The sequence below is a fragment of the Sturnus vulgaris genome, chromosome 29 (assembly GCF_052056855.1).
Source record: "Sturnus vulgaris isolate bStuVul1 chromosome 29, bStuVul1.hap1, whole genome shotgun sequence".
NCBI lineage: Eukaryota > Metazoa > Chordata > Aves > Passeriformes > Sturnidae > Sturnus > Sturnus vulgaris.
The window spans coordinates 4,815,754-5,087,365 of NC_142271.1; the positions used below are offsets into that span (position 1 = coordinate 4,815,754).

General features: G+C 51.5%; 11 protein-coding genes, 1 long non-coding RNA gene and 1 other non-coding gene across 26 annotated transcripts; 2 read left to right on the plus strand and 11 right to left on the minus strand.

The window, feature by feature from the left end:
* Positions 1-3,932: 3,932 nt before the first annotated feature.
* On the minus strand, positions 3,933-4,004 carry TRNAW-CCA (transfer RNA tryptophan (anticodon CCA)). Its single transcript has one exon. It is a non-coding gene; the product is annotated as a tRNA-Trp (tRNA).
* A 1,956-nt stretch (positions 4,005-5,960) lies between these two features.
* On the minus strand, positions 5,961-33,087 carry BLACAT1 (BLACAT1 overlapping LEMD1 locus). 5 transcript variants are annotated; one of them, XM_088180309.1, is made up of 3 exons: positions 32,971-33,087; positions 8,395-8,588; positions 5,961-7,869 (listed from the first exon to the last, which is right to left on the minus strand). In XM_088180309.1, exons 1-2 carry the CDS (start codon positions 33,006-33,008, stop codon positions 8,447-8,449), a joined length of 180 nt encoding a protein of 59 aa, XP_088036435.1. In that variant the 5' UTR covers positions 33,009-33,087; the 3' UTR covers positions 5,961-7,869; positions 8,395-8,446. The 5 variants fall into 5 exon arrangements, with proteins under 5 accessions (XP_088036435.1, XP_088036436.1, XP_088036437.1 ...); XM_088180310.1 differs by lacking the exon at positions 32,971-33,087 and adding an exon at positions 24,727-24,895; XM_088180311.1 differs by lacking the exon at positions 32,971-33,087 and adding an exon at positions 24,655-24,895.
* Positions 33,088-46,564: 13,477 nt separating this feature from the next.
* Positions 46,565-81,828, plus strand: CDK18 (cyclin dependent kinase 18). Its single transcript, XM_014872685.2, has 16 exons — positions 46,565-46,613; positions 65,073-65,227; positions 70,103-70,251; positions 71,736-71,861; positions 73,151-73,207; positions 73,411-73,525; positions 74,271-74,365; positions 74,439-74,501; positions 74,819-74,942; positions 75,030-75,150; positions 75,689-75,786; positions 76,508-76,613; positions 76,795-76,837; positions 77,035-77,125; positions 77,387-77,464; positions 77,701-81,828. Exons 2-16 carry the CDS (start codon positions 65,104-65,106, stop codon positions 77,733-77,735), a joined length of 1,425 nt encoding a protein of 474 aa, XP_014728171.2. The 5' UTR covers positions 46,565-46,613; positions 65,073-65,103; the 3' UTR covers positions 77,736-81,828.
* Positions 57,224-61,759, minus strand: LOC148220947 (uncharacterized). Its single transcript, XR_015808746.1, has 2 exons — positions 61,254-61,759; positions 57,224-57,815 (listed from the first exon to the last, which is right to left on the minus strand). It is a non-coding gene; the product is annotated as an uncharacterized LOC148220947 (long non-coding RNA).
* Positions 81,829-87,475: 5,647 nt separating the features above from the next.
* On the plus strand, positions 87,476-106,756 carry SLC60A1 (solute carrier family 60 member 1). Its single transcript, XM_014872684.2, has 10 exons — positions 87,476-87,771; positions 92,528-92,726; positions 93,538-93,777; positions 98,329-98,497; positions 99,818-99,933; positions 100,260-100,433; positions 101,841-101,988; positions 102,554-102,624; positions 102,795-102,915; positions 104,113-106,756. The coding sequence occupies exons 1-10, from the start codon at positions 87,542-87,544 to the stop codon at positions 104,175-104,177; spliced, it is 1,533 nt and encodes a 510-aa protein (XP_014728170.1). The 5' UTR covers positions 87,476-87,541; the 3' UTR covers positions 104,178-106,756.
* ELK4 (ETS transcription factor ELK4) lies at positions 106,491-128,742 on the minus strand. The gene is made up of 5 exons (XM_014872664.2): positions 128,613-128,742; positions 120,668-120,883; positions 118,468-119,400; positions 116,344-116,460; positions 106,491-114,932 (listed from the first exon to the last, which is right to left on the minus strand). Exons 2-5 carry the CDS (start codon positions 120,872-120,874, stop codon positions 114,834-114,836), a joined length of 1,356 nt encoding a protein of 451 aa, XP_014728150.1. The 5' UTR covers positions 120,875-120,883; positions 128,613-128,742; the 3' UTR covers positions 106,491-114,833.
* An 8,686-nt stretch (positions 128,743-137,428) lies between these two features.
* LOC106850993 (Krueppel-like factor 15) lies at positions 137,429-141,805 on the minus strand. The gene is made up of 3 exons (XM_014872666.2): positions 141,698-141,805; positions 138,390-139,336; positions 137,429-137,770 (listed from the first exon to the last, which is right to left on the minus strand). Exons 2-3 carry the CDS (start codon positions 139,271-139,273, stop codon positions 137,593-137,595), a joined length of 1,062 nt encoding a protein of 353 aa, XP_014728152.2. The 5' UTR covers positions 139,274-139,336; positions 141,698-141,805; the 3' UTR covers positions 137,429-137,592.
* Positions 141,806-143,426: 1,621 nt separating this feature from the next.
* Positions 143,427-165,727, minus strand: SLC45A3 (solute carrier family 45 member 3). 4 transcript variants are annotated; one of them, XM_088180247.1, is made up of 8 exons: positions 165,213-165,313; positions 161,741-161,993; positions 161,207-161,555; positions 154,430-154,711; positions 150,909-151,305; positions 149,880-150,695; positions 147,718-147,983; positions 143,427-146,354 (listed from the first exon to the last, which is right to left on the minus strand). In XM_088180247.1, the coding sequence occupies exons 5-8, from the start codon at positions 151,054-151,056 to the stop codon at positions 145,872-145,874; spliced, it is 1,713 nt and encodes a 570-aa protein (XP_088036373.1). In that variant the 5' UTR covers positions 151,057-151,305; positions 154,430-154,711; positions 161,207-161,555; positions 161,741-161,993; positions 165,213-165,313; the 3' UTR covers positions 143,427-145,871. The 4 variants fall into 4 exon arrangements, with proteins under 4 accessions (XP_088036373.1, XP_088036372.1, XP_014728145.2 ...); XM_088180246.1 differs by having other exon boundaries at positions 161,207-161,558; XM_014872659.2 differs by lacking the exons at positions 161,207-161,555; positions 161,741-161,993 and adding an exon at positions 165,709-165,727.
* Positions 165,728-184,532: 18,805 nt separating this feature from the next.
* Positions 184,533-196,762, minus strand: NUCKS1 (nuclear casein kinase and cyclin dependent kinase substrate 1). Of its 4 annotated transcripts, none has more exons than XM_014872673.2 (8): positions 196,465-196,762; positions 189,341-189,390; positions 188,176-188,281; positions 187,159-187,214; positions 186,704-186,856; positions 186,322-186,474; positions 185,558-185,707; positions 184,533-184,933 (listed from the first exon to the last, which is right to left on the minus strand). In XM_014872673.2, exons 1-8 carry the CDS (start codon positions 196,479-196,481, stop codon positions 184,734-184,736), a joined length of 885 nt encoding a protein of 294 aa, XP_014728159.1. In that variant the 5' UTR covers positions 196,482-196,762; the 3' UTR covers positions 184,533-184,733. The 4 variants fall into 4 exon arrangements, with proteins under 4 accessions (XP_014728159.1, XP_014728160.1, XP_088036320.1 ...); XM_014872674.2 differs by having other exon boundaries at positions 185,558-185,704; positions 196,465-196,761; XM_088180194.1 differs by lacking the exon at positions 196,465-196,762 and adding an exon at positions 194,868-194,938 and having other exon boundaries at positions 185,558-185,704.
* A 2,747-nt stretch (positions 196,763-199,509) lies between these two features.
* On the minus strand, positions 199,510-210,360 carry RAB29 (RAB29, member RAS oncogene family). 3 transcript variants are annotated; one of them, XR_015808779.1, is made up of 6 exons: positions 210,217-210,360; positions 208,631-208,702; positions 207,391-207,572; positions 204,662-204,783; positions 203,078-204,341; positions 199,510-202,689 (listed from the first exon to the last, which is right to left on the minus strand). XR_015808779.1 is itself a non-coding variant. In XM_014872678.2 (5 exons), exons 1-5 carry the CDS (start codon positions 210,338-210,340, stop codon positions 204,224-204,226), a joined length of 618 nt encoding a protein of 205 aa, XP_014728164.1. In that variant the 5' UTR covers positions 210,341-210,360; the 3' UTR covers positions 199,510-204,223. The 3 variants fall into 3 exon arrangements, 1 of the variants encoding a protein (XP_014728164.1); XR_015808778.1 differs by having other exon boundaries at positions 199,510-202,849; positions 202,919-204,341; XM_014872678.2 differs by having other exon boundaries at positions 199,510-204,341.
* A 1,258-nt stretch (positions 210,361-211,618) lies between these two features.
* On the minus strand, positions 211,619-227,055 carry SLC41A1 (solute carrier family 41 member 1). Of its 2 annotated transcripts, none has more exons than XM_014872662.2 (11): positions 226,914-227,055; positions 225,181-226,302; positions 221,071-221,178; positions 218,133-218,204; positions 217,594-217,738; positions 217,356-217,502; positions 216,584-216,731; positions 216,428-216,507; positions 214,953-215,087; positions 214,445-214,593; positions 211,619-213,861 (listed from the first exon to the last, which is right to left on the minus strand). In XM_014872662.2, exons 2-11 carry the CDS (start codon positions 225,535-225,537, stop codon positions 213,676-213,678), a joined length of 1,527 nt encoding a protein of 508 aa, XP_014728148.1. In that variant the 5' UTR covers positions 225,538-226,302; positions 226,914-227,055; the 3' UTR covers positions 211,619-213,675. The 2 variants fall into 2 exon arrangements, with proteins under 2 accessions (XP_014728148.1, XP_088036727.1); XM_088180601.1 differs by having other exon boundaries at positions 226,946-227,052.
* A 6,934-nt stretch (positions 227,056-233,989) lies between these two features.
* On the minus strand, positions 233,990-245,677 carry PM20D1 (peptidase M20 domain containing 1). Its single transcript, XM_014872660.2, has 13 exons — positions 245,432-245,677; positions 243,602-243,688; positions 242,809-243,041; positions 241,685-241,771; positions 240,827-240,960; positions 240,289-240,408; positions 239,442-239,517; positions 239,161-239,222; positions 238,840-238,918; positions 237,740-237,811; positions 237,040-237,208; positions 236,275-236,374; positions 233,990-235,581 (listed from the first exon to the last, which is right to left on the minus strand). The coding sequence occupies exons 1-13, from the start codon at positions 245,625-245,627 to the stop codon at positions 235,452-235,454; spliced, it is 1,545 nt and encodes a 514-aa protein (XP_014728146.1). The 5' UTR covers positions 245,628-245,677; the 3' UTR covers positions 233,990-235,451.
* A 1,292-nt stretch (positions 245,678-246,969) lies between these two features.
* SLC26A9 (solute carrier family 26 member 9) lies at positions 246,970-260,346 on the minus strand. The gene is made up of 20 exons (XM_014872656.2): positions 260,222-260,346; positions 259,490-259,629; positions 259,169-259,279; positions 258,751-258,926; positions 258,284-258,448; positions 257,610-257,762; positions 257,197-257,279; positions 256,804-256,951; positions 256,029-256,142; positions 255,542-255,619; positions 254,984-255,079; positions 253,012-253,118; positions 252,351-252,420; positions 252,170-252,262; positions 251,650-251,766; positions 250,843-251,154; positions 250,584-250,638; positions 250,064-250,209; positions 249,293-249,370; positions 246,970-248,793 (listed from the first exon to the last, which is right to left on the minus strand). Exons 1-20 carry the CDS (start codon positions 260,344-260,346, stop codon positions 248,746-248,748), a joined length of 2,415 nt encoding a protein of 804 aa, XP_014728142.2. The 3' UTR covers positions 246,970-248,745.
* Positions 260,347-271,612: the final 11,266 nt, after the last annotated feature.

Genomic DNA, 271,612 nt, shown 5'->3' on the forward strand with positions numbered 1-271,612 from the left:
GGGAGATCCCTGATTTTTCCCAGAGATTTTTCAAGCTGACAGTTAATTAAGGAGTTAATTAAGGAATTTTTCAGTGCAGGGAGTCCCTTAATTGGTGCAGACAGGAGCCCAGAACTCCGGGATTTCTCCATCAGATTTTCACCCGCGGGGAGAAATCCACCAGCTGTGCCCGCCCGTGTGACAAATGTGGGGAGACAGCGTTCCAGGCAGGCAGGAACTTGGAAAAAAACAGGGAAAAAAAGGGGAAAACCGCCCCAAAAACCATCCCAAATCAGCTGCAGCTCGTGGAGTGGAAGCAGCTTTGAGCTGTGGATTTTAGTGGGTTTTATAAATAAAAAAAGAAATAAATAAAAATAAAAGTAAAAATAAAAATAAAAATAAAATTAAAATTAAAATGAAAATTAAAATTAAAGTAAAAATAAAATTAAAATTAAAATTAAAATTAAAATTAAAGTAAAAATAAAAATAAAAATAAAAATAAAAATTAAAATTAAAATTAAAATTAAAGTAAAAATAAAAATAAAAATAAATACAAGTTTTTAAAAAATAAAATTATGATGAAAATCAAACAGAAGTTTGTGTATCCAACTGGAAAAAAGCTGGGAGCAGCTGATGCCACATTCCCAGAACGTTGAATAAAGTGGAAATTTTTGGGATCAGCACCTGCATCCCCTTCCTGAGCTCAACAAATGGATAAATTTCAGAGCAGGGCACAAAATTCTCTGGATTTATCCCCGAGTCTGGCTCTGGGAATGAGCTGCAGGAAAAACAGAGAGAGGGAAGAGGGACTTTGCTCCTCAGGCACTGCCAGGGTTAATCATTGATGGCCCAGGCACAGATAAGAGCCAGGAACAGCTGTGGGGATAAAAAAAAATCAATGTAAAATCAGATTTCATAGGATTTTCTAATATTTAATAAGGTTGGGTAAATGAATCCCCGATGCACCTCAAAATTTGTCATTTAAGCTGCTCAGAAATTTGGTTTTCTTTCCTTTGGGGGTTAAATATTGAAGCTTTTCGTGCCTTAAAAAGAAAAAAAAAACAATAAAACAAACCCAGCTTGAAAACAAAACAATTTCAGGAGTCCGGATTTGTTCTGAGGGTTCCCATGAAGAAATTCCTGCATCCCTCAGAATTTTCCCTTTTTGCAGATCCCGAGGTTGAGTTCGTGGATGGATGAGAACCAAGGCAGGGTTTGATGTGATATTAGGGCAGGAAATTTTCAAACATTGGAATTTTGGGATTGAACTTCACTGCTGCTCAGGGAAATGTTGGAATCGAAATCCCTGGAAGTGATTTCCCAAAAACCTGTGGGGGTGGCACTTGGGGACAGTTGGGTGGTGTTGGGTCACGGTTGGACTCCCGGGTGGAACAGAAAGCAAAATTCCTGGGGATTTGGGGATTTTGAGATCTCAGAACTGAGGCTGGAAAATCCCTGTGGGATCATCGAGCCCGAGCTGTGCCCGATCCCCACCCTGAGCACTCAGTGCCACCTCCAGGTGCCACCTCCAGGGACGGGCACTCCAAACCTCCCTGGGCAGCCCCTGCCAACCTTTTCCATGAGGAAATTCCACCCTGAGCCTCCCCTGGCCCAGCCTGAGGCCGTTCCCTCTCCTCCTGTCCCTGTTCCCTGGGATGAGATCCCAAATCCCCCCCGGCTGGCCCCTCCTGTCAGGGAGTTGTGCAGAGCCACAAATTCCCCCTGAGCCTCCTTTTCTCCAGGCTGAGCCCCTTCCCCTCAGGATTCTCCAAACCCTTCCCCAAATCTCTCAGGATTCTCCAAACCCTTCCCCAAATCCCTCAGGATTCTCCAAACCCTTCCCCAAATTCCCCAGGATTCTCCAAACCCTTCCCCAAATCTCTCAGGATTCTCCAAACCCTTCCCCAAATTCCCCAGGATTTTCCAAACCCTTCCCCAAATCCCTCAGGACTTTCCCAATCCCACCAATCCTCGGGTTTTTTTCCATATTTCCCACTCTCCAGCCCCATTTTGGGATGTTTTTGGGATCGGCTCCCGCTCCTCTGTCCCCGCCTGTGCCGGGCTCCGCTCTTGGCTGACGGCTCTGGAATTTCAGGGACTAAAATTAGGGATGTGGAGGAGGCAGATTCCCAGATTTCCCCAGCCGGGGTGTCCCAGTTGTCCCAGATTTGGAGCAGACTGGGATGGTTTTGGTGTGAGGATGGAGGAGGAGGAGGGTGAGAATGGGATGTGGGTCCTGCAGAAATCCCAGCCACGATTCCCAGGAGGAAACGGAGAAAAACTGGGAAAAAATGGGCTGGGGGGAAAAGAGAGGGAAAAAAAAATAAAAAAAAGAGGGAAAACAGCACGAAACAGGGACCAGCCCCCCCAAAAACTAAAAGAGAAATAAGGAAAAGAATAAGGGAAAAGAAAAGGGAAAACACCATGGAACAGGGACCAACCCCCAAAAATGGGAAAAGGGAAAAGAGTGAGGGGAAAAAAAAAAGGGAAGACAGCACGGAACAGGGACCAGGCCCAAAAGGGAAAAGGGAAAAAGGGGTGGTGGACAAAAAAAATGGAATGGAAAAATTGGGGAGAATGGAAAAACTGGGGAGAATGGAACGGAAAAACCGGGGAAATTTGAATGGAATTACGGGGGAGAATGGAAAAAATGGGAATGTAAAAAAATTAAATAAAAATATTAAAATTAAAAATTAAATGGAAATGAAATTTAATTAAAAATACCCCAAATAATTCCCAATTTCCAGCTTTTCCAGAGGAGCAGGAAAAAAAAAAAACCCAAACAAAAACCAGATTTCAAGCCCAAAGCAAAGCTGGAGGGAGAGGAGCGAGGCTGTAATTAACTGATTGGAGTTAATTGCTGCATTTGTCAGCAGTGAATACAAAGAAAATCAGTTTATATCAACTTATAATTCCCTCATTTGGCAGCAGAGACATCAAATATTGGGATTTTCCCGAATTCCAGGCTCCAGCCCGAGGCGCAGCTGCTGCACTCTGAACTCTTTTGTTCCAAACGTTGCTCCAGGTTTAGTTTGGAGGAGGAAAAAAAAGGGCAGGAGAAAGCCAAAGAAACTCGAGGAGATCCACATGGTTAGTTTTTTTAAATTTTTATTTCTATTTATTTTTATTTATAATAAATAAATAAATAAATAAATTTTTATTTATCAAAATTTATCAAATCAGTGGAATTGCTGGGAAAAAAAAAAATGTGAAATTTGATATAAACAGAGCCCCAGCGCCACCAGCACTCCCTTCATGGAGGCCTCGAAAAACATTCCCGTGGGATTTTTATAAATAAATATTGAAATTTTTAGAAATCAATATTTAAATATTTGAAATTTTATAAATAAATATTTAAATATTTATACTGTTCCTAACATTAATAACGTTCATAATACGGGCGTATTTATAAATATTCCCATGGAATTCCCAAGGAATTCTCAGGAGCAGCCCAGGGAAGGCCGGCAGGTGATCCCACAAATATTCCCATGGAATTTGTATTAATATTGAAATATTTATAATATAATGTTAAAAATGTTTATAATGTTCATAACATGGGCGTATTTATAAATATTCCAATGGAATTCCCAAGGAATCCTCAGGCAGAGCCGGGAGGTGCCGCTTTCTCCATCACCCCCCAAAATCTGGGAAGAAGGATGGGAACAGACGCAGGAGATCCTTTCCTTTTCCCCAAATATCACTTTTTAAATATTAAATATCTTTATATTATTTAATATTATTATCCTAGATATAAACATAACACTTGGCAAGAACTTCTCACTCTGCCTTCCTTCAGGGGGGGCAAAAACGAGAGGCGAGCAGAGCCCGCGGAACTCGGGGGGCTCCGTTCGGCCCCAAACACGCGGGATCCGCACCCCAAAAAATCCCCCAAAAAATCCCAAAAATCCAAAATAAATCCCCGAGGGGGGAAAAGAGAGCCCCGAAGGGCGCCGTGACCCCGACGTGATTCGAACACGCAGCCTTCTGATCTGGAGTCAGACGCGCTACCGTTGCGCCACGAGGTCCCGGCAGCGCCAGCGCCGCCATTCCGGGAAAAGCCTCAGCGCCGCCCCCGCGCCATCTTCCTCTCCCCGCCCTATCGGGAACGCTCTGTGCACCGGGAATCTCTGCACACCGGGGATCTCCCGCACACCGGGGATCTCCCGCACACCGGGAAGCTCCGGTTTCCCCGGGATCATCCCGGAGCAGCGACCGCGCCCCTCCCGCGCCGCCCTGAGGGGGCTCCGAGCCCGCCCGCCGCGCTGGCCACGCCCCCTCCCCTCAGGGACCCGTGTGGGCTGTACCACTGCTCGCATAGGGGTGGAGAGGTGGCGCGGCCGCACCAACTGCGAGCTGCAGCGGCGCGGACGGGGAATCCCCCCCCCCGCTCTGCGATGGGCTGTGCCACCCCGGCGGATTTAAAGGGGCCGCGCACGGAAAGGGCGCGGGACGTGCGATGAGTTAGGCGCGTTCTCAGCCAGGCCCAGCCCAGCTCGGCCAAGCCCACTGAATGGGGGGCCGTTGTAATCGCCTTTTTCTGCCTTTCCCCGCTTGTTTGTGCCAAAGAAAAGGCCTTCAAGCGAGCTGGAGAAGGGTTATTGATGTGGACACTGAGTGATAGCTTAAGTGGAGTTGATTTATACTAAAAAAAGGGAGATTTAGGTGGGAAACCAGGAAGGAATTCTTCCCTGGGAGGGTGAGGATGGGCTGGGATGGAACTCCCAGAGAAGCTGTGGCTGTGTCGTCACTGGAAATGTCCAAAGCCACGTTGGATGGGGCTTGGAGCTACCTGGGATAGCGGAAGGTGTGGAAGTGAAGGGAATGAGGAATGAGATCGATTTTAAGGATTTTTAAGGTCCCTTCTCACCCAAACCATCCTGGGGTTCCATGGAAGTTCATCCAGCTCCGACTGCCCCTGTGAGCGTCACTTTCTCCACATCCGTGGCCGCCTTTCCCTGTTCCCAAATCCGCCTCCCCTTCCACTCCCAGAACAATCCCCATCTCCCAGGGGTCTCCCAAATCCCATCGTGCTGGATGGGATGGGAAAAGCTCGTTCCCGTTGGAAGGAGCTGCTCCCGAGGCCATGGGGAATATTCCCCGGGAGGAGATGGATCCATAGGGGAGCAAAGTGCAGCCATGCTGTGCATCCATCATTTATGGGATAACCTTGGGAATGAGTGGGATCGGGGCGTGCACAGCTCCGGGAGACCTGGGAGCCCTCAAAGGGATCGGGATGAGATTTCCTGATCCCTTCCCATGGCACTCCTGGGATGCTCCTGGATCCCTTCCTGGATCCCTTTCCTGATGATCCCTCCTTGGTTCTCCTGGATCCCTTCCTGGATCCTTCCCTGATGTTCCTGATCCCTCCTTGATTTTTCTGGTTCCCTTCCCTGATGCTCCTGAATCCTTCCTTGATGTTCCTGATCTCTCCTTGATTCTCCTGGACCCTTCCCTGATGTTCCTGGATCCCTCCCTGATTCTTCTGGGTCCCTTCCTGGTTTCCCCCCTGTTTCTCCTGGATCCCTCCTCGATGTTCCCGGATCCTTCAGTTCTATTCCTGGATCCCTCCCCGAGGAGGGCAGGGGGAGCTGGGACATTCCCCAAATCCTTCTGGGAAGGGGGAACACCCCAGGACACGATGGATCTCAGAAGAAAATCCTCCAGGAAAATGTTAAATCCCAGCCAGCGATGCTCGTTAGGACACAACCCAATAATTACTCAAATTAATGTGTTGGGTTTTTTTTTTCCCATCTGACTTCCCAAGCCTTTGGCTGGGAGTTTTCCTGACATCCCAGGAATTGTTATGGGGTTGGTTTAGGCTTTAACAACCCCTGTGCCCTTCCCCACACCCATCCCATTCCCAAACTCCGGGAATTTGCATCTCAGGGCTTTTTTGAAAGGTTCATTTTGGGGTGTTTTGAAGAAAAAGAGAGAGCAAATTCCCTCAGCTCCAAACAACCATAAAACCCACACTCCAAGAATTATCATAAATATTTTATTTATCGATATATGTGTTAATTAATTTATTAATTTATTTATTCTTCTGGCATAGGAATTCCTATAGGAAGCACTCTGCTCTGTGCGTGGAAGCTGCCTGTGCTTATTTACAAATGCCACGTTTATTTTCTCCTCCCCCCCCCCCCCAAAAAAAAAAAAAATCCCCAAAAATAAATGTACAGTGCACATTCCTATGGCTCCTAGGGCTGGGAGACTCCCGAGCAACATCCTGGGAGTCCTTTCCCGAAGAAATCCGGGCAGCAGGGATTAAAAAAAGACAATAAAAAAAGAATTAATGCTTTGATCCGTGTCAGGAGAGGCTGCAAGGAGGGTTCTGTGCCTTTCCCTCTTTGCCAGGGATCGATCCAGGCTGGAATCAGGAAAATTGATGGGGTGGAGCAAAATCCCGATGCAAAGCCTTTGGTTTAAGCGAGGCTTTGTTGAGTCAGGACCTGCTGCTGACCTGGCTTTGTTTCTGCTGGTTTTTTGTGTGTTTTTGCATAGGAAAATCCTGGAGGAACAGGAGAAATCTGAGGGATGGGAGTCAGTCCAAGCTCGTTTCTCTATAATTAATATTTTTCTACACATCTCAGTGTCAGACTGTCCCTCTGGATTTACCCTGGAATAAAACCATGCTGGAATTCCACCCTCATCTTGACACTCGTGACCATTTCCAGAGCAGGGATTAATCCCAAATTGTTTAAATCCTTAAATTCATCCCTCTTGTGGCCTTGTGATCCTTGTGCAAAAATGAAGTTACATTCAGGAAATGCCCTTGGAGTTCCCCCAACTTCCTTGGAATATTTTTTTTTTTTTTTAATTTTTTTTTTTTGGCCCGGAGCTGCTCCCGAAGGTCCTCGCCAAGGGCAGCGCTGAGGATGCAAAGGTGGAATTGGGGAGGCTCTGCTGATGTGCAAAAATAGGAACAGGACAAAGTCAGCGTTTTCCCAAAGCATCGGGAGCTTCCCTGGGCCCACCTGGAGCTTTGTCCTTGGGATAACATTCGGAAAAAACGCCGAGTTTTGGGGCAGCCACCAATTATTTTGGCTTTTAGGAAGACTGGAAGAAAATCCTCCCTGTGGAAGGGAGAAGGGACAGCTTTGAGCAGGTGATTTCTGGGGAGAAAAATATTTTAAAAGGAGAGGTTTTATTGGTTTTTTTGGTTTTTTTTTCGTGAGCAGGGCAGCCCCAGGGTAGCTGGATCTTTTCCTCGGTGTGATGGGATTAAAAAAGGATTATTGCTGGTGGGAACAAATTCGTCTTTGGGGAGCACGGCTCTGCTTTCCCGAGGAGGCTCCTTCCACGAACCCTGGGAATCCACAGATCTGCAGGAATTCCAGGCGGATCCGTGATGGGGAGGACGAGCTGCACCTCCCACATTCCTGCATCCCTTCCCAAAGGAAAGCCGGGAGCAGCCAGGACGCGGCTCTGCCTCTTCAGCTTCGCCTTCACTGCTCGATCCTTCTCCAGAGGAAGGAAAATCCTTGGAAAAAGATTCCATAGACACCTCATTGCCACTGACACCCGCGGGATTTATCTGCTCCAGCATCGCTCAGCTGCCTCTGGAGGACGGAAGTGGAAGATCCGAAGTTGGGAGGGCAGGAGGAATTCCTGAACCACGAGCAAATCCCGAGTTTGTAGAAGTTCCAGGGATTGTCCCAGGGAGAGGGAAGGAGGCAGGGACAGGCTCTGCAGCTCTGGGCTCTGGCAAGGACAAGGTCTGGCCCGGTTTTTGGAACTTTTCCGGGTCTGTCTGTTGGGAATTGCTGGAGCAGGGGAGGCTCGGCTGGACCAGGAGGGAATTCTCGGTCCCGGCGGGACGCAGGAGGGGCGGCGGCTCCTGGGTGACATCCGGGGTGACATCCGGGGTGACATCCTGGGGCTTCGGGCTTCCTGGGGAGAGAGGGGACAGGAAATTATGAGAGAATCCAAGGGATAAGTGAGAGAATCTGTGGGACAGAAGTGGGAATCTGTGGGACAAATGGAAAGAATGTGCGGGATAAATGGAGAGAATCTGCGGGACAAGAGTGAGAATCTGTGGGGTAAAGAATCGGCGGGATAAATGCAGGATCTGTGGGATAAATGGAGAATCTGTGCAGTGAGAGAATCTATAGGGTTAATGGGAGAATCTGCAGGATAAATGGAGAATTTGCGGGATAAATGGAGAATTTGAGGGATAAATGGAGAGAATCTGCGGGAAGATGAAGAATCTGCGGGATAACTGAGCAGATGAAGCAGCTCTCCCCGCGCTCCCCCGGCCCCTGATCGCTCAGCTCCCCCTCCCCTGCCAACACCACCCTGGACACTTTGGATCAGCCCCTGAGCGCCCCCAAAACCCCCCCCAGGCAGGAGGTGACAGCAGAGGTGACACCGCCGGGAGCTGCTCCTCGGAGCGGTGAGGAGGAGACACCCGCGTACCGAGGGGACAGGACGGGGACAGGACGGGGACAATCCCGGGAGGGGCTGCTCCTCACACGGCCGTCTCCTGCCCCCCGCCGGCCTCCTCCTTCTTCCTCTTCATCTTGCAGAAGCCGTGGAGGCCGCAGAAACAGGCGAAGGTGAACTGGGGCATCACCTGCAGCACGAGAGGCTCGGGAGAGACTCCGGGAGACCTGGAGGGGACAGGAGAGGAGTCAGGGCAGCAGGGGAGAGGGTGGGGAGCAGAGCCCCAAAATCCCAAAATTTGGACATCAGCTTGGACTGGGACACATCTCATCACATCCATCCATCCATCCATCCATCCATCTTTTTCCTTTCCCTTTTCCCTTCTTTCTTCCCTTTCCCCTTCCCTCCTTCCTTTTCCTTCTTTCCCCTTTTCCCCTTTCCTGCCACTCTCTCTCAAATTCCCCACCCCCCCAAATCCCTGGAGATCCCAGCTCGCCCCCAGCCCCTCTCTGGCCCACCGGGACCAGTGGAATTGCAGCTCCCGGTGCCCGTGGAGCTGAGGAGCCCCGGGATTGCCCCGGCCCAGGGGCAGCACTGGCGGTTCTGGTACAAAAAGCTGGGACCGAATTCCCTCTTTTTGTGTCCGTTTTTTGCTGATAAAATAATGCTCCAAAGCCCAGCCAACACCGCGGCCCAACAGCGGCAAAATGTAATTATGCAAATGCAAGGCTGGGGGGTTTTAAATAAATAACAAATCCTCGCAGAAATGCTGTCTGAAGGCAAAGCTTCGTTTGCTCTCTGCTTGAATTTTGAGATTTTCATCAAATCCCAGAATCCCAGACTGGTTTGGGTTGGGAGGGACCTTAAAGCCCATCCGGTGCCACCCCTGGCATGGGCAGGGACACCTTCCCGGGTGTCCCAGGGTGCTCCAACCTGGCCTTGGGCACTTCCAGGGCTGGAAGTTTCCCGGGATAACCCTCTGGGCAGTTCTCAGATGATTTTGCCCCTGGTGCTCAGGGGGAGTCTGGGCTCAGGATGGGATCCCATCGGCGAAATGGGCACAAGGACCGAGGGGACCCCGCGGGGTTTGGGGCACTGTCACCCCCTCAGGCTCAGGGGACCCCCCCCTCCCCTCCCCATCCGTGGAGGAGTTTGGAGCAGCCCCAATTCCCAGCTGGGAGGAAATGAAGCAGCCGGAGCAGGTGGAGCCCCATCGGTGACAGCGGTGACAGCGCCGGGGGGCGATGCCACATCCCCGCCCTCCCCTTCTCCCCCTTTCCGAGGGGCCCAGCTGCAACACAAAGCCCCAAAACATCGCCTTGAATCCGCGGCCATCTGGGTACCTGTCTGGGGGGGGGGGTCCCAAATTCAATCGGGCCACCTCTGGAGCTCATTTTTACAAAGCCGGGGCAGCGCCTCTAATGAGCGGCCGGCGCTGAATGAGCCCCGCGCCCCGCGGGTCCCCGCGTCCCCTCTCTTTGTGCGGCCGCTTTTTGTGCTCGCCAGCCCCGCCATGGGAATTGGGAGGGAGCGGATGGTGCCGAGGGGCCCGGGGGGATCGAAGGGGACCGGGGAAAAATGGGGGGGACGGGGGGGGTCGCTCACGTCCCAGCCCCGCAGCCTCCGGGGAATGCGCGGCTCCAGCTGGAGCAGGGAAGGGAAGGGGAGGTGGGCACAGGGAAAAGTGTGGGGGCTGCTCCAGCACTGCCCATCCTTCCCTCGCTCCATGAGGTGTTTAATAATCAAATTAAATAACGCCGAACATAATACCCACGGAAAAAAAAAACAACAAAACAACAAAACCAACAACCCAAAAAACAACAAAACCCAGACCTCCCAGGCAGGTCGCCAGGGGTGCCCTGTGCCACCCCACATCCCCCTCCCCACGTTTTTACAGACACAAAAGCACCCCGAGAGCCTGGGGGGTCTGGCTGGGACCCCATTAGGGACCTATTGAGATATTTAGAGGGGCTTGTAGCGCTCCGGCTTTTCAGGCTGACCCTCTGCCTCCCATTCAGGCGGGGGACAATGATGAATGAGCCCCGGAGAATGGAGGCGGCCCAGCTGAGGCTGACGCTCCTGTTCCCCTTGAAAAGGTGGGGGGGGGGGGAAAAAAAAGGGATCCTGGAGGAGCAAGGAATAATTAAAAAAAATTAAATGAACCGGCTTGGGCAGCGCTGACAGAAGCCCTGGCTGATTTGCAAGGGCTGGGCAGGCTCCCCAGCCCCGCGCTGCCCTTTCCATTCAAGGGAGAAGATCCTCGGGATAAAACTCGGCTGCAGGCGAGAAAATGCGCGAGGCATTAAAAATGTAAAGCTGGAGAATTCTCTTTAGTCAACCGCATAACCCCGGGCCATGTTTGTCACTGTCACGGTGATGAATTGGGAGCTGGCTGCGATCAGCATGCTCACTTTAATAATGGCACTTTTCCCTCAGCCCGGAAAAATCTCTGTCTGGAGCAGCTGGAGCCAGTCTGTTCCCTAATCCAGCAATTCCCATTTCCCTGGGATTTGTCGGGATATCCGGGAAGTTCCCGGCACCAGCAGGGAAGGGCAGGGGTGGCCAGGGCTCAGCTCAGGTGACACCAGCGGCCACCAGCTCCAGGTTTGGGATGCTCGGCCACCAGGATCTTTCATTCCAGCTGATTTTTCTCCCTCAGCTTTTCTATTCGTTGGGGACACCCTGGAATTAACTTTATGGCGAAAGGGTTGGAAAAAACAACAAGTTTTGCACCTGAACCCCCGGATTTCAGAGCTGCCTTCTGCCGCCAGCTCGCCGGGATTTTTCCTCGGGAAAGGGAATCATTTGCAATGGAAATCGGTGGTTTTTTGCAGGGAGCCGAAAGGAATTAAATTATTTGTGATGAAACGGATGGGAAAAAAAATAATTTAATTTGCCTTTCATGATAACTGCTCCATCCATACCCACGGCCACATCCACAGCCAAGATTTTTAAGAGGGACTGATGATTTTGGGATCATCAGCCTGGTTTTTAAAATCCACTGAGCAAAACACCCGAAGAAGAGTCACAGCTGGGCCTCGCAGGAGCCACTCCTGAATCCTGGACTTTTCTGGGTGGTGGGGATGCTCCACGCACAGAGTTTTGCCTGGGATTTTTGTTCCTTCGATTTTTTTGAGCATCCAAAGTTCAGCTCCTGCATCCCAGAACTCTCTGTTGGGACATCCTCTCCCTGTGAGGACACATCCCCTTTCCCACACTCCTCATCATCCTCATCCTCCTCCTCCCAGCTCCGAAATCCATCCAATTTATCTTTTTTCCAGCCGAGTTTTCAAACCCATTATTTCCTAGCCTGTTTTTTTTTTTTTTTTTCCTCTCCCCACTTCCAAAATAAAACCCAAAAACAACACTTCGGACATTTCGCTGCTTACAACCAGTCCTGAGCCAAACCCCCACTTCAAAGCTGCTTCTCTAATGAGCAGCCGAGCATTAAAAACCCAACAACAGAGGAGACAGAGGAGGGGATAAAACCGACCTGAAAAGCAGCGCCATCCCTTTAAGGGGAGATAATGACGGGAGAAGATGTTGCCTGGCATGTTTGCAGAGAATCGCTAATTAAAACATCGCTTCTGTAAAGTCTGCTGATCCCATTGATTCTTCCCCCCACACAGTTAATTTGCTGCTAGGAAGGCAAAGTCGCCAGGGTCCTCATTATAAAAATTTCACTGGCTGCAGCTAATGGTTGTAATTAATAGGTGCAATAAATTTCAAATGGGCAGCCGGGGTGTTCATTAGCTCGGGGCTGACTCAGCACCGGTGGCCTCACCAGTTCCTAAATAATCCATTCCCAGGCAGCCGGGAGGAGGAGGAAGGCGTAATTCCTCACCCAGGGCAGAGCTGGATAAATAATTCCTACATTTGTGTCTTTTTGTCTGTTTTTTTTTGTCCTGCCGGTGAATTGTCAGTGCAAACCTTCCCCCGAATCCCCAACTTTTGCCGGATTTAGGGTGGGATCAGCACTCGAGGAACTGAACCCTCTGAGACAAAATATCCAACAATTCAATCTCACATCCGGGCATGGATCAAACCCAGGCGTGGCTTGGGTCGAGGATTTGGGATTTAATGTGGGTTTTAATTTCCTGGTTCTTCTCTGAGCATCCCGAGCTGGGGCTGAGCTCCAAACTCCCCCCCCCAGGCTCCTGCTGAGCTTCGCTCCCCCTTGGAAAATCCCACGGGAGCTCCAACCCTCCCACAGGGGGCTGGGTGTCCCACAGGGCCTCAGCTTTGATTTTAAAACTCAGCTTTTCTATTCGTCATCATCCGGCTGTAATTAAAATATTCATAATTGCCACTCTTCCCACTAATTATCCCCCTGGCACCGGAGCAGCAGGGCTGGGTGACCCAGCAGGAAGGTGCTGCTGCTTCCCTGCACTCCCCATCCCAATCCCGGGTGGAATTTGGGGGCTGATGCCCTGTGCCTGCACATTCATGAGCCAAAATTTGGGCAGAATTTGGGAGCTGGTGCCTCTGTGCCTTCAAATTCCAAAATTTGAGTTGAATTTGGGGGCTGATGCCCCTGTGCCTGTACATTCTAAAGTTTGGGTTGAATTTGGGAGCTGGTGCCTCTGTGCCTTCAAATTCCAAAATTTGGGTTGAATTTGGGAGCTGATGACTCTGCCTTCAAATTCGAAAATTTGGTTTGAATTTGGGAGCTGCTGCCCCTGTGCCTGCACATTCCTGAGCCAAAATTTGGGCAGATGCCCCCAGGAATTCCACGGGGGATCTGTGTCAGGACAATTCCCACTCCTGGCAGGACAAGCCCAAACCTCTCCCAGTTTTGGGATGCGGGAATGGGATCTGTGGGATGGGGATCTGTGGGATGGGATCAGCAGGAATGGGGTCTGTGGGATGGGATCTGTGGGATGGGGATCTGTGGGATGGGATCTTTGGGATGGGATCAGCAGGAATGGGGTCTGTGGGATGGGATCTCTGGGATGGGATCTCTGGGATGGGATCTGTGGGATGGGGATCTGTGGGATGGGGTCTGTGGGATGGGATCTGTGGGATGGGGTCTGTGGGATGGGGTCTGCAGCCTCCTGCAAGCCCCCGACTGAAAAGCCCGGTTCAAATCTCTCTAAATCTCTCTGCAGAAGCCCTTGGGGGAAATGGGGCTGGCAAACAACACCAGGAAATTTGGCACAAAGTCGCCAGGCCTGGCTGCTGACCACCAGCCACCCCCACCCGTGTGCCCAGTCCTCTCCCTCCCCCCGAGGTCGCGCTCCCTCCGTTCCTTCTCTGCCTCATTCCTGGCAGGAAAAATCAAATGGAAGCAGAGAGAGCCTTTCCCAAGGCTGGGGGATCTCCGGAGAGCAGAGATCCCCAAAATTCCTGCCACAACAGACACCAAAATATCACCAGGGGCCGGTGTTTGGGGCTGCCCCATCCCTGGAAATGTCCAAGGCCAAGGGCTTGGATCAGCCTGGGATAGGGGAAGGGACTGGATGAGCCTCAAGGTCCCTTCCAGGGTGCTCGTGGTGACAGCAGGGACCATCCCGAGAGGATTTTGCTTCCCCACCACCACACTTGGGGACACAACAAAGCAAAACAGCCCAAGCTGGAGCGGTTTTGGGTGGCTGGCCCCGCTCTCCCCGCCTTGGCACCCTCAGCATCCTCATCCCAGGCTCCCGTTCCCGGTTTGGAGCAGCCCCGGGGCGGGGGTGGAGGGACCAAGCCAAGCGTGTCCCCCTGGCCGGCGTGAATGGCTCGGGGCAGGCATTGTCACGGGTGAATTTTCTGAATGAGCAAATCCTCATTAAAAAATAATTAAAACAGCCCGGCGAGATTGGCTTAATTCCTTTCATTTTGACGGATGGTGTTTGGTTTTTGATGATTTATGTGCCAGCTCTCCTGCTTTCATTGTTGGAACTCATGGGATTTCATGATTTTCTTCCTTCCACACCTCCTTGAGTCATGGGATTACAGTTGAACCTCAGCTTTTTTTCTTTTTTTTTTCTTTTTTTTTTTCCCTCCCAGGACTATTATTTTTAAAGATGCATTCCAGGCTGGTGAAATAAACTTGAAAGCCTGACACCCAAATGAGTCAAAGCTCAGGAAGTGAGAAAAGAAGAACTAAAGGAGAGAGAAATTGCTCGTTTCCTGCTTGGCCAGGGGGGTGGAACCCCACGGGGTTCTCGGGGTGGTCGTGGAGGGGTGGGGGATGCAGGAATGGGATCTGTGGGGTGGGGTCTGTGGGAATGTGGTTTGTGGGGTGGGATCTGCAGGAACAGGGTCTGTGTAAAAGGGATTTGTGGCAGTGGGATCTGCAGGAATAGGGTTTGTGGGGTGGAATCTGCAGGAATGGGGTTTGTGGGGATGGGATCTGCAGGAATGGGGTCTGTGGGGTGAAGTCTGCAGGAATGGGGTTTGTGGGGATGGGATCTGCAGGAATGGGGTTTGTGGGAATGGGATCTGCAAGAATGGGGTCTGTGGGGATGGGATCTGCAGGAATGGGGTCTGTGGGGCGGAATCTGCAGGAATGGGGTTTGTGGGAATGGGATCTGCAGGAATGGGGTCTGTGGGGTGGAAGCTGCAGGAATGGGGTTTGTGGGGTGGAATCTGCAGGAATGGGGTCTGTGGGGCGGAATCTGCAGCACTCCCCTCCTCTCTCACCCCACAGACCCAGCAGGTTTTTCCTCTGCACGTTTAAAAAGTCCCGATTTGCCAATCCCTGCCCTGTGATCAAACCTTTCCCCCTCTCCTGCTCCTGGCCACCACCTCCCCTCCCCACCCTCGTGACACCGGCCAGGCCACGACCTCCTTTGGGGATTTTTGGGGACAGCCCCTGCCTGGCACCAACCCACTGACCCCAGCTCCGTGCTGGGAGATGGGGCTGGAGGTGCCCAAATTTCCCCGAACCCTTTTCTCCCCCTGCTGCACCCCCTGGGAATGCCCTTGGCAATGCCCTTGGCCTCTTCCTGGCGCTTTTGTTCCGGGGGATGCAGGTGGGGACGCTTTGAACCGTGTGGGAAAAGCTCCAAAACCCCAAAGAAAAGCGGCTCCATGGGCTGGTGCTGAATGGGGACGGCCCCGCCACCCCCCGGGCTCCTTTTGTGTCCCCCACCCCTCTGGAAAGGCCCTGCCAGGCTTCAGTGCCCCCTTTCACTCCTTTTTGACCCCAAATAAACACGGGCGGCTCCAGAGGGGCTCGGGGAGTCGGTGTGGAGGTGCCTGGAGGGTGCAGTCCCTCCTCTGTGTAGCCCATGGCTTTTCGCCCTACATGAGTTAGGGAAAGCAATCACATAGGAATAAAAAGCCATAAACCACAGCAGAGGGCTTAGCCAGGACAAGGCAGCGGTGTTGGGGAAAAGGGAAAGGAGAATGGGGGGAAAAAATCCCTCTTTGGGCTAAGCTGGCCTCCCTCCCCATGAGGGGAGCACAACCCCAAAACCAGGGTGGGTTCACACCCCAAAACCAGGGAGAAATCCAAAATCCTACCCCAAAACCAGGGTGGGTTCCTACTCAAATCCAGGATGGGTTCCCATCCCAAAACCAGGATATGTTCCCACCCCAAATCCTACCCCAAAACCAGGTGGGTTCCCACCACAAAACCAGGGTGAAATCCAAAATCCTACCCCAAAACCAGGTGGGTTCGCACCCCAAAAACAGGGCGAAATCCAAAATCCTACCGTAAAACCAGGGCGGGTTCCTACTCAAAAGCAGGATGGGCTCCCATCCCAAAACCAGGATATGTTCCCACCCCAAATCCTACCCTAAAACCAGGTGGATTCCTACCCAAATCCAGGATGAGTTCCCACCCCAAAACCAGGATGGGTTCTCACCCCAGACCCCCCTCAGCACCTCGGGGCGGCTTCTCCTGGGTTATCCCCTGGTCAGGAGGAGCGATCCCAGCCTGGAATGTTCCAGAGGGAGCTGCCCCCGTGCCCTGGAGGAGCTGGGATTGCAGGGACAGCTTGAAAGCCGCGGTGCCACGGCCGGGATGAATTGCAGCGTGCCCGGGGAGCAGCCGTGGTGGAATGGTTGATTTCCCCTCTCCCGGTGTCCTGGCCACGGCCCCACCTCATCCCTGTCAGCGCCTGGCATCCTTTCCAGAATCCCAATAAACCCGACCAACCTGGAGCTGAAACGCTCTGGCTGCAAATGGAGCTGCACAAATTTCCACCTGCAAGATCCCTCCGAGGAGGAGCTGCTGGAGCCCGCGGGATAAATCCCATTTTTAGGGAGAAACACTCACCTCGGGGGTACAGCCTCACCCTGCCTCGCAGCTGCTTTGAAAATGTGGCTTTTAGGGCCACCTAAAACTGGGGGATTTACCCAGGGAGGGCTGAGCAGGAGCCGCGCTGCCCCCAGAGCTCACCTGGCTGCAGGGGCGGTGGATGCTCGGCCAGGTTCATCCAACAGAGCCGCCTTTGTGGGCTCAGACAAAGGCCCAAAGAAAGGTCTGGCTGCCAGCCCTCCTCCCCTCGCTTCCCCCCCGGGCCTTTTCGGGGGAGTTTCTGTCTCTGGACGCACCAAAAGAGGCGCTCGGGACAAGGTGGAGCGTGGCAGGGTGGCAGCAGCTCCGCCGAGAGCTGGCACGGCCCTGGATCCTCAGGACAAACCTAGGGCAGCTCCTTGGGTGCCACCAGAAGTGCCCAGGTTGTCCCTGGGAAAGCTCTGGCCTCTTCTCCAGGTCTGTTAATTGCCAGGAGCTGATGAGGTCAGGGTGGGAGAGTCCCTCCCTTGCCACCCTCCCTGGAATCCTTGGGAATTCCGGGTTCTCGGAGCAGCCGGGGCGGGAGGCAGGGGGGGGGGATTCTGCTGCGCTTTGCAGTAGCAAAGAACACGACTCGGACCTACAAAACGAACTCCTGGAGCACAGCTCTGAGTTTTTCCAAGGTTTTCCATCTTTTATCTCCCGGAAATGGTGAGGGGAAAGGGCCGCTGTGTGCCCCACCTGTGACACGGCCACGGCCCAGGACGCTGTCCCCTCCTGGTATCCCAAAATCTGTTTGGGATGTTCTGGAGCATCCCTTGATCTCAAAAGGACTGAATTTTGGTGGGAAGATCTTTCGGGAAACCCTCCAGGTGTGGGGGGCACAACCAGAACCCCCACACGTGTCCCTGCCCCGCGTGTCCAGCACCCACCCACCCCTAATCCCTACGGATCAGCCCCAATCCCATGATGGGGAGGGACAAATCTGTCCGTTTGTCCTTGGCAGCTCTTTGGGACGCGGCCCCGTGGCACCCAAGTCCTTCCCACGGAGGTGACACCTGGCAGGGCACAGGCTGCTGTCCCCAGCAGGAGGACACGTGTCCATCCCAGTGCCACCGTGCCCTGTCCACGCCGCGGGGACCCCAGGAGTGCCCGGAGCCGCCGGCCGAGCGCGCTGAGCTCACCTTTGGCAGCGCGGCTCGGTCACCGCGGGAAGGGCCCGGTGCCAGCGGGGACAGGGCTGGCATGGCAGCGCCCTGGTGGCATCGCCATCACCGTCCTGTCCTCAAGCCTCAGGGTGCCCAGAGCTGATCGGGGTAGGGGGTGGGGAGGTGGGGGGGTCACCCCGCTGCTCACAGCCTTAGGGAGGCTCTTTTGGACCCCCCAACTTTGCTGTTGCTGCGCGGGCTGAGATGGTTGTGCTGGGAGGGAGGGAGGGAAGGAAGCGGGGAGGGAGGGAGGGAGGGAGGGAGGGAGCGGGGTCAGGTATTTCTCCATCCCTGGCTCGGCAGGGCCGGTAACAAAGGCGCTATTGAAGTGCAGCCGCTCTGGTCTGTGAAGCAGAAACCTCTTGTATCTCCCCCCGGTGCCTTTGATGTGCCTCCCCCGGTGCGATGGAGATTACTCATGTCCTGCTGCTCGGGCACCGCTGCCAGCGCGCCACGGAGGGGGGACAAACCCCCTCGGGCCACCGCGGTGTCCCTCTGGCATCGGGCACCCAGCGCTCACCCCACTCCTGCCCTTCCTCTGCGTCCCCAAACCTTTCCTCCCTCTGAGACCCCAAACTTTTGGGGACTCGCGCGGTGCCCAGCCGAGCGCAGCCGCGCTCTGCGCCTCGCATTCCTCTCCTGTAATTAAAGCCGGTGCTCTGGGTGGAGGGGGAATTTCCCAAAGGGTTTTACTGGCGTCTGGACAAGGGTCAGACAATGAGAACATTTGACTGGGTGCCCAAATCCGCTGTATCTTGGATACGCTCAAAGCCTCCCCCGTGCTCCTCGTCCCAGGCGCTGCTTTGGGGGAGGTTTGGGCAGGTTGGGAGGTGGGGACGGCGCGGGGGGAGCTTGGGGACTCTCACAAAACCCCCATAGCCCTCAACCCAGCCAGGCTGCCCCAAAAATGCCGACGCTTGAACAGCACAAAGCCTGGAACCACATTCCCGGCGGGACGCGCCTGGAAATCCTGGGTAGAGGCATCAAACGCACCTTGGAGACTCTCAGAGCTCCGATCGATGCTTTAAAAAGTTCTCTGCTGCCTTCAGCAGGGCCCTGCCTCAATCCCTGGGGATCCAGGGACATTGGGGGCTTATCCTGGTTTTTCCAGCCCCGAGGGGTATTTGGGATGCTCTGACAACCTGCCCGGCAAACATCCGAGTTTCCCAAAAGTGCCTTTGGAGATCTCATTTCAGTTCTGCAGAAATCCCTGGGTGCTCCCGAGGCACCCAGAGAGGAGGCTCGAGTGGGAATCGCCTCTGGAGGAGGGAGGCCCTTGGGGTGCCCACACGGCAGCACCCAAAAGGAGGACACCCCAAATTAGAGCTCAGGAGGATCCTCCACAGAGCCAGCGGCTCCCAGCGCCGCTCCCGAGGCTCATTCCCGCTTTTCCCAGGTGTGGGGAGAGCCCAGGACACCCGCAGAGCTCATCTGGGGCTGGCCCGAGTGAGAGATGGACACAAACAAACCCCCCCGAGAGCTGGGATGGACAGGAGGGATGGACAGATGGACGGACGCTCCAGAGCTGGAACACCTCGTTTTTCACAGACATCCACACCAGTTGCATCCCAAGGAGGTGGAATCAGACTCAGTTTTGGGGGGGGAATCAGCTTCGGCTCCCCCTCCCCGTGCCCCCATCAGGCCCAAATTTTCCTGGTGGGTTTTTAAACACGCAGCCTCAGATTTTGGGGAGCAGCTCAAGCCAGAATTTGGACAACGATCCATTTTCAAGCTGTCCTGGCAAGTGGCTCCAGCCCAGGCAGATTAGATCTCCTAATCACATTTCTGAGGCGCCTGGGATCACGAATCGGGGATTTAGAGAATATTTGTCATTGTAACAATGTCACTGCCCAGCCTTTCCCTCGCTCCCCAAGTCATTATGCCCCGACTTTTTGGCTTCATGGGTACATCTCCCATGGGAAAAGGGAGGCTCTGGAATATTTGTGGTGCAGCTGAAGGTGCACTGGTTCTCTGTCACTTGTACATCCCATGGACGGGGTGATTCCGGGGTTATTTATGGATTTCAATCAGTTTTCTCATCACCACCTGATTTTCTACCGAGAGCTGCTTGAACAGAACCCGAATCTTTGCAAAATTCCCGAAAAATCTTTCAGGAATAAAGAGGGGGAAGCTGAGGAATCCCCCCCACCCCAGATCCTGCAAAGCTGAACAGAGCAGAGCCCCCCTGCTCCCTGAGGGTGAGACCAGAGCGTCTCCAACACCTCAGTGGAGGAATCCCAGGGAAATGTTCTCCATAAATCCCCGTTTTCAGCCATGGCAGCATCGCAGGCTGAGCCCAGCTCCCTTCCCCAAAAATCCACTTTGGGAAGGGCCAAACCTCTCCTGATTTTCCAGGTGCACACACAGCCCCGGGCTCCTTCCAGAGCACAGGATCCAGCTCTGGATTGTTTGGAGGAGGGAAAAGAAATCTTTCATTCCTGGTTACTTTTGCACTTCATTCCCGTTGGGATATTCCTGCCCACCCCTTTCCAGGAGCACAGACGTTGCTCCCTGGCAGCCCAGGAGATGTTTTCCTTTTCCAGTGGGAATTCCAGGCTTTCCCTACATCAGGAATTTGTGTATGAAAAGTGGGGCTGGAGAGGTGCTGAGGGGACAGCGCTGTCCCCACACCAGGCTCCCCCAGGAGTGGCTTTTCCATGGTTGCAGAAATGTTCCCCCAGGACACGTTTGAGCCAGGAGGGATATTTTGGATCTCCAGTTTGTTTGTCCCACTCAGCCTCAGGCACAAAACCAGCCTGGAGGAGCTGCAACCTCTCCTTCCCACTTTTCCATCTGGAGCAGCCACTTCCAGCCCTCCTGCCCTCTTCCCCACACGACTTATTTTAGGTGAAAAGGATTTTCTTTGTACCAAGAAAAAAATATCCTCCAGCTCTAAACGATTTCATTTCTCATCTTGCTGGAAAATTTGAGGATTAATTCATTTCTGTCTGACCCCTCAGATCCATCCTGAGCAAGGAAGTGACCCTTGGAGGATCCCAAAACCATGACCTGTGCATCCCAGATCACAGCCCAAATCCCAAATCCCTCTGTTCAGCCCATTGCAGATAAATCCTCTGGATTTATTTCCAGGGTGGAAGGATGGGAGAGGCAGAGAGGGAAGGGATGAGATAATGACCCAGATCTGCTCCTGCTCACTCGCCATCAATTTTTTCCACGGAGCCCATTAGGAGAGGGCAGCAGCAGCTCAGGAATCCAGGTAAGGCCCTCGCTAACAAGATCCTCCCGGGCCTTTTAGCACATTCCTGCTCACTGATATTGCAGCTCCCGCCGCCCCAGCTGTAATTAAGTCTGGGCTGCGAGGCAGGAGACGCCGCAGGAGCCAAGGGGGAATTTGTCTCGATTCGCCAGAGCAGCCACAGTGAGGTGAGGGATGGTCTGGATCGGGAGGGATGGGGGATTGATGGTCTGGATCAAGATCAGGGATTGGGGATTGATGGTCTGGATCTGGATCAGGGATTGGGGATTGATGGTCTGGATCAAGATCAGGGATTGGGGATTGATGGTCTGGATCTGGATCAGGGATTGGGGATTGATGGTCTGGATCTGGATCAGGGATTGGGGATTGATGGTCTGGATCTGGATCAGACAGGAATGGAGGATTGATGGTCTGGATCTGGATCAGGCTCAGTGGTCTGGATCACTCAAGGATGGAGGATTGATGGTCTGGATCACTCAGGGATAGAGATGGTCTGGATGGGGAAGGGATGAAGGATTGATGGTCTGGATTTGGATCTGGATCAGGGTCAGCGGTCTGGATCAGGCAGGGATTGGGGGATCAATGGTCTGGCTCCAGAAGGGATTTGGGATTGATGGTCTGCCTCCATCAGGGATGGGGGTCAGGGATCTGGATCAGGGATCAATGGTCTGGTTCCATCAAGGATCAGGGATCAGGGGTCTGGCTCCATCAGGGATCAGGGCTCTGGTCCTGGCAGGGATGTGGAGCTGCAGCCGAGCCACCCTGGGCAGTGCAGGAGCTGGACCCCGGTGAGGAGATCCCTGCTCCCCTGGGAATTCCAGGAACTCCACTTGGGACTGGAGGGAGAGGGGCTGGGGGGCTGGTCAGGAGTGACCAGAGCAGAGGGAACAAAGAGAGGGAGGAATGAGATGGGAGAGGCGAGCAAAGAGCCCCTTGGGGCTACAAGGACGCTCTGCCAGGGGCAAAAAGTGAAGGCAGGGTAAAACATCAGCTCCACAGGGGCCACTTCAGCTCCCCTGGCAAGAGCCTTCCGTGGGCTCAAGCCCGTCTCAGGTGACCCCAGTAAATCCAGGGACATCACCTTGGGCACAAACTTGGGAAGAAAAGAGATCAACCCCTCTCCCCCATCACCCATCAGGGCTGGAAGAAAATCGCCGGGGATTTAAAGAATATTTATCATTGTTACAATGTCATTGCCCGGCCCTTCTCGTTCTCCAAGTCACGATTCTCAGACTTTTTGGCTTTATAGGAACATTTCCCATGGAAAAATGAGGCTCCAGAACTTTTCTTGGGCAGCTCAAGGGGCAGAGGGTGGTTAAGCCTCTTGCAGCTTCTCCTGCTCTCCCAGGGTTTGGGAGTCCCTGTCTGGGCTCTGAGGGGCCGAATTTGTTCAGGGTTTGGGGTTTCAGGGTCATGCTGAGCACGGGGGAGCTCGGGCTGATCCCAGCCCTTGGATCAGCACCGGCACAGCAGGCAGGGGATGTGTGCAGGGAATGTGGGACTGGAACAAGGGCAGCCCCTGAATCAGCCCCTGGAGAGGGAGCTGGGCCATCCTAGAACCCCTTGGACAGTGGGCTGGGGACATCCTCGGGGTCAGGCCCGAGGGGAGGCACGGATATTTGGGATATTTGCTCTCTGGCTGCTCCCAGCCCCGTTATTCCCTGTAATTCCCTGTTATTCCCCATTATTCCCTGTTTTTCCCTGTTTTTCCTTGATGTTCCCTATTATTCCCCGTTATTCCTTGATGGTCCCCGTTATTCTCTGTTATTCCCTGTTTCTCCCTGTAATTCCAAATTATTCCATTTTTCCCTCTTATTCCCCTTTATTCCCTGTTTTTCCCTGATGTTCCTCACTATCCCCTGTTATTTCCCCTTATTCCCCTTTATTCCCTGATGTTCCCCATTATTCCTCGTTGTTCCCCGTTAGTCCCTGTTATTCCCCTAATTTCCCGTTATTCCCTGATGTCCCCTGTTATTCCCTGATTCTCCCCATTATTCCTCGCTGTTCCCCGTTATTCCCTGATGTTCCATGCAATTCCCAACTATTCCGATTTCCCTGTTATCCCCCGTTATTCCCTGATGTCCCTTGTCCCCAGGAACTCGTCCCGTTCTGCTGCCTCGTGGCACCTCTCAGCACGAGCAGGAATTCCCTCGGAGCCAGCGTCCCTGGAGCTGTTCCCTTCACTGCAGGACACCGAGGGTCCCCTGTCCCCTCCCAAGGGACAGCCACACCCGCAGGGCTCCCAGCCCCACGGGGACACCCAAAAGTGCGGGGTGAGGGTGTCCCAAACCTGTCCCTGACCTGCTGTCCCTGCCTGGAGCCACCCCAGCCCTGCTCCCACGGCGGGTCTGCCACCACTCCCTGGGGACACACCAAAACCAGGAGGGGACATTTTTTTTTGGAGCCACTCCGGGCACTGCCAGCCCGCTCATGGCAGAGGCCCCCAGGGCTGGGCTCGCCCTCTCCTCTCCTCAGTGTCACTGAAGCTTCTGGCAGGGAAAAATCCTCATTTTCCTGCGCGGGTCTCGCAGTTCCAGACACGTGAGAGCGCCACACCACCCACAGAGTCCCCGCAGCATCCCCAAAAACCCTGCCCGAGCCCCCGGGACCCCTCCGGGCCTCCCAGACCCCCTCAGGACCCTCTCGGTTCGGTACCACAACACACCTGAAGGAACAGCGGGACCCAGGTGACGCCAAAATCGCGACAATTCCTCTCTCCGAGCCCTCGAATCTGCTTTGCCCTGGCTGACATCACCGCTCAGGTTGATACACGCTTCCCTTATCTTTCTTTGGGATTACCTCATCGGAGAGGACACGGAGAGCCTCCCTCCTCTCCCTCTCCCTCTCCCTCCTCTCCCTCTCCCTCTCCCTCCTCTCCCTCTCCCTCCTCTCCCTCTCCCTTTTCGGAGCTGCAAGTTTGCAGCCGGAGGAAGGAATGGCTGGGATGCGGCTCCAGCCCTTCCCGCATCATTCCAGGATGATCCAGGGAGATCCAGCAGAGCCAGATCCGCTCGGAGCCCTTCGGAAATCCCAAGGCTCCTCCTGCACCAGGCAGAGGCTCCGTGGGGTTTATTCCCCCCGCAAACAATGCCAAAGTGTTCGCACACGCACGGAGCCCGGCCCTGAGACACAAAAAAAACTTCGATTCGTACACAGGAACACCCATTCCAATCCCGGAATCCAACAGTTAACGAGCTCACGTGTAATTAAATGATAACTACGTTATCGGGTGTTGCATGTAATGCTCATAAACGTACATAAATAATGGGAATATAACACGGATATACCCGCACACCTCACAAATATTCGTACAGAGATGAATTTTGCCCACAGTTCAGGTTATTTTCACCCAAAACAAAGCCAATTTCATTTTTTCCCGACCTCCACAAGAGCAGAGCCACAGCAAGCCACAGCCACCCTCCAGCTACAACACCGCCAAGAGAATTAAATCCAGATTTTCCCACATTTTCAGCACGGATTGCTTTGGGATGCTCCTGGCTGGCATCCCCGGGGATGCTGCCCAGGTGAGCGGGGGGATGCAGGTGCTGAGCACCGATCCCACCGCGGGCTGAGCGCTCCCCCGGTGCCCCCGCTCGCCCTCACGCACGCAACTCCTGCAGGCAACGCTCCAGACAAAGAAAGCGAGAAAAAAAAAAAAAAAAAAAAAACAGCCAAAAAAAAAAAAAAAGCCGTCTTACTTTTTTTTTTTTCCTCCTTTTTTTTTTTTTTTTTTTTTCCTTTCCCCCTCCTCTCTCCTCCCGCAGCCTCACCCGCGGGACTCCAGCGATTCTTTGGGGAGGGGGGATCCTGCAAAGCAACTTCAGGAGGCGCCGGGCGCTGCTCGGAGCCGAGCGGAGGAGCCGGGGAGGGCTCGGCCGGCGGAGAAGAGAAGGAACAAAAGCCCGAGCGGTGCTGAATAGGTGCCTTCCTAATTGTGAAGGGGATTGTGAGGCTGTGTGTGGCTGCGGGGCGGGAGGGGGCGGGTGAAGGGGCGATGGGGAGAGGCCTCCCTCCCTCCCACCCGGCTGGGGCCGGGCCGCCCGCAACCCCGAGCCGAGCTGCTGCATAAATTATCTCCTGGCTCTCCATCTCTCTCCGCCCGAGCCGAGCATCCCCGGCAGATTTCCCGCACGGAGGATGCGATACCCAGGGCAGGGTCCCCGCTGCCCCCCGCCCCGGGCAGCGATGCCGCCTCTTCCCGGCTTTTCCCGGCTTTTCCCGGCTTTTCCAGGCTCTCCTCTCTTCCCTTTTTCTCCCCTTCCTGCTTTGTCTCCGGCCCCGTCTCGCAGCTGAGCAGACACAAAAGAGCCTCTGACCTGGGAGGAGAAATCCTCTTTTCCAGGAAAATAAAAAAAAAAAAAAAAAAAAGCAAAGCCCACCCGAGGTCTCCTGTGCGCGCTTTGAGCAGGGAGGAGAATTAAAAAGAGCTGGGCTAGCTCGGAATCGGAGGCTGCATTGCTCCCCTAATGAGTGTAATTAGCGGGGTGAGGATGGAGGCGGCTTTCCCGCACTGCCCGCGCTCCCCCACTGGGTTTTTTTGGGGGGAAAACGGCGTTTTCCACCTCCGGGAGCTGTCCCTGCGTGCAGCTCTGTGCATCGAGCACCTCGGTCTCCAGCCAGCGGGGTTCAGACAGGATTAAACCCCAAACACCCATCCCGAGTCCTCCAGGCTTGGCAAAGCTGAGACAAGTCGGATTTGGGACTTTTTTTTTTTTTTTTTTTTTTTTCCCCCGCTGTTCGCTGCTCTCCCTCCACCTCAGCTCTCCCAAATCCCGGGCTGTCAGCGGAACAACGGGGGATTCAGTGGATTCAGCGGGGATTTAGCGGGGCTCGGGAGGCAGATCCTCCTCCCGTGGCAGCGCCGACTGAGCTCGGCATTACCTCACCCCGGGCCGGGACAGCGGGTGCGGGGCTGCTGTGCCCTGGGGACACGGGAGGTCCCTGCAGGGGGACAAGGACCCTCCCTGCCCTGGAAATCACTCCCGAAAATGGGAATTTTCGCTGCTCATTTCGCCTGCGGGGATGTGGGTGAGGATGGAGCGCTGTCCTTCCCCAAAATAAAGATGGGGCAAGTGATGAATTCCCCTGATGTGCTGGGAAACTCATTAATTGATGGGCCTAATGAGCTTCTCGGGCTGTCCAACGAGGCAGCAGGGCTGGGATGGAGGGGACAATGCTGGATCCGGGCTGGGATTGCTGGAGCAGGAGGTCCAGGAGCGGTCAGGGAGGGCTGAGCCGTCTCCCAGCATCTGCTCCGCTCTGACATTGTGCTCACTTGGCCTTTTTTTTTTTTTTTTTTTTTTTTTTTTAATTGTCTTGATGTCCCTCATTTGCATAATCCCCCATAATGCAGCGCAGCAGGACTTTTGCTCTGAGCTAATAAATAGACGACAAAAATAAATGTGTCATGTAAGATTTGCTTCCATTCCTTGCCTTTGTGAGGGAGCTTTCAGCGAGCAATGACGCTGCTGGCGGCGTTGATCTCACAGGAATTGTCAGCCACGAGCTGCGACTTCCCCTCGCCCCTGGGGCTCAACTTCGCCAGATGTTTGCAGCTGGGCTCGGCAGCGAGCAGCAGGAAAAGGTGGCTGTGGAACGCCGGGACGCGCTCCTGGCAGCCCGGGGATTGCTCCCAAATCTCTTCCCCCAAATCACCCCACCCTAAAAATATCCCCCAACCCACCAGGAGTTTCCTTGTGGGGGTTTTGCGTCCCGTGATGGGCAGGCAGGTGCCTGAGGTGCTTTATTTTTGGAGTGTTTAATTCAGAATTAGGGAGCGCTGTGATTTCCTCACCTCCCCAGAGCCTTGCCCGGCTCTCCTCTCACGGTGCTGTTGAATTACTGATGAAATTCGTTCCCTGAGTAATTGCTGTGCCCTGAATATCCGAAGGGGCTCATGAAAAGCTGCAGGAGGATTTTCCCCCTCGGTCCGACAAGAATTTATTTGTCCCCTTCCAAGAGATTGGAGGGATGGAGCTCGGGATATTGATGGGAGCAGCAGAGATCCCTTCCCAAAACAGTCTTAGCAGGCTCCGAGTGTCAAAGCACGATTTTAAAATGAATTTTTGTTTGCCCGGGATGGAACTCGGCTGGAAGTGCGAGATCTGCTGGAGAATCCCCGGAATCCAGAGGATCCCTGGAATGCCAGGCCTGGGAGGACATTTGGATCTGATGGAGCAGTGAGACTCCTCATATTCCTGGAGGCGTAGAAGGGATGAAATTCCTCGGGATTTCACACCTCCTGCATTCCAGCAGTTGGGTCTTTCCTCTTTTTCCCCCCAGCTTTGACCTAAGAACACTTCAGCTTTTCCCACTGTCCTGTTTGCTGAGAAAAACCTCAAAACACCAACTCTAAAGGATAAAATCTACCAGAGAAATAAAAACCTGATAATAGACGAGGCTCCTTATTATTCTTATATACCCATTTTAACCCATTTTTATGGCTGACTCTGGAGTGGGAGAGCTTTTCCCGGGAAAAGAAATTCCATCCTCAGCGAGTCCTCCCCCAGCTCATCCCAGCGTTGAAATCTTCACCCCCATGGTCTGGAGCAGCCCCTGAGCACCAGATCCGTGTGCCGGGATGAGAGAAGGGAGCTCTGGGAGCCGGCAAGGCAGAGATCCATGAGGATGGAAAGAAGGGAAAAGCAGCGGGAGCAGCGGGAAGGAGACGAGGCAAGGGATGGATGGGCGGCTTTGGAGTCTCCCTGCAGGATGCAGCGAATAATTTCCCTTTTCCCCACAGCGCCAGGGCGAGGATGGGATCATCAGTCTTCATTACACGCCCGGAATAGGCTCTGTCAGGTTCTGCTGGAAAACCAATCAATATTCCCTTGGCCTGGCTGCCCACAGCTCCTGCCAGGAGCTGCACAGCCAGGGAGGGCACTGGGACATGCCAGGCACCACTTCGGGGCACGGCACAGGTCCCCAAAGGGCTGGGGGGACACGGAAACTCCCAATTATTGCCGCACACACTTCGGGTTTTAAAGGAGTTCACGCTTTTTTTCATCTGGCTCTCCAGGGGTTTCCCTCGGCAATAAAATCTGCAGGCAACAGAACAAATCTCCTGCCACAAAACCCCGCAGGAAGGAGTTCAGGGAGCGAAAATCACCCGGGAAATCCTTCTGTGCCCTTTTGCAGTCACAAAACCGCGCTCAGATTGCAAATCTGAGCTCCCACACGGAGCGAGGCACCTCCGGGAAGCTGCAGGGATCCTTCCCAGGCCAGCCTGAAGATGGGCTCGGCAGAATTCCCTCTGTCCATTGCTCCTGAGAAACACCACTGAGAGCACAGACCCTGCAATAGGAGACCCCCAGGGCGCACAGGTCGCCGACCGCCACACCTCCGGATGTGGAATTTGGATTTGGGGTCTTTGGGTTTCACCAGGAGTCGCTGGAAGCGACAACTGCGGGTCCCTCGTTGGGGCAATTCCCAGAGTGACCTCAGGCCTGGCACGACCCCTCCATGCCCACCCTGCAGATCCTCCCCGAGCCCTGGGGAGTTCCCCCATGGCCATGCCCGAGCTCCTGCTGCAACCAAAGTCTCCCAGCAGGCGAGACGAGCCCCATCCATCTCGCTGCCAAAAATGAGCCAATAAAGGAGCAATCGCCTCCGAGAGGCAGCGGCGGCCGCGCAATTACAGCACAGAGAGCTGCGGCAACTGCGGCACCTGAACCCTGCCCTGCACCCCCAGAACCCCCCTGCCCCTCTGTGCCAGCTGTGCCAGCTGTGCCAGCACCGCCTGCTGCCCCACAGCCTCAACTCTGCACCCCCAGAGCCCCCCTGCCCTCTGTGCCAGCCGTGCCAGCACCGCCTGCTGCCCCACAGTCCTGGCTCTGCACCCCCAGAGCCCCCCTGCCCTCTGTGACAGCTGTGCCAGCACCGCCTGCTGCCCCACAGTCCTGGCTCTGCCTCTCTGGGGTGCTCCTGGTTGTCCCCTGGCACCTCTGAGAGCGCTGGCAGGGGGTGGTGACAGCTCTGAGGAGCAGGAGAGAAGAAGTTTAGGTGGGATGTTGGACGGGAATTGTTCCCTGGGAGGGTGGGCAGGGCTGGCACGGGGTGCCCAGAGCAGCTGTGGCTGCCCCTGGATCCCTGGGGGTGTCCAAGGCCAGGCTGGACACTGGGGCTGGAGCAGCCTGGGACAGTGGGAGCTGTGGGAGGTGGAAGTGGATGGACTTTGAGGTCCCTTCCACCCCAAACCAGTCTGGGATTCCGTGGTTATTGCAGGGTTTGGGGTGATCAGGTAACAGCAAATCGCTCCAAAACCCCAACCCTGTGCGTGGATCAACTTCTGTGGGGTGGAGACCCCAGTTTGGGACAACCCTCCCTCCTCTCCTTTCTGTCATCTTTTCATGAACGATCTGTTCAAGTTCTGCTCCTCTCCTCTGTCCCAGAAGCCGAACTGGGACTCCAGGAACCCTGATCCGGGTGGTGCCGTGTCCCTGTCCCTGTCCCTGTCCCTGTCCCTGTCCCTGTCCCTGAAGCCTCCAGCCCTGGGGCAGCTCCAGCCTGGCGGGACGCTCCGGGCCTTTTCCTCCGTTGGTCACGGAGATCTCCCGGCATTTCTGTAAAGGGGAGATGGATTTCGGGGCGCTCTGGGCTCCGGTCTCCCCAGGCCGTGGCTTTGTCAGGCGGCCGCGCTCGCGTCCCGCCGCTGCCACTGATGGAATTTGATTCCGCGCTGCCAAATCTGCAGGGCTGCGAACGCGTTCCCGCTCTTGATTAATGTGAGTAATTTCTGCTTGAAAGGAGGTTTGAAATGAGCAGCCGAGGAGAAGCGAGCGCTGAGGGTTCCCCCCAGTCCCCCCCTCCCCCGGCGCTCGCTGCTGTTTGCATTTCCCAGCTCGGGGATGGGCGAGCAGCTCAACAGACTCGCTGGCCCCGTTTCAGCGCGGCAGAAGGTGCGGGAGGCGGGGGGAGCTGCGGGGATGGGCGAGGGGACGAGCCCGGGGACCCCCGGACCCCGGAGCGGACGGAGAAGGGACCCCCGGGCCAGCGGAGCCGCTGGGCCACACCGGGGAAAAAGGGGGCACGGGGGGGGATTGGCGGCGGGGACATGGAGGGGACACGAGGGGACATTGAGGGGACACCGAGGGGACATTGGGGGACATTGGGGGATACATGGAGGGGACCCGGGGGGACATCGGGGCGAACATAGCGGGGACATTGGGGATACACAAGGGGTACACGGAGGGGACACTGAGGGGACAAGGGGGGGTTCACAGGGAGGACACGGGGGGACACAGAGGGGACACAAGGGGACACGGGGGGGCTGCACCGGGGGTTGGGGGGCACGAGGGGCTGCACACGAGGGGCTGATGAGTCTAAAGCTGAGGGAAAAGTGGGGTCCCGGCTGCGGGCTCGGGGGTGTCCTGTGTCCCCCCCGTGAGTCCAGCCAGGGCTCAGCCCTCCTGTCCCCTACGAGGGTCCCCCCACCCCTGTCCTTCCCCGGGGGTCTCCAGGGCTCCAGCCGCTGCCGGGACCCCCCATTTCCCTGCCGGACAACCTTGGGACTCGCTCAGCCCCATCCCCGGGCTAGTGTGAGCCCCGAGGTGGCCACCGGGCTCTCTGGGCGCTTTGGGAGAGGCAGAACCGGTTGGCCGAGGCCAGCACGGGGAGCACCCCCTGCCACAGCATCCCTGTGCCCCACGGAAAAGCTGCCCCACATTTGTAGGACGCGTTGTAGCCCCAGGAATCACAGGAACTTTCCCCCATCCCCTCCGGCGTCTCCCTGAGGAGCAGCGGTGGCTTCGCGTCTCCTTTTCAATTTATTTTTGTAAGGAAGCAGAAAAAGAGAGAGAGAGAGAGAGAGAGAGAGAGAGAGAGAGAGAGAGAGACGGAGTCACATCCTAATCTGGCAAAATGTCAGGGAGTGATTCAGAGAAGAGGCGAGCGGCAGAGAGAGGCAGCCCACACAGGAGACTTGTTTCTGATTTCCAAATGTCAGCATGTCCTTTAATTAAATGCTGATTAACAGGGGACGTGCTCCCCGGAGCCCGAGCCGCTGCAAAGCCCGAGCTCTGCCACCCCTGGGATGAGGAGGGAGAGGAGGGAGAGCCACAGGAGCTGAGGCTGTGCCCAAACCCCCGCTCCTCGGGGGATCCCAAATCCCAAATCCGTGAGACCAAATCCCAAATCCCTGCGACCCCGCCTGGGACTTTTGTCCCCATGTGAGGTTGGGGCCGGGTGGATCTGGGTGCAAACCCCGAGGTGATTTTGCTCAGTTTGAGCGGCTCTCTCCATCCCCAGCTCTCTCTGTTCCCAGCACAGCCGTAAAAACCTTTTTGGATTTGGGATGTCCGGGAACAGCTCGTGTCCCTGCCCCCATTCCCTGTGTCACAGAGGCTCTGGGTGTCCCCTGTCCCCATTCCCTGTGTCACAGGGCTCTGGCCGTCCCCTGTCCGTGTGTCACAGGATCTCTGGATGTCCCCGTTCCCTGTGTCACAGGATCTCTGGGTGTCCCCGTTCCCTTTGTCACAGGGGCTCTGGATGTCCCCTGTCCCATTCCCTGTGTCACAGGGACTCTGAGTGTCCCCTATCCCCTGTCCCTGTGTCACAGGGCTCTGGATATCCCCTGTCCGTGTGTCACAGGATCTCTGGGTGTCCCCTGTCCCATTCCCTGTGTCACAGGACCCTGTGTGTCCCCTGTCCCCGTTCCCGTGCCATGTGCAGCTCACACCAAGTGCTCCCTCTCCAAACTCCCGCGGCGACGCTGCCGATTCCCAAGCGCCACCTGACGGCATCGGCTCCAGGGAGGAATTGTTGGACAACATTTCCCCAGACACAGACACGGGAATCAGCTCCGAGGGTGGAAACGGGAAACGGGAAAGGGGAAATGGGAAATGGGAAATGAGAAACGGGAAATTGGAAACGGGAAATAGGAAATGGGAAATGCCGGGAGCAGCCCTGGCCCAGCACCCGGCCCGTGCCCGCCCGGAGCAGAGCCGAGCCCAGGGAATGCACGGCCGGCTCTTCTCTTCTTCCCAGCACCACAAAAGTTCTTCCCAGCTCCCGGGGGGAGGCAGATCGTGCCATCCCCGCTGGAGGATCCCCACAGCTCCCCTGTTTTTAATTCCCCTTGACAGGCCTGAGAAAACAACCCCGGGAGATCCTGAAATCCCGGGAGCAGCAAGCCCCGGACACCTCCCACGGGGAAATGTGAGAGAAGCCACCAGACAGGGCTCTGGCACACCGGTGTCACCTCCGCCTCCCTCTGGTGCCTCCCAGCTGAGTGTGGGGACTCTGCAAGCAGGACGAGAGGATGTCCCGCAGCTTTTCACAACCAGGAGCAGAGCCAGGCCTGTGCCTCCCCTCTCCGCACAGGGCAGGGGACACGGGTGACATCAACCAGCGCAGGTCTGGGTCTTTGAGCGTAAAACCCGTGGGGAAGGGAGTTTAACTCTGCCGTGGCCCCGTTTCACCTCTTCCCCTCCCCTGAGGAGTGCCGGGAGCTGGGAGTTTGTCAGGGAGAGGCTCCAGCTTGGGAGAGCCCCTGGATCCTCCCGTGAGCTGGGCAGGGCTCCCCAGGGATGGATTTACCAGCCGGGATCCCTGGATTGAACCAACCCGGCCATGCCTGGCTCCTCAGGGATGGATTTACCAGCCGGGATCCCTGGATTGAACCAACCCGGCCATGCCTGGTTCCTCAGGGATGGATTTACCAGCCGGGATCCCTGGATTGAACCAACCCAGCCGTGCCCTGGTTCCGGAGCCCACCCAGCCCGCGGGGACCACCCTGTCGTGCTGCTCTCCCCTCTCCCGATTTTACCACGCTCAGGGAGCATCAAAACCCCCCAGAAACGAAGGCGCCCAGAAGGACAGACCGCAGCAAAGTGTCGGTGCTGGGAGGGACGGGCAGAGCACGCAGGGGAAGGGGGAGGTGGCGGCGCCGGGGAAGGGAGGGGAGGAATCATTCAGCCAAATTTCCCTATTTCCCCCTGCTGGAAAATTGAAAGTCTGCTCGGAGTTTGCATCCCAAACGTGATTGCTCTGGGCTCCCTGCCTCGGAAGGCACGTACCTGTGTGAGCAGCCGGCCCTGGCGGGCTCAGGGTCCATGCTGGCTACCTGTCAGCACGCTCTGCCTTCTGTTCCCGCTGAGCAGCATCTCTGCTCTGCACAGCCTGGGAGTTCAGAGCTGACACTTAAGGACTCGAGGGGGGTGGAGGTGGACGCGCTCGCTGAGCATGAAAAGCAGCCATTGGCTCTGCCTCGCCGGCTGCTCTGCCGCTGGGCTGGGCCCAACATGTGTCATCCTTCCCTGGGCTCCCCTCGGCTCCCCGGAGCTGGCCCGGCCCGCTCGGGGCTGGCGAGGAGGGGATGGAGGCGAGGGGTTGAGGGGGTCACCTGGGAGAAGGAGGGGCGGGGTTGAAGGGGTTAAATCTTGGGAAAGGAGCGGCGTTATTGAGGGGGACAGCCCTGGGAAGAAGTGGAATTATTAGGAGGGAATAACCCTTGGGAAGGAGGCGCGGGGTTGAGGGGGATGATCAGAGAGAAGGAGGGGCGGGGTTGAAGGGGATAAATCCTGGGAAGGAGTCACATTGTTGGGAAAGGAGGGGGGTTATCCTGGGGGGATAACTCTTGGGACGAAGGGCGTTATCCTGGGGGATGAATCCCAGGGAAAAGAAATGCGTTATCCTGGGGAGATGAACTCCAGGGAGAAGGGCCCGCGTTATCCCGGTGAGATAACTCCTGGGAAGGATTCCGTTTATCCAGGTGGGATAACTCCTGGAAGAACTGCCTTTATCCAGGTGGGATAACTCCTGGGAAGGGGTGAGTCCCTTTATCCCGCTGGGATAGCTCCTGGAAGGATTCCCTTTATCTCGGTGGGATAACTCCTGGAAAACTCTCTTTATCCCTCTGGGATAACCCCTGGAAGGATTCCCTTTATCCCAGTGGGATAACTCCTGGAAGAATTGCCTTTATCCGGGCCCGACCCCCCCGCAGCTCGGAGCGCACCTGCCCCGGGCAGATGCGGACGCCGCTCCCGACGCTCCTCTCCCTCCCGGGGACTCGCAGCATATGGTGCCTGAGTTTTAATTTCCTCGCCACGGCGGCTCGTGTGGCGACTGGCAGGTTCCTCACGGAGCTCCAGCAGGCCCCTGATGAACCCCGGGTAGATCCTGGCGTTCCAAGCGTCCGTATGGGCTGAGCAAAGCGCTTCCCATCCCTCCGCTCCCCATTTCCTGCTCATTAAAGGCAGCGCTTCGCTTGAGCCCCGGCCAGCAGAGCGGGAGCCGAGCCCTGCCTGCCTTTAAAGCCGCCTCTCCCCGCCTTGTGGCAGCTGAGATCCCGGGAAGAGGAGCCTGGTTATCCCTCTTTCCAAACCCTGCCTGCGTTACCTGTCAGGTATTTGCCAGGTGAAATGTTCCAAGCGGCAGCGGAAGGAGAATCCAGGTTTTTCCGCAGGGTTGCGCTCCCAGGCTCCCTGCAAATACGATTGGAGCCGCCGAGTTTCACTGGGAAAGCTTCCACTGCAGCCAAACCCACTTTTCCTGCGGAATTGGAGGTCCTTTATTCCATGAGAAATCAGGAGCCGTTCCCAATACCCGCGCTGGGCTCGCAGAGCTGCTCATCCTCCTGCGCGAATTCCCGATTCCTCCCGGGAATTCCCTTCACTCCTCAAGGCACAAACGGGGCACGAGCAGCCCGGCGGTGTCCTCTGGAAGGATCCTGAGAGGAATGTCGGATTTGTCTTTACAAACGAGCTGTGGGTCTGCTGGTAAATAAAACCAGCACTGAGAGATAAAAGAAACAATGGGAAGGATTCCACTGGTTGATGAATGGAAAAAAAAGATATTTGCCTTTAAAAACACGCTGTGGGTTTGCTGATAAATGAAATTGGATATTGAAAGATGAAATAAATAATGGGGGGGAAAACTATGAATTCTATAAGAATTAAAAATTGAAAGGGAGGGTCTCAAGTACCTCAGCCCATGGGGAAAGAGAGAGGGAAATGCGGCCGGGAAATTGGGATAAAAAGGAGGCTGCGTCCTCCAAAAATTCGAGAGACCCCAGGGGAATGTCTCCCTTTATTCGAATAAAGTAAAAGGATTCTTCTGTCTCCTTTTCGGACGTAAACCTCTGGTGTTTGTGGCTTAATTTTCCTGACGATCCCGATGTGGCTGTGCCAGCGGGGATGTCACCTCAGCGTGGGAGCAGCGAGTGGGGAGCCCCTCGGGTGGGGTGTGGGCAGCAGCTGCTCGCCGGGGAGGATGAGCGGGCGATCCCAGCTCGGATCCCGCCTGCAGCACCTTCGGGGCTCTCTGCTCCTCCCCCCGGCATCAGAGGGAACAATCCCGCTGGGTTTCTGAAAATAAAAAAAAAATTAAAATAAAGAAATTAAAAAAAAAAAAAAAAAAAAAAAAAAAGGAGCCTGGCAAATGAGATTGCCGTCTTCATGGGCTTTGGTTTCTAACAGCAGTGAAAACTGCTAAAAATGTGATTGGTTTATGTGATAAAATAAAGCTGAGTCCTGCTCGTGCCCAGCAAAGCCCATTCCCCTCTGTTTGGGGATCCTTGGGACAGCAGATTCCATCTGGGAATTCCTTGTGTTAATTCTGTGTGGCTGCCCCTGGATCCCTGGCAGTGCCCAAGGCCAGGCTGGCCGGAGTTTGGGGCACCCTGGGACAGTGGAAAATGTCCCTGCCATGGCAGGGGTGGCACTGGATGGGCTTCAATGTCCCTCCCATCCCAAACCACCCTGGGATTCTGGGATTCCCTGAAAACTCCTGCGGGAGAGCCGATGGTGTTTTCCTGGATTCCTGAGATCAGGAATCTCCCCCAGCGGAGCAGAAGAGCCTCTCCCAGCAGTTCCCAGCAGTTCCCAGCAGTTCCGAGCAGTTCCAGCTGTGCTGGTGGCACGATCGGGACGGGGACCCCACAGGGCTGTGACCCCCTCCCTGCACCATTCCCATGGGATGCGTGAAATCCTGAATTCCAGGAGGCGCCGGCTGCTTCCCAAAGCGCACCCGAGGCTTTTCCCTCTGTCCCCACCCCAGCTGGGCAGATTTTGGAGGGGCCGCAGGAGAGGCGGTGCTGTCCCCTGGCACAGCGGGTCCAGCAGCTCCCACTGGACTGGGAGGACTGGAAGAACTGGGAGAACTGGGTTTGGACTGACCACGGGCTCTTCCAACTCCTCCTTTCTCTCAAGAAGAACCTTGAACCTTTTCCTGATTTATCCAGCCGGGGACAGCCCGTGCTGATCCTGAGGGATGTTCCAGCTCTGCTCCCGGGATCGGGAGCGCCCAGAGCCGGGCAGGGGCCCCGGGCACCCCCGGGCGAGGGCAGCGGGGCGAGCGGAGCCCAGAGGGTGGCACGGTGGTGCCAGGCTGGGCTTCCCGGCAGCAGAAAGGAATTTCTCCGGAGGACCACGAGGTGGAAGCATTTTCCAAAATCCGCCTCGATCGCCGCGGGGATGGGGACGAGCTGAGCCTGGAGCAGGGGACAGGGAGCTCAGGGGTGGCCGAGGGGAGAGGAAGGAGCTGGGGAGGGATCAGGGAGGGACGCGGGGAAAAAGCTCCTGCTGCAGGGAATGGGTCCTGCAAATGTTCGTGATGGGAGGTGCCTGGTATCCAGGGAAAAGTGTCCTGTGTCCCCGTGTCCCCGTGTCCCTGTCCTTTGTCCCTCTGTCCCTTTGTCCTGCTCCTCAGAGCACAGGGACGGTTCCATGCCCCATGCAGGAGCTGCTCGGAGTAATTTGTAATTTCTGGACCCCAGATATCCTGAAGGGATCATAAAACCTGGGACATCCTGAGCTGGAAGGAACCCATAGGGGTCATGGATCCAGCTCCTGGCCCTCCAGAACCCCAAAATCCCACCCTGAGCATCCCTGGAGAGGTGTCCAAACATTCCCGGGGTTGTGCCCATTCCCTGGGGAACCTGCTCAGTGCCCCAAAAGTTGCAGTGTCCCAAAACCCTCTGGGGGAAGAAGAACGATTATCCAGATTATTTCCTGATTATCCAGATTATCCCTTCCCCACTTCCCAACCCACCATCACAAGAGTGGATTCCTCATTTCCCTCCTCCACACAGAATTCCTGGACACTGGGATGTGGCAGCTCCGTGCAGGTGTCACAGGGGGAGCCAGCACAGGTATCCAGGTGTTCCCTATGGATCCTGGCAGGACCCACCTGGGGCAGTTTGGGATCACCTGAGCTTCCCTGGGCTCAGGAGTCACAGCCAGGGCAAGGATTTGTCCTTGGCACAGTGACACACTCAGCCCTCACAGCCTCCATGCTCGGGCTGTTGAGTCACGGCTTTATCAATCCCTTATCAATCCCGGACTGCGCTGGGCAGGGATCACCAGGTCCGGGCTCCATCCAGCCCAGAACGTGTCTGAGCTCACAGGAGAGAGGCACAGAGCAGGGTGGGGACAGACATCCCATAAATGTCACTCCTTAGGGCCACCAGGCTGCTCTGCTCTCCTGCAAAACCACATTTCTCTGGAATATTCCACGAAGGAGGCACGGAGAGGATAAAGGAGGTGGCAGCAGTGAAACAGAACCAAAATTCACCTGTGTGAAAAGCTCCTGTCCCTGTGGACACAATCCCAGTCCCTTCACCTCTTCTCTGCCTGTGCCATTTGAATTGTACATCTCCTTGTTGGCTGTGGAGGGGTTAAAAACGTTAAAAAAGAGGGAAAAAAAATATCTATACAGGCATTAAAATGGGGGCTGCACCCTTGTGAGAGACAATCCCACAGCCAGGAGGCTGCCAGATGTTTGGAGAGGGGGTTAAAGGTTAAAACATCACCAGCTTCAGGCAGGACCAAATTCCTTGTCTGGCTCTGCCCCAGTCCCAGCTGCCAGCGGGTCCAGTCCCCCCGTGTGTGACAGGAGCAACGTGCAGGCCCGGCTGGGAAGGCAGGAGAGCCCTGACATCCACCTCCCCCTGCCCGTGTTTGGTGAGGAAACAGCTAAAAATAACCTGGTGATACCCAAGGGGCTTCTGAGGAAAGGCTGGGTAAAAAACCTGGCGTTTAAGGGGTTTTATGGAATTTATTCCTGACTGGAAACAGCAGGAGGAGCAGGGCAGGATCAGGCTGAGAGCTCGGGTGGTGCTGGGGCTGTGCAGAGCTCTCAGCACCCTCGGGAGGAGCCCTGAGCCCCTTCCAGCCGGGAGGAGTCGCTGGGAAGGTTTCTCTGAGGGAGGCAAGGGGGTGTCAGGCTGCTTGGGGAGACTCAACCCCCAATTAAAGCATTTTTGGGTGGGAGATCTCACTGTTAATGAAGCAATCGGTGCGTTCAGCTCCTCCGGAGCTTCTCCGCAGCCAGGGAGCTGAGCACTGGTGCCTCAGCATCAATTAAATCAAATTCTGGCCACCCTGAGAGCTCATTTCCCTTCCTGCCCAGCCCCAGCAGCACCTGAGCCTTGTGCTGTCCCTGGGATGCCGAGGCTTTTCCCTGAGCTGCTGCCAGCCCTGCCAGGCTGTGCCAGCTCCCTCCTCCAGGAATTTCTGTGCCCTTTGCCGCTGTCACGCTGTGTTTGCTCGCAGGGAAGGAGGGGGCAAGGTCCTTGTCCTCCCCGCCTGCTCCAGCCGGCTTTGTTTGTGTTTTTTTTGGGGGTGGAAAAGCAGCACAGATCAGCCTGGGAGGGTTCCCTGGGGAAGGAAAAAGCTGGAGCAGCGTTCGAGCTCCCCAAAATCCTGCTGGGATGAGACCGGGAGTGACCCCGAGGGGAACAAACCATCAGGGGAGAGGAACCGCGAGCTCCCTGCGGTGCCGCTGCTGCTCTGAGCGCTCCGTGGGTCACTCACCGCCTTCCTGTCACCTCCCCCAGCCCCCAGCTGGGAGGGTTTTGGGGCTGCTCTTGTCGTGCCAGCCCCGGCAGCGTCCCCCTGTCCCCAGAGCTGTCACCCCCAGAGGGAAGGACACGGCGCACGCAGCGAGCGGCAGCTGCGGGAGAGATTTTCCCTCTTCCCAGCCAACTCCGCTGCCATCTGCTCCAATTCCCCAATTATCCCGGCAGAGCTGGGGGATGTCAGACGGGATGGGAGGCGGGGAACAGCAGCTCCAGCAGCCTCGACAGCGCCGTGGGGGCTGCAGGAGCTCGCAGACACCACAGCTCGGCTGGCACGGCAGGGAGGGTGCGACAGCGCCCGCCCCGCTCCCCGCTCAGCCCGGCGACTTTCCCGGCTCCATCCCTGCCATCCCTGCCCTGCCAGGGGTTTCTCCTCAGTGCTCCCCATCCCTGTGCCCAGCCCTGCAGCCCGAACCCGTCCTTGGCTCTCATTTTTGGAAACGTTCTCACATCCATCATCCCGCTAATGCCCGCTGAAGTTTATTCCTGCATCGATGTTTTTGGGAAGCCAGAGCTGGGCTGGATTCCTGGTTTGGGCTGGAAATAGCTGAGCGGGCTGTGAGTCAGGCAGCAAAAGCTGGCTGAGCATCCCGAGGCTGTGCGAGCCAGCGGTGAGGGAGTCCCTCCCTGGTGCCACCCAAGCTGTTCCCGCAGCGCAGTGCCAGCCACAGCTCCTCCTGCTCCATCCGCCCACCCAGCCACGGCCAAAGGCTCGGAAAAGTCCGAATTATCCTCCAGCCAGACCTCCTCCACCACCAGGATTGCCTCCTGCTCACAGGAGCTGGAAAATCCCCGGTTTGTGCTCGGTTCCTGGGTGCTGCCGGTCCCAGTCCACGCAGGGACTCCCAGTTTGAGGCAGCAGGAAAGCACCAGGCCCTTTGCTGGTGTGTTCGGTGTGCCCTGGCAGGGAGAAAGATCTGGATTTGCTCAGACACGTTTCCTTGCAGGATTTTACCCTGGAGGGAGCAGCTGGGAGCCCTGGGTGCCTCCCCCAGCCCTTCCCTGGAGCGTTTGGTCTCCAGCTCACCCCGTGACCTCCCTGGGAAGGGGAAGCTTGGCAGTGACTCAGTGGCAGAGATGGATCATTCCCTGAAAAAAAAAAACAGCTTATCTCCTCCCCACGCTGCAAGCAGGCTGGCAGGGGACAAGGTTCGCTGGCAGGAGCAAACTCTGGTTCTTTTTGAACTGCTGGGGTGGTTTAAGCCCTGGGAAACAGCTGCTGGAAACAGCTGGAGCAGCCAGGCACAATCAGAGCCCTCAGAGGTGACAGCTCAGGGTCTGTGTGCCCTGAGCTTTCCTTCTTTGGGAGGGGAACCACGCAGTGAAACCCCAAAAACAGAGGGAAAACCCAACAGTGGCACCACGAGCAGGGCAAGGGAGGCTTTGGCACCTTCTGGGGCAGAACTTTTGGGATCTGTGCTGCTCTGTGCATTTTCCTGCCTTTGCCCACTGCAGCTCTGCACACCCACAGCAGGACCGTGCAGGAAAGACTTTGTGCAGATTTTTGGGTTTGTTTTTTTTTTTTTTTCTTTTTTGGGTTTTTTTTTTTCTGTTTGTTCTTTTTTGTTTTGCAATTTGGCAGCTCCTGGTTGCTAAGGGCCCGGATCTCTGGTGTGGATTGGTGGAGCTGTTGTTATGGTGATGCTCCATGGGCAAAATTCAGAGGAGATGCTGCTGGATTCAGTGGTTTGCAGTCGGCCTCGTGGTTGCCATGGTCAGCAGTGCTGGGCACCTCGGGGATGGGGATTTCGTGTCCCACATCACTGACAAAGTCAATTCAGTGATTTCCTGTGGCTTCAGCGTGATTTGGGGTTCACAGAGCCAGTTCCAGAGTGGGACAGGAACAGCCTGCAGTGATCTGGGATTGGAGATTTGCAGGGAGACCCCGAGGAGCTCCCTCAGCTCTGGGACACACACAGGGATCCCAAACTCACCCCCCTTTCTCCTGTTCCTCAATTCACCCGCTTGTAATAACAATATTCCTTCTGTCCTGCATGTTTGGAAGGGGTTCAGACTGAAAGAGGGGAAATTGGGGTTGGATAAATGGAAAAAATCCTTCTGTGTGAGGGTGGGGAGGTCCTGGCAGGGGTTGTCCCATCCCTGGAAGTGCCCAAGGCCAGGCTCGACATTGGGGCTTGGAGCTGGGATTGTAGAGGTGGAATTTTTAGACAAGATGATCTTTAAAGTTCTTTCCACGCCAAACCATTTTATGATGGACATTTCCTGAGTCTGTGAGAGGTGCAGCCGGGGGGGGGATTGTTGTTAAATCAGGGTGTCCCACCCTCCCTGAGCACCCGGGCTGGGGGGTGACACTGGGCTCATCTGCCCTCTCCAGTGAGCAGCTCCTGCTGGGGCAGGCTGGCCACTGGGGCACGGCCCCATTTCCCACTTTTCCTCGATTTTAATTTCCCAGTTTTCCTCGATTTAGCAGCCAGCTTTCACCCCAGCCCTGGGAGTGCTGCTGCTGCTTTCAATGATTTCCACATGCCTGCCTGTGCTCCGGGGGCAGCGACCAGACCAGCAGCAGCAGCAGGAGGAGGAGGAGGAGGAGGAGGAGGAGGAGGCATTGAACACATTTTTCTTTCCATGACTCGCTGCCCACGCTCCTATCGGGTGGCAGGGCGGTGGGGAAGGGATGCAGTGACTGTGAAATGTTCCCTGCAGAGCCCCGGAGCTGCGGGCTCTCCTCGGGAGCTGCACACATGCGACGCCACGTGAGCCCAGCACAGGGGGAAACTGGAGCTGCTCGGGGCCCTGCATCCTCCTGAGAGAAACCTGCAGCAGGAAAAGAGGTGAAAATGAACCCCCCAGAGCTGAGCTGCAGGTGAAACAGGTGAAAATGAACCCCCCCAAAGCTGAGCTGCAGGTGAAACAGGTGAAAATTAACCCCCAGAGCTGAGCTGCAGGAAAACAGGTGAAAATGAACCCCCCCAGAGCTGAGCTGCAGGTGAAACAGGTGAAAATAAACCCCCCAAAGCTGAGTTGCAGGTGAAATGGGTGAAAATTAACCCCCCCCGAGCTGAGCTGCAGGAAAAGAGGTGAAGAAGAACCCCAGAGCTGAGCTGTGCATCCTGCCAGGCTCATTCCTGTTGCTGTTTCTTCACAGCCCTGGTCAGAGCTGTCAGGTTTAATCGACTTTGTGCATTTGCTGGTCACTGGCAGGGCTCTCCTGGGCTGCAGATCCCAGCTCTGGAGCTCTCCCCAGGGCCACTGCTGGATAGAGCTGGGTTTAGAGGTCGGATTTTTCTCGGCTGGTTCTTACTGGGGCAGGTGTGGCACTGCTGGGTGTGTTTGATGGTCCCTGCAGCCCGGGCACGGTGCAGGTGAGCTCCTGCCTCTCTGTGTGCACTGTGGGACGAGTCCCTCGCTCTGGGGACAGCTATTCCATGGGGGGCCAGCAGCTGACAGCCAAAATTAGGTGTCCTTACACCAAAAATTCGGTGTTTTTACACCAAAGGATGCTCAGCATGGCTGTGTCAGGGCTGCTCCTCCTGCTGTGACACTTCTGGACGTTGCTGTCACCTCTGCTCTGCTCCTAAGGCAGGTTTGTCCCTGTCCCCCACCCTGCCCAGGCTCTGTCGCCTCTGTCCCAAGCCCAGCCCTGGCTGCAGTGTCCCCAGCGGGGCCTCTCCACGTGAGGGAGGAGAGGAGGATTTTAATGTGCCTGGCCAGGAGCCAGCCTGGGGCAGGCACAACTTCACAGAGCTGGGCTCCAGCTCCGTGCCAGCCACTCAGAATTCCCAAATCCCTGTCCTGGGGCTGCCTGGGACAGGGACAAGGGGCTCACAGTGACCCGAGGCTGGGCTGGGGTTGTTGTGCTGTTTCCTCACCTCCTTTTTGTCCCTCTCATGTCCCCGCAGTGGTGTTTGCTGGCAGGGAAGGTTCTGGAGAGGAGAAGCCCTGGGAAATCCCTCTGGGGTGTGATTGGAATTCTGCTCAGGATGCTGCAGCTACAGCTTCCCCTGCCCGCAGCCTGTGGAGCACAGGAGCCACTTCTCCCTGGGTTTGGGAAGGAGCAGCTCCTGGTGGGTGCCTGGGGGTGATTTTTGGGTGTGAAGAAGAAACAGGATTGTTCCTGGAGGAAATCCCAGGATGGTGCCAAAGGCAGGGAGGAGCCCGGAGCTGTCACTCAGGGTGATGTGCATCCCATTCCTGCCTGGATACAGCTCCCAGGTGTCTGCCAGCCCCTTCCCCTCCTCACCTCCCCTCCTCTTCCTCCCCAGCACGGCTGGGCCGAGGTGCTGCTGGCAGGAGGTGACAGGGGACAGCCGGTGTGAGGAAACACAGCACGAGTATCCCTAAAAAAAATCAATTTCTATCAAAAGGGATTGCTGTGGGCTGAGACCCAGTGCTCCTCTGGCTGTCCCAGATAAGGGACAGGTCGGGAACTGTGTGATTCCACACATTCCCAGTGTGGAATTCACCAGGAGGAGGAGGAAGAGAAGGATTTGCTGGGCAAAGTCTCCCCCAGCACAAGGTGATCACGGCCATGACACAAAGTCTTGAAGTTTCCCATTTTTTTTAGGAATTGAAGTTTAGGAATTTCTCATTTTTTCACCCTTGATTTCCCCCACATCTCCCTGAGGGTTTGTGACCACAAAAAAAGAGAAAAAACAACCTCAGAACGCAAAATTATTCTAGAAAAAAAAACTCTCAGAAGGCCCAGCAGTTTTGGCCGCCCTCTGCTCAGCATTTCCCTGGCACGTTTGGAAAATGCCCCGAGGCTCTGCTGAGAGAATTCAGTGCCGGGATCTCAGAGCGGGCTCAGGTGGGTGCCGAGTTCAACTCCAGCACACGAGAAGAGCCAAGGGACGCTTTGCTCTGGGATCTCACGGCCCCAGCCCCGCTCAGACGTGTCCTGCTCCTGTCCCCCATGTCCCCCGTGTCCCCCGTGCTGGGATCATCCATCACACCCCATCCCTCCCCTCCTCTCCGCTCTTTGAGCATTCCCTGCCCGGAATCCCCGCTGGCTGCAGCAGCTGGGTGCTTTCCCTCCCCACATCCTCCTCTTTCACAGCAATCCCCGGCACGCTGATGGCTTTAATTTGTGTTTGTGAGGAATGTTCTGCACCGAGGAGCAGCTGCTGTGACACAAGCACCGAGCTCGTGGCTCTGTCCCCAAATTGCTGTGACATTCCTGGCCTTTGCTTTCTCGTCATGGTTTCTCTGAAGTTCCAGTCTGGGGCCTTCACCTTAATTCGCCGTTTTGTTTTTTTTTTTTTTCTGGGAATCTCTTTTCCTTTCGGTTTCAAGCTGGATTTACAGCGCCAGGTGCTCCGGGAGCTGTGGCAGGGGAGGTGTGGCAGCATTGTTGGAGCTGCGCTGAGCTGGGAATGACACAGAAATGTTGGAGACATCTCCCCCAGGGTGACATCTCTGCTCTAAACCGAGGAGACGAGTGAATATGGGAGTCAGAGCCGTGCCAGAGCCTGGGGTGTGGAAAAAAAAAACCACCAAAAGTGCCCAATTCTGCAGGCAGCAGCCGGGAAGGAACGTGATGGGCGCTCACGGGGAGCTGCCTGTGCAGAACACACGAGCAGGTACTCATTGACCAGGGGTCAGGGGAGGGCAGGAGCCGGGAGCCAGGCGGGGTGTGACACACAGCCTTGGGTGTCACAGCCTTGGGTGTCACACACGGCCCTGGATGTCACAGCTGGGGTGTCACATACAGCCCTGGGTGTCACATACAGCCCTGGGTGTCACAGCTGGGGTGTCACACACAGCTCTCGGTGTCACAGCCAGCCCTGGGTGTCACACACAGTCCTGGATGTCACACAGAGCTCTGAATGTCACACACAGCCCTGGGTGTCACACCCAGTCCGGACATCACACCACGGACACCACCCCCCACCCCTGGGCCCCTCTTTGCTTCTCCTCCCTGAGCCCTGCAGTGCCAAGGATGCAAATCCCATCAAGTGCAGGTGACAAAGGAGCTGCTCACCCCGTGTCACCAAGGATGGCGTCTCAGCCCTGCTGCAAAGCCACCACGTCCTCGTCACTGAGGTCACTGTGCCTCAGTTTTGAACCCCCCAGCTGCTCCTAGAGGGGCAGCCCCAGTTCAGAGCCCGCTGGTTCAGCTCCTGCTCTCACTGAAGAGCTGGTGAAGGTTTTGTCACACTCTCAGGGCACTCAAACATTGCTCAGGACCTCAGGGATGCTGCCCTGGGACAGGCTAAAGTGACCAGAGGAGATGGATCCTTCTAGAACATCCCTTCCCTCCACGGGGGCTCGGATTTGATGCTCCATCTGGGCAGCACTTCCCCACTCCTCGAGTGTCTCCCAGCCTGCCTGGTGATTCTAAGATAAGAAATGAGAGTCAGCAAGTCCAGAGAGACTCCCACGTTGGAAAGGGAAAAAAGAAAAGGAGTTCTGGCAGCAGCAGAACTGAGGAAGCCCAAATTTGTGTCTCCTGGACAGGTTTTTGGTTTTTCTTTTTGGTGGAATATTCACGTCTGCAAAGACCCTAAATGCTTCCTCCAGTAGGGTTTTCCCCTGCAGAACTTGTGTCCCCTTCCCTCCTCCTCGCCAGCCCTGCTGTGTTCTCTGCATTCCCACTCTCCACACTCCGTGGAGATGGATTTTGTGCCTTCCCTGCCCCGGTTTCCCCCTGCCCTTCCCCACCACCTAAAACCTCCTGCACATCCCCCAGATTTCGGCACTAATGACAAAAACTCCGCTGACAGACAGGGCGGTGTGTGGAGGATTAATATAGCCGAGGATATAAGAAATTAATTACTTTCAGGCAGACAATGTTGGCACCTCCAGTCAGCCTGATTTATTTCCATGGCTGCTCTATTTTTGGCGAGCCCAGAATGTTTGACTAAATATACGACAACAAGGAGCTGGGATGGGTGGTGGAGCCGCTGTTAAATCCATAACCCCGAGAGGGCTGAACCCCCCCCGGCTGCGGGTCCCGGTGCCTCGGGCTGCCCCGGCTCTCACGCATCCCGGAGCCTGCAGGAGGAGCAGGAAGAGCCGCAGGAGGGAGCTCCCCTGACTCGTGCGGAGGCCGGGATCGCTCTGTGTGTGTGTGTTTGTGTTTGTGCGCTCTCCGTGCTCGGCTCCTGCCCGGGGCAGCGGGGCCGAGCGGGCTCCTGATCCCGGGGCTGCGGCGGGGAGGAGCCAGCGCCGCACGGAGCCGAGCGCCGGCAGCGCTCCCGCACCGCGCCGGGACCCGCACCGCGCCCGCACCGCCCCCGGCTGCGCTGCGACTGCCCCGGTTCCGGTACCGGAACCGCTCCGACCCCCCCTGCTCCAGCACCGGCACCGCTCTGACCCCCCTGCTCCAGCACCGGCACCGCTCCGACCCCCCTGCTCCGGTATCGGCACCGCTCTGACCCCCCTGCTCCGGTACCGGCACCGCTCTGACCCCCCTGCTCCGGTACTGGTACCGCTCCGACCCCCCTGCTCCGGTACCGGCACAGCTCCAATTCCACCGGCACCGGCGCTGCTTCAATTCCCTCGGCACCGACTCCGCTCCGATTCCCGCTGCTCCGGTACCGGCACCGGCAGCGCTCCGACTCTCTTGGCTCCGGCACCGACTCCGCTCCGACTCCCCCGACTCTGGCACCGACTCCGCTCCAATTCCCCCGGTACCGGCACTGGCACCGCTCCAATTTCCCCCTGCTCGGCACCGGCTCCGCTCCAACGTCCCCGGCACCGGCACCAGCACCTCTCCAGCTCTCCCGTGCTCCGGCACCGCTCCAACCTTTGCCGGTGCCGGTGCCGGTCCCGCTCCGGTCCCGCTCCGCTCGCAGCCCGGCCCCGTTCCCGGAGCGGCCCCGCGGCTCCCGCAGCGCCGCCCCTGCTCTGCCCCGCAGGAAGGAGGAAGGGACACGGCACCAGGGACCTGCTCGGCGGCCGGTGAGTGCCGGGGTGACCCCGCCGAGGGCCGGGGGCTCTGCCCGCCCCCTCCCCAGCCCCTCCGGGGGTCACGGCCGCTGCTTTGGGGACTGGCGGGGCAGAAAGTGCGAGGGGAGGGGAGAGCTGAAGTTGAAGGTACGAGAAGGGCGGGTTCAGCCCGGTACAGGTTTGTACCTTGGGCGTACCTTGGAGATTCCTGCGCGTGTTTGGTCCTAAAGCTGTTTTAGGGAGCCCAGGTCAACCCCGGTATTGGATTTTGATAGGCAACCCCGGCGTGGGTCCCGCTGTGAGGGGTCTGGGGGGACCCTTCCAGTGTGGAAGTGCCCGGGGGTGACAGTCGGGGCGTGTCCGGTGGGTCCCGGGCTCGGGAGGGAGCCCTGCCCCGGGCTGGCAGCTCGGCATTCCCCTGGCGCTGCAGTTTTTGGCGGCTGTCACAATCAGCTGCATCTCTCCAGCGCTGCCTGTTGCTGTGACAAGTTCCCGGGGGTGTGCCCCAGATTGTGACCCCCTCCTTGTCCCCAGACAGCCCCTCCGTGCCAGGCCAGCCTGAAAAGCTTTAACAGCCTCGTCTCTCCGTGAAAACAACCTGAGCGTGCTGGCACAATGGTGGCGTCAGCTCTGAGAGGAGGAAAGAATCAGGGTCAGGCCTGGGGCTGCTGGCGCTGGGTTTTGTGCTGTGCATCAAGGAAACGAGCGCTGCGATGTGATGGGTGATGCAGCGCTTGGAGAAGGTGCCTGAAGGGGGAAAAGCTTTGAACAAACATCAGGCAGAAAGTTGGAGCCTCTGGATGAGATTTGTGAAAGGGCAGGAGCCGTCAGAAAGGGCCCTGAGAGGGAGCAGCATTAATTCCTTCCCTCCTCGGTGGTGTGGGGCAGATTTGGGGTGTGGATCTGGGATGTACCAGCACATGGGGCTGAGATGTGGTGAATGCAAGCAGAGTCCTGTTTTCCAGCCTCACGAGGATGTGACAGCACAGGGCAGAGGCTGGGAAAAGCAGTTCCCATGATCCTGAAGAGATTCCCTTCAGGAATGTGGCCATTAGGTCATGGACATCGTGCCAGCAGGAACACACAGGTGGCACGGAGATCTCAGCTCATCCTTTCCTCCCCAGAAAAAAGTGGGAGGTGATGCCCAAGAGTCCCAGGAGGAAGAGGCAGGAATGGGAGGGCACCTGGCTCACCCCACCCATGGAACCCCCTCAGTGTGTGAGGCAGCCAGCTCAGAGTTTGCCGATTTTCAGACTCTCTGTCATGCCAGAAAATTTCTGAGCAAGTTTTGGTGTCCGTGCTCCAGGCAGGGCTTGCAGATTTGTTCCCAAGTTCCCAGGCTTACTCACTCAGGCTGGAAAATATCACTACCACGTCCAAATGGGAGCAGTTAATAAATGAGTAGTGGAACAACCTTGCCAGCAATCCTGGGAGTTCCTCCTCTCTCATCCTGCTGGGATGGAGAGAAAGAGAGAAAAAAATTACAATTAATCAGGGCTCTGGAGATCTCCCCCTGTCCTTGGCCTTGCCACGGATTCTGCCTGGCCTTGGCCACGTCACCACCGTGTCCCCACGTCTGAGTTCCCCCATCTGTTAACTCTTGACCTTGCTTTGTTCTCCGGGCTCTGCTCCCTGAGCTCTGCAGAGCTTTGGGATGCTGGCAGGGATGGGGAGCTCTGAAATCCTCATCTCCGTGCCGTGAAGGCTCCTTTTCACTGAAGCAGCTCATTGTGGAGCCCTGAATGGACCCTTCAGAGAGGCTGTGCTGGTGACACGGGGACAGAGGGAAGTGATGGTGTCACACATTTGTAGTTGCAGGTGGCTCAAGTGCACTTGGCTGCTTTTTATTGGATTCCAAACGAGCTGCTTTAAATCTTGAGCTGCTGCATTCCTTGGCAGTGTCACTCGTCCCTTGGGGACAGGCTGGGGTACAGAGGGTGCTGCAGGGGACAGTTTTTGCCTTCCCTCGCTGGCACTGCACCCAGAGCCGGCAGATGAGAGCAGCTGCATTCTGCACAGGGTAAAATACAGAGGCAAAATGGCTCAGGGTGCTACAGGGAGCACAGCTGAGTTTTGATCTCCCAAATCCGCGGGGATCCCTCCGTTCTCCCTGTCCTGTCACCTGGTCAGGCAGAGCCCTGGGTGTCCACTCATCATGTACATTAAAATATCCACGTTGCAGTTTTTATTGAGACCATCATCCCCTTGGTCCGGCCTTCTAGAGAGAAATGAATGTTTGGTCAATCCCTGTAAACCCTGGGACATTCCTCTGGCTTCCACAGAGCTGAGGTTTGGGCCAGGAGGGCTGAGAATCTCCAGAAAAGCTGGGATCTGTGTGTTTGGAGTCATGTCCAAGAAGAGTAAGAGTTTCCAAAAGGGCTTATGCTCAGTAGGAGCCTCCCAGATTCTCCTTCCATCCTCAGGGAAATTGAGGCAGCTTCTTCAGGCAGCAGGACAGGGGAACTTGGCTCAGCTCAGAGCAGATCCCAAGCCTGGAGCGAGTTGTGCTCTGTGTAACTCATGTGCTGACACCCCAAAAGCTCAGCTCAGCTGGGCTGGGCTTGCCTCTGTGCAGGCAGGGCAGCGATGAGAGGGCTGAGTTTGAGAAGGGCCCTTTGCTGGCACTGAACCCTGTCCAGGCAGAGCTTTGCCCTGCTGGGTTTGCTCTGCTCTAAATCCACTGGCTCCTGCTGTTTGTCCAGGGAAAGCTGATGGCAGGAAGCAGCCTGTTGATGGATGTGGCCCAGATCCCAATCTGGTGAACAATTAACTTTGCAGAGTCGCTCTGTAATCAGCCCCAGCATCTTTTGCCCTCTCCTCCCTCTCCCAATCTCCCAGCCCAGTTCTTTCCAAGGCAGCGTTTTGCCCGCAGCCTGTGCTGCTCATCTGCTGCTTGTTTGCTCGGTCCTTCCCAATCTCTGGCTCCCATCTCTTGTCTGGCTGGAAGAGAAATTGCTGGGGGATGATTTTCTGATTTTCCAGCCCCGGAGCAGCGCGGGAAGCCCTGGCAGAGGGCTGGGGTTCACCTGTGCTGCTGCACCTGTCTGCTCTTCCTTCTCCTCCCTCCCTGCACACAGCTCAACCCCAGAGCTGTGTTCCCTTCCCTCCTGCCTTTCCCTGCTGTTTCAGCTCCAAGCCACCACAGCTCCAGCTGGATTTTCACGGCCGCATTCCCCACGGGGAATTGCCCACATCCCTTCCTGATCCCTGCTGGAAATCTGGGGCGTTCCTTTCCCCACCTGAGCAGCAGCTGGGCTCTTGTTGGAGCTCTGAGTGCAGCTCCAGGTGGAGGCAGGACCTGTGGGGATGCAGCTCAGGAAGCAAAGGATGCTCCAGGCTTGGATCCCACTGCCAGCACCAGCAATTCTGCCTTTGGTTGTGGCTTTTCCTCCCAGTCCTGCCTCCCCCGGGGTGCTGGGGGCAGAAATAACTTGGGAAGTGTTCAGAGGGGGATGTTTGAGCTGGTTTTTGCAAGGATTGCTGCTTTTTGGGACCCGGGAGCAGCTCAGGTGGGACATTTCGGGGATCTCAGTTCCCTTTCCTCTCCCTGTGTGTGTTTAAACCGGGGACAATTCCTCGTTTCTCACCGTGACCCCTCCATCCCTGGGGCCTGCAGGCACTGCCACAACAAAAATCATAAATTGAGCAGGAAATTCCCCATCCAGAGCTGTCAGAGCCCGGTTTTTGTTTGTTTTTTTTTTGTTGGGACACCTGGATCAGCTGAGCTGCTGCTGTGATGCAGAGAGGGGGAGAACAGGATGGAGTGGGGTTGGATTCGCTGCCCTTTCCCGAGTGCCTGGGAAGGGAGAGCCCCTGTGGGCACCTGGAAGGACCCTGCTAATGAAGACACTCCAATTAACGGCATTTTCAGTGAATTATTTTGTTGGTTTTCGATTTTTTCTCCCTTATGAATTTTATTGATGACACCCAAACCTTCCACCCTTGCACCACCCTGAATCTTCGTTTATCAGCTGGGAAACTGAGGCACGGGGTTGATTCCTGACCTTGGGAAAATCCCATTGCTGCCAGCTCTGCATCTCCAACCTGAGGCCTAAAACTCCCTCCAGGATGTGCTGATCTGAATCAAACAGCTCCTGTCTCACTGTGCTCCGGGTTTTATGAATTTAATTCATCTTTTGGGCAACCTTTCAGTGTTTTTATTATTGAACCCTCTCCATGAACCCTCTCCCTCTCTTTCTTCCCCAATCCCTGAAATCCTCAGCCATTTCCTTTAAAACAACTCAAATTTTCCCAGCTGGAGTGGGGCAGGGCACTGGCTTTGCCCATTTTTTTTTTCTGGTGATTTTGCCTTGAATCGCTCCATTTAAAAGGAGAGGCTGCTGAAGCCGACCATAAACACTGAAACCTCTGGAGAAATCCAAATGTGCCTTTTTTGGGGAAGCAGGGAAACATTCCCAGCGTTCTATTTATTTCTGCTCCTTCTCCATTTTGATTTTAATGGTTTATTTTCTATTTAATTATTCGGGCAGCATTAATGTGCTGGTCACTCAGGGGTTAGGATTCCTGATCCTGGGGGGGGATTTATCCTCAAAACACCCCCCAGCTTTTCCCTCTCTCCTGTTGCTCCCAGCACTTCCCACTCTCGGAGCCTCGTGGCTTTTTTTAGTTGCTAAATCTGACAAAGTTTGTGAACAGGAGCCTCGATTCTGCACTCGGGAACACGCACAGGAATATAAATTCAGCACTTTGGGGTTTTTTTCCATCATCTAGAGCTTGGATTTATATCATCTATGGCTGGAATTATTGGGTGGAAAACCTTTTAGGTTGGTGGTTTATGGGCCAAGCCTGTGCTGGAGCAAATGTAGATCCAGAGGGATCTTCAGGGGATCTCAGAAACTGAGGATCCAGTCGTGATCCATAAACAAAGAACCAAGGAAATGGTCTTGGAGTGCCTGGGGACTCTGAGGAGGAGGAGGCAGAACTGGAGGTTTTGGTGTCTCGTCCAAGTTTAAATGCAAGGAGAGTTCTCTGTGTGCCCAAATTGTTCCTTGAATTTAACAAATCACCCCAACACCAACAAATTACCCCAACATCAACAAATCACCCCAGAACCAACAAATCACCCCAAAAACAATAAATCACACCAACGCTGCCCTCACAGCCTCCCTCCCACATCCTCCTCCTGAGCAGTGGCTTCCAAAGGCCCTGGGAAGAGCAGGAGCAGCAGAAACTGTCCCATCGTTGTCCCATCCCTGTCCCGTCATTGTCCTGTCATTGTCCTGTCATTGTCCCATCTTTGTCCTGTCTTGTCCCATCACTGTCCCATTGTTATCCTATCCCTGTCCCATCATTGTCCTGTCATTCTCCCATCCCTGTCCCATCATTGTCCCATTTTTGTCTCATCCCTGTCCCATCATTGTCCTGTGATTATCCCATCTCTGTCCCATCATTGTCTCATTGTTGTCCTGTCCTTCTCCCCTCCCTGTCCCTTCACTCCCGTGGGTGCCCTGTCCCTGCAGATCCCATCTGGGATGTTCTGGATCCCCCCAAATTCCAGATCCCACAGGGGATGGGCAGAGCCATTTCCTCAGGAAAGTTCCTGGATTTGAATTCCAGACAAACGCAGCAGAGCATCCGAGGGGAAAGAAGCATTTTAATAAATTACCATTAGCAGTGTGCCGCTTAGGAGCTTAATCCCTCCCAATCCCCTCTGATTAACAATTAATTGTGCCGCTAATTGTGCTATCATAGCCTGGCAGGCCCAGCTGCTGCAGCCACACCAGTGCTGGAGCAGATCACAACTGGGAGCACTGGGGAGCCAAATCCCTCCTGTCTCCAGCCTCAGGGTTCTAATCCTGGCTTATCTCCAGCCTTTCCTTATCAGCCGTGAGGCAGGACAGGAGCACTGCGTGCACTTGGAGCAGCCCCGCTCGTGTCATCCCTTCTTTAGCGTGGATTTTCCTCCATTCCTGTGAAAAACACGGGGAAATTCCTCTGTGTTTGGATTTGGAACGGGGGGAAAGCACGATATTTGAATTTATTTCCATTTTTAAATGATTCTGATGCTTCTTTTGTGCACATCAGGCTGTGCGTCTCTTTCCTTGAGTGTCCAAGGCTCTGCTCATGTCATCCTTTTTTATTTTGGATTTTCCTCCACTCCTGTGAAAAACACAGGGAAATTCCTCTGTGCTTTGAATTGGAATGGGGGAAAGCTCAATATTTGAATTTATTTCCATTTTTTTTATGATTCTGTTGTTTCTTACATGCACATCAGGCTGTTCATCTCTCGTCTTCAATGTCCAAGGCTCTGCTCAGTGTCATTCCCTTTTTATTTTGGATTTTCCTCCACTCCTGTGAAAAACACGGGGAAATTCCTCTGTGCTTTCAATTGGAATGGGAGAAAGGACAATATTTGAATTTATTTCCATTATTTTGCACTTTTGATGTCTCTTTCACACCCAGCAGTCTGCAGGTCAGCTCCTCTCTCTTCCTGAGTGTCCAAGGCTCTGCTCATGTCATCCCATTTTTATTTTGGATTTTCCCCCTCTCCTATAAAACCACGTGGAAATTCCTCTGTGTTTTGATTTGGAGTGGAGGGAAAAGCACAATCTTTGAATTTCTTTCTGTTATTTTACATTTCTGCCCCCCCTGTCATGCCCAGCAGGCTGCAGCTCTCTGTTCAGTGTCCCCGAGGGCCCGGCCGTGATTTCTGCAGGGTGGGATCCCTGTCCCCTGTCCCTGTCCCTGTGCCCTGTCCCCTGTCCCCTGTCCCTGTGCCCTGTCCCCTGTCCCCTGTCCCTGTGCCCTGTCCCTGTGCCCTGTCCCCTGTCCCTGTGCCCTGTCCCTGTGCTCTGTGCCCTGTCCCTGTGCCCTGTCCCTGTGCTCTGTGCCCTGTCCCTGTCCCCTGTCCCCTGTCCCCTGTCCCTGTGTCCCTGTCCCTGTGCCCTGTGCCCTGTCCCTGTCCCCTGTGCCTGTGTCCTGTCCCTGTGTCCTGTCCCTGTGCCCTGTCCCTGTCCCCTGTCCCTGTTCCCTGTCCCTGTCCCCTGTCCCTGTGCCCTGTCCCTGTCCCTGTCCCCTGTCCTGTCTTTTCCTGTCCCTGTTCCCTGTCCCTGTCCCTGTCCCCTGTCCCTGTGTCCTGTCCCTGTTCCCTGTCCCTGTCCCCTGTCCCTGTCCCTGTCCCCTGTCCCTGTGTCCTGTCCCTGTTCCCTGTCCCTGTCCCCTGTCCCTGTTCCCTGTCCCTGTTCCCTGTCCCTGTCCCCTGTCCCTGTGCCCTGTCCCTGTCCCTGTCCCCTGTCCTGTCTTTTCCTGTCCCTGTGCTCTGTCCCCTGTCCCCTGTCCCTGTCCCTGTCCCCTGTCCCTGTGTCCTGTCCCTGTTCCCTGTCCCTGTCCCTGTCCCCTGTCCCTGTGTCCTGTCCCTGTTCCCTGTCCCTGTCCCCTGTCCTGTCTTTTCCTGTCCCTGGGCTCTGGTGTGTCCCCAAGGCTCCTGCAGGAACCGGCCCTGCCTTGCCAAGGACACCGGGGCTGCCTCCACCGGCCAGCCTGGGAAAGTGCAGGGAGAGCCTGGGCTGGAGTGATAAAAATAAAAATATATATTAAAAAATAAAAATATATATGAAAAATTAAAAAATATATATATACGAAACCAAAATATATATATAAAAATTAAAATAAGAATCTATATTAAAAATAAAAATAAAAATTAGAAGTATTTTAAAATATCATTTAAATTATATATACTATAAAATTATTTACATTATATATACTATATATTATAAACTATATAGTATGTATATGATATACTCTATATTTTATAGTATATATTATATAATATGCATCTTATATAGTATATATACACTACATATACTATATATTAAATAATATCTCTATTATATCATATATACTATAAAATATATACTATATTATATATAATATACCATATGCAATATACAATAGAATATATAGAATATGCAATCTATAATATATCAATAATATAATACAGTGTAATATTATTTACATTAATTATGAAATAAAATATATCATATTATAATACATTATATATAATACATATATATACATATATCAACTATACATATAGAATATATTTAATTAAATTATATTCAAAAGATTACAAATATTAAATGCTAAGATAATGAATAAGAATCTTTCTAATTAAAGTATATTTAAAAGATTACAAATATTAAATGCTAAGGTAATTAATAAGAATCTTTCTAATTAAAAGAATAAAAATATTAAATACCAAGATATTTAATTAAAAATTCTATTTATTGCACCTGGGATCTCACAGTTCTGTCGCCTTTTCCTTCACTTGGAAATGAAATTGGAGATGATTTTAGTCAGGAGGCAACATAAAAGTGGATTTTTATTTGAAGGTTTGCATGGAAAACCTGGGAAACGTGGAAAGATGTTTAGAAAAGTTTATTTTTGGGGGGGTGAGTATATTTTTATAGGTTTTAGGAAATCAGGATGAGTGATAAAAAGTACTAGTTTTTATTTACTTTTATTAGGACAAGTTGTGACGTAATTTTTTTAAAGTTGAGGGATTTTTTTGAGTCTCTTTCTTTGGTATTAGTTGTATTTTGTCTGTGAAAATGTGTTTTGAAATGTTGTTCTCAATTTTGGTAGCTTGGAAGAATTAGGACAGTATTGGGGTCTGGTATTTTCTGAGATTTGGAGTTTTGGAATTGTTTTTTTGGTTTTTTTTTTTTTTTTTGCTTAGGGAAAATTACCCACAAAATTAGCCACTAATACAAAAGGCTACAGAGCCACAAATAGATTTGGGAAGAATACAGAGAATTTATTTAGAAAAAAAAAAAAAAAAGGCAAAAAACTGAAAGGGCATCAATTCCCTATCCAGGCGTGTGTGTGTTGGGATTAATGGGGTTGGGATGGGGATGGGGATGGGTTTAGGGAGGATTTTAGGGTGGATTTTAGGGATGGAGAATTCCTGGAAGGATTTGGGATCCTGGAGATCCTCACAAATCCCAGGGCAGTCCTTTCACACCCCCTGGAGAACAGAACCCCTGGAGGGTGAGGCAGGGATGTCCCAAATCCTGGAATTTTGGCAGGGATGGGGACCCCGTGCCAAATTTGCTGCCCCAAAACTTTTGTCACCCTGGCACCCCTGGCAGCCACCTCGTGGTTCAGGAGGGGGTTCCAGGTTTCCACCCTCCTGCAGCAGCTCAGGGGGAACAGGAATTCCTGATCCAGCTGGAGCGAGGACTGGGATGATCCCTTCCCTCATCTGGGGAGCAGAGCAGGGCCTGGAGGGTCCCACAGATCCCACAGATCCTACAAATCCCACGGATCCCACAGATCCCACAGATCCCACAAATTACAGGATGTGAGAAGGATTCCACAGATCCCACAAATCCCACAGATCCTACAGATCCCACAGATCCCACAGATCCCACAGATCCTACAAATCCCACAAATCCCACAGATCCCAGGGTGTGAGGAGGATCCCACAAATCCCACAGATCCTACAAATCCCACAGATCCTAGGGTGTGAGGAGGATGCCACAGATCCCACAGATTACAGGATATGAAGAGGATCCCACAGATCCCACAAATTCCACAGATCCCACAGATCTCAGGATGTGAGGAGGATCCCACAGATCCCACAGATCCTACAAATCCCACGGATCCCACAGATCCCACAGATCCTACAAATCCCACGGATCCCACAGATCCCACAAATTACAGGATGTGAGAAGGATTCCACAGATCCCACAGATTACAGGATATGAGGAGGATCCCACAAATTCCACAGATCCCACAGATCTCAGGATGTGAGGAGGATCCCACAGATCCCACATCTCACCTGGCTGGGGCTCTGGGATCACCTGGGATAAAAGGTGTCGCGGGATTTCCCTTTCTAGGAGAAAGAACTCCAAAAATAATCACAAATCCCAGCTCCTGCTGCTCTTGGGAACCTCCGGTTTCCTCCCTCCCCGGGGGGAAATCTCCCCCCACGTGCAAGGGCTCTCCAAGGATGCCTGCAGGACTGGTTTAAGGTTTAATCCCGGTTTAGTGCAATCCTTGGCAGGGCAGGAGCCTGGCAGTGTTTGCTCCCTCCCTCCCTCCCAACCACGTGAGCCTCGCTGGGCTTTAAATAAAACAGATTTCAAACCCTTCAGCCCAGGGTTTGTTTTGGGTTTTTTTTTTTTTTTTGTGTTTTTAATGCCAAATTGTGGCACTGCTGCTCCAGAGCTTTGTCCTGGGGGAAGCCCCGGGAGGGACGGGAGTGGGGACAGGTCAGGAGCATCTTCATTTCTCATTCCATCCCTGCTCTGCAGGAAAATTTGTCCCAAGGTTTGGGGCCGGTTTAGGAGCAGTGGCAGCTCCAAGGAGCAGAGCTGGGACCCTGCTGGCAGAGCAGGGACCATTAATCCCATTCCAGCTTCTCCAGCTCTTCCTCCCACTGTGGAAATCCAGGTGTCTCCAGGCTGTGGAGCAAAACAAGCAGAGATTTCAAGTTTTTTTTTTATTTTTTTTTCCCCAAGCCCTTTTGTCAGGGCAAGGCAAAACATTCCCAGTCTCCTTGAAAATCCATGGCAAAGAGCCGAGCTCTAACTTGCTCCCGAGTGCTCGTGGTGCTGCTGCTCCACAGAAACGTGGGGACTTGTTTAGATTCCAACTGCTTTGTGTTTTTTTGTTTTATTTTTTTCTGGGAAATTCAATCCTGTCAAGAGCCCTTTGAGGCCAGGATCCCTGTGCTGAGGCTTTTCCCAAGGATCTGCCTTCCCGTTCTTCCCTGCACCATTTGTGTGCTGGGCTTTGTCTTTGTGTCCCCCTCCTTTTCCTGTGTGTGCTTGCATTTCTCAAATTCCACGGGGCTATCGAGTGTCCAGGATGTCATTCCTGCTTCTTTAAATATCTTTTTTTTTTTTTTTTTTTTTTTTTTTTGGAAAGGGGAGCCGGGCAGCGTGGTTGGGATCCCAGTGCTCAGCTGTCCCTGCCGAGCTGTGTCACACCCCCAGGTCAAACCCAGCTCCCAGCCTGCAGCTCATGGAATTCCTTCCCAATTTTCCTCATTTTGCACCCGAACTTCCTTTCAGCCTCGTTCCCCATCGTACCAGGAAGAGGGCTTGGGTCACAGGAGGAAAATTCTGGTGTTTTCTGTTCAGTAGAGAGTGGAAAACCTCTCCTGATCACTGCAGGGAAAGCGAATCCTGGTTTTCCATGAATTCTTATCTTGCAGACGAGGCTGCAGCTCTGGGAGCTCTGTGTGGGCTGAGGAAGGAAGGAAAGTCTAATTAAAAAAGGAAAAAAAAAACCCAACAAAAAAAAAAAAAAAAAAAAAGGAAAAGGAGGAAAGAAATCAACTTTAAAGGGCAGCAGAGCCGAGTGTGAGGTGTGGATGCACAGGTTCATCCACTGGGAATGTTCCTGGGGGAGGCTCAGTGGGCTCTTATTCCCAGGAATCTTCTCCCAAAATTTGGATTCTCCTCCCCATCCAGCCATAAAGGGAAGGTGGGCACTGACAGCCCCAGGTTAAACGGAGAGATAAAACGAAGAGAGGAGATAAAATAAGAGATAAATTCAGAAGTTTTGTGTTGCTGGGAATGCCTCTGGAATCTTGGCACCTTCTCTGCATCCCCCTGGAGGTGCTGCTGCCACTGCCGGGGGACAGCGCTGGGTTTGTCCCTCTGGGAGTGGCTTTCACCCAGCAGGACCCCAGAACAATTCCTGGGATGTGTTGGGATGCTCCAGACCCTCTGTGGGTGACCGACAGGGACATCAGGGGGTGCTGCTGAGGAGCACGAAGGCTGGAACCAATTTTCCTTGGATTATGGATGTTAATTTTGTCACCCAATAATCAGCTGAGTGTCACAAAAGCAGGGACCAGGCTGGTTTTTGCTGTTCCTCCTCAGGAATTGTGTTGATATTCCAACAGCTCCTCAGGGCTTGGGGCATCCAGGGCGTGTCGTGAAAAGGAAAATCGGAATATTGGACACTCCCAGGAGCATCCTAGCAGGGCTCTTTGCTCCCAACCCCGTGCCCTGGGTGCTGTCACACCCCTGTGAGAGCCGGGCAGCGCTGCTGTCACCGTGCCCTGAGCCCCCAGGGGACTTTGAATTCGGTCACAAGGACTCAGAGGGTCGGGAAGGGCGCTCTGCGTCCGAGGGGAAAATCCTGCTCAGAGTTCTGCTGAGATTTCTCCCTGCCTGCCCTTGTGGAGCAGCGGGGCAGGGGATCTGCTGAGCCAGGGGGTGTGAATCCCCAAAACCAGGGATCCTCAGGATCCTCTGGATCCTCAGAAACCTCAGAATCCCCAGGGTCCTCAGGATCCTCAGGATCCTCAGAAACCTCAGAATCCTCAGGATCCTCAAGATCCTCAGGATCCTCAGAATACTCAGGATCTTCAGGATCCTCAGAATCCTCAAGATCCTCAGAATCGTCAAAATCCTCAGGATCCTCACAAACCTCAGGATCCTCAAAATCCTCAGAATCCTCCGGATCCTCACAATCCTCTCAAACCTCCGAATGCTGGCAAACCTCGGGATCCTCAGGATCCTCAGGATCCAGGCTGCTCCTGCCCTGGGTGTACCAGGGAATTGCTGACACGGCCGTGGCAGGGCAGGGACAATGCCAGCCCTGAGCTTCCCCCAGCACTGGGGTGGCCACACTGGCCAGCAGTGACCCCATTGTTGTGGCAGCTGAACACTGGCCACTTCTCCCAGGTTAGGGAATAAGCAGCCAGTGTTCTGAGCTGCTGGAATAAAGGCTGGCATTGGGATGCCTTGCTCAGAGCTGCCCTGAGCTCACCAGGAGCCGAGGGCACAGAGAAAAGTGAAATATCCCCGGGGCAGAACAAAGGAGCTTTGTGTGCTCCTGGTACTGGGCTCGTTGTCAGCTCCAAAGCGGGCTGGGAATGTGCATCCAGCGATGGATTCCTCCTCCTTCCCCTCCCATCCCTGCACAGGTCGGAATCCCATCCCTGGAAGGGTCCAAGGGCAGCTCGGAGCAGCGTGGGTTGGGGGAAGGTGTCCCATGGAAATGGGATGAGCTTTAGGATCTCTCCCAGTCCAATCCATTCTGTGCTTCCCTGAGTCTGTAAATGAACTGGCAGGAAGTTTTCCATGGATCCACCTTTCCCAAGCCATCACCGTGTTCTCCTGATGCTCAGGACGAGGCTTTGTTTGTGTCATTGTCTCTTAACAACAAATTCCTGACTGGAATTCTGCTCAGCGGGGATGGGAACGCTGCTGTGCCGGGGGCTGGACACCCCCAGGGTGAATTCCCAAGGGAATTCAAACCAAGGAGGAAGGGAGGGAGGAGGATGTCTTGTCACCATTCCTGATTTATCCCTGTGGCATTCCAAGCCGGAGTGGGAGCCAGCCTCAGGCATTTCCTGGGAGATCATTTGAGCCTCCCGAGCCTCTTCTCAGAACCAAAATTGGGATTAAATCCTCTCCCAGCTCCTCCCAACACACGGAGGTGTCCTGGCTGCCACAATCTCATTTCTGCATTTGCTGTTATCATGGAAGGCAACAGCACAGGAGGGCAAGGATTGAACCCCTGGGGATCCCGGGATCCCTTCTGAGCATTCCCAGGGTGATGGGAAAGCTCCGGGGCTGCTGGGGATGAGCAGGGATTGATGGCAGGGAAGGGACAAAGCCAGACCCTGAGTGGCAGCGCTGAATTCACCCTGAGGTGACTGTGGGGGACAGAGGTGGCCTCGCTGTGTCCCCTCCCCACTCAGCTCTCAGGGAGGGAAATTCCCACTCCAGGAATTGTCCCTGCAGGTGCTCGCTGCAGGATTGATGCACGGGGCTGTGCGTGCTCCTGGGGAGGGAGTTTGTCACCCCGGGGAGGATTTGTCCCCACAGGGAGATGTTCTTTGGTGGTCAGGGTTGGTCCCTGGGAGAATTCCCAGCTGCCACAGAAAATTCAGCCTCGCCCCCGCTGTGATTTTGAATTATTTCCCTCCCAGTCCCCGGAGCAGCTCGGAATTGTTCCCCATCCCTTTCCACACATTTCTGAGGATCTCGGTGAGGTCCTGCAATGGAAATCCGGAGCAGAGGAGGAACCTGGGGGATGCTGAGCTCCTGTTTGCCCAGGAATGTTGAGCGCTGGAATCTCTCCCATCTCGGGCAGCTTTTCCCTTCTCCTCCTCCGTGCTGGAGCTCGGGACAAACCTCGGAGGGAGCTGGGGCTGTGCTGGGGAATTTCTGCTGCCTGTGGCTCGGTGTCCAGGCCCGGCCATGTGAGCAGGGGCACGTATTCCATCCGTGCTGCTTCGGCCCTGCAGCCACACGCAGCGTTGCAGGATTGCCGTGTTTGCTGAGCAAATAAAAAGCTCCACGAGGAGCAGAATTGCCCATTTCTCCCGAGCCTTGCAGCAGCCAATCCGTGCCACCTCACAGCCAGGAGCACGAAGTGCTGAATAGGGCTGTTCAGTTTGCCTTGTAAACACAACTGGTAATCTCTCCGGGGATTAAGAAACAACAAAAAAAAAAAAAAACCCAAACTGTTTTAAAGAAACAAACTTTTCCCTCCGAGCTTTCCTCTCTTTGGGGAAATGGAGGCAAGGAGTGTGGTAAAATGGAAAGGAAAAAAAAAAAACCCAGATTTTATCGTTTTTGAGAGGAAATAATCAGTGCTGGGAAGCTTTGCTGAAGGAAGGAGGGAGGGGACAGTTCCATAGGCCGGCGATGCCTAAAATACCTGGCTCAGGAATTCCAGAGCAGGGAAGCTGTAGAAACACAGGAGAGATGAATTCCCAGGCGGAATTCCTGCGGGAAGAGCTCACCGAGAGCGGTGATTTCCGGACACAGCGCTTAAAGCATCTTTAACTCCTTGTCCTCATCCCTCGAGGAGCTTTCCTGCTGGGATTCAGCTCCGGGGCTCTTTGAAGTGTTTTAGCCGCGTATTTACCCTCCACCTCTTATTCCCGTAAATGCAGATCACTCGCCCTGCTGCCTTTAATCTTGGGTTTTGGCCGGGTTCCAAGCTGGGTGATTTCATTTTCGCCCGTTGATGCCGAAATTCCTCATTGCCGTGTGAAACTGCTCCTTCCCTTCGTGTCCGGCCGTGCAGCGTCATGTTCCTGCCCGCTGGGAATGATCCAGCTCCTCCTTGTCCATGCCGGCAGCATCCAGGGATTGCTGCCATTCCTGCCAGGCTGTAAAATCAAAAGTGAAGTCATCGTTTTGCTTTGCAAGTGTCACTTTCTCTCGGAAAGTCAATAAATGCGGCCGCTTCCTCTGGGATACCAGGGGAAAAAAAAAAAATCAAAATAAAATAAAACAAGAGGCGGTCGCTAGGAATTCTTCCTTTGAAATCCGTGCCGGGGGAGAGCAGCTGTAAAAAGGGATTTCTTTCTCCCACCAGGAATGAGGCTGAGGGTGGGTGAAGCTCCTGGAAGCCCGGGGTGCTGTGGGGCACCCCACATTTCCTGACCCCATATTCCCCTTTTAACCCCACATTTCCTGACCCTATATTCCCCTTTTAACCCCACATTTCCTGACCCCACATTCCCTTTTTAACCCCACATTTCCTGACCCTACATTCCCCTTTTTAACCCCACATTTCCTAACCCTATAGTCCTCCTTTTTAACCCCACATTTCCTGACCCTATATTCCCCTTTTTAACCCCACATTTTCTGACCCCACATTCCCCTTTTTAACTCCACATTTCCTGACCCCACATTCCCCTTTAACCCCACATTTCCTGGCCCTACATTCCCCCTGGCACGAAGGTTGTGTGTGCTTTTCTTCCAGCAAATCCCAGCTTCGGGACACCCATATCCATGTGGGACAGGGAGAATTCCTGTCGGGGAAGGAGAATTCCTGTCGGGGAAGGGGAATTCCTGTCGGGGAAGGAGAATTCCTGTCGGGGAAGGGGAATTCCTGTCGGGGAAGGGGAATTCCTGTCGGGGAAGGGGAATTCCTGTCGGGGAGGAGCCGAGGGCTGAGGACAAGGACAAATCCCATAAATCCCATCTTTAATGTGAACTCCCACCGGCAGCTCCGGGTGTAGCTGGAAAAAGGAGCCCAGGGATGTGAGACATGATCAGGGAGCAGCTCGGGCGTGGCAGGAGAGGCTGCAGCGATCCCAGCGCTATTTTTACCCCAATCCCAGTTCCTCTCCTCTCCCTGGTTTATATTTAGCAGCCTGGAGCTGCTGGCATTCCTGGAGGAAGCAAAGGGAGGGAAGGATTTGGATTTGTGGAGCAGTTTTGTGTCAGGGAGAAGCTGATTCCCTGCAAATCATCCGCAGCTTTTTGGGGAGGGGAAGGGAGATGGAGACCCCACTTCTCGTTTTCCTCATTCCCCCGAGTGTCCTTCCTGTTCGCTGCATCTTTCCTGATCCGGATTTGAGCCAGATCTGAGGGTCAGAGGAGGTTTTGGCTTGGTGGGGGATTGTCAAAGCAGGAATTGCTCAGCCCAGCACCTTCCCGTGATCCCAATGCGCCCCTTCCTGTCCTGATGATCCCATTCCAGGCTGGGACTTTGTCCCCAGTGCAGGACCAGGAGCTGGATTCACTTCTCTCATCCACCCAGCATCGCTAAATCTCCTTTGGAACCCAGAGCATCCCCGGTGCCGCCTCTTTCTTGTGTCCAAGCACGTTCCTGTAGTGCTGGCAAAACATTCCAATGTCTGAAGCTGGAGTGGAGGTGCCTAAAACCCTCCCACCCCCCCAAACCCCCCCAGGCAGGGCCGAGCCTTCAGCCTCAGGAATTGGCGGCGTTGAAGGTGGGAGCGGAGCGGGGGAGTTCCCGCGATTCGGGTGAATCCCGGGGATTTTCATGGGATTCACCCACTGCAGGGAGCTGCAGAGCCTGGCAGGGGCCCAGACCGAGTGTTTTTATTGCTGAGGGATAATCTTTGGAGCTTTGAGGTGCAGGCACGCCGGGCCGGGTGTTGTCGTTGTCTTGGAGACGGGGATGCTGCGCTGTGTGATCGCAGCGTCGGGAATGCTGCCAGCACCCCTGGGTGCTGCTGATAAACGTGGCAGGGGGCTGGGGGGGCTCTGGGGACAACCAGGGAGGAGGGGGCCGAGCTGCCCCAGGGGTCCTGGGGAAGGTGCGGGATATTCGGGAAGGAGCCGCTCCCTGTGGGAAAAAACATCCCTGAGGAGTTTTGGGGCGTGTTTGGTATCGAGGGGTGGTTGAGATCTTCAGGTTGGATTTGGGGGTGAGAGCAGCGTTAAAGCCCAGGGCTGGTCATGGAAGACGCCCCGGTGGGGAGGTTGGAGTGTGCAGAGGATGAGGGGGAGGCAGGAGGAGCATCCCCACACTGTTGGGATTGGGATTGGGAAGAGGAGAGGGACAGACCCAAAACTCCTCGGGCCTGAGGCTGGAAGGGGCAGAGCTGTGACTGGCTGAGGGTGGGACGCTGATGGACACGCTTGGACACGGCCTGGAGCAACCTGGGACAGTGGAAGTTATCCCTGCCCGTGGCAGGGGTGGGATGAGATAATTCCCAAAGTCCCTCCAACCCAAACCGATCTGGGATTCTGGGATTTCGTGTCTGTAAACTCAAGGAGCGCTGGATCCGTGCTGGGCAGGAGGAATTGCAGCAGAGCTGGAGCCCAAACCCTGCACAGGCAGCGCTTCCAGCCTGATCCCATCCCCGCTGAGCCTGGCAAGAGCCAAAGCAGGAAAGGCAAAGCCACATCCAGGGCGAGCTCCCTGCCCGCTCCTGGGGCTGCTCAGCCCCAGCCCCGCTCGCCCCGTGCCCCTGGAGCTCTCCCCGTGCCCCAGCCCCGCTCGCCCCCTGCCCCTGGAGCGTTTTCTCCCTTTAAGGGTTTGATTGCTTTAATCAGATCTGCGCTTAAGGCGATTCTGACGCCCAGCGGGAGGAGCCTGGGATCGAACTGGGAGCATCTCCCGGGGCTGGGACTCGGGGGGATCCCCCCTGCCCACTCTGACCCCGCTCAGAACTTTGCTGCTGCCTCGGGAGGTCTTTGTTGCAAGGGCAAAGCAGAAGCCAGGGGAGAGGAGTCTCCTTTCCCAATGGGAAATGTGGGATTGAGTATTTTCCATCACTGTTTAGTCTTTGTCTTGATTTCCTTCTGTTTTTATCCTGCTTTCCCCCCTGTCCAGGCATTCCTGGAGTTTCCAAGGATGCCACAAGGCATAGCCTGTGTGTGATTGTGTACAGTCCTGCCCTGGGCTCAAAAAGAAAAAAAAAACCAAATCACCTTCCCTGCATCTCTTAACAGAGAGCCAGCTCTTAAAAACACGAGGATCTCAATTTCCCTGGCAAAAACGTGGCTCCACTTCTGCTCTGACCCAGAGCAGGGATGTCCCCAGGGACCCCTGTGGGGTGGAAATTCGGGTCACAATGCTGCCAACCCCAAAAAGCAGCAGCTGTGGGGTGGAAATTCGGGCCAGGATTCTGCCAACCCCAAAAAGCAGCAGCTGTGGGGTGGAAATTTGTGTGTGGATGCTGCCAACCTCAAAAAGCAGCAGCTGTGGGGCTGGGGACCCATCGCAGTGTTGTCCATCCCTCTGAGCCTGCTGCCCCTTTCCCCGCAGGGCTCTGCCGTCCCTGGCAGCGCGAGGGAAGATGAACAAGATGAAAAACTTCAAGAGGAGGTTTTCACTCTCGGTGCCGCGCACGGAGACCATCGAGGAGTCGCTGACGGAGTTTACGGAGCAGTTCAACCAGCTCAACAACCAGAGGAACGAGGGTGAGGAGCCCCTGGGTGCCTGCGGGGGGCTGGGGGTGCTCAGGACAATCTGGGGTGGGTGAAAAACCTCTCCAGCCCCCCTATAGCCATTCTCGGGGTGTGTGGAAAGTGCCTGCCCTTGTTCTGTGTTGTGTTCCCCACTGTGTGCCCGTGGGGGTGATTAACACCTCGTCATTAAAGCTGAAGAGAGATTTATCCTTGCCCGAGGGAAGGCTGATGGGAGGGAAAGGAATTTGCACAGAATGGGGAGTTAATGTGGTTAAGGTGGAGAGGGGGAAAGTGTGGGATCTCCTCCTGCCTCCCCAAAAGAGGGGTGTGACCCCTCTGGGGGCTCCAGGCTGGTGTTTCCCCCAAACCAAAGGGCTTCTCTGTGCTGGGCAGCACCCGGGGCTGGCTGGAGCAGCCTTTGCTCCTCCTTTCCAACAGCCCAGGGAGATTTAGGGTTAAAGCTCTGCCTGAGCCGGCACATCCCCTGTGCAAACAGCAGCCCCCGGAGCAGGCTGGGGCAGGCTCGGGATGCTGGAGGCGCTGGGAGCAGCTCAGCCAGGCCAGCCGTGCCGGGGGAGAGCCTGGGGGGAGCCTGGGGGGAGTTTGGGGAGAGCTTGGGGGAGCCGGGCAGAGTTTGGGGAGTGCCAGGCAGAGCCAGGAAGAACTTGGGCAGAGTTTGGGGAGAGCTGGGCACAGCTGGGCAGAGTTTGGGGAGCACTGGGCAGAGTTTGGGGAGAGCTGGGCACAGCTGGGCAGAGTTTGGGGAGAGCTGGGCACAGCTGGGCAGAGTCTGGGGAGTGTCAGGCAGAGCCTGGGCAGAGTTTGGGGAGCTGGGCACAGCTGGGCAGAGTTTGGGGAGAGCCTGGCAGAGCCGGGCTCGGCTCATCCTGGGGTAAATCCTCGGCTCAGCCCAGCCCCACCCCGTGCCCTGAGCTCTCATTTGAGCTCTCTTTGCCCTGGCCCTGCATCCCGAGCTCTGTTTCCCTGTTTTCCCTGGAAGCTCGGCTGTGAGCGGGGGCTGAGCTCTGATGTCACCCCCTGGCACCGGCGCTGCCCGGCCGTGCCAGCCAAGCTGCTCCGAGGATGCCGAGAGCTCATTTAGAGCCTCCCACAGCTCTCCAGGCTCTTCTTTATCTCTGCAGCATCCCCGGGGGCTCCTGCCCCGATCCCACAGCCCTCACTGAGGGCTCTAATTAGATCTGAGCCCTTAATTAACCGTGCAGGAGCTGTGGGGATGAAATGGGGGCAAGTTCTGGGTGCTGCCCCTGTTGTTGCCTTGCTCTGGGATCTGGGCTCCTCATCTCCTCCCTGCAAACCCCAGAGATGATTTCCCTCTTGTTCTGCTTTAATAAGACAAAACTCAACAAAGGTTTTCCTTTGCCCTTGGGGGGCAAAAAGGGCGAGCAGCATCTGCCAGGCCCCTCCCTGGGCTTTTGGGCTTGATCCTGAGGTAGCCAGGAGAGAACAGGAGCCAAGTCTGAGCCTGGAGCGAGGGTGGGTCCGTGACTGGAGGCCCAGCTGGCCTCTCACAGGGCTTGTGGTCGGGTTTGGAGCTGGGTTTGGACCTCTCCAAGGGGTTGGTCCCCGTTTTCCAGGTGGAGAACCAAAATGCAGGGAGGAAAAGTGACTTTGCTGCAGCCCTGGCAGCTGCTCCTGTGCCCCATCAAACATCTCTGCTGCAGGTTTGAGTTTCTGGTCAGGATCCCTGGGGCTGTGCTGGGCTCTCTGTGGCTCCAGAGCCTGTCCTGTGTCCCCTGGTGACAGCCAGTGGCAGCTCATTGATCACAGACACCTCGGCTCTGCTTCCCCCACCTCCTGTCACTCCTCAGGGAATTCCTGGGCTTTGTTTTCCCTCCACAAATCCCTGGTTCTCAGCATTCCCAGGCTGCAAATCTCACATTTTGGTGGCTGGGAGTGCCTGGGCCCATCCCTGGGGAGCAGAGCAGGTCAGGCTTCCTCAAGAATCACAAAATCAGGGAATGGTTTGGGTTGGAAGGGACCCCAAAGCTGCTCCCATCCCACCATGGCAGGGACACTTCCACTACCCCAGGCTGCTCCAGAGCTGCTCTGGCTCCTCTAAGGGGACAAGCAGGGGACAAACCTGCCCCACCTGTCCCCAGCTCTGTCCTCCCCACCCCGTCATCCTCATGACCTCACCCCCACAGATGCTGATAAAAGGAGGGAAAACAGAAAAAAACCAACCTTTTACTTTTTTTTTTTTTTTTTTTCCCAGACTGGAAAATCAAACAGTTTTCCAGCCTGGGCACATCCTGTCACCAGCAATGTCACCTTGGTGGAGCTTGAGTCAGGTTTTGTTTTTTTTTTGGAGGGATCAGGGCTTGGTGGCCCCAAACACCCACAGCCTGCTCTGCCCTCCCAGGCCAGACAAAATTACAAAATTCAGTGTCTGGGCTGGAAAGGGATAAAACAGAGCCAGCTCTGACCTTGGGAGCGCCAGGCCCTGAAGAAATGATGGTGAGGGGGAGGAAGGAGGATGAAAAACACGAGCTCTGAGCAGCGCAGAGCCTGCAGAGGAGACTTCACACTCAGCAAAGTAATTAAAAGTTCTAAGGCAGGCAGCGGGGAGTTCTGGCCTCTTTCCTTGGGAGATCAAAGCTTGTTTTGGCAGAGGCTGCGTTTAAATATATTTATTAAATATATTTATAAAAAGGCTGCCGGTGTCTGCGGCTTTGGTTCGCTGTGATATCGCAGCAGCCTCGTTCTTCCCGAGTGTCTGGGCTCCCGGAATTCCCATGGAATGAATTCCCTGGGGCTCTGCACGCCCACAGCGAGGTCCTGCGAGCCCCGAGGGCAGCTCCAGCCCTCTGGGATTGCCAATCTCCGGGTGGGCTGGGCTGGCACATCCCCAGCCCAGGGCAGCCCAAACCCCTCTCCAGACCTTCTGTGAATTTTAACCTGCTTCTCCCTTCCTTTTTGGATCCACTGCAGTGTCCAGGTTGTCGATTTAGCTCTGATTTCACCTCTGATGTGACAAAGAGGTGACTCTGATGTGCTGCTGCAGAGTCAGAGCTGCTGCTTTGCAGCTCTCAGGACAGGCTGCACCTTTCACCCAGCTTCGGGTTTGTTTCACCTGTGGGAACCAGCACAAATTCACCCAAAATGTCATTTCCAGTGGCTTAGTCGGGCTCCATTGAGCCAGACCTTAAATGGCCTTTGGTTTCCTTGAGTATAATTTGCTTGGGAGACGAGGAAGTTAAAAAGATTTGGTCCGGTTGAATTAATCCACGTTGTTTTCATACCTGTGGTTAATTCAGGGCACATTTCCTGATGGTTGCTGTAAAAACAGATGGAGGGGAAGGGGCAGGGTTTTACCTGCGTGCCCAAAACCCCTGGCACCTTTCCAGCCCCTCTCAAGCCCCCCCCTGGCACGGGCTGAGCCCACCCCTGAGGTGCAGGCTGGGCACCCAGGAGCCCTGAGCTCGCCCCTCCCTGCTCGCCCAGTGCCCATGGCACAAACCCACAGCCTTTGCCAGGTCACTTGCCTGCCACCTCTCATCCGTCAGCCCAGCAAAACTGCAGCCAGGTCCCAGCCCTGCTCAGCACCCCGTGAAAATCCAGCCCTGCCTCCCTCCCTCCCTGCCCGCTCCTCAGCCATGAGATCATCCCCGGATCCGGGATTGTCGCTCTGAGCCCCGGGGACAGGGCAGGGACAGGGCAGGGCTCAGCCTGGGGCACTCCCTGGGGAGTTTCATTGCTCCCCATTGCTCTGCAGGGATTTGGGGGGATTTTGGGGGGATTTTGGAGCGTGGCTGCAAGGCTGGGAGAAGGGACGGTCACTGGGGCAGGGTCAGGCTTGAGCTTTTCCCCAGCACATCCAGTGCATCATCCTCGCTCCCAGTACGCCCAGTTTGGTGCTGCCTCCTTGTGAGCAGCCCCTGGAATCGGCAGCTCTGGATTCCCCGGGGGAATCCTCCTGGCTGAACTCTCGGTGACGGCCGTGGGTGCCACAATGTCCCCGTGAATGCCACAATGTCCCCATGAGTGCCACAATGTCCCTGCTGCTAACCGCAGAGTGAGGAGCTTTAAGGCCAAACCTCAAACCGGGGACCAGAAGGAGCTCAGTGGGGTTTTTTTGTTGTTGTTGTTCTGATTTCGTGCTCCTTGCACGGATTTTTGAGCCTCCCAGGCTTCCCACCTGGGCTCCCAGGGGAGGAGTTGTTTTTCTGGGCTGCTTTGGTGCTCAAGGCAGCTCTTGAGCTTCTCCCTGTGCCTGGCTGAGGGCAGAGGTTGGGACAGGAAAGCCTGGAGGAGTTTGTTTTGCAACGAGTGACTTTAACCCCGAACTCCTTCCGAGAAATGGGCACATCCTGGCAGGAAAACACCCGGGTTTGGTGGTTGTGACGGTTCCCAGGGCAGGTGAGGTCCCTGTGTGTGTAAACTCCTCCAGGAAGGACTCTTTCTTTCTCTTTCTCTTTCTTTCTCTTTCTCTTTCTCTCTATTTTCCTCCCCCCTTTTTCTCTCCCTTTCTCTTCTTCTTTCCTGACCCAGCACGGAGGGATCCAGAGCCAGGGATGGGCACCTCTGTGTTCCCAAAGTGCTTTTTTTGCCTAAAACGTTTGGGAAGATAAAGGCAAATCCTCCCCCCAGCGAAGCCCCGTGGTGCTGCTGCAGGGGGCAGAGCCCTGGGATTTGGGATTTGGGATTTCTGGGTGGGGGCAGCTCCCCTGTCAGAGACCCTCGTGGCAGGGAGTGCTTTGGGAATGCTGAGGGTGCTGATGCACCAGGAATCTGGAGCAGGAATTCCCTCTGGACACAGAGAAGGAAGAAGAGATTCCCAAGTCCCCAGAGCATCCCCTGCCCCTCCCTCACTCCTTGTCCCTTCTGCCACCACTCCAGCGGCTCACTGTGCTTTCCTTTTGTCCCCAGACCTGGCTCAGGGCCACCTGCAGCTGGCACAGCTGGGCAGGGACGTGCCAGGGGATGGCAGCCCCGTGTCCCCGCAGGAGGGACAGGGCCAGTCCCCGGTGGCCGCCGTGCGCTACCGCAACCACGGCCAGCGCCGCTTCTCCATGGAGGCAAGTGCTGGGGACGGGGTGGGGGGGACCTGGGGACCTCTGGGTGTCACCTCGGCGCTGGCTGGAAGGGCAGGGTGTGTCTTGGTTTGAAAAACAGGTGGGAGCTTCTTTTTAAAATGGAGAATGCAAACCGCCTCCCTCCAGATGATTGTAATTTTGAAATTAAGGGGCTCTCAGGCAAAGGTATGGGAATAACAGTTCTTTACTAGGAAAATTAAAATAGAAATGCAGTGATACAAAAAACAAGCCCAGAGCAGGGGCAGAGTGAGAATCCAACCTGCCCCCCCGTCAGTCAGTCAGGGTTGGTGCAGTCCCATTCCATGGTGGCTGCATCCTCCTGCAGTGACAGATGTGGTTCTGCTGGAGCAGGGCTCCTGCACAAGGTGCAGTTTTCCTCCAAAGCTGCAGGGATGATGTGCAAGGCTCTGGTTTTCCTCTGGGATCCAGTGGGAAAAGGCTGCTCTGCTGTTCCAAATCTCCCCTTTGATCTGGGTAGGAAATGCTCGGCTCCTCCCCCTGGCTGGAGCATCTCCCAATGGGATGATGGAATTTGATCAGTGATACAATGAGACCCCGTGGGATGATGGAATTTTATCAGTGATACAATGAGACCCCGTGGGATGATGGAATTTTATTGTGATACAATGAGACCCCGTGGGATGATGGAATTTTACCAGTGATACAATGAGACCCCATGGGATGATGGAATTTTACCAGTGATACAATGAGACCCCATGGGATGATGGAATTTTACCAGTGATACAATGAGACCCCATGGGATGATGGAATTTTACCAGTGATACAATGAGACCCCATGGGATGATGGAATTTTACCAGTGATACAATGAGACCCCATGGGATGATGGAATTTTACCAGTGATACAATGAGACCCCGTGGGATGATGGAATTTTACCAGTGATACAATGAGACCCCGTGGGATGATGGAATTTTATCAGTGATACAATGAGACCCCGTGGGATGATGGAATTTTATCAGTGATACAATGAGACCCCGTGGGATGATGGAATTTTATCAGTGATACAATGAGACCCCGTGGGATGATGGAATTTTATCAGTTATTCAGTGGGACCCAGTGGGATGATGTAACTTTATCAGTGATACAATGAGACTCCATGACCATTAACAGGAGATATCTCCTGGAGGAAGGATGGGTCTGGAAAAGATAAAGAACACGGCCCCAGCTGCTTTAACAGCTGGAACATGAACAGCAGATATCCCCACAGAGATCAGGATCACTGCCCCTCCTGGATTAACATCTGGTGACAGAATCCACACTTTTGGTCACATCCTGCATTGCAACCTAAGACACAGTGTCACACACGAGCCCTGGCACCCTCTGGTGTGGCAGAGCCTCCCCTTGTGCCACCACCTCCCCGAGGGCACTGCCCTGTCCCTGCCACATCGGTGACACAGAGAGCCAAGGCCTCCTGTCACCTCCCTGTGCTCTGTCCCCTCCCCGCAGGACGTCAGCAAGCGCCTCTCGCTGCCCATGGACATCCGGCTGCCCCCCGAGTTCCTGCAGAAGCTGCAGATGGAGAGCCTGGAGCTGCCCAAGCCCCTGAGCAGGATGTCCCGGCGAGCCTCCCTCGTAAGTGGCACCGAGCAGAGGGGGCAGTGCCAGGCACGGCGTCCCCAACGTGTCCCCCTGTCACAGCTGCAGTCCTGTGGTTCTGTGCCACCTCCCCCGGGTGGCACTGAGCTCCCCTCATGTCCGTGCCCATTCCCAGCCTGTCCTGTACATCCCCAGCAGCACCGGGAGGAGCTGAGGGAGCTGGGGAGGGGTTTGGAGGGTCCTGAGGGTGTCCAGGGAAGGGTTTGGAGAATCCTGAGGGATTTGGGGAAGGGTTTGGAGAATCCTGAGGGGAAGGGGCTCAGCCTGGAGAAAAGGAGGCTCAGGGGGAATTTGTGGCTCTGCACAACTCCCTGACAGGAGGGGAGAGCCGGGGGGGATTTGGGATCTCATCCCAGGGAACAGGGACAGGAGGAGAGGGAACGGCCTCAGGCTGGGCCAGGGGAGGCTCAGGGTGGAATTTCCTCATGGAAAGGGTTGGCAGGGGCTGCCCAGGGAGGTTTGGAGTGCCCGTCCCTGGAGGTGGCACCTGGAGGTGGCACTGAGTGCTCAGGGTGGGGATCGGGCACAGCTCGGGCTCGATGATCCCACAGGGATTTTCCAGCCTCAGGGATTGTGAGATCTGCATCCCTTCCCCATCTGCACCTGCTGTGCCATTCCCACCTTCCAGCACTCCCCTGTGCACACCTGGCTGCTCTCTCAGCCTGGCTCCTTCCCAAAGGAAAACCCTCCTGCAGTTCAGCCGGAGCCTCTTGGCAGAGGAAATGCAAATGTGGATAAATAATGAATCAGCCTTTGCTTCAGTGGTGGCATTTCAGTTTCTTTGCTGCAGCACAGCAGCAGAAATCGAAGCAAAAACTCAGTGTACAACAGTGCAGGAGCAAAAAACTCCATGTGCACGCACCAGGTGTGCTCAGAGGTGCCCAGGTACCACAGCCTGGCACCAGGAGGCATTTTGGGATCCGAGGTGCCCGTTCAGGAGGAGGGAAGGAGAGCTGGAAATTACCTGCCTGTGCTGTCTGATCAATAAAACAAACCCCGCCAGGGCGATGTGACATTAATATTCATGAGCCCTCATGAATAAGGAATGTGGCTCTGGGCTTTGTGCAGCAACTCGGGACTTCAAGCACCTTCACTGCCCTGCTCAGGACACGGCTTTTCCCAGGATGCAGAGAGGGACTGGGCAGTAAATGGAGTAAAAATCCCAATTGTCACTGCCCAGTGTCCCTGGAAACCCTTCTGGAGGTGAAGCCATCCCTGGATGAGGTTCCCTCCTCCCCAGTGATGTTTTCCTTCCTCTCTCACAGTCAGATATCGGCTTTGGGAAGCTGGAAACCTACATCAAACTGGACAAACTGGGAGAGGTGAGTAGTCTGTGACACCCTGTATGGAATTAAAGAGATTCGAAGGGCAAAAATCTTCAATATCCAGAAATTTTTGGACCAGCTCTTTCTGGTGGAGTTCAGACCTGGTGCTGTCACCACAAATGGTCCTTCCTCCAAATGTTTTGGGGACACGGGTGCTGTGCCACCCTGGGAAATGGCCTGTGTCCCCTGTCCCCTGCCAGGGCACCTACGCCACGGTGTTCAAGGGCCGCAGCAAGCTGACAGAGAACCTGGTGGCGCTGAAGGAAATCCGCCTGGAGCACGAGGAGGGGGCTCCTTGCACGGCCATCCGGGAAGGTGAGGCCGGGAGGGGCCGTCCCGGGGCTCCCAGCAGGGTTTGGGACGGGGCTCCCAGCAGGGTTTGGGATGGCTGTGCCCGTGCTCAGCCCCATCCCGGGGCTCCCAGCAGGGTTTGGGACGGGGCTCCCAGCAGGGTTTGGGACGGGGCTCCCAGCAGGGTTTGGGATGGGTGTGCCCGTGCTCATCCCCATCCCGAGGCTCCCAGCAGGGTTTGGGATGGGGCTCCCAGCAGGGTTTGGGATGGGGCTCCCAGCAGGATTTGGGATGGGGCTCCCAGCAGGATTTGGGATGGGGCTCCCAGCAGGATTTGGGATGGGGCTCCCAGCAGGATTTGGGATGGGTGTGCCCGTGCTCAGCCCCATCCCGGGGCTCCCAGCAGGATTTGGGATGGGTGTGCCCGTGCTCATCCCCATCCCGAGGCTCCCAGCAGGGTTTGGGACGGGGCTCCCAGCAGGGTTTGGGACGGGGCTCCCAGCAGGATTTGGGATGGGTGTGCCCGTGCTCAGTCCTATCCCTGAGGTCCCAGCAGGGTTTGGGACGGGGCTCCCAGCAGGATTTGGGATGGGTGTGCCCGTGCTCAGCCCCATCCCGGGGCTCCCAGCAGGATTTGGGACGGGGCTCCCAGCAGGATTTGGGATGGGGCTCCCAGCAGGATTTGGGATGGGGCTCCCAGCAGGATTTGGGATGGCTGTGCCCGTGCTCAGCCCCAGGTCCTGCTGCCCCAACCCCGCTGTCCCCGCAGTGTCGCTGCTGAAGAACCTCAAACACGCCAACATCGTCACCCTGCACGACATCATCCACACCGAGCGCTCCCTCACCCTCGTCTTCGAGTACCTGGTGGGTCTGGGGGCTTCTCTAGGGGCTGGGGGGGACAAGGGAAGGACAGACTGACGTGTCCTTCCTGCCACAGGACAATGACCTCAAGCAGTACCTGGAGAACTGCGGGAACCTGATGAGTGTGCACAATGTGAAGGTGAGGGGGGTGCCCGGGACCCCTGGTCCTGGGTGGGGCTGTTTTGGGGCTGGGAGAAGCTGGAGATCCCTTCACCCTTCACTCTTCACCCTTTCTGAGGCTCCCTCAGCATTTCCCCAGTCACTGCCACCCTAAATAAAATCCCTGCACGTGCACACTTCCCTCATCCCCTTTTGTGACACTTCCCCACCCCAGCACAGTTCCCAGGGGTCTTTCCTGCTCAAAACGTCGAGATTCCTCGAGCCAGGTTGATTTTTTTTTTTTTTTTTTTTTTTTTAAATGCAACCCCTTCCTCCTCCTCCTCCTCCTCCCTGCAGATCTTCATGTTCCAGCTGCTCCGTGGCCTGGCTTATTGCCACGGCAGGAAAATCCTACACCGAGACCTCAAACCCCAGAACCTGCTCATCAACGAGCGAGGGGAGCTCAAACTGGCTGATTTTGGTAGGTGAAACCCTCCAGGAATGATTTTTTTTTTTTTTTTTTGGGGAAAAGGGGCAGCTCCTTGATGTGCATCCCTTCCACCCCCAGGATTAGCCAGGGCCAAGTCGGTCCCAACTAAAACCTATTCCAACGAGGTGGTGACGCTCTGGTACCGGCCCCCCGACGTCCTGCTGGGATCCACCGAGTATTCCACGCCCATCGACATGTGGTGAGGCACGGGAGGCTCCTGGCAGCTTCCCGGGAGCTTCCCAGGCCCTCCAGGATGGGCTCAGGCAGTTCCATCCTCATCCTCACGGTGTTGGGTACAACAGAGGGTGGGGGACTCTCCCAGGGCGGTTTTCCCTGTCCTGGGACTCTCCCAGTGCAGTTTTCCATTCAGGACTCTCCCAGGGTAGTTTTCCCTGTCCCCTGGGTCTGTTGACACCAGAGGTTCGGGGGCTTTTCCAAATCTGTTTTCCCTGTCCCTTGGGATCCTCACAGAGCTGTTTTCCATGTCCTACGGGGCTTTTTACACCAGAGGGTTTGGGGTTCTCCCAGTCCTGTTTCCCTGTCTTGGGGCTCTCCCAGACCTGTTTTCCCTGGAGCTTTCCCAGAGCAGTTTTCCCTGTCCCCTGGGCTCAGGGGGTCGGGTCTGTGCCATCCCCCCCTGGCTGGGAGCTCATTCCCGGCTCCACCAGCCCCGTTTGTCCCACCTCTAATCCCGGGGTTTGTCCCCCCCTAATCCCGGGCTGTCCCCTGCCCTTCAGGGGGGTCGGGTGCATCCACTACGAGATGGTGACGGGCCGGCCGATGTTCCCCGGCTCCACGGTGAAGGAGGAGCTGCACCTCATCTTCCGGCTGCTGGGTGAGCGCTGCGCTGAGAGCCCGTCCCCACGCGAGGGCAGTGCCGGCAAACGGGAGCGGAGAGCGGGGAGGGAACCGGCGTGGGATCGCTGGGAGATGTGGGATGGGGTGGGATCTGTGAGATGGGGTGGGATCGATGGGATGGATGGGATCTGTGGGATGGGGTGGGAGATGTGGGATCTGTGAGATGGGATGGATGGGGTGGGATGGGATCCATGGGATGGGATTGATGAGATGCGATCAATGAGATCTGTAGGATGGGATGGATGGGATCTGTGGAATGGGATAGGATCGATGGGATCAATGAGATCTGTGGGATGGGATCGATGGGATGGAATCTGGGATGGGATGGGATGGATGGAATCTGTGGGATGGGATCGATAGGATCTGTGGGATGGGATGGGGTGGGGTAGGGTGAGCAGGAATGAACAGGGATGAGGTGGAGTGGGATGAGATGGGCAGGAATGAAAAGGGGTGGGATGGGGTGGACGGTGATGGGAGGAATGAATGAGGATGGGATGGGGTGAACAGGGGTCATGTGGCAGGGACAGGGGGCAGCTGCAGCCCCCTCCAGGCTGGCACAGGGTAAGGACCAGAGGCTCCTTGCTGGCTCTGCCAGCCCAGCGGGGACATCTGTGCCCTCTCTGGGGACAGGGACCCCACACTCCTGAAGTTTTCCCATCCCAAGTGCCCATGGCACGTTTCCCTCTGTCCCCTCACAGGAACCCCCACAGAGGACACCTGGCCTGGGATAACATCCAACGAGGAGTTCAAGGCTTACAACTTCAGCCAGTACCGAGCCCAGCCCTTGATAAATCACGCCCCAAGGTACCCCTGGAGCAGGGACAGTTTGGGGTTGGGGGGTTTGAGGGGTGCCAGGGGCAGCCTGGGCAGCCCAGGTTCATTTTCTCCTCGGGGCTGCAGTGCCACTGGTCCCTCACTGGGATTATTGCCCTGTCCTTGGTGCAGCCACGGTGCAGTTTTGGGTTTTATTTCCCCTCTCCCCCAGGCTGGACTCGGAAGGTGTTGACCTGCTGACAAATCTGCTGCTGGTGAGTGCTGGAGCAGCCCAGGGGGGTGGAAAAAGGGGGGGATTTGCTGCAGGGAAGATGCAGGGCAGGGCCACCCGCCCTGCTGGGATGGGCAGAGGTGCCCAGATGTGTGCCCAGATGTGTGGTGTAAATGCACAGGGGTGCCCAGATGTGTGGTATAAATGAGTATTTATGGCTTTTCTCGGGGCTTTGTGCAGTACAGAGCCAAGGGCCGGATCTCAGCCGAGGCAGCCCTGCAGCACCCCTACTTCAAGAGCCTGGGAGAGCGGGTGCACCTCCTGCCTGACAGTAAGTGCTGCCTGGCCCCTCCAAAAAGGGCTCAAAAGGGGTAAAAATGAGGTCAAAAAGTTGTTCAGGCTCCTGTTTGCTCCCTCAGCTTCTGCAGCAGGGTGGGGCAGGAGCTGATGACTGTGGGAGCAAAGAATAATAATGATAATAATAATAATAATAATACATTAATAATAATGATTTGGGTGGGATGAGATGGGGTGGGAGAGGGAGAGGAGAGCTCGGGCAGGGCTGACCCCTCTCTCTGCCCCCTCTGCCCAGACGCCTCCATCTTCTCCCTGAAGGAGATCCAGCTCCAGAAGGACCCCGGGCACCGAGGCTCAGCCTTCCAGCACTCAGGTAGGGCTGGCATCTCTGCCAGGTGATGCCAGGATGGTGCTGGCACTGGGCAGGGAAAAGCCAAACCTGCTCCCAGTCCACCAATCGCCCCTGGGCATCTTTGTTGTCACCTCCCTGTCCCGTTTGGGTATCCCGAGGCACAGCTGGCTCCTCCAGGGATGCCACAGGCTCGGAATCTCCTCCCCCAGCATCACCCCCTGCCCCCGCCGACCCCTCTCTCTGTCTCCCTTCCCCAGCCCGAGGCAAGAACAGGAGGCAGAGTATATTTTAAACTCGGATCTCGTCACCATGGAGATGGAAGCTCTGAGAAAGGAGAGGCTCCCGCCCGACTCTCCGCAGAATTCCCGGCTCCAGCAGGACGAGGCTGTCCCCAAACCCCCGGGAGCTGCCCTCGATGGACCTGTGGCCTTGTCCCCGCCTTGTTTTTGTGTTGTCCCCACTGGGAGGTGCTGCAGGGAGGAGCTGCCGGGCCCAGCGCTGCCCCGGGAGGGTCTGGGGGCTCGGGGAGGGGATTTGTGGGGTTTGCTGGAATTGCGCCTTTGCTCAGACAAACTGCCCTGCACCCCCCTGGGTTTTGGGGGTCTCACGTGAGGATTGCTGGGCACGGCCCAGTCTGGCACTGGGAGCACCTGGGGCACAGCTGGAGCACAGCTGGAGCACAGCTGGGGCACAGGAACCAGGGCAGCCCCCCCATATTTCCCTCAGCTCTGCCTCCCCCTTTCCCCTCCCCGTTTTGGTACCCGAATCCAGTTGAGGATGGAGCAGCCGGAATTCCCATTGCTCCCCCCAGCGCCTCCCAGTCCCTGTTCCCAAATCCCAGCACGTTCTGGGATGTTCTGAGCCCAGAGCAGGGTCTGGGGGGGGGCTGTGCCAGGTGGGGATCGGCCCCTCCCGGGTAGGATGGATGGAGCAGCCCCTTCCCCAAACCCACCACCCCAAGGAGTAGGACAGGATCCCAGAGGGCTCTCAGGGCACTTCTCCCCCATCCCTCGGCTCCGAGCCCCTCCCTGCATGGCTCAGCCCCACCCCGGAGCTGCTCTCGCCCACCTGGGCTCGTGTGTGCCCGGAGGGAAGGGGGAGAGGTGCCAAACCTCCCCCAGCTCAGCTGCGGGCACCCGAAATAGCCCAGGGGAGCAGCTCAGCGCTCCTCAAACCCTTCTGCCACCCCCTCCGTGCCCAGAGATTTCTCCTGACCCATCGGAGTTTTCCCTCTGCCATCCCCTCCGTGCCCAGGGTGGCCCGGATCGCTGCTCACAGAAATTCCTGCTGCTCCAGGGGGATTTTCCCTTTCCCCATCCCCTCCGTGCCCAGCCTGTGCCAGGTCGGTGCTCACGGAGATTTCTGCTGCTCCCGGGGTTTTTTTTTTCCCTCTCCGAACATTTTGGGAACAAATCCATCCGTGCTGCAGCTCTCCCTGGCAGGGTGGGGGCAGCGCACGGAGCCTCTGCTGTGCCACATTCACACCCTGGGCTCGGCTTTCCTGGAGCATCGGCTCCCTCTGGATGTGGTTGGGATTCCTGGAGCTGGGGCTGCCACCTGGGACTTTGCTCCGGGGTCCAGATTTCCATGGGGCCGTTCCTTCCTGGAGCAGGGAGTGATTCCTTCAACAATCCTTGGAAAATTTGGAGGGGAAATGAGGAGATCCCGGGGCTCCCTTGCTCCAGGGTCCAGCTTTCCATGGGGCTGTTCCCTCCTGGAGCAGGGATTCATTCCTATAACAATTCTTGGAAAATTTGGAAAGATTTGGAGGGGAAATGAGGAGATCCCGGGTCTCCCTTGCTCCAGGGTCCAGCTTTCCATGGGGCTGTTCCCTCCTGGAGCAGGGGAGTGATTCCTTCAACAATCCTCATTTTCCCTCCGAATTTTCCAAGAAGATCCTGGAGCTCCCCCGGTCTCCCTTGCTCCAGGGTCCAGTTCTCCGTGGGGCCGTTCCCTCCTGGAGCAGGGATTCATTCCTTCAACAATCCTTGGAAAATTTGGAGGGATTTGGAGGGGAGGAGATCCTGGAGCTCCCCGGGAGCTTCCCAAGCCGTGTCCCAGACGAGTCCCAGACGTCTGCATTGTTTGAGGTTTGCCCATCCCTGCTCCGTTCCCTCCCCGCGCTATTTCCAGCCCCAATTGTTCCCTAATTGATTCCAGGGGCTGGGGAAGAGCAGGAGCAGCCCCAGCGATGTTTGGGCTCGGCTTTTCCCCGTCCCCATCCCCAGCTCCTGCAGCTGCATTTGGCCTGGGCTCTCCCACTGCCACCTCTGCCCCAAAAAAGGGATTTCCTTGGGATCAGAGCTGCATTTCCCAGGGTTCCTGTCAGGAATTTGCAGCTGAGCAGGCAGGACACGGCTCCTTTGGGTGCCTGGGCTGAGGAATTCTGCTGGAATCAGGGGTCTGGATGAGGCCAGGAGCCCTCCAGGATATCCCTGACCCCTCTGTGCAGTTTTTCCTGCTGGGATTTCCCATTCCCACACTCTGAATGAACTTCCAGGGGCACTGAGCCATCCCACATTGGCACTGGGAGCACTGGGCACACTGGGACACCACGGCTGAAGGTCAAGGCAAATCCCCTGGAGCCAGCACAGAATTCCCAGGAGCAGGAAAAGGCCCTGGTGGCTCCTGGTTATCCTTGCACAGTTTTTCCCTTTTTCCCTACAAATAATCCCAAAAGAAGGGGGTCAGGAATTCCTTGTGAGGCAATTCCCAACATTTGGCAACATCCAAACCGCGGGAAAACCAGGAATTTCTTCCCTCCTAAACTTATTTTATTCCTGCTCCATAAAAAAAAAAACAAAACCACCTTTCTTTAGAATTCTTTTGCCAGATTTTCCAGGATTTTTTTTTTTTCCCCTCTCAGGAATCACCCCCAGAACCCCCAACTTTACATTAAAACCACGTGAACATTCCAGAGAATTCCAGAGAATTCCAAAAGGTTCCAATCCACCCCCTCCCCCCAAAGGAGACACCATTATTTTATCAGCTCCCAATTCCAGATAACCCCTTTTATTCCAAGGATTTCATGGATATTTGATTCCCACTTTGAGGGTAAATATTTGGTGCCGTGCTGAGCTCTGATCTCTGAGCTGTGAAAATAAAAAAAAAAAAAAAAAAACCACAAAAAAAACTGGAGCTGGAGGTGGCAGGGATTAAATCCTGGAGTTAAATCCCTATTTTCCACCTCTGGGAGAACATTCCAGCCCTTTTAGGCTGAGTTTAGGGGGAGAGAAACCTCCTGGATGCCCCATCCATAAAAAAAAAATAAAATAAAATAAAATAAACCCCCCTGAGCAGAGCAGTGCCCAGTTCCTGTCTTCAGCATTTCCCAGGTTTTTGGAGCAGCAGTTGGAATTTTCACAGAAATTTTGAGAATTTCCAGCATTTTTTTTTTCCCCCCACATTTCATGGAGCTGTGACAAAAGGAAGTCAGGAAATCGTGGCTTTGTCTTGCACGAGTTTTTTTCTTGGAATTTTTTCCCCTTTTTTCTTTGTTTGTTGGATTTTTTTTTTTTAATTTTTTTTTTTTTTCTCACCAGAAATCGGGATTTTTTTTTTTTTTTTTTTTGGCAGCGCCCTCAGGACAAACTGAATTCCTGGTATTCTTTTGTTGGGTATTTTATGGTTGGGTAAAGGAATAGAAATAAATCAATTTATTACAGAGCAAGGTCAGGGTTTGGGATGACAACAACACTTGGAGGCAGAACTGTTCCATTCCTTCCCATCCCTCCATTCCCACATGGAATTTCACCAGCCACATCCATGTGGGGAATTTAAACAACAAAACTCCTGGATTTTGGAGATTTGGGACAAAATAAAGGCTTTTTTTTTCCCCTTCTTCCTTGCAGACAAATTAGGGAAAAAAAATGGAATTAAAGGGTATTTTCCCAAGGTTTTATTCCAATGTTTTGTTTGGTTTTTTTTTTTTTCCACCTGATCTCCAGCTGTGCTGCACATCTGTACTCTCAAATGGTGTAAAATTGGATTTTGGGTGTCCCTGTGAGCCGGGGCTGAGCACGAACAATTAAAAAAAAAAAAAAAAAAAATCCACATTTCCTCATTGCCTTCCTCCATCCTCAGCATCCTCCTCATCCTCCAGCAGGAAAAATCCATGGAAGGGGCCAGGATGGATCCCCAAAAAACTGGGAATGTTCTCTGGGGGGGGAGATTCGTTGGCAGAAAACAGAAAATAAATCTATTTAACTAGTGCTGTACAAAGGAAAGAACCATTTAAAAATAAATGATTTTAAAGATTTATTCAGAAAGAAGTCATGATTTTTATATATATATATAGAGAGAGAGAGAGAGAGAAAAAAAAAAGTTTTTCTGGAATAAATGGAAAGGTCCAAAAAAAAGTAAAATAATAAAGGATTTTATCCATCTCTCAGTCTCCTGGCTATATTTTATAAGAATATTTCCATTTTTCTATTTCAGATGTGGCCTGGATGATTTTTGTGCTCCTTTTTTCCCTCCTTACACAAAGGAAAAAAAAAAAAAGGGAATTAAAGAGCATTTTCCCACAGTTTTCCCAATTTTTTTTGTTTGTTTTTCCATCGAATCTGTTGGATTGTGAATTCTCCAAAGCCTGGACAATAATTTATGGAATAAATTTATGGAATACAAGGTGGGTTTGTATAAGATATAATTTTTCCTTTTATTTTATTTCGATAGCAGAAGGATCTGGGAGTTTTTTTGAGATTTTTATTTTTTTTTTTTTTACAGATCCCAGGAAGGCTGAGCTGTCCCAGACCTCACCCCCAAAACTTCCCCTGCAGCTCCAGAATTTTTTCCCTGCTGGAATTCTGAAATTTTCATGAGCACAAAAAGAGAATTCCAGAAACTCCAGAGCTGGGAGTGCAATGGGAAATGTCCCCAGTGTCCCCTGCAGGGATCCCAATCAAGAAATATTTAGAAATAATTCTAAATATTGGCACAGCCCTATCGGGCAAATAAAGGCCAGGCCAGGCTGGCCCAGCTGGGGCAGAGCTCCAGAAGTTTTCCCATAAATCCCCTAAAAAAAAAAAAAAAACTAAAATCAGGGATTTGCAGCTCCAGACCCCTTTGGGATATTCCTGAGTTTTCAGGGTTTTTTTTTTAGGGGGGTTTATTGGGTTTTTTGGGGATTTTTTTTTTGTTTTTTGGGGTTTTTTTGTTGGTATTTTGTTGGGGTTTTGGGGTTTTTCGGGTTTTTTTTGGTTGGTTTGGGTTTCTTTTTTTTTGGTTGGTTTGGGGTTTGGGTTTTTTTTTTTGTTTGTTTTTTGGGGTTTTTGGTTTTTTGTTTTTTTTCTTTGGGGGTTTTGGGGGTTTTTTATGTTTGGTTTGGGGTTTGGGTTTTTTTTTTGTTTTTTTGTGTTTTTTTGTTGTTTTGGGGTTTTTTTTTGTTTTGGTTTGGGTTTTTTTGTGGTTTTTTGTTTGTTTGTTTGTTTTGGTTTGGGTTTTTGCTTTTTTTTCCTGTTGTTGTTTTTTGGTGGTTTTGTTTGTTTGTTTTTCGGTGTTTTTTCCACTCAGAGTTAGGATTGAAGCATGAGGGGCGGATATTTGTGTTTGGACTCACTTGTTTAACTTTTATTAATTTTTTAATTAATTTTTAATTACTTTTTATCTATAGTACAATGAGTTTTTGGCACTTCCAGCTAACAAATTAAAAGCGAGAAAATGGAGGAGTCCCTTGCTCATTAAAAGGTCTTTTAAGGCCTAATTATTCAATTAAAAGCTAACATTTATATTATTTATACTTTTGACTCAATGAATAAACACCTGTGACCTGCACTGTGGGATTTTCCATCCAACCAAAAACTACAACTTAAAACTAAGGAGAGGAAGGAACAAAAAAAAAGAAGAAAGAGAATTTAAGAATTTCCATCTTGTCCCATACCTATTAATATATTGTAAAAACCCCAAATTCCAAACTTTTCACCATGGGATATCACACACACTTCTATTCAATTATTCTATTCGTGATTCTAATTCCATTAGTGAAATTTGGAAACCTTCTCCAAGGCCTCAAGTCCCCCCCCCCCAAAAAAAAAAAAAAGCAGTGTTTTTTTGAGGGTCAATGTCAGCACAGAAAGTTCAAAACTCCCAGGGCTTGGGAAGGAAAACATTCCCTCCAAAAGGAAAAAATTCCCTCTAAATGGGACAATTCCCTCCAAATAGAACAATTCCATCCAAAGGGGACAATTCCATCCAAAGGGGACAATTCCCTCCAGAGGGGAGAATTCCCTCCAAATGGAAAAATTCCTCTAAATGGGACAATTCCCTCCAAATGGAAAAATTCCATCCAAAGGGGACAATTCCTCCAAAGGGGACAATTCCCTCCAGAGGGGACAATTCCCTCCAAAAGGGAAAATTCCCTGCAGAGGGGACAATTCCTCCAAAGGGGACAATTCCCTCCAAATGGAAAAATTCCCTCTAAAGGGGACAATTCCTTCCAAGGGGACAATTCCTCCAAAAGGGACAATTCCTCTAAAGGGGACAATTCCTCCAGAGGGGACAATTCCCTCCAAGGGGACAATTCCTTCCAAGGGGACAATTCCTCCAAAAGGGACAATTCCTCTAAAGGGGACAATTCCTCCAGAGGGGACAATTCCCTCCAAGGGGACAATTCCCTCCAAGGGGACAATTCCTCCAGAGGGGACAATTCCCTCCCGGCAGCAGCTGCAGCCCAGCCCAGCCTGAGTCACGTCCCAGGGCCGGTCCCCAGTTTGCCAAACCAGTTCCTGCCCGTGCCACCCTCATTCCTGGCACTGCCGGATCCCGGGAATGCTGCCCAGCCCCCTCCTGCCCTCCAGATGTTCCCAAATATCCCCAGCAGTTCCTCCAGGTCCCACCTGCCCTCGGTGGAGGGGGTGATTCAGGTGTCCTTTCATGCCTGGAGCGTTTTTTTTTTTTTGGGAGGCTCAGCCTGGTTGTCCCATCCCTGGCACGGATTTCAGGCTGGGAAGGAGGAAGCAGCGGGGTGGCAGCTCCAGGGGAGGGGTGTGGGAGTTATTTCAGCAGGGAGGGGTCTCAGAGGGCAGCACTTCCTCCTTCCAGACAGGTGTGACGAGCTCTGCACACCTGGGCCAAGGTTCTGGGCTCGTGTTTGACCTGGAACTGGAGCCCAGCTCCCCAAACCAGCCCGACTGGGAACTCCTGACCCCAAAACACACGGGGTGAACACTTCCCTGTCTCTGGCTCTGCCTTGTTGAGCATCTTTCCTGCAGCCAAGAATAATCCAACCCCTCAAATGCATTTCTCTGTGTTCTCAGGATTTTCTCAACCAGCTTCAATGGCTCAGAGTTATTTTCTTATCAAGCTTTGGGTGGTGCTGGGATTTTTGGTTGATCCCATCTCCAAATTCACAAAGTTCCTGGACCCTGGTGCTGGGATTTTTGGTTGATCCCATCTCCAAATTCACACAGAGCTCCTGGACCCATCACCTGTGGCTGCTGGGGTAACTCTTGGGGTTTTAGGGGTCTCTCAGCCCCACTTTGCCCTAAAGGGGGACAGGGAAAGCTTCACCAATGTCTGAGCTCCAAGTCCATGGCCAAGCTGCCAACCCAAACATTGGAGAAGGCTTTGGAGGAGCTCCAGGAATCTGCTGTCCTGTGGGACCTCAGGTGGTTCCACCCCAAGGAAACCCTTAGAAAATTTATTTTTAGAGCTGGATTTCCCCACTGTGTTGAGCCCGGGCTGAGAGAGGTGAATCCAACAGCACAAAAATCAGGGTGGGAGCTCTGCAGTCACTGCAAGCAAGGCCCCAGCATGATAAAAACTCATTCCTCTGGTTGAAAATATTAATTTATAGACATAAAAAAAAATCTCTTTCTGCCCCGGGAATGTGCAAGGGCAGGGAAAAGCTAAAGGAAAGTGTTTGCCCAAGGCCACTTGGACCCTTTGGCTGGCCAGGGACGCCGTGGCTGCAGCTCTGCCCTCCCTTCATTCATGGTTTCACTCTGCAGCAGGTGCAGAACTGGGGGTGTTTTAATTCAGCGCAAGCACAACATTGATTGGAGTTTGGAAAACAGCCTGGAAGTGCCTCCTCGTGGAGCTAATTCGGGGCTTGCAGCTCCTCGGAGCCCTGTGGCTCGAATTTTGATGAGCTCCCCTCCAGGGAGAGGAGCTGCATTTCTGTGCGAGCGGGAGGGATCTGGGTGTTCTGGTGCTGACTAAACCCACCCACGCCTCGGGGCTTATTTGCAAGCAGATCCTGCGTGGTTTGTGTCAGCCCCGATGGAAGGGCCTGATATTCCCGGGAGCGTCCGGGTGGCTGTGGGGTCGGGGCTGGGTTAATATTTGGCACCTCTGGGTGCTGCCTTTGTGGCTGGGGGTGCTGCAGAGGTGGGGAGGGCATTGCTGAGCCATCCCAGGGTTGGGAATTCAAGCCCTGGAGAGCTGATGCCACCCGGAGAGGGGGATGGAGCAGCGAGTTCAGACCTCCCTGGACCTCCTTTATCTCCAGATAAAGATCAGGAATGCGGCTCAGGGAAAGCTTTTTTGGTTTTGTTGGGGCAGAGCCCCCGGAGTGTGGGAGACGAGGATCAGCTCTTCCATCAGCTCCGTGCACAGGGAGATGGATGGAAAAAGGGAGCAGGGAGATCGCAGAATCGTGGAATTGTTTGGGTTGGAAAAATCAGCCAACCAGGCTCACCTGGAGCAGGTGACACAGGACCACGCCCAGGTGGCCGCTCCTGTCTGCCTTTCCCAGCCGTTTTTGATGGAAAGGCTTTGTTATCCCGATCCTTCCTCCCTCATCCTCGGCAGGGGAAGGGAAGCAGAGGCTGCTGCAGCAGCGCGGCCTCAAATCGAGTTTTTGCCTGGCAGGGAGAGCCCCGGGCTGTGGCTCAGCGGACCCACCCGGGCTGCTTTGGGAGGTGTTCGTTCCCCTAAAGATAAAAGCCGATTTCCGCCCGTGCCTGACTCATTCCCTGTCCCTGAGCCTCATTCCTGCCTGGCCCTCGCTGTCCCCATCAGTCACGCAGGATAAGGACACAGCTCCGGGCGCTTCAGCTGCTCTGCGATTGTTTAATGGCTTCAGGTGCCCGGCAGCCTCAGGAACCCCGAGTTTGGGGCAATTTTGGAGGGTTGGGGTGCGATTATCGCTGTCAGAGTCCCTTTGTCCCCTGCGGTGGTGGCAGGGGCCGTGATCTTCTGCGGGCAGGATGGCACGGAAGAACAAAGGCTTGGATGCAATTTGGGCTTGGCTAAACATTAAGCTCTGGCCAGGTGGGAAGGAGCACCTGCGGCCCCGGAGCGGCATTCCAGAGGCTCGGGTCACAGGATGGGTGAGTCCCGTGCCCGGCCAGCAGGAGCCTCCGCCATGGCCGAGCTCCACCGGCTCTGCTCTGCCTGGAAAGAGTGTTCTAAAAATTGCCAGCCTTCCCCAGCTAAAGTAGGTGAAATATTTATAAACCCATCCTCTAGAGAAGACCTTTTGCGTAAGCATCAACCGCTCCGGCTTTAAAACCCGCGCCCTCCCCCCCGCCCCAAGGCAGCTTGTGCTGCTTATCCAGGGAAGGGGCAACTTTAATTGCGATTGTCTGGCACTGTGGCACCTTGTCACGGCCACGGGGGACGGCTGGCAGCCGGGAAAAAAAAGAAAAAAAAAAAAAAAAAGGAGGATTTCTGGATTTCCTGCCCCGGCTGCGCTCTGTTCCATCGGGTGTAGCCGCTGTGGTTGCTTTAATGCTGGGTGGGGGGCGGGGGGGGAGCTCGCCCCACTTTTGGGAGGATGATGCGACCCCCGTGGGGGGGAACTGAGAGGGAAGAAGATGAGGATGATGATGAGGATGAGGAGGGGAGGGAGGGGGGATACACAACGCCGCTTTCAGCACCCGAGGGATGCGCCGGGGTCCAGCGGGGCGGCTCCGGGGGCGGTGGGGATGGAGAGGGGGCCCCGCTCCGCCCGGCCCCGGAGGCGGAGCCAGCGCCCGGCGCGGCGGGATCGGGAGGCACATCCCGCAAAGGAGGAGCGGGGCCGGGCACCACAGCGGGGCCGGGCACCACAGCGGGGCCGGGCAGCACAGCCGGGGCGGCGGCGGCGGGGCCGGAGCTCGGAGCTCGCAGCTCCCGCAGCAGCGGGGCCGCCCCGCGCCGCCGCCACCACCGCGCACCATGTGGTGGGACGAGCGGGTGTCGGCTCGGTTCCGGAGGAACCTGCAGCCCACCCTCACCTACTGGAGCGTCTTCTTCAGCTTCGGCCTCTGCATCGCCTTCCTGGGGCCCACGCTGCTGGACCTGCGCTGCCAGACCCAGAGCTCGCTCTCGCAGATCACCTGGGTCTTCTTCTCGCAGCAGTTCTGCCTCCTGCTCGGCAGCTGCCTCGGAGGGGTCTTCAAGAGGACGTAAGAGCCCGGCGAACTCAGCGCTCCTCCCTCGGGGGGGGTTCAGCTGCCCTCGGACCCCCCCTCCCCTCCCCCGGCAGGCGGGATGCGGGGATGCTGCGTGGGAAAACCATTCCCGAAGTGGGAAAACCATTCCCGAGTGGGAGCGAGCGCGGGGGGCGTCGCGGAGGGTCCGCAGGGGAGGGGAGGGGGCTTCCCTCCCTCGGGCTCCGCTCCCGGGGCGGTTCCACCCCCTTGGAGAGGAGCAGCCGCTCCCTGGAGCTCCGCGCAGCCACAGCCTCAGCGTGAAGTTCCAGCCAGAACTTCCCGTGAGGGTTTTGGGGTTTGTTTGGTTTTTGTTTTTTTCCTTAATCGTGGTTGTTTATCGCCAAAAAAAATATTTTTGGGAGCGTGTTTTAATAACCTCGGCGTCGGAAATGGTGGCAGCGCCGCGTTTTGCAGGAGTTTGGGCGAACACGTGGAGGGATGCGAGTGGTCCTCGTGGTCTGGATGAAGGGAGGGGGACACCGGGCCAGGGGCTCGGGGGATCAGCGGGGACCTTGAATCCCAAAACCAGGGATTCGCAGCGAGCTTCGTGTCCAGGATGTGTCGCAAATAAATAAATAACCCAGGGCTGGTTCAAGGCTGAAGATTGCCAGCGAGGCGTTTGATTTGGGGCTTGGTGACAGCTCCGAGGATCAGCTGATTATTTACGTTGTCACCGATTCTCGGGCGGTGATGTAACGTGTCAGCCCCGTGTGTGTGTGAGAGATCCACGCACCGCCAGTGGGGCTGAGCTGGAGACGGCAGAATTCCCCAGGAATCCTTTAAAAAAAACAAAAAAAAACCTCCTTTAAATCCGCTTGGTGTTGAACATTTGTGGATTGAGGGGAGCCCTGGCTGGTGGAGAAGGTGTTGGAGCACCTGGGAATCGCCACCGTGGGACACGGAGCCGTCCCGGGGGCTGTGCCCGGGCATTGGGGACAATTGGGGCGCAGGGGGTTGGGGACAGCACGTGGGGACCTCGCTGCGGCTCCGCCACCGCTCCGGCAGTGCTGGGTCAGCAGCAGAGGCTCTGCCAGCCCCCGGGGCTGCCTCGCATATGTTTGGAGGAGCAGGGAAGGGAAATGCAGAATTCCTGCTGCCAGCTCCTTCCCAAAGCTCCGGGTACGCCAAACCCATCGGGGCTTTTGGGCTTGGAGAATCCCAAACTTTTAACTCTGCAGCTGCGCTTTTTTTTTTTTTTTGGGGGGGGGGGGGAGGGGAAGAGTGTGTTCGGTGCCGGTTGTGAAGCAGGATGTGTTTGGGATTTTGGAGGAAAAAGGGATTTGTGAGCCCCACTGGGGACTGACAGCCCTGCCAGGCAGGCAGGAGGGAATATTTGGGATATTTGGAGCTTGTGAGTGTTGTTGGGGGGGGGGTTACTCAGAGCCTCGCAGCCTCCAAATGTGCGGGAATAAGAATTGTTCAGGCTCCAGGCGCTCCGGTACAATCCCTTCTTCAGGGATGGATGGATTGAGCTGTCCTGCCAGCGCTTTATAAATCAAATTACGCCGCCCTCGGGGCCTCGGTGCCAGGCAGGGAGGAGCGCTGGCCAGGTCATCTTTTCCAGTTAGGAGATGGAAATCTGCTGTGGAGCATCCCTGGAGTGTGGCTGCGAGCTGAGTGTGATTCCTGGTGCCTGAGGGATGCGGACTTTGCTGCTTCCTCTGGAATAAATCGCCCTGGGTGACTCGTGAGGGACAGGAATGGGTGGTGGCACCTAAATCCAGGTTCTCCTGTCCCCAGAGGAGCTGCTGGGTGCTGCTCGCTGCTCCTGGAGCACTGGGAGGAGGGATTTTAGTGCTGCTCTGTCCCTTCGGCGTGACCCAGCTCCAGAATTCCCTCTCGTGTGAGATTCCCAGGAAATACCAAGTTTGTCACTGCCAGGCTCCCCTGGGATGGAGGAACGATGCTGCTGCTCCGTTCTGGAGTCCTGGGATTGCTGCTGCTCCTTTCCCGGAGCTTTTGGGGCTGCAGAGGCAGGAGCAGCCCCCCAGGAAATGTGGTTTGGGCTCTCAGGTTCACCTCAGGCCGCTCCTCCTGACACCTCCCTGGGCTTTGCTGGGATTTGGGATGAGCTGTGCCCCGGGAAATTCAGCTTTTCCCAGGGGGATGCACCCCTGGGGTTGGGCTTGGAGCCCTCCTGAGTCCCTGGGGCTGCTGGGGGAGCTCCAGGAGCACAGAGAGCCCTGGCAGGGCCCTGAGGATTCCTCTTGCCTGGAATGACCTGGAAAAGGTTCCCAGGAGCTCCCTGCAGGAGCAGCCCCAGCGATGGGATGGGAGAGCTGGGAGGAGCAGCCTGGGCTCGGACACAGCAGGGGGAGGTGAAATTTTGGGGAAATTCCCACTCCTGGCACTGGCAGCTCCAGGGGGGAGCTCTGTGCACCTGCATTTCGCTTCCCTTTCCCATTTTGTTGCATTTTGGGCTTGAATTGTGAGGTTCAAGTCCCGGTGACAGAAGCGCCAGAGCATCCCAGATGGGTGTTGGGATTTTTTTTTATTCAGAAACGGCATTTTTGTGTCTGGTTGAAAATTTGTTTTCCTCCCAGGGTTTGGGGCAGCCCTGGGCTGCTCGCAGTGGTGTGGGCAGAGGCGAGGAGGGCACTGGGGAAACTGGAGCTGTGCTGGATGCTCCTCTCAGCGTGATCCACCCCATCCCTGCAGGGCTGCGAGGTGTTTTATTCTCCTTTTATTCTCCTTTCACAGCACTGTGAGTGCCACCAGCTCCCAGGGACAGCCCTGTCCTGTCCCTGTCCCCACATTCCCATCCCCTGGAGGGTTCTGGAGCTCTCAGGACACTTCACTTGTCGCTGCCACCTTTGGTTGCTCAGAGAGCAGCACAGGACGAGCTCCTCGGGGACACAGAACTCCCCGAGCCTGGCCCTGCTTCCTGCAGGAGACACCCGCAGGCTGCTGTGGGATAATCCTTGGGATAATCCTCACCTCATCCCCTGGGGCCTTCGGGTTGTTAATGATCAGTTTTGCAAGTCTGAGTTGGCCTGATTATCATTTTTCTTCTTGATGTGAGGGATTTGGAAAACGTGCCCTGAGGTGGGGGAAAAAAAACAACAAAAATACTGTGCTGGGAGCTGAAGAGATCCTGCTGCAATGGGAGCACCGAGATGGGGGTTCCTAAATCCGGGAACACCGAGGTGGGGGTTCCTAAATCCCTGTGGCAGGGCAAGGGGAAGCTCTGCTGGCTGGGGCTGCAGGATTGCCCCTGGAATTTCTCATCCTGATCCTGTGGAGATCAGCCCAATCCTCTCATGGAGCCAGGACATGCCCTGGGTGCTCCTGAAAGGAAATTTGGGGCATTGCAAGACTCGTTTCACACTCTGCTGGAGCAGAGCCTGCCCTGGGCTGTGCCAGAGCTGTGCTGGGGACACAGAGACCGGGCTGTGACATCAGGGCTGTGACATCAGGGCTGTGACATCAGGGCTGTGACATCAGGGCTGTTTTTCCAGCCCTTTGGAGAGGGGGGTTGGCATCACCAGGACACCCTGAACTCACGGGGTGCCTCATTTCAGGTGCTGCCCGAGGGTTTTGAGTCTCAGGAAATCATTCAGTGCCTCCCTGGGTGCTGAGCTCAGTCCCCCAGCCCCACCTTGGCACTGGCAGCAGCAATTCCTTGGCCCCTCTCGTGCCAGGGCCAGCAGGGCTGGGTGCCACCCTGGGCTGGTGGCATTTCCAGGGGGTACAATTTGTGTTTAACCCATGGCTGGAGGCAGGAATTTCCAACCAGGAGTGACATTTTTTAATGCTCATTAAGGCTGTAACATCCCTCCCCAATCAGTTTTTTTTTGGCTCTGGTGCTGAGCCTGCCCCCCAGGCAGGCAGGGGTTTCTGCAGGGGAGGCGTTTTGGGAATGCTCTGCGAGGTTTTCCCATCGCTCCCAGCCTCGGATTCAGCAGCTGCTGCTGCCTGTGCCTCTCTCCCCGCTGCTCTGCACCCCAGAGGGAGCAGCCTCGGCTCTCCAGGCTCGGAGCTGCTCCTCTCTCATTTGCCAGGAGCTTTTCCTGCCGTGACTGTGCACATCTCGCCCGGCTCTCCCCCCCCTCCCTCCTTCCCTCCCCCAGAAATCCCACGGCTCTGCTGTCAGAGGAGCATCAGTGGCCACAGCTCTGCAAAATATTCCCTGCTCCTGCCCTGCCCTGGGCTGGGCTGGGCACTGGGAGGCTCTGGCACGGCCGGGAGAGCTGAGAGCTGTGGGAGAGGTGCAGGGGATGTGCAGAGGTGCAGGAGATGTGCAGGGGATGTGCAGAAGTGCAGGGGATGTGCAGTGAGGTGCAGGAAATGTTCAGAGGTGCAGGGGATGTGCAGAGAGGTGCAGGGGATGTTCAGAGGTGCAAGAAATGTTCAGAGGTGCAGGGGATGTGCAGAGAGGTGCAGGGGATGTGCAGTGAGGTGCAGGAAATGTTCAGAGGTGCAGGAAATGTTCAGAGGTGCAGGGGATGTGCACCCCAGAGAAAGGCCAGGCCGTTATTGCACCTCAAATGTGGGTTTGGAGGGATGGCTGCTCTTCTCCTCAGGAGCTGGGTGGAAAATTTGTCTCTTGGAGGCATCGCCCTGCAGGCAGGAGGTGGCAGTGCCCCAGGCTGTGCTGTGGAGCATCTCCCTCCTCTCAGCAGAAAAATTGGAGCTGCGGGGTCAGACCTGCAATTCCAGGGCTGGGAACAGGAGGTGGGGACCTGCTCTGGTGGTGGCACTGATCCTGTCCCTCCTTTGCCCTCCCCAGGCTGGCCCAGTCCCTGCTGGCCCTGTTTGCCTCGTCCCTGGCCATCTCCCTGGTGTTTGCCATCATCCCCCTGTGCCACAACGTGGTGGTGCTGGCCGTGGTCATGGCCGTGGCCGGGCTGGCCATGGGCTGCATTGACACCATCTCCAACATGCAGCTGGTCAAGATCTACCAGAAGGACTCTGCCATCTTCCTGCAGGTGAGAACGGGGACCTCACCCTCTCCAGGCAGCTTTAGGATGGGTTTTAGGAGGAATTCTTTCCCAAAAAGGGCTGGTTGGGCATTGGGAGGGTGGCATCAGCAATCCAGGAGGCGTTTGAGGAAAGCCTGACCATGGCACCGTGGGGCTCTCACCCTCCCCCCAGGCAGGTTTAGGATGGGTTTTAGGAGGAATTCCTTCCCAGAAAGGCTGGTTGGACGTTGGGATGGTGACATCACCATTCCTAGAGGAAAGCCTGACCATGGCACCGTGGGGCTCTCACCCTCCCCCCAGGCAGGTTTAGGATGGGTTTTAGGAGGAATTCCTTCCCAGAAAGGCTGGTTGGACGTTGGGATGGTGACATCACCATTCCTAGAGGAAAGCCTGACCATGGCACCGTGGGGCTCTCACCCTCCCCCCAGGCAGGTTTAGGATGGGTTTTAGGAGGAATTCCTTCCCAAATAGGGTGGTTGGGCACGGGGAGAGTGGCATCATCATCCCTGGAGGTGATTGAGGAAAGTCTGACTGTGGCACTCTAGTACCTTCACCCCTCCAGGCAGGTTTAGGATGGGTTTTAGGAGTAATTCTTTCCCAGAAAGGCTGGTTGGGTATTGGGATGGTGACATCGCCATCCCTGGAGGTGTTTGTGGGAAGTGGCACTCAGCTCTGCTGACAAAGCAGTGTCAGGTCCCAGGCTGGACTCGATAACCCCAAAAATCCTTTTCCAACCTAATTAATTCTGCGATCGCGAGGAGCAGGAATTGAGGGGCTCTGCCTCCCTCCTCCTCCTCCACCCCGTCACCTCTTGCAGGCCCTGCACTTCTTCGTGGGTTTTGGGGCTCTGCTGAGCCCCCTGATCGCCGACCCCTTCCTGTCAGACACCAACTGCATCCTGGCCAACGGCACGGCCAACGCCTCCAGCAACCTCCCGCACATCCGCAAGTCCCTGGTGCCGCACCACCCCGGCAACCTGTCCCACTACGACCTGCCCATGAAGGGCATGGTGGTGACACGGGTGTCCTACGCCTTCTGGATCATGGCCCTCATCAATGTGAGTGCTGGCAGCATCCCTGCTCTGGGGTTCGGGGGGGTTCGGGGGGTTCTGGTGAAGGGAGGAGAGCGGGGATGGTTGTGCTGGCGCACAGCAGAGATGAAAGGTTCGTTTGTTGCCGAATCTGGTTTTTATCAGTGCTGGGATGCACTCTGGGATTTGTCTGAGCCGTTGGTACCTCCAGCACCTCCCAGGCAGGAGCTGGAGCAGCAAACTCTGCTCAGATCCAGCTTTTCCTGCATGCTCGGCTGGGGAGGGGCTGGGATGGCCCGGCAGGAGGGGATTTGCAGGATATTCCCAGGAAAGTGCCCATCAGTGAACTGCGTGATGGGACAGGAGTGTTCAGGTCCTCTCTTCTGTTTATTATTTTCCCTGGAGGTCACAGCAGATACAGAATCCTTCCTTTGAGGGGGACAGGAGGGGTCTGGTGTCCCTTTGAGGGGGGACAGGAGGGGTCTGGTGTCCCTTTGAGGGGGGACAAAAGGGGTCTGGTGTCCCTTTGGGGGGGACAAGAGGGGTCTGGTGTCCCTTTGGGGGGGACAGGAGGGGTCTGGTGTCCCTTTGAGGGGGACAGGAGGGGTCTGGTGTCCCTTTGAGGGGGGACAGGAGGGGTCTGGTGTCCCTTTGGGGGGGACAGGAGGGGTCTGGTGTCTTTTTGAGGGGGAGAGGAGGGGTCTGGTGTCCCTTTGAGGGGGACGGGAGGGGTCTGGTGTCCCTTTGAGGGGGGACAGGAGGGGTCTGGTGTCACTTTGGGGGGGACAGGAGGGGTCTGGTGTCTTTTTGAGGGGGAGAGGAGGGGTCTGGTGTCCCTTTGAGGGGGACGGGAGGGGTCTGGTGTCCCCTTTGCCCCCCTGAGGGGCTCCTGCAGTAAAATGGGTGGTGCTGCCTGGCAGCTTCACCTCTGGACTGAGGATGGGCACATTGCCCTTCTCCTGTCCCTGGCCACCAAAGCAGCTCCTGGTTTGCCCCCCCTCCACCAGCACCAGGCAAAGGGAGCTGCAGTTCCTTCCCTTGGGCTCTCCCCATTTATGAAATTATTTATTTTTGCCCATTTTCCCCCCATCCAGGGGTTTTCAGGCCCTCCCAGCTCCTTGTGGGAGGAGCTCGGGCAGGTGCTGGGATGAGTTTCTGGGCAGAGTTACCCAAAAAAGGCCCAGCCTGGGAGGAGAGACAGCTTTAATTACCTGCAGCTCTGTCTGTGCCACGGGAAATGTGCTTTTAATTACTCCAGAGCCAGCAGATCCTGAGCAAACCCATTTCGTTTGGAAGCAGAGTTTAACACCTGCTCTGAACCCCATGATGTGTCTGATTTTTGGGAATTTCCAGACCCTTCTCTGTGCCCAGCAGGGTCCTGTGGGTATTTTTGGGGGGCAGGATGGCACCACAAGCTGTGGGTTTGAGCATCAGGACACGCTCAAGTGCTGCACACTCGGGTGGGTGGGTGGAATCCAGAATTCCCAGGACTCCCACAGGCTGTGGAGGAGCACCAGGAATGTGGAAGGGAGGCTGGGAGACTGAGAAGTTTTGGGATAAGGGTTAAATAACAAACACAGAGCGAGGAGTTGGATGTGCTCAGCTCCCAAAACCAAGCTGTGATTGCCTTTCCCAAAATCCTCGCAGAGGGAACTGATTTTATTCCATGTTTAAACCCACTGAAGATGCTGGGAGCAGCTCAGCTCCAAACTGCTCATCCTTCCCGGGGTGGAAACAGCAGAGCAAGATGATGGGAAGGGGTTTTTAAACCTCCAGTGGATGAAAAGGGTTAACAACAGAAATAGAAACCAGGAGCAGCAGCTCGGTTATAAAATGGCCAAATCCCACATTTCCAGCCCGTTTTTTTGTGTGGATTCTGACAAGGCACGAGCTGAAATGATTCATTTCGAGCTCTTGCTTTTGTTGAGAGTGGAAATGTCTCAATCTGACTCTGGCACAAGTGCTCTGTGCAGAGCTGACAGAGGAGTTGTGCCGATGTTTTTGAAGCAAAATGGGTTTGCTTTGGGAAAATGAGGCAGCTCAGCATAATCAAAACAAAGCGCTTGGATCACTCCCAGCCAAAAATCTTTCACTCGACGAGAAATTTTTTTTTTTTTTTTTTTTTATCCTTTTCATCCCGATTTTGGAATTCATCCTCATGTTTTAAAATTCAGTTCTGCCACAGCACGGAAATTTCATCTCCCAGCCTGCTGCAAGGGGTAGAAATCAGGGAAATGCTGCTGGGAGAGGGATGTGTTTGTCTGGAAGGTGCCTTCCCCAGGGGAAGTGTGGGACTGTCCTTTGTGCTCAGGCTGCTCCACAGGAGCCTGGGGTACAATGGCAGGGAATAATCCCGGATTCCTGGGGGGAATGCACTGAAATAGCAATGGGAAGGAGCTGGGGGATGCAGCAACTTGTTGAGGTTTTGAGGATGGATAAAAGATGTCAGGGAGGGAGGGAGCAGCTCTGGGAATTTGGGAATTGGGGGCTCCTGGTGGTGCCCCTTCTTCCTTTGGGAAAAGAAAGTCTTCCTGAAAAAAAATCCAGAATAACAACCAAAAAAAAAAAAAAAAAAAAAAAAAAAAAAACACAAACCCAAAAAAGCAGCAACAACTATCCTGGGAAGGAATTCTGGGAGAAAATGGTTATGATACCAAAATGTCCAGGTCAGGGATGGGATGAGGGATCCAGCATGGTGGGACCTCCTAAAAATGTTCCAGCCTGGTTAAAGCAAAAAGGAGCTGCTGGATTTAAAGGTGAGGGTGTGGAGAGCAGGGATACAGCCCCAGTGGGACTGGGAATTGGGGAATCCCAAACTGGGACATAGGGATAAACCCACAGTGGGACTGGGAATTGGGGAATCCCAAACTGGGACATAGGGATAAACCCCCAGTGGGACTGGGAATTGGGGAATCCCAAACTGGGACATAGGGATAAACCCCCAGTGGGACTGGGAACTGGGGAATCCCAAACTGGGACCTTGTCCTCCAGGCTGGGAGTGCCCAGGGCTGTTATCTGCACAGCCAGGCCCTCTGGGAGTGGGAATATTTTTGCTAAATCTGCAATTCAGAAGAATGAAATCTGCTCCTGACCTCCGGAAGGATCAGAACTATCAAGCAAATGCGTTTTTCTTCCATGGGACCGAACTCACTGTTCCTATTCCCATTGTTCCCAGAACAATGCCGACCTCATAAACGAATTCAGGCGCGAGGGGCGGGGTGTGAGCGAGGGGGGCGAATTCTCCATACATTTAAATCATGCCACGGGCCAACAAAAGGCAGGAAATTCGGAGCTGGAGCTCACACTTGCTCCCAGACATGTAGAAAACAAGGGAATGAGCTGTCACTTAGGATTTCCTGGCTTTCTCCCCCAGTTGGTTGCGGTGTAAACAGCGCTGGGAGGAGACGGGAGGGCTTCGTTTGCTTCCCTCTGTTTCCTCACCAGGGGAAAAAAAAATTTTAAAAAATAAAATAAAATAAAATAATGATTCCCTGTGGAATTGGAGGCACCAGGGAGTCGTGGGTGTGTGCTGGGAGCGGGCTCATCCCATGGGATCACCGTGCCAGGGGCTGCTGCTGCCCCATGGATCTGGGATGGGGCTGTGGGAATTGTGGTGGGATCCTGGAAGTGCTGGAGCATCCCTGGAGCCTCTCGGCTGTGCCAAGGGGCTGCTGCAGCTGGAGCAGGGCTGGCCCTGTTGGCTTGGGAACCACGGGCTGGTCTCTCAGGAGGTGCTGAGCAACCCCTGCTGATGGCTGGGGAGGGGCTGGCAGCAGCTCCCTCTTCCCTCCTGCACAATTCCAGCTCCAAAATCCCCCAGGCAGCCGCTGCTCCCTGGGTTCATTCCTTGGGCAGGAGCAGCCCGAGAAATTTGGAGGAATTTGGATCCTAGAGGAGCCGAATTCGAGCTGGAATTCGTTACTGCGATGCTGCAATGACTCTGGATCTGCTGCTGGATCCTACAGCAATTCCCAGCAGAAGTTTTGGGGTTTGCAGGGCTGGGCTGGCACTTTGGGAGGTTTGTCCCGGGCTCCCTGTGCCCATTTCCAGCACAGGGACTCCTGGGACACCAACGTGGCAAGCTGGACAGCTCAGGGCCACCACCCAGGTCACAGCCCTTCCTCCAGAAAAGCTCAAGGGTTTTTTTTCAAACCCTCCTGATCAGCCCAAGAACTCTACCTGATGTTGCTGTGGGTGAAAAGCAAAATCCAGCCACATTCATCGTTTTGTGTCACCTTTTGCAGACCAGCAGCCCCAGCCAGTTCCATTCCCTCTCATCACATCTGGCAGGGACAGGGGATGGTGATTCTCAATTTTGGGGCTGCCCCAGCAGATCAGGAGACTTTTCTCCCAATTTTCTCCCTTTTTTTCCCCCCCTCTCCCCTATCCCACCCAGCCTCCATCCCCCCCTCAGCATCTCCTTTTCCCATCCCCATCTCTCCTCGATCTCAGAATTCTCTTCAGGCACCTCCCCCCCCAAAAAAAACCCCGCTGCTGCTGGGGGAGCTGGGCTGTGTTTTTGGGATTGGTTTCTCTTGTCCAGGTGCTCACCCAGCCCTGTGTGCCCTCCCTCCCCAGCTGCCCGTGCCCATTGCCGTGTTCTTCCTGCTCTACAAGGAGAGGATGGTGCCCTGTTTCAATGGCAGCAGCCACCCGCTGCTGTCAGCTGATGAGCTGGCCCTGGAGACACGGCCTGGGGACAAGGACGAGCTCTCCACCGCTGGCCAGCGAGCCAACACGGCCGCAGGTGAGCTGGGGATTCCTCTCCTATGGATTTTGGGGGAGAAAAAGCCGTGTTTGAGCATGTCCGGGTGTGGTGAGAGATGCGGTGCTGGTGTCTGAGGAGGAAAGGTGCACAGGGATTTAATCCAGGAATATCCAAACGATCCATTTGCCCTCCAATCAGACGGAATCTTGAGCAGGGATTGGTATCCCAGCCCCAGCGAGGTCTCCAGGCTGTGTTTCTCCATCCCATCTTTCTCTGAGCCATCCTAAAGCCAACCCTGCCCCATGGCAGTCGTGCCCCTTCATTCCCTCCTGGTTTGGGGTCACATTTCTCACTGTTTATTCAGTTTAAAAGTGGTCGTTGTGCTGCAGATGCTGATTTTTCTAGGAAAGGAATAAACAATAAGAAATTTCCCCTCCCTTGTTTGAGGGGAAGAGTGAGATGCAGCAATAGTTTGCTTTTGAGCTCAAGGCTGCACCCTGGCTTGGGGACAATGGTGACATTGTTCTTTCCTGCCCAGGACAGACGTGTCAGAGTCAATTCTTTGGGTAAACAGTGAATCTCAGAAGTAAATATGGTTTGGGACTATGTTCCGTGTTATTCCTGGAAAGATTCCTGGTTGGTTATTCCTGGCTTTGCCCCTGGGCAATAGAAGGGAATTCCAGGGAATTCTTGGAGGTGAGGGGAGCTGGGATGAGGGGAGGGGAGCCTCGAAATGGGAAGAGGAGCAGGAGTGGCAGGAGAGCCCAGGATCCCAGGGTGTGGGCAGGAGATATCCCAAGAGCCAGGATTTTGGGGTGTGGAGAGCTGGAATCCTGGGGTTTGGAGAGCTGGGATTTTGGGGTGTGGAGAGCCAGGATTTTGGAGTATGGGGAGCTGAGATCCCAGGGTGTGGAGAGCCTGGATTTTGGGGTGGGGAGAGCCCAGGATCCTGGGGTGTGGGCAGCAGGTATCCCATAGAACCAAGATCCCAGGCTATGGAGATTTGGAATGTGGAGAGCTGGGATCTTGGGGTTTGGAGAGCCAGGATTTTGGGGGTGGAGAGCTGAGATCCCAGAGTGTGGAGAGCCTGGATTTTGGGGTGTAGGCAGCAGATATCCCACAGATCCAGGATCCCAGGCTGTGGGCAGATCCCATTCCCGTTCCCATCTCCTTCTGGAAGTTCAGGGGAAGGTTGAGGTGAGGTGGAGCCCCCGAGGCCAGCAGTGCTGCCCCACGGTCGGGGTCCCGGCTGGCTCTGTCCTGCAGCTGTCCCACAAACCAAACCCCACGGAGGGCTGGCAGCCACCCAGCCCCGGGGGGACGTTCTGCTCAAGTTTGCTTTGCATTGTTCTCCACCAGGTCACGAGGATTTGTTCAGCTGCTGCCAAAGCAAAAACTTCCAAGGGGCTTCCTTCACCTATTTCGCCGTGCACATCACCGGGGCTCTGGTTCTCTTCATGACTGATGGTATCGTGGTGAGTTCAGTTGCCCAAATCTCGGCATTTTTTCCCTTCCAAACCCTTGTGACACCTTGTGAATTAATGGTCAGAGGGGTTACACAGGTATGGGAACATCCCAGGCTCTCCACACCCCAAAATCCCCAAGGATATCTCCAAGGATAACCAACCCTGAGCTCTAAATGTGATTTTTGGAGAGCGTGTGGAGCTCCAAGAGGGCAGGGCAGCCCAGGCTGGGCTTTTCCCCTGAGCTTTTCCCTTTTAGGACAGACTAAACCCCACATCCCGCTGCTGCTGAGGAGCCTGCAGTCCCCAGGGGTGTGACAGGGCGGTTTTTCCTGCAGGGAGAATATTCGGGTTTCGTGTACAGCTACGCCGTGGAGGAACCGCTGGCCGTGGTGCACAAGGTGGCCGGGTACCTGCCCAGCCTTTTTTGGGGTTTCATCACCCTGGGCAGGCTCATCTCCATCCCTGTGTCCTACAGGATGAAGCCAGCCACCATGGTCTTCATCAACGTGGTAAGGATGGGGTTAATTGCTTTAATTGGTCAATCGTTGTGGGTGGGTTTGGAGATGCAGCTCCTGTCGCTCACACCTGGGGAGTTGGCACAGGTAGGGGTGGGGCAAGGTGTCCTCCAGGTAGCCACGATTTAAAACTTGATTGCCCAACTTTGCTGAGCCCGTTCCTGGGTGTGAGGAGTTGGGAAAGCACCAGGAGAGCTGGCACTAAAAAAGTGCCCATTTTATTTATTTGATTACCCTGGTGCCTCCTTCATCCACGGGGAAATGAATTGCTGGGATAGCCGTGGGAAAGGGAAGGCAGATCACGCTGTAAATTCTCTGCTTGGGCTGCAGCAGCTGGGAAAGGTTGCTGAAATTAATAAAACACCTTGGGAAAGGGGCAGGAATCCTTTTGGGATGTGTGAGGAAGATCTGTGTAAGGACATGGCAGGAAACAGGGAAGGGTGATCCCAATCTCACTTCCTACAAAGAAAAACACAAGCAGGAGGTTAATTCCCAATTTATTTGAACCAGAAGTGATTTTGTTTGCTGTATTTTGGTGATAGAACAATTACACACATCTAACAGGGTGGGGAGAAGATTTTTGGGATGTCCTGAGTAAAAATCCACCTGGCTGACACTGACCCTGTGCAGTGCTGGGAGCTGTTGTGGGATCCAGCAGCTCCTGGAGTCGTTGCAGCATCATCACAACAAATTCCAGCTGGAATTCGGCTTCTTCAGGATCCAAATTTCTCCTGAGCACTCGCACAGGGCTGCAATCAAGGCCTGACCAATTAAAACAAAACCAGCTGGAATATCAGAGCTCCCTCTGCTGCCTCTGCCCTGGATCACTCGGGCATTCCCCTGAGTTTTTTGGTTATTTCCTGTAAAAAAACAGAGGCGAGAGAAAGTTGATTTAAATGCAGTTGCTCCTTTGGCTTTAAAGCTGTGTCTGCTTTCTGAGCAGTTACTGAGAGTTAATTCTGTAATTATCGAGAGTGACTCCAGCCTTATTCAGCAGAATAAAGAATTATTAGTGACTAAGACATGTAAGTATTGTGGAAGGCACTATTGTATTTAAAAGTGCATTTTTCAGATAAAACCTTAGGTTTCTACCTAATGAAATTGAGACTCGGTGACCAAATTATATAATGAAAATCAGCAGATTCTTTAAAGCCAGATGGATTTTCTTTGGCCATTAAAGCCAGGTGGATTTAATGAAGCTGAATCCAACTGATTTTCTTTGGCCATTCAGTTTCTCAAACACTGATTTCTTTTTCCTCCAGCATATTTTCCCTTCCAGACTATTTTCTATTAAAAAATAAACATATTTTCCTCTCCAGACTCTTTCCTATTAAACCCAAACTCTAGCCCCTGTTGCACTGAGCATTTTTCTGACTGATTTTTTGTGGCTCCTGCTCACAGGTCGGGGTTCTCATCACCTTCCTGCTGCTTCTGATTTTCTCCTCCAGCGTGGTTTTCCTGTTTGTGGGCACAGCATCCCTGGGGCTGTTCCTCAGCAGCACCTTCCCCAGCATGCTGGCCTACACTGAGGACATCCTGCAGTACAAAGGTGAGCTGCCATTTGGCCAGGTGCATTTTTGGACCTCATCCCCCATTTTTTTCAGCTCCTTCCCTCCTCCCTCGAGAGGCCTGGAAGTTCAGTTTTGCTTTTGAAGGCAGATTTATTGCAGAGAAGAGTCAAATTCTCTATTTGGTTAATGGATAATGAAGCCAGGCAGGGAATCCAGCCTTGGATCCTGGTTTGGGGAGCTCAGGGAGTGACAGGAACTCTGCTTTGGTTCTGAAAACATCACCAGATTACCTGAGCTGGAAACCCCAGAGCCTGAGCTCCTCCAGGGAGCCTCAGTCTCGAGGGCAGCGAGACAGAAAAACAAAAACCTTCCCAGCAAGAGGCAGCAGCACAGGCAGGTGACAGGAGATTGATTCTTTTAATTTCCACCTTTCTGCCCCGCTGCAGGTCTGCAGAGGGATTTTCAGCTTTAAGTGGGAACATGCATTGAGTGTTTGTGACTTTTGTGTGCTGAGATCCATGGAAAAGCTCTGAAGGGGCTCAGGGTGGCCCTGCTGGCTGTGCCACCTCTGGTGCCACCAGCCCCTGCCCTGTTTCCTTGCAGGCTGTGCCACGACCGTGCTGGTGACTGGAGCTGGCATTGGAGAGATGGTGCTGCAGCTGCTGGTGGGCTCGGTGAGTAGCCAGGAGGTGGCAAAACCCAAAATAAATTCGGAATTTACAACTCAAAACCTCAGTTCTGCTTCTGGGCACTGCCTGAGCCTTATCAGCCAGCAAAGCCTGATGATCCGTGAGGAATCTGAGTGATGTCTGGTCCTTTTTTTTAATTTCCCATCCCCCTGCAGATTATCCATGATCGGGGCAGCTACAGTTTCCTGGTGTGTGGGATGATTTTTGGGTGCCTGGCCTTTACCTTCTACGCCCTGCTGGTGTTTTTCCACAGGATGTATCCCAAGCCCTCCCCAGGTAAGAGATCCCAAACCCTGAGCCCTGCTTTGGGATGGGAGCGAGAGCAGCACAAGCCTGGCTGCAGAGCATTCCAGCAAAATGCAAGGAAATGTTTATTTTACTGCTGCTTCCTCTCTCCTTTTCCTGCTTTGTCTTGCCCACAAAGCCTTGGCAGCCACAGCTCAGGGTTTGCTTTCTTTTCTGCTGGAGAAGCAAAGGGGGGAAAAAAAAAGCAGGAATCACAGACAGCACCAGCTTCCCTGGGCTGTTCCCTGGCTGAAATCCAGGGAATAAATGGGGCTGCCAGCCAAGGGCAGCTGTCAGGCTCTTGGAAAAACCTCACTGATAAAGGATTTTTGAGTTATCACCTCAGTCTGGAGCTGCTGGTTGTTTTTATACAAAAGGAGCAGAGTGGGAAAAGCAAAAAAAAAAAAACGCATCCAGGTGTGGCTTGAGGGATGCGACCAGTTCTGGGCTCCCAGTTTGGGAGGGGAATGGGGCTGGGGAAGGGTTTGGAGAATCCTGGGGAATTTGGGGAAGGGTTTGGAGAATCCTGGGGAATTTGGGGAAGGGTTTGGAGAATCCTGGGGAATTTGGGGAAGGGTTTGGAGAATCCTGAAGGATTTGGGGAAGGTTCTGGAGAGTCCTGAGGGATTTGGGGAAGGGTCTGGAGAATCCTGAGGGATTTGGGGAAGGATTTGGAGAATCCTGGGGAGTTTGGGGAAGGGTTTGGAGAATCCTGGGGAATTTGGGGAAGGGTTTGGAGAATCCTGAGGGAGCTGGGGAAGGGTCTGGAGAGTCCTGAAGGATTTGGGGAAAGGTTTGGAGAATCCTGGGGGTGTCCAGGGAAGGGTTTGGAGAATCCTGAGGGGAAGGGGCTCAGCCTGGAGAAAAGGAGGCTCAGGGGGAATTTGTGGCTCTGCACAACTCCCTGACAGGAGGGGCCAGCCGGGGGGGATTTGGGATCTCATCCCAGGCAACAGGGACAGGAGGGGAGAGGGATTTTAGCAGGAATTTCCTCATGGAAAGGGTTGTTAGACACTGGAAGAAGGATCCCCCCATCCCATTCCCAGGGTAGGCCTGGACGTGGCACTGAGGTGTGGATGTGGGGGATGATGGAATAAAACCATTCCTGAGGGGAAAACCTCCCAGCCATCCCCTTTAACCTCAATTAAAGTGTCCGTTCAGGTGAAATATTGAAGGGATTTCTTGCAGAGCTGGACGAGGCCTCCCCTGGCAGAGCAGCAGAGCCCGAGGACACGGGGCAGTACCAGCGCTGAGGGACGGCCCAGCCCTGCACAAGCAATAAATCAAATTAAACATCACTCCCAAGGCTGATCTCCCTTTTAATGAACTGAATCGGGCGAGTTCTCTGCAATCAAAAGCACAGGAAGTGGGGTAAAGGCAGAACGGAGGAAATCCAGCCCAAAAACGTCCGAGCTGAGCACGGGGTTGTGGCAAAAAAGAAAAAAAAAAACAAAACCCTAGGACTGGGGAAAAAAAAAAAAAAAAAAGCCAGCCTGACCCTGGGACTGAAACAGGGATGTTTGCACAGCAACTCCTCCTGAAAATGAACTTTTCTTTTTTTTACCTGCTCAGGACAGAGGGTGGTGAGGAAAAGCCTCTCTCTGCTCCTCATCCAAGACTGAATGTCTCCTGCCTTGGTCACTGCGTTTGAATTGATTTTGATTTCTGGCCTGTGGTGCACAGGATCCCCCCTGGAATTTTTACAGCACAATCCTGGGTTTTAATTCGTTTCTGTGACTCGGGTCAGTGTCACCTCCCCGGTTCCTTCCCAAGGGGGGAATTCCTCCATGGCAGAGCCCCTCCAGGTGCACACAGGCCTGTCTCTATTTGCACATTTAATTCCTGTATATTCCACACTAAACAGTGTCTTACTCAGCATGCTCAGGCCTCTTAAATGATTTTAAGTAATCATTTGCTTTTCTCTTTTTTTTTTTTTTTTTAAATTTTTTATTTTTGGGGGGTGGCTTCCTTTTGTTTTTTTTTTTAAATTAAGAATGAGCTGTGCTGGTTTGTTTTGCTTTAAGTCACTCCTCCAGCTGCTCCAGTGTCTTTTTTTTTTCTTCTTTTAATTTTTTTTTTTTTTAAGGTTGATTTTATTTCCACCTTCCAAGCTGGAAGCTCTAAGAGAGAAGGAATTTTTATTTTTTTTTTTTTTTTATTTGGGAGCCAGGCTCCAGCTGCTTCACCTGTGCAATCTCCTCATCCAGGTGCCTTGTGTAAGGTACTCCCAGCATGGCCTGTCCCAGCCACCAGCACAGGACTGGATTTCTTTTTTTTTTTTGAGGAATATCAAAAATTCCTCCTGCCAGGAGTGGCTGTGGATGTAACTCCTCGCTTGAACTGCTGTATGTGATGTACATATGGAGGTGTGTATATAGAGCAGTGGTTAATTAAAGGTGATTGATTGCTAATTGCTCGCTGACTGGATCATTTCTCAGGTTTTAAACTCAGGCTGAATCTAATGGATTTCTTTTTTATTTTTAATTTAATTAAAATGGTTTTGGCATTTGAAGAATTGTGGAATGGGTTGGGCCCATCCCATGGCCAGGGACGCCTCCCACTGTCCCAGGTTTCTCCTTGGACACTCTCACAGATTCCCTGGGAAATTCCCATTTTTTTTTTTCCAAGCAGCAGCTTTTCCCTGCTATAAAAAAATCTCCACAAACTCCTGCAGGAAAGAGCCTGGAATTGTTGAATTTCCATTTTCCTCCCTCAAGGTGAGTTTGGGTCAGGTCATTGCAGCTCAGTTCTGGGTTTAGCTCATCCCTGGACTTCAGGGACCCCTCCAGCCTCAAATCCCACAGTTGGATTTTTTTTCTGTGATCCTGTAATGAAATTAAACCGAATTCCAGGCCAGGCTGGAGGTGTTTTTAGGGTCCTTCCATCCCAAACCCTTCTGGGATTTGATTCCAGGTCTATTCCAGGCTGTAATTCTTCTGCAGCTCCACAGGATGCCACTGTTCATCTCCTGGACCTGCCCAGAATAAATCACCCACAATAAAACCACCAAGGGCTGCAAAACTCATTTACAGCACAAAAAAAACCCCAAAAAAACCCAAATCTGTTCTTCCTCGGGCTCCTCCCACCATGAGAGCATCTCTGGGCCCTGCTCAGAGGAAATGAGCACCAAAGAATTCCAGCAGGGAGCAGATCTGGGCAGAAATGTCCCCAGTTTGTGTCACGCCAGGGCTGGCAGCTTTTAAAGCATCTCTCATTCTGGCCCGGCAGATTTGAGAAATCTCTTCTGAATTAAAATTCACCATCACATTTCTTGGGCTTGGTAATTCCATTATTTCATTCCAATCAATCTCATTATTTTATTCCAATAAATCTCCTTATTCCCTTCCAATCAATCTCCATTTTGGTTAATTAAGAAGAAAAAAAAAATCATTTTTTTAAGGAAATTTTCACCAGAACAGCACCTGATTTAGAAGAAATCTTTAAAATACAATTTACACCTCAAGGTCTGATGAACTCCCTCCTTATCACATCCCCTGCAGCTGTAACTTTCTATTTGCTCTACTGAAAGGAAAAAAAACCCAAAAAACAGTCAAATGAGCAGAAACTTTGTTAAAAATATTTATTTAAAAAAATACAATTGTTTTGCATGTCTGGTTGCACATAACTATTAACATATGATTGACTTGAATAATTTGCTACAATGCTTTTTTTAAAGCCAGCTTGCATTATACAAAGCAAAATCCCTCTGTCAGTTCTTACATAAAATAGTTTTCTTTAACTATTCCCACCCCATTAAAAAAAAAAAAAAATTGCAATACATTGATTTTTATTTTTCTTTTTTCTTTTTTTTTTTTTTTTTTTTGCACAAAAATCGAAGCAATAGAAAAAAGTCACCTGATTTCTCAGGAAAGACCTTCATGGTGTTTGAGTAACAATTCCCAAAATGCCAAAGCAGCATTTGTCACTTTTGAAGTGTCAGGACAGTGCAAAGGAAGTTTTGCATCTTTTAAAAAAAAAAAAAAAAACAACTTTTGCCTCCCAATTGTACTCAAACCTGAAATGTGCTCAAACAACTCCATCCCTGCCCTAATCCAGTTGCCCAGATTTTGAATTTTCAGGATGATTTACACGCTGAAGGTCTTCCTCAATGTTATCTCTGAAGGTTAAATAAAAGCAAAATTTAGTAACACTGAACAATTACTGAAAACTTTGGCTATTTATGTACTTGCATTACATACCAGCATTTTTTTAACTTTTTTTTTTTTTTTTTTTTTTTTTTAAACACAATGGCATTAAGATACTCTAATAAAATATTTAAAAAATAAAAAGTTAAACTGAGAAGCAATTTTCTGTCCCAGGCAGGGTCACCCAGCTGGAACAAGGGGTGACTTTTATAATTGTCTTGTCCAGAAAAGTCTCCAGTGTAGGAAGTTTCAGACACTCACTACAACATAATTTTGCCTCTTGAATTTGTACTATATATATATATATATATTTATATATATATATATTTATAGAGAAAATAAAAATGCAACTCTGTTCTGGAAAGAGCCACTGGAAATGTTCCCCCTTCTGATTTCAGGGGAGTTTTCACCACTGATTGTTCTAAAAAATCCCAGCAAGGTCAAACTGGGAAAACTCCAGAGTTCCAGAGGGAGGGATCTGCTGGCAGCTCCCAAAAAAAAATAAAAAAAAAAACCTGCCAAGATCCCAGCTCACCTAAAAATCCAGCCTAAAATCGCCTTCCCAAAACAGATGTGCACCCCAGGAATGAACAGGACAACACTGGGGGGGAGCTGGAGGGGCTAAAAATGGATAAAAATCGATTTAAATTGATTTCAATCCCTCCGAGACACAAAATCCTGCCCGGCCCAGCCCAGGATTGTGACCTCCCAAAATTCCTGCTGCTGAAGGATTCACCCCCCAGATTCATTCCAGCTGTGTTTCCCTAGAATTTTCTTCCTTTTTTTTTTTTTTTTTTTTTTTAAAATTCCAAATCAACTTCTCAGCTCTAAATGCAGAGGGGGAATAAGCATTTAAATGTGCTACTGTACCCATCACAAAGCACTGTGACGTACATAAGGCCATCTGGTAACACTGCAACAGGCTACAAAACAAGTTGGAAAAGGGAATTTTAGGATCTTTTTCAAAGCTACAAAGAATAAATCTCAACCCTGTTCACAGAGAATGAAACGTTTCAAAAGTGTATTTTTATACAGAAAAAAAAAAACAACTCTGTGCAACTGAACAACAGCAGAACAACAACAACAACAAGAACGAAAAAAAAAAAAAAAAGAAAAAGTCAACACAATTCTAGGAAGCAGTTTCAAAGCTTAGAGGGGTTAGGACATGCTAGGGAAAAATAAAAAAAAAATTAAAAAATAAAGAAAAAAACCAACCCCAAAACACATCCCAAAGAGCTCAGAGCAAAGGCAGGGATTGGAATATTGGAATATTGGAATATTGGAACCCCCCCAGCCCAGCACACAGCACACTGCAGGAACCATGCACAGCCCAACCTCAGAGCCTTCCTTGTGCTCCAAAATACACAGAAAAACAACAATTAAAAAAAAAAAAAAAATCAAAATAAAGAAGCTTCCAGTTATTGGTACAGCACTGCTGAAATGGGCTCTGCACTCAGCTCCTGTCTCCACTCACATCCCTGTTTTTTCAGGATTTCAGGATTTTCCTGTCCCACCCCTGCTTTGAGATGAAAACCTCCTGCAGCACAACCTCAGCACAGAAATCTTTTCAAACCGAGCCCCCAAACTTTTTGTTCCATGCACACGAAGTTACTCAAAAAACACATTTAATTCACTTTTCTCTTTGTCTCAGGAGATGTGGTAACCAAGATCAAAAAATAACATTTGGCAACTCATGAGTCCACTCTGGGGAAGGATTGATTTGAGTGCTAAAAGTGAAGAAAAAAGCCCCAAAAAAAAAAAACCTCCCAAAGGAGTGCAAAAAATATTTCAAAATATTGACTGCAGAGTGCAGAATCTGCCTGGGGGGAGGATGGGGATATTTATATGGATTTTTTGGGAATAAAATCCTGCCAGGCACGACCCACGTGTGCTCCAGGCAGAGCTCTTCCAGCCACGCTTCAACACTGAGGAATCTTAAAAAAAAAAAAAAAAAAAAAAATAAAAAAATTACAAATTTTCAGCTCTGAGTGTGCTTCTCATCAGGGCCTGGAAGAGCTCCACAAGCAAAATCTGCTGCTTTCTTTGGGATGAGGAAAAGAAAATTCATTTCTTGCCAGTTTGAGGGTGGTTTTGTTCCAAAATAATTTAATTTACAGGAAGCAGAGATTTTGCTGTTCCAACAGGGAAATATTGGAATATCCAAGGAGAAACAAGAGCCCTGCCCACCTTGTCCACCTGTGGTCAGACAGAAAAACAAATCTGCAGGGAACACATTCCCCTGATTCCTGCTTGTTCCTGGCACCAATCAAATCCCTCAGTTCAGGATTTGCTGACACCAAAGCCAAAAATTTCATTTTTTCTGCTGGAGAGGGCCCTGAGTTCACCAAGGAATCCCGACAGGAATGGGCAGCCCTGCCCTCCTGACAAAAATCAGGCTCTGGAGGAAGATTTGGTTCCATTTCCAAGGATTTTTCTCCCTGTCCAGAGTCACCTCTCCCCTCTCTCCCCGGTGGAATTTTGTGCCCAAAAACGCCTCAGGAATAATCCCAGCAAGGAAAGCAGCCCCAAAATCACCTTCCCAAAACAGATGTGCACCCCAGGAATGAACAGGACAACACTGGGGGGGGGAGCTGGAATGGCTAAAAAATGGATAAAAATCGATTTAAATTGATTTCAATCCCTCCAAGACACAAAATCCTGTCCAGCCCAGCCCAGGGAAGTTGGAGCAGCTGCTGCTGGATTTGTGCTCATTCCCAGGATTGTGACCTCCCAAAATTCCTGCTGCTGAAGGATTCACCCCCAGATTCATTCCAGCTGTGTTTCCACAAAATTCCAGCAGAATTTCCTCCCCCCCCTTTTATTTTTTTTTTCCCCTCAGCTTTATAACTCCAAATCGACTTTTCAGCTCTAAATGCAGAGGGGAATAAACATTCCCCAAAGCAAAGGGACACCTTGGAGGGCTGCATTAAACTGTTCCTGCATTTTATCCCAAAATCTTCCTCTGCCAGCTCTGATCCCAACAAACCCAGCCTGTCCCACTCCCCTGGATCTGCTCACACTCAACCACTGCTAATTGCTGCTTAATTAACTCCCAACCAAACCATAAACACCCCTGGAGAGCTCCTGAGTGAATCCTCAGGGATTTTGGGCTCCTCAGGGGCTGCTTGCAACACCCACTCTGTGATTTTTAGGACAAAATAACCCCCACCTCAGAGGCTGAAAAGTCTCTTCTATTTTTTTTCCCCCATTTCTACTCTTTCAGATCCAGATCCAATTCCTCACACAGAGCTGAGGAAGGAAACAGAGCAAAACTGTCACCCAAAACTTAAAAAAAAAAAAAAAAAGTTTTTAAATACCTGTGGATTTTAACAACATTCCCTGACCCCGTGCTGAGGTTGATTTCCAGAGGTGACAATACCAAGAGAACCTCTTGATAAAACACTGAGCTGGACTGGGAACAAATCTGCCTTAAAACTGCAGAGCACATCAAAAACTGCCATAAAACAGGAGCCAAAAAAAAAAAAATTTAAACAAAAAGGGAAATGAATAAAGCTCGGGACACAAGAGAGGGGCAGGTTCTGATCTCAGCTCCAGGAAAAGCTCCAGGAGGGGATCAGGGCCCTTCCCTCCCATCCCAGCTGCAATCCCACAGGGAATCCCACTGGAAAAAGGGGATTTGCACCTCAGCAGCTCCACTGCCCTTAAAATGAACATGAGGAACCCAAAAGGATTTCTTTGAGGTGTGAAAAATGCATCAGAGGGAGAAATTATCCCAATTATCCCTTTCTGTTCTCACACACCACTCCCATTATCCCAAGGACACTGAATTCTTGGGATGCTCCAAATGAAAAGAAGGAATTGTCCAACTCCAGGGATTTTCATCCCTTCCTGACCTATTGCAGAACAGAGCTTGAATGTGCCAAAATCTGGGCACAGGAATTGCATCCCCTGCTGAAACAAAGCTCTAAACCTAAAGCTGCTGCTAAAAAAAACCCAAAAAACCCTCAGGATTCCTCCATCACCCTCTTTTTACCAGGATCACCTTCCCAGGAAAGGCAGAACCAATGGTTCCAGAACCATGGAGGTTTTTTTTGTTTTTTTTTGTTTTTTTTTTTCTGCTTCTCCTGCCAGGAACCCTGAAAATCCAGGATCCCAAACAGAGCCAGGCAGCAGCAGCAGATCCTCATGGAAAAAAAAAAAAAAAACCAAAAAAAAAAAACCCCAAGAGATTCCCAAAGCAGGACACAAATTCAGATTCCATGGTCCCTAAAAATCCTCCCAGATTTGGGTTCCATGGGAGCTGTGACCAGGAATTCCATCCCCACCTCCAGAACCTGGGTTCTTGTTTGTTTTCTGCCAAACTCTTTTGTTCTACACCAAAAGCTTTGACCTTCCATGGAACCCCCATCCAACCAGGAAAGAACTGATGCAAAAATTGCCAAGCATTCCACAAAACCAAGGCTACTCCAGCAACAGGAACCTAAGAAAAAAAAAAAAAAAAAAAAAGATTTTCTGCAACGCTGAATTTTTATTTTTTTACATCACCACGGTACAAAACTAAAACAGAATCTATTCTAACCCCACCTGCCCTATCTTAAATTCAAAATAAACTGTGAGGAGCTGTACAAAACAGCTCCTGCAGTGACCTAAAGAACTGAGCTGAGCCCCCAGGGAGGCTCTGTCAGGAATGTGATCCCAGGAAAAGCTGGCAGCTCCCTGTCAGTGGATGTGGCTGATGAGGCAGCACAAGGAAATATTCCCTTAAGTGACCTGAAAATTACAGTGGAGAAAAGGCAGCAAAAAGCTGCTCCTCTCCCTTCTCCATGAGCTTTCCCAGCTGCCTCCTGAGTTTATCATCCTATGTGGACTCTGATTTTTTTTTTTTTTTTTTCCTTCAGAAGCCAAAGTGATCCTATTCCCACTCTGCCTGCTGGAAACCATCCCAGCCAGGCTGCATTTCCACAGGAACTCAGCATTCCCAAAGGAAAACCTGGATCTCTGTGGCACAGAAAATCTTGGGAAGCTCCTTGGAGAGAGGAGCAGGAGCCCAGAAATTGCATTTTTTTTTGGGCCTGACCCTCTGCCCAAAAAGATAAAAGCTCACAAAGAATTAAGTGCACAAATTTTCAACAGCTAAACTTGGCTTTTCTCCACAGGGGAACAAGGGGAAGGGAAAGCAATTAAATTGCAAGTTTTTAGTGCTCATTCATGAATTTTCAATTAGAATCCCAGCCTGCAAATGCTGCTCTCTCCAAAGTCCAAAGTATTTGGTAGGCATAAAATTGGCCAACCTGAACCAACCAAAGTGCTGCTATTTATACATAGCTATAGAAATTTCCCAGAGCAGGCTCCAAACATGCAAACCAAAAAAAAAAAAAAAAAAAAAAAAAGAGAAAAAATTCCAGATGCCTGCTCTTCCATGATCACCTGCAGCTTCGCTTCTGCATTTCAAAAAATCAAAATAAAATTAAAAAAAAAAAAAAAAAAGGTCAATATTGCACATTTTAAGAGCTGCTGGCGCAGGAATTTCCTCCTGCATCTGCTGATGTCTAAATGTGAAGCATTTTTTGCCTCTGACAGGAGCCAACAGGAAGACAGATCACTCCATGAGCTCACTCCCTGCTTCTCCACCTGAAAAAAGAATAATTTTTTTTTTTTTTCTCCCACTTTTCCCCTGGGCAGGTGAACAATGCCCCAAAAACAAAACAAAACAAAAAAAAAGCGACTCTGTTCCACCCACCTGTCCCAGGTGTCACGTCAGGAACACACAAAAGTGGGGTTTTTTTTGTTTTTTTTTTTTTTCTGTATCTCAATGTCAGGATATAGAAAAAGGGAACATCACTGCAGGGAAAGAAAAAGTCTTGTGTGTTGTGGATTTAAAAGGGAATTCCAAGCCTGCAAAAGTGGCAAAGGGAAGAAAAAAAAAAACCCAAAAAAAACTCTGGAAAAGCTCGAGTTCACCACTTATCCATGGAATAGGTGCAGTATTTACAGCAAACAGCTCCTCGTGCTGCAGAGGGAAAAAAAAAAAAAAATCTTCCTCAGCTCATGGCAGCTCTGAGGATGCTGAAGCAAAGAGATGTCTCCATCTGTTTCCTGGCAATATTTCCTGGAGAAGATGCTCTGACAATCCCCAGCTCAAAGGCAGAAGTTGCTGCCTGACCTCAGATACCCAAATGGGATCCACAGCCCAACACACCCACACTGAGGGGCTGGAGAGAGGAGAAACTCTCTTTTTTTTTTTTTTTTTTCCTTTTTCACCCTTCAGGTTTTTTTTCAAGGCCTTCAGAGGTGTAAAAATCCACCTGCAAATTTCATCTTCGTCTCCAATTGTTCTGGAAAATCTTCCTGCATTATTAATCCAGGAGATCGATCACGAGGCTGAACTCCTGCTGAACCCCTCAGCAAAAACCCCTCCAAAAAATAATAATAATAATAATAAAAATTTTAAAATAGCAACAGCTCCACTGCAAAACTTGGGGTAAGAGCTGGCAAAAGAGAAGCTTTTCCATGTGGGGAAAAGCAGGAAAATTTTCCAGAACCGTGGGGAAAGAGGAGCAACATTAATGATGGCACGTTGCTGTTCTCACCCTGCTGGGGGTCTGGAATTTCAGGTCAGGCAGCAACCTCCCTCCAAAACCCAGGGGAAATCCTAAAAAAAAACCAGGGGAAAATCTCCCCAGAACCCAAGGAAAATTCCCCTAAAAACCATGGAAAATTCTCCCCAAAAACAGGGAAAATTTCCCCGAAAACCAAGGAAAATTCGCCACAAAGCCAAGGGAAATTCTCCACAAAACCAAGGGAAATTCTCCACAAAACTCAGAGAAATTCTCCCCAAAATCCAGGGAAAATCTGCCCATCCTGCTCATCCAGCAGGGAGCTCCCAGGCTCTGGAACAAGTCTCTGGCACAAGAAATGTTTGGACTCCAGCATTTAAACTGTGTGAGAAGTGACAGGAGCTGTTCCCTCCATCCATGGCAGGGGCAGGGACAAATCCAAAATCCAGCCCCACTTCTTGTCCCAGGGGATTTTAGGGCTTCACCACCACTCTCAGACAGAATTGTCCTGGATACAAATTCAGAATAAATCCTTGAGAAAAAAAAAAAATAATAAAATTATTACATTTTCTCCCTGCAAAAAATAAAGAAAATTGCCAGCAGAAAAGCCCCAGTTTTTTGTTTTTTGGGGTTTTTTTTGTTGTTGTTGTGGTGGTGGCCCCATGGCAGAGCTGAGAGCACAAACCCCAATTCCCAAATTTTTCCTGGAATGTCAGCTCCCATCAGGATCCAGGGTTTTCCTTGCTGAGCACAGGAAGCAGAAGAAGGTTTCTTGGTTTGTTTCTTTTTGTTTTTTTTTTTTTTTCCAAGAGTCACAGAGAAAAAGCCTCCTCTGGTGCTGTTTGCTGCACGTTCAAGTTGCTGCAACATCACCCCAAAAATTCTTTTTTTTTTTTTGGAAAAAATCTTCCAAAGTGAGGAGGAGAAGAGATTGGAGCTGCAGCTCCTATTAAGGCGTTTGCATATACATTCCCAACCTGGGTTCTTCCAAAAAAACAAAAAAAAAGGAGGAATTTTGGCCAAAAAAAATAATAATTTAAAAAAAAAATTAAAAAAAAAAAAAAGGTTTTGTTGTTTTTTTTTTTTTTTTTTTGATTTGGGAATGGCAACTGTTGAGAATCTCTGTGGAATTACAAACTGGTTTAAAAAAAAAAAAAAAAAAAAAAAATAAAAGAAGGTGGTTGAAAGAGAAGTGTCCTGTCTTTGCCTTGCTTGTCACTGTGTCCCTGTGCAGGAATTCCAGGTGCTATGTCTTCTGCAAATCCGGGGAAAAGGGGCCAGGGGTGGAGGGTCCATCCAGTCCTGACAGTGTGAATGGGCCGTGACTGTTCAGCACTGAGGGAAACTGAAATAAAACAAAACAAAACAAAACAAAACAAAAAAAAAATCATCAAGAAATTCTTTAATTCGCTGCTCCTCTCGTAAAGGAGAATGGGGAAAAAATCGAAATGTAACAATAAAATAAAGGAAAATCAGCCCAGACTTCAAAAAACACGCCTGGCTTCTCATTTCTAATTTATTTTTAATTTCTTTTTAATTTCTTTTTAATGCCAAGTGGTGTCAAAGTGAGCTGAGCACTGCCCCATATCCTCATTAAAATGTGACTTTAATCCAAGTCCTGGGTTTAAACCAGGGTTTAAATCATCCCTCAGTTCATTTTCAGCTCTTTCCTCAGCCATCCTTGTTTTATTCATCCCAACCCAAAAGATTTAATTAAATTCTTCAAATTTCGGTGAAATGAAATAAAAATTGATTAAATTGGTTAAATTCTACCCTCAGCAAAATCAGGCAATGTGATAATTCCAGTGCCAGAGTGGAAGTGTGAGGGGAAAAGATGAGAATTACAAATAAAGGAAGTTTTTTTTCTTAAATATATAATATGTAATACATAATATATAATATATAATTTCCTATATAATAAGAAAAAAATCTGGCCTTGGACATTTCCAGCTTCTCTGAGAAACTGTGCCAGGGCTCCCCCATGAAAGGAGTGAATTTTATGGATTTATTCCATAAAAATCATTAAAAAACTGTGCCACACATCCCCATAGAAATCAAACACACACTCTTTCTCCTCATTAGCTGTGAGATTAATTAATATTTTTTAGCAGGAATGATTGGAACAATCAATAGAGTGGAAAATTTCAGAATTTAGGAAAATCTCAACCAAAAAAAAAAAATTACAGGGAGGGAATTTTTATAGGAAGAACAGACCTGAAAAAGAAAAATAATCTCTCTCTATAGCAGTTAATTTCAAATATTCCATTTATAATATCCCGAAATTTTGGGTAAAAATTAAAATTAACTCAAAAGCTACAAGTGGGGTAAGGAAACACCAATTCCTGTTTTATTTCCACTGTAAATATTTAGAATAATTGGAATCCCTGGAGGGGGCAGCCTGGCACTCACCTGGAACAAGGTGTTGGCACCTGGAAATTTGAAATATTCCATTTATAATATCCTGAAATTTGGGGTCAAAATCCAAATTAACTCAAAAGCTACAAGGGGGGTAAGGAAACACCAATTCCTGTTTTATTTCCACTGTCAATATTTGGGATAATTGGAATCCCTGGAGGAAGCAGCCTGGCACTCACCTGGAACAAGGTGTTGGTACCTTGAAATTTCAAATATTCCATTTACAATACCTTGAAATTTTGGGTAAAAATTAAAAGCTACCACGGGGGGGTAAGGAAACACCAATTCCTGTTTTTATTTGGGATAATTGGAATCCCTGGAGGGGGCAGCCTGGCACTCACCTGGAACAAGGTGTTGGCACCTTGCAGCCTGGCAGGGCTCAGAGGAGCCACGGGGCTCAGGGTGCTCCAGAAATGGATGCTGGAGAGCAGAGGGCTGGGAGTCAGCAGGATGGGAGTCTGAAAACCAAAATAAAATAAAATAAAAAATAAAATAAAACCGAAGAAAACATCTGTGAGAGCCTTTCCCCGGTGGAATTCTGTGAAAAACCATTTTTTTGGGGGAGATTTGGAAAGGTTGAATAAAAGATAATAAAGGATGAACACGTTCAGCCACACAATGAATCAGAAAATCAGAAAACACTTCTTTAAATGCATCAAGCTGATGAATATTCATAAATCCTCATGCATTATTCAAAATCACCTGGAAATCAGCTCGGGGGCACTCCCTGATAATGGAGATCAATAAATCCCTTCCCTATGTCCTGGTGTGATAATCCAAGAATGTGAAGAATTTCCTGATTATCCTTTTTTTTTTTTTTTTTTTTTTTACCATTCTCTGAGTTAGTTACATGAACAAAAGGTTTTTTATAAATACCATGTCATAGTCCAAGAAAAAAATACGTATTTATTTGTATTTATATGTATTTATATGTATTTATATGTATTTATCACACTATTATTTCTAAATTTTGCTAATAGCAGAACTAAAAGAAGCTGAATTCATACAGCAAAGCTTTTCAACATTATACATTTATATTATATATATATGTATAATATATATTATATATACAAAATTACACATGTAGTATTCATTTTAATATTTGTAAAAATCCAATAATATAAGTGCTTATATATATAACAATTAGCATATAACAATATATATAATATATAATACATATAAAAGATATATTTATATATATTTTATATATATTGATATATTTCTATGTTGATATATTTCTATTATATATAAAATATATATGTTATTTATATTATATATAAAAATATGTATATAATATATATTATATATGAAATATGCATGTTATATGTATATTATATTAAAAATATGTATATTTTTAATATATATGTATATAAAAAAATTAAAAATAGAATAATTCCAACCTTTCCCGTGGAATTCCAGCCACAACATCCCCTCAGCTGCTGGGATTTCAGGAACTCCCATCCCCTCCTTCCTCCTCCTCCTCCTCCCTCCCTCCCTCTGCTGAGCCAACCCTTTGCTTTTTTTTATTTTTTTATTTTTTTCCCAAATCCTGCTGGAAGCCACACCTCCAAATCCAGCACCTGCACTCTGGGAAAGTGAAATATTCCGGATTTAAAAAAGAAAAAAAAATACAAATTAAAAAATTGCTCCTGATGTCACTGACAATGCCAGCAACAACAAAAGGAGTTTCCATCCAGCTCCTGAAATTCCAGGTTCACCAGCCAAGCACTTCCCAGGCTGCCAAAAGAACAATTCCACTTGAATTTTGGTTTTTTGTTGGTTTTTTTTTGTTGTTTTTTTTTTTCTCCCCTGTCTTCATCCATTTCAGTTTTCAACCAGCAGCTTCCCCACGGTTTCACTCTAATTCCAATTTATTGCAGGGGAGAGATGACACAGATAGGGAATGATTTAACAGCCCTGCTGGATTCTGTTCTCTTCCAAGTTTTCCATGAGACATGAAAGCTTTCCTTTCCCACACAAAGATAAAAACCAAATTAAGCAGCTGCTCTTATTGCTGCCTGCTCACAAGACTTTGGCTTTCACTAAATGCTACTAAGTGAGGAAAAAAAAAAAAGAAAGCTGAGCAGACACCTCTGTGGGTCTGTGTTTTTGAAGGATTTTCAGGCTCGGGTGAAGGATTTAGGAATAATTCAGTGTCCCCCCCTGGCAATGTTTATAAAGATCCTGCTGGAGCTGCTCTGGGTTTTGCCTCCACATGCCCAGCACCTGGGCACACTTTGGGGCTGAATTAACACCACTTTGTGAATCAAACTTGTGTTTGACTGAAATAAAAAAAAAAAAAACCCAAAAAAAAACCCAAACCAAAACCAGGGAGGGACATCCCGAGTTTCAAATCTCTGCACACAACCAACTATTCATTCCCCACTTGCCGTTTTCAAACGTAACATCATCACTATTGTTATTTTAAAAGAAAAACAAAGAAACCGAGAAGGGAATTTGATCACCTGAGAGAAAAGTGCTGGAGTAAGAGAAGCAGTGGGGAGAGAAGGACTCAGGATGCCCAGAGGACTCGGATCACTGCCTGTGATCACCAGAGTGGGAGCCAACTCCAACCCTTTGGGTTTTTTCGACCTGGAGAGGTGATTGGCAAATTCTTTCTCCAGCACGGCCGAATCCTGCTGCTCCTTGGGCTCTGGGGATTGCTGCTGGAGGCTCTGGGGCTGCTCCAGCTGCTGGGAAGCCACAGATTCGATGTCCGTGTCAATGTCCAGGTCGGGGTTGGAGCTCAGGGGAGGCGAGGGGGGCGTGGAGGGCACCTGCAAGGTGGGAGAGACGGAGGACGACATGGGAGGCGTGGGGGTGAAGCCGGTGCTCAGGTTGGGCAAAGGCGCTGCAGGAGCCTCGGGGACGCTCAGCTTGGGCAGCACCAGCGTCTCCAGAGTGTGCAGGGTCTCCTCTGAGCCCAGGGCAAGCGAGGACGACACGCTGGGGGTGACAGAAACCGTGGAAGTCACGGCCACGGCCGAGGCGGTGGAGACCAGGGGGGCGCTGGGAGGCTTTTTGGAGGGCATGGTGACAAATTTGATGACAGAAGGGGTGGGGTCCTGAGGTTTCTTCTCTGCCAGCTTCTCGGCCGGGTTCTCGATCTTGATGGACCTGAAGAGCTTCACGCTGGAGGAGTTGAGGGAGTTGAGGGTGAAGGAGGAGTAGAGGCCTGAGTGGATGTAGTCATTTCGGCTGGAGGACTTAGCACACGACTGGGATTTCTCCTTCCCGCAGTTTTCCACGTCCTTGGCAGCACTGGTGACCTCCCCAAAGCCGGGCAGCTCCGGGTCCCCCTCGATCCTGCCCACCACGAGAGGATCCATGTTGAGGATCTCTGGGTACGACACGAATTTGTACACAAACTTCTTCCCATTCACCTTCTTAATGATATTCTAGGGGGGGGGGAAGAAGACAAAGTATATTTAGACCTTTCTTCAGTTTAATTTTCTTCCTACAAACACTGCCTAAAATAGGCAGAGGAATTAAAGTCTGTAATCTTTCAGCCGAAAAAAAAAAAAAAAAAAAGAATGTTTCTTTTTATGTTTCTTTTTTTTCCTGTTTTTAAAAACACCCTGCATGTTCCAGTGCTGCTCCTGGAGCTGGCAGACAAAACACTGCAACAGGTGAGCTTAAACATACTAAAAACAGCCAAAAAAATCCTGTTTAACATCTTCAATTAAACCAAGATTGCCCATTACCCCCATCAAGGATCACTGAGCTGGGTACACTATGGGTAATTTAACAGTACAACTTGCTAAAGGGTTTCTCCAGGACTGCAGAATTGAGAGCTTGTACTTCAAATCAAACCACCTTTATTCTTAATAAGATGATAATAAAGGAAAATAAGCAGCTGAACTCGTCAGCAGAATGCAGGCATTATAATCAGTTATTTCAATACCACAGAACAGCATCTGTCAAACTCGTTCTGCTCCTCAGTAAAATGCCACACTCACTTTGGATTTGGGATTATCCTTATTTATCATTCCCTGATTGTTGCTGAGATGTCTCAGTACAGATTTGTGCCACCCAGTAAAGAACAGCAGCAACCTCCCACCTGCTGCAGGCTCCTCAGAAACTGGGGGTTATTTTTATCTGCTCCACTCACACACGAGCGGCCGTGGGATAAAGGGAAACAAAGGTGAGACTCCCAAAATGTTGGATAAACAAAAGCCTCTTAATCTGCTGGGCTGAAAACAGTGGTCAAACTGAAAGTGAAATTCTGAATACACGGAGAAAGTAAAAATATTATTGGGCTGAGAGATGTTTATTTTGAAAGAAACGAACATAAAGAGAAAGCTGCAAAAAGAGGTGCAATATTCATGCTCTCCATCATCATCCTCTCCCAGTGCTACACCCGGAGTGATGAGGATTTTAACCCTTGCAAAGCTGTGTGTTTTTGGAAAGGGGATTAGGATCCAAAAGCAGATTTGCACAAAACCACCAGAACCACCCGAAACGAACCAACGAGGAGGAAACAGCGCAACGATAAAACCGAATTAAAAAACCAAACCAACACCTTTAAACAAAGCAGCCCAAACTTCCCTTCGAGCTGGCAGAGACACAGCAGTGCCACCCCCTTCCCCTGGAGGAGGGGAGGGCAGGAGGAAACAAAGCTCCTTAGTGAGAGGGCCGAGGATTGGAGCAGAATTTCCACCCTACCTTCACGTAGTAGTAGCGCAGCGCCCGGCTGAGTTTATCATAGTTCATGCTGGGCTTGTTCTTGCGGATCCCCCAGAGCCTGGCCACCTCCTCTGCCTGCAGCAGCTTGAATTCCCCGTCGTTGGAGGTCCAGCAGATGATGTTCTTGTTCTGGGGCTCTTGGAGCAGCTGGAGGAGGAACTGCCACAGGGTGATGGCACTGTCCATAGCAGAGAGCTGCAATGCACAGAGGGCAGGTTAAACCCCCAGCATTTCCCTCCTCTCTCTCTCTCTCTCTCCCTCTCCCTACAAGGTGGGTTGGGGGAAGAAAAAAAAAAAAAAAAAAAAGGAGCAGGGATTGTTATTTCCAAAGCCAGCAAGAGTAAAAAATTATTAGTCACCAGTCGTGAAAGATGTTCCCTGCAGAACTGAGGGGCTGAGTGCCAACTCTGGCGTCTCCTCCCACATGTCAGTACTTTTCACATGGGTTATATTTAGCCTCATTTAACTAAATCAGGTCACTTTGGGTAAGTTGCAGTGAGTCACTACCCCCAAAAAAAAAAAAAAAATTTGTTTCCAAGTTGTTCCATGTTCCCCCACTCTGGCTTGTGCTGCTTTGTGAGGAACAGCTCAGGTAGAGCCAGGTAAGGATGAAACCACCCCCTCACCTCCTCCTTTCCCTGCTCCCACCTCGGAGGGAACACAGCACAACGAGGAACTGCAAAGCTCCAGGAAGATGCCACGGCAAAAACAACTCAATTTTCCCTCAGTTTCCATTCCTGCCCTCTCAATCACCCCAATCTCTCCTTCGTATCTTTCTTTTCCAGGTATCGCCTTTGTTTTTTTTTTTTTTTTTTTTAATGAGAGTAAACATGAAACTAAATTTACATTAAAATTCAAACACTGCTTTTACTCAGCTGTTAATTCCTGCCACGTCTTACCCATGTCAATGATTTAGGCTGGGACTTTCTAGGACTGATATTGGCCAGTTGATTCCTGCTCTGAAGTTGTTGATGCATAAATTCATCAAGGACAGACCAGGCAGAGAGATAAAGTTTTACCTTGGCCATATCTGACTACACCAAACAGTATTTTCACAAATATTTTTAAGCAGAACACTCATCATTCTGGATAAGATACAGTGTGAATTAAACCAGATAAAATACTAATTCAGCATCTCCTATAGATTCTCTTAGTCCAGAACTATTTAATTAACGCAGCTTAAACCTCTTCCTGTGAAATAAAAACAGAGCAAAAATGCTCTGGGATAGTGAGTAACACTAAAAACATCTGGATGTACAGAACCACTTTCTTTTTTCCCCTAAATAAAAGGAGTCCAGGGGTTCCATCTGGGTGAATTTGATATGCAAACACTTTTCCCAAGCTCCCAAGCAAAGGCACGAAATCCCAGCCTGAGGGAGCAGGAGCCAGGCTGGTGTTGGGTGAAGTCCCTGTGTACACAGGGCTCAGTTTGAGATCCAGCCAGCTCATCCTTGCTCCCAAAGCCTTTTATTCCAAATCTCATTAGTGCCCAGCACTTATCCAGCCCTATATAAGGAAGGGAACCGTGGCCAGGGGAGAGGCTGAGCACTCAGGGAGCCCTGGGACAGGATTAGAGCTGACAGTTCACACAGGGCTCTCGGGGGAAACGAGGTGCCCCCAGGCTGGCACCTTTTTGGGCACAGCCCGTGGCATTTCAGCCCTATGTGAAGAATCCCTGCCTCATGGCACACAGGCTGATGTCACATCGATCCAGCCAGGTAAATTGCTGCAATTACACGGAAGGATCTCAAAGGGAAGGACACCCACACCCCCTCGTTAGGCTGGCCCTAGGTGCTTTCCCTGTTAATTACTGCACACGTACAACTCCCTGCTTGCCCAAATTAATTGCTCGGCACTCGAAGAAATTGGAGGCTGCGCTTCCAGACTCTTCCCACACTGGCTCTGTGCTGTGCCAGCTGGTCCATACAGGATTTAGGGACCAGGAAAAACACCTTCAAACCCCTCCAGGAACGCCTGGTGTTGCCATTTAACCCACCCCCCCCCCAAAAAAAAAAACAAAAACCCAGATTTGGAAAGCCAGGCCTGAGCCTCGTTAGCCACAGGGATGATGCAGCCACACGTGGTGGTGTGGAGAGCACGAGGACTGGGTTCTGCCACCCAGCAGAGCTGTCAGGAGCAGTGAGATGTGCCGAGAGAGAGAGAGAGAGAGAGAGAGAGAGCAGGGAAAACGAAGCTGAGTGATTATTCCCACGCTGCGTTTATCTCCAGCACTCCGGGAGCACTGCACCAAACGGAGCTCACTGATGCAACGTGGAAATCAGATTAGCAACAGGATTTCACAGTGGCAAAGGCTTTTTTTTTTTTTTTTATTTCTTCTTCTTCTTCTTCTTCTGCTTCTTCCCCCCACCCCTCCTGCTAAAAATCCACACGGCTTGCATCCCAGAATTGAACTGGTGTTGTTTCACTTCCCTTTAGGAAGTCCCACCTTGGTGTTAATTCCAAGCCAAGCCTTGCTGCCCAGGTCACAGCTGGTCTGGAATCCAGCTGGAGATGCACAGAGCAGCACAAAGTTCTGTAAAACAGCACACACAGAGTGGCCAAAATGATGGAAAATACTAGATATTAAAACACATCAGAAAAAAAAACCAAAAAAACACCTTTCCCAGAGATGAGCTAAGTCGTTCTGAGGAGCATTGACCAAATTTAAGAGTTCAGGCTGCTCAAATCCTGCAGTTTTCCAGCTGGAAGGATCCTCAGCCAAGGGCAGAGCTACAGACTGTACTGGAGTGGGATTTTGATCAAGTTCCTCCTGATGTTTCTGGCATTTGCAGCTTCAGGCGTGTCACGATTGTGTCCATCACTCAGAGGACACACTGCACATCCCCAGCTTGGAAAAGTCTTCTCTAAGAGACATCAAAAGGGTGGAGATTTCAAAAAATTCAAAAGGAGGCCTCACTGATTCCCTGGCTGTCACAGAACAGGAGCTGAGAGAAGCCTGGAATTGTTCATGGATGGGTTTGACTGAATATTCCTCTTTATTAAATATTCACTGCCTTCATCTCCAGGGAATGATGGAGATCCTGCACTGCAACCTCATGGAAACCTCAGAGAAAGGGGGAATATGGAGGGGGTTTTTTTGGGATTATATCCAAAGGGAAAGCCAGAAAACAACCTTGGTCAAAGCACTGGGATCACAGGTGGATTTTGCTCCTTCAGAGTCCAGGAGTGAGTTGTTACCTGGGAAATGTGTATTAGGAGACAATTCTGTGTCTCATTTAACTCTCACCTCATTTAACTTCAGTACCAAAGCTGCTCAGCAGAAGAAGACATAAAAAAACCCTCTTGTTTCTCCAGGAAAAAGCAGAATATAAAAAAACCCGTCACACAGGATGTAAAATTAAAAAGCAGCACAGGTGAGCTGAGAACTTCTCTTTGTCTGAGCACCACCAAACGTGGGGAAAAGATTTTTCCTTCTCCAGCACCTGGGGCAGGAGGCAGCTGCTGCCTTTCCTTGGCACCAACAGGGATGAGAAGTGGCTCAAGAACTCCTGTCCCACTCCTACCCTACATGACTGAGGGTGAAACGTTTATAAACAGCATTTCAACTTTTTAAATTTCCTCAAAAGGCCCCACTCACCTCCTCTCCACCAGCACAAAAAAAACCCTCCTAAGCCTAAATGCTTTTCCTCCAGGATGAACACACCAATAATTACAAACACACCGCTGCAAAACATCCTTTTGGGAAGGTTCTTTTCCCTCCTAAGAGCCCGTGGAGAAAGGAAAAGGCCTCAGTGGAAAAGGGAATGAGGAGGAGAGGGAAGAGCCTTTCCCCTCCTGCACCATGTGAGCAGGAGGAAAAAATAGTTGCTAGAGGCAGAGGGCAGCTCTGCTTTGTAAGGAGGGAGCTAAAATAGAGCACTATTATTGTCTTGAGATCTTCTCCAACGCCCACGGGTGACCCTGGGAGCCGAGCAGGAGCTGCCAGGGCTGGGCTGCACCAAACCTGAGCCTCCTCCTGCTGCTGCTGCAGGCCGGGCTTTGCAAGGCTCCATCCACAAAAGCCAGGATCTGGGATTTGTCTCTTCTCCTCTGTGGGATCCATGGGATTACAGGGCCTGGAGGTTTGGGTTTTCCTGGAAGGGTGAGGGTGCAATCAGGGCCGGCACTCAGGAGTTTGGGAAGTGGCACAATCGCCCCCGTGGGCAGCAGCTACGCTACAATAAATCCAAATATTCACCCTCTGTGCTCCTAAAGGATCCCTCTGCACGCCCTGGGAAGGGAGTAAAGGCAGGATTAGGGGGGTTAGGCCTGTCCTAACCCCCTCCTTCGAGGTCTTCTGGCAGATTTCCCGTGCTTTGACTCAACACCAAACAATCTCCAATAATCTTTCACCTCCATTTGTTGCAGCAGCCTCTGGTGAAGCATCTGCAGCCTGATGACTTGTGCAGATGGGCTGAATAAAAAGCCTGGCCAGGCCCCCACACACAGGAACAAAGGCCCAGAGGAAAGGAAGGATGTCACAGCCACACAGCAAAGCCATGCCCAGCACGGCTGGGCTGGCAGGGTGACAGATGGGTGACAGTGGCACACACCGAGGGGACAGCCCCCCCCCCCAAAAAAAAAAAAAAAAAGAGGCTGGGGAAGCTGCACCGAGCACAGGAAAACTCAGCCGGACACAGAAGCAGCTTCCAAAATAAAAATGGAAATGAAGGCAGCAACAGGTCTGGCAAAGCACACGGTGCAGGTGAGCAAATCAAGGCTTCAATTCCAGGAAATTCCAGGAAATTCCAGCAGAGCTGAGCTCGCTGTGATTGCAGCTCCGAGCTGCTCTGCCTTCAACTTCCCAAAGCCATTCCCAGGGATTTTTTTTTATTATTTTTTATTTTTTTTTAGCACTTTGGGAAGGCCACGGAGCGTGAGCAGCAGGAATCCTGCAGACAGCACCTCCTGCTCTTGTGCAATATTGCTGTGGACACGAGGCCTTGGTGGCTGTTCCAGGAAAACACAGCTGGGTGAAGGAGAATTTTGGAGGTCACGGGCCCAAATCCACGCTGAAAACCTCAAAAATCTGAGCAGGATTCCCCCCAACTCTTTGTCCAATTAAATAAATGAATAAATAAGTGAATAAATAAATGGATGTCCCATCCCTTTGATTGTAGTGGCAGGTGTGACACAGCTGATGAAAAATCCAATTAAGTGGTTTATCAAAATCAAACCAAGCACCGGTTTCATCAGCAATATCCCATTCCTAAGAAACCTTTCCTAAAAGCTTTTCCAGCTCCTGGGGCTGTGACTCACCTGAACTGGTACTTTTTGGATTTTATCAATGTTAATTAATTTTAGAAAGAGCCTAGTGTCAAAAAACCCTACAAACCCACTGTCCAAAACTCCATACCCTGATGTGGTGAGAAGCACAGCAGGGAATTGGGTCCTTTTCCAGAGCACACTCAAGTGAAATTCCAGGTGAAATACAGGTGAAATACCAGGTAAAAGCCTCTTAAATGTGTAAAATAAGGGAATTAAACAAGGAACTCAAACTAGAGATGCACAATTCTACACCTCCCTTAAAAAAATTCCAACCCCTGGCAGCTTTCCAAGGGCTAATCAAATCATTCCATCTCTAACAACCAACAAAAATCAGGGAAAAATAAGGAAAAAGCACCCCAATAAACGCAATAAAATCTTGTTTTCCCCCTGGCTCTGGTATTCCCTGCACCGTTGTTCCCAATCCAGGCAGGAAAATCAGATTATTGTGAAGGAGAAGCCGTGGTTATCAAGGCAGGAAGTTCCTTGGAAGGAAATGCTGAAGGATGTCCTCATGATAAGAGCTGCTCCAGAGTTTTCATTGCCTAATCCCACTCCAAGCCTCTCTTTTTTTTTTTTTTCTTTTTAACTCAAAACAAATGTTGCAATAAATTTCGTCTCTTCTGGCTCAAAAATTTAAACCGCTTGAGACCAAATTAAGGTGTTTGAGCAAATATTTGGGGGGTTAGGAACAAACTGTTTCAGCTTTTCAGTCCTGAGAAAGAAATATTCCTTTTTCTTTGTATTTTCCAGTTTTTCCTCAGTGTTTTCTGGCCTTCCCTGCCTTTCTGAATTAGCCAAGATCAGGAACAAACCATGAAGGACAACAATGACATCAGGATTTCCATGGGGCTCACGGCTGCAGCCTCAGGTTGGCAGCAGATGAGCCAAGCAGCTTTTTGGGGATATTTTAATCCTGACACAGAGAAAAAGGGGCCTCCTTTTGTTATCAAATACGATTTTGATTATCGCACCTGACTTTTAATGTTTAACCTGAAGGAAAACGGGGGGGGAGAAAAAAGGGATTTTTAAAGCCATTCTGTGTAATTCCTGCTGCTCCTCCATCCCTGCCTGGGGACAACTCACAACACTGAATATGGACAGACACAATTTCCACATTTTCCTAATTTTCCACATTTGGATGAGCACACCATCCCTTTCCTAACCCTCTTTTTCTTTTTTTAGGATGTGAGATTTCTTTAAGATTTTATTTATTTATTTTTTTTTTTTTTTTTTTAGGATATGAGAGCCTAGGGAAGGTTTAGGAACACACAGAGCGGATGGGAAACTTCAAAACCAAAAGGCCTTTGATGGGTTTGTGCCCCTGCTGGGATTGTTCTTGAGTAAGCCATAAAAACTCCGATTTCCTGGAAGCTCCTAAGGAGATTACACTGGCTTCCTCCTCATCTGGGCAGTGTTTACCAACAGCAGATTAAATTGGCTTGTACAGGCACAACCCTCTGCGGGGAGGAGAAGCATCCCCAGCTCAGAGCAGGAATAACCCCAAAGCACAGGTTAAAAATTCCTTCTATGCACGGCGGCTGCATGGATGGAGCAAAGGAAGTGTGATTTCAGCTGGAAAAGCTCCCCTCGAACAATGTTTATGGTACACTCAGCCCCGTTGCCATGGCGATGGAACAACTATTCCCTGCAAACAGGCGAGGAGACCCTAAAAATAAACAGCCCGACCGAAATCACGCACCGTGAGGAATTGAAAATTCCCATTCGGTGGGAATGGGAGCAGCAGAAAAATCCTAATAATGACTGCAAAGCAAATCCCTGCCGTTCTCAGCAGCTGCTCCTTAAAAATTCCGGGTGTTGTCCAGCCCCTGATGGGGATTTTTGGGGATGGAGGTGGCACGCAGGTATGGGATGTGTGTGTGTGTGTGTGTGTGTGAGTGAACACCAAATAAAAAGCAGGATTTGCAGGATTTGCATACTTTCCCCTCCGCCTCCCCTATTGATGTGGGCAGGAATCCACCCAGTTCAGACAGGGGAGTGCAGGAGGATGAAAAAAAAAAAATAAAATAATAGTGGTGGAGTGAAGAATTAAAAAAAAAAAAAAAAAACCAGCAGCCATTGGATCCAACCAGCCCTTAGAGCCAAATAACCAAAGCCTGGATGCAAACAGCTGCTGGGCTCGACCAACAAAGCCCTGCACCCAAAATTCTCCTGATCTCACCAGCCAATTCCTGGATCTGAAGATTCCCTGCATCCCACCAAGTAACCCCTGGATCCAAACAACCAATTTCTGGACTCATAAATCTCCTGGATCTCACCAAGCAAGTCCCGGGTCCAAACAATCCTTGCACCCAAACAACCGAGCCCCGGACCCCAAAAAACTCCAGGATGCCACCAAGCAATCCCTGGATCCAAACAACTCCTAGACCCAAACAACCAATTCCTGGACCCAAAAATTTCCAGCCTTCCACCAACCAACCACCCAAACAATCCCTGGAGCCAAAAACCTCCAGGATCCCACCAACCACTGAAACACCCAAGAGACTCAGCCCTGGATCCGAACCAAGCCCCGGCCGCTCCAGCCCCGGCTCCGTGCCCGGTGCCAGCACCGAGGGGCGGCCGGGGCAGCGCTGGGGGCACCGCCCGCACCCCGCACCCCGGCCCGCCGCTTCCCCCCCACCCCTCCGCCCCCGCTCACCGAGGAGGAGCCCCGCCGGTGCCCGGGTGCCGTCGGGTGCCGGTGCTGGGCGCGGCCCCCCCGCCGTCCCTCATGCCCGGCCCGGCCACCGGGGCCGCATCCCGGGCGGGCAGCGCGGGGCGGCCGCGTTCGACACGGCCGGGGGCGCGCGCGCGCGTGTGGGGGGACCCTCGGCGGCCGCCGTAGCGCCGCTTCCGCCCACGGGCCCGAGGAGCTCGCGGGAGGCCGCCAATCAGAGCGCGGCAGCGAAAGGCCGCGGGCCAATGGGAGGGCGCGATGCGGGCGAGGGGCGGGGTCTGGGGCGGGGCTTGAGGCGCGGGCGGGACGCGCGGTCCCGGTGCCCGGGCCGGGCCATGTGCGCGGGCCCGGCCCCGAACCGGCCCCGGAGCGACCCCGAACCGGCCCCGGAGCGGCCCCGGAGCGGCCTCAGGCTCACACCCAGCGCTCAGCTCCTCCCGTACCGCTCAGGGGGCTCTGGGGAGAGCAGCCATGAGATTCTTCTCACCCCCCCACCCCGCCCCCCGGGTGTTGAGGGAGGACGGGGCGCAGCGCGTCTAAATGGGTCAAAATTTTACAAACCACTCTATTTTACAAATAAATCAGTGGATAAGTGATGTAGACGCATAGAGGTTGGCGGCGAAGGGAGCAGCGGGCTCGCTTTTCCCACTGCTGCGCTGTATCTGGAATTGGGATTCCCAGTTTTTCCCAGCTCCCAGAAAATTGGACACAAAATTTCTCTTTTTCTGGGGAACGTGGTGGCACCAGAACATTTCCCTCAAGAACCCCCTGGGTGATTCCCCCAGGGCAGATGTTGGCTATTCCCAGATGTTTCCCAAAAGGCAGCGATGCCTTTTCCTTCCCTTTTCCAGAGGCACAGCAGGAGCGCTGGTGATGCTGAAATTAATTAAATCAATTAATTAATTAAAGCTGCTTCTCCATCCAACTACCATGGCATGGTTTGGGTTGGAAGAGACCCTAAAGATGTCCCAGTGCCATGGCAGGGACACCTCCCACCATCCCAGGCTGCTCAAGCCTCACTTGGGAATTTCCAGGGATCCAGGAGCAGCCACGGATTCTCTGGGAATTCCTTTCCCAAATCCCGTCTCTCCCTGCCCTCTGCCATTGGGAAGCATTCCCTGTGTCCTGGCACTCCAGGCCCTTGTCCAAAGCTCTTCTCCAGCTCTCCTTTACCAGAACTTTCTGTGCAAAAAAAAAAAAAAAAGAAGCAGGAGGGAGGTAAAAAACAAGGAAGGCCAGAGAGTTTGGGATTTGACAAAGTTTGGGTTTCCCCCAAAGCACATTGTCACAGGGAGAGAGGAAGTTTTCAGCCAGCCTGACCATTATTTATTCATTTACAGAAGTTCATTTTCTTTAAAAATGCAGCAGTTAAGGGAATTTTTGTGTTTTTCCCAGCTCCACTTTCAAACAAAAAATAAAAAAAAAAAAACCAAACAAAACAAACACCAGAAAAAAAAGTGAAAGGGACCATGCAGGGAGGAAAAGGAAAGGAGGAAAAGAAACAAATAAAATCCTCCAGAATCCGTTTCCTCAGCTTTCAAAATAATTAAACCCTTCTGAAGTGAAAGTGTCGGTATTTTCCCTTTTGGTTTTTTTTTTTTTCTTTCCTGTGGAAAGCATCGGGCAGTATTTCCACATTATCAGAGCTGCTTTTCCCTGGGGAATGCCCGAGCCAGGAACATCTGGAGCTCTGGGGGCTCCTCCTCACCCCCTGACCTGACAAATCCCCCCGGGCTTTTCCCACCCCTCTTTTCTGCCTTCCCTCTTTGCCCTGTTTATCCTGGCGTCCCTTTTCCCCCAGCAAACCCCAGAACAAAGAGGGAAATAAAGTCGAGTCACAGGTGGGAGCTTTGCCAGCATCTCCAGCCCAGCTCAATCCCATTTTTTTGGGACAGCTCCAGCACCTGGCTGTGCACAACTCGCTCCCAAATCCAGCTGGTTCCTCCAGGAGCTCCTGTGGGGATGGAAAAATCTCCTTTCTGGATGGAAAAAAAAAAAAAAATCTCCTTTGGGGCTGCAAAAATCTCCTTTGGGGCTGCAAAGGGCAGAGCTCCACCACTCCACATCCTCCCCTGGCTTTGTCTCCACTCCCCATGGACAAAATCCACCAGCACCCCCCAAAATTTTGGCATTCAGGGAAAAAAAGCAGGAGCTGAACCCCCCCCAAAAAAAGCAGCAGAGAGAAGGGCAGCACCCAAAAATCAACCCCAAGCTCCTAAAGCTGCATCACGGGGGTGGCTCCAGTGACAATCAACCCTTTTTTTATTTTAGGGGGATAAGAAATTTCCTACTTCGTGCAACTCCCATTTTGTTCTGCTCCCACTGCCGGGTGTTTGCAATTCAACGTGGGCTTGTTCCTATCTTAGACAGCATCAGCCAGGGAAAAAAAAAAATATAGGACAGACAAAGGCATGGAATAAAAATCAAGCAGGGAACGAGGCAGGGTTTGGGAGGAAAAAAAAAAAAAAAAAATCCAAAAAAGCTCATGTGCAAAGAGCTTTTAGGAAAGCAGCTCCCATTTTAACGGGGAAGAGGCAGCAGAAAAGGGAAAATAAACATATTTAATTGGGGATTTCTGGGGAATGTTAATCAGGTGGAAGCACTTGGAAAATGGATTTTGCAATTTCCGAGTTGTGAAGGGATAGAGAGCTCCAAGTTCTGGGAAAAAAAACACAGGACAGCCCAGGCAGGGGAGCACAGAGAATTCCAGAACTTCTCCAAACCTTTCTGGCTTGGCCATCACGAGGCTGGAGAGGAACTCAGGAAGGAATGGGAGAAGGGAGAAGCCTGAAAAATTCCAGCCATGGAATGAACAGAGCAGCTCCTGGAGGTTTTTGTGCCCCTCAAGCAGGAAAAGCCTTTGGGTCAGGGAAGGGTTTTTGGTTGGCTTTGGGAATTTCACGAGGAAAAGCTGCTGGTTGCTCTCTCGGGAAGTTTAATATTCAAAGGTTTTTTTGCATCACAGAATTCCAGCCTGGTTTGGGGAATTAAAAGTTAAAAACTCATTCCCACCCCTGCCATGGGCAGGGACAGCTTCACCAGGCCAGGGGCTCACTAAGGACTCAGTTCCCAGTTTTAGGATCCTCGTGGGGGAAATCATCACCTCTCCAAGATCCCAAAAACTCTGCCCATGGAATATTCCAGGGCACTGAGGGACCCACAAACACCAGCAGCCTTTGCTTTTAGGAGCACCTTGAAGGTGATGGAGAAAAAACTCAGCTCCCATCCCTGTGTTCCCTTCCATGCCCAAAATCTCTTATTTTCCAGACCAAATAAAGCTCTTTTTTTCTTTGCAGAGTTTTGGTTTTTTTTTTTTTTTTTTTGAGTTCTGTTTCCTGCTCTGGTGTTTGTGATGCTTTCAAGAAGCCACAGATCTCTGCTGGTTTCAAGCATTTATTTCTGAATATTTTTTCTACAGAAAAAAAAGCTCCCAGCCCATGTGATTGTATTTTCAGGGCAGATAAGAGGTAGAGAGGAAATTCAGCATAGGAAATTATTCCATTCAAAAACCTCCATCCCCACTCAATGGAGCAATTCCAACCAGCAAACAGGGGAGATGGAATAAAATCTCGAAAATTAAATATTTCACCAACCAGCACTTGGTGATGCCCAGATCATCCAGCAGCTGTTAACACTCAAAATTTCATTTCAGGAAAAGCTGGGATCACCCAGTCCCGTGGGAACTGCAGCACACAGTGAGGAGCAGGAGAAATGCTGGAATTTCTGTCAGAATTTCCTCTCCCCTGCCTCAGCCCAGCTCAGAGCTGGTTTGAGGCTCAGCCCCAGAGCTCTGCTTGTTACACAACGTTACCAAACTCCTTCCCACTGTGGAGCTTCTCCTGCTAAATGCACAATTCCCCTCGTGAAGTTCCCACATCCCCAGTGGAATTCCTGACACAGCTCATGGAATCCTGCCTTGCTTCTCCTCACCTGACCCAACAGCACCAGCCCAGCTGGAAACCACGGGGCAAAGCCTGTGGAGATGGCATCTAAAAAAAAAAAATATAAATAAAATCTCATTTCAGAGCCTGTTGTTTGTGCACACAACCCCAGGCCTGAAATAGCAGAGGTGTGAAACTGTGCTTGGGTGGAATTCGGGGAAATTCACAGAGAAAAGAAACGACATTTCCAAAAACGAAACAGATCCGGGGATGTGGAATCACGGCTCTGATTCCCCCCCTCCCTGCTTCCCACCACTAAGCCAAGAGAGGCTTTACCAGGGTGGATTTGCAGGGGAAGCAGGGGAGGACAAACCAAATTTGTGCAGGGAAGGATAAACCAAATTTGTGCAGGGAAGGAAAAACTTTTTCTGTGGCGCTGCCTGGGTCAAACATCACAAAACATCACGGCTGACCACGCTCCATCACCATCACGGGAAACCTTCCCCACTTTGGGCCAATAAAAGAAATATTTACCTGCAGGGGAGAGCAGCTCCCGGGAAAGGTGAATCCCTGCAGGCAGCCCAGCCCCAATCCGTGCTGAGGACAAACTGCCAGCCTGGGGCAGGGCACAGCAGGGACAGAAGCCACTGGTCCATCAGCCCTGTCCTGTCCCTGCCCTGCTCCTGCCCCAGCAGGGCACTGCTGCCTCCTCAGCGAGCTGATTATCGGGGAATAATTCCCCCAGCCCGGCCAGATGTTTTAATTAACTCGTTTGGTCATTAAGCTGCTGTGCCCTGAACCCTCCCAGCCCCGGGCAGAGCCTCAGGTGGGAGCTCCTGCAGCTCCAGGCCAGGTAAACTCACATTTTGTGGTGTTTGATGCTCAGTGATGGCTCCAGGAGAGCTTGGACCTTCTCCTGGGTTATGTGTGACCCAAAAAGGGGCTCCTGTCCCTTTTCCTCCCCGTTTCAGGGACAAGAAGTTCTGTGGGGACACCTGAGGCTCCTCACCCTGCCCAGAGGGCTGCAAAACTTCTCCAGGTGTTTCCCACCACCAGCTCTCACCTTTTGTCACTCGGGGCCAGGACCTGGCCCAGCTGGTGGCTGGAGGAGCTCTCAATTGTCCCTCTCTGATTTTCAGATCCCATTCCCACAAAAATTCCCTGCTCCTCTAGGAAAACTCAGGCTCTGGTTTTTCTCCCTGCCTCGAGCCAAATTCTGCTGCTGAAGCACTGCAAGCAGCAGAAACTCCTCCTGCATTTCTCTCCAGTAAAACTGAAACCTGGAAGGGAGAATCATTAATAAAAATCCAGTTCTGACTTTATTAGTGGAAAAAATTAAAAAAAAAAAAAATAAATAAATAAAAAGACAGAAAGAAAGAACCCCCTAATGCTGTGATCCATCTTAGGGCTGTATTTCCAAAGGGGCTTTAAGGCAGGATTTGCAGTGGCCCTTGGCTCATCCTGCAGGATGAGCAGCACGAGCTCCCCGTGGGCAGCCCGGGGATGTCACTGCTGTCACTCTGCTGCTCCTGCCTTCCCCACAGCCCCAGCTGCAAATTTAGCAACAGCGCCCGAGCTTCTCCCGGTGCTCTCCCACGTCCTGCCCTGCTCCAGCTCCCGCCTGCCTGCGAGGAATCTTCAAAAGCTCTGCTTAGCAACGTGCCAGCCTTGGGCTGAGCACCAGGAGCCGGGTCCTGCTGCTCCTGCTCCTGTCCTTCCTGCTCCTGCTGCCCCTGATCCTGCTATATCCCCTTTTGCCATTCCATTCCCACTCCTGCCATTCCCACTCTTCCCATTCCCACTTTTCTCATTCTCACTCTTCCCATTCCCACTCCTGTCATTCCCATTCTTCCCATTCCACTCCTGCCGTTTCCACTCCTGCCATTTCCACTCTTCCACTCCTGCCATTCCCATTCCTTCCCCTTCCCACTCCTGCCATTCCCACTCCTCAATTTCATTCCCACTCTTCCCATTCCCACTCTTCTCATTCCCCTCCTACCATTCCCACTCCTGCCATTCCCATTCCTTCCCCTTCCCACTCTTCCCACTCCCACTCCTGCCATTCCATTCCCACTCCTCCTTCCCACTCCTTCCCACTCCCACTCCTGCCATTCCATTCCCACTCCTCCTTCCCACTCCTTCCCATTCCCTCTCCTCCCACGGGGACTCCGTGTCCAGCACAGGGCTCTGCTCCCTCTCAGCACCCCCCAGGGCATCCCCTGGTGACACTTGTGTCACCTCCTGGCAGCCCCCAGAGCTGTGGGCAGGAGCCTCATCCCTGCTGCTGCCACCAGGTCTCAGCTTCCACCGGGAATATTTCTGTGGAGCAGCATCCTGACTGGAGCAGAGGAGAGGTAATTACAGAGCAAACCTTTTAAACCATGCAGAGTCCCCCAGAGGGGAGCAGGTGAGACTCCAGCAGGCATTGCACAAGAGATACGGATCTAGGCTGGTTTATTTTATAAAAATATCTCCTCTCCCTTTGTGGTTGGCTGGAAGGGATGGCAAAACAAACCAGGGCAGCTCCAAGTCCCTGCTGCCAGAACTCCCAGCCCTGTCTCCCACAGCAGAGCCACCCCAGGACCAGCTGGGGACCCTCTGGAGAACAGAGAAGGCTTGAGGTTCCATCCTTGGATTGAGGGTGAGACCCAAACCTTCTCACTGCCAAAATTTGGAAACTCTGCCATCTCCCCATTGCCTGCGGAGGGAGGCAGGATGGGGCAGGTCCGGGACGAGCAGGGCGTGCTGTGAGAGCGTCTGGAGCGAGGGAGAAGAGCAAAGGGGGACAGATAAAAGCACGAGACGGGCGTGAGTCAGGCTGGCACGTGGGCTGTGCACAGAGCCCCGCAGCAAGGAGGCCATGGAGAAGATCCTGAGCCAGGTTAAAAAAAAAAATAAAAAAAAACACTGGAACAAAAGGCAGCCCAAAATAGGCTCGGGCAGATCTGTCTGCTCATACCTGGGCACACCTGGGCACACCTGGCCAGGCCAGGGCAGCGCTGGAGCACCCACAGCACAAAGGGAGAGCTCCCAGGGCAGCTCAGCTCTCCAGGAAATCCTTGGGAAATCCAGGTGCCCTCCCCAGCAGGGACAGCTCTGCAAACACTCGCCAGGAGCCCTGCAGGGCTCTCACACCTCCACCTGCACAGCCAGGGGACAGAACCCCGCTGCAGGCAGCCATGGCCCCGCAGCCAACCCACACCTGGAGCTCAGCACGGAGGAGTTCAGGCCGGGATCCAGCACCCAGCCCTGCCAGACCTCTGGGGAAAGCTTGGAGCTGAAGGAGAGCAGTGAAACTCCAGCTCTTCCTGTCCCAAAGCCTGCTGGGGATGCAGGTGGTTTTTGGGAATCACAGTGATTCCCGAATCTCCTCAGGGACATCCACAGCCCATTCCCAGCCCATCCTTCAGCTGCTCTTTCCACAAGGAAGGATCCAAACCCCCAGCCAGATTTAGTTACGTTTCTCCTCAGCGTTTGTGCACTGGGAGCTTGGAGTTTGAGAGGAATTTTTGCTGTTTGTGGGGGGAAAAGGACCCTTTTCTTCAGTGCTGGTACAGCAGCAGGTGCCAGGCTGGATTGTGGCCCCTGGAGTGACAAAGTGCAGGAGAAACCAGGACATGGTGGGGTGATGAGCCCTCAGAGGTGGGAATCCCTGCTCTGTCCATCTCCAGCTCCTTCAGGGCCAGCCTGAGCATCCCCAAATATTTCAGAATAGAAATAAACAAAGGATTTTCAGCTGCCTTGCTCCCCTTCCCCTGAAGGCACACTGCTGGGACACTGCAGCCACCAACACCAATATCTGCAGCCCCATGACACTGTCACCAGGGCAGATCCCTTCCCAACCTCAATTCCTCACCCAGAGCTGCTTCTCTCACCCCTTGGAGCAGGACCCCACCTCCATTCTCACCCCTCCAGCTTTTTCCTTCCCCAAACAGGAGCAGGGAACAACCTCTGCTGCCCAAACCTGCAGCCAGAAGAGCTGAGCTGATTTCCCTGACGTGTTTTGGGCACAACTCAACCTCCCCCTCAGCACAGCAGCTCAAGGGCAGCTCGTGGAGCTCTGCCCTGCCAGGGCATCGGGGCATCAGCACGGGCACAGCCCAGCTCGGAGCCTGCAGGCACCAAAACCCAGCCTGGCACGGCCACGTGGAAAGGGCAGCAGCTCCTGACGCTGATCTGTGTTTGTACAAGCTCCTCGTTCCCTCCCAGATGTTTGCAGAGCTCGGGGAGTTGGCACGGCAGCGAGGAGCTGGCCTTTAATTAACCAAAAGGCAAATAGGGGGAGGACGTCAGCAGCCTGGAGCTGCTCTGCTGCCCTGGCAGGAGCTCCCAGCTCCTCCAGGCTCCTCACACAGCCGTGTCCCCTCCTTGGCAATGCCCTTCTGTGATGGAAAGGGCTTTGGGCTGCTGCTTTCTGCTCTCCTGGTCTCCACAAAATCCAGCTCCTGTCCCTCTCATGTTGGACACCACAGTGTCCAAAAAAAAAAAAAAAAAAAAAGCAGATTTAGGGACAAAACCAACCATGTCAGCAACACTGGAAAGTGTCAAAATCTGTTTCAGCCCCCACGGCTGCACAGCACAGACTCCATCCATCCCCATTCCATGGACAGCACACAGGGAATGGTTCCCACTGCCAGAGGGCAGGGAGAGATGGGATTTTGGGAAGGAATTCCTGGCTGGAAGGGCAGGGAGGGACTGGGATGGGATTCCCAGAGAAGCTGTGGCTGCCCCTGGATCTCTGGGAGTGTCCAAGGCCAGGATGGAGCAGCCTGGGATAGTGGGAGGTGTCCCTGCTCATGGGATGAGCTTTGAGGTCCCTCCCAACCCAAACCATTCTGGGATTCTGGGATTCCAAAACTCCTGAATCCCTCTTCACAGTGCGACCCCAACTTCCCTACACACACCCCAAATCCACGCTGATTTCCACCACGTGTATTTCAAAGAGGAACAGCAGAGCCAGAAACAACTCGGGAACATCATCACCCCGGAAAAGAGCGATGACAAAGTCTCCTGTCCCTCCTCCTCCTCAGCAGCGGGGTCTGCTCTGCTCCCCCGGCTCTGGCAGGGATGAGCAGCAGGAATTAACTCCTGCTCGGCCCTGGAAGTGTCCGTGGGCTGCAGGGCTGCCCCCGGTGGATCTTCAGGTGCTTGGCCAAGTGGTCACTGCGGGCAAATTTCTTCTCACAGGCCGTGCACTGGTAGGGCTTGACCCCGGAGTGGGAGCGCTTGTGGCGGGAGAGCTCATCCGAGCGGGAGAACCTGCGGCAGGAAGGAGGAATTCGGGATCCAGCCCTGGTGCCAGGCTGGGCAGGGGGCACGGTGAGCCTGGCACGGGGCAGGCTGGCATCTGTCCCTGCCACAGCCCCCTGGATCACCCCAAACCCTCTGGGTCACCCCACAGCCTCCTGGATCACCCCAAACCCTCTGAGTCACCCTCCTGGGTCACCCCACAGCCTCACATCTGTCCCTGCCACAGCCCCCTGGATCACCCCACATCCTTCAGAGGAGGCACCCCCAGCTCCCGAGACCAACCCCTCCAAGAATTTGGAAATAGAAAAGACTTTGCCCACTGAAATCTGAATTTCTTTCCCTTGCTCTCTCAAAGGACGCTGTCCACCTATTTCCTCCATTTGTTTTCCCTTGCTGGAACCTTCCGGCAGCAGAGAGGCCCAGACGCCGAGAAAAAAAATCGGTTTTTTGGGAAAAGAGCTCAGGCTGGCAGTGGCCAAAGGCCACGAGCCAGGAGCCTGGGTGGGAATGCTTTCCTGGAACTCCACCTCGAGCCTGGAGCGGCGTGGCTGGGGAGGGAAGCTTTGTTCTCCCTGTGGATTCTCCCTGCAAACTGGGAGCCCCCCCACCCTGGGGGACCCCCACTCACCTCCAGCCGCAGTTGGGCCAGGCACAGGTGTAGGGTTTCTCGCCCGTGTGCCGGCGGAAATGAGCCTTCAGGTGCGAGCTCTTGGAATAAACCTTGCCACAGCCGGGGTGGGAGCAGCGGTGGCTGCGGAGCAGGGCAGGGGGACCCTGCTGGCACCTGGGGGCTGCCTCTGCCTCCTCCTGCCCGTCCCCCGGGCCCGTGGCCACCGGCAGGGGGGCGATTCTGACGTATTTTTGGTCCAGGATGGTGCCAGGGGGTTGGAGCTGAGGGAGGTTTGGGCTCTGCAAGCTGATGAGCAGCTGAGCCACCCTGACACCCCCAGGCTGGGCCGGGGGGGTGATGCTGTCCATCGGGAGAGGCTGGAGCTGCAGGAGCACGGGAATGCTGCCAGCAGCCACTGCCTGGTCACCAGCAGCTGTCCCCAAAGAGTTTGGGACGTGTCCTTCTCCTCCATGGTGCTCTCTGGGGGTGAGCTGTGCCCCAGAGCCGAGCTCAGCTTTGCTCTCCACTTTCCACCCCGCGGGGTGAGGATCTCCTGCTTCATCCCTGGGGAGCTCTGCCTTCTCCCTGAGGAACTCCTCGATCTCCTCCAGCGTGGGGATGAACTCCTGGGAGAGGCAGAAGTCAGGCAGCCTGAGCTGAGCCTCGATAAGCTGGGCTTTGGGGGGCTCCTCCTTGGCACTGAATAGTGGGGCAGGCTCAGAGTGGCCAGTGCTGCCTGCCAGGACATCCCCAGAGCCCTCTGGGTGGCCACATGTCCTGTCACCGCCGTGTCCTGGCAGGAGGGACGGTGGCATCCTGCACTGCAGGGCACTGGCCAAGCTCTCGAGCAGGGAAGGGCTGGTCAGGGAGGGCAGCAGGTCCTGGCAGCTCACAGAGACCATTTGGTGCCTCCCCACACGCGGCTCTTGGCTCAGGAGAGCTCAGCTGGGGAAGTCTTCGTTCATCTGCAAGGGAACGGCACCAAGGTTATTTCCAAACGAGAAAACAAACACGCAAACCTCAACCTTTTAACAAAACTGGGCTGTGCACCGAAAAGAAAACAGCAGAACCTGGCAGCGGCCTTTGTTTTTAAAGAGTCTGCTGCTGAAAAAACACGGGCTGACCGTTTTCCTCCTCTGGCTGCCAGCAAAGAGGCAGATTCCCCCCAGAACCAAACTTCTCCGGGGAGCTGATGGAGGTAAAAACACACAAAGAAACCCTTCATCCCTCCCTGTGCCACCCACGCCGGAGGGCAGCTCCGCGCTGCTGGATGGAGCAGGGGATGACTCCTGATTAACCAGGAGTTAATTGCGATCCAGCAGAGGCTGCTGTGACTTCTGCACTCTGCAGATGTGGGCAGGACCACGCCCTGACACAGCCACGGGGTTGGGTTCAAGCTCCTTACCTGCCCAGGTAAGACGCAGACAGCTCCGAGCGCTGCTGCCAGCCCGCCCCGGGCGCTGCGGGATGGATGTTCCGGGCTGCTGGGGGCACAGCGGTGCCCGGGCACGCCGCAGTTCTGTCCTGGCAGGCGTGCCCAGCCTCAGTCACACCTCAGACAGCGCCTCAGCCCGCCTGGGGTCGGCTCCGTGTCGCTGAGGACACGAACGGCGCGTTTGGAAACTGCTGAGACACGGCAAGGTGTGCCCGGTGGGAGCTGTGTGTGCCCGGGTGGGAGCTGTGTGTGCCCAGCGGGTCACTGGGGACTGGCACAGACCCTGCCGGGGCTCAGGGGATGGCAGGGAGGTGACCAAGGACCCCCCCAGAGCAGCCACACGCTGTCCCTGTCCCCATCCTGCTCTGGAGCACCAAACCACCCAGGGCGCAGGGATCTGTTTGGATTTAATGCAGAAATGGAGTCTCCAGGGGAAAGAAAACATTTGTCAAAGTCCCTTAAGAACCTTTTCCATGAGATTTCTGTGGAGCTACAAACCAGTCCAGCCAGTCCTTGTTATCAGAGCTCCTCAGGGTCCTGAGAGGGAATTTTGGAGCACTCTGGATGCCATATAAATGCTCTCTCCTTGGGAAATAAACCCCACGTCATCCCAAACCTGCCAGGAGCATTCCCAGCGCTGCCCAGTGTGTCCAGCACAGCTCTGCACCAACAAGTCACAGTGAGCAGGGACTGTCACTGTCACTGCTCACACGAGAGGTGAGGAGCTGTTCAGGCCAGGCTCAGCCTCCAGGCTTCCAATTTTCCTCACAGCCCAAATCTGTGCTCTGAACAGCCTCTTCCAGGCAGTTCCACTCCTTCCTCCACTCCAGTTTTAGGATCTTTTGCCTTTTCTTCTCCATCTCCTCTTTCTGCAGGGAAAGCCTCCCCCCTCTGGCTACCAAAGGCTCCTGTTAACTCTCCCAGAGTGTCCTGAAAAACGATTTTCCAGAGCAGCTCGGGGATGTCCATCCCTCCAGCACATCCCCAGGACAGCTGGATTAAACTCTAAGCTCCTCATGGAGCACAACGCTCCCGCTGAGCTGACAGCAGGGATAAAAGCATGAACAGAGAACAGCAAAGTGCCGAGGTTGAGCTGCTGCCTCGGGACTGAGGAGATCCGAGCAGGGCAGCCCTGAGGGAGTTCGTGGAGTGCTCTGCTCCTGAGTTTCCTTTCTCATTTGGGGCAGTGGTGATGCCCCAGCTGGCAGAGCAGTGCTGTGGGACAGGATGTACCTGGTGGCACATTCCGTGCCAGCGGACTCCGCGGGCACCTGTCACAGGTGGTGCCCCTGCCCTGTCAATCCAAGGCATTTTTGCAAAACGCCACCAAGTGCTGTCACCCCAAAGCCACTGCAAGGAAGCAGAGCTCTGGTCCCGTCCCTCCCTGCCAGGGCAGCGTTCGTTCCGTTCACTTTGCATTTCCGTCCCTCCAGTTTCTCCCAGCCCCGGGAGCCCCGGGGTGCTGCAGGAGAGCAGCACATGTGCAGTCCGAGCACATGGAGGGTGAGAGCTCGCCCAAGGTCAGCCAACAAAGCAGCGGGAGCTGGGAACGCAGCCGAGGGTCACGGCTCCCCTCCCGTGACCGAGCAATGCCAACAAACACCTGTAACCTCCGCAGAGCCGCGAGTCACCCGGGGGCCGTGCAGAGCCGGGGCTCGCCGAGCCCTTGGGGACAAATCACACTGTCCCAGCCGGTGCCACACGCGTGGCCGATCCCTCGGCACCAAACGATGCCCAAGGACACGCGAGGCTCCGGTTCCAGCTCAGCTCAGCCCCGGCGGGGCTCGAAGCTGTGAGAACACCGAGCCCGGTGCTGCCGATCTCCAACCCCACCCTGACCCCCGGGGGGAGCGCTGCCAGCGGGACCCTCCCTCACCCCCGCGCCCCTTACCCCGCTCCGCTGCCCGCGGGTCCCGCGGCTCCACCGGGGGCGGCTCCCGGCCCGCCCCGCCCCGCCGAGGGCTCGGCAGCAGCCGCCGATCCCATTGGCACGGGAGTCCCGGGCCGGGAGGGGCACCGGGATGTCCCGGCTCGGTCCCGGCTCGATCGCTGGAGCAGCTCCCGGAGGAGATCCCGCGACCCCGCCGCTGTTTCCTCTGGCTGCTCGTTTACCCTGGAAGCGCTCCAGGTTTTCTGCAGAGTTTCAGGAAAAGGAGGCGAGTCCCTGCAGGTCTCGGCGGTGGCTGCTGGAATCCAGGTGGATCCAGGTGTGCGGAGGGGTTTGGGCAGGGCTGTAGCGCTCGGATGCTGCTGGTGGGACAAGGGGTGAGCTCTGTCCTTGTCGTGGCTTTTTGGGCACGTCGAGCTCCTCTGCTCGTGAGATTTTGGGTCTGAACAAAACACCTGGGCTAGGGGAAGGCTTCAGATTTATAAAAACCAAAATAAAATGTAAAAAAAGAAACCCCAGCACTGACGAAAGAGACCCGCGGCTGTTCCCCGAGTGCTGCTGTGTCACTGACCCCGTGTCACAGCCTTAATATTACTGCTGATAACAAGCATCAGGTAAGTATTAATAATAATTAAGAATACTTTTTTCATGGCCGTGCAGGGGTCGGGAAGGTCTCAGCTCCTCAGAATCCTCAGGTTCAATCACAGTGTCACAAAATTCCTGGGGACAACAGGCGGGAGCGGCTCCTGCTGGGGGTTTGTACCGCATTTGGTGAGGCGAGCGGGATCGGAGCTTTTTGGAGGAAAAAGGAGCTCAGAGCTTTTTTTGGAGGGAAAAAGAAGCTCGGAGCTTTTTAGGGAAAAATGGAGCTCGGAGATTTTTTGGAGGAAAAAGGGGCTCTGAGCTTTTTTGGGGGGAAAAGGAAGTGGGTGCTTTTTGGAAGAAAAAGGAGCTCGGAGCTTTTTTGAGGGGAAAAAAGAGCGGCTGTGCGGCTCCACGGGCTCATCCCTTGCCCCGGGGACACCCGTGGCACTCGGAGCGGGGACATCGCGACCTGCAGCCCTCCTGGCCACGCCCCTTCTGCCGATTCCCCGCCCATAAAACACTGACCCCACCCCCACACCGCCCCTTTGCCCCTGGCCACGCCCCAATCCCCGCCCCATTGGCTCCACCCATTTAAAGCCCCGCCTCTCGACCCCACCCAGTCATTGGCTCCCATCCCAAAAGCGCCGTCCAAGCCACGCCCCTCGGCCACGCCCAAGCTCTCAACTCCACCCCTCATTCATTGACCACAACCCGGCCACGTCAGTCATTCATTAGCCACGCCCCCAAACAACACCTCTCAGTAATTGGCTGCGCCCCACGTCAATCATTCATTGGCTACGCCCCCAAACACGCCCCTCATTAATTGGCCGCGCACCCACGTCAGTCATTCATTAGCCACGCCCCCAAACAACACCTTTCATTAATTGGCTGCACCCTCACATCAATCATTTCTTGGCCACGCCTCAATCCCCGCCCCTCATTAATTGGCCTTGCCCTCACGTCAATCATTCATTGGCCACGCCCCAAAACGCGCCTCTCATTAATTGGCCACGCACCCACGTCAATCATTTCCTTGGCCACGCCCCAATCCACGCCCCTCATTGATTGGCCGCGCTCCCACGTCAATCATTCCTTGGCCACGCCCCCTCCCCGCGGTGGTGGCGCCCCCTCGCGGCCAGCTCAGGAGTTTTTCCCTCTTTCCACACTTTTTATTTTCTTCCCCTCCCCAACACTTTTTTTTCCATAAAAATTTATAATAAAAGCCTTCCTCTCGCGCCGTATACAAAATATTCACTCTACCGAATAAATAAAACACGAACGTCTCGCGGGCAGGATGTGACCTCAAAAAGGAAAACCAGCATCCATCCATCCATCCATCCCCCCAGTCCTTCCCTATCCCAGGGATTCACAACAGGGAATTTACACCACAGCTCTCCCTCCTCCGCACTCCAAACCCCAAAAAGGAAAGGATTCACCTGTGAGGAAGGGATTCACCTCATACCTGGAAGAGAAAAGCTCCTGCTCAGCAGCTCTGAGGAGCTCGTACCCAAACCTGTGGCCAGACAGGAGCAAATCCTAGAGGAATCCTGTGGTCACACAGGGAATATCAGAAACAGCAGGTAAGGGATGCTCTTACCCAGACTAGAAATCCATTGCTTGCATGTAATCCTGACACAGAAATTTAATTACAAGAAGCCAAAAAAGGCAATTTTGTAATGATTTCCTCGTGCTCCCTCACTGATCTCCAGTTTTAAACCCCAGCTCTGTGCCCCTCTGACCCTCTGCTTTATCACCTGGGCGTTTGAAATGAAGAATTTAAGGCCTTTCCCACCAAACCCCCTGCACCTGAAGCTCAGTGTGGAAGCACTTTAGGCACTTAAATTATCAAAATCACTTGAGCATCAGAGCAGCCTCTGTGCAGTGCAAGCTCCTCACATTTACATAAGAAATATTAAAAATAAAGGGCTTTTCACTCTTGGGTCAGGGCAGAATTTATTCAAGCCCATTTCTGGCAGTAGGATTTTGTCTCCAATCCTTCTGCTGCAGTGGACAGAGGCCGGGGTAGGATGTCCAGACCCCCAAAACTGTTTCTGGAAGTGGTTAGGGCACTGCCAAATCCGTCCCCAAAACAGCTGCGAGTCAGCACGCAGCCCTTGCTGTGGGAAAGGGAGGCTGGCAGGGCTATAATTTGAGAAGAGCTAAAACAAAAACAGTGACCCCTGACGGGAAAGGGACGATTGCAAAGCTTTGAGGGCCCGGCTCAGACAGCAGGGGAGTCACCCAGCCTGGCTGCCAAGGGACAGGCTGACAAAACTTTGCCAAAATAGCAACATTTCACCCTCCAGCCCGACCTCACAAGTGCCTCTGGCTGCCCACACACCTCCACAAAAAAAAAAAAAAAAAAAAATTAGTCACAAGCAGCTGGTTTAGGCCAGGCAGAGTCGAGGACTGCTGGGGTTTGTGCTCACAGCTCCAACCCAGCTTTTCCTCCACGCTCTTTGCATCCTCCCTGACCTGGACCAGCACCCAGCTCCTCCTCTTGGAGTGGCCAGAATTTGTCCCTGCTGGGCTACTGGGGACAGGGATTGGGACAGGCCAGGGGACAAAATAACCTGGACATCAAGAGGTGCTTTGCCGTGCTCTGACAGGGCTTTGCTCTGCCTCCAGGCACTCCTGACTGGAAATAAAACACATTTTAAGAAAGCCCAAGCAGGCAGTGACCAACTCCAGGTCTGAGTTTGACTCATCAGCAGCTCCCCCCAGGGCTTCCAGGAGAGCTCTGCCTGCTCTGAAAAACTCTGAAAAAGCTCTGAAAACCCCTCTGGGCACAGATTTCCCCTGTGTGTGGAGCAGGCACAACATCATGGATCCACGAGGGGAGAGAGCAAAAACAGACCCAGGCACTGAGGTGAGGAGTGAGAGGTCAGAGTGACTGAGAACTGTGTGGAAAAAAAAGGTAAAAACAATCATTAAAAAAAAAAAAAAAAAAGCTCAGAAGTTCTCTCTATCTGATGCAAGCCGGTACATAGGTAAATGTTAAGTCACCTTTTGGAACTGGTCCTAATGGGATGTTCCTTGTTTTTTTTCCCAAAACAAGGCACAGTAACTTTTCTCCTGGATGGTTTTGGATGGAGGTGGGGGAAGGACAGGAGGGTAGAAATGTGGGTGTGCACCTGGGCACCCCCACAGCCAAACCTCAACCACCTCGCTGCCTTTTTATTTATTTTTTTTTTCCCCCCCAGGAAATCTCCTCCCAGCGTCCCATTTGCTGAAATATTGCTCAAGAAATTGGGTAAAAACTGCACCAAGCAGGGGGAGAGGAGAGCAGAGGCAGGGATGGATCCCCTCGACCCGTGAGCACCCCAATTCCCTTCTCCCCCCTGCAGAACCCCTTTGGTGCTGCTGTGCCCTGCTCCCCTCTGCTGAAGGCACCTTTGGAAAGCACTTCTGGCCCTGAGCACGAAGCCCCAGAGCCTCTTATTTACACCTGAGATTAACCCCGCGCTGCCCCCAGCCCCAGAGCCACCCCCGGGGGGTGACAGCAGCAGCTTGGGGACAGCAATGCCACACCAGGCAACCCCACAAATGACCCTGTGGGCTCACACGCAGCTGGCTCTGCCACCCAGCCGTGTCACACCGAGTACTTGGCCATGTCACCCTTGTCAAAAACAACTTTGGTAGCGAAGTAGATGGCGACCAGCCCGAGAGCAGCAGCTGACACCATGTAGGCAGTGACAGACTGCGTGAACTGCACGATGGAGCCCATGAAGAGCGAGGGCACCACCTGGGACAGCAGGAAGGCGCTGTCCAGGATGGCCAGGTCCAGGCAGATCCCTCTGCCAGGAGCCCCCAGCTCTGGCTCCCCCACCACGATCCGCAGGGAGACGTCGCAGGAGGAGGGGACGCACAGAGAGGAGCTGGACACGGCTGGAGGGGAGGAAGAGGAGGAGGAGGAGGAGGAGGAGGAGGAGGAGGAGGAGGAGAAGAGGCTCCCAGTGTGGCCATTCTGGTAAGGCAGCTTCTGGCTGGAGAGCAGCCCTTTGGAGAAGGTGGATTTCTTGTCCAGCAGAGCAGCATCTTCCTCCTCTTTCCTCTTGTATTTGTGCAGAAATACCTGTGGGAAGGAGGGAGGTGTGTGAGGAGGGAGCCTTGTTTTCGTGCAGGAGAGCAAAAGCAGAGCTTTGTGTGTGTTCTGGGGAGTGCCAGCCTGAGCCTGGCCCACGTGAGACGGGCCCCAGGAGCCAGGCTGGCTCTTCCCAAAGCAGCCCTGACTCACCTGGGGAGCCCAGCCAAGCGGGGCCTGGGCTGTGCTCAACAGCCCAAAGCCAGCCTGGGGATATTTCGTGCTTTTGTCACCTCCTCACTGGGTGCCAAAGGAACCTGAGCTGAGCCCAGCCTAAAATCACCTGAGGCAGGGCAGGAGTGAAGAGCCAGGGTCTGCTCTGGGGTACCAGGGCAGGGCAAACAGGAATATTTGGGGTTTGTGGGAACACAAAGCCAGAGCCTGGCACGAGCAGCCACTTCTCATCTGGGATGTTTAAAAGTGCCACCAGCTGGGACACAACAGTGCTGGGAACTCGGGGAAGGGCTCCTTTCTCAGCTCTGCAGCAAACCTCAACCAAGCTGCTCCACTGCTCCAGCCAGGAAAAAGGGAGCAGAGGGAACCGAAATCTTTTCCCTCTCACCCTTTTTTTGCCTCGCTCTGCTCGAGCTGTGAGGTCTGTGAGTGTTCCCACAGAGCATTTGTTCACACCAGCAGCCCATGGGCAGGAGAGACCAAAGGCAGCTGTGCCCTCCCCTCTCTGCACTCCCAGCCTTTGGCAAAGCCTTGGGAACGTGGAGTTTGGGTTTCATTCCATTGATAAAACATCCATGGGAGATCCCAGCCAAGCTGCAGCTCTTGCCAAGCTGAGCATTCCCTCACCACCCCCCCCCCGTTCTGACAGGGCTCCTGGTGCCAATTGGGATGGGCTGTTCCGAAGGGTTTGTTCAATGGGAACATCTGGATGCCTGTGGTAACAACTCCTGCTTATTCCACGGCACAGCCAACCACTGCCCCTGGGATGAAAGAGCTGCTCACAAACCACAAATTAATTCTGCATTTGCAGCACAGGAGAAACTCCCATTAATCCAGTGTGCAGCTCAGGAACCTCCTAGGACTTCTCCACAAGGATAACATCTGTGGGACAGGGTTACGAGCTTTTGTGCTGGTGTCACAAGTTTCACAAGGTTTATTTTTCTTGGAGCTAAGGGAATAGGAAGAGCTTTGGGTTTTCATTTTACTGATCATGGTGCTGTGGACGAAAACTGGAAAGCAGGACCTGTGAGAGCTGGAAACCCTTGAGTTTTATCACACCTCAGGCTGGCAGAGCTGCAGAATTCCTATGTGGGTAACTAAACCAGACCAGTTTCCCTAAAATATGGGAAAAATATATTAAAAAAAAAAAAACATGCAGGGCCCTGGGGCAGATCCCCACCTGTTTGTCGTGGTGGTAGAGGGATGCCAGCGTGTAGGGCAGGATCTGGAGGGCAGAGAAGGTGAATCCTGTCAGGGCAGCAGAGATGGTGACCACGGTGACACTGTGGGACAGGCACATGACAAAGGCTGCCCCGGGGAAGAACACCACGCTGGCCAGGTACACTGCCCGGGTCCCAAAGTGCTTCACCAGGCGGTCCATGATTGTCGAGAAGAAGATGGAGGTGATGCACTGCAGGAAGAGGCCCAGGCTGCCCATCCGGACACCTGCAGGGGGAGAGGGCTGATGGACACTGCCCTGGCTGCCCCCACACATCCTTCCCTCGGTCCTTAACCCCAAAAACATCCTTCTCTTGGCCCCAAATCCCAAAACATCCTTCCCTCTCTGTTAGTCCCTAACCACAAAAACATCGCTCTCTTTCTGTCAGTCCAAACCCCAAAAACATCCCTCCCTTGGTCCCAGACCCCAAAGCATCCTTCCCCCTCTGTCAATCTCTAACCCCCAAAATATCCCTCTCTTTCTGTCAGTCCCAAACTCCAAAAACATCCTTCCCTCTCTGTCAGTCCCTAACCCCAAAACCATCTTCCCCTTGGTTCCAAATCCCAAAAACATCCTTTCCTCTCTGTCAGTCCCTAACCCCAAAACCATCCTCCCCTTGGTTCCAAATCCCAAAAACATCCTTTCCTCTTTGTCAGTCCCAAACTCAAAAATATCCTTCCTTGTCAGTCCCAAACTCCAAAACCATCCTTCCCTCGGTTCTAAACCCCAAAATATCCTTTCCATCAGTCCCAAACCCCAAAACCATCATTCCCCCTTCTTCAGTCTCTAACCTCCAAAACACCCCTCCCTTTCTGTCAGTCCCTAGCTCTAAAAAACACCCTTCCCTGTCAGTCCCAAACTCCAAAACATCCCTCCCTCTGCTTCAGTCCTAAACTCTCTAACAGAGAGCGAGGCACAGCCAGCCCTGCCAGCCTCAGGAAGCAGAGCAGCATCACCTGAGCACTCCCAGCATCGCAGCAGCCACCCCCAAACCCTCCCTCCACCCTGGGCACCCCAGCCCAGCCACGGGAGAGGGAACCCGAACACCATCCCTGCCTCTGGAAGTCATTTCTGCCCCTTCCTGCTCTGTCACCTGCTGCTGAACCAGGATCCGTTGTTATCTGGTGCCAAAGGCAGCAGCAGAACAAAGGCAGGAGGAATTGTGCTGGAGCCAAGGTAAAGTACAGAACATGCTCTAAACTGCAGTATCCGGTGGCAATCCGGACCTTACCCTTTGCAAAGATCTCTCAGATTTCAGGGAATTAAAGCCATTAACTCTTTGGAGCAGGGATCATTACTCAACACATGTTTCTATGACAGCCAGCACAATGGAGGGCTGACCTGCTGCGAGCTAAACAGTGCAAGTGTTAAATAATAATTAAGCTGCCTCTAAGTTAAACAGACACCCAGCACAAAGGGGCAGTGTGCTGCAGGGCCCTCCGAGTGGAAAACTGCAGGAGGAGGGCCAGGAAGGTGCCTCCAAAATGAAAGATTTGGATTAGAGAGAGGAAGAGTGTGGTTAGGCAGGGAGGCAAAGCTCTGGCAGAATGCAGCAGCCAAAATGGGACAGCAGGTAACACCTGTGAGCAGGTAAAGGGCTGCTGGAGCAGTGTCCCAGGTCTGTGAGCAGCACTAAAGCTCTGCAGAGGGGGCTGAGAGCTGGGAGTGCTGCTGGAAGGCTCCCAGAACCAGCTGGGAGGTGGGAATTTCACTGCTATGGAGGGAAGAAGCAGCAAATCCCACCTCACTGCTATGGAGCACACCCTGAATTCCCCACCCTGCTCTCCAAGGACGGGGACCCTCACTGGAGAAGGAGAGGAGAGCAGTGCCAGGAGCCAGCAGAGCCTGCAGACAGAGGCAGCTCCATGCTGCTCCCTGTGCAACCTGCCAGACCATTGTGCCCCTCAGGAGCCCAGCCCCAGGCCAGGGCTGCCCTGCCAGGAGGTGTTTCCCGACCTGGTCCCCTGTGCCACGCTCTGGCATCCGTGGCAAAAATGTCCTTTCCTGACCTATCCACACAAACCCAAACTTGTTGTAGCCTTTTTCTTTTGGGACGTTACCAACAGAGCTGAGCCCACCTGGATCTCCCATGATGTTTCTACCCCAGGGAACGCCAGGCTCACCTTCATCATAGTGACGCCTGGCCTCCGTGCCCGGCTTGGCCCTGGGCACGCCGTGGTACAGCCCTTCCCCAACAAAATCGGTGTAGAAGAGCATGAAGGTCATGAGAGCCATCCAGCTGCAGAGCTCGGCCACGAAGAGGCGGCGGATGACCCTGGGGATGCGACAGTAGAGCCCGTGCAGGCGTGGCAGCAGCGAGCACACGTTCCTGGCAGCCTGCAGCACCTGCCTGCCCTGCAGCACGCAGGACCCCCGGGCCAGCTGCCAGCACGACGGGGATGGCTTTGGCGACGTGTCCTTGAGCGCTGGCCCATCCGGGATATCCCCCCGGGCGGCTTCTTCTGTCACGAACAGCGTGGCCAGCACACAGCCCAGGAAGATGAGGGCCAGCAGGGTGAAGAGGCAGCTCTCCTGCCTGCCCAGGTAAGGTGCCAGGAAGGCCCAGTCGATGGCTGGCAGCAGGTACCCGATGCAGCCCCCCAGGCTGATCATGAAGGCGTACATGGAGAAGGCCTGGCGGCAATTGTCCGGCTCCTGGAAGAGGTCGGAGAGCAGAGCCTCCAGCGGGGTGAAGCACACCTGGCCACAGAAATCCAGCAGCCCGATGCCCAGGATGAGGAAGGCGATCTCCAGAGGCCGGGGGTTGAGGGCACACAGGCTGGCCAGGCTGCTGGCGTGGGGGATGACAAAAAGGCTGAGCAGCACCCCCAGGCACAGCACCCAGATGAAAGGTCTCCTCCGGCCGTAGCTGCTGTGCCAGTGGTCGCTGGCCGAGCCGATGAGTGGCACAAAAACCAGCCCAAGCACGGGGCCTATCCCTGGGGAAGAGACAGGGAGGTGTTACAGGGACACGGCAGCTCTGTGTGCACTCCTACAAGGGATGGTTTGCAAATTTGGGAGGTTTCAGTGGGTCACAACCAAGCCCTGCAGGGATAACTCTCCCTGCTCTTACTCACCCCCCCCCTTCCCACCAACCAAACCGCAAGGTTTAAATAAAAAACCACCTCAAAGAAGTGACAAAAGCCGCCTACCCAAAACCATGGTCATGAACTTCTCCTCCACTCCCACCTCCAGCAGCAGTGGTGGCACGTAGGTGATGCCAGCGGCCAGGCACACCTCCAGCCCGAAGGTGAGCGAGTTCACCAGCAGCAGCTGGCTCCGGCGGCTCTGCAGGGACATGCTGTCCCCAGCCCACCCTGCCACGCTGTCCCCAGCCCTCAGTGGCACCGGGCTGTGTCCTGCCAGCTGCAGAGCTGCCAGGGATGCCCCCCAGGCGAGGATTGGAGCTTCCCTTGCCGGGCTGCTGGGGAGATGCTGCTTCCCATTTTATCAACGGTGAAGGAACCGTGGTCTTCTCCTCTTCCTGTTCTTGCAGAGCCCAGGCAGGGATCCCAGCGCAGGCTCCCCCTCCTGCTCACAGGCTGTGGTCTGTGGGGAGAGAGCGTTAAACACGCAGGGAATGAGGTAAAAGCAGGGACCACAGGGATGTGTCACTGCTGCAAGGGACTGTCCCCATCCCAGCGGGCTGGGAGAGGGGCAGGTTAAAGGATGGAAGCTCCATCCCTGCCAAGGTTTGTCTCCGAGGGTTTGGGAAAACCCGATGCTGCCCTTGGGGATTGATGACCTCTCCATCCTGTCCAGCCGCCTCTTCCAGATGGCAGAGACAAAGGATTTGGGGTCTCCTCTCAGAGGGAAATCCCTTAAGAGCCCCCTCCCAGGATCAGGGGAGTGCCTGCAGCCACATGGGCTCATCTCCAGAGCCCCCCACGCCCCTGCCTGATGACCAGGACCCTCCCTGTGCTGCTCCTCAGGCTCCTGGGGCAGCAATTCCACCCAAATCCCATCCCCAGCCCCTGGGATGGGGCACAGAGAACAGATGGTGCCTCCGTGGAGTTTCACAAACAAACCTGACCCACTTTAGCCTCATCTAACAACGAATGGCAATTACCTTACTCATTAGCCTGAGTCATTTATTTGCCCTGTAACTGCTCCCTTGTCTCCAGCTTCTCCGGAGGGAGAGGCCTTGGGATCAGGGGCTGAGCAGCCAGGGCAGGAGGGAGCAGATCCCTCCCAGCTCCAAATGACTCCAAGGTCCCCAGCACCCTCAAAATTTGTTGAAAACACCTCGGGGAGTTGAAATCAGAGCCCCCCGAGGCCTCCATCACTGCCCAGGTGTGGGCAGGCAGGTACAGACAGCAGAGTTTTGTCCCTTTCCTCTCTCTCGCCGTGTCACCCACGAGGGGTGGCTGGGGGAGGCTGGCACGGCGGGGACGAGGCTCAGCCATCACTCCCTGCCTCTCATTGCTGCGGAGAATTGTCACTGCTGAGCTCAGGAGCTGCCAGTGCCACTCCACAAAATCCCATTATTGTCCTTTTGGGACCCGTCACCTCCCCTGAGCTGATCACGGCAGATCCTTCCTTTCAACAACCGCCACCAATTTAAACCAAGGTCAAACAAGCAGCAAACAGAGGGGAGCGGCTTCGCTTTAATCACCAGAGGCGGCTTCAAAGCGGCCCCGGGCGGGCTGAGCATCCCTGAGAGCGGGGACAGCAGCGCCCACCTTGCCCAGGTGGGGCTCAGGCACAGCCTGTGCCAGCCCGGCTCGGTCAGGAGGGATCCCAGCCCCGGGATGAGCAATTCCAGCCCCGGGATGAGCAATTCCAGCCCCAGCCCCGGCAGCACAAACTCTGCCATTCCCAGAGTCACCAGGCAAAATGAACGGAGCCAGCATCGCTGTTACACCCCAAAAGGGGATGTAATTCCCACTGCCTGCTGGAGTCTGGGGTGTGGAGAGCTCAGAGAGGGGGAGTTTGCCCAAAATAAACCCCAAACATCGAGCAGAAGCCGCCTCACACAGATTAAAAATTGTTTTCTTCCCTCTTGCTGCTGTGACAGAGCGCTGGGGAGGCAGCAGGGATCTGTCCACCTGCCTGAGAATTCCAGTTTGGAGGCAGAGCTGGATTTTTTATTTCAGTTAGGAGCAGACCTGTCCTCCCCCTTCACACCCTCCGAGGGCTTTAACGAGAAAACAAATCCCTGAGGCAATAATTACCAACAGCCAGGGATGAGAAACCTCAACTGCAATAAAGCTGTAGATAAAACTGCAGCTGATGATGATGAACTTTCCTGTTCGAGCTGAACTTTATCCCAATACCCATTAATTACTCCTTTAGTCGTTTCCACAGCATAGAGACAGGGGAAAAAGACAGTGCTGAGTAGGAAAATCACCTGAACTGATTATTGGTGAGGACAGGGGCTGGAAAAGGGAGATTTGGGAGGCTCAGGGAGCCAGGACTCACCTCGTCCCTGGCAGGTGCTGCAGCGTTCACAGGGCAGCAGAGGTGGAACCCAGCTCAGGTTTGGTTTCAGGGCCCTCCCTTTGTGCTGATAACAGTGGTGTTATTAACACCACACCATCCTGTGCCCGGGCCCCTCGCTGAGGGCTGAGCAAACACTGCTGGCACCCCTCACATGGTGCTGCCCTGAGGAAACCCCAGCTCTTTTTACCCCCAAAATTTTGAATTTTTGCCCCAAAAAATTTGCCCCAAACCCCCCTGATATTCACATTTATCACCCTCCCTCGCTGGTCTGCTGGTGGCTCCAGCACAGATTTAGGATGTGGGGTTGGTATTTTCTTTTTAAAGCCAACAAGAAGTCCCTGTGGATTTGCAGGTGACAGGCTTGGCCCCGAGTGACAACCCCAGCAGCAGCAACACCAACAACTTTCCTTAAATCCCTAATCCAACCTTTCCCAGGGGGATTTATCCTCGGGACTGTTTGGCTCTGGGAGGAGTCAGGAAAATCCAAACCCTGTTCCAGCTGGTGGAACAGCAGCAGTCAGAGCTCACCCAGGGGAGCTGGCAGCACCCTGCCCATCCCACAGGGATTTTGGAGACTTTTCACAGGTGACACTGGCACTTCTCACCCTCCCCAAATTCCCACAGCAGGAACAGGATTTGTCCTTTCCTCCTCAAGGAGCACCTGGACAAGGATAACAGCAGTTCCCCAAAAAAAAAAAAAAAAGGATTTTTGGAGGTTTCCTGCACTGGGGAGCAGAAGGGAGCCACATGTGGGGTTTCCACAGCTGCTGCTGGAGCTGGCGTGCCATGGGACATCAACTCTTCCTTCTCCCTCCCCAGGGAAAACCAAACCATCTCCAAAAACACAGATTTTTTTTTTTTTTTTTTTTGGCTTTTAAAGCTGGCAAACCCAACTTTTCCTCCCCTTTCCCTGCAGAGAAACAGCAGATCAACTCCCAGAGGCTGCCTCACCTGGCAGCCAGGTAGGAGGGCGGGTCCAGGGCAGCAGCAAAGCCCTGCTGGACAAAGGCAGCAGAGAGGATGAAGCCAGGGAAGCTTTGAGGAAAAAGCAGCCCCAAAACGCCTGGGAAAGGTGGATGTGCAGGGCACTGCTGGGCAAACACAAGGCTCTGCTCCTCCCAATCTCCTGAATCTTCCAAGCAGAAGGGCTGAGAGGAAATCACATCTCAGCAGTGCTTAGAGTGAAGAGTGAGGGCTGGTTATTTTAAAAAGAAAACGTGGGTGTACTTACATGGCAGAGAAAAACTCATTTATTCCTGGAAGAATCCATGTCCTGCTACTCCATCATCTCTGCTATTGGTGCAGAGGGACCCGGAGATGATGTCAAACGTGGCTGGAGCTTTGGTTTGCAGGGGTTGTGCACCTCCTCCACAGCTCAACAAACAGCACAGCACTGGGATCAGGGTGAGGGTGCTGAGGCTCTGGCACAGGTTTCCCAGAGAATCCGTGGCTGCCCCATCCCTGGAAGTGTCCAAGCCCGGGCTGGAGCAGCCTGGGGCACTGGAAGGTGACCCTGCATGTGGCAAGGGAGTGAAACAAAATGAGATTCAAGATCCCTTCCAACCTAAATCATCTGATGATTTAATTATTAATTATTTATTATTTATTATTAATTCCCTTATTAAAATTCTAATCATTATTAAAATTTATTTTATTACTAATTCCCTTAGGAATTCCCTTTTTCTGCTTTATTCCCGTAGGAAAAGCAATCCCTTGGCTCAGGTGGGGCTGCAGATCCTCACCTTCCCTGCCCATGCCACGTTTGGCACCCAGAGAGAGGGGAAGGCAAAGGGTTCCCATTCACAACACGACATTTTCAACCTTCCAAGGGGCTCTTTATGAATTCCCTGGAAGCCCTTTGGAAGAAAGGGTTGGGAGAGAGCTCAAGGGGAGAGAGCTCGGGGAGCAGCCAGGGCCTTTCACAGCTATCAGTGTCCATTCAGCGCTGCTGAATGGGAAATGCACCATGGAGAATAGCTCTGGCAGGCTCCTCAGATGGAATGGAAAACTCACCTGACCTCTGCTGACCCCCTCCCCAGCCCTCCTCCCCTCCCAAATCTCCTTGACCCCATTCACAGAGCAGGGAGAGGGGAGAAGGGAGAGTTATTTGGGCTCTCGGAATTAACTCCACGTTTCCTTTGAGGCTCCGCTCTTAGGGAGGAGCAGAAATCCTCTCTGGGGAGAACAAGGAAGACCTGATGGGTTTGGGATTCCCTCCCTCATCCCCCAGGGCAGAGTCCAGCAGGCAGAGCTATCAATCCGTGGCAAATGGGAGATGCAGGAGCTCCCAGAGTCACAGGAAGGGGCAATTCCCAATGACAGCTCCAAATTCCACACCGGGACACCCTGGATTTGTCAGGACTGGGGGGTGGCTCTCTCCTGCACTGCAGCACCTACAGGGGGATCCTGCTGCTAAAATCCTGAGCTTTTGGGCTCCTGAGGCACGGAGGGATCCCTGGCACACAGACACCTCCATTTGGGAATGGCCAGCCCCAAGGGTGGAGAAATCCCTGTCCTGCCTGCCCTTCCCCCCTGGTACCCCACACTCCTGCCAGGAGCTGTGCCAGGGATGCTTTAACCTCACCCCACAGCACCAACCTCACACAGGGCTGAGCCCCAGGCTGCTGCCCCACAGCCCAAAGGATCTGCTGCTGCCAGGAGCCTTCCTCCCAGCAAAGAGCAGCAGCTCCAGCCCGGCCTCCTCCTCCTCCTCCTCCCGTCCCCAACAGGAGCCCCTGTCTGACTGACGGCCTCACTGCCTCAGCACAGGCCGGGCTGACACTTGTGGCTCTCTCTGAGGGACAGAAACGAGCCCAGGGCCAGGGCAGAGCCAGCAGCTCCCTGCCCTGCCCTGCCCTGGGCTGGGCTTCACCCTTGGCCACCCACGCTGGGAGCATGGCCAGGAGCCGGGCACAGCTGGAGCTGGGCAGCACAGCTGGGGCTGGGCACCACAGCTGGGGCCAGGGCTGCTGGGATGAGCCTCAGCTCATCAGGGCCACCCCAAAGATGAGCTCAGCCCAGTGGGGATGGGCTGAAAAGCTGCACTAAAGCCGAGCTCAGCTGCAGAGGGATCTCCAGCCCGGGCTGGAGGAGCCACGCTGGGATTTGTGCTGGTGCACAGCAGGACCTGGCAGCGTTTTACCCGCTCAGGACTGGCATCACCTCACCAAACTTCATCCAGCAAAACCTCCCAAACTCCCCAACACACCCAAACAAACCCAACACAGGCGGAAGCAGCAGCGTTTCAGCCCCGGAGGCTCAGCCCTGCTGGTCACGCTCCCCTGAGCCGCAGTCAGGGCTGCAGGCAGCTCCAGACAAGCTTGGCTGGCTCCTCAGCACAGCCCCAGCTTTGTTTTGCTGCTGCACGACCCAAGCTCTCGCTTTCATTCATGAGAGGAGCCCCCGTTCCGGAGCGGGAGGGGAAATGAGATGATCTGCTTCTGCTTTTCACTCATTTCTGCTGTTTAAAGGCTGTGCCCATCACCCCTGGCACTTGATCCAAATCAACCTCTCCCCCGGCCTTTCTTCTCCGCTTATTTTTTTTTTTTTTTTTTTTTTTAAAGGCAGAAGAATCAAAATGTAAATTGAACTGGAAAGGGGGAAAAAAATGAGCCCCCTCCAGGTGCCCCCTTCTCCTCGGCGTGGGGACGGGCACAGATTATATCCAGCACCACATGACCAGGGCCTGTATTTATGTGTCAGAGTGTAAAACCCACCCTGCTGAGCTGCCTTTTCTCTGCCTGGGGCTGGGGGCTTCTGCTCTGCGTCTCCTCAAACAGCCCCACAAAGGGGATTAAGGAGAGCCCCTCAGCCCCGCAGAGTAATCCATCAAATTATCCCTTGTTGGCGTTGCTGTCCTCTTCAGGAGCAAAAAAAAAAAAAAAAAAAAAAAAAAAAAGCCCCTCCAAAAGCTTTTAAAAGCACTGAAATTACACTTGAGCCTGAAACACTCCACCCAGCTGCTGGAGCCCGCAGCACAATGGGCTGGTTGTAAAGGGAATCCCGGGAAGTGAGGAGAGAGGAAAAAGAGACGGACACTTAAAAAGGGCAGCGGGCTCCCCACGGCTGCAAGGCCAACAGGTGGCTCAGAGCCCCCCGTTCCCCAGCAGACCCAGCCCAGTAAGGCTGGCTGGGCATCCCAGTCACCCACTGGGAGGGAATTTGGGGCTCCGGGATGGGTTTGTTATCCATGGACACGTCCTCGGCAAAGGTGAGGCTTGCAAAGGTTTGTGTTTGTCAGGGGAGCATCCTGCAGGGAATGCAGCACTGTCACCCCCCTGTCCTCACTGTCCCCAGAGCTCTGGGACTGGAAGAAAAAAAAAAACCAACAAAACCCCCAAAAAATAACCCCCTCAAACAAAAAAAATCCCTCAAAACCCCCAGCAGGACTGTCCAGGGCTCAGGACATCTCCAGCAGCCACCCCAGAGGCAAAGCAAAGCCACAGAGCACTCACCCAAATCCTGGGAACACTCAGAATCTGCTTTTCCTTCCCCTGCAGCTCCCGGGGAGGAATCCTCCCTCCCCACCAGCCCTGCCCGAGCAAGCACATGGGATTTCCTGCCTTTGCATTGCTGAAATCTTTCGGGGAAAAATTGTCAGCACAAGAGGGACCACAAAGTGCTTACCCCGACAAAGTGGAACTGGGAAAGGGCAGAGCAAACCGGTGCTGGTGGCACTCAGAGCACCCACGGGGGCCAGCCCAGCACTGAACACACCGACACAAAACTCCTGAGCTATAACCACCGGTGCTGAGTGGAAAAAAAAAAATTAAAAAAAAATCATCATTTCCCCCTCTGTGGCCGGGGGGAGATGGGCAGTCAGGAGCCCTCGGTGCTCTGCTGCCTCTGCTCACGGGGCTGGGGGGAAAATGGGAAGTGAAACTGGAACTTCTTGTTCGCAGCTGGAGCAGAAATTCTGCACCAGGGGACGTGGGAGCCCAGCTCGGGCTCCTTCCAGGCAGCTCCAGGAGCTCTGCCCCATCATTCCTGGCTGGATCTGGAATGTTCTGACAGTTGATGGGGCCAGAGGAGGCTCAGACTGGCGCTGGGGTGGAAAGGACAATTCTGGTGCCCGAGCAAAATCCAGGGCAAGAGCAAAGACCAAGGCTGGACACGAGGCTGCAAATCCAACCCTCGGTCTATGGAGCAGTGCAGGAACAAATCCTGGAGTTTTAGGAGAGATGAGGAATATCCTTGACCCCAAACTGTGCCCACAGACCAATTCCACCCAACACTGAACTCCAACCATTCCCTGCTTTAGCCACGAGCCTCAGGAAAAACAAAGGGAGCAACCCCAAACCCCACTCAGAGCAACAGGCACGCACTCCAGAGCCCCTCTGGCTGCAAATTTTGGGAGCCTGAGCCCGTGCTGTAGCTCAGAGGAGACACTGGGGCACACACGGGGCTAATGGTGGCCCTGGTGCAATCCCATGGTCGTTAGGGCATCTCTTCATGGCAATTTTCTGCTCGGCTGTCCCGGTTATTTGTGTCCCTGCCAGAGCTAACAGATCCCTCAGGCGGCCCTGTGACCTCCCCCGGCAGGTTGGGGGGTTTCTCCCCCCTCTGTTTTCTGTCTGTAAAATGAGGTCATGGCTTTGAAGGAGACAAAAGAGCCTTTGCAGGGTGAGGAATAGCCCCGGGACAGCTGGGAGAGCTGAGCCCCCAGCACTGCCAGCCCAGGGACAGCCAGGCTGTGCCCCTTGGTGTCCCTGGCACGGGAATGGGCCAAAAAAAAAAAAAAAAAAAAAGGGAAGGAATGAAGCAAAACTCTTCAAATATTTTAAACCGGGAGCTGCTCTGAGATGTCCTTGTCCTCCCATCCCTTTTCACCCTCCCAGTCACCCCCCTGGCCGTGGAAGGGAGTTTGTGCCAACATCCCAAGGGATTTTCTGTCACATCAGCACCCTCTGCCAGAGGGGAAGGTGTGCAGGAAATAACGGGAATTTTCTGGGGGTGTTTTAAGGGCAAAATCCACAGCTCAGAGCCATTAAAAAAAAATAAAATTTAAAAAAAGCAGTTTCATGTGCCTGGGGTAGCAAAAGCTGCTCCTGCCTGGGGGTTAATGAGAGCCCTGAGATCACTGCTGGAGCACAGGGAGACTGCTCCTTATCGTGACAGACCAGCCACGAGGCCTGGGGCTGGAAATGGGAGATTCCACCATTTAATTTCTGCCTGATAATTGCAAAGATAAGGAGCAATCAGATTTTTATTTTCTAAGGCAGATAAGTTTTCACTGGAAGGTCTCGATGGAGAACTTAAAAAGCTTTTTCCTTTTTCCCCCCTTCTCAATATCAGTGAATTGTGCTATGGACTCACAACATGCAGGGATTGAACACTCACCCCAAAAAAGAGCAGTGAGGAATATCTGGAAGGGAAATTTTCCTCTTTTTTTTTAATTAAAAAAAAACAAAAAAAAACAAAAAAAACCCAACAAAACAAAAAAAAAAACCAAACCAAAAAAAAACCAAAACCAAAACAAAACAAACAAACAAACAAAAAAAAAACCAAAAAAACCAAAAAACCCAAACAAACAAAAAAACCACCCAAGGCTCAAAGCTGCCATTTCTACAGGAGGAGAATGGAGTGAGGCATTTTTACCATCCCCTCACTCCCCACCCAAACAGGAACCTCACTTCTATTTTGATCCCTGGAAAGAACATCAGCCCTAAATTATGAGCTTTTCACTAATTAGGCACGGGGTTCAAGTTCAAAGCCGCCTGGATTTTTGCAGAGCCCTCTGAGCAGGGATGCTGAGGGGTTTTTGGTGGCAGAAAAGGGAAGGGAAAGAGAGCTGGAATGACTCGAGTTTTGCTGTTAAAAACCCCAGAATGGGAGTTTGTGCACCGAGGGTTGAGCAGGGGCGGGATTTTCTCTCCACACCAGGCTCCCTCTTGCTGTTATTTGCTGGGGTAAAGTTCAGGGAGGGCTCTGATATTCCTGCAGCACGCTCTGGGCACACGGCCAGGGCACCTGGGGCGAGCTGTGCCCACGCAGAGCTGGCCAAGGGCTGGTGCCCGGCACCTCCTGGATGCCACCAGCCATGCAGGGGGACAGCCAAAAACTCTGCTGTGCCCAAAAGGTTCGTCCTGTGCCCCCAGGGCAGGGATGAATGGCAGGATCTGGGGGCAGCACGAGCACAGCCCCTCTGGAATCGTCTTCCCTGGGACTGCACATCCTCCAGCCCCGAGGCTGCAGGAATTTCCCCATCCATGGGCTGGAAAGGTTTTAATAGCTGGGAAGTGTCCGTCCTTCCTTCCTGCCCTCCCTGCAGTTATCCCCCGTGTCACTGCTGCTCTCTCCTTTTGATTTGAGCGCTCGGAGCCCTCTCCAGCCTCGCTCCCAGACCTGGTTCCAGTCGATCCTCATGAAAAGCCGCCCTTCCAGGCCCATTAATTGCTCACTCGGCCTTGGCCAGGGCACAGCAGCCTTTTGTTCCAGCGCTGCTCCAGCTGCTCCTGCTGCCCCTGGAGCACAGGAATTGTTTGTGACAACATTCCCAAATGCACTGGAATTGTTTGTGACAACATTCCCAAATGAGCTGGAATTGTTTGTCACTATATTCCCAAATTTACAGGAATGGTTTGTTACAATATTCCCAAATGCACTGGGAATTGTTTGTCACCAGCATTCCCAAATCCACAGGAATTGTTTGTCACTACATTCCCAAATTTACAGGAATGGTTTGTCACAATATTCCCAAATGCACCGGATTTGTCACCAATGTTCCCAAATGCACTGGAATTGTTTGTCACTATATTCCCAAATTACAGGAATGGTTTGTCACCACATTCCTGAATGCCCTGGAATTGTTTGTCACCAACGTCCCCAAATTTACAGGAATTGTTTGTCACCACATTCCTAAATGCACAGGAATTGTTTGTCACCAACATTCCCAAATGCCCTGGAATTGTCACCAGCGTTCCCAAATTTACAGGAATTGTTTGCCACCACATTCCCGAGGGCACCTCTGGCCACACAAAGCCCTCCCCTGTCACACCACGAGCCGTACCTGGCACCACAGCCTGTTGTCACTGTCACCTCCTGGTCCCTTTGTGCTCTCTGGATTTACGAGGCACTGGTGGCCTCCAAGGAAGCGCTGGCCCCGTGACCACAACAATCCTTTATTCTCTTTGCACAGCTCTGAAGGGAGAATTTGGCAACTCGTGCCAGGATCCGGAGCGAGGTGATCACAGCGAGAGCACTCACAGGACACCCAGTGTCAGCTCGGGTCCTGGATGTGCCCAAAATCCACTTTGGGTGTCTCCTCTCCAGGCTGATGTGACCCCACAGCTCCAGGAGAGGGGAAAGAGCAGAAAAACACCCTGGAGCAGTGGCAGATCCAGCCCAGCATTCCCAGCCTGCTGGAAAAGTCACAAAATCACCACCAGGGATAAAAATCACTCACAAGGTCCAGTTCAGGTGGAAGGGTTTGGTCACACCCTACATCAAATCCCACCCAAGAGCCAGTTCTGCTCATTAATCCTAAATTAAGAACAGGGAATTGGAGCACAGAGCAGCAGCAGAGCTGAGGTCTGATCCTCACCTCAGCTTCTTCATGCAGATTCGAGTCAGATCCCAGCAGGATGTTTGGGAAGCCAAGTGTGATCCAGGGATTTTCCTGCATGCCCCATTTCACCCAAAGTCTCAAGCCATAAATCTAAAGCAGGATTTCGGTGCTGCCCACAGCTCCTGGAGCTGGCTCTGTGAGAACATTAATGTCTTCTGAGTGCTGACAACCTGCACGGATTTGAGTCACTGCACTCATTATATTTCTGTTTTTCCCGAAGTCCCAGCTCCTGCAGACAAACCACCACGGAGAACTTCAGCTCCCAACAACACAAAGATGGGAAAAAAAAACCCCAAAACAGCTCCCTTGATTGAAGGGAAAAACTTCCACACCTCACAAACCAACCCCAGCACTCGGCATTGTTTTAAGTTGCTATTTTCAAATAAACCTCATTATTTGCCAGAGGCCATCCTTAAATCTCCTGAATGTTCCAGCCCTGGCAACAATGAGAATTCATCTGCAAGTCACCAAAAGCTGGCTCTGAACTCCCCAGATCAACAACGACCCACAAGGTTTCCCTGGATGAAGGACAGGGCCAGTCCTTGGGATGTGGACTAAGAGAACTTTCAGCTCATGTGCAGCAAGAGAGAGGAGGAAAAACTGCTCAGAGCTGCGAATCAGGCACCTGCTCCTTGCTGTGTGTGTTCCAGCCCTGAGACAAAGGAGCCTTTGGGACCACATTCCTCCTTATTTTGCCAGACAATATTCACGGGGGTCTGTTTCTCCTCTTCTGCAGGCTGGCAAAATGTTAAGCAAATATTTGGGAACGGCGAGAGGAACTGACATTTTAGGATATGAAAACAAGGAGGGAAAGGCACAAATTAAGGGGACCTCCAAGGAACACCACGCAGGCAAACAGGAATGAAATGGTGGCCTCAGAGTCGCGCTCAGCTTTGTTTTCTGAACAAGCAACCCCACAGCTCAGTGGGTTGGGCACATCAGCAGCTCCAGGACACGGGATCAGCTTCTTCCAGCAGCGAGGAACAAGAGCAGCACAAGGGACAGCACAAGTTTCACATCCTCAGCCTGACACAACAGAACGCTGGGGCACAGAGCTGTTAAATAATCCTGTATTTTACTGTTTTATCATTCTTTTCTTTATGCTGAGTGCAAAATTGTGCAGATCCACGCCTGGCGACCTCGCAGGGACAGTTTGAAAACTTCCCTCTGCTTCTTAAAAGCCAGGATTCCTCCCCGAGGGTCTCCATCCCCCTTCCCCTGATCTCCCACGGGCAGCCTGGATGTGTGATATTGAGCAATCAGAAACCAAGAAATCAGCACCGAGAGGAGCTGAGAGCTGCTCACGAGCTTCTCATGACTCCCTTGCTCCACACTCAGCTTTGATCATGGGTTAAACACGGCTGAGGGGTCACAAGACTTGCCAGGGTGGTTGTTTGGGCTGGGTTTTAGTTGTTTGGGCTGGAGTTTAGCTGTTTGGGCTGGGTTTAACTACCAGGAGCTGTCCTGGACTGGCTGCCTGCTCCATCACCTGATGGAATTATTTCCAAAGAGAGGAAATCCAGCCCATTTGGGGTTTCTGTGTCTCCCTGCTCCTAACAAGGCTTTACCCCCAGCACCACCTCCCATCCCTCTGCTCCTTTCCCTCCTGGCTCCTTCAGAGCCTCAAATCCATCAAAAACCTCCCCAAATTTCAGCCAGCAGGCCGAGCTTTGCTTTGCTGTTGCCTCAGCCAAGACGAGGAGACAGCAACACATAAAGAGCACCTAAAGCAGCCTCTCCTGGGGGATAAACACAAACTCGGGGCTCCTCTGGAAGGCTCAGCCACCCCCAGCGTGACAAAAGCTCTGCAAACCTCTGAAGGGAGCAAATCAGAGGAGGAAAAAGCCCCTGAGCACGGCACTAAGGTGATTTTTTTTTAATTATTTTTAATGCACTCCCAATCAGCCAGGAGAGCCCAGCCATCACCCTGAGCTCGGTGCCGATGCTTTGGCTGAAAAGAGAGGAAACTCAGGGAGAAAAAAAAACCCCAAAAGCACCCCTCCTCCCCTCGGCAGCACTTGAGTGCTCCGGCGAAATAAACAGTTTGGGGAAAAGGTTACCAAGAGTTTATGCTAAACATCATTTCCTAGGGACTCTGGCAAAGATAAAGTAGACCCAGGGCTGTGTTTTTAAACTCAGGGATCAGGGCAGGGATTCCAGCCTCTCCCACCGTGGATGCAGCACGGACAGGGACAAAAAAAATCTGCTGATAAAAAACGGGTTTTGCTCCTTCAAAACGATGCTGGCGGTGGAGTTGGGAGCACACTGAGGCATCTACAACTGCTTTACTCCGGGGATGATGAGCTGTGAAACTCGCAGGGGACGGGGCTGCTGCCTCCAGGCTGGATCTGCACATTCCAGATGTTGGGGAACACCTGGAGCTCCAGGTGCTGTCACTGGGACCTCGTGAAGAGGACACGGCACCCACAGAAGTCGCTGCATTTGAGGAATATCCCTAAAATCCCAGGATCAGTTTATGTCCTGAAATACAGGGATTTATATCCCCTGTAAAGCTCTCATTTAATTCGCTATTAATTCTGGAGATCCTTGTTATCCATATTAGATTCCTAATCCTTTTTTTTTTTCCACCCCTAAATCCCACTCTTGGCTTCCACGATGTTCTGTGGCAAAAAAATTCCAGAGTTTTAGGCACAGCCCGGAACCCCAGGGTTGGCAATCTGGCTCCAGTGCCACTCCCCAAGAGGAGAAGCAGCTCTGGAGGATGCCAGAAAGCCCAGGCAGCATCACATATTTGAAAAGAAAAAAAAAAAAAATAATAAAGAAAGAAAGAAAATTGCAGGTGGGGTGAATAATAGAAAAGGTTTCAAGGCTGGTACACGTTTTTCAGGAGTGTCTGCATGACTTCAGTGCCCAGGTCATTTGGGTACTTTTGAAGTTCTTACTCATGTTCTATTTCTATAAATTCGGAGATATTCTCATGTTACACACGTCAAGGCTGCTCTCCTGAATCACATCTAGAACCAGAACAGGGGAAAAATGGGATTTTGAGCCACTCTCCCTGTGCTGCTCGTGAGTCCAACAGGTCCAGGTGAGCACCACGAAAGCTGCTCCTGAATTCTGAATTTCCAAAAATGGAAATCGAGCATCTTGCTAGGTCTGGCCATCACCAGCACAAAATTAATAATTTTAATTTAGTGCTTCTCCCTTCCTCCTAAAGCTGTCATCCGTGGGAAGACAAACGAGTCCAGCAGTTTATGTTTATCATAAACAACTACAACGTTTTACCACCAAAATCTCGACTCCTGCCAAAGGCAGGAATCCCTGGAATTATCCCCACGATGGCATTTAGGGACGGCTGTGGAGGCAGCAGAGATCCCACTGAGCTGAAGGGGAGGCACCAGCCCCAAATCAGAACCTCCAGCCAGGTGCGATGAAAGCTCGCGGTTCTGCCGGCGCTGCCCCGCTCGGATTGCGGCGCTTCACTGACCTGTCCCCGCAGGCGCTCAGGATTCCTGCGGGTCCATCCCGCTTCCCAAACTCCGTGCCCGCTCGGAAATCCCCGAACCAGCGCTGTCCCCGCGGATGTCGCTGCAAGGAGGAGAAGTTTGGGGAGAGCTGTCGGGGAGGACAGGACTCCCTCGCCCAGCCCCACCTGCGGCCACTCCCGCTCCGCTTCCCGACACGCGCGGGTTTTGTTTCTTTTTTTTTGTTTGTTTGTTTGGGTTTTTTTTTTGTTTTCCCGCAGGAGCGTCAAACCCCGAGCGCCTCCTGCAGCGCTCGGTGCTGGCTGTGAGTGCGGCGGGATCCCCTAAAACCCCAAAAATCCCCCCCGGGGGAGGCAGCAGGAGCCGCATCCCGGGACTGCCGCATCCCGCATCCTCCCTCCCCCGCGCTCCGGGGTCCAGCCCGGTGCCCAGCCCCGTGCCCAGCCCCGTGCCCAGCCCCGTGCCCAGCCCCGTGCCCAGCCCGGTGCCCAGCCGTACCTCCGCAGCAGCCGGGGCTCACTCAGCCCGGTGCCCGCGCCTCCGCCGCCGTTTAAAAGGGCAGGTTGTGCCCGGCAGGGAGCATGCGCTGCCGCGGGCGGACTCACCCCCCTCCCCGGGCCGCCCCCGCCCCGCGGGCCCCGGAGCTCCTCGGCCCGAGCATCCCCGGTGCCCGCAGTCCCGATCCCCGCAGCCCCCGCAGGGATAACAGCCTCCATCCCGCACTCCCGATCCCCGATCCCAAATCCCAGATCCCCGCAGTCCCGATCCCCGATCCCCCAACCCCATACTCCCGATCCCCAATCCCCGATCCCCAATCCCCGATCCCCGCAGTCCCGATCCCCGTAGCCCCCGCAGGGATAACAGCCTCCATCCCGCACTCCCGATCCCGGATCCCCCAACCCCATACTCCCGATCCCCGATCCCAAATCCCCGATCCCTGCAGCCCCCGCAGGGATAACAGCCTCTATCCCTCAGTCCCGATCCCTCAGTCCCGATCCCCGCATCCCTGAGGCCGAACCCCTCCTGTACAGCAGCCCCGTTCCCCGCAGGCTCCTTCGGGAGCTCAGCCCCGTTCCCGCATCCTCAACCCCCGCAGATCCATCCCTGCAGCCCCAATTCCTGTAGACCCCGCCAGGAGAACAGCCCCGTTTCCTCGGCCCCATTCTCCATTTCCTCACCCCCATTTTCCTTTTCCTCAGCCCCTTTTCCTCAGCCCCATTTCCCATTTCCTCACCCCCATTTCCCTTTTCCTCAGCCCCATTTCCTCAGCCCCATTCCCGCCCCCTCACCAGCCCCATCACCCAGCCCATCCTACATCACCATTCACCCCAAATACCCGACCTTTCTTTTTTTTTTTAAAAAATCCCCTTTTCTCTCCTCCCTTTCTCTTTCCCCCTTCCCTGGAGCATTTCCCGCAGCAGGAGCAGTTTCTGGGTTTGTTTGGGTTTTCTGAGCTGGAGGTTCCCTGTGATGGCCTGGATTGGATGCAAATAGGGCCCCCGCTATGGGAAGTTTGTGACCTGGCCCTGGACATTATTCATGGTGGATGAGTGCTTAAACCCACATGGCGTGCGAGGGAGAGGGACACAAAATATCTACAATTACACACAGAGAGATGTAGACATTGTATCAGCGCCTAACCCGAAAATCAGGAGCTAAAATGAGCCCCGAACTGAGGAAAAATCAACGTTCTATTCATCCACACAGCCTCCCCTAAACATCTGCAGCAACAAGTATCTTTTTTTTTTTTTTTTTTTTTTTTTTTTTTTTGGTGTGTGTGTGAACAAAACGAGGGGAAAAATGAGACAAGAATGCAGTTGAGAAAACCAGCTGTTCCTAAATGAATGTTTGCGAATGCTCGGGCGAGTTCTTCAGCTGAAGACTTCAAAAACTCATCAAAAGCCTTGTGCTCCTCGGTGCTATTTAAAGCTTTGGCCCTTTATTTTGTGATGAATTCACTCAGCCCTGTGAGCTGCAGAAGCATTACAAAGATTAGTTATTTTTAATCTTCGCAGGGTCCCTCCTTTGGAGCAACTTTGTAACTCTCAAGGTCAAAAAAATAAAAAAATAAATTAAAAAATCCCATTTCCACGTCACATTTCAGCTTGGGTCAGCAGGATGGTGGTTTTTTTTCACTGGAAACAGCTGCTCCCTCCCGAAGTTTGCTGGAAGGACTCGCCCTGCACAGAAAAAAAGCAGAGGAGCACCTGCATTTGTTGTCACTTGAGCTGATGAGAACTCGCTCACTGGGGTGGCTGACGAGGAGAAACGACACTGCTGTTTCCTGGGGGGGGAAAAAAAAGGCATTTTTGGCAGTCCAGATGCAGATAGGAACTCGGTAATAAAAACCCCAAACCCAACAAAAAAAAAAAAAAAAAAAAAAAAAAAAAAAAAAAAAAAAAGCAAAAAAACCGCTGGAGAGCTGGGCTATGACTTCAGCTGGGAAAGAGCCAGAATCCAAATTTGGGTGGGGAAGAGCTGCCCCTGTTTTTTACTCAGAAAAGTTCACGAGCAATTAAATAGCTATTAGTACCGGTTTATTCCTATTTTTTTTTTCCTATTTCCCTCCCTCTTTAGCACTGGAGCAAATGACTGTCCCAAGGTGGATTCCCAAATGTGCCCACACGGCGCTGCAGGGCTCGGTGGTCAGAGGAGGAGCAGCGTGAATTTCAATTTCCAGTCTTCTATTCCGGGCTCTGAGTCACTGGCTGATGTTGGTTGAGACAGTTTGGAAGCAGAAATTACAGCCTGTGGTGGTGCTGGACACTCCTGGATGTCCCTGAGAGGGTGGCAGAGGGGCAGTGACAGCTCCAGGCTCAGCTGCACGTGGGAGGGAGGTCACAGAAATCCTCGTTTCTCTCAAAAGTCATGAAATAAATGAATAAATTTATTAGTTCATAGCAGTACAGAAGGCTGGAATCCCTCACAGAGGGTTTGCTGTGGATCACAGAATTATTTAGGTGGGAAAATCCCTCCAGGGTCACCAAATCCAACCTGTGCCCAATCCCCAGCCCAGAGCCCTCCGTGCCACATCCAGAATTCCTTGGACACCCAGGGATGGGCACTCCAAACCTCCCTGGGCACTTCCAAGGCCTGACCACCCTTTCCAGGAGGAAATTCCAACCTCTGAGCCTCTTTCCCCTTGTCCTGTCCCTTTTTCCTGGCAGCAGAGCTGTGCCACCCCTGATTCCATTTTCCCTGTGATGCAGCACTGCCAGCACTGCTGACCCACACTCTTGGTGATTAAAGAATCTTTATGGCAAAAATCCCTCGAAATTCCAGCCAGGCACTGCGCCCCTCCATGGAAAGCAGCCGTGGGTTGGAGCTGCAGCTCTGTTCTCCCTCTCCAGAGAGGAATTTTCACTCTCAGACCTTTGTCTCCTCTGTTTCTGCTGTCCAGGACTGGCTCCGTGAGGAACTCTGAGTGCAGGGAGCCCAGACCTGGGCACCCAAACAAAAACCTGGCCTTATTTACAACTGATTATTTTACTAGATCCAGTCCTGGGCATAAAGATGGATCATTTTTCTGAGGCAGGGCCGGAATAACACAGGGTTGAGCTATCACGGGGATCTGCAAAGTAGAATTATTTATCAAGCAGAGGAAATGCAGAGTCAACGGCTGCCTGGGCTGCTCCTGCCCGATTAGATCCCAGCAGAGATCAGCCCTGCTCTTATCTAAATCTGATGGATCCGGCCAAGCTGGGCTCGTGGCATGGACCAGAACATTGTCAGCATCACATGTGGCAGAGAAAAGGAGGATGCAGGGAGCAGGAGGAGCCTCAGCCTCGGCCTGGGATGAGCTGGGACAGCTCAGGTGCTGCTGCTGCAGCTCCACGGGGACAATCCCCTCCACACCCCGATTTTCTGGGGGATTTGCTTTGCTCTGGAAGCCCCAGCTCGGCCCGAGGTGTCTTTAAATCCATTTCGTGTTACAGAAAATGCAAGCCCTGGACTTGACTGCTGACTCAGAGCCCAAACCTTTCTGGAGGCAGAGAGCACAAACCCGACCTCACCCACCCGGGGAGGCTGCACCGAGTGTTTACCAAACTTCCAGATCCCAAGGTGGAAAAGTGGCCGAGAAATACAAAACAAAACTCACTCTGGGGGTGTCCGGTGCTGCTGCCTCGGGTACGAAGGTGGGAATTCACACTGGGGCGTTTAGACGGATCTCCCCCGATGAGCTGATGGTTAAAAAAACTTTTGTGCCAGTCAGGAGTGATGCTGGGCTTTGTTTAATTGTGTCTAAAGCACCTCTAAAAAGAGGGAAAGGCACTGGAAGGAGCTCCAGCAGCTCCCGGCAGTGTTTGAAGCCCGAGCACTTCAGGGCTGAGCTTCGCTCTCTGTCTCTAAACAGGAAATGTATTTTTGTCTCAGCACTGCGGGAGAAGCCACCAGGCTCCACATTTCAGAGCTTGGGGTGCCAAAAAGGAGCAGCTCAGCACCCTGGGGAGGAGCTGGGGGTGCCCAGAGCAGCAGGGGATCCATGAAGGGATCCTCCAGCACATCCCTGGGACAACCGGGGTGGGAAGGGAGCGACAGGAGCTGCTCTCGAGCAGGAAAAGGTTCCCCATGGAAGGTGCCCAGGGTTCCCCATCCCTGAAGGATCCCGGGGTGTTTTTGCTGCCTCTCCAAGGGCAAAGCAAAGCTGCAGCATCCCCCAGCTCCACTGCCTCCTTCCTCATCCTCATCCCCAGTTAATTCATTGGTTTTCCCTGGGTGAGGCTGCAGGGAGGACACTGGATCAGCACCGTGCTCCTTCTACCTTGCATCATCTTTAACTGCCCCAGTTTTGCCTGAAGTTTCACAATATTTGAGTTCCAAGCATTTGGCCTCAATGAGGGTTTTCTCCTTTTTTTTTTTTTTTTTTTTTTTAGTATTTTCCTTTTTAAAAATACCAATGTTTTGGTTGTGGAGGAAAGCTTTGGAACCACAATTGGCCACGAACTGCCAAACCCAGGGAACAATTTATTTATTTATTGATTATCAACTGAGAGCCTCAAGACTTCAACAACCTCGGGATTCTGAGATTTTTGCAAAGCTTGTCTGGAGCAGGGTCTGGTTCTGAGAGATTTTCCCTTTTGGTGGGGTCACTCACTGGACTCCAAGGCCTTTGCAGCCAAGCAAACAAAGCTGCAAAATCCTCATTGATCCTGGCCTGGCTCGTGTTTGCTGCCCAGCACCTGCAGAGAGGAGGAAACGCTCAGTGCTGGAACCAGGCTGAAATTTGGGCATTTCTGTTCTATTTACAGAGAGCAGCACAAACATTTCAGTGTCCCCCCCCCCCCCCCCTTCTCTGCTCCCTGGGCTGCTTTCTTAACCTCTGCCTGTCCCTGCACAGCCTCGCTGGCCTGTCCCCTCAGGGGACACAGGGCTCGGGGACGTGTCCCCAAAATTGTGACAGTCCCAGAGTTCTGGGAGGTGTCCCCAAAATCGTGACTGACCCAGGGTTTGGAGAGGCAGCCCCAAAACTGTGAGTGACCCAGAATTCTGAAAAGTGTCCCCAAAGCTGTGATGGACCCAGGGCTCTGAAGGGTGTCCCCAAAACTGAATGGCCCAGGTTTGGAGAGGTCACCCCAAAGCTGTGACTGACCCAGAGCTCTGAGAGTTGTCCCCAAAGCTGTGACTGTCCCAGACTTGTGGGAGGTGTCCCCAAAGCCGTGGCTGTCCCTTGTCCCTGTTCTGCTCCCTCTGAGAGGGGCCCTGAGTTCTGAGAGGTGTCCCCAAAGCTGTGACTGACCCAGAGTTTGGAGAGGCAGCCCCAAAACTGTGAGTGACCCAGAATTCTGAAAAGTGTCCCCAAAGCTGTGATTGACCCAGAGCTTAGAGTTGTCCCCAAAGCTGTGACTGTCCCAGAGAACATCCAATCTTCATCCAATTTTCATCCAATTTTCTTCCAATTTTCTTCCAATTTTCTTCCAATTTTCATCCAATTCCCCACTCCTGGGCAAACCCCAACCAGAAAAGAACAATATAAAATATTTACAGAAACCACCCCAGTCCTATCTGCTGGAAAAAGCATTTCTGGTCAAACCAGTCGATCAGGAACGATTCTCTGTGAAACTTTAAGGGATTAAAATCGTTCCTTTTCTTGGCTCTTTTATTCTGGGGCTGGCAGGCCCGTATTTGCTGCAGGTAAACAACACAGCCCTGTTTATGGGACACAGTGCAAATATTTCCCAGCCTGTTTATTCTGCAGGCCTTGTTCTCTGCAGGCAGGAAACGATTGCAGAATAAGGGACACCCCAGCCCTGCTCCTTCCCAGAGCCTTGGAAGCAGCTGTTGGATAAAATAAAATCCATCTTTTTTTTTTTTTTTTTTGGAGGTGCTGGAGGTGGAGGAGGATGAGGACACATCCACCTGCCTGCCCTGAGAGGAGATCCTTAATTCTATTTTATTAATTAAAATAAAGGGTCAGCAAAGGAATAATAAGAGAGTTTCCCATTAAATCTCACAGTGACAGAACAGGGGAAAAATGATTTTATGGTTTTATCTCGTTTGCTCATCACCTCACCAGGTTTCTGTGTCTTCCCTTCTCTCCCTTTCATCTCCCTAAAAGTTATTTCCCTTCCTGTCACAAATTTGGAATTTTTGTTGCTATTCCAGCACCAGGAGTGGGGCAGGAGATGTCCTGGAGCCAGCTCCTCTGCTCCTGCCATTCCCAAAATCAAAATACCCCCAGCAAGGATAAAAGGAAACTTTTTTTGGGCAGGAGATGTCCTAGAACCGGGTCCTGTGCTCCTGCCATTCCCAAAATCAAAATACCCCCAGCACCGGGGGATGCACTGGTGACTTTGTGATTAATTTGATTAATTTGATTAATTATTTTCCTCATCAGCCTGATCTCAAATCCCTCTTGTGAGGAGCCTTTTCCCAGCGAACTCTCCCCGATATTCCCACTGACAATTCCCAGCTCTGGGGGTCCCTGGCATTCCACAAATCCCTGGATTAAGGAGGGAAGAAAAGGGGGAATTGCTTTTTGGGGTCAGGACACCCCAACAGCCCCGGAGGGCCAGGCAGGGTCGAGCCTGGGATGTGACAATTTAATCAAACCCCGCTGAAATATCACTGATCCCAAAGAAAACCAAACAATTTTGTGACAAACAATTGATCCAGAGCCTTGGGATGAGCGTTGGCACAGCAGGATCAGCCCCAAACCTCACCCCCTCCTGTCCTGCCCTAAAGGAGCCACTTCTGACAAGGATTTTGCTCCAATTTGGGGTTTTTTTTGTTTTTTCTGGGGTTTTTTTGGTGTTTTTTGTTTGTTTGTTTTGGGTTTTTTTTGTTTGTTTTTTTTTTTAGGGGAATTTTTCCCTCTCAGGAGCTGCAGAGAGCAGATTTCATTCTGCACAGGATGAAGGGATTTGTTCCTGCACCTCCTCTGCAGCTCCCAATCCCAAAAATCCCTGAAAATCCTGAAGGAATCTCCAAGGGCCATCACTCAGTGTCAGCCTCACCAGGATGAGGCTCCTGGGGGAATTTTTTTTTCCCCCATTTTCATGAATTTTGTGCCACATTTCTCAACTTTTCCCTCCACAGAGAGAGCAGCTCCTCCTTCCTGCAGCTCTGGAAGGGCTCAGACATCAAATCTGCTCCTCAATCGGATGGAGAAGATTCCCAAGGACACAAAGGCTCCAAATGGCCTTTCCCAATTTTCCTGCCCAGATATATCCCAAATATTCCAAATATTCCAAGGAGGAGCGTGCTGTAATTACATCAGGGTGAGCCTGAATTTATCCTCAAACCTCTCCAGGAAAATCTTCACCCACGCTCCCAAATTTTTAACCTGCTCTGGAAGCAGCACCAGCCTGGAGTTGGCATTTCCCAGCCCTTTCCTGAGAAAAATCTGGATATTTAAGGCAGTTTGGAGAAAACCTGCAGGAAAAGGAGGTGGCAGCTTTAATTTGGTTTTATTTTTGTTTGATTTTGATTTTTTTTTTTTTTCAAGTCTGCTTTGCCAGCAGCTGCTCCACCATGCCCGGCTTTAAATCCTGGCTCTGTTTTGGTGGCAGCGACGCCTCCCGGCACTGAAAACCCGAATTAATTAAATCTCTTTTAATTAGTGCAGATCACAGGCCTGGCCTCTTCCTGGTTGGGTTGGAACTGGAGGAGCAGAGGGAGGAATTCCCGAATTCCCACGCTGCTCTTCCCAGCCCTGGAAGGGAATTCTGCCCCGGCCAGGAGGATTTCCCTGCCCTGACTCGGGTCCAAGCTGCAGAACTGGGATGGATTTTCCAGAAAATCCAAGGCTGCCCCATCCCTGGGAGTCCTCCAACACAAAATATTCCATGATTCCATTAAAAACAAAATTTAAAAATCCCAGTTTTGGGATTCCTGATTGATTCCCAGCCTGAATATTCCCAGGGAATCCGTGGCTGCTCCATCCCTGGGAGTGTCCAGTGGGGTTTGGGACAAATTGGGATTTGTTTGGGGGAAGGTCCTGCCCATGGCAGGGGTGGGAATGGGATCCTTTAGGTCTTCCCAACCCAAACCATTCCATAATTCCATAAAAATCCCAATTTCAGGATTCCTGAGTTATTCCCAGCCTGAAAATTCCCAGGGAATCCGTGGCTGCTCCAGGCCTGGATGGGCTTTGGGACAAACTGGGATTGGGGAAGGTCCTGCCCACCCCAAACCATTCCATAATTCCATAAAAATCCCAATTTCAGGATTCCTGACTCATTCCCAGGGAATCCTTGGCTGCCCCATCCCTGGAAGTGCCCAAGGCCAGGTTGGAGACGTCCCTGCCCATGGATGAGCTTCAAGGTCTCTCCAACCCCAAAAATTCTGGGATTTTGGGGCCCCTCTCCCAGGAGATTTCCTGGATTCTGCCCTCACCCTCTCCCAGCATGGAAACCTGGCCAGGGCCAGGCAGAATCCCTGAATTCAGAGCAGGTAAAATAAAAATAAAAATAAAATAAAATAAAAATAAAATAAAATAAAAATAAAATAAAATAAAATAAAATAAAATAAAATAAAATAAAATAAATAGACATATAAATTAATATAAATTAATATAATATAAAAGATAAAATATATAAAATACATAATACACATAATATATAATGCAATCTATAATGTATATATATAATATACATATATATTGTATATATGTATACACATATACACATACATATAACATATACAATATATTATGAATGTAATAAAATATTTCAGGAAATAAACAAATTTCCAGCAGGCTGCCCTGAGATGTGAGCCAAGATAAGAACATTTAATAATCTGCCTCAGCCAGGCTGATCCAGGCCCATTAAGAACATTCCTGTTTGCATTGAACTCACCTGGGAAAATGCAATTTAAGGGTAACAAGTTGTTAAACTCCTCAATTTGATTTTTTTTTTTTTTTTTTTTTACACTTAAAAACCCCTGTGGGGAAAAGGAGATTCAAGGTGAGAACAAGAAATTGCACCCGAGATTTTCTTTTTTTTCCTTCTGGCACCTCTCTGACCAAAAGAAGGAAAATGTTTCAAAGTCACTTCAGAGTTTTGGTTTTTTGTTTTTTTTTTTATTTAAAGGTGTCAAACCAGTTTAATGGGAATGAAGGAACTGAGTCACTTCCAAATGTGGGACCTGCTCTGGCCCAGAGAAATGTGTTACTTATTAATTTGGAATTAATGAGCTGAACTGTTTCTGGGAACAGGAGCTGCTTCAAATCTGGAGTCACAACCAGCAGTGAAATATAAATAAATACATAAATAAATAAATACATAAATAAATTAAATAGGGGCAGTTCAGGGGAAAAGAGATGACAGCTCTGTGTGGTAAATTGGATTCTTGACAAATGATTCCTTCACTCATTTCTCAGGAAGTGAAGCAGAAACCCCACAATAAATATCACCTTCAAACACTCAAAAAAACAATTTAGCTTAAAAAAAAACCCCTGAATCCCAGAGAGTTTAAAAAGAAAAAAAAATTCAGTAGTGGCTTGATGTCATGAGAGGAGGAAAACAGAAATTCTCAGGCTTAAACCACAGCAATTAATCACAAATAATCTGAAAAAAATTCGTAACGAGCAAAACCAAGAGAGCTTTGTGGTCAGGGCAGGCACTCCTGATAATGAAACCCCAAAATCTTCCCCCAGGGCCCAGAGCTGAGCTGGAAACGCTGCAGGACAGAAGAGAGGGAGGCACAGGAAATGTTTTATCTGCCCCCAAAACAGACCTGAAAGAAGAGAAAATTCAAATAAAGAGAAAATTCAAAAAAAAAGACAATGGAAAATTTAAATAAAGACAAGGGAAAATTAAAATAAAGACAATGGAAAATTCAAAAAATGACAAGGGAAAATTCAAATAAAGAGAAAATTAAAAAGAAGACAAGGGAAAATTCAAAAAAAGACAAGAGAAAATTCAAATAAAGGCAAAGGAAAATTCAAATAAAATCCCAGCTCCTCATCAAATTAATGAGTCCTCAGGGAATGTGAAGGCAGCTCTTGGGTACAAAGCAAAATTTGGGGTTTTGGAGGGTAAATGAAATATTTTGGAGGGGGAGATGGGTCTGTGCAGGGTTGTTTTCTTCCTCCACACAGGGGGGAGAACTGCAAAGAATATTTTTGGGGCCAAGGGCTGATGGAGCTAAAATGGAGTTAAATCAGAGCTAAAAACTTCAATTGAACACGAACTTCCCGAGGAGCTCTGCATCCATGGGGGAGTGAATTCCACAGCAGCACTTGAACTTGACCTCCATGGGAAGAGTTAAAAAAAAATCCCAAACACACAAAAAACATTTCCTGGGCTACACAAAACCCTGGAGCTGGAGCTGAGAGTGAGAGCTGGGTGTGGCTGTGAACATCCAACTGCAATTCCAGAGAGGGAACAAATCCCAAATCCCAGAGAGGGAACAAATCCCAAATCCCAGAGAGAGAACAAATCCCAAATCCCAATTCCCAATTCCAGAGAGGGAACAAATCCCAAATCCCAGAGAGGGAGCCAAACAAATCCCAAATCCCAGAGAGGGAACGAATCCCAAATCTCAAATCCAGAGAGGGAACAAATCCCAAATCCCACATCCAGAGAGGGAACCAAACCAATCCCAAATCCAGAGCAAGGAATCAAACAAATCCCAGATCCAGAGAGGGAACCAAACAAATCCCAAATCCCAGATCCCAGAGAGGGAACCAAACAAATCCCAAATCCAGAGAGGGAACCAAACAAATCCTAAATCCCAGAGAAGGAACCAAACAAATCCCAAATCCCAGAGAGGGAACAAATCCCAAATCCCAGTTCCAGAGAGGGAACAAATCCCAAATCCCAAATCCCAGAGAGGGAACCAAAGAAATCCCAAATCCCAGAGAGGGAACCAAACAAATCCCACATCCAGAGAGGGAACCAAACCAATCCCAAATCCAGAGCAAGGATCCAAACAAATCCTAAATCCCAGAGTAGGGAACCAAACAAATCCCAAATCCCAGAGCAAGGAACCAAACAAATCCTAAATCCCAGAGTAGGGAACCAAACAAATCCCAAATCCCAGAGCTCCAGGGCTCTTCCAGCAGGGAGCTCAGAGCAGACACAGAGCCCTGAGTTTTTCATCCCTCAGCAATTCCAGTTCCCAGTTTAATTTATCCCACTGGGGGGGACACACACCCCAAATTCCAGTGGAAGAAGTAAAAAACCCAAACCTGTTCACTTTGCTGCATTAAAAATGCATTTTAACAGGCTTTTAAAGCACAGGGAACATCCTGGGAAAACAACATTTCCGGAATTTTTCCAGGTTTTTATCAATGTGCAAGATAGGCAAGGACAGAGCCAGAGATTCAGGGAATATCCTGAGCTGGGAGGGACCCACAGGGTCCAAAATCACAAAATCCCACCCTGGGAGTGCTCCTGGAGCTCTGGGGTTGTTCCCATTTCCTGGGAGCCTTTTCCAGTGCCCGGCCCCCTCTGGGACAGGAATTTTTCCCAAATATCCAGCCCAGCCCTGGCCTTGCTCAGGGAACAGCAGCTCTTGAAATCAACTCTGCCCCATTGACTCTTCCAAGGACACTTTCATGGCCCAAACAAATCCATCCTGGGTCCCACCTTTGGACTGGATTTTCATCCCTGGGGTTGACAGCACCAAAATATAAACAGGATATTCCTGAGGCAAAATTCCCTGGGGTTTAAACCCGCCCGGGATCCCTGTCTGCCAAGGGAATCTGATTTCCCCGGTTTGGCAGAGCCTGCCAAAGTTCCTGAACCTCATCCACGTCCATTGCTCATCCAGAAAATCCCAAATAAATCAGCTGTTTGCGGGGTTCAGTCCACGGGAATGCTACCGAGGCAATGGGAATTTTATCAGGGAAGTTTGAACTTCTGCAGGATGGAGCAGAAGGGAAAGCAGCCTGGAAGTGAAGGATGGAAATTCCTGAAGGGAACTGCAGATGAGGAATTAATCCATGTCAGGATGGGAGCCTGGAATTGCAGATTCCCCAGCAGGGAGGTGGGAATTTCACCCGGCTGGGGTGTTCAGAAGGAAAAGGAGGAATCCCAGAAGCTGCAGGATTGATCCTCTCTGATCCCATTATTCCAGAGCTCTGAAATCCTGAGACAACCCCAAACATTCCCATGATCCTGAACCTCCTTTCACCTCCCTGTGGGATCAGATAAAGGCAATGGGAAGAGCGGCAGAATCTGCAGCCACGCACCAGAATTTGGGATTCCACACTGGGCAGCAGAGATGCCACTTCCCAAATTATCCCAAACAAATCCATCAGCTGTTCCTTGCTGCTCCTGTCTGGCTCTGTGGGACTCCAAATATTCCAAGATTTTGGTGCCATTCCTGTTATGTCCTGTTGAGCTGGGACAAGGACGCCACCACCCCAAAAATCACTCATTCCAGAGGGTCACAGGCGTGTTTTTCCATCCCAAACCTTTAGGAAAACGTTCCCTTCACATCCCAGCAGCAGCTCCAGCCTCATCCCAGAGGAACAAACGCTTCCAGGTGTCCATCCCCAAGAGCCACCAGTCAAGTTTCAGCACAAACAGGGGAGCGGGACACAAACGAAGCCCAGGTCGTGCCCTGGCGGAATTCCCGGGATTTTCATCCCAAAGGGCAGCGGGTGCGGGGCGCCCCCTGCTGGCACAGAGCGGGCACGGCCGCGCATCCAAAGGAGCCAAAAATCGGGAAAATCCGAGCCGGGAACGGCGGGACACGGCCCGGGATGAACAACGGGACACGGGCCGGGAATGACAACAACAACAACGGGACACGGCCCGGGAATGACAACAACAACAACGGGACACGGCCCGGGAATGACAACAACGGGACACGGCCCGGGAATGACAACAACAACAACAACAACAACAACAACGGGACACGGGCCGGGATCAGCTCCACGGGATTTGTTAAAAGGAGAAATTCCCTGAGTGGCTCCAGAGCCTGGAGAGAGCACCCGGGCCAGGAGCTGTCCCTGCCCTGGCCCTTGTGCCATGACAAAGCCAAGGATGATTTCTTTATCCCGATTTCTTTATCCCGAATTCTTTATCCCGATTTCTTTATCCCGATTTCTTTATCCCGATTTCCCGGTGATCTTTTCCATGGAATCCAGCTCTGCAGGGAAAGGTGACATTCCAAGAGCTTTGTCCTTCCTCTCATCTCCCCTTCAAAGTGGTTTTGGACCTTAAAAATCTCAATTTACAACTCCGGGAAAGCACAATTTTCTGAATTATTGAATTTTTCCCCTTCAGTTCTCAAGTCATGATGGCAAAGTCTCACCTGGCCCAAGTCTGGCTCTCAGAGAATTCCAAGGAATTCACCCCAAAACTCGCAGAGATGCTGGAAGATGAACAAGTTTTACCTCCCACGGGATGATCCCCTTGGAGCAGCAGAAAAACGACACGAGTCGTGTTCATGGGTTATAAAAGCCCTTTTATAAAGCCATTTTTAAACAAAACCAAAAAGTTTACAAAAGAAAATAAAAGATACAGAAGAATGAGTTGCTTAATATATTCCAAAAAGGAGAAAAATAAAAGAGGGGACACAATTCCAACATGCTGAACAATAAAGGGTTCATTCTTTTTCCTCGTGGTTCTTTTTTTTTTTTTTTTAATACAAAATACAAGCGAAGGATACACATACTTAAAACAGAGCTCAGGAGCAGGTATGCAGTCCCAGGAACCCTTTTTCAATCAAAGCAAAGCAGGGTTTTTGTTATTTAAATTTTTTTTTTTTTTTTTTTTTTGTGTGTTTTTGTTTTTCTTTCTTTGCAGGTACATACAGAGACTCGGAATATGTCAAATTAATTAGCACAAAAGACCATCACACGATTCTACCAATGAATGTTTGCATCTAGAAATTCACGAACATGGTCAACAGTCATGTTCACTTCAACCCCTTAAAAAAAAAAAAAAAAAAAAAAAAACGCAAAAAAAAAAAAAAAGTGTTTTGTTTTGAATTTTAAATAAAGCATTAATGTTACATTCAGACTTAACTCCTAGTACCATGCTAGATCTCATTGTTGTCCAGAGTTCCCAACCCCACAGTGATGACTGTTTGCAGCTGCCCCTTTTTTTCTGCTTTTGAAATGAAAATAAAAATAAAATTTAAAAAAAAAAAAAAAAATTAAAAAGGATAAGGAGGGGAACTGCAAAGAGCCTGATTTTTTTTTTTTTTCTTAATTTTTTTTTTGTTTTTTTCCAAAAGGTCACCAAGGGATTGCAGATACTCAAGACAAAAATATTCATTGCATACCAGAAAATGCTGCCAGTCTCCTCCTCCACCTTCACGCTGCTCACTCAGGGTTTGCTGTGACACGATGGCGAACAACAACAACAACAACAAAAAAAATTACGTAGCTCTTATTTACAATTAATTTTTTTTTTTTTTTTGTAACAATTGCGTCTGCAGGAAGGGGGAAAAAGGGAGGGGGGAAATTAAAAGAAAAAAAAAAAAAAAAAAAAAGAAAAAAAGAAAATAAAAGCTCACAACACAAAAGGGAATGGGATGTCAGACACTCCCGCACTCACACACCGAAAATTTCGGGGGCTTTTACACACATTGAAGTCTGGCTTAAGCTGATTTTAGGATCTCCACCCACCCTCCTCCCTCCCTCCCTCCCCCCCCTCTCCCAAAATATATATATAAAAAACCCTGGCCCCACTGTACAGAGCGTTTGCAGTCACACGGAGCATGCTGGGCTGGATGAGCCAGAGTTCCATGGAAAACACATTCACCTACTCAACTGGCAAGTTTGGGATTTGATGTCGAGTTAGGCTGGGCTTAGGGAAGGTTCTCCCTTGCTCTGATGGGCTCCAAAAAAAAAAAAAAAAAATTTAAAAAAAAAAAAAATTAAAAAAAAAACAAACCCCGAAAGTCTTCCTAGACAGGCGAGAACAAAGGGTTAGTGTTGCTTCTATTCCATCAGAATTTGGGTTTAAGCCTCCTAAAAGTGCAGGGAAACACTCAAAAGCTGAGGGGAAATGCTCTGTTTGGTCAGAAACGCACAGAATTTTTCATTTCCAGGTACAGATGTGACAGCAACACCTCCCTCCCCAAACTCACACATCCTAAATTCCACCAACAATTCCGTGACAGCGTCCCCTCAAATCTGCTCCATTTCCTCCCCCCTCCGACAGGTGAACGAACTCTCCCATCAAATATTTCCAACTCCTGCATGAGTTTTTGTAGCTTTCAGGAACCGTGTGTTCAACGCTAGGATCTGGTAGAAAAATAAACACTTCACGAAAAAAAAAAAAAAAAAAAAAATTAAAAAAAAAAAAAAAAAAAAATAAAGCAAAGCACCGATTTTCTACAGCTCCAAAAGCTTCCAGCGTGGTACAGATTCCTTCCCTCCCTCTCCCTGCCTCTTGTACCTTTTGTGATCATCAGTGGAGGGAATATTTAAAAATAAAAATTAAAAAAAAAAAAAAAGGGGGAAAAAAAAAAAAAGGGAAAAAAAACACCCCAGGAATTCCAGATTCGTGGCACTGCTTCTCTCCCCTCACTCTCTCTGCCTTGAGGAAATTAATAATTCAAATTAACGATTCAAAGCTCCTCAGCTGCCCCGTTTTTAACCCCCCCCTAGAACTGAACCGAACGATTTTCAGCACAAAATCCCGGCTGGAATTGCAGATTTGGGCAGATTTGGTCAAGTTCAAGGCAGGATGTTAGAGCTGGGGCTGTGGGTTCAGGGGCAGGATGGAAATTCTGAGCTGAAATTTTAAGAGCAAGAGCAGGGCAGAGCTGATTGAATTTTGGAATAAATTCATTTTACCTCTCTGCAAAGCTCCAGAATTACAATTGTGGGACAGAGAATCTTTTCAGAGCCTTCCCCTCTTTCTGTGAATGAAATTTTCTGCTCCATCAAAATCCCTTCATGCTCCTAAAGAAATGAATTTTCCCAGTTTTCATTCCAGAATGTTTAATATAAATTAATTCCAGTGGGCATTTAAAAAGGTGAAGACTGCTGCTGCTGGAAAGTGATGTTACAACAAAAATAATCAAACTAATAAGAAAATTCATCTTGACAATTTTCTCCTGTCTGTACAAAATGTGAAATTGCTGCATTTCTAACCATTAGGGCTTAGTGTTTGCACCAATCAGCAAAACAGGTTTAGAAAAAAATTCCAAAATCCTCCAAAAAAATGGGATTTTCACAGTGTTTGGGTTGTGAGACACTCAAAGAATCACCAGGAATGAAGGTGGGAGAAGCTGAAGAGCTTTGTCAAAGACAGGGCCAAAGCTGCCAGGGTAAAACAATCCAAAACCAACCTGAAACGACAGGAAAATTGATATTTCACAGCCTTAACTCTCCTTAACCGTGTTAGAGAAAAAAAAAAAAAAATCTATTTTAGGTGAGATTCACAAAATAGACTTCAGAAAACATCCAAGAACCGATCCCCTGGAATTCTCCTTGTACATTGAATTCCAAAAAAAAACCCAAAAAAACCAAACCCTAAGAACCCAATGGAGCCTGGAACAGTCTGGGCTGCAGGGAACAGCTCTGGGGATCACAGATTTGCACAAGTGTTTGCTACCCGTAAATTATTTTTATTTTTAAAATGTGGCTGTTTATTTTCCCTGAATTACCCAAGAAGTTGAGGGAATTTCTGCTCTCCCAGAAATCCAGCAGGTGGGAAGAGGTGTGGGAGAGGAGAGGGGAATTACATTTTCTTTTTTCAACACTGAGATTTCCCTGCAGCCTGAAGCTGTTCTGAAAAAAAAAAATAAAAAAAAAATAAAAAATCAAACCATTCTAAAATATAAAATTAAAAAAAATTAGATTTACAATGAAACAACATCATCTTTATTGTAACTGCAACAGTAGTTCCATGAGAGTCAATGAGAGAACTTTGATTTTTATAAGGTAAAGGAATTTACCAGCCTCAATAAAATCCAGGGCTAGGGAATCACACAGGACAATCACTCAGCTGCTGGAGGAATATTCCATTCCCACCTGCACCTTCAGGGTCCTTCCTGATCAATATTTAGTGTATCACATCTAAGAACTCTCCAAAATCCCAATCAGGATTCAGGATCTGCTGCCACATGCACCAGAAATCCCAACTCAGAATTAGCTGCCTTATGTTACCTTCCAGAGGCTGGGTACAAAATGGGTACTTGGGTGACAAAAAAGAAATAAAAACCAGAAAAAACAAGAAAGATGCAAAGTTTGTTGTCAGCAACAGACACAAGCACAGAGGGTTTAAGGAAAAAAAAAAAAAAAAAAAAAATGGCAGGTCCAGTTTTCAATGTTTCCACCAAACAAATGTGGCAGAAAACTCTGAGGGTGTGAAAAATCAAGGTTTGTGGAGTTTAATGAAGTTTAGAAAATAAAAATTACAAAAAAAAAAAAAAAAAAAAAAAAAAAAAAAAAAAAAGGAAGAAAGGATATGGCTGCTTGGATAAAAACACATTAAAATGGATGTCAGGGACACCCTGACTGCAGCTGCTGCCAGCCCCAGTGCCCCACACACACCCCACAGATCCCATAACCAGGGCTGGGAGCTGATCCCACAGATCCCATAGCCAGGGATGGGAACAGATCCCACAGATCCCACAGCCAGGAGGGGAACAGATCCCATAGCCAGGATGGGAACAGATCCCATAGCCAGGGATGGGAACAGATCCCATAGCCAGGGATGGGAACAGACCCCACAGCCAGGGATGGGAACAGATCCCACAGCCAGGGATGGGAACAGATCCCACAGATCCCATAGCCAGGGCTGGAGGGGATTGAGTACATCCCACAGGCAGGATGGGAGCTGATCCCAAAGATCCCACAGGCAGGAAGGGAGGGGAGCTGATCCTACAGGCAGGAGGGGAACAGATCCCACAGATCCCACAGGAAGGTTGAGTAGCTGATCTCACAGGCAGGAGGGGATTGAGTAAAATCCCACAGGGAAGGTGAGGAGCTGATCCCACACACAGGATGGAGCTGATCCCACAGATCCCACAGGGAGCAGGGTGGGGACAGGGACCCTGGAGCTTTGCTGAGGGCAGGGGGAGGAAAGGGAAGGTTTGGGAAGGTTTGGGAAGGTTTGGGAACACCCAGGCCTGACTCAGGGGATCTCAGGAGAGCAGAGCACTACAGGACCCCTCTGCTCACACCCACAACAGGACACCCCTCACCCCAAAAGCTGAACAATTTCATTTTACATTATCCATTAATTTGTTTTTTTTTTTTCCTTGGAAAAATCTATAACAAACACATTTTCCATGATACCTAATGGAAAGTAGTTTTAGAAGTGATTTTTGCTATTTCTCTTCCCTGTTTTGTCCCTCTACAGAAGGAATAAAATAAGGGTGAATGGATGTGGGAGGGCTGTAGGTTGAATATCTGAATTTTGTCTGGAATGGGCTGCAATTTGCCTACAGCACAACAGTTTTCTATCCAGCACAGACAAAAGATCTCCCATCCTGACTGGAGGGTCTTTTCTAAATCAAAAGACACTGGAGCATCTCCTCTTGATTGCTTTCCATGAAAAAACGTGCCTGAATCCAAGAAACACAGGATTCCTCCCTGTGCTCCATCCTCCTCCATTGCAATTTCATCAACTACATTTCTGCTCAGACTCAACTCATCTCAAAGTCTGTTAAAGCAGAGGTTCATTATTTTTTTTTTTTTTACCATATATTCCAAATACAGAATAATAGTTTTAAACAGCTCTTACAAGCACTGGGAAAAAAATCTATTCTACTTCAGGATTTTTTTAAGTATGGTTTCCACAGATCAGTCTTAAACCTTATTGCTTCACAACTGCCAGTATCCCTCGAAAAAAAAAAAAAAAAATAAAATATTGAATGGTCTGTTAATCTGTCTCAAATGGCTTTTCAGATTTGGCAGGGGAGGGAGAACGGAATGGCCAACAGAGAACATTGACTTCAAAATATTACTGTAGAAGGGTTTCCTCTTATTAAAAAAGAATACACTGTATTAAACAGCTGAAAGTAAAGACAGCATTCAAAGCCCATGAGTCAAGCCACAGCCAAAACCGTGTTCTACCCCTAAGTATTGTTTTCTTTTCCTTTTTTCTTTTTTTTTTTTTTTCCTCTTTTTTTTTTTTAAACAAAGATTTTCCTCAACTGCCATTTTAATCTTCACCAGAGGGTGCTTCATCTTCAGATCCCTCATCCCCTGACTTTTCTGGTGGAGGGCTGGCTGATTTTTTCTTTTCTGGGGGACTTTCAGGCTCTTCATCCTCTTCTTTGGGGGATGGGGTCTTTTCTTTTGTTGCCTTGGAAGCTGTGGGGCGACCTGCCTTCCCTTTGCCTTTCACTGGGCTGGGGGTCACTGGAAAAAGAAAAATCTTGTAAAATTCAGCAGCAGCAGCAAAGGCAGCAAAACTCACAGTAAATGGGATTTCCAAGTCATTCAGCAGCAGTTTCACCACACCCACTGGGTTTTTAGCATTCCCAGTTAGCAAAGCTGAGGTGAAGAGCAATCTAACAAGGTTTAAAAGCTGTTTAATTGCAAGTCCTGGCTAATTGCTGGATGTGACATGATAAATGGACATGGCTCTTGTCAAAGCACAACACACATTGCTCTTATCATTCGAAATTTCCTGCAGAAATGCATCCAAGTTTTCCTTTGGTTCACATTTCCCCACCCTGACAACACCACAAAGTCCCCAGTAAAGCCATAAATTGTTAATATTTGGCTGTGAGACACAGAAATCAGAATGCAGGGAAGGTTTTCAATGCTGTGAGTTTCTACCATCAAGACACAGATACCAAATCAACCCCTAAAGGAAGAATTTTAAAGCCAGCTCATTGCTCCACACTGCTGCTTTAAATCATTTTGGCCCTTCAACATTTTTGTTGATATCTGTGACCCCAAGATTACTACCAAGCCTTCTGCAGCAAAAAGAAAACCTGGATTTTTTTTCAACTGAGAAACTTTCATTTTCAGACTCACCTGTAGCCTTTAGCCTGGGCTTGGGCATTTTCTTTTCTTTCCTCTCTGGCTTGGATTTCTTGGAGACCTTCTTATTTTTCTTTTTTGAACTGCCATAGTCACTGTCATCATCATCTTCCATGAGGAAGTCTTCATCACTTCCTGAATCTGCTGGAAGCATAAGGAAATTTCAGTTTTTTAGGGAAAAAAAAAAAAAAAAAAGGAAAGAAAAGATACAGCTGAGACCTGCCAGTTAAATTGTGGACACAGACTCTGAGACTTTGTGGGCTTTCATTTATCTGCTGTGGTACAAAATCTGACTGGGTTTTTACATCAGTAATGCCACAAGGACAGCAAAAAGCAGCAAAAAGCATTGAGGATTTTACAATTATCCATAAGGGCTGCTTACAAAGAAAGAGATCTTTGGAAAAAAAAAAAACAAAAACAAAAAACCACACACACATCCCTGGAAAACACACACTCCTATCTCTGAAAAAAAATCCCTTTATCTGCAAGGAAAAGGCACTGGGATGAAGTTTCTTGTCTCATTCTGGATAAAAGTTGCAGGGAAAGGATCAACAGGATCAATCTTTTTGTGAAGATAAAAATTTTGTAGCACACACATCTCTGCTGTAAACTCGGAACACAAATTCCACCTGTGAAAACCCAACTTGGGACAGACACAGAATAAAAACGAAATTACTGAGGAGCACAGTTTACAACATCCTCAGTGTCCCAGCCAAAAAGCCACCTGTGTGTCCCTTTTGGCAACCCCATGTACTCACTCTCCTGGAACTGTGCCTCATCATCCTCCTGCTCCTCCTCCTCACTGCCCACATCATCCATGAGCATCTCACGCTGTTTGGAGGCTGCTTTGGACGCCGCCTGTCGCTGCTGACGAACATTTTTGTGATCTTCCTTCTCATCCTCGCTGTCCTCTGCAGCAAAAAAAGTCCCAAATTGTTGCTGAGTCCGAGAGCACAGAGGCAGCACGTGGGCAAAGCAGGGGCAGGGCAGCCTCAAACTCTCATTGTGAGGACAATTCAACCCCTTCCTCACCCACCCAACAAAGAATTTCAGATTTTTTTTCACTGCAAAATAACCACTTTTTTTTTCCCCCCCCTCTCTTTCTTTTTTTTTTTTTTTTTTTTTTTTGTTGTTGTTTACCTGCAGGCCTTTTCCTGGATTTGGAAGCTGCTCTTTTATTCTTGTCTGGTTTAGCTTTCTTTCCTTTTTTGCTTTTTTGAGAGCTCTCGTAGTCGCTGTCGGCTTTGCCGTCATCAGCTCCTACATCGTCGTCTTCACTGCCAAAATCTTCATCTGCAAGGAAAAGGCACCAAGGTGAAGTTTCTTGCATCATTCTGGATAAAAGCTGCAGGGAAGGGATCAACAGATTTATGCACTTGTGAAGATAAATTTTATAGGATCATCATGTTACACACAAAAAAAAAAAAAAAAATTATCCCAAACCAGGGTGGGAAGTAACAGCAGCAGAGGCAGCATCCAACTTAAAATAAATCAGAATTAATTTTTTTTCTGTCTCAAATCCTACTCCTGCACCTCTCACAGGTGTGAAGAGACACAGTTTAAAGATACACAATCAGCACAGTGCAATCAGTTACCTGCTGAGTGTGAATCATCTTTCTTAGTCTTCACATCTTTGTCTTCTGAATCCTCACTGCAAATGAGAGAAAGGTGAAGTCTGAGTGCTCCAGTCACTCTTGTGTGGAAAATAACTTTTTAAAGAGCAAAACTGATGTCAGGCTGAGAATTTTCACTTTTCCTGGATGTACTTTAGGATTATTCAGCTGTCTGTGGAGTTATTATGGTTGGGAAGATAATGTTCAAACTGTGAATTAAGATAAACTTAAACCAGGCAGGAAATAATGAGGTGAACCTGATAATGAGGAAATAACGAGGTGAACCATGCACCAACCCACAATCCACATGGCTTCCATTCCAATTACAGTTCTGATGGTTTATATGCAGTCTATAAATGAAATAAAGGTTTATCCTGAATAGATTTTTAGTCAGCACTTTTCTTTATGTCATTGCTTAGATTCCATTCTGTGCCTGTTGCTCTAAACCATGTCTGGTTTAAGATTTCTCAAATGATTTGATCACTTGATTGATCTGGAAAATAAAAAGAGATCTTGGGGTGATAGAACAAGAACCAGCTGGCAGAACCTCCATCCCTGAAGCTGAAATCTGTCATGAAAACATAAAAATGATTTCAAGGGTCTTATGGCAATTATTTGGAGACTGCAGAATGGAAATTGTACAGGAAAATTTCACTTTTCAGAGCAGCTCCCAGACAAGAGTTCTGTGTTTATGGATCACCCAAAATGAGGAACCAAGAGCCACGGGCCCTTCCAGATGTCCCTGTCCTCGGTGCCACCCACCCCTGGCACCACAGGGCACAGGAGCTGGCCCTGACTCACCTGAGCATTGAGCAGCTGCCAGTCCTGGTGCCTGGATCACATCCCTGCCATTCCAGCAGCCTCTGGAGCTCCTGGAATGATGGAGCTCTACTGGCCCAGGGATTTCCCTGCCTGCTCCATCAGGGAAGGACCCACCTCAGTGTCCCAGTGTCACTGAACCCCACACACACAGAGCAATGATCCCAGAGCTCTTTGTACCTGTCCTCCTGAGAATTCTTCCCAGATCTCCTCTTGTTTTTGGCCTCTCGGGGAGACGAGCGGATTTTCTTGGATGGGGGACCTGAATCTCTTCCATAATCATCGTCTGGAGAGGACAAAAATAAATAAAAAAACAAAAAATCAAATTAATTCCCAGCAAACTGCTTTCCTCAGCTACAGCTCAAACTGATCACTTCATGCACATCAAAAAGAAAAACATCACGAAGTTTCAAAAACAACTTTGGTGGAAGCAAAGTGCTGCTTTTAAAGAATTGATTTTAGCTTTTCTCCTGCCAACAGCACCATGAAAATGTTCTGTGCAGTCAAATCTCACCCAGGGAAACACAGCAAAGCTCACAGGGGGACACAGGAACTCATTTTACATTTAATTATTATATAAAGCTATTCAAAATTCACATCCAGATGAATTTCTATATGATTCTAACAGCACACAGTGTTTGCAGCAGAACTCCTTACAACTCTCACACAACACCTGATTTAATGAGTAAAAGCACTATAATTAAGAATTATGCATTTTTATCTCATTTTATCAGTGCAACCTTAGCACTCAGTTTATTTTCTAAGAACTCAAAACACATTCCAGAAATCTGCTGTTAATTCTCACTGATTATTCCTTTTTACAAACTAGATCCAGAAATGTTACTTCACAGAGATTCCATTTTTTTCAAAATGTAATCCAGCAACAAATATTTTGTTATTTCACACAGCTTCTATTTTTTTTTTATTTTTTTTTTAGCTGCAAACCCCCTCCCCAAAATGCCTGATAATGTGGGCTCAACTAGAGCCACAAAATAAATAGAAAACATCTTTTCCTGTGGAAAAAAAAAACCAAAAAAACAAAACCAAAGTGGCATCAAGGAGCCTGTGCCCCAGAACACGACAGAGAGCAAGGAAGGAATTGCTGCCAAGAGCCTCAAGGCACTGCAACAATACCAGCATTAAATAATAAGATTTCTATCACCATTGTTTGTTTAATAAAAAACATATGAGGGTCATTATATTTTCAAATACTTATTAACAGTTCAGGCTGTGAAGAACAGAAACTCCTTGGAATAAGAGTTGAAGATGGGATTAGAAGCAGAACGATTAATATGCATGGCAATAATGAGAATAAGAAAAAAAAAAAAAAAAAAAAGTTATTTACCAGCATCATCTGATTCCTGAAACTGGGAGTAATCGACCACCTTCCTGTTCCTGTTAAAAAGCAGCAGAAGAAAAATGAGGAATTCATCATTTCAGAGTTTTTAAGGAATAAGAAATTGTCCCATCCTTGCTTCCAGTGCTGGATTTGTAGCCCAAAAACATCCCAAGAAAATTTTGACCATTCAGCCAACCTCCAGCTCTGCAGTCACAAACCACATTCAGTATATATATTAATGTACTTAATAATTTATGATTAAAAATAGGAATATATTTATTAATTTAATAAAGTCTATGAAAGCATAATTAGCATTTTCCTGAGGAGGTTTGATAACAATCTGGATTACACTCCCAGAATGTCAATGTTCATTTTGATAAATACACAAAGATTATGAATCAAACATTTCTAAACTGCTCCTTCTGGAATTTCTGCTTCTCACCTCTTGTCACACCTTCTCCTCCAATTTTTATTTTCCCACATGATCCCTGTTTTTAAAGCATTTTAAATTTTCACTGGGGTTTTTTTCCAGGAGCTTTCTGAATGAGTTACACTGATCTGAAAGTCAACAAAATCAAATTCAAAAATGGAATTGTTGGTGATTTTATCAGCACCTTGCCAATCAAATCCCAATTGTTTTATCGACGAGATAACTGCTCTATAAAACAGCCACTAATTAATCTAATTCAATTAAATTTCAGCTGATAATGCCTCACAAACACCTCACCAAGGACTGGCAGGGGTTGGAAATTGAGATTCCCACAGTTCTTTTTTTTTCCTTTTTGGAAAAAAAAAAAAATGTTTGGCCCGAAGCCAGGGATAAATCTGATTTTGCAGCAATCACCACGTGAGTTCTACAGCTGCAAAACTCCATCCAAAAATCCTTCCTGTTCCCAGCACAGCTCACACTGAGCTGCAATAATTGTCTTTTCATTAATTATCACTCATTAATTGCTGATAAACCTGGTCAGATCAAAGACACCCCCAAAGCCATCACTGCTGATGCAGCTGAAATCGAATTTAAGTCACTCTCCTGGATGAGCACCTCTAATTCATGGCTTACACATTTCCTTCACAATTCCTTTTGCAGGAGCAAAAAAATTGTTTTATTTCAACCCAAACCCCTTCAAAAAAAACCTTAAAAATACCAAATAGGTGAATGAAAGAAGACAATATTTGTAAAGGTAAATAAAGTTTAAATTTTTCTCCTGTACAAGCACCTCTAATTCATGGCTTACAAAAAGAAGCAGGAGCAAAATAGTTTTATTTCAACCCAAACCTCTTAAAGAAATTAAAAATAAATATAAAAATGAAACAAATCCCTCAAAAAACACCTCAAAAATACCAAATAGGTGAATGAAAGGAAGATGATTTGTACAGGTTGAATCCCATCCAAGCTTTGGAGCACGTGTGAGTGGAACAAAATACAGCAGTGACCTCCCAGTGTGAGAGTGCTAAAATACCAGTTCAGGGACACAAATATTGGTAATTTTTGATTTACATCCCTAATCCAACAAGGAGCCTTCCTAAAGGTTGACTCCAGATCCATCTCACTGAATTGACAATTAAGTTATTTAATAAGAAGTCTGATTTTATGTATCAAGTATTGAGTTTTTTTTTTTCCTGTGAAATCATAAAATGGGTGAAAAAAAAGCAGAATTTTCACATATAAACACTTTGAGACATCACTGAGCTACCAAGATGGAAATGGCAGATTTTCCACCTTGCTTCCTTCAGAAATTAAATCAGGTACTGGAAATGTGACAGTGGCAGCTACAGCATCAACAAAAATTGTCCCTGTGAAAAACATCCTTGAAGAAAACCATTGTTCCTATGGAAAACATCCTTGAAAAAAAAATATATATATCCCTATGGAAAACTTCCTTTAAAAAAAAACCCATTATCCCTATGGAAAACCTCATTGAAAAAAACCATTATCCCTATGGAAAACCTCATTGAAAAAAAAAAATATTCCTATGGAAAATCTCCTTCAAAAAAATCACATCCCTATGGAAAACCTCATTGAAAAAAACATCACATCCCTATGGAAAACATCCTTGAAGAAAACCATTATTCCTATGGAAAATCTCCTTTAACAAAATCATAATTTCTATGGAAAATCTCCTTTCCCCAAGAACCATTCCCTGGATTTTCAGTCAAGGATTAAACCTTGCTTAGTTTTCCTCACGTGGTGAGAAAAAAAAGTGATATTTGTATTAAAAATAAATAAATAATAATTTCAGAAGAACCCAAAAGTGAAGCAGTTCCATCATCCCTATAGAAAATCTCCCTGGATTTTCAGTCAGGGATTAAACCCTGCTCAGTTTTCCTCACACGATGAGCAGAAAGTGATATCTGTATTTAAAAAAAAAATTAAATTAAAACCCATCGTTTCAACATGATTTTTGAACCATTTGAAGCTGTTCCTTTGCATTATCCTCCCTCCCAGGGTGCAGTAAAGAAAGAAGAGCTGGGATGGGCATTGATGGGTCTGGTTTAAAATAGAAACTGAAATTTGAATGGAAACTTGCTTGTTAATTCAGATTAACACAGGGAAAAAGTGCAGAGAGAGGATGAAAAGCACAAGTTTTTAATAATAGCTGGCAGTCAAATATTAATATTTTTGGAATGAATTAACTCATGAACACGTTAGGATGGAAACACTCAGCAAAGGAATTCTATAATAATAATAATAATAATAATAATAATAATAATAATAGCTGGCAGTCCAATATTTTTGGAATTTACTCATGAACACGTTAGGATGGAAACACTCAACAAAGGAATTCTCCAATAATAAAAATAATAAAAATAATAATAGTAATAATAATAATAATAGTTGGCAGTCCAATATTAATATTTTTGGAATGAATTAACTCATGAACACGTTGAGGATGGAAACACTCAGCACAATAATTTATAATAATAATAATAATAACTAGAATATAATAATAACAATATATAATAATAATAATTCTAACAGATAATAATGACAGAAATGCACACAAATTCTTGCAACCTGCTCTTGACACTCGCCAAAGTGTAATTTTGGAATTAAGAAAAGCAACATAAACATGTCAAAGGATCTCATCTTATCTTCAATTTAGCCCCTAAAACCTTTAAAAGGTTTTAAATCAACATCAGCACAGCCCTACAATCAGGCAGAAAAGTTTTGGGTTTTTTTTTTTTTTTTTTAAGGGAATGCACTTAAAATTTACGTTCCCTTTAAAAAAAAAAAACAGAATTAAATTCAATTTAAAATTCCCCATTCCCACATATTTGTACAGGCATTAAAACCCACAGATGAAATCAATACTTAAAAAAAAATCCCACAATACATAATATAATAATATAATAATATAATAAAATCCTGAAAAGCAATGCTAAAAATAGTCTTCCAAAATTCAGACACAGAAGAGGAATTTTTGGGTCAAATGAAAATCACCCTCAACCCAAGAGAGCCAAGGCAAAGGGATTCAATGATTATTGAGATTTTTGTCTGTTTTTTTAAATTTTATTTAACCAATAAAACCAAAAACCTGAGCAAATTTCCAGCTCCTCCCTCAGGTTTCACTTTCAGGTAAAGGTCTTTCCTTCCAGACCAAAATTATTAATAAATATTGTCATTAAAAGCACTTTTTTGGTACCTTTTATACACAGAAAATACAAAATTCCAGCCAGAAGTGTTTCCTGCAGGGATTTCCAGAGCTGTGCAAAGCAAATCTGCAGGGCTGGATTTCACCTTCCCGTGAACATGGATTTAAAAATCACCACCAGGAGGTGGCAAAGGGCACCCGGTGACACTCAGGGACCCAAAATTCCTCATTTTGGGGTTAATCCGGGTAAAAATTGGATTTTTAAGAGTTTTTAGAGGGTCCCACTACAGAGCTCAGGCTGGGTCTGCTCATGCAGGATTTTCAGGGATGCACAAGACTTGGAACTCCATCAAACTAAAATGAAATTATTTCTGCAGCAATAATTAAAGCAGTTTTGTGCTCATTCTCTATTTGAATATAATTGGGATTTTATTACAGAAATGATGCAGAGCAGGAGGGGAACCAAACTCAAACTCTCAACTCACTTCCCCACCCAAATATTTTGAATTTTCTTGTACCTCCACCTTCTCTCTTCAGATTAAAAGAGAGCAAGAATCATTTTTTTTACTCATCTATCTCTGGACCACACAGCATTATTTCATTTTATTAAATGTTAATACCCAAGGAACTGGTGCTTGTCTGCAATCCCATGGAAGTTTTTTCCACAATATTTTTATTTAACACTTCCCAGTGACAACACTGGCAACAAGTTACATTTAATGGATATATTTTTATTTCCTGTAAGTAAAATTTCACCATTCCACTGCTGGGATTCAAATCTCAAAAAAAAAAAAAAAAAAAAAAAAAAAGAAAGTAAAGCCTTGAAGCACTGAGATAAATTCATAACTGGTTTTAAGCTTAAAATGAACCAAAAAAAAAAAAAAAACAAAAACACCTGGGATTTCCACAACATCTCAATTTGTAAAACCTGCAGGAGAGGACCAGCAAGGAAAAGTGACCAGTGAGAAAAAGCACCACAAATCAAAATTCTGACTTAAAACACATTAATCGATGCTGTAGATATATATTTTATTATGTATACATCTATTAAATATATATATGTTAAAAATAGCGGCTCAAAGCTTTTTATTTCATTTTATTTTTATCCCTATAAGCAGCCCCAGCTCTGTTTGCAGAACTTATAGAAGAGATGCAGAAGTTCAGAAAATCTCAGGTTCCTTTAGTTTTTCCTCTTTGCCTTTTTTTCTAACATCACTAAAAACTCCATTATTACCCACCCAGGAGAAATGGAATTGTGCAGGAGTACCTGGCTCTCAGTGCCAGGCACTGTAAATACCAGGAATTTATTACTACTTGATTTGAAATAACTTGATTTTAACAACCACACTCAGCCTCAGGTCAAATTTTCTCAACAAGTGGAGTTAAAAACTTTGTGATGTAGGATGGATTTTATGAAGTTCACTGCTTTAGGTGCACAAATATTCACCAGAAATCACCAATTAATTCAAATAACACTGACCAGAGGAAAAGTTTCCCACCACTAAACCTCACTCTGATGAAGAACCTTTCACCAGGCTTCCATTTTTACCAAAAACCAACTAAGACAAGCAGAAAAAACTTCATTCCAGCATTAATTTATTAATGGATTTAAATCTATTAGCAGAGTTCTCTAGTCAGCAAAGCAATATAATGCAGCAACCACTGAATATTTACCTTTTTTTTGCCCTGGAAGGGTTATTAAATGCAGGGAGATAAGGGATTCTGCTCTATCCTGCCACCAGGTTTTTTGCTCCTAACAACCTGCTGGACTTTGGTGTTTCATTTTCCTGCCAGCTGAGGGTGAGAGCAGGCAGACCACTCACAGCACTGCAGGACTGGACACAGGTGTTTTCTTTGAATTCTTTTTATTTTTATTTTTTAAACTCTTGCAGCAAGCTCAAGAGGCTCTGCTTTTAAAGACAGCACCTTTTCCTTACCTGGAGCAAATCTCCAGAGCTGGCAGGGGAAATGACCAACACTGAAGTGTCCCCATCACTGAGCCACTCCCCTACTCAGCAAAGCACTCCTGGCTTCCGTTTGTATTTTAAATTCTGCATATCACTTAAATACAAACGCTGTCATCTCTGAATGCATAGATGTATAATAATCATAATTAATTTGTACTTTTGAGTTAAATTAGCCCAAATACCCAACATCCACACCCCAGACCAGGCTCATCCTGGGAATAAAACTACAACCAGTTACTGGAGAATGAGGAAATCCCAAAGCATTGGAAGAGCACCGTGGGAAAGACAAATCACGAGATCACTCTTTGCCACCTCCTTTGAGATACCAGGGAATCACAGAATATCCTGAGCTGGAAAAGACTCACAAGGATCATCCAGAGCAGCTCCTGGATTTGTACAGACACACCAAAATGTCACCCCGAGCACAGACACCCCCAAAGTGCCACCCCGGGCATCCCTGGGAGTGCTCCTGGAGCTCTGGGCTGTGCCTCGGGGGGGGAAAAACCTTTCCCAAAAAATCCATCCCTGCCCCAGCTCCAGCCCTTCCCTCGGGCATCGCTTCCCTGCGCTGCAAATCCTCAAATCCACGCGAGCTCAGCGCTTCCACAGCAACCCCAAACGCATCTCAGAATATCCCGAGCTGGAAAGGACAAGGATCATCCAGGGCAGCTCCTGGCCTGGCACAGACACCCCAAAATCCCAGCCTGGGCATCCCTGGGAGTGCCCTGGAGCCCTGGCAGCCTGGAGGCTGTGCCCATTCCCTGGGTTAGTATCCTAACCCCTCTAGGGGGTAAAAAAAACCTTTCCCAAAAATTCCATCCCTGCCCCAGCTCCAGCCCTTCCCTCGGGCACCGCTTCCCTGCGCCGCAAATCCTCAAATCCACCAACACTCCACCCGAGCCCAGCGCTCCCACAGCAACCCCGAACGCACCTCGGGCGCACACACACACACACACACACACACCCAGAAAGGAGCTGGGGAAAGGAAGAAAAGGCGAGCAAGGAGAGCAGCAGGAAGGCGAGCAGGCGAGCCCGGAGCGCGCAGCCCGCGGCCGGGCGGAGCAGGGCGTGTGTCAGCGGCGCTGGCTGCGAGGGGGCGGCTCCTGGCGGCTCCTCCCCTACGCGTGGTTCCCCATGCACAGCCCCCGTGCCCCGGACCCTTCTCCGGATGGCCCCGCGTCCCCTCCCTCCGCCGGCAGCGTGCTCGCCTCGGCCCCGCCGCCCGCAGCGGGCCCGGCCTGAGGGGAGAGGCCGCGGATGGCGGCGCCCGCTTTGCGCCAAGTGGGTCACGGCGGCGGTGAAAAATTTCCCGTTTTTTTTTTTTTTTTTCTTCTCCCCTCCCCGTTAGAAAATGTGGGACAGCGGCCGCAGGGCCAGCCCCGCCGCGCCCCGCCGGGCCCGGGCGAGAGGCGCAGTGTGAAATGCGGTGTTTATTGCGGTGGCCGTGCCAAGTTAGCAGGGGGGAAACAAGGGGAAATAGAGGAGAAATCCGCACGGCCTGAGCGCGGCCTGCCCTGCGCGGGGCCGGCCCGGCAGCAGCGGCGGGAGCGGCGCCGCCGGGACTCACCTGACGGGCCGCGACATCTTCGCCGCGCTTCGGGCCGGCCGGGGCTGGGCACGGAGCAAACGGGGACCGGGCTGAGGCCGCCGGGGCCGCTGAGGCCGCCCGGAGCGAGCGGGAGCGCTGGGCCCAGCGCCTCAGGCCGCGCCTGCGGAGCCGCCGCTCCCCCGTCAGGCGCCGCCGCCGCCCCCGGTGCCGCTCCCCGATCCCGATCCCGGCCGCGATCCCGGTGTCGCTCCCTAATCCCGGTCGCGGTCCCGGTGTCAGTGCCGGTCCCGCTCCCGCCGCTCCCCCCCGCAAAATGGTCGCGCTCGCCCCGCCGAGAGGATGCGAGCGGGGGGGCGGTACCGCCGACCCCGCTGGCCACGCCCCCATCGACCGCCCATTGGTCGGAGGCCGCGAGAGCCCGCGTTCCATTGGCTCGTTCGAACCATCACGGCGCGCAGGGCCCGCCCACTGTCCCCGCGGGGAGGGCGGGCAGCGCGGCCCGCACGCGGCGCGGCTGCGGCCGCAGATTCGCCACAGGCTCCGGGCGCTGCCGCGGCTCCTCCCCGCCCCTTCCCGCCCCTCGCTCCGCGCCCGCCGCCTCCCCCCGGTACCGGCTCCACGAGGGAATTTTTTTCCCGTTCCTCCGGGAATTTTTGGCGGCGCTGCGAGGCCTCGAGGCCCCGAGGCGCAGATTCGCCGCGCGGGGGCCGGCGCGGTTTTGGAGGGAAAAGGCGGCCCCGGGGAGCGCGATCGGTGTCGTTAATTTTTCTAATGAAGAAATGCAAAAAAATTTCATTTCGGACGCAGATTTTGACACCAGCACCGCCAGTTCTCCCCGTGTCACTCGGCACTCACCACAAACACAATTTTTACAAATTCCAAATGAAGATTTTGGATTTTTTTTTTTTTTTTTTTTGCACTTTAAACTGCCCAGAAATCTCAAAATTCAATCGTTTTTTGTTTCGAAATGGGATGCGTTAATCATGAGAAAATTCAAATTATTCCGCATCATTAAAATGGCAGCGTCTGCCACTGCAACTCGCTTTGCTTTGCACTTGAATCTTTGGTTTGGTTCGGTTGAATCTTTGCTTTTTCAAAATTGCATTTTAATAAAAAATAACCTTGAAATCTTATTTTTATACATTGGGTTCATTAAGGAGATGATGCAAATCTGATGAGATTTATAGGAGTAATTCTAATTTTGGGATAATTAGAATTCATTTCATTTGGATTCTTTTGGAATTCTGGTCTTTTTTTTTTTTTTTTTTTTTTTTTTTTGCTCCATTGATGTTAACTAATCCTCAGGAAAAATCTGCTTGATTAAATAAAATCAAAGAAATAAAATAAAAAGTCCAAAATTCAAAATAAACCGAATCAAGGGGCCCCGAGGGGAAGGTGCAGAAACCACATCAAGGAAATTTTTAATTAAACCCAACTGGGGCTGACTCAGGGATGCAAAAATTCTGGTTTTATAACCCAATAAAAACCAAATAATTGAGGAGATTTCAGCTGAGTTAATTCGATTTTTCTTTGGCTTTTGGGGGTTTTTTTATTTGTTGGGATTTTTTGGGGGCGTGTATTTGGGATTTTTTTCCCTTTTTTTCCTTTTTTGTTTTGTTTTGAGCTGTGTATTTGGGATTTTTTATTTTTGCTTTAAAACTTTTCTTTATTTGATTTTACTTGGTGTCATTTAATGTATATTTGCGGGATTTTTTTTTTTCCTTTTTTTTCCTCTTTTTTCCCCCTTTTTTTCTTTTTTTTCCTCTTTTTCCCTTTTCCCCCCTTTTTTTCTCTTTTTTCCCCTTTTATTCTCTTTTTTCCCCTTCTCTTTTTCCTCTTTTTCCCCCTTTCCCCCCCCCTTTTTTCCCCCTTTTTTCCCTCATTTGAGTTTTTTTTTAATGTTTTTTTTTCCCCTTTTTCTTTGTTTGTTTTTCCGGTGTTTTGTCCCCTCCCTGTCGCGATTTCGGCAGCCAAGGTTAGGGCAGAGCCCGCCCGGGGCCATTGCAGCCCCTGGGTCCCTTTGTCATGGAATTGTCCCCGCCAAAAAAAAAAAAAAAAAAAAAAAATCAGAATTCCAGGGGATTTTCCTCATTTTTCCCCGTGAAAAAAATGAGGTTTTATTTCTAGGTAAAATTTTAAAAAATTATCTAAAATAATATATAATTTATATATATATATATAATTATATTTATTAATTATATATAAATTACATTTATTAATTATATACATAAATTATATATAAAATATATATAAATTATATTTATTATATATCTGAGAATTATATTTATTAATTATATATCTATAAAAAAGGCAATAAGAGGCAAATGACAGAGGAAAAGGTTAGAGATAAAAAAAATTTAAAAGGAAAAATATAAGTGACTAAAGCGAAAGAAAATGAAGTGAATAAAAAGTGGATAAAAAGAAATGAAGTTAAATGAAGCGAATAAAATAAGTCAATAAAGTGAATAAAGAAAGTTTAAAAAATAAATAAAGTTAGTAAAATAAAGTAAATGAAAATAAATGAATAAAGTGAATAAAACCAAATCAAGTAAATAAAAATAAATTTTAAAAGTAATATAAAGTACAAGTCTGGCTGCTTGGCATTTATTTGAGATTCCACTTGCTTTGGAGACACTTTTAAACCACATTAATTTGGTGCAAATTTATTGACTTGTTCTGTATATTTAAACTTTTTTTAGAAACTAATTTTTCTATTTTAGGAATTGTTTTCTATGGCTACTTTTGAGTTTGGTTTTTTTTTTTTAGAGTAGTGTGGGTTTGGGCTGTTTTAAATTTTGAAAATTTTATTTAAAATATTCTTTTTATTTCTTAAAATAATTTTTATTTTTCTATTTTTTATATTTACTTATTTATATTTAATTTATTTCTATTTTTTTATATTTATTTTTATATCTGTTCTGCTGGCAATGCAGGGCAGCTCACACCACGGGTTTTTTTTTTTTGGACATTTCTGTCTTTTTTTTTTATTCCTAATTTCAATTTGGAAATTCATTTCTTAGCAATGAAATGAGACAGCAAAAAAAAACAACAACAACAACCAGCTGGGCAAAATTAAATTTTTATTTCAAACCATTGAAATATTGCACCAGGGACTGATTGATGTGAATTAAAATCCAGTTTTTTTCCTCTTTACACTGAATTTTACAACAGGCAGGACCCTGCCTCTAAAAGAATTCTGTGAAACAGCACGTAATTTAAAATAAAAATAAAATTAAAAATAAAAAAAATAAAGCTAAATTTTGATATTTTGGACTTTTTGAGGCTTCAGCCACCAATTCACAAAATCCACTTTGAAATTATTTTCAATCCCAAGGCCACAAATTGAAATTGCAGGAAGGAGAAAAAGGAAATGGCCCGGGGAAAGCAGAGAAAAAGAAATTCTTTTCTTTTTATAAAAAAAAAATTTTTCCTCCCTATTTGAAAATTTCAGGTTTTCACTCACCTACATCAACCAAAGTTAAATTCCATTTATTTTAAAAAGTTAAATTAAATTTCTTGGCTTTTCCCCCTTCCAGCTTTGAATAATTCTGGTTTTTCCCTTTGCAATTTTTAATAATTCTGAGTTTTAAAAACCAGAATTATTGCAGCTGGCACAACCCCTGGATTGGATTTTTGAATTTTCTTTTTTTTAATCAAGGGGCATTTTTTGGATTTATTTGATTTTTTTTTTTAGATTTTAACCAACACTAAATGTGAGGAAAAAAACAAAAAAAAAAACCCAAGGCACACACAGGGACTGGAAAGCAACGGGCAGCACAGAAATGCTGTGGAATGGAATTTTTTTAAAAAATATTTTGGTTTTTTTGGTTGATTTTTAGAGGAATTTCTGGTGCAGGGTGAGAAGTGCAGGCACTGAGAAGTCTCCAAAGGGTGGAAGAAAAATTCCTGCGAAATTCCCAGGAATTCTTGGTGGCACCGATTATTTTATTTATTATTTTATTTTATTTTATTTCTCTGCATCCCTGGCAGTGTCCAGGGGGGATCTTTAAATCCTTTCCCACCCCCATTCCACCATTCTGGAATTGGATGGAGCAGGAATTCTGAATTTTTTTTTTGGGGGGGATTTTTCTCACTGCCCTGAGCACTCAGTGAAGATTTCTCACCTCCAAGGGGAGATTTTTGCTGCAACAATTGGAAGTGCAAGCACAAAAAAAAAAAAAAAAAATAAAAAATAACCCCTGAAACTTCAGGGTTTTGGTGGCAACTCCTTTAAAAAAAATAAAATTAAAAAAAAAAAAAAAATCAGGCACTTCTCTCACGTCCTACAAAGAACCAGAAATATTTCTAGGATTAAATATAAATAGGGTTAAAAAGCCGATTTTTCTTCTTCTTTTTTTTTTTTTTTTTAAGACAATGAAGTGAAATTCAGCAAGGCACTTTAATTTTCTCCCTATTCCCCAAACCAAGGTGCAGAAAATAAATATTTTTAGGCACTTTTAACTCCAAATTTTCATAGCAAAACCCTAGCCCAGATATTTCAACTTTTCCTTAAAACACTGGAGCACAAATAATTCTCAATTTCCTCACCCTCACTGTTTAGTTTTCAATTCTTTTCAGCTCCAGGGAATGAAAAAAATCAGATTTTTAGTGCAGGTGATGAGTTCCTGTTTAATTCCTCCCTTTATTTAACACAGGCAGGAGGAAAAATTTGCCAGAGCAGAACAGGAACCAAAACTCAACAATTTCTAGACCTGTTTTTCAGTTAAAACACTCGAGGAGGTAAAAAAAAAAAAACAATTATTGAAGGTCATTTGCTGAAATCCAAACCCAAAACATGGCCAAGGTGATTGTGTGCAACCAGAGAATCCTGGAATAAAAAATTCAGAATTAAACACACAAAACTCCAGCCATGAAGTTGAATTTCCTATAAATTCTCCTCCAATTTTTACCAATTTTTTTTTTTTTTTTTTTTTTTGGCCCAGAACTGTTGTCCACCACAAATATCTGGGATGTGTGGAGGAATTAAAAACACAAAATTAAACAGAATTAAATACACAAAAGAGAATTAAACAGAATTAAACACACAAGACTGGAGCCCTGAATTTGAGTTTCCTATAAATTCTCTTCAATTTCTACCAAATTTTTTTTTTTTTTTTTTGGCCAGAACTGTTGTCCACCACAAATATCTGAGATGTGTGGGGGAATTAAACACACAAAATTAAACAAATTAAACAGAATTAAATACTCAAAGCAGAATTAAACACACTAAACTCCAGCCATGAAGTTGAATTTCCTATAAATTCTCTTCAATTTCTACCAAATTTTTTTTTTTTTTTTGGCCAGAACTGTTCTCCACCACAAATATCTGGGATGTGTGGGGGAATTAAACACAAAAAATCAAACAGAATTAAACACACAAAATTCCAGCCTTGAAATGTGAATTTCCTATAAATTCTCCTCAATTTCTACCAAATTTTTTTTTTTTTTTTGGCCAGAATTGCTCTCCACCACGAATATCTGAGATGCGTGGGGGAATTAAATAGAATTAACACAAAAACCAAAATTAAACAGAATTAAACACACAAAACTCCAGCCCTGATTTTGAGTTTCCTATAAATTCTCCTCAATTTTTACCAAATTTTTTTTTTTTTTTTTTTTTTGGCCAGAACTGCTCTCCATCACGAATATTTGGGATGTGTGGGGGGAAAGTGGCACCAAAGGGAAATGGGGGAATGGTTCCTTCCTTTCCTTTTATCCCACAAATTCTTCTCCTCCTCCTCCCCACTAAAACAGCAGGGTGGTTTTTCTGTGGTTTTTTGGTTTTTTTTCTTTTTCCTTTTTTTTTGGGAGTTGTTTCCCACCCCAAATTCCCTCCTGCCTGAGGCAGAATGCTGGGAAGGCAATTGAGCAGCAGTTGCCAAAAGCACTTTGGGCTGGGGGGGTGGAAACTTTGTCCCCAAAAGTGCCAAGATCCCTTTTAGGGGCACACAAAAGGATTTCCAGCCCCTGCCACCCCAACACAGGAGCCAAACTCTCACTGGGGCAGCTCCTGACTCAATTTTGGGGTCCCTGCTCCACCCAGGGTGGGGTGAGCTCCCCAAATTCGTTTTTGCAGCTCCTGACTCAATTTTGGGGTCTTTGCTCCATTCAGGGTGGAGGGGAAATGGGGGTTGTGCTGCTCCAGCTCCCCAAAATAATTCTGGCAGCTCCTGACTCAATTTTGGGGATCTCTCTCCACACAGGGTGGGGTGAGGTCTCCAAAATAATTTTGGCAGCTCCTGCCTGAATTTTGGGGCCTTTGCTCCACTCAGGGTGGGGTGAGGTCCCCAATTTCATTCTGGCAGCTCCTGACTCAATTTTGGGATCTCTCTCCACTCAGGGTGGGGATGGGGGTGAAGGTTTTGCTGCTCCAGCTCCCCAAATTCATTTTGGCAGCTCCTGCCTGAATTTTGGGGTCCCTGCTCCACCCAGGGTGGGGTGAGCTCCCCAAATTCATTTTGGCAGCTCCTGCTTGAATTTTGGGATCTCTCTCCACTCAGGGTGGGGTGAGCTCCCCAAATTAATTCTGGCAGCTCCTGACTCAATTTTGGGGTCCCTGCTCCACCCAGGGTGGGGATGGGGTGAGGGTTGTGCTGCTCCATCTCCCCAAATTCATTTTGGCAGCTCCTGCCTGAATTTTGGGGTCTTTGCTCCATTCAGGGTGGATGGGGTGAGGGTTGTGCTGCTCCAGCTCCCCAAAATAATTTTGGCAGCTCCTGACTCAATTTTGGGGTCCCTGCTCCACCCAGGGTGGGGTGAGCTCCCCAAATTCGTTTTTGCAGCTCCTGACTCAATTTTGGGGTCTCTCTCCACTCAGGGTGGGGATGGGGTGAGGGTTGTGCTGCTCCTGCTCCCCAAATTCATTCTGGCAGCTCCTGACTCAATTTTGGGGTCCCTGCTCCACCCAAGGTGGGGTGAGCTCCCCAAATTCATTTTGGCAGCTCCTGCCTGAATTTTGGGATCCCTGCTCCACCCAGGGTGGGGTGAGCTCCCCAAATTAATTCTGGCAGCTCCTGACTCAATTTTGGGATCTCTCTCCACTCAGGGTGGATGGGAATGAGGCTTGTGCTGCTCCTGCTCCCCAAATTCGTTTTGGCAGCTCCTGCCTGAATTTTGGGGTCTTTGCTCCACTCAGGGTGGGTGGGGTGAGGGTTGTGCTGCTCCTGCTCCCCAAATTCAGCCCCAGGGTGTCACAGCGCTGGTCCAGGGGCAGCTGCACATCCCGGGGGTGTTTGGTGGCCCTGCTGGGCTGTGCTGGTCCCTGCAGGACACGGATCCATCATCCCACAGCAGTTCACAGCTGGGAATCCACACCAGGCTTGGCTTGTGTTCCCCAAAGGTCACTGCAAGGGTTAAAGGTGCAGAAAATTTTAAAATTCCCTCTGATAGCCCAGCCTGGGTTAGGCCAGCACTGCCAGAGGAGGAAGTGCTCAAAAATTAAAAAAAAAAAATTAAAATATAAAAAATTCAATGCAATCCAAGGCACTGCTTGGACATGGATTGTGCTCCATCAAAGCTTCCAGTGGGAAAAAAAAAAAAAAAAAAAAAAAAAAAAAAGAGGAATTTTCCCCCTCCTCTTCCTGGCATTCCTCACTCCAAGTCACTGCAGCAGAGTCTGCTGAGGAAATTGTCACTGAGAAGGAGAAAAGTTCAAAATCACAGTGAGGGGGAAAAAAAGCCCCCAAAGCAGTGAGAGTTTAGGGAAAGGTGATGATGATGGTGATGATGATGATGATGGTGAGAAGAAGCCCAGGAGTGCTGAGGAAGCTCAGGGGCTTTAGCAGCAGGCCCAGCCTGGAGGAGAGGTGTCCTTGATGGTGATGTAATCCCCAGTGCCAGCAGAGGCAGAGCTCCCATCTCCTGTGCATGAGGACATCATCTTCTCAATCAGAACCCTGGGGAAAAAAAACAAAAAAAAAAACCAAAAAACATTCCTGGGTTTGTTTTGTGGGGTGTTTTTTTTTTTTTAAGCAGCAGCGTTGGGCAGTGCGGAAAAGAAATAAAAACTAAAAAGCAAAGCTCAGAAGGACATAAAATGCAGGAAATGGGTAAAAAAAAAATCAGGGTAAGGAATGGTGAATGGACCTTCCTCTATCCCAGGGTGCTCCAAGCCTTGTCCAGCCTGGCCTTGGACAATTCCAAGGATCCAGGGGCAGCCAAAGCTGCTCTGGGCAGGGAATTAACCCTGGGACACATCAGCAGCCACTGTCCCTACCTCATGGCCTCGCTGATGTTCTTGTTTTCCTTCACAGACGTCTCCACCCATCCTGAAAATCCATTTTCTTTGCTGAACCGATCGATTTCTTCCCTGGTCACTGCCCAGGGGGAAAGGTCACACTGCAAAGCAGCAAGGAGGCGTTTCAGAGTCACAGAATCCCACAACGATTCGGGGCTGGAGGGGACCCTAAAAATGCCCCAGTGCCAGCCCTGCCACGGGCAGGGACATCTCCACTGTCCCCGGCTGCTCCAGCCCGGCCTGGGACACTGCCAGGGATGGGGCAGCCACAATTCCTTGGGATAATTTGTGCCAGGGCCTCCCCACCCTGAGAGGGAGGAATTTCTCCCTAATTTTGGGGTCATTCCTGGCTGTGTGGGGCAGCTGAGCCCTCACAGGTGCCAAGGCTCTGACTGCAATTTCTTTATCTGAGATCTCACTCAGTGACACACCTCGGTCAGACACGCCTGGAATGGAGATTCCAACGTTGTCCCTCGTCCCAAATGTGCCCAGGCCCTCAGCAGCCAGGTGTGGTGGCACAGGTGTGGTGGCACAGGTGCCATCAGGATGGACACAGAGGCAGAGCCTGGCCCAGAGCTCGTGGCTGCAGCCACCCAAATTTCCCTGATCCTGGCAAAGTTCTTGTCCCAAACCAGAATCCCGGGATGGCTGAGGTTGGAAAATCCCTGTGGGATCATCGAGCCCGAGCTGTGCCCGATCCCCACCCTGAGCACTCAGTGCCACCTCCAGGTGCCACCTCCAGGGACGGGCACTCCAAACCTCCCTGGGCAGCCCCTGCCAACCCTTTCCATGAGGAAATTCCACCCTGAGCCTCCCCTGGCCCAGCCTGAGGCCGTTCCCTCTCCTCCTGTCCCTGTTCCCTGGGATGAGATCCCAAATCCCCCCCGGCTGGCCCCTCCTGTCAGGGAGTTTTGAGAGCAATTAAGGGAAATAAATAATTATTGAAGTGTAATTTATAGAGGAGTGGATCAGAACAGCCACCCTCCTGCCCACCCACCCCATTTTTGAGTGATCTGCACCTCCCAAAGCAGGCAAGTCTCAAACTGAATTTGGGAAGGGCTCCTGAAAAACGCTGGCACGGGGAGAACATAAAGCAGGTTTGGAAAATACATCATTAAAAGGCAGAAAACAACACAGAGAGTGAAACTCGGCCCTGGATCCATGTGGAAAACTGAGATTTCTGCCTCTGTGACAGGAGCTGTGCCTCGGGGTGACACCCAGGGGACAGCCCCAAGCTGCACCTGAGGGGGTTTGGGTTGGATTTTAGGAGAAGTTTCTTCAAGGAAAGGGTTGTAAAGCAAAGTTATGGAGAAGAATTCTTGGGAGGGGCAGAAAATTCCAGGAGGGGTCTGGAAAGGTTTAAAGGTGACAGGATGTGGGGTGACCCCACTGGAGGTGTTCCCTGCTGTGCACACACAGAAAAATGCAGAAATAAACAGAAAAACGCAGAGAAACACACACACACAGTGAAATGCAATCAGAAAAACACAGAAACACACCAAACCCACACAGAAACACACACACAAGGACACAGAGAAATACAAACAGAAAAACACACAAAAAACACACAGAACCCAAAAAGAAACATGGAAATCACACAAAAAAACCCCACACAAACATATGAACACACAGAGAAACAGAGAGAAACACACAAAAACCATACAAACCCACAGAGAAACACAAAAAATACATTAAAAACCACACAGAAACACACAGAGAAACACAGAGAAATGCACAAACACACAAAAACCATACAAACACACAGAGAAACACAAAAAAACACAAAAAGCCCCACAAAACATACACAGGAACACACATAAAATCACAGAAATACACAAACACACAGAAACCCACACAGAAAAATCACAGAGAAATACACAAACACACAGAGGAACACACAAACACACAAAACCCCACCACAAATACACACAAGAACACAAAAAAACACAGAGAAACACACAAAAACCCAAACAAAAACCACAAAGAAACACAGAAAAAACACAAAAAATACAGAAAACACAGAGAAAACACACAAAAACCACAGAGAAACATAAGGAAACACACAAACCCACACAAGAATACACACAAACACACAGAGAAACACACAAAAACCATAAAGAAACACAGAAAAAACACACAAAAAACCACAAAAAACCATACAAATCCACAGAGAAGAACACACACACAGGAACACACAAACACACAAAAGAGAAACACACAAAAAACACAGAAAACCCACAAAGAAACACAGAAAACACAGAGAAACACAGAAACCCACACAAGAATACACACAAACACTCAGAGAAACGCACAAAAACCATAAAGAAACACAGAAAAAACACACACAAAAAAAATACAAAACCCACAGAGAAACACAGAACACACACAAACCCACAGAGAAAAACACAAAAAACACAGAAAAATCCACACAAGAAGACACAAAAACACACAAAACCCACAGAGAAACACACAAAAAACACAGAAAACCCACAGAGAAACACACACACAGGAATACACAAACACACAAAACCACACAGGAACACACAGAGAAACACACAAAAAACACAGAAAACCCACAGAGAAACACACAAACCCACACAAGAATACACACAAACACACAGAGAAACACACAAAAATCACAAAGAAACCCAGAAAAAACACACAAAACCCACACAAAGCCAGCCAAAGGCACATCCAGGGCTGCTCACCTTGTTGGCCAGCAGCAGGCAGGGCACGGGGCTCCCATCTGGCAGCACCAATTTGCTGTCCAGGTCCTGTTTCCACCTGTGGCTGTTGCTGAAGGTGCTGCTGTTGGTGACATCGAACATGATGACACAGGCTGAGGCTTCCCTGTAGTACAGGCGGGTCATGGATGTGAAACGTTCCTGCCCTGTGGGGTCAAAAACAGGAAAAAAAAACAACCCCCAGCTGCTGGTCGGGGGTTTGAGCATGGAAATCGTGGGTTTATGGGTTGTTCTTGCAGCTGGAATTAATGAGGGTGGGTTAATTAGTGAGGGGGGGGGGGTCAGGTATTGGATGTGTTCTGCCTGGGTTTCTCTGTACTGGGAAGGTTTTAGGGGGTAAAATCATGAAATTCTGGATTTGTTTGGGTTGAAAGGGGGTAAAGATGTCACCCCCTGCCATGGGGCAGGGACATCTTCCCCTATCCCAGAGTGCTCCAAGTGCTCTGGGACATTGCCAGGGATGGGGCAGCCCCAAAATTTTGCATTATTTATTGTCAGTGTCCCTCAGTGCCAGCCTCCAACTCCTTTTTGAGGCCAAAACTGAAACCATTTTCTTGCTGCTCTGCTCACTCTGCCAACTTCTCCTTCCTGTTGCCTTTTTAAGGATTCCAGGCACCCGAGAAGCAAAACCAGAGGAAACCACAGCCTTGTTTTCCTCCCTGCTCCACACCCAGAGGTGCCATTTTAGAGATGCTGCTGCTGCCCAAACCTCTCCTGATGCCAGGGAATTTGGGAAATTCATTTCTCTGCCCCTCACCAGGGAGCAGGAACTCCTAGTGCCACTCCAGCTCTGTAATTCTGTCCCCCAGAGTGTGTCTCATTGCCAGAAATTTGGATTTTAACACAGGATTTGGAGCTGAGCAGTCTCATATGCAGCCAGTTCCACATTCCCTCTGCTCTGGCTCTGGAGCAGAAAGGAAAGGCTCAGCAGGAATTGCTGTGTGCATTCCTTGCAGGTGGATTTTTAATTAAATATTTAAATTATTACAGCAGGCTCGAGGCAGTAAAGCAAAGCAGTCCTGTCCCCCCTGGAATCCACAAGCTCCTGGGATTTATTTTTGGAGGAGAAGGAAAAGGAAGAAAAAGAAAGAGGAAGGGGGAAAGAAAGGGGAAGGAAAGGGGGGAAGCAGAGAAAGAGGAAGGGGAAAAAGAAGGCAAAAAAGGCCAAAAAAAGAGAAATTTTTTAACAAAATCTTTAAAATACCTGCAATGTCCCAGAGCTGCAGCCGAACCGTCTCTGACTCTGACCACTGAACCACTTTCAGTGCAAAATCCACTGGAGAATTCCCAAAAAACCAGAAAGGAAACGTGATCAGGGCCATTCTGCACCACAACCTCTCCCCATCCCCAGGGCACCAGCCCAGCCCCAAGCACAGGATCCTGGCTCAGGGTCACCAGCCCAAGCACAATTCCAGCCTGGACAATTCCAGCAGAATTCCCAGGGGCTTGGAGGCACCTGGGACAGGTAAAGGTGTCCCTGGCCATGGGCTGAGAGGAGCTGTGAGCTCCCTCCCGACCTGAACCAGCCCAGATTTGCTGCAAGAAGCCCAGGGAGTCCCAAAGGGGAAGCCCTGGCTTGTTCTCAGATCCTGAAGTGTCAGGGTTTCACTGCAGGGCCAAACCTGCCCTGCTCCAGACCCAGAACCAGGAACAAAGCACTAAAAAAAAAATTAAAAATACAACCAAGAAAGCAGTCTGCAGCATTTCCTGCTGGGTGGGTGGCACAGCCCAGAGCTCTGTGGTTCTCTGGTGTTTTCCAACCCCAAATCCGTCCCCTCTCAGGCCAGGAATAAGAAGATTTAAACAGCTCTGCCCAACCCTCATCATTTTGGGTCCTTGGGGAGATTTCCTGGGTAAACCCTTGGCAGCTCCTGCTCCTTCCAGGTTGTTCATTTACACAAAGAACCCAAATCCTGCTCAGCCCCAATCCCAGCCTGCTCCTCCCAGACCTTCCCGACCCCTCAGCAGCGAGGCCAGGCTCTCCAATTAATGCCAAACCAGCGCTCCTGATGGTTTTACTGGGATGAAGCCAGCCTGTAAATTCAGATTATCCATTTTACAGCTCCTGGGGTGGTTATTCCATGGGGTGGGAGAAGGATGGGACACCCGAAATAAACCAGACAGAGGAACAGAATCCCCGGGGAGCTCAGGGCAGAGGCTCCGGGAGTTAAAACCCCATAAACCACCGATGATAGGCGGCTGTTCCTACCCTAAATTCCCAACCCCAGAGCCCGGGCAGGACGGGGGGCAGAGGGGCGAGTTCCCCGGGGCTGGGGGCGAGGAGCGCGGCTCGGGATGCGCACCGGGACGGGAGAGGTGCCGGACCCGGGAACTCCCTGGAACCTCCCGAGAACCCCTGAAAACCCCCTGGAACCCCCCAGAACACCCCTAGAACCCCCAGAAAAGCCCCTGGGAACCTCCAGAAGCCCGGGCAGGACGGGGGGCAGAGGGGCGAGTTCCCCGGGGCTGGGGGTGAGGAGCGCGGCTCGGGATGCGCACCGGGACTGGGGAGAGGTGCCGGACCTCGGGAACCCCAGGAAACCCCTCGGAAACCCCTCGGAAACCCCCAAAACCACCCGGAGAGCCCCCGTGGAACCCCCAGGAGCCCGGGCAGGACTGCCCGGGGCAGAGGGGCGAGTTCCCCGGGGTGAGGGGCGAGAAGCGCGGCTCGGGATGCGCACCGGGACGGGCGCGGTGCCGGATCCGGGAACCCTCTGGAACCCCCAAAAAACCCCCGGGAACCCCCAGAAAACGCCCAAAAACCCCCCCGTGGGCCCGGGGAGGGCTCACCTCCCACGGTGGATTTGTAGTGCCGGTTGAAGCTGTCGTTGGCGTAGCGCTGCACCAGCGATGTTTTGCCCACCGTGGCGTCCCCCACCACCAGCACCTTGAACATCCGATCGCGCTGCCCCATCCCGGCCCGGCCCGGCCCCGCTCGGTCATGTGAGGGTCAGGTGGGGCAGCGGCGGAGCCTGCCGGGGCTGCCGGGATCTGTAGTTTAATGCTTTCCGTCTGAGCCAGCCCCGAGCATCGCCAGGGCCAGCCCTGAGCATCGCCTGTGTCCCCAAATCCTGCTCTGTGCATCCCCTGTGTCCTCAAATCCTGCTCTGTGCACCCCCAGATACAGCCCTGAACATCCTCTGTGTCCCCAAATCCTGCTCTGTGCATCCCCTGTGTCCCCAAATCCTGCTCTGTGCATCCCGTGTGTCCCCAAATCCTGCTCTGTGCACCCCCAGCTACAGCCCTGAATATCCCGTGTCCCCAGATTCTGCTCTGTGCACCCCTAAATCCAGCCCTGAACATCTCCTGTGTCCCAAATCCTGCTCTGTGCAACCCCTGTGTCCCCAAATCCTGCTCTGTGCATCCCCAGATCCAGCCCCGGGTACCCCAAATCCTGCTCTGTGCATCCCTAAATCCTACTCTGAACATCCTCTGCACCCCCAGATCCAGCCCTGCACATCCCCTAAATCCTGTTCTGTGCATCCTGAGATCCAGCCCTGCATCCCCCAATCCTGCCCCATGCACCTCCAGATCCAGCCCATGCACCCCTGGATCCTGATCCCTGCACCCTCAGACTCAGCCCCACAACATTTGGGAGAGCACAAACGTCTCTCTCCCAATACATTTTTAATTTTCAAACAATGCTCCCCTATTGCTGGCATTTCTCCAAGCTGTTAAAAGCCCAAGGGTTCCTTTCTGCTCCTTCCCCCAGCCAGGAGATGCCAACACAACCCAGGACATGCCCCAAAATTCACCCCAAAATGTGAAGCCAGCAGGGTCTGGGGGCTGCTCCCCAAACCCAAGGCTTTGTTTTGGGATTCTGCACCAATTCCTGCAAATCCAGGAGGTTTTTTTCTGCACCCCAGAAGGTGCAGAACCCCTATGTCCTACTAAATCAGCAGAAAGGGGCAGGGGCCACATGGCAGCAGCTCCTGGGGAGCAGGACCTGGATTCTGAACCCAGGGAGGGCCAGAACAAACACCTGGATTCCTGCTGGGAGCCCCCAGAAGCTGAGCAAGGGCATGGCCGAGGTCACCTGGCACTCACAGTAATCCCAGCTTGCCTCATGCCCAGCAATTTATTTGATTTTCGTAATTCTCCTATCAAAAGAGCTCCAGCCTGAGCTCAAATGAGCTTCAAAAATCTGAGAAGGGCCTTGAACCCGAAGGAAAAAAAAACACCACAGTCCACATAAATAAATGTCATCTTTATTTAACCAAATATAATTTATCCATTAAGGTCAACATCTGTCAGTTATAGGAACTATAAATAATTAAGACAGTCTTTTTGCTTTAATAAAAGAGTAAACCAGGATTTTGATCTGCAGGCAGCTGTGGAGAGTAGGCATGCATTGGAGTGCAACCAGTGGGAAGAGGTTTGTAATTTTTTTTTGTGTGTTTCCATCGATATTCCTCAGTTTTGAATTAGATTCTTCCCTGACCATTCCCCAAGCACACCTTTGACCATTTTTAATGTACAGACCCCACCACCCCTGACCAGGAGAGGCAGATTCCTCCTCTAGGGAATCTTTTCCTGGGGAATGAAGTGATGTGACAGCAGAAAGGCCAGCAGAGTTTCTCTGTGTATCCATAAAAGCTGAAGTGTTAATGGAAAGAAATCTTGCATTTATTCCTCAACATCAGGCAGAGAAATCAAGTGAGCAGCTGAGAATATTCCAGAAAAATATTCCAGAAGTCCCTGGGCTGAGAGGTCAGCACAGCAGGGACTGGGTTTGTTTTGTGGTTGGGTTTTTTTACCTGGAGCACAGCTTTGGCCAAAGGAGATGTGTGAGATGTCCCAGAGTGGAGGAGGAGGATCAGAGCTGATCCCACACAGGAGATGGAGCAGAGACAGGAGGAGTGAGCCTGATGTTGGATTAGCAAGGGAATAAAAAAAAGGGGGAAATCATCTCAGAAATACAACCCTGCTCTTGTGAGGGGCTGAGAGGAGCAGCCTGGAGCCCATCCCTGCCTCCTGCACACCTCCAGCAGCAGGGAAAGGCTCCCACAACTCCAGAGAGGGCCTGGAGCAGCCAAGGGCCAGGTTTGGCTGCAAATCCCGTGGGATTCCAGAATTCCCAAATCCTGACCCCTTTTCCAGCAGTGTCAGCTGTGGAGTGAGAGGATCTGCACCCAGACCCTGGGCTGGGACACGGATCCTGGACTAACTTTGGTCTTCACTTGCCCATCTGGGTGCCCTCTCTGGATTTTTGCTGCCTTCCCATCACGGGCAAGAGAAGGAATTCCAGCCAGCCCCGACGTGAGCAGCACAAAAAGCAGGAGGGGGAGCAGCAGAGGAGGGAACCCTGCACTCCCAGCTGGGCTGGACCCCAATCCCAAATTCACACGAGGGGCGGGGGGGGGGGGGGGGGGGCTCCTGTGCCACAGGGCTGCACCAATCCAGCTGTGCCTGCACTTCCAGCTGTTTCCTTCCACAGAGAGAAATCCTGTGGATCCCATGGACATCCTTTCCTAACAGGCACCAGGAACAAAGCCTTCCTCCCCAGGCTCAGCTGGGGGAGGTGCTGGGCCCATCAGCAGCACTGGACACGAAAAGCAGGAGCTGTTTGTCCACCCAGGAGGGCTCCAGAGAGGATGTGTGGGGCAGGGGACGGTGGGGAGAGCTCAGAGCAGCTGAGCCCGGCTTACCAAGGCAGGAACAGCAGAGCAGTCTGGGCTGGGGGGCACAAGGGAGCCTGAAGGAGCCAGGCAGGGCTGGGGGATCTCCAAATGAGCTCACTCACATCGCTGGGGTGAACACAGGAGCCTTCCTCATCACCCTCCTCATCCCCAGCTCGGGGTGTGAGCTCCAGAGAGCCCCGTGCCCTCAGCCAGGAGGGGCCAGCTCAGCCAAACCAAAACCTGCAGGGAGCAGGGTTTAAACCTGCAGGGTTTAAAACGCTTATGAAGCGAAAAAAGCGGCCCTTCACCTCCGGGGGGGGCTCCCTGCACGACCTGACAGAGCAGGAACTTCACTGGAACCTTGGTTCAGACAAAACTGCCACGAAAATTGCACTTAGTGATTGTCTCGTTACACTTTTGTTTTTGTTTGCTTGTTTGTTTGTCCTCCCTAAAACTAGATAGATTCTCTGTACAAACTCGGCTTGAAGTAGAAACCACGTAAAATTCCCATTGAAAATAATGAGAATCCAATATCAAAGATGAAATCCGGAGGGGGTGGGAGGAAAGGGGAAGCAAAGAAACAACAAATGGAAGGGGGAGAGCTGTGGGAAGGGAGGAGCAGAGGGATTTAATCCCCAACATCAGAGTCCCGGTCACCAATGAGCCAGAGCACGTGGAAGCTGAGGGCCAGGAGCCCTGTCCCAATGAGGTCCCCCAGGGCTGTCAGGTAGGGGATGGAGAAGTTGTCAGGGTCCAGGTGCCTGCCCCACATCCAGTGCACCATCCAGTCAGCGATGTAGAGCAGGATCAGCACCTGGAAGAGCCACAGCTCCTGAGCCCTGAGCCCAGATCAGCTCAGCCTGGCCCAGGGAAACACAGCAAAACCCCAAAAATGGAGCTGGAACTGTCACACACAGCTCCTGAGCCTAGATCAGCCCAGCCTGGATCAGGGAAACACAGCAAAACCCCAAAAATGGAGCTGGAACTGTCACACACAGCTCCTGAGCCCAGATCAGCCCAGCCTGGATCAGGGAAACACAGCAAAACCCCAAAAATGGAGCTGGAACTGTCACACACAGCTCCTAAACCCAGATCAGCTCCAGGAAATGCCAACTCCACATCCTCTTTCCAACCATCACCCCCCAGGACAGATTAGGAGGGGAACACTTTGGCTACCAAAAGGACTTAAAAAGAGACCAAAGGCAGATTCTAAAGTCCCCAGGAATGGCAGGACAGAGGAACTGTGTGTCCAGGAAGGACAATCCCACCCGGGCTCCCTGTGCCCAGCACGGAATCTCTCGGGCAGGGCCAGGGTCTGTACACCTGGGCAGGTGCCCAATACAGGTGACACCCGTGTCCCCGGAGCCAGCCCAGCCCCCTGAGGGCTCCCAGCTCACCTGGAGCAGCGCTGCTGTCATGTAGAAGACGATGAAGATGAGGGTGAGCGTGGTGTGTCCCCCCTGCATGGAGCTGATGGTGTAGAGGAACACCAAGTGCCCCGGCACCACCAGCAGGAAGAGCACACGAGCAGAGCGGGAGTTCACGTCTGCAAAGGGGACACCAGGCCTGACTTAAACCCTGCAGGTGTCCAAGGCCAGGCTGGGCAAGGCTTGGGAGCAGCCTGGGATAGTGGGAGGTGTCCTGGATGAGGTTGAAGGTCCCTTCCCACCCCAAACCATTCCATGATTCCACACCCCAAGGCTGCAGGGATTTTTTTTTTGCAAGGATTTTTTTGGGGGGGATGATCCTGTGGGTCCCCTCCAGCTCATCCCACACCCACATTTCCCTACCCCAAGCCTGACCATCGATCCCAGAGCTGCCCTGAGCCCCTCCCTTGGCTGTGACAACGCTGCAGCCACAACCCCAGGAGCTCAGCTGGCACAAACCCTGCACCCACGGCCCTACCTGAGCTGAAGAAGGTGCTGCAGGGGCTGGGACACCTCCTGGGGGCCGGGCCAGGGCTGTCTCCAGGCTCCCCACTCATGTGCAGGTAGGTGGAGATGCGGCTGGCCTGCACTGCCACCAGGTTGCCACCCACACCTGCAGGGCACAGACAGCACTCAGGGCACGTCCCAGGCGCCTCCAGGAGCTCCTCTCAAGCACACCTGGAAGTGCCAGGTGCTGGAGTGATGTGGGACAGTTTATTTTTCACCCCAATTCTGCTTTTGTAGGGTGTGAGGAGCTGGGGCAAAGCTGAAGCAGTTCTGTTACTGCAGCTCAGGGTGGAAGAAATAAGTGAAACAAAAATGATGAGTCAGGCACCAAAACAGACACAGGAAGTTCAAAACTATTCTTTTTCACATGAAACCGTGAAAACCAGCAGCACAAGATGCACTGGCTCAGAATTAACTCCACCTATTGCAAAAACAATTCACAAATTGAGTTCTCCTGGTGAGAAAGGAGGTGAAAACTTTACACCAGAACCAATCAGATTTCCTGACTCCAAGGTACAAAAACAAATCTTTGTGTTGCCAGGCGCAAATATTTTGGAAGGTGAGGGTGTTCCACCAGGCAGGAGGAATAAGGAAATGAAGAAATCCCTGGAAATGTGGGTTTTTAGGGAATAGCCTCCCAGGCCTTTCACCTGTAAGGGTGGCACAGCCAAACCTGTGTGCCCCTGGTTACCTAAAGGAGTAACTTTTCTAAAGGAAAAACTAACTAACTTTTGTAAGGGAAAAACTAACTTTTCTAAGGGAATAACTAACTAACTTTTCTAAGGGAATAACTAACTAACTTTTCTAAGGGAATAACTAACTAACTTTTCTAAGGGAATAACTAACTAACTTTTCTAAGGGAATAACTAACTAACTTTTCTAAAGGAATAACTAACTAACTTTTCTAAAGGAATAACTAACTAACTTTTCTAAAGGAATAACTAACTTTTCTAAAGGAATAACTAACTTTTCTAAAGGAATAACTAACTAACTTTTCTAAAGGAATAACTAACTTTTCTAAAGGAATAGCTAACTAACTTTTCTAAAGGAATAACTAACTAACTTTTCTAAAGGAATAACTAACTTTTCTAAAGGAATAACTAACTTTTCTAAGGGAATAACTAACTTTTCTAAGGGAATAACTAACTAACTTTTCTAAGGGAATAACTAACTAACTTTTCTAAAGGAATAACTAACTAACTTTTCTAAAGGAATAACTAACTAACTTTTCTAAGGGAATACCTAACTTTTCTAAGGGAATACCTAACTTTTCTAAAGGAATAACTAACTTTTCTAAGGGACTAACTAACTAACTTCTCTAAGGGAATAACTACTTCTCCAAAGGAATAATTTTGGCACCCCAAAAAAGAACGATTGTCCTGCAATCCCAGCCAATGCCAGCCTGCCAGGAGCTGCAGCCCCAGGGCAGGGCAGCCCAGGACTCACCATTGATGACGGGTGTGAAAACGGCCATGCCGGCAAAGTTGGGATCCGACACCGTCCTGTCCAAAATCAGCCCCCCAACGCTGCAGGGGGAGACGGGGGAGGTGGTCAGGGCTGGGATAAGCCCGGGGGAGGGTTTGGGGACAGGGACAGCCCCACCTGCTGATGGCCATGGCGATGATGACAGGCTCCCAGCCCGAGTACAGCACCTCCCTCGTGGCTGAATTCCTCTTGGCCACCACGATCCACAGGGGCAGCAGGGAGATGAAGAAGGCGCACACCAAGGGGTTCACGTAGGCTTTGCTCTCTGGGGTGGGGGAAAGGGAAGAAGAAAAGGAAAGAAATAAAAAGCCACGGCCCTCAGGAGCTGCAGGAAAGGCAGGGAAAGCTGGGCCAGGCCAGCCTGGACTCTGTGGTGGTTCCTTCTCACGGGGCAGGGGGGAAAGGGAAACACCGGGATCTGTTTTCCACATCTGAGTGAGATCTCTTCAATTCCAGCTGCTCATCCTCACCCCCAGCCTGGGCAGGATCTCCCAGGGCTGCTCCCTTCACCCCTGGATGGACCTGGCTGAGTCCCAGCCCCGTGTCCCAGGGAAGGAAGGAGGAAGAGGAGGAGGAAGGAGGAGGAAATTGGGAGTGTCCAGCTGCAGCCCTGCCCTGAGGATCCCCAGCTGGAGCTGGAATCCCAATCTGCCAAATCCCACTGCTCCAGCCCCAGCCAAGCACCTGGAAGGGGCCAAGCCCTCCCTGAGCACCTCACCTGGAGAGCAGGAGCTGCACAAGGCAGTGAGCAGATCCATCCCCTGCCCTAACCTGCACTAGGGAGCTCCAGAGCAGGAATCCCTCAGAGCCCAAGCACAGAGAGGGCTGAAATGAGAGGGAGGACACAGCAAGGAGCAGGCAGAGACAAAGGCTCTTTGTTTCTCCTCACCCAGCTCCTTGTACAAGCCCCAGCTGATCCCTGAGAGCAGAGCCAGCGTGATGAGGTCCCCCAGGCTGGCAGCAATCGGCGTGGCCACGTTGTCAGGATTGATCCCCATCTTCCTGGAGCCAATGATCACCCCGATCATGATCATGCCTGCAGCCAGAACGAGGGGATAAAAACCTCCATGATAAGGCCATGAGGGGAGGGAAATATTCTAGGAAGAGAGAGAGGGGGTGGCTCTCACCCAGGACCAGGGAAGCAATGAAGGCAGTGGCCACGCTGCTGGCACACAGCAGCACGGCGTGGTCCATGCTGAAGTGCCCATCGGGGATCCACCCAAACACCACGGCTGCAATCGAGGCCAGGAAGCCAACCACGGTGGCCTGGACCTGGAAATGGAAAGCAAGAGGCTCACCAAGACACCAAAACAGTCCCAGGCTGTGGGGAGAGGCTGCCCAGAGAATCCGTGGCTGTCTCATCCCTGCAAGTGCCCAAGGCCAGGTTGGAGCAGCCTGGGATAAGGGGGAGGTGTCCATGGGAAATGGATGAGCTTTGAGGTCCCTTCCAACCCAAATAATTCCAGGATTTTATTCTATGATCCCCCACCCAGGGGGATCAGAATCCAGCATGGAAACACCCAGTCCAACCTGCAGGGCCACAAAGGTGCCACTCGCCTCCCCATCAGACACAGAATATTGACAGCAAACAGCAGAACCCGGGCATTTAAACCCGGCCAAAGCTGGGCTTGCCCCAGCTGCAAATATTCCCCTTCCCTCTCCTTACCTGTATCAGAGCCATGTTCCCTGTAATCATCTTCCAGAGCTCTTTGGGTGTATCCATTTGGCCAATATTAGCCTGGAGGAGCAAAGGAGACACCACTAAAGCCTGACAGCACCTCACAGCTGCTAACAGCCAAATCCCTGCTGCCAGGAGCAGCTGAGAACCTCAAACCCTCAGCTCCTACAGGAGCAGAATTCAGCAGGAAAGGGGAGTGTGGAGGGGAATCAACACCAACCAAAAAAAAAAAAAAATCTGCTGGGAATGGTGCAAAAGCAGCGAGACCTCCCCGTGCCCCTGCAGCCCCTCAGTGCATTCCTGATGGAATTCACTGCTCTGCTGACCCAGCCACGCCTGGGGGGCCCAGCTGGGTCAAGCTGCCCCTCAGGTCAGCTCTGTGCCCTGCTCTGTGCCCTCCTGGCCTGGAAAAAGCTGAGCAAACAAGGCTGGTGCCACGTGGGGACACGCAGAGGAGCAGGCAGCAGTGGCACAGGGGTCACCTGGGTGACCAGGAGATGGAAATTGCTTTAATTCCTGGTGTAGGATCCAAACTAACCCAGAGGAATCGCTGCAGGGCACGAGCTCTGCTCCCTTTATCCTCCTGGATAAGTTTCTATCCCATTTGCATCATTAGGAGCTGATGAGCTCAGGGAAAAAGAGACAGGCTCCAGCACTGGAGTGGGAAATGCAGGTCAGAGGTGCTGCCTGACAGCACCAAACTCGTGCACAGCAGCAATTTTCCTCCTCTCAGGTGGAAAAGCAAACAAGAAAACCAGAAATCATTGATTAATTAATCCCCCTGCTCTCCTTGCTGGATGTGCTTGAGAGCCCCCAGCTCTGGGGCAAATCCTTCTGGGCAGGGAGGAGGAAGGAATGGAGGAAAACCAACAAAAATTGACGGGAGCAGCACAGGAATCTGAGCTCCATATGAAGCCTGACCTTAAAATTCCAGCCACATGGCAATTAGGCTGGGATTAACACAACCTCGCTGTAGGCACTTAATCCTTTAACTAGTGGGGGAGAGTTCTGCCTCTTAATTGTGAAAGGAATTTCTGAGGTGCCTTAAAGCAGCGCTAATTAGAAACCCGGAGTCTGAGGAACCAGTGCAGGCTGCTCCCCTGTGCACAGAGCTCAGGATCCACCCGGGGCAGCTCTGGCCAGGGGGAGGGAGCTCCCTGCACACCCCTGGGAGCAGAGATGCTCCTGTCCCACCAGCACAGGCACACGGAGGTCCCTGGATGATCCTGGAGGTGCTCGGCAGCTTTAATGATTCCATGATTTTAAGGAGGGCAGGCAGAGGCCAAAGCCTGGCTGATGCCAGCCCAGGGGCAGCTCGGGGACAGGAGCTGGGGGTGTCCCTGTGCTGGTGTCCCCTCCTGCAGCCAGCAGGGCAAAGTTCTGCATTCCTGACTTCCCACAGCCTCGTTCCTGTGCCAAAGCTGCCCCCAGGAAGGGACCAACACTGCCCCTGTCCCTGCACTGCCCCAGAGCAGCCCAGAGGGTGGCCAGGGCCAGCAGGGAGAAGGTCCCCGTGGCTGGGACGGCAGGGACCCTGCCCTGATCCCTTCGTTTGAGGCAGTCAGACAAAGGGATTTGTTTCCCAGAGCGAAGGGGTGAACAAAGCTCAGCCTCTGTCCTGCCAGAGCAGCAGAGCCACGGCACCAACCTCCCCAGGGAGGAGAGGAGAGGAGCTGGCAGAGCAGATCCAGACAGAAACCAACCCTGCAGCTCTGCTGGGCCTCCTCCTGCAGCAAGGCCAGGGCTGAGAGCACAGAACGAGCCAAGCAGAATTTTATTCTCCATCAGTGAGCACTTCCCAAGCAGCTCCTTGGGCTGAGGAACATCAGCACTGCCAGGAGCAGGACCAGGACCAGGAGCAGGAGCAGGAGCAGGACCAGGGCCAGGACCAGGGCCAGGACCAGGACCAGGACCAGGACCAGGACCAGGACCAGGGCCTGGTTGCCTCCTGTGAGGGCTCCCATCAGGAATTCTCACCCCAGAGGAATTAAAATCCCGGCAGCAGGCAGAGAACACCTTGCAGGGGGAAGATGCCAAGCTCCCACCATGGGGACACAGGGACATCAGGCTGGAGATGCCTCACAGAGGAGGGAGTGTCCCTGTCCTTGTCAGGAGTGTCCTTGTCCCTGCCAGGACAGGGTGTGGGTCCCTCTCCAGCCCTGCCCAGCTCCAGGGGAGAACATTGAGACACAGAGCAATTCCTGGGCTCACACAGAGCTCTGGGGAGCTGCCAGAGCCTGCCCCAGCCCCCAGGGATGCCCAGGGATGTTCAGAGATGCCCAGGAATGCCCAGGGATGTTCAGAGATGCCCAGGAATGCCCAGGAATGCTCAGGGATGTTCAGGGACGCCCAGGAATGTTCAGGGATGCCCAGGGATGCTCAGGGATGTTCAGGGACGCCCAGGGATTTTCAGAGATGCCCAGAGACGCTCAGGAATGCCCAGGAATGTTCAGGGATGCCCTGGGATGCCCTGGGATTTTCAGGGATGTCCAGAGCACAGGGAGCTCCCCGTTTTCCAGGGACCAGAGTGGATTCCAGCAGGAGAAACACCCAGCTGTGATCTCCATCCCTTGGAGTCCCCCAGCCAGCTCCCCTCTGTCCCCAGGCTCCTGCCAGCCTGCTCTGGTGACATTCCTGTGCCCAGCTCCTGGTGGAAAAGCTGGATCCCACCCAGCTCCCAGCCTGTGCCCCCGGGCCCCAGCAGCCAGCCCGAGGAACTGAACTGTCAGCAAAGCTTAAGGATCATTAATCCTTCAAATCCCATCAGCCCAGCGGGCTGGGAACACCTTCCCAGCAGGCTGAACCCCAGCTCTGGTGCCCGTTGTCATCCCCAGAGGGGATTTTGGGGAATTTGACCTGCCCCACACACACACAGCCCCTCCCCAGGGAGGTTTTGCCCTCCCTCCCCAGCGCCCCGGGCACTCACAGCAGTGGACAGGCGAGATGCCAGCGTCATCTCCAGGTTCCCCTTCAGGCCCAGCAGAGCAGGAACCAGGATAAACACCTCAGTCACGTATTTGAAGACGTCCCAGTGCTGCAGGATTCAAGCACATGAAATAAAACCGTGGTCGAGACCAACCTTTGCTCTGGGCTCAGTGTCACCCCCTCATTGTCACCTCTGCCACCTGGCACTGCCCTGAGCAGACGCCCCAGTGCCCTCCCTGCTGCCACATCTGGAATCCTGCAGTGCTTTTCCCACTCCTGACATTTGTAGCAGTGACCACATGATCCTGCTGGGCTGAAAAAATCCGCTCTGAGCCAGCAACTTTCAGTGAAAAATCCCCCAAAGAGTCACCAGTGACAAAATGTTTACACACCCAGAGGCCAGAACAGGGAAACGTGGAGAGGCTTTGCCCAATACTTGCAGTTTTTGGCAGATTTGAGTGCTGAAGTTTGGTCAGTCTCAGCTGAGAGCCTTTTCTATGAGTGTATCTTGCAAACGTAAATATTTTTATTTATTTTTTTGATCCAAAACCCAGCCCACCTTTCCCTGCTACCTTGTGTTAACTCGGGCATTTCCCAACTCCTCTGCCTCTCCAGAGGAGAGGGAGGGACAGAGGCAGCCACGGTTATTTAGGAAAAAAACAAAGAGCAATTGCAAATTGCAGGGTAAGCAGCCTTCCAGGGGAGCAGCTGAAAACACAAAAACCACTCCAAAACCCCTCACAGCCACATTTAAAAACACCCAAACCTCCCTGCCCCATTTTTATGGGCAGTGCCCAAAGTCTCTGCTGTTTCCCACCCCTGGAGGACACAGAGCACAGGAATCCCAGCTGGGGATGTGCTGAATGTCACCTGCCAATGTCACCTGCCAATGTCACCTGTGCCAGGCTCCAGCCCTCCCAGAGCCCTCCCTGGCAGTGCCACCCTCACCAGGGATAAAAATTCCTCTCCAGGACAAGGAAAGCCCCCAGCAAATCTAAATCTACCTGCCTGCCTGACAGCTTCCTGAGGGGAAGGAGTTCTGTTATTTTGTGTTTGTTTTTCCACCCTTCTGAGCCAACAGTTTCCTGGTGCTCTGCAACACCAAATTCAAGCTGCACTTGAGAAATCGTTGGAGGCAAATAAAAAAAAAAAAGTGGAGGCAAGACTGAGATGGAAGTGGGATCATTTCTCCTCAAAGGGAAAAGGTGTTTTCCATTAAAAATAAAAAATCCTCCTCACGTTTCTGACAGCTTGGGGAGGCCCTGGCACAGGCTGTGGACTCCCCATCCCAAATTGTCCAAGGCCAGGCTGGGTTGAGCTTGGAACAGTTTGGGATGGGGAAAAGGTGTCCCTGCCATGGAATGGGACGAGCTTTAAGGTCCCTGCAACCCAAACCCTCAGGGATTTCATGCCAAGCTGACTCTCAGGGACACAGATAAGATCTCCCAGCTATTTCACAATCCCAGCTCTGTCCCTGCTGCAGGATGAGGCTCCCGAGGTCACCCAGGGACGTTTGGAGTCCCCACATCCCTGGAGGTGCCCAAGGATGTGACACTCTGGGCTCTGGGCTGGGGACAAGGTGGGGATGTGGCACAGCTTGGACTCGATGATCCTGGAGAGATTTTCCAGCCTGAATTCTGGGATTCTGTGTGATCTGAGCTCCCTGCTGGGGGAAGAACCTGGAATTCTTCACCCAGGCTCAGGCTGTGCCTCCTTTAGGGCCCCTCCAGGAGCAGCTGAGCTCAGCTCTCCCCAGGCTATTTTTAGGAGCCTCTGGGATGGTTTTGCTGCGTGTCCAGAGGGTGAATCCCTCATTCCAACCCCTCCTGGCAGGACCCAGGGCTCCAGCAGCGAGCACCAGGCTGGCACTGCCCAGCAGGACGGGCTGGCTGTCACCAGAGCCACTCCAGCAGAGCCACATTGTCATTTTTTGGCTGTGCACAACCTGCCTGGCTCCAGAGCTCACAGGGGCAGCAGCAGGCACCAGCTCAAGCTCTCCATCACCCTGTCCCAAGCCTGGCTTTGGAAATGAAGTTTTAGCCCTACAGGACAGGGCTGCTCCTGGAGAAAGGAAGAAAAGCCATTTTTTTTTTTTTTTTTGGGGGGGGGGGGGGAAGGAAAACAAGGAGATTTCTGCAGAGCTCAGCAGCTCGCTGGCTGCACAGAGCAGGACCCGTGGGCTCCTGCCAGATTTCTTAATATAAGATGTTATACAACACTGGGAGTCTGTGGGGCTCCACAGCCTTGGTGGCTCCTGCAGGGAACAAAGATCCCTGTGGAGGGGAGTGCCCACAGAGTGGCTCCAGGGCCACAGCCAGAGCCAGGCTGCTGGGGGAAGTCAGGGAGAAAAAAATAAAAACAAACAAAAAAAACCCCAACAGACTAAAAAAAGACAAAAAAAAAAAGATAAAAAAAAAGAGGAAATAAGAATTTCAGTTCGGGACACGGAGCTGTTAAAATCCCTTTATCAGCCCCTCTGAGAAGCACAGAAATCCAGAAATAAGCTGGTTTTTAGAGAGACAAACACAGCAGAGAGGATCCTTCAGGGTCTGCCCTGGATCCCAGTGTCTCCCATGCAGCACTGGAGGGGTGAACTGGACCTGGCCCTGCTGCAGGTTCTGGAAGATCCATCCCCCTTCCCCACCCCATGGCATTTCCATGGCTCATTTAATCCCAAGGCTGAAGGGAGCTGGAGCTGCCCAGCCCACGCTGAGCTGCTGTGGGACACAGGAATTACAAAGTTTTGTTCCTAAAGGCCACAACAATCAGGGCAGGAGAACACAGGGCTGAGCCACAGGGGCTGTGCCTGCTCCAGGAAAAACTTCAGCTTGGCTTCAAATCACTTTGGGGAACTTCCAGAAGAGCCAGGCATGAGTTTGCAGGGATATTTTTTTTTTTTTTTTGAAGGGAAAACATGCTGGAAATGTCCTTATTTTTCAGAGAACGATTCTGGTAAATCTCTCCCGGATTAATTTACCCCGTCCAGCCTTTCCTGTTTGGAGGGACTGCCCAGCTCTCCCGGCAGGTTCCACCAGGAGAGGCCACAGGGATGACCAGAGCACAAAGGCACGCAGGGAAATCGCTGCTCTGGGCAGGACAGCACGAGCAGTGTCTGCCTGACCAACCACAAACCCTCCCAAAAAAAAAAATCCCCTCTGACTTCCTGGCAGTGTGCTGGGCTGATCCCAGCTGCCAGGGCTGACACTGGAGCCTCTCTGTGCCCACACCAGGGCTTGTTTGCCTCAGCCCAGCAAACACAGCAGCTCCAAGCACAGCATTCCTGGCTGCCCACAGCTCCCAAATTGCTGCATCCCCATCCCAAAGCGATGGAGGAGCCCAGTTTTGTGCCTCGGGGATGGGAGGCTCTGCCCAGCCTGGCTTCCAGGGCAAAGGAGAAGCTGCTCTGCTGCCAGGCACGCTTGGGAAATGTGGTGTGGATCAGCACAGGAGCCTCGGTTTGCAAAGGCACCATTCCCACATGGAAACACAAGCAGGCTGGCACGTTCCCACAGCGTCACCTGCCACAGGGAACACCTCGGTCTCCATCCAGAGGCGACTGCCAGCTCCCTGCTGGCCTTTCCTAAAAGTCACCTCCACAGCCCTGTCACTCCTGGGTGCTTCCAGAGCATCGGGAAGCGGCGCAGGAAGCTCTGGAATGAGCCTGGCACATCCTGAGAGAAACATTAACCTGGCTGGCACGAGCCTGGAACAGCACAGCAAGCCCCTGAGGTGGGAAAAGGACAAGAGGAGCCAGAACCTGGGGCTGGGATGTCACCAGGCAGCAGCAGGGAGGGGATTTCTCCCCAGCTGTGATGCTGTGAGTGCTCTCAGTTCCCAGCTTCAGCTGCAACTTCTCCCCCACAGCATCCTCTCCTTCCTTCCTTCATTCCTCACACCATTCCCATCTCCTTAAATTCACTGAGCTTAATTTCCAAAGTCAGGGTTGGGACAAGGTGATGGAGGGCTCCCTATCTCCCCCTCCCCAGCCAGGGGAACTGTTCTCCCTCCCTCCCTCCCCGTGGCCCAACCAGCCTTGGCATTCCATTATTCCATTATTCCATTATTCCATTATTCCATTATTCCAGCAGAGCCAGGACAGCACCAACCCTACCTGCACAATGTCCAGCACCATCCCAGCAGCCACGGTGCCGAAGCCAGCCAGGAGGAAGGGGAACAGGACCTGCAGCCCGATGGAGAACGAGGTCTCCTTGAGGGGCGAGGCGGGCTCGGCGCCGCGCTCCGTGCTGGTGTCATCGCTCTCGTTGCTCTGGCTGCCATTCTCCAGCAGGGCATCCTCCTCCCTCACCCCTTTGGCGTTGGCACGGGACTCCAGCACCACCACTTCCACCCCGGTGCCGTCGGTGCCCAGGAAATCCGAGGGCTGGGCACGCTCCGGGCTGGCCAGGCAGTCCCCGGGCACGGCCCCGTTGGCCTGGGGGGTCTCCTTGTGCTCCAGCTTGGAAGCCATGCTGCAGGACAGGCTCTCCTGACCCTTGGCTCGCTGGGCCTACAGCCAGCAGCTGCTCCAGAAGGGATCTTCTGCCAGCAGCAGCTTATCCACACGGCCTTTCCAGCATCTAGGAGTGAGCTGTGCCAGCCCTGCTCGCCCGCCCGGGAGTGCAGAGCCTGCTCCTGCAGCAGAGATCCCCATCAAGCAGCGCCCAGGGACAGGGGACACCGAGCACGGGGCGGGCAGGAGCCGGGAATGGCAGCAATTCCCTCTGGCTCTGCTCCTCTCCTGTGCTGTGGGGGCAGCAGCCACTGAGGCAGGATCCAAGATTTCCTCTCTTGATGTGTGACACCTCAGTGCATCTTGTCCCAGCTGTTTTTCCAGGGCAGAGGGAAAACCAGGTGAAGTGGAGGACACAGAAGCTTAAAGGAACAGCAAAAGAGAGGACTGGCTTTTCGAGATGATCCCACTCAGGCTCTTCTTGCTACCAGGGCTTTGCCACTTCCTCCAGTGGCACTGTCCCCCTGCAGAATTCCAGGCTGAAGGCTCCCGTGGGCTTTCTGCCACAACAGCCAGCGATTCCAGCAGGCTTCGAGTGTCACTGCCGTCCTCCTCCCCCAGAAGAATTTCTCACCCAGCAGCACGAGGCGAGCACAGTTCTTACTCCGAGTGACAGCAGGTCCCCAGTGAAGGTTACTCAGGGAGCTGGGCAGGCTGCAGGGTGGGGGCTGGCATTTGGACACCCTGGGGTTTGACGTGGTTTTCCAAGAAATCGTCTTTCACCTGAAACACACGGGGGGGAAAGCCGATATTCCGTGGGGTCCCGCTCCCTTTGCTCCAAGAGCTGCTGAGCTTCAGCCCCGGCCGGACCCCCCAACCATCCCCGGGCCGGACCCCCCAACCATCCCCCGGCTGCTCTCCCAAACCTGGGCACCCGCAGGGGCTCCGAGGGGATGCGGGGGCAGAGCCGCTCCCTGGAACGGGCACCGGGAGGGACCCGCGGGACGATCCCCGAGCCCGGGGCTCCTCCGGGGCTCCTCCCGCTGCCGCAGCGCCGGAGCTGCCGCAGCGTCCGCAGAGCCCCGCGGTGTCCCTGCCAAGCGCCGGTGTCCCCACGGTACCGGTGCCGCCCGTGTCCCCACGGTACCACTGCTGTGTCCCCGCGGTGCGGGTACCGTGTCCCCATAGTGCCGGTACCGTGTCCCCATAGTGCCGGTACTGCCCGTGTCCCCACGGTACCACTGCCCGTGTCTCCGCAGTGCCAGTACCGCCCGGTGCCGGTACCGCCCGTGTCCCTGCGGTGCCATTGCTGTGTCCCCACGGCGCCGCTGCCGTGTCCCCGCGGTGCCGGTACCGCCCGTGTCCCCGCGGTACCGCCCGTGTCCCCACGGTACCGGTAGTGCCCGTATCCTCGTGGTGCCGGTACCGGTAGTGGCCCTATCCCCGCGGTGCCGGTAGTGCCCGTGTCCCCGCGGTGCCGGTGCCGGTACCGCCCGGTGCCGCTCGCTCCGCTCTCGCTGCGCACCCGCGGCTCCTCCGCCGCCCCGCGCTCTGCCCAGCCGGGCCCCGCCCCGCGCCGCCCTGACATCACCGCCGGCCAATGGCGACCGCGCCCGCCCCGCCGTGCCGCGCTCCCATTGGTCCGACGCGCGTGGCGTCACGTCTGGCTCCGCCCCCCGCGCGGAGCGCGCCCCCGCAGCGGGAAGGCCACGCCCCTTCGGCGGCGCGGGGGGCGGGGCCTGAGGTCGCGGGCGGCTGAGCCCGCACCGGGCAGGAGCGGTCGGTGTGTCCGTCTGTCCGTCAGTGTGTCTGTCCGTCCATCAGTGTGGCTCTGCATCCATCCAACCGTCCATGCATCCATCCCTCATCCATCCCTCATCCATCCCTCATCCATCATCCATCCATTCATCATCCATCATCCATCATCCATCCATCATCCATCATCCATCATCCATCATCCATCCATTCATCATCCCTCATCCATCATCCATCCATTCATCATCCCTCATCCATCATCCATCCATTCATCATCCATCATCCATCATCCATCATCCATCATCCATCATCCATCATCTATCCATCATCCATCCATCCATCCATCATCCATCATCCATCATCCATCCATCATCCATCCATCCATCCATCCATCCATCCATCATCCATCCATCCATCCATCCATCCATCATCCATCCATCATCCATCATCCATCATCCATCCATCATCCATCCATCATCCATCCATCCATCCATCCATCATCCATCATCCATCATCCATCATCCATCCATCCATCCATCATCCATCCATCATCCATCCATCCATCCATCCATCCATCATCCATCCATCCATCATCCATCATCCATCATCCATCATCCATCATCCATCATCCATCCATCCATCCATCATCCATCATCCATCATCCATCATCCATCATCCATCCATCCATCCATCATCCATCATCCATCATCCATCCATCCATCATCCATCCATCATCCATCATCCATCATCCATCCATCATCCATCATCCATCATCCATCATCCATCCATCATCCATCCATCATCCATCCATCATCCATCCATCATCCATCCATCCATCCATCCATCATCCATCATCCATCATCCATCATCCATCATCCATCCATCATCCATCCATCCATCCATCCATCCATCCATCATCCATCATCCATCATCCATCATCCATCATCCATCCATCATCCATCCATCATCCATCCATCCATCCATCCATCCATCATCCATCATCCATCATCCATCATCCATCATCCATCATCCATCATTCATCCATCATCCATCATCCATCCATCATCCATCATCCATCATCCATCATCCATCCATCATCCATCATCCATCCATCATCCATCATCCATCATCCATCATCCATCATCCATCATCCATCCATCATCCATCATCCATCCATCATCCATCCATCATCCATCATCCATCATCCATCATCCATCATCCATCCATCCCTCATCCATCATCCATCCATCATCCATCCATCATCCATCATCCATCCATCATCCATCCATCCATCATCCATCCATCATCCATCCCCCCTTGGTTTTACCTGCTCTCACCTGGGCTGTCTGGTGATCCCTCGCTGGGGAAGCCTCGTTGTGCCCCCCTGGGCCCAGGGAGTTCACAGGTAGCCAGGGGGGTTCACCCCTCTGCACCCCAGGGGTGCTTCCACGGACCCCCCATCCAGGGAAACACGGCTGGATCCAGGGGAAGGAGCACCAAGGTGCTCAGTGGCACCCACTGGATTTCAGGCTTCGGCCAGGCTGATGCAGCTCAGAACAAAAGGTCAGGAATATTGTCACGTCCCCTGCCTCTGTTTCTGTCCCACAACAAATAAATAAAGAGCATTAAAATCCCTGCTACAGAGGTCAGGTCCTCGTTGCTGTGTAGAAATCTGTGTTCCTGAATGAACCAGCTCCTCCGATTCATGCTTTCCTTTTATTTCCCTTTTTTTTTTTTTTTTTTTTAATTTTTTTTTTTGTTTGTCATGAGTGGAAATTTTGAGCAGTTGTTTTTCCTTCCTGCCTTTCCTTTCCTCCCAGGAAACCTCAGCAGCGAGTTATTGCTCAGGGTGATGATGTGACCCCAGCTCCAGGCCTTGGAGACACGTTCTGGGCCAATAAGGGTGGCTGGGACAGGGGACGTGTGTGGGGGGAAGGGGAGGGCACTGGGAGCCACATTCCCACATGGATGCAGGGACCTGGAGCTGCTGACTTCACTCCCTAAGGAAACAGAAGCAGAAACAGGGCAGGGATGCATTGTGACCCCAAGCTGTGGCTCTGCTGTTTCAGTTCTGTCTGCTCCCATCAAGAACTGGGCACAGCGAGGTGTTTTCCTGGAATATTTGGTGCTTTTGGGAGAAGAGGATGCCTGGAACCTGTGGAGCAGAACAGGACAGATGATTGGAGAAAGCAGCATTGATAAGGGACTTTTTATATGGGCTGAGAGTGACAGGACAAGGGGCAATGGCTTTAAACTGCCAGAGGGCAGGGATGGATGGGATTTTGGGAAGGAATTCCTCCCTGGGAAGGTGGGCAGGCCCTGGCACAGGTGCCCAGAGCAGCTGTGGCTGCCCCTGGATCCCTGGCAGTGCCCAAGGCCAGGCTGGATGGGGTTTGGAGCAGCCTGGGACAGTGGAAGGTGTCCCTGCCCATGGCAGAACAAATGAGTTTAAAGTCCCTTCCAACCCGAACCATCCTGGGATTCTGGGATTTCAAGGGATGAGGAACCTTTGGGGTCATTTCAGGACCTTCACCAGCAAAGAAACCTCATGGAAAACTTGAGACATCCAGAGACACAACCCAGCTCCAGCCACAGCCCAAATTCCACGTTCCAGCTGGGACTGGAGTTCCAAACCCTCCCTCCAGCCCAGCCTCCATTCTCCTTTGTCCAAACAAACCTGGCTGCAAGGCTCTGCTTCCACCTTCATCTTTCCTTCCTGACTCGGAAAATCCATCCCTCCCCCGAGATGGAGCCTCCATTCTTCCCTCACCTCCCCAAAAACCACGTGCACCTAAATGTGACCTCACTGCTCCCCAGCTGCAGCCTCAGGAAGTGGAAGTGAGGGGACAAAAGCTGCCTGAGACAAGCAAACAGAAATAGATAAAACCCCCACCAGCGAGGCTGAGATCAAAAAAGCAGAGGATGAAAGGGCAGGAAATTGGGTTTCCAATTGCAGGGAGCAGGTAGCAAAGGCAACAAAAATGTTTGGAAAGGAAGGAGTTGAGCACCGAGCTGTGCTGGATCATGGAATGTCTCGTGGAATGTCGTGCCCGTGTGTTTTACAGCAGCCATGTGATTGTGGCAGGACTGAACTGCCCAGCTCTGGGCCAGCACTCAGGAATGGCCTCAGGGCCCCTTTCACAGCAGAGTCCAGCACGATTAAAAAGGTTTGGCCAAAGTCACTCCAAAAATCCTGATCTAAAGTGTGAGTGCCCTGAGAGCTGCCTTTGCTCCCTGTCCTGGCTCCACCACTGCCTGTCACAGCTCTGAATGGAGCCCCAGCTGCTCTGAGCAGGGATCCTGAAGGACCTGGTGGGCTCTAAATTCCTTACAGGCAGGAATGTCAGCAGGAAAACAAACCTGAGCAGGTTATGGAGCAGGACTCACCCCTTCAGATGTCACTGCAGGGCACAAGCAGCCCACGAGGGCAGGCAGCAGCTGGGGGAGAAATGCACATCCAGGAAGTTCTGCTTTGCCAGCCTGGAAGCAAACAAACCCATCTCCATCCTTTTTTCCAAGGTCCCAGCTGCGTTCCTGTGTCCCCCACGTGCTGTGACAAACACAGGGCAGCCCCTGGCAGGTCCCCCCTGTGCTCGTGGCCATGTGAGAGCACCTGGGGTTGGTTTTCCTGTGCTCCACAAGGTCAGCAGATCCGGTGGGACAGCAGGGACAGGGACACCTGTCATGGAGCCACTGGGGATGTGCCTCACATGTCAGCTTTGTTCCAGTTACAGGCTGTGAGGGAATTCATTTCTAGTCAGAATTAGGCTGAAGAAAATATTGATACCACAAGGCTGGCCAGACCAGAGACTGATGATAAAAAAATGCACAATAATCTCTTAAATCCCCCCATTTCCCATTTCTCCATGGAGACCCTCTCACTTCCCAAAATCCCAAAGAAGAATTTGGATTAACATGTGTACATGCAACAAGGCAATCCTGCAGAACCAACATTTAAAAATCCAAGTGGAAGGATATCAGATGCAGAATATCTGACCCAGGGGATCACCTCTGCAGTGCAAGGCCAGGCACAGTGTTCAAGTGATCTGAGTATTTACAGGGCTGCAATAACCCACACCACCGTGCTGGGTTAAAAATATGAATTAAAAGAGGCATGAAAAGCACCCTGGGAAAAGCTGCACGATTTGAAAGTCTCTTTGTAAGACCCCCAGGTCTGCCCTGTGACCAACCCCACAGCAATCCCCGAGTACCAAAGAGAATTTTCCCTTTGTCCCCTGCCCCCCTGCTCTAACCACGCTGCCATGTGCTCATTTTCCTTCCTGCTGAGAAGTGACTGCAGCTTCCTCTGGGCCCCCCACCACAGCTCTGAGCTCAGCTCTGCAATCAGCAGAGGGATCTGCAGGGAGCAGGACCCTCCCTTCCCCGGCAGCCCAGCCCTTTATCTCTGCCTCCCGCTGCTGTGGGAGCGGAAAGCTGAGCCAAGCCCCTGCTCCAGTGTCTCACAGCCCTCCCTGAGCTGCTCAGCCAGGAAAATCCTGCCCTGGGCAGCACTTCTGCACCACCCTGGGATGGTGGCACAGAGCTGCAGGCAACCTCACTGCAGCACATCTCTAAATGGTTGAGTCAAGAGCCTGAATTTGGGATCGAAGGCACAAAAATTCTCTAAAAGTTCCAGAGCTCCAGCAAGGACTGCAGAGATTGGCAAGAATTTGTTCAGGGTTCAAGCAGCAGCGTGGAGAGCACTGAGAAGCAAAGAGTTCAGGGTCACAGGCTGGGCTGCAGGTGAGGAATTCTCCTCTCCAACAGCAAAAGGCACCACAGGCTGTGGCTGGGCAGGTTCTCAGTGGATTTCTCACTCCACAGCACTGACACAGGGAAATTTTCACAGCACCTGCTGGAGAAAATGGATTTCAGCAGCTCCACGGAATATCAAACGAAACAGCAAAAGAGGAGCCAAGAATCCAAGTGTCAAATGCAAAGCTGGAGGAAATGACTCTGTAAACACCTTGTTCCTCCAGTTCTGAGCCTGAACTCCCCACAGCCACTTGGGGCTGAAAATAAACCGAGTTCTGTCAAAGAGAGCCCAGCAACAGAGCTTTCTTTAGAAAATGCAGGTGTGGGATGTGACCTTTTCTGCAGGCTGTAACAGGCCCAGCTCAGCTGGCTCACAGCAGCACAACTGCACACCCCTCACTCTGAGTCAGTGCTGCCACAAGAACATCAGTGCTGTAGATTTGGGGAAAACAAGGAGAAAAGGAAGCTGCTGTGGATGTAACACACAGTGGAATTGGGCTAACACAGTGCTCAGATCATATGTGTCAGTGTGACTGAGTTACCTGAATTCAGAGCAGAAAATCAGGCTCTTCCTTCCTTCTCTGAGTCAGAGGTAATTGCTCTCCCTGCTCCAGGCACAGTGACTCACTACAACACGGAGAGAATAGCTCCTGGAGTCATTAATCTGTTTGCAGCATGTGCTTGGCACTCTCCAGTAACTGCTCACACCATGCAAGGCTGGAGGTGATCTTAACAGAAAAAGCATCATTCATGTTATTCTTATTATTTATGTGATTTTCGCATCCACTTAGGAAAAGTGACATTTCCAGAAACATCTGCTGGGACAGTGAAATGGGGTGGGAAGAGAGCAGCTCTGTCAGGAGGTGACACCAAACACCGAGTGACCCCTGGAACTGTCCCACAAGCACGGCCCGGCAGCAAATGTGATAAAATAAAGAGGTTTGAGAACACAAAGGCAAAGCTGCCCCGTGGAAAAAGCAGAGATAACGCTCAGAAGTGCCTGGGAAATGGGTGAAGATGGGGATGTGCTGTTTCCCCAGGGGATCCTGCAGGACTGGGGCTGTTTAAAGCACTTTAAAGCCTCTGCTGAGCACGTCCCCAGTGCAGAGGAACTGCAAGATGCCAGCCCTGGCTGATGAGCAGCACTTAACGAGCTCTGCAAGGAGCTGCCCCAGCCAAATCTCATGGCACACGTTCACCCAGGAGCTGCCAAACCCAGCCCTGCCCTCCCAGCACCCTTCACTTTTCCTTCAGCAGCAAAATGAATCTTCTTCCTTTAATGAAACAATCCTCACCAGAACAGAGGTGAGGGCTTTTGGCTGGGGGAAGATTACAGAGTATAAAGGATGCTTTCTGTCTTTGGGACACATTTGCTCCCTCCTTCCACACCACAACAGCGTGAGGATTTTCACAACCTGTGCTCTCTCATGAGATTTTTCCCATTTTCTCCCTGTTTTTCCATTTTTCCAGCCCCTCTGACTGGCAACACAACCATCAGCTGTTAAACAATATTGACCCCACACAGCCACAGCCAAAGCAAAGGCTTTAAACTCAGTTTTACAGAGATTTGCCAGAGAAAAAACAACAACAACAACCCCTTGTGTGCACCTCGCAGTGCCAGGGCTGTGCTCCATTCAGTGCTGTGCCCTGACACATCACTTTTGCTGTGCCTGCACACAGGAGCTCACAGGAGCAGTGACACCTCCACAAAAGAGCCACAGGCACGTGGCTGAACAAATCACAAAGTGCAGCAAAGCAGAAAAGATGCAAACTATTTACTGGCCAACAATGCCTGGCCAGGGGGAGCTGATTTTGTGTAGAAAAGGGAGCAAAGATGAAAGCTGGCTGGAAAATAGGTGGGTTTGTTTTGATGGAAATTTTATGGATTGCTCAGGTGTGGAAATGACTTCACTGCAATTACAGAGCTACATAAAAAGATTAAAGAATCATCAGAAAAGAATTCACATTCCTCATTTTATTAGATGAAACTGTCAGTTTTGTTTCAATTATTCAGTGGGTGATACAGTTGGAGCCCTCTGGTCACAGTGATAAGATCAGATTACAAATAAATAAGAGAGGTGAACGGAAAGAATTGGAATCACAGTTCCATCAGTGTTTTTCAGGATACATTTCAGAGTATTTCCTGTACATTCCAGCACATTTCACAGTATGAATTTAGAGCAGAACATCCACCCAGTGTTCCAGTGCATAATTGAAGTTCTGAAAAACATCTGTGCAGCAGGAGGAGCTGCACTGGTCCCTGCAGCACAGACACTGCCACTGTCACACAGCAGCTTTCAGGCTTTTCTTTGGCTAACATCACTTTGTTAACTATTTATTGATAGAATTAATTTAATTAACTGATTTAATAAATTTTTTGTCTAATTAATACTGGTAATCACAACTGTCAAGGCCAAAAGAATGCTGAACCCTTCAGTGCTGGCACAGGTAGGCAAGAAGTGCAAGATGAAGCAGAGTCAACATCCATGGCCTGCCTACCCCAGCATTCCCAAAAAACTGAGCAGGAAAGTGGAAATGGGCTGCACTGGCAGTGAGGGAACAAACCTCTGATCCCTCTGAACTGGAAGAAACTGAAGGGCTGCACATTTTTCACAATCAAGTTCTCAGAAGAGCAAAGGAGAAGCATAAAGTGACTCAGGGAGAAATGAGAAGAGCAGACAACTGGGATTTAATTCCTTATTTAAAGCTGCAATCCCTTATTCTGACACCCAATTGCACAACACACCCTGAGCCACACCATGAGTCAGGGAGGGAAAAAAATAATCATTAAAATGATGGCAAGGAAAAGTTTCCAGCACCTCCTCAGTTACAACAACACAGAAGTTCTGGAGTAGCTGAAAATTGAGTCAGAAATGAGTGCAGCCATGGGAGTGAACACTGACACTGGCTCAGAGTACCATGGATGCTGGTGAGAGAGATCCCAGGAGAGAATCCCCTGGGAAAATCCCCATGGAAATGCCCTGGGGAGCAGCCCATGCCCAGCAGCAGTGCAAGAACCTGTCAGTGTGGCTGTGCCAGTGACAGGAACCCTCCCTGTGAGCAGCTGGCAGACACCTCACCTGAGCAAGATCCATTCACCATAAAAAATCAGTTTGTCAGGAACACAAAGCATAATTCAGAGGTGCTGATTATAGCTTAGATTTTTAGTGATTACCAATTTCAGAGGCTTAAAGTGCTGAGAAAAAAATCGTGTCAGATTAATGGCTGCACATCAGACCACAGAGAGCAGAAATCAGAGTTATTTGTTGGGTTTTGCCAGGTTCCTCTCACACAGCCAGCACCTCTCCTATCTGTATGTAAACCACAATATAAAAATAAACTCAAATTCAATACAAAAGACACAAGTGCATCTTCAGCCCCCTCTGTCCCAGAGTCCAGGGCAGCTGCTCTGCCCAGAAGTCTCAGAGCTCGTGGGAGCTGGCATGGGGCTCTGGAAGGGTCTCAATGTCACAGTTCTTGATCAGCTGAAACAGAAACTCCACCTGTTTCTCGTAATTCTCAATGGAGATTCTCTCATTCAACCCATGGATCCTGAAAGAAAAAGGACATTTTTCAATCCTGGGGGAATTTCTGACCCAACTGTACACATCCAGCACCCTGCTTGGCTGTTGATTTCATAAAGCAGTGAACAACAGAAAAACAAAGTAATATAATCCAAAAACTGCACTGTAACCAACCCAAGTGTACTGATTCAAAGGCTCAGAGCCCAACAGCTAAATCTGGAAAAAAACCCTAAAAATCTAATCTGGAAAAAAATCCTAATGGCCCATTTCTTGGCCATTTCTGTCACTGTCCTGTACAGCCAGAACATTCAACTCCTGCATCATCTGCACCTCAATAAAATCAGAAATCTAAATAAGCAAACAACCCCTTGCAGGATGATGTTGTTATCACGTAACTTCAGGAAATTTCAAATCAATTCAGAGTGGCAAGTGTCCAAATATGTGGATAAATGTGCAGGGCAAGGCCAAGTACCAGAACAACACCTCTGCCACTGCAGCAGCACACAAAGGATCCACTCAGCACCACTGAATCAAACACCTCAATGGGTCCTGCCTGCACTGGAAGGAGCAGAGCCAAGGCTGACACTGTGCCAGGGTCATTTCCATCCCCAGCACCCAAATCTGCAGGAAATGGGTGACCTGGCATTGTGTGAGGCCAAGGAGCACAAGGCTGGGTGTCCTTCTCCTCTTTCCCTGGCTGCCCCTGTGCAGAGCTCAGTACCTGGGGAGGTCATCCTGCCTCAGGAGCAGAGGGTTGAACCTGTAAATGGCCTTGGTGACGTTGGTGAAGTGCCTGCTGTCCGTGTTTCCAATGCACGTGCCTGGAAAACAAACCTCAGGTTTGTTCTGCAGCAGAGGAAAAAAATGAACTTTAAAAAGTGACCCACCTTTCCCCAGGAGAGAGGAAAAGCAAATGGTAACAGTCCTGCAGTGCCTGCACCAAAAGCATCGCTGGAAACATTGAGGGTTCATCCTGAGAACATTTTCTCCTTCAGGAGCAGGAGCTGAGCACAGAACTCAACCTAAGAACAGCCTGGACACTCAGCCTCCCCTAAAAATTTAAGCTTCAAACTTCAATCCACAAACTACAGAGCTAGGAAGGAGCTGCAAGAAAGGGAAGGGGCTGGGATCACAAGGAACAATACAGAAAAGCAGGAATGCTTTTCCAGCTATGAAAACAACAAAAGAACTAAAGCAAGAAGACCTCCTCCTCTCCCTCACAATTCCTTTCTTCCCTGAAGAGATTCCTTTGTATATGCAGAGCCCCCAATTCAAGGCTCATTGTTTCTGTCAGCTTCCTGTTTGCTTTTTACTTCCACTACTAAAAAACAACATGAAAACTTTTAAAGCATAAAGAGAGAACGGAATGAGAAGAGGAAAAACAGCTGTTTCCAGTAGTTAACAGCTGGGGTGGAGGAGTACACAGCAAATGGAAACAAGGGAAAAGCAGAAGAGGAAACAATAATCATCATGTGCCTGCTGTCACCTGGGACTACACTGTCAACATCTGGGAAAATGTCCAGGATGGTTCTTTGAAAAATATGGATTGCAAATGTCTGCTCATCCCAAGGGCTGATGGGCAGGGGGTCAAAGGCCTCCACCACATCAATCTTCACTCTGTCATCAGCAATGGTGCTCCTGACTGCCTCCAGCACCTGTGGGTCAAACACAGAGACAAAAGGAGCACAAGAAATGAGAAAGCAGCCCTTAGGGACATCAGCAGATGTTCAGCTTTCCAGAAAACATCTGTCTGTGAACTGTCACAGACTGAGTGTGCCCGTCCCTCTGCTGAGTGCATGGCTGATACTTCAGCTGAATTCTTAAATCACACACAGATCATTGTCTCAAGGTACTCCTGAACTGCTTCAGCCCTGAGGGGCAGCTGCTCAGCCTGCTCCTCTTGGAAATTCTGGCATCCAAATAATCCAGAAAAAGCTTCCAGAGAGAGAAACTTCCAATAAAGGTTTGGGGAGGGAAGATGTTTTGTACTGACAACGTTCCCCAGCTGCCCTGGGCTGGACAGGCTGTCAGACCTCCTGAGGTGTGCAGGATTCCCAAATCTCCCAGGTGACAAACCCCAAGGCTCCCATCCCATAGCACAGATGAGCCACTCTTGAGCACTCTGTGCTCTTTGGGCTCTCATCTTTGGCACAGGAGCTGAGATCTCATCAGGACAGCTCATCTACCTCAGCAGCTGTCTCAGCTGAGTGGATCCTCAGGTTCACCGTGGCTCTGGCAGAGGAAGGGATGACATTCACCTGGAAAAAAGGAAGGGCCAAAGTGGAGAATGACGTGAAAACCAGATTAAAATGCCAGCTGCAAACTCAGAACTGCTCAAACAACTGCAGGCCTCAGATGCTCCACTGGTTCCACCAAGTGTGATGTCTCTTTCTGTGTTAAAGCAATGTAAATCTTATCTCAAATGCAGAAAATACACAAAGAAATATTCATCAAATCAACAAAAATGAAGTTAGCTGTTACTTATATAGAAGTTTTTATTTCGAGCTAAGCCCTCTCCCTTCAGAAAATTTATACTGAGAAATTCTCAAATTCTGGATTTTTAAAGTGCTATTTTTGCCTCATTGTCACATTACACGGTTCATATTTGGGTAAGTCACTTAACAGGCGATTTTATTGAACACGTAACTCCTCTTATCTACAGACTGAATATTTACAACTTTGTTAAACAAAACCATGTGCAATCTCTAGAAAAAAAAAACCCCAAGGAACCAGGGTGTCACTTCCCCCCTGGCCACTCCGTGTCACTGTTCAGCCACTGCAGCTTTTCCTGTCCAGTGATGCTTTCTCAGTCACAGATTTTTTTGGGGGGACACACCAAACCCAAACTCTGTTTGTTTTCCAGGGCTCCAGTGTTTTTGGACAGCTCCACTTCCTTATCAGGGTAGGATCTGGCTGTTATCTCTCAGTCCAAGGTGCACAGTGAAGCCACTTCAGGCAAACGCCAGACCTGTGCTACAAATGTCTGGGCCAGAGAAGTGTTTGTGACTGTGACAGTTTCAAATATTACCTTTGGTACTTTGCAGGATTATGCAGGAACCACATTTTCCTGTCTATCCTAAAATATGAACAATTTTAACAGTGGTGGACAGAGATCAGGAAGTGGTTTTCAACTGGAGCCAAATCCAAGCCACACCTGAGGTAAGAATGAGACTGTGGCACCACAAAGGGCCCACCCTGATCTTGTAACTGGACATAAAGAGGTGGAAATTAAACGTCCTAATTGTCTCATTGTAATTACATGGTAGAAAAACCCAAATTAAAGTACCTTGATTCCTGCATTAAACAGGGTGACTGCAGTGGTCGTTCGGATCAAGGCATTGGTGGAAGGTTTCAAGGCAAGGACTCTACAAAATAGAAACAAACCAACAACGTTTTTCAAATAAGTTGGATATTGGTAAAGAAAAAGGACCATAATTCCACAGGCAATAAGCTGAATGATGGTTTGTTTAATTAACCAAGTGATTATTAACAGGAAACAACTGAATTATCTAAACTATAAAATAACTGATTTCCTGGAAGATTAGAAATGGCTTCATCTTTTAAGGGTGAAAAGCTGGGGATGTTTATCAAGGATCTCTTTTCTTACCTGCTGACAATAGGTGAGAACAGCCACAAATTACTCATGATGATGTTGAGAGGAAATTTGAACTAAGGGGAAGAAACAAAACCAGGAATGAGAAAATTTTCATTTGTCAAGAGCACGGTGGAGTCACTTCAATATGGACGAAACAATTCCAGCAGAAACAATAATCTGGGAGAAAAATTAGGGGTTTTTTTAATCCTTTCTACATAACTGTGCTTTGAATTCTTCACTGGATTATGACTCTTATGGAAATTTGGGAGTGAAATGCTGCTTTTTCTCCTCACCTCTGCTGCGAGGTGTTCCATAGTCATGAGCTCTGGTCCGTGGCCAAACAGGTTACGCAAGGGATTCTGCTCCAGCCTAAAAAAAAAATCAACATTGAAAAGGTAAAAAAAACCAAAACAAAACAACAACTTTCGGGCTGTTATTGCTCCAGAAGGATGTCAGGAATTTGATTTGTATCCCTGTTCTTGGAGATGCAATCACACTCTGCTCTCCTGGTAAGTAAATGTGCAAGCACAGCTCCACGGATTTCGGGGCATTCCAGTCACGTGCAAAGATTTCTTTGAGAAACAACTGAAAAAAATCCCAAAGCCTGGCTCCTGTAAATAGATGGAAATCCAGAAAAATAGCACACAGATCCCACCATGTCTGGACACACTCCGTTTTTCTAAAATATTTATTTCTTAGCCAATTTGATACCTACACAGAGATGTAAAGAGATGATTTCTGCAGTCACATCCTGACTCTATTCCAGGTTCATTGGCTTGGAGAATTCCCAGATGAGGTAGCAGGGATGTACAGGAAGAAATTCCAGAGAAATCCTGCCACCCAAACAAAGGAATCTCTGTTGCTACAGAGTAAATTAGGGCAGACAGCACTTGTCTTGCTTTTAAAGAATTGGCTGACACTTGGAACAGCTCAAGTGCAAAGACTCTGCAGACACCTGGCAATTTGTTCCTTGGCTGGGAGTTCCATTTCTGCCCTTCAAAGTGAGCTAAAAACTGCAATTTCAAATATAGAACAGCAGTTTGAAAATGACCTTAAACACAAATATTTTACAAGTCAGATCTCAGTGATTTAGGAGTTTTTTTGACTGTTTTTGGCATTGGGTGACAAGGAAGCTCTCACCTGGACATGGCTGCTGCCAGAATGCCAATACTGGTCTCCTTAGGAGGGAAGGATGAATGTCCTGGCTCTTTTTCCACAGTGAAGTTCAGTGTCATTGAACCTTTTTCTGTGACAGCAATCCTGGACAATGATAAATTAATCAATTAATTAACAAATAGATGACTAATGCAATTCCAAACACACACGCACCGACTGTAGATAAAAATAACTACTCTGCATAGTTTTAGTGTGATAAAAACCACTCAAACAGCAACAACAAATCATTAACACAGTGTTTAGATCTCTGCAGGACTGGGCTGCTCCTCCAGTGAGCAGAGCTCTAGAGCACAGGATTCAAAAGCTCAGTTGTGTCTCTGTCAGCACTGCTGTGATGGGGAGCAGGCAGAGGCTGAAGGTCCCTGCCTTGCACTTTGTGCCACTGCTGCAGCTCCGGCAGCACCAACACTGCCACACGTCTTAAGAACATTCTCCAGTGTCATCAACAATGTCATTTATCACTAATTAATGATTGAAAATGAATCGGGGGGGTCACTCTTACATAGCCACTGGTTTCTTCACGCCTGCAATGATCCCATCCAGCACGGCACTGCCCTCATCCAGCAGGAAGGAAAGTTTCACTCCTCGGGCTTCCAGCAGAGCTGCAATTTTCCTTGCTCCCTTCAGACCAGACACCTGTGGAACCCAGGCAGAGGAACTGACCAGATCCAGCCAGAACATTGGGAGGAAAAGTGGGAAACACCTTGCTGTTGGCTACAGCACAAAGAATGCACAAAATCCCCTAGGGAACAGCTCCAGAGCAACCATCAAAGATTCTTCCAGGAAAATTAATTGGAGATTGTTAATGGCCTGATAGCAGATGAATTTATACCCATGATGAGGAGTGCTCTCATTGATGAGTCACTGACTGCTGCTTTCATTTTGGTATCTCAGAGCTATAAACTCCAGAGATTAGCAATTGCAGACCTGTTTATTTCAGCTATTAATAATTCTTTGTCTTTCTGTTTTGACAGTGCATAACCAAACCCACCTCCCCTGTCTGTACCACTGGAACATTTTTTTGCCAGTTCTTCCTGAACATTTGGTACAACCATGTGAATCTCAACCCAGCTTTTCCTGTCTCCAAAATGGAATTCCTGCTGCACTTTCCTTGCAGAAAAGAATCTGAAGTGGCACTCTGTGGTTTTCTTTACACTTTGCTCATCACACAAAACCCTTGGTGAATGTCACTCCAAGCCAAACAACCCATAACTGTGACCTGGGGCCTGACACAGTATCTCCCCACAGAACCAAGAAAAACAGGAAAGACCTTCCAGCTAAACAGTGTTTTAAAAGTAAGCCTTGTTACCTACAAGGACAATGCAAACAGGTTGTGTTCCAAGGAAAGGAAAGAAAATACCTCCTCATCGTGGCCAATGCCGACGTAGAACGAGCGGCGGGGTCGGTAATTCCTCCTCAGCAGAAATTCCAGAGCTTGCAGGATGCCCTGAAAAGGAAAAAAACAGAACGTGCTGAACCATCCCTGTGTGGTGATAAAGAGAATAAATGTAACACTGCAGTGATGGGAGCACGTATTTTTTTGCCATATTCACTGAAATTGCTGTTTTGGTTTTTTTTTTTTTGGCCATTTGTGGAGTTACTTGTGCAGTGCACAGCAGAATGAAGCACCAACCTAAACTTTTAAGTTTCAAGGCTTTGAAATTGATGATTAAACATCCTGAAACTTTCAAGGACTGTGGCCTGTGTGACACTAAACATCTGTTTGAATTGAAATACAGGGCTGCCATGGAACTCATCATCAAAGCCACAAAGGGACATCTTCATCATTAATTTTTCCATCAATCTTTTCCCAATGAGAAATCTTTCCCAGATCAATCTTTTCTGAATCCATTCCTCCCAAATGTGTTCAGTACAACAGCTCTTTGTTCTGCCACAGGTTGGATAAAAGATGCAGGGTTGTTTGTCCATCCTATTAAATAAACAGTGTTTAATTTGAAACTCAAGCCTTTTCAAAGGGCTGATTTTGGCTTGGAGTGCCTCTGTGACACCTGGGGAAAAGGAAAATGTCTATGCCTGGTTTCAAACACAGCATTTGACAGAGAATGATGGAATGGTTCGGGTTGGAAGGGACCTTAAAGCTCATGCAGTGCCACAGGCAGGGAAACTTCCACTACCCCAGGCTGCTCCAGGCTGGCCTGGCACAGTCCCAGGGATGGGGCAGCCATGGATTCTCTGACCACCTGTGCCATAAAACTTTAAACTGGCATTTAACCAAATACACCTGCATCTGTGAATGGGATTCTCCTGATTCTTCACGTGTTTTAACCCTCTTTTCTTCAGTAACAGTGATCACTCCATCTTTAGGAAAAGTTGGGAGAAAACTGCAGGAATTTATCCAAACTAGGAATTCCTCATACCAGCAAGAGGAGTGAGAAACCATAGAGTGAATTCCAGGATGGAATTGCTCCCCTGTGCCTTTCCCAGGCTCTCTCCCTGTGGAAGGACATTACCCAGCACACGTACAATGGCAGAGTTTTTGTTGTCCAGAGTTCCTCTTCCATAGATGAAACCTTGGTGCTCTGCAGCTGAGAAAGGAGGGAAATCCCAGCCCTGGGGAGGAGCAGGCACCACATCCATGTGTGCCAGCAGCATGTAGGGCAGCAGGCCAGGGGCAGAGCCCTGCACTGTGAACAGGTGGCTGTATTCCCCAACGATCTCATGGTGGATGAAATTTGATGAAAATACAGCTGGGAAGACTGTTAAGGAAAAAAAAAAAATTAAAATTAAAGACACGTGGAAAAGAAAAAATTAACAATAATGGGCAATGTTATCATTATTCCAGAGAGTTGTTGCCTAGGTAGCACTGGGGGGAGCTGTAAATAAGACTGGCCACAGCAGAGGATAGAAGTTCTCACATTTTTACCAATCTCCCTCACTTGGCATTTAAAACTCTCCTAAATAAAAGCAGAATTCTTGTTCAGCAGTGCTGCAGCTCTTTTGCAGGGAGCAATGATGGAACTGCCAAAAAATGAGGTTGAAGCAGCAGCAGTCATCCTCTTTTTATTTTTCATGGTATTTAACCATGGCAAGGACCAAAAACCATCATTACAAAAAGTCTTTTGAACTTTTTGGGGCCACTGAAACCCCCAAACCATTGCTGCAGAGGGGACATAGATGTGACATTTCTGACAGGCCTTTCTTCAGGAAAAATATAAAAATCTGTTCCCTTATATACAGGAATGATACATGTTCTCTTCAATTTGTTTATGAAAATGAAATAGAGCAGCAGAGATTGCCAAGACTGAGAGTTCAGTACCTTTCTGAATGTAACTCCCAAATTCTGCCATGGCAGTTGTATTCAAATCCTCTGGAGACCTGGACACAGTTGGGATTTTAATGGCCCCTTCAAAGAAACACAGAACAGAAATCCCTTAGCACAGAAATCAAACAAAGCTCGGACTGCACTTCAAAAGGGAGAGTACCTTCATGTTCCTGAGTGGGTTTTTTTTTTTTTCCCAGGCTTTAAACATTATTTCACAGCACAGCACGAGCTGCCACCATCAAAAAAAAAGACTGATGTGCTTCAGCTGGGCTGTGCACATTCAGCATTTCCCAAGAGCTCAGCCAAGGCATCTCTCCAGATAATTTGACTCCACTTTTCATGCTGAAGTGTTGAATGACATCCTTCGAAATGCTACTGTCCAGGAGCAGCTGCAATTTGCTCGGGTGATGTGGTTCCCCAGAGCCATAGGCTCCTCTGGCAGCTGAACTGGCAGCCCGAGGTTTTTTCTCAAGAGTAAAGCAGGTTCTGATGGTTATTACACTTCCATATTGCTTTTTTAACCTATATAAACAAGCAGGGCTTTTGTTGGCCCTTTTGGTCTGCCCTGTCATTTAAACAGGCTCTCCAACATCCAGTCCCTGTCCTGCAGAACATGGGAATAACTCAGTCCTGGCTGCCTTTCCAAACAGCAGCTGCCAGGAGAGGTTATGGATTCTTTTGAGGTTGTGTGATTCATGACTTAACACAAAAATCTATTGTGAGCCTTCATTTTCCCATTAAAAAGAAGAATGCAAACATGATTTGCTAGGCAATAAATCCTACAAACCAGCAAGGTATGAGGTTTACACACAGGGTTTTATCACTTGGTGCCAGATTGTGGTTTCCTGCACAGTGCCAACCCTCCTGAGAGCTAAACCCCTGAAATCTTCCACGTCAGACAGCACAAACAGCCCAGGACTGGTCACAGCAGTGGTGAACAACAACAAGAAAGGGAGAAAATCCCGACAGTGACTTATCCAGTGGACAAAGGCATGTCTGGAAACGCCGTCATGGGTGTCTGGCAAAATTCTGTGTGTACAAGGAGGAAACGGTGGAGAAAATCAACACAGGGCAGGAGTTGGCTCAGGAGAAGAACAGGATCGCTGAGGCTGGAAAATCCCTGTGGGATCATCGAGCCCGAGCTGTGCCCGATCCCCACCCTGAGCACTCAGTGCCACCTCCAGGTGCCACCTCCAGGGACGGGCACTCCAAACCTCCCTGGGCAGCCCCTGCCAACCCTTTCCATGAGGAAATTCCAGCCTGAGCCTCCCCTGGCCCAGCCTGAGGCCGTTCCCTCTCCTCCTGTCCCTGTTCCCTGGGATGAGATCCCAAATCCCCCCCGGCTGGCCCCTCCTGTCAGGGAGTTGTGCAGAGCCACAAATTCCCCCTGAGCCTCCTTTTCTCCAGGCTGAGCCCCTTCCCCTCAGGATTCTCCAAACCCTTCCCTGGACACCCTCAGGACTCCCCAAACCCTTCCCATCTCCCCTCAGGATTCTAAAAATCCTACCCTGGACACCCCCAGGATTCTCCAAACCCTTCCCCAGCTCCCTCAGCATTCTCTAAACCCTTCCCTGGACTCGCTCCAGCCCTTCCTGAACTGCAGCGCCCAGAATTGGACACGGCACTCGAGGCGTGGCCTGGGCATTGCCCAGCACAGATTTCCAATCACTTCCTCAGTCCTGCTGGGAGCCGACACCCGGCTCCTCACAGAGAAAACACCTGAGGAGCGGCCGCCTCCACACGCGTCCCCCCGTGCCCTGGATCGCCCCTCAGGAGGGGCCAGTCCCGGGGCGAGGGGGGCTCGCAGCGCTCGGGCCCCCTCACCTCGCAGCGCCTCCTTGAGCTCCCGCCGCTCCTCGGCGCTGAGGGCGGCGGTGCCGGCGCTCCGTGCCCAGAGCCGCGGGACCCCGGCCGGGGCTCGCAGGACGAAGGCGCGGAGCAGGACGGCGGCCAACAGCACCAGCACTACCGAGCCCAGCGCCAGCACCGCCGCCAGCAGCGCCCGCCGCCCGCCCGCCATCACTGAGCGCCGCACGCCGCTGCTGACGGGCGTGGAACCGCAGCCAATCACCACCCGCCCCGCCGGGACGGTGACCAATGGGATTGGAGCAGGGGAGGGTTGGGCCCGCTCCTCTCGCGGGTGCTGCTGGGAGCTGTAGTTTGCAGCGGACATGGCGGCGGTCGGGGGAAGCTCGGACTTAGGGCATGGTTCGCGTTGGAAATGTTATAAATTATCACAGAAATGATCTTAAATCCCATCCCATTCCACCCCTGCCACGGCTGGGACACCTTCCACTGTCCCAGAGTGCTCCAAGTCCTTTCCAGCCTGGCCTTTTGGACAATTCCAGGGGTGGGGCAGCCGCACCTTCTCTTGGCAGCCTGTGATAATTGCTAAAAGATTCGTGTTAATCACAAAAGCATTGGGGTTTGTGTATAAACTAGAATACTAAGCTTTGAAGTGAAGCATGGACACTAGAGAATGGAAATTATATGATAAATTAATTCTGTTTAAAATCACCTTGTTTTATGTTATGTTTTCCAAATAAGTTGCATCTACTGCCAGCTTGCAAAATCAGACTTCCCGATAGCCCTTCCTGCCTTTGTCTGATCAATGCTGTCTGTCTCAAGGACCAGACTCCCAGAATTTCGCTGCTGGTTATCTACAAGGCCCAGATGGTTATCTGTGAAACTGACTGGTGCCAGAGATTTTGTGAATTTGTGTAAGGGTGTTTGTTCCACCACCACTGCTTACCTGTCAAAATTGTGACAGCTAAAAACCCAAAAATTATTGATTACAATGAGAACCCACAGTATAAGAAGAGGCTTCAAACCAAGGTTCAGTGGGGCAGTGACCCTCATGGTCCCCAGCCCTGTCTATATCAAATAAAATAATCTAAATTTTGCTGAATATCAAGACTTTTGTCTCTCGTTTATAACACCACTATCAGAGGGAAGAATTTCTTCCCGATATCTTGGGATGCTGCACCCAAAAGGACGGGGATAAAAGAGGATAAATAACCACCCTGGGCTCACTGGGGCCAAGTGTGAGGCACAAGGATGCCAGGACTGGCTATGGGACAGCCCAGTGTTGTGGTGTTTAAAAATCCACCTGCTTTTCAAAATATGTCACTTTTTTTCCCTGATTCCACCACCTAGCACGACAGAACAGTTCTTATTCCCTTCTTTACAGCTTTTCTGAACTGAATGTGAAGATTTAACCCCAGCTTCCCCTGGCATAAACTGTCCCAGGATGGGAACAGCCATGGAAATCCTGCCCTTGAGCCAGCAGAAGATGACCATGATTGTTCTCACATTCTTTATTATCAAAAAAAAAAAAAAAAAAAAAAGAACAAAACCAACATTAAATTAAATAAATTACAAACATTTCTGAGCTGGTTATACATCATGCATTTACCAAGTAAGGCTTCAGAGCCAAAACACATCAACCTCACTGTTACTTAAGAGCAGTAAAGGGAATATTTTACTGGAAGTGAAAATATTTCACCAGTGTGAGCTCCCCTAATTCTCTGCCCAGGCACTTGGGAATTATTACTTTGGCCACACTGTGCCTCCAGCAGTGCCATGTGCCTGCTGCTGTTACATTTATTGCCAGAACTGACCCAGAATTTGGCTACAGAAATGGGGTTGTGACTTGCAGGCGAGCCACTGCTGCTGTTCCTGAGCCATTTCTGGTGACTTCCAATCCCATTTCTTGTAGGAAGTTCAGGAAACACAATCTGGTTTATTCCTGAATTTGTCCTGTCAGACCCCAGGCTGGGAAATGAACCTCCTGTAATGAATCCTGAATGAGGAGTTGGCAACTGGAACTTCTCTCTTTTAACGTGGTGCCACCTCAGACACCCAAAAATATTGATCAGGACAGTTCCTTGTTGCTCTGCACCAATTTCTTTGTTCTTTCAAAATCAGCACCTTCTAAAAGGAGCACTCAGGCAGTACAAAAGGCCACGAGGAATCACCCTCAAAGATCATTTAAGAGACTTAATCTCTTAATTTTACCTTGTAAAACAAGCTACACATGGAGATTTCTGGAGAAACCCTTGTTGTTTAAGATTAAAATGAGTACTAACCATCAGCTAGTGGGGTTTTCTGTCCTCCTTTGGTTTTATTAATCTCTCCTGCACCACATAATCAGAAATTGAGGTAGAGAAATGGTGACTTGGTTATTGAGATGTTACATAAAACCAAACTGGCAGGGTGCTGCTGTTGTTTCCTTTAGTGACTGACTAGCAAAGGAAACTCTATTTTCCTTAAAAATGAGACATCTGGGAGCTGCAGGAAAGCCCCACATTCTCTTCCCAGGAAGCCTTCAGCAATCAGCTCAATAACATCTGTGTACTTCAATTGTACACTAAAGCTCGCTTGTATTTGTAATATTCTAGAGTATTAAAATAGAAATAGCATTTTAAAATATAATCTATTTTCATGTACTCAGCCCACCGAGCAGGCAGGACAACTATGCACATAAAAAGGAATTATTTCTGAGTACAAGCCTGTCCTATTAGTAAGAAAAAAAAAAAAATAAAAATCTGTATTTCAGGAATTTATCCCTGCCGAGAGAGTCCTGAGGTCTTTGGGGTGTCAGAAACACAGCACTGGTTGGAGGCAGTGATTTTTTGGGGTGCTGGGACACAGAAGAGGAGAGGCAGAGGCTGCAGGGGAATTGGGGAGGGGTCAGTGCACATCAGAGAGCAGCAGGGCTGTGCTGCCACAGCTCCCCAGAGCCCCTGCTGCTCGTGAAGCCCTGAAAGGCTTCCCACGTTTGCTGCTATTCCACAGAGGGAGGAGGGAAAGGGAAGGAGCAGGGTGCCCAGGTGATGCAATTCCAGGATTGGGAGGGACAAAGGGGTGGCCGAACATCCCCCCGGGGTCCAGGCACCTGCCTCCAGCCCACTGCACTTCTGCAACCCTTCAGATGCATCTGCTGAGCTTCCCCAGGGGCTGCTGCCTGCTCCAGAGCCCTGTGCTCGAGCAGAGCAGGGAGGAGGGATGGATCTGGCAGTTCTGGAGGGTGGTGGCCTCGTTGCAAAGCTTGGTGTCCCCAGGTGGAAGCACAGCTCTCCATGGAGGGAGGGGAGAGAGGCGACTCCTCCGGAGGGTTTGCCTGGTGCTGGCTGTGCTCACAGAGCTGTCTGGGTCTCGGAGTGGAACATGCTTCCAAACATCTCCTAAAGGGCACAGAGGATGGGGCAGGGTCAGGGCACAGCCCCAGTGGCACAGCTCGGTGTCATTGTCACACGGACACCCCCGGGAGCTCCAACCCCTGGCAGCCCCAGAGGGGATCTCCTCCCAAGGATTTGCACTCCACACGTGGGTGCAAATCTCTGCAGCATTTTCAAAGCCTGTGCTGAAGATCTTCACTGATCATTGTCTCTTGGAGAACCAAACCTGGCCCTGTGAGTTCCCCCCAGGGTGTGGAGAGCACAGGTCTGACAGATCCTGAGCTGGGTGGCCCAGAATGATTGAAGGATTCCTCTGTGGGATGACCTACCTGCTCCTCATCCAGGTGCCTTCCAGAGCTCCTCCAGACAGGGATTTAAAATTATATTTCCAATTAACTTTCTGAAGTGCTGCAGTTACTCTCAGATGATTTCCCATCTAATCAATTCCAATTAAAATTCTGATTTCAGCCTCATGGCCATATCTTCAGTGACCCCTTGGACTCACCTCCTCCAGGTTCTTGTACTCTGCAGTGCTCTCATCCACAGACTCATCATAGATGGAGAGCTCTGTCTGGGCCGGCCTCTGTGCAGGGAAGAGAAATTAGCAGAGGGCAGGGTGAAAAGGAATGAAAACGATGACTAAGGCAGGCCTGGGAGGTGACAATGCTCCGAGGGACATGGCCAGAGAAGGGGCACAGGAGGAGTCCTGCCCCAGGTGTTGATCTGCTGGGACTGGGCTGGTGTTTGCCAGCTCTGGTGTGACAGGAGATAACTGGTGCTACTGGTGCCAACGCCAGCTGGCACACAATAAACCAGCCCTGTTTGGGGACACAGCCTGCCTGTCACTGTGCCACATTCCTGCCTCACAATTCCTCCTGTTCTCCCACCAATGGGGCATTCATGGATGCCAGGACTATTCCAAGCTTTGCCTTCATTTCTTCATCACTGAGAGCCAAATTCTGCCTCTGCCTGTTCCAACCAGCACCAAAACTGAGGGCACAGTGCTGGAACAGCTCCTGTCCAGGCTGGGACAACTCTCATCTCTCAGCTAAGGGTTTGTGTAAAACATTGACACTTCTGAATTCCCTGGAAATCCAAGGTGCTCACCCCGTACATGACAACTGGAATATTCAACATTTTGCTGCCTTTAGACCTTTGCCACTTGAGATAAACAAGAAGCTTCTTTAGGTGCAGTAGCAATTTGTTATTCTTCCATTGTGCTGACACAGCCTGGAAGCCAAACAGGAGAATCCTGTGGGCTGGGGAGAGAATTTACCTCTTCCAAGATGGGTGGATGGACAAATTCTCTGATACTGGCCAGTGCAAACAAAACAGCATCGTGGATGCTCAGGAAGATGTGACTTCGGTCCAGGCCTCCTTCCTCAAAGACTCCCCCTGTGCTGATGTCATCAAATACCTGGGCTGGAAAAAGGAGAGAGCTGCATGAGGAGGAAAGCAGAGGAGGAATTCTGGAGGTGTGTGTGGCTGCTGGGGTCCCCTGAGCTCAGAAGAAGCAGATTTGCAGCAGAAATGAGTGTGGGGATGTGTTTTCCTGCATGCTGAGTGTGGAGATGTCCCAGCCTTGTCACTTCCCAAATGAAAGCACTCGTTTCACACACAGAGAACAGTGATTCTCTTTCCTTTCTTCTGTTTTCTCCTTTAATCTGTTCTGGCCTGGTCCAGCAAAGGACTGACATCTCACAGTTTGAATAAAGAACAGAAAAAGATTTGCTGTTTGTCAGGAGCTCAGAAATGGGGGGAGATCCCGTGGAAATGTGGTTTTGGGGGATTCTTACCATGCACGTTTGCCAAGAACACTTTAATCCCAATCTTCTGGTAACTGGAACACAACTGGAAGGAATGAGATGGGAGAGAGAGGATTAAAAACACTGCTGCTCCAGCTTTGTGTTTATGCATAAAATCTTCTATCAGGGCTGGGGCTGAAGGAGAAGAATCAGGGACGCAGAAAGAGAAAATCCACACACCTGAGGCACATAAACACCTTTATGTGAGAGAGCAGAAGGCCCCTGGCTGTGCTGGCAGCCCAGAACTAACCTTGCTGAGCGCTTTTGTGCCCATCAGGTCCACAAAACACACGCCACTCATGTCCAGGATGATGGTGTGGAAGCTGATGTAGGGCGGTGCTGCCAGCACAGGGTCGGGGCTGCCCTGCAGGGTGATGGTGCTGCCCTGCAGGGTGGTGCTGCTGCCCAGCTCCCCGGGGCTCTGTCCCGGCCCAGCCCCGAGGGCAGGAGGGTGGAATGCGATGTAGGAGATGCTGGCACCGTTAGCGGTGGTCTGGTTGTTGTTGGTGTCTGTTGGAGAGGTGCTCTCAAAGTCCTTCTGGAGCTCTTGCAAAGACAAGGTCTGCAGCAGAGCAGAGGTGCAGAGTCAGGGCAGGGCACAGGTGGGGTCCTGGCAGGTGACTTCACCTCTCCCCGCTGATATGAAGGGTTTTAATCTGGACTAACTCCAGCCTGGCTGTCCCTTGGGGCTGGATAATTCACATGATTCATTCGTCTCAAAATTGCTCAGCATGGCAAAGCAAACGGGGCTGGGGGTAAGTGAGAAAGGGGCTTTGAAAGGGCACCTTGGGGCTGAGCTGCTGATACATGCCCAGAGAAAGGGGCCAGAGTTCCCTGGTTTCTGCAGATTGTTCACCAAGTTCCCATTCCAGCCTCCTCTCCAGCCATCCCAGCTCTCCTGCACATTAAGGTTTGGGGAGGAAAGGGGATGAGAGGTGGGAAATGTGGCCAGGAAAACGGTGCAGAAAATGCCATGTCAAGAGGAGCTGTTTGATGGGGATTTGGGGCTGTGCTCACAGACACGGGGACCTTTTTGGGAACTCGGGAGCTGAGGTACCTTGCTCTCCTTCAGCAGGAATTTCGGGAGCTTTGCTGCTGGTTGTGCTGTGCCCTTCGCCTGCCGTTGCACAAATTTCCTCCTGGCCAAGTACACCTTGCCAGGATCCACCCCTGTCTGTTGGGAGAGAGAGAGAGAGATTATTCTTTAAAAATCTCTTCCAAGAGTCAGGAGCTGCTGCTCCTTCCCTGGCATTTCCCAGCTGTGCACTGGAGTGGGGTGATCCTGGATGGCACCCAAACATCTCCTGGAACTCGGGGAAGCTGCACATGCAGGGAGAGACTTGGGATAGCAGGACGTCCCTGTTTTGGGAAGAGCTTGGAGGAGGAACCTGCCAGGATTTGGGCAGAACCTCTGTGAAAGGAGCTCTGCAAACAGCCCTGAGGATCAGGGAGAGGAGGATTGAGGATGTGACCATCGTTCATGATCACCCACGGCTTAATGACCCCCGTGTAGCAGCACAGGAGAGAGCAAGGATTGGGATTGGCTTCAGGCAGGGATTTGTGAAGGAATTCCTCACCTTGGCAATGATTTTCTCACGGAATATCTCAGAGTTGGCGAAATACAGCGGCGAGCAGTAGGTGATGATTTTAATCCCATTGATTTCATGGACCTGCACCAGAGACAGGAGCTCAGAGCAAACCTGGGCACCAGTGGCAAAGAACAAGATTTTCTCTGAGGGTGATTTATCTTCAGCTCACCTTGTTGTAGGTTTTGGGGTTCTTGTAGATGTCAGTGGAAACCACCTGGCCCAGGGCAGAGCCGTTGCGGCTGCAGAAAAGAAAGGATCAGCAGCGTCAGGGGGGGAAAAAGGGATCAGCGTCGTGAGGGGGGAAAAAAAAAAGGGATCAGCATCAGGGAAAAAAAAAAAAAGTAGATTCTGCTTCACATTCCACCCCAGGATTTGAGCATTTGCTGTGTGAAAACTCTTACATTTCATCCCTGCAGGATCTACAGGGCCAAAAAAAAAAAAAAAAAAAAAATAGTATTTTGAGATGGCAGGCTAGGAAATATTACTAAGGGGCTTGGATGGATTAAAAATGGTGTGAAGACCTCACAGCACACAGACAGGGCTCGCTCTTTTTGTGAGCAGGACCTTGTGCTGGGAACTGTGTGGGGTGAAACAAATCCCTTGAGGCTTCCCCTTGCCCTGGGATGTGCAGAGGAGAGGGAATGCAGGCAGAAAATTGCCATTGCTGTTTGCACATTCCTGCCAGGACACCTGCACTCCCCGGGGCTCCTGCGGGCCAGAGGTCGCTCCAAAAAAAAAAAAAAAAAATTAAAAAAAAAAAAAAAATCACCTGTCCCCTCTTTGTGCCCCTGGGAGCTCTGCCGTGGTTCTTGTGGCCGGCAGGTACTTACAACTGGGTGTGGAAAACCACAACGAGCACGGAGAATCCCACGCCCACCGCCACTCCATAGGGGAGGCTCAGGAAGAAAGCAGAGAGGAAGCTCACGAGCCAGACCAGCTGCAGGGAGAGAGGGAAGAGAAGAACATGGCAGGGAATTCGGATGAGCCATGGGCTAGGGGAAATGGATGGGAAAAAAAAAAAATGTGGATGGGGGACCAAAAAAATATTAATTATGGATGGGGGAAACCAAAATAATTAATTAATTATGGATGGGGGAACCAAAATAATTAATTAATTATGGATGGGGGGACCAAAAAAAATATTAATTATGGATAGGGGACCAAAAAAATATATTAATTATGGATGGGGGGACCAAAAAAATTATGGATGGGGACAATACTCTGTGCTTCAATCCCAGACTCTCAAACCCTCCCAGCTCAACATGAATAGGCCAAAGCCTGAATTCTGCAGCTGTTCTAATGCTGCAGTTTGCTGCATGTTTCAGAGTGAACCACCCTTGCTGGGAAGTTTGCCAGGAGCCCCAGTTTCTTTTCAGCCATAAAAGCAGCTGGGGCTTCTCTCCACTCTGCTCATTCCATCCAAGAAGGATCAGCCTGGCTCGCCAGGATCCTGCAGCTCCCACCCCATCCCTGCTCCAGCCCCAGGCAGCTCCTGCTGTCAACTCAGAGCAGCTCAGAAAATTCCTGAAACCATCTCTGTGAAAACTGCCTGAGCACCTGCTAGAAATGGCCTGGACACAGAGAAGATTTGATGTGTGACAGAGGAGACCAAAACCTGCCCCACTCCAGCTCAGAGCTCTGCCCTTTGTCTGCTGGATGTGGTAGCACTTAAGCATCTCTCTCCATATGAGATCATGCATTTAAACAGCCCCTCTGAAAATCGTTATCAGGTTGTTTTAATCCCATCCTCAAGATTAATAAAAATTAACTTAGACCTTGGATGAATAAGGGTAACTTTGATGACTCCAACATCTTAATTTATATTAATTTTGTGTATAAATGGCAAGGAAGAGCTTCCATCCCTCCATCCATCATTAGAATTAGCTGGAATTAGCTGTCCTGAAAGGTGATGAACACCAATGGTCTGACATCACCCAGGGGTGGTGCTCCCCATTTTGGGACAGGACACTGAATCTAGTTCAGATTCCAAGGAGATTAAGGTCAGGGGAATCCCGTTCACTCCATTGGCATCAACAGGATGCTCCTCATCCCTCTCCACTCAGTCCATGCTCAGGTGTCTGCCCAGGTTTTTGGGGGTCTCTGTGGGTCCCTCTGTGCTCTGGTAAAGGGGCAGCAGCTTCCCCAGAGCCCACAGAGCTCCCCCTGACCCCACAGCAGCAGAACCCGTTCAGAGATGTTCCCAAACTGATAACCCAGCCAGGATTTTGGGAAAGCTCTTCATGGCTGGGGCCAGCCCCTCTGGACTGCTGATTGCCCTGATAAGGGGGTTTGGTTTGCTGGGCCCTGACAGGATATTGGCTGGGTGTCCACACACGGCTCTCAGCCGTGGGAGTCCTGTCCAAACACTGTTTTTATGTCAGACATTTCCAAATTCCGTTCTCACTCCCCCGCCGCCCCTGCCTGGGTTTATACATCAACCAGTGCCTGGAGTCCTTATCACACTGGAGGGCTCTCCTCACCCTGGAGGGCCATTGTGTGAGTTTTTAAGTCATGACTCCCAGATATTGAGCAGGGCCGGTTTGGCTAGTTCTGGGCAAACAGGCTCTGCACTTGATTGGCATTTAAACACAGCAGGTAAGAGTTCAGGCCTCTCTGATATGTGCTCTGAGCAGCAGCGTGCTCAGCTGGGCAGGACAGGCAGCACCATCTCACCACCAGAGCCAAACCCACCCCCTGCAAGGCACTCACACCCCAAAAAAAACCCCACAAAAGACTTTTTGGGGTCTGTCCTGCTCATCCTGCCCTGGCCGGGTGATGCCTCCCACCACCCCAGGCACTCACACAGTCCAGCTTGCTCTTCTTCCACAGGTAGAAGGGGTCAGCCAGCTGCTTGAGGGAATTCTTCAGGTTCACAGCAATGAGGGCTCCCAGCACAGACTGTGGGGGACAGGCAATGGGGTCAGCCAGGACCTGGATGTGCCACGTTTGGCAGTGGAAGCTTTTTTTTTTTGGGCCAGTCCCATCACAAGGGTGATGCTCACAAAGATCTCACTTGGCTCTGAGCAGGGTAATTTGGATGATTCTTGCACTATAATTTACACTTGCATTCACTCAGAGAAATCGTGGCTGCCCCATCCTTGCCCAAGGCCAGCTTGGACAGGGCTTGAAGCAACCTGGAATAATGAAAGGTGGCACTGCCCATGGGCAGGGACGAGGTTTAAGGTCCTTTCCAACCCAAACCAGGCCGGAATTGTGTGATTGTGTGATTGCAGACAGGTCCCCAGGCCAGGGACAAACCGTCCCGTTTGCATCAGGGATTTTTGGAGCGAGGCTGTGCCTGGTTTGGGTGTGGAGAGCAGGTGTTGCAATGGGCTCTGCCTGCACAGATGTTTGTGTTACCTTTGGAAGAGGCTCCAGGTAGATTCCCAGGGACAGCATGGTCACCATGACCACCAGAGCCACAAAGAAACTTGCCACCTGCAACGAGGAAAGAAAATCACTTCTGCAAACAGCAGGGCTTCCCAAACTTGCCCTGGGTGTAGCCAGGGGCACAAGTGGGCCCTGCAGCATTTTATGTGAGAGGATGTTTGCCTCTGAAAACAGGCAGGGGTTTGCAGATCCCACAGATAACCCCGAATTTCCCTCACTGCTCAGTCCAGGGAGCCAGAGTGGGACTGCAGATGGACAGCTCTGCTTCTGTGCCCAACCCAGAGAAACAAATCAGGGACCAAAACGGGCTCGGGGAGGGAGGAAATTCTGCTTTAACAGCAGCAGCCCGAAGCAGCCGTGTGTGACACTTGTGCAGAGCTGCAGTGTCAGGCTGGCAGCAGTGGCAGCACTGTGTGCTCCAGAGGGAATGGAGAGAGGAGGAGGAGGAGGAACTAACTTGGGATTTCGCTCCTGCCCCGTCCACGGCGAGGGTGACAGAGAGAGCACAGCAGATCACGTGGATTTTGAAGAAGGATCCAAAAAAGTTGCTGCATCCCAGGGCCAGCATTTCCTGTGGAGATGTGGAGAGTGTCCATCAGAAAGGACAGCTGCCCTTCCTGCTGACACACGGCCAGAGAGCAGGGCCTGAGTGTGGTTTCTGTGGCTCTGGGCTCCCTGCAGTGCATCCCAGACTCTTTCCTTCCAGTAAGGTTTGGGATAGGCTCTGGTGTAGCAGGGAAACCTGGAAGCACAATTCCACATAAACACGTTGTCATCTGTTGACACACTCAGGGCAGGGCTCCATGTGGTATGTGTGGCTCTTGTTGAAAGCTGCCACTGTGCCAGGGATGACAAAAGAGGATTATTTAATGTCCTGCCTCTCACAGTATCTAGGTGACACACCAGGAATCCAGGTCTTGCTCTGCTCCCTGAGAAGTGCACGCACCTCACCGTGCCCCAAGCTGCCAAAACACCCAGTGTGGAGGGGGAGCAAGGCAGGGAGCCCAGCCTAAAGCTCCTTTCCCTTTCCCAGCCTCTCTCCAGCCCACAGGACAGAGCTCTGCCGCGTCCTTTCTCCCTTCTCATGGCACAAAGCCACGGAGCCTGCAGGGGAGCAGCACGTCTGCTCTGAGCCCAGCACGTCTGAACGCTCCCCCTGCACGCCCTGAGCTCTTCCCTGCACGCCTGAGAGCAAAGGGAGCAGCCCCTGGCTGCCCCAGCCCCTGCCATACCTGGTTGGGGTCCACGTCGTAGCCATGCTTGGCTGCCAGGGTCCTCCCCATGGCCAGGTTGATCACGTAGCCCACGATGGCAAGCGAGAAAGCCGTGCCCACCATGTCCTTCCACTTGCTGGCCAGGGGCAGGGTGGGCTCCGGGAACCTGCACTCAGAGCACAGCAGAGAAGTTGTGACAGCGCTGTCCAGGGGCTGGGGGGGGGGTGTGTGAGGAGCTGCAGGGTTCAGGAATGACATAATCCAGAGGGATGGGGGTGGTTGTGTCACTCGGGCTGACGCTCCTGGAAGGGGATTTGGTACAGCAGGGAAGAGTGAGGTGTTTTCCAGGCTGGAGGAAGAGGAGGAAGGAAAACTGTCTGGAAGGTGAATCAGACCTGCACAGGCACTTACCCCATGCTGATCTTCCCCACTATTGGCATCCCGTACTTGTCAGGCATGCTGAAGCTGCCCGAGATTGCAGTGGCCACGATCACCTGAAAGGACAGGGAATGAAGAGCTGTGAGCAGGAAGAGCCGAGCTGGCTCAGGGCATTAACCCTGCCAAATCCCAGAGCTGACAGAACAAAACCAGCGCCAAGTTTGGGCTGGGGGAGGTGAGAACAGTCCCAGCAGGGGTTGTGTTCTTCACGCTCAGCATCACCAGGATGCAGTGCAGGGATGAGCAGGGGGATGGCCCCGTTTCTGACCCCAAACCGTGTGGGGGCTGTGTCACATTCACTGTGGAGATGCTCTACAGGGTGGCCCTGCTGAGAGCAGCAGTGGGGACCAGGGGAGGGTCGCAGGGACAGCCCAGGTGTCACTCACAATGATGATCTCCATCGGGATGGGCATCCGGATCTTCTTCATGTACTTGAGGTTGAGCTCCTTGACAACGATCAGGAGCACAGCACTGACCAGGGCATAGACCAGGGAGGCCAGGTTGGTTTGGGGCAGACCTTTACAGATGTCAATGAATGTCTGAAGGGGAGAGAAGAGGAGGAGGGGTCACAGGGAGTGAGACACCCTGGACAACACGGACAGAACGATGGACAGCACTGGTCACCACAATCAACACCCTGAGATGTGAGCAGGGCTGAAATCCCTCTGCTGAGGGATCAGCCCCCAGCCCTGGGCCTGTGCTGGTGATTTAATGACTTAATTCAATCATTAGATTTGTGATTTAATGCAGTTCTGGCTGCATCAGCACAGGATTCATCCATGGAAGACACAAGGAAGTCCCAGGAATGGCCAGACCTGCTCAGAGGAAACATTCCTGTTGCAAACAACTCAACATCTCACACCCCCCCCCCCAAACCCCAGTCCCTTTTCATTATTCCTCATTAAAACCACACAGACATGGCTGGGTAAGGAACAGAGCAGCCTGGCTGTGCTGGGGCAGGGCTCCCCTTCCCTCCACCCTTCGCTGCTCTCCTGAGCCCCGTTTCCCTGGCAGGGTGCTGTACTGGGGGGGAAGGTGGCTGTGCAGAGCCCCCACTTACGTAGACGATAGCTAAGGGCCCGGTGTAAGACGGGACTGTCAAGCCGAAGACGTACTTGAGCACGGAGATGAGGATCTGCAGCCCTGCCGCCGTCATGAAGCCCCTGATGAACGACTCGGACAGGTAGATGGCCACGAAGCCGAACTGCAGGAAGCCCAGGCACAGCTAGGGTGGGACAGAGGAGGTGTGGTCAGAGCAGTGACAGCCCCAGGGGATGTGTGGGGCAGGGTGATGTTCTGATCCACACACGGCAGCCCAGAGCAGGGATGGGGACACGAGGGCTGAGGGTGACATTCTTGCATTTTCCACATAGAGAAATCCACCCCAAGACCAAAAATCCCCCCCCAAAAAATCTCTATTTTGAGGCATCATCCACCCAGAAGTGGGGCTTCTTCAAGCATCTACCACCACCACATCTACTCCAGGCTCTCAGCGTGGGTCAGGGACACACAGAGCAGAGCCCTCACCTGTATGATGGCTGTCAGGCAGGCCAGGGTGGCAGAGATCTCCAGCCTGGCCGCCTCCAGGGCCGTGGTGTTCACACTGGTCTCGTTGGTGCTGTGGTTGAAGTACTGGAAGTCCGACTCCGGAGCCAGCTCATTGCAGATGTTGCCAACGATAATGCTGATGACAGCAAAAGTCCCTGCAGACAGCACGGGGAGGTCAGGAGCTCCCTCTGCAGAGAGCCCTGTCCTGGAAAGCTCCTGGGCAGGTGGGGCTGTGCAGAAGGAGTCACTCAGCCCATCCCCAGGCCCCACAGGGTCATTGGGGTGACATCCTGCAGGGCAGCCAGCATCAGCCACCCCACAGACCCCTGGCAGAGCAAACATCCCACAGCAGCATTCCCAGCCAGCACTGAACTGCCCTGGGCAGACAATTCCTCACCTGGCACCATCTGATGGATGCCCCCGAGGAAGAAGTAGGGGACCAGGGGGAAGAAGGAGGAGTAGAGCCCGTTGACAGGAGGCAGATTGGCCAGGAGGGCAAAGGCCATCCCTGCAAAACACGAGGGAAACAAATAAAAATAATAAATACAGGGGGGAAAAAATACAGAGAAAAAAAATACAGGGAAATAAATACAGGCAGCACTAGGCTGGGGGTCATCAGTAAAACACAAAACCCTCCCAGCTGAGCATCAGCATCACCTGCAGGGCTTTAGTCGAGCTGGCAAAGGGTTATTCCCTCTTGGAGAGTGACCCTGCTCACCTTGTGGCACTTGGATTGTCCCCGCACTGAGCCCGCCCAGCACATCAGGCAGGATGGAATCCTTGATTCTGTACTTGGGAAGCCACAGCAGGATTGGGAACAGGCGGAAGAGGGTGAGCTTGAACCTGGAAGCTGAACATCTAGCAGGGAGATAAAATATAAAAGCAAATGAGCAAAGAAGGGAGGGAACAAATGAGCTGGAAGTAAGGAAAGATCTTCCTAAGAATGTCTCAGCCTTTTCCCCTCAGCGGGTTCTGAGCCCTCTCTTTCCTGTATTATTCCTTTCCTTTCTCTGAGGAGTGCAGATAGATTTCCAAGAAAGTGATCGGCAGTGATTAACCTTTGTTTGCATAATTATAAACCTTTCTTTAAGGTGGAATTGGTTTCGATTAGAAAGCTGAGAAAATTAAATCCCAGAAGGAAAGCTTAAAAAGAAATAAAAATCCACACATCCCTACATCACCAACTGTGGTTTTTCCACTATTAAAAAAAACCTTGGAAAACAGGACCCCAAATCCCAAATGCACTCAGTGCAAACTGTTCTGCTGAGAAAAGAGCCACCAATTTCATTTTCTTCAGCACAATTTGCATTTCCTCGGTGCCTTTCATCCATTGAACCCCTGAAGACGATGGTTCCCCAAGATAAAAATGGGATCTGTATTCCCAGGTCTGAATTATACTCCCCCAATTCCTGACTAAATCTGGGTGACGTTCTACAGTTTTCCCTGTTACCTGAAAAGGTTCCTCAGTTTCTCCCCGACAGGGTAAGTTCTGGTTTTCTTCTCAAACTCCTCATCGAAGAGGCTGACAGAGTAGGCAGGACGCTCGATGGCATAGCGAGGCCTGGCCTGGCTCATCTCTGCATCATTTGGATTTTTCAAAAGAAAAAAAAAATAAAATAACAAAATAAAAAATATATATATAAATAGAAAGAGCAAAGCCAAGAATGTGGAGTTGGCCCCACCTGCGGTATAACAGAGCGGACACCTCCAGCGTCTGGAGCCCTCCCCGAGCTTCTCCACCCTAAATAGTTTCCCCGTGGCAGAGAGGCAGGTCCTGGGAGTGGCTTCTCCCAGCTCCAGGGGCTGCTGCAGCTCCCCGGCCCCGGGAGCTTTCCCAGCTCCTCGGAGGTGATGCTAATGAGCGCTGCTAATGAGCGCAGCTAATGAGCGCTGCGGTGCGGAGGGACCCGGATCACCTGGCAGGCGGGCACGGGTGTTAATCCCGGCTCCGGGAGCGCCTCTGTGCCTCGGGCCAGGCGCTTCACCTTTCCCATGGCTCGGTTTCACCATCCGCGGGGTTGGCGAGGCTTTGCCAGGCTGGTTCGCCTCGGTGGTTGATAGTGGCACGGGGATGGAGGGTTGGATGCCACCCGAGGTGTTCCTGCCACCCTGGCCAGCATTCCACAGCCTTCCTGATCCTCACTGGCCGTGGGTGAGTGCCCGGTTTCCTCTAGGAAGTGATGCTCGGGGAGATAACTGTTGCTAACTCATGTCAGTGATGAGGATGCCAAAACATCCCGGCAGACCAGTCCTGGCCGGTATCTGGGTCTCACCAAAGGGATGATGAATTTCAGACATCCCTCAATTCACCGTGCCCAGAGATGCCTGGGGAGAGGGGGAGAATCACCCCGAACTGGCCGGGCTGGGAGGGGAGGGAGGAAGTGGTCAGATATAAAACGAGCATCTCGGTAATTATTTATGTCTTGGCGTGTATCTAAGTGGGTCATTGCCCAACACAGGAGGAGAAGAGGGGGTGGAAAAAGCTGGTGATTCAGGCAGGAGAACGTATCTAGAAACAACATCCAGGTTGCTGAGAGTTTACGGAGTGATGTGAATGTGCCAGAACCTCCCCTCCCCTCTCCTGGCGCTGCTGAAAGTCAGGGCACACCTTGACATCGAGTCCGGGGACACCGGGATGGGCAAAATGTCACCACGGGACTGGTGAGAGCCCTGGCTGATGCCTTGGAGTGGAGGGCAGGAGCAGATTGTGGCAGAGCAGGGCAGGAAGGAAAGGATGATGCAGGGAGCCGAAACTTTGGGGAGAATTTAGGTCAACAGAATCATTATGCAAATAGCAGCTAATGGGTCTAGAAAGGGAGGTCATCAACCCCACTTCTTCAGAAGTCACAGGGGCCATCAAGAGCACTGTGCACTAAAACTGCCCCGGCCGTGGGGTGTTTGTGCTTCCAGCGATTTGTGATTCACAGAGTTTGTGATTCCAGCTCTGATCTGCACCCGCGGGGCTCGGGAGGGACCCACGGCTTTGGAGCAAAGAGGAGACCCGTGCTTCTCCCAGCAGTGCCAGGTGCCTGATCCAGTGCCCTCTGCAGGGCATCCCTGCTGCTCCTTTTCCACTGGAGAATCCCCTCCAGGAGCAAGGACGAGCTTTGCCTTTGGATAATAGCGCTCATCAGTGTCCTGGGCTCTTCCCAGTCTCTCGTTCCAAAGGTGTGTCTGATGCACAGTCATGGTTTTCCCACGTTTCCATGATCCTGTGGCTGTTCCCAGCCCTGCTCCCAGCCCCACAGCTCTGCTGGGAATTTCCAGTTCTCCTTGGTGAATATTTTGTAAGTCCAGTCTCAGCAGCAGCTTCTGAGGACTGATAAACCCACGCGAGCTCCTGGTGGTCTCTCCAGCCCTTCTGCCACCAGGCAGATTAAATCCCAGCTCTTTAATGAATTTTCCCCACTGAGAAAAGGTGCTGGCAATCAGGAAAAAATAATAAACAGAGCAGGTACAGAGGGGAAAATGTCCCCATGATTAAATTCCATCTTGAACAAACAGGCTCGTGATGTCAGCGTCTCGGACAGAGTCAAGTTCTTGACTTGGCTTATCACAGCCTTGCCCTAGATCAAACAGCAGCTGAAACCCCGGAGATTTGGGAGTTAAAGAGCACGAGGAGCTGCGTGGCTGCTCCTTGAACAAAAGGCAAAGCCAGCTGGCCTGGTGCTGGTGGGATGAGCCCACGGCAAGCTGCAGAGCTGGTTTAAACCCTGCAGCTGGGGCAGGAGCCCGGAGCAATTCCAGGAGTGTGGAGGGGACAGCGGAGTGCCACTCAGCTGGGACCAGGTTTTTCAAGATCTCTCTTCCAGTGTGAGCATGGAAATAAAGGACGACGTCTGGGAGCTCCAAGTGCTCGCAGGTTTTCAGGCAGCCCATCCCTGCAGTGGGTGATGCTCAGAAATGTAAAATTTGACCTCACTGAGTACACAAATGGGACATGATACTCGGAGCAAACAACACATGAGAGCATCCAGCAGGGTGATGTGGGTGAGCAGCACTGTCCCAGCAGGTCACGAGTGTCCCCTCAGCCCAGCCCTGGCTGGTCCCAGCCCTGGCAGTCCCAAACCAGGCACGGAGCTTTTCTCCCAGAGTCTGTCCTGCAATCACACTCCCTGAGCTCTTATCTGCTGTGCCCGTGCTGGTGATAGCAGGGATTGGAAGAGGAAAGTCACATTGGCTGCTGTTGATAGCAGCCATTGGCACAAAGCCACTGTGCTGCGCTGACGTAGGCACAGAACAGGAGCTCCAGTCCAAGGAATGAGTCAAAATTTGGTGGGAGAGCCATCTGATCCCTGCCTGACACAATGGCCCAAACTGATCCCAGTGCTGCAGATGGACATTCAAGGAATGAATGTCCCATTCAGCTGGCTCCTTCTTAATTTTAGGGGTTAAAAATCAGAGTTCTTGAAATAACTCTTCCTCCTTTGCCTGCCCCCTCTCCATCCCCCTGCTCCTTGCACAAGGCACACCCAGCCCTCTGTGCTGTTTGCTCCAGGACTGGGTTCAGAGGTCCAACCTCTTCCCAATAATCCCTGGTGAATCTCCATCCAAAACACCCCCCCCCCGGCCCCATTGCCCAAGAAAGGGCCATAAAAGCAGCTCCCCCCTATCCCCCAGACCAGGCCTGGCGGGAGAACACAAGCACAGGTGCAAGGGTTTGGTTGCAACACCAGGACGAGGTCTTGACTCCTTCAGCTCTGCGTCCACCTGGCTGGGCTGCAGGTGCCACAGGAGCCCTGGGGCAGCACAGTGACAGGGCCCAGGTCCTGCAAGGTCAAAGGGGAAGCCACCAATTGCTCCCTGAGACCTGTGCGTGGCAGAGGTGCTGCGCTCTTGGTGCCAGATGTGGCAGTGCCAGATGTGGCAGTGCCAGGCTGCCCCCCTGGACCGAACTCCCCCTCACCCTCCTGCCCACACCCATTCCCCTCTGCCTTTCACGCCTCTCCTAGCCCAGGCAGCAGGAGGAGGTTCCTGTCACTCACTGAGCTCAGGTATTTCAGAAGATGTTGTATAATTCACCTCTGCCATCGGGCACCGCCCCCGCACTCCCCGGTCACTCCCTGCAGCCTCCTGGCATTGGGAATGTGCCAGGGCCGTGTCCAGCTGATGGACCACAGCAGGAACTCACCACCAAGGGACCCCAGAGTCTTCAGCTGGGCCGTTTGGGCACAAATTCTTTCTCACATTTAAAATTTGGTTGATTTAGTTTTGTTTTACTTTTGGCTCTGCATGGCCACAGGCTTCACCTACAAACGAACTGATTCAGGAAGGAAAGCTGGCAGTGATAAAGACACATCTACAGTCTCACATTTCTGGCATGAGTATTTTAGGAAAAAAAATCATTCCCAGTAATCTGGGGAGGGGGAAGAAGCAGGGGCAGGGAAGCAGAGTTTGTATTCAATTCATGCACTGAACCCTCACATTTGTCCCTGGGGTTGAGCCTTTTCTTTACCCATTGGAAATAGAAGAGGAAGACACCAGAAGAGCATATAAATCAGTTATGAAAAGTATCCATGCCTCAGAAAAGGCAAAATGCCAGAATCCATAAAGTTCAGTCAAAACTTTGCTGTTCCAGTCCGTTTTCCACGGGGAACCAGCTCGTGATGGCTGGTGGAATAAAAGCCAGAGGGATGAGGGGGTGAGAGGAGGTTCTGATGGATCTGGGGCAGGCATGGAATGGGTCCCACAGGGCAGGGCTGGGAGGAGACATCTCTGCTTCCCTCCAGCTCCCACCTCCCATCCCCGTGCCCTGAGCTGCCCCTCGTCCCCCAGGATCTGCCCTCCCATTCCCCCACTCCTGTACCTTCACCACGGAGCAGCAGGCATTAAATCAATGTTTCCTCTCTGATCAGATCCGGTATTTGGAGTGTTAAAGAGGTGATTTCCATCAGGCAGATGTTCCTTTTCTCGTTGTGAGTGACCCAGCCCAGCGGGCAGAGCTCTTGTGCTGCCGCTGCTGGGCCGGTGCCAATGTTTGATGTACCACTTCACACGAGTTTCTAACCAAACTAGCTCTGTGCCTGCTAACCAGGATAATAAAATCTGCAGGCATCTGCCAGCTACTGAGGGTGAAGCCAAAGTGTTTGGCTCACAGGGTGTTTATTAAGTGAAATGTTTATATCCAGCAGCTCGGCTCCTGCGCTTTGCTGGGAGGGAGCAAACGCGGTGGGCACGGGGGATCTGCCCTGCTCTGGCACCAGAGCACCAAAACCCACGCTGGACTCACCTTCCCTGGGGTTTGTTTGATTTCCCCACTTGTTCCCAACCCCACCCCAGCTCTCTGTTGCTGTCAGAGCCTCATCAGTGCCAGAGCTCTGTGAGGAAGGGCCGGGCTGGGGTGAGGCAGTGGGCTCATGGCTTGGAGTGCTGTGTTTTGGGATGTCCATACACCCCATCGCGGTCCTCCAGAAGCTTCCCTGCCCTGCTGTCCTCCCTGGACAGTGCCTGACCCCAACAGCATCTCAGCCCAGTCCCTGGAAGTGCTGTCTCCATCCCCTTCCCGTGGAAAAGGCAGCTGGGATGGGCAGGAGTGAAGTGGAAAGGGCATTTAAAGGAAGGAGAAGTGAGGCTTTGCTGTCCCTCAGTGCCACAGTCTCTGCTCTCCACGCGTCTCTGACCTTTGAGGAGCAGGTGGGCAGCACAAATCCGAAGGAATTTAAAAGTTTGCAGCGTTCCTGCAGCACCTGCCTGCACTGATCAGGGATGTCTGCTGAGAGCTCACTCCTCCACATGCTCCCGCCCCTGTGGATCCACTCTCAGAGAAGGAAAAACAGAAAAACATCTCTGGGGTCAGCCCGTCCATGCTGTCCCGGAGGTGGAGGACGGGACAGCATTTCTGTACCGGGAATCTCTGACCCGGGGCTGAAACACAGCGTGACCAGGACAAATGTCACTGCACGGACTTATCTGTGAGGGAAAGAAGGACAGGTCCCCAGCTCCAGGTTTAGCCTGCTTACAAATAAGGTGTGGACAAATTTTATCAGGGCAGAGCAGAAAGCATCCCAGCTGTGGGAACTGTGGTTTGCCACCATGGAGCAAGACTGAGGGGATATTTCCCCTTGTCTGTGTAGGAAGGAGCCTGCCCAAACTGGACCTAAACATCCCTTGAAACAGCACTGGGAGGAGCTGGAGACCCTGCACACGGTGTGACAGCTCTCACACTGGGAGCACTCCTCATTCCCAGATTTAAAATTCCCTCCTAACCTGAGTGTGAGCACCAGCATGCCCTGAACAGCCAAATCCCCTTTCCTGGGCTGGATTCCTGTGCTCAACCAGTGCTTCTCAACCACTGCCTGCAGGCACTGGGCTCCACATCCCTCCCCTCTATCCCGGGATGTGCAACACCCGATTTGAGCTGCAACATCCTCAGGGCAGGGACCACTTCCCACAGTCCCACACACAGAAAGTTCTGGTCAGAACAAGGCTCCAGAAACTGAGTGTTTCTCATCAGTGTTGCCTGTCCTATATCAAGCAAATCCCTCCACACATCTCAGCAGGAACCAGGCGGGATAAGATGGCAGGATTTATTCCAGCAATAATTAATTCACATATTTGGCTCTTCCAACCTCTCTCTTCACAATAAATCAAGCTGCTGGATCGTTGGTGTTGCTAATTCCTGAGTAAATCTGCAGCCGTAAATCCCCTTGGCGAAAGGAGGGAGGCAAAGAGAAAGGGGGAAAAGGAAGAAAAAAAAAAAAAAAGAAGAAAAAGAAAAAAAAAAAAGAAGTAGCAGTTCTCCAAATAGTGCGCCTCACACCCAGTGGCTGTGCAAGCGGAGTGTAAATCCCCCACGCCCACCCAGACAAAGAACCCGATTGTTGGAGTTACCTGCGCCTCGGGAGAGCGGCCGGCGCTGCGCGGGGCTGCAGATGTGGCAGGAGAGGCGCAGCGAGGAGCTGTGCAGAGGTGTGCGCTCAGAGCTGCACTGAGTCATTTATAAACCACCTCAGTCAAGGGGACCGAGGGCTGTGCTCGGCGCCTGATTGGCTTGAGGAGGTAATTGCGAGCAGGTACACTCAGGCTAAGCCCAGCAGATAGCCAGGGCAGATAAGGGGAGATCTGAAGAGGGAGAAGAGCTTTTTTGGATGTCCCCCTTCACCCCACCCCTTCCCTCTCCGGCCTGGCCCGTTTGATCGCCTCCGCGGGTCCCTCCATGCTCTGGGTGACAATAACCCATATTCACGTCCCTGCCCTGCCACGGGCCGGGGGCAGCAGGAGATGCTTTTTGGTTTTTTGTTTTGTTTTGGTTTTTTTTTTGCGGTGGGCAGCGTCTGCCCGGCCTTTGAGCTCCGGCCGACTCTCCGCCCCCGGGATGGACAATGGGGCGCTTTGTGCCAGCGCCGGCCCGGCAGACGGGATGGGCAGCGGAAAGCGGAGTGTCTCTCATTTCCAGGTTCAAAGGGATGAGAGGAGCGGGGGACAGAGGGGAAGGCCCGCTGTGTGCCCAGCAGAGAGGCTCGGGCTGTGTCCCCCGGCGCGGGGATGCGCTGGGATGCGCTGGGATGAGCTGGGATGCGCTGGGATGAGCTGGGATGAGCTGGGATGCGCTGGGAGGCACTGGGATGAGCTGGGATGCGCTGGGATGCGCGGGAGGCTCGGGCTGGGCTATCTGCAATCAGCCTCGCAGGGACGGGCCCCGGGCAGCAGCCACACCTGGCCACGAGCTCCTCCGCACAGGGTTTGACAGGTTCTTCTGACGCCCCTGGCAGGGGACAGCGATGAGCGGGGAGGGGCCTGGAGGGGCCGGGCCGGAGCTGCAGCTTCGGAGCCACCCCTGAGGTGCTGCTCGATGTCCTGGCCCGGGAGCTGCTGGGGTTTGGGGAAAGGCAGCGTTTGGAGCTGGGAAAGCTCCTGTGGCAGCTCAGGGAGCAGCCAGCTCAGAGTAGGGGACGGGGCTCATCCCGTGCTGCCATCGTGTCCAAGCCGTGGCAGCGTCGCTGTGCCAAGCTGGGGCCAGGATCCTGGTGCTCTTCTCCAGGATCCTGGACTCCTCTCTTCTCCACGATCCTGATCTCTTGTGTCCAGGATCCTCATCTCCTCTCCAGGATCCTGAACTCCTCTCTTCTCCACGATCCTGATTTCCTCTCGTGTCCGCGCTCCTGGACTTCTCTCTTCTCTCGGATCCTGATCTCTTGTGACCAGGATCCTGATCTCTATTCTCCAGGCTCCTGATCTCTTCTCTTCTCTGGGATCCTGATCTCCTCTCTTTCTTCTCCAGGCTCCTGGACTCTTCTCCTCCCAGAGGGATTTGGGGGTGCAGGGCCCAGGTACCAGCCAGGGTGCTGCCTGTGATGAGATGGACAGGGACATCAGCACAGAGCGGGACGAGGAATGGGACAGGGACAAAGGAACTGGCCACCAGAAGGAAGCTGCAGGGGGTTATTTGTTGTGTAGGAATTATCTCTCGTGTTCCCGTTGTCCCCAAGGGCAGCTTGGCACGGGATGTTCACGGGGGTGGCACTGCTGCTCTTCTTCCTCCGGTGTCACCGGGATGTGCTGCCACCCCCGAGCGCTGGAAAACGATGGGAGAAGGGAGCGGGGAGAGAGACAGAAGGGCGGGGAACACACGGCCGGGGAAGGCAGCGGCGTGGAGTAAAAATTCCTGGTACCTTGTGCGCGCTCGAGGCATCAGCAGCTTCTGCCAAGAAACCTCATCGCATGCAAATCAATCATTGTGTCTGCAGCAAGCCAGAGGAACACCCTGCCCGAGGGTGCCGGAGGGAAGGGGGCTGATTCATGGCCATCTGACCCACAGAGGTAATCATTGCCGAGCAGTTATCCTGTAAATATCATTAATAACTCATATCGAGTGGGGATTTTCTAAAGGACAGCCTGATACACGCCGAGCCCTTTGGCACGGCAGCGGGAGCAGCCCACGAGTGTTCCCAAAGGTTCCCGTCACACGGCAAATCCCGGGAACACCGAGCTCCGGCATCCACAGGGATCCTGCACCGCGGAAAGAGGGGGAACAGCATCCTGGAGGATGCTAATTAACATCCAGGACTAATGTGCAGGGTTAATTGATACTCTGGGATGTTCGTGCCAAAAGGGACTTTTGCCATCAGTAAAGGGCATTTTTCCTAGCGAAGCTCCACCGAAGAAAGACAAAAGGTAAAATTCCAAAGCTGGCTCCCGGCGTGAGGGCAGCAGCTGGCGCTGCTCACCCTCTGAGCTGCTCCGGGCATCAGAGCACACAGCGGGCCCAGCAGATCAGCAGCGGGATGCCAGGCCCATGGGAATGCCACCGACCCCTGGCACAGGCAGGAAAGTCTGGGCACACTGGGGCACAAAACCACCCCAAAGTGACTTGCTGGGATGCTGGCAGGGCTGGAGTTCAGCTGGTTGGATTTTTGTCCCCTCAGCACTGGCAAAACCCAGTGAAGTTCTCAACCAAGGTGACTTTTCCACAGGGAATGATTTACACGAGATGTCCCTGTCCCTTCCCAGCCCCGTGTCCCTCCTGCACTGATGGATTCCCTTTTGTTTCTTGCTGCCTGTGGCAGGAGCTGCTATTCCAAAGTCCTGCTGGGTGTGATCAGGATAAAACGAGGTCTTGCCCTGCAGAGAACCCAGCCCTGTGCAGCCACCGATGGTCCTGGGGCACTTCTGGCGTGGGAGGCGCAGTCCTGGTCAAATTCCATTTTCAGTAATTATAAATACAACTCATTCTGCCTCTTTCTGCTTTGGCCAAACTCCCCACTTGTGACCCGAGGACGTGGCCACCAACAGAGCATCCGGGATGGTGTGCAAGGCATGGATGAGTGTCTGGGAAGCACCAGGAAGTTGGGGAGCACCGGGACAGGGAAAGACACCCCAGGGACTCCCCAGGTCAGCCTGGGGTGCACGGATTGCTGAGCTGGTTATTTCCTGGGCCGATAGCAGCATTCCATGTGCTGGAATGTGTGGATGTGTTTGCAGATGATTAATTTTAGCAGATATGTGTCACTTAATGGGGGCAATAATTCAGTGGTAATAATTCAGTGGGGGCAGCAGGGCCAGGCAGTGCACGCCCTGGGGACGACAGGGGTGATTCCTGGGAGATGATGGCACCTGCAGGGAGCCTTCCTCCCTCCCTCCATCCTTCCCTCCCTCTCCCTCTCCCATCCCCAGACCTGCAGGGTTTGGGATGGAGGTGCTGCAGGGGGAGGGAGTTTGGGTCTGAACAGGCTGAGAGATGCTGGGAGCTTGTTCCTCATGGCTGGTGTGCTGCTCAGGCTGTGACACCTGCCCAGGTGGGGTGTCCTGCTTCCCTGTCTGTCTGTCTGTCTGTTCCTACAGGAGCGTTTCCAATCCCGCAGCCAGGTGGGAAAGCAGAGATCTGGGCTGCCAAATTCCGACAGGAACCGAGCTGGCCGTTCCTGGAGCAGGTGATGGACGTGCCCAGTGCTGCCGGGAGGGTGGGCAGGGGTTGGCACTGCCGGTGGCACCTCGAGGACCGTGTGGCACCGCACAGAGCCCGCCTGGAGCTCTGAGATCCCCAAGTTATCACCATTTCCTGGCCCAGGAGTGCAGGTCCCAGGCCCTGGGCTGGATGCCACCGTCCCACTGGCAGAGGTGGCCGTCGGCTCCGCGGTGCCAGGGCTGGAGCCGCAGCTGCCACCTGAAAGGGAACCGCTGGCGCTGCCACCCCCGCCCGGTGCCACCGGGAATGAGGAACACCACGTCCCAGAGGGAGGCAGCAGGATTATTTACAGCCCCAAAAGGAAGGCTGGAATGCAGGCAGGCTCTGAGCTGCCCCCGTGGCTCGGCAGCAGAGCGTGGGCGTTCGGGGCCGCTCGCTTCTCGGGGAGAGGCTCTGGGGCTTTGGGGTTTATCTGCTGATGGAATTTTTGGGGGCACAGCTGCTCAGAGCCTTCCCAGCCCTGTCTCAGCCCAGTGGGGACATCTCCTGAGGCAAGGGAAGGGCCATCCTCTGCTGAGCCCCGGTCACTGCGTGTGTCTGTGGGGTCAGCGCTGTCACAGCCCCTTTTCTTCACAGGGGAGCTGCTCCCGGGGCTGCCGCAGCAGGGCTGGCACGGGCACATCCCAAATTAAAGGATTTGTGGCGTTAGACCACCCTGGTTTGGGGAGCAGAGGGAACATCCCCAAATTGAAGTATTTATGGGGTTAGACCACTCTGGATTGAGGAGCAGAGCATGTTCTGGTGGTCAGAACGAACCCTACCAACCCAAATTTCTGTGTGGAGCATCATCAGGACCTCCAGAGGAGTTGTCACCCCCCCAGAAGAGCTGCCCAGCACCTGGCACTGGCTGTGTCCTCACCTGGGACTGGCCAGTGCTCTCTGGACAACCCTCAGGTCACCTTGAGCAAGGGCTGTTATCTTATTTGTAAAATAGGTGTAAGATATCTGCCTTCTCCAGGGGAAATCCAAATGGCTCAGCAAGGTCTGCCCTAGGCTTAGGGACGAAAGCAGCTCCTGGGGCTGGGTGGGAGCAGCCCCAGCATCAAAAATTCCTGTCCTTGGAGCAGCCCCGAAGCGTTGGGGGCCCCCAGGCCAAGGGGTGCCATGTGGAGCATCCCATTCTCCTGGAATTCAGGCTCCAGGCACTGCCTCCCCCACCCCTCGAGGCTTTCTGCCCACTCTGACCCAGCAGAGTCAACCCAAACGAGGCTTTTTTTTTCCCCTTAAACCGTTGAATTCCTGAGAAGGGAGGTTTTCCAATCTGAGAAAGAAAAGAGGAATTTTTCCCTCGAAAAAAAAAAAAAAAAAAAGTGGGAAGGTGTTTGTGAGGAGGAGAACGTGTGGCTTCTCCTGGCTTCCCCCAGCTCTGCCCAAGGAGCAAGGAGGAGAAAGTGAGAAAAAAAAAAAAAAAAGTGAGCGTGGTCCCATCCCTGCTGC

Coding starts and splice junctions, on each gene's coding strand:
- LOC106850993 (XM_014872666.2), bottom strand. CDS start 139,273: ATGGTCTCTGTGAGCTGCCAGGACCTGCTGCCCTCCCTGACCAGCCCT. Junction 137,771..138,389: donor TGGCCCAACTGCGGCTGGAG/GTGAGTGGGGGT, acceptor TTCCTGCCGCAG/GTTCTCCCGCTCGGATGAGC.
- SLC41A1 (XM_014872662.2), bottom strand. CDS start 225,537: ATGGCTTCCAAGCTGGAGCACAAGGAGACCCCCCAGGCCAACGGGGCC. Junction 216,732..217,355: donor GGGCTTGTACAAGGAGCTGG/GTGAGGAGAAAC, acceptor CCCCCACCCCAG/AGAGCAAAGCCTACGTGAAC. Junction 215,088..216,427: donor TTTCACACCCGTCATCAATG/GTGAGTCCTGGG, acceptor TGTGCCCTGCAG/GTGTGGGTGGCAACCTGGTG.
- NUCKS1 (XM_088180193.1), bottom strand. CDS start 194,923: ATGGGGACACTTCAGTGTTGGTCATTTCCCCTGCCAGCTCTGGAGATT. Junction 189,391..194,867: donor GCTCTGGAGATTTGCTCCAG/GTAAGGAAAAGG, acceptor GCTTTTTAACAG/GAACAGGAAGGTGGTCGATT. Junction 186,475..186,703: donor ATCCAGGAAAAGGCCTGCAG/GTAAACAACAAC, acceptor TTTTTGCTGCAG/AGGACAGCGAGGATGAGAAG.
- ELK4 (XM_014872664.2), bottom strand. CDS start 120,874: ATGGACAGTGCCATCACCCTGTGGCAGTTCCTCCTCCAGCTGCTCCAA. Junction 116,461..118,467: donor CTCCAGCACTTTTCTCTCAG/GTGATCAAATTC, acceptor TTTGGTTTTCAG/ACTCCCATCCTGCTGACTCC. Junction 114,933..116,343: donor GTGCCAACACCTTGTTCCAG/GTGAGTGCCAGG, acceptor GTTTTATTTCAG/TTTCCCTCAGTGCTGAACAG.
- SLC26A9 (XM_014872656.2), bottom strand. CDS start 260,346: ATGAGCCAGGCCAGGCCTCGCTATGCCATCGAGCGTCCTGCCTACTCT. Junction 255,080..255,541: donor ACCTGGAGCCTCTTCCAAAG/GTAACACAAACA, acceptor TGTCCCCCACAG/TCTGTGCTGGGAGCCCTCAT. Junction 251,155..251,649: donor TCCTGCTGAAGGAGAGCAAG/GTACCTCAGCTC, acceptor GCTCTGCTGCAG/ACCTTGTCTTTGCAAGAGCT.
- SLC45A3 (XM_014872659.2), bottom strand. CDS start 151,056: ATGTCCCTGCAGAGCCGCCGGAGCCAGCTGCTGCTGGTGAACTCGCTC. Junction 150,696..150,908: donor GTTCATGACCATGGTTTTGG/GTAGGCGGCTTT, acceptor TCTCTTCCCCAG/GGATAGGCCCCGTGCTTGGG. Junction 146,355..147,717: donor TCTACCACCACGACAAACAG/GTGGGGATCTGC, acceptor TCCTTCCCACAG/GTATTTCTGCACAAATACAA.
- BLACAT1 (XM_088180308.1), bottom strand. CDS start 8,713: ATGGATGGATGGATGGATGTGATGAGATGTGTCCCAGTCCAAGCTGAT.
- CDK18 (XM_014872685.2), top strand. CDS start 65,104: ATGAACAAGATGAAAAACTTCAAGAGGAGGTTTTCACTCTCGGTGCCG. Junction 73,208..73,410: donor AACTGGACAAACTGGGAGAG/GTGAGTAGTCTG, acceptor GTCCCCTGCCAG/GGCACCTACGCCACGGTGTT. Junction 77,465..77,700: donor CTCAGCCTTCCAGCACTCAG/GTAGGGCTGGCA, acceptor TCCCTTCCCCAG/CCCGAGGCAAGAACAGGAGG.
- RAB29 (XM_014872678.2), bottom strand. CDS start 210,340: ATGGGGCAGCGCGATCGGATGTTCAAGGTGCTGGTGGTGGGGGACGCC. Junction 208,703..210,216: donor CTACAAATCCACCGTGGGAG/GTGAGCCCTCCC, acceptor GGAATTCTCCAG/TGGATTTTGCACTGAAAGTG. Junction 204,784..207,390: donor GCCTGCTGCTGGCCAACAAG/GTGAGCAGCCCT, acceptor GCTGCTTTGCAG/TGTGACCTTTCCCCCTGGGC.
- PM20D1 (XM_014872660.2), bottom strand. CDS start 245,627: ATGGCGGGCGGGCGGCGGGCGCTGCTGGCGGCGGTGCTGGCGCTGGGC. Junction 241,772..242,808: donor ACAACAAAAACTCTGCCATT/GTACGTGTGCTG, acceptor TTTCCTTTTCAG/GGCATCCTGCAAGCTCTGGA. Junction 235,582..236,274: donor AGGCAGGATGACCTCCCCAG/GTACTGAGCTCT, acceptor TTTTTCTTTCAG/GATCCATGGGTTGAATGAGA.
- SLC60A1 (XM_014872684.2), top strand. CDS start 87,542: ATGTGGTGGGACGAGCGGGTGTCGGCTCGGTTCCGGAGGAACCTGCAG. Junction 99,934..100,259: donor TCATGACTGATGGTATCGTG/GTGAGTTCAGTT, acceptor TTTTTCCTGCAG/GGAGAATATTCGGGTTTCGT. Junction 102,916..104,112: donor GTATCCCAAGCCCTCCCCAG/GTAAGAGATCCC, acceptor GATTTCTTGCAG/AGCTGGACGAGGCCTCCCCT.